Source organism: Arvicanthis niloticus, chromosome 10 (assembly GCF_011762505.2).
Source record: "Arvicanthis niloticus isolate mArvNil1 chromosome 10, mArvNil1.pat.X, whole genome shotgun sequence".
NCBI lineage: Eukaryota > Metazoa > Chordata > Mammalia > Rodentia > Muridae > Arvicanthis > Arvicanthis niloticus.
The window spans coordinates 67,724,800-68,013,157 of NC_047667.1; the positions used below are offsets into that span (position 1 = coordinate 67,724,800).

Consider the following 288,358-nt stretch of genomic DNA (forward strand, 5'->3'; position numbering starts at 1 on the left):
CTGTGACTCGTTTATATATAGTTAACGTGTGTGTGTGTGTGTGTGTGTGTGTGTGTGTGTGTGTGTGTGTGTGTGTGTGTGTCTGCTGGTAGCATTTATCTATAATTTAGGAGTACCTATATGTACACACACACACCCTTCAAGCACAGATATGTGTGTGGCAGCCAGAGGTCAACTTCTCTTTTGTTCCTCAGGAATTAACCATTTAATTTTTTTTGTGACGCAAGGTCAGGCTGTCATTCAGGCAAGCATCAGGGATTTTCTTATCTCTGCCTCCCTAGTGCTGAAATTACAAGTTCAAGCCACTATGCTTATGGGTTCTAGAGATTGAGCGTAAGTCCGAATGCTTGCCCCACAAACACTATCAACTAAGATATCCCCCAGCCCTTACTGAAATTCTTATCAGTTCTCCCAATGTCTTAGTCACTTTTCCCTTCAGCATATTTTCACTATTTCCAAAATAAGCCAAACACCAAAAATCCATGGGAATTTTCCAGTGGGAAAATTTCCAAAATCACCAAAGACTTAAATTACCATCTTATAATTGGAAAAGTCCACCAAATAGCAGAGAAATGATCTCCCATTTTTCGTGGCTTGCCAATCGAAACACCGTCTGCCTCTAATGCAAAACTGTCACAAGGCTATTCCCAGTGAGCTCAACCCCATAATTAGAAGCAGTCCTGCCTTGCCTTTGGTCTTGAGTGTTTTCATCATTGATCTCCTAGAGCCAAGACATTCATTTTGCCAAGGAAAACGTTCCTTTGAAATTTCCATCTTATTCAAACAGAGAATTGGGGTTGATTCTTGGCAGTTCCAAAGATGGTTCTGAGTTATGTTAAAACAATACTTATGTATCAGCCAGCCCTGAGCTTCTCCCAAGTCTGAATAAAGTAGCTATGCACATGAACCCATGTTCTTATGTATAAATGGTTGTGGAGGTTTGAATGGTTTGTGGAAGCCCCCTGCCCAGAGAACTCATATATTTAACGGTATGGTCATTAAGGGGTGGCGTTATACTTGACAGGAATTAGAAGGTGTGGGCTCATTGGACGAGGTATGGCCATGTTGAAGAAAGTGTGTCACTGGAGGTTTTGGGATTCCAAAAACTCAAGCCAGACCAAGTGCAACACTCTTCCTGGTGTCTGGGGAGCCAGATGTGGAACTCCCAGACACTCTCCAGCACGTGTCTGCCTGCATGCCGCCTTGCCCCCAGCCATGATGGTAATGGACTAAGTAAGACTCTGAAACTATAAGTAAGCCCCAACTGAGAGTTTTTATTTCTTTTAAAACCAAAGTTGCTGTGGTCACGGTGTTTCCTCACAGCAATAGAACACCGACTAAGACACTGGTCAAGGCAATGCACCTGCTGTAACTACAAAACCAGCTATGTTGTCCCTGAGAGCCACCTGCCCTGCTCCTTAGAATGTGATCCCAAAGCCTCCTCAGAAATGTGTGGACAACAAAGGGAGATGGTAGAATGAAGGGAAAGGCTGCCAGCAAGAATTTTATTTTCATCCTACAAGGAATTCATGTTACAAAAAAAAATGGTAGAAATTCAGTCTAGAGATGATTTAGTGCATCTTTGAAGGCCTATCATGCTAAATAGGATGGTATCTTTGTATACTCTCTACATCCTGGTGAGCGGGGTGGGTCATCGTGAAGAAAGCTGTAAGAACATTCTTGAACTAATCTGACTAGAAAAACATGGAATGTTTGCTATGTGTGGTCAGGGGAGAAGCTGGTTAAGAGTGAAGAGACCCTCTCCTGAGAGAGTCCAAATGCCAGAGCTCACTCACCTCTACACACCTTAAATATTACTCCTGTGCTGTCCCATCTCTGGTTGCCGATTTCTCTCCTTGATGTGTTAATAGCTCAAGGGAAGCATTGCTACCTAAACCTTTCAGAACATCTGCTTTGTTGGGAAAAACAACTCTGAACCACAGACTTTTTATTAGACACAATCTTAAAGCCTGTCTCATGAATGAAAGCCTGCATAATAGCATAGTGGCCTGCCACCAGTGACAAGGCAGTTGCTACTCACAGCATGGCTCAGGATGTTGGGCTACACAGGGCCAAATGTCCCAAGAGGTAACATCAGGCACAAAAAGCATACAAGCCAGCTTAGCCAGTTTAGAGAAAAGGAGTTAAAGTCAAGATCTTGGGCTCAAACTGCCTAGAGATAAACTTCCTAGGCTCAGGTCCTGGTTCACCAAAGCCTTTAGATGACCTTGGGAAAGTGACTTGGCCCTCTCGTCTGTGCTTTAATTTCTCCTCTGTGAAACAGCAGTAATGAAAATACCTACCTCATTCAGTTCCAGTAAAACTAAAACGAAATGATATGAATAAAACAGTAGTATGTGTTTGAAATTTTTACTTTACCTCAAAACCTCTTCATTAAAAAATTGTTTTCCTATAAATTGTTTTACTTATGCAAAAGCATAGTTAATTAGTATAATAAGGACACATATATCTAAATGGTATTACAAATGTCTTAGCTGCCACAAAGATTACCACATGTTATTCTTTTCTATTTTGTTTAGTTTTCAGTTTCTTTGTTTACTCACTTTTATTCTGAGACAAAGCCTCACTCTGTAGTCCAGGCTGGATTCAAGCTTGCCACACTCTTCCTGACTCCCATACACCAACATGCAGAGCTTGGTCGTCCTTGTTCTATCTATGGACCACCCATTCTACCCACATCTCTGTTTAATTTTTAGTATTTATTTTTTTAAGTGTGTGTATGTGTGTGTGTGTGCATAAGTGCGCGCGCGCGCGTGCGTGCGTGCGAGCGTGTGTGTGTGTGTGTGTGTGTGTATTTGGTATGTGCACATATGAATTCAGAAGAGGTATTAATCCCCTGGAATTGGAGTCACAGGTGGTTGTAAGCTGTCCACATGGGTACTAGAAACTAAGTTCCAACCCTCTGTAAGAGCAGTGAATGCTCCTAACCTTATACCTAATTATTTTAAGAAAATTGTGTTTAAATTTTTTATCATTTCACGATGCTTTAAAAAAAAAATAAGTCTTTAAAATAGCAAGATCATCTGTCTTCTTTACAATATAAAAGTATTAATATTAAATAGCAGTCGTTGTCTGTTCTTTCTCTCTATCCTTCCTCAAAAAAACAAATGAGAATCAAGTCTACAGGTTGTAACTTTCCTTAAGTCTGTTTGAATGTATAGCTATCTTCTTCAGTTATTTTTGTCTACCCTATGCAAATTTTTCATTATAAAACTGAATCATTGTTTCTGATGGTTTGTATTTTCCTTATATAATTTAATGAGTTCTTCGGTGACCCAAGGTTTTTATAGATTAATAGTTAGATATCAAGTTCAGTAATCTGAAGAGACTGCTTCATTGTCATGTCTGTCTGTCTCAGGACTACAGGACTCGTTTGTTATATCAGTTTCTTGTATGCGTGATGGAAACATTCATGACCATTGCCTAAATATTTTGACTCATTGTTGGGTAGCCAAATAAAACACATTATATCCAGTTACATTTGAAATTCAGATCAACAATGATTGAGTGCTTAATACAAAAAGAATATCCCAAATGTTTCATGGGATATACTTATACTACATATTATTTATTGATTATCTGAAATGTATATTTAACTAGGAACCATCGTCTTTATTATTTTTGTTTTTTTCTTTTCTTTTTTATTGGATATTATATTTACATTTCAGATTTTATCCCCTTATCCAATTCTCCCCCCACACCCAGGAACCCCTTATCTCATTCCCCCTCCTCCTGCTTCTATGGGGATGTACACCCACCCAACCAACCCCCACTCCCACCTTCCCACCCTCAAATTTTCTCCCCACTCGGTGTCCAGCCTTCATAGGACCAAGGATCTCCTCTCCCACCCATGCCTGACAAGGCCATCCTCCCCTACATATACAGCTGGAGCCATGGGTCCCTCCCTATGTGCTCCCAGGCTCCCAGTGATTTAGACTCTGAGGAGCTCTGGTTGTTTGGTATGTTGCTCTCCTCATGGGGCCACAAACCCTTTCAGCTCCTTCAGTCTTCTTTCTAACTTCTCCATTGGGAACCCCTTGATCAGATCAATGGTTAGCTGTGAGTATCTGCCTCTGAATATGTCAGGTTCTGGCACACCTCTAAGGAGACAGCTGTATCAGGCTCTTGTCAGCATGCACTTCCTGACATCCACATCAGCGTCTATCTTTGGTGACTGCACATAGGATGGATACCCAGGTGGAAAGGTCTCCAGACAGCCCCTCCTTCAGCTTCTGTCCCACACTTTGTCTCCATATTTGCTCCCTTGAGTATAATGTTACTCCTTCTAAGTAGGACCAAAGCACTCACACTTGGTCTTCCTTCTTCATGAGTTCCATGTGGTCTGTGAGTTGAATCTTGACTATTTCAAGCTTTGGGGCTAATATCCACTTATCAGTGAATAAATACCATGTGTGTTCTTTTGTGATTGGGTTACTTCACTCGGGATGATATTTTCTAGTTCCATCCATTTACCTAAGAATTTCTCAAATTCATTGTTTTTAATAGCTGAGTGATACTCCATTGTGTAAATGTACCTTATTTTTTGTATCCATTCCTCTGTTGAAGGACATCTGGGTTCTTTCCAGCTTCTGGCTATTATAAATAAGGCTGCTATGGACATAGTGGACATATGTCCTTGTTATATGTTGGAGCATCTTCTGGGTATATGCCCAGGAGTGGTATAGCTGGGTCCTCACCTAATGTTATGTCCAATTTTCTGAGGAACCGCCAGACTGATTTCCAGAGTGGTTGTATCAGCTTGCAATCCCACCAACAGTGGAGAAGTGTTCCTCTTTCTACACATCCTCGCCAGCATCTACTATCACCTGAGTTTTTGATCTTAGCCATTCTGACTGGTGTGAGGTGGTATCTCAGGGTTGTTTTGATCTGCATTTCCCTGATGATTAAGGATGTTGAGCATTTTTTTTTTTTGTTATTAGAGGTGAAATTATCCTTTTTTAAAATTTATTAGATCTTTTATTTACACTTCAGATGCCATCCCCTTTCCCCATTCCCCACCCCTTAGAAAATCCCTATCCCATGCCCCCTTTTCCTTTTTGCATTTATACTTTTTTTAAAAAAATGCTAATCATAGGCTTTATAAGTTTGGAATTGTTCAATCAGAGGTGTAACCCACTGACCAACCTAGATATAACAACTATCTTTGACTGGTGGAGATACATGAACATCTGCCTCCCTGTCTCCCCCTTCTTTCTCTCTTTCATCACCTAGCTTCTCCTCTCCTTCTTCTTCTCTTCTTACTCCTTTTCTTCCTCTCAGTACTCCTCCCACCTTAGCTCCTCCTACACATCACCCTTCCTGTTAAAATGAAATTTTTCTCTCAAAGTACAATTAGAGCATAATTATGCCAATTTGTACCAGTGAGGTACAAGATAGTCCTAATATTCAGTCCATCCTTTTGTTACTAACCAGCACCTCTGTCATCTATCCTAACTAAAACATTTAGTTCTGAACCTGGCTTTAGGATGAATGTAAGCTGCCGACCATCCACTCAAATCTTTTTTCTCAAGGTAAATAGCTATAAGTTTTCAACCCCGTCAGAAATCCAGAATGATTGAGTTAACTATAATTGTGGGAAGCACAAAGCATAGCTTTTAAAACTTAGCCAATTTATAGAGACCTCTGAACACCTGGACACTCGCTCTACTTCAAAACGTTGGAGCATCTGTTCTTCTGCCTTCTGGCCCAGGATCATCTGACAGACCTTAGTGCTGCAGAATTATTAAGGGCTGATTACTCTGTCTAGGCAGATATAATCAGTCGACTATTCTGCAAGTGTGTCCTTTTCTGGACAGTAATTTGTTTGTAGAAGGAAAGAGGCAATTCTTGCCTAGTGACTGTCTCACCACAACTGGAGTAACTCCAAGGATGCTCAATTTCTTTGAATTCAATATAGGAAGCTGTCCAGAGCAGACAGGTCTCTAATGAAAATGAAGATTAATACAGAAATGTTTGCGATGTCATTTCTAAGGATTTCTGATGTTTTGAAAACCAACTATCCATGTAAGGTAATCTGGACTGTTGCCTGTTAACTCCACTCAGCTATTTCTATATAAAACATAGAGTACACCCTAATAATAAACTCCAAGCCATGAATTTGCTATAGTCCCTTAACTCACAGGCTGACCTTCTCAAATCAGTTAAAAAAAAGTTAAAGAAGGACTGGGTCTAAGCTTTTGTATTCCTAAATGTGTTATGTGTTACAATGCCTATGAGAGTAACAATATTTATCTCACTCTTATATCACTAAGAAGCTCATGCCAATGAAAACCTTAAAATTTGTAATCAAAGTAAATTGGTGCCATTTAAGAATTTATATCTTCATCTTGATATTAATTATACAGATTTCTACTGATAGGTGTGGCTATGCAATTAACCCCTAGCTAATCCTCTCTATTTCCACAAAACCACTACTTTTCCCTAGAAAGACAGCCCAACATTTACCACCTTAGTCCCCAAGCCCAGGGAATAGGGGCGCTGACTCTTCATTAGCTTCTTCAAGCTGATTATGGGCATTGAGATATTAGAAGAGGAGTGGGGGGAAGAGCAAATTGACAATCCTCTGATGCTGTGTCTTCACTGCCCCCAGATGTAATTCCCGGACCTCAGAGGTTTGAGCAGGTCTGCCCAGCTTGCTTGTTGAGTAGATACACCAAGGCTGATCATTCTGCAATATACAATTCTCAAAACAAATTTTAGTGTCAAGATAGTTTTTTTTTTAAGAGGGCTGACATTTTATTAAGAATGTTGGTTCTAACCGCTTTTCTTTTTTTCCCTCTTTTATTGGATATAATATTTACATTTCAAATGTTATCCCCTTACCACATTTCCCCCACCACCCAGGAACCCCATATCCCATCCCCCCTCCTCCTGCTTCTATGAGGGTGTTTACCTACCTACCCCCAGGCCCCCTCCCCACCCTCAGATTTCCCCCCCACCCTCAGTGCTCAGCCTTCAAGGTACCAATGACCTTGTCTCCCACCTATGCCCAACAAGGCCATCCTCCCCTACATATACAGCTGGAGTCATATGTCTCTCCATATGTGCTCCTAGGCTGGTGGTTTAGACCCTGGGGAGCTCTGGCTGGTTGGTATTGTTGCTCTCCTCATGGGGCCACCAGCCCTTAAGGCTCCTTCAGTTTACTCTCTAACTCCTCCATTGGGAACCTTTGATCAGAATAATAGATAGCTGCGAGTATCTGTCTCTGGGTATGTCAGACTCTGGGGGACCTCTAAGGAGACAGCCTTATCAGGCTGCTGTCAGCTTTCCCATCCTGACATCCATATCATCGTCTATTTTTGGTGACTGCCATGGAATGAATACCCAGGTGGAATGGTCTCCATACAACCCCCCCTTCAGATTCTGTCCCACACTTAGTCTCCATAGTTGCTCCCTTGGGTATTTAGTTACTCCTTCTAAGAAAGACCTAGGCATCCTCACTTGTTCTTTCTTCTTCATGAGCTTCATGTCGTCTGGTAGTTGAATCTTTGTTGTTTCAAATTTTGGGCTAATCTCTGCTTATCAGTGAGTAAATATCATGTGTGTTCTTTTGTAATTGGGTTACCTCACTCAGGATATTTTCTAGTTCCATCCATTTACCTAAGAATTTCTCGAATTCATTATTTTTAATAGCTGAGTAATATTCCATTGTGTAAATGTACCACATTTTTTGTATCCATTTCTCTGTTGAAGGGCATCTGGGTTCTTTCTAGCTTCTGGCTATTATAAATAAGGATGCTATGAACATAGTGGAACATATGTCTTTGTTATTTGTTGGGGCATTTTCTGGGTATATGCCCAGGAGTGGTATAGCTGGTTCCTCAGGTAGTGCTATGTCCAATTTTCTGAGGAAACACCAGACTGACTTCCAGAGTGGTTGTACCAGCTTGCAACCCCACCAACAATGCAGGAGTGTTCCTCTTTCTTCACATCTTCGCCAGCATCTACTATCACCTGAGTTTTTGATCTTAGCCATTCTGACTGGTGTGAGGTGGTATCTCAGTGTTGTTTTGATTTGCATTTCCCTGATGACTAAGGATGTTGAACATTTCTTAAGGTGCTTCTCGGCCATTCGAGTTTCCTCAGTTGAGAATTCTTTGTTTAGCTCTGTACCCCATTTTTAATGGGGTTATTTTGTTGTTTGGCATCTAATTTCTTGAGTTCTTTGTATATATTTGATATTAGCCCTCTATCAGATGTAGGGTTGGTAATGATCTTTTCCCAATCTGTTGGTTGCCATTTTGTCTTGTTGACAGTGTCCTTTGCCTTACAGAAGCTTTGCAATTTGATGAGGTCCCATTTGTCGATTCTTGATCTTAGAGCATAAGCCATTGGTGTTCTATTCAGGAACTTTTCCCCTGTGCCTAGGTATTCGAGGGTCTTCCCCACCCTCTCTTCTATTAGTTTCAGTGTATCTGGTTTTATGTGAAGGTCCTTTATCCACTTGGACTTGAACTTTGTACAAGGGGATGAGAATGGATTGATTTGCATTCTTCTACATGCTGACCTCCAGTTGAACCAGCACCATTTGTTGAAAATGCTGTCCTTTTTCCACTGGATGGTTTTAGCTCCTTTGTCAAAGATCAAGTGACCATAGGTGTGCGGGTTCATTTCTGGGTCTTCAATTTTATTCCACTGATCTACCTTCCTGTCTCTGTACCAATACCATGCAGTTTTTATCACTATTGCTCTGTATTACAGTTTGAGGTCAGGGATGGTGTTCCCCCAGAAGTTCTTTTATTGTTGAGAATGGTTCTCACTATCCTGGGGTTTTTGTTATTCCAAATGAATTTGCAAATTGCTTTTTCTATCTCTATGAAGAATTAATTTGGAATTTTGATGGGGATTGCATTGAATCTGTAGATTGCTTCTGGCAAGATGGCCATTTTTACTAAATTAATCCTGCCAATCCTTGAGCATGGGAGATCTTTCCATCTTCTGAGATCTTCTTCTATTTCTTTCTTCAGAGACTTGAAGTTCTTGTCATACAGATCTTTCACTTGCTTGGTTAGATTCACTCCAAGGTATTTTATATTATTTGTGACTATTGTGAAGGGTGTCATTTCCCTAATTTCTTTCTCAGCCTGTTTGTACTTTGAGTAGATGAAGGTTACTGATTTGTTTGAGTTGATTTTATATCCTGCCACTTTGCTGAAATAGTTTATCAGGTTTAGGAGTTCTCTGGTGGAAGTTTTAGGGTCACTTAAGTATACTATCATATCATCTGCAAATAGTGAAATTTTGACTTCTTCCTTTCCTCTCTATATCCCTTTGACTTCCTTTTGTTGTCTAATTGCTCTGGCTAGGACTTCCAGTATTATATTGAATAGGTAGAGTGAGAGTGGGCAACCTTGTCTAGTCCCTGATCTTAGTGGGATTGATTCAAGTTTCTCTCCATTTAGTTTGATGTTGGCTACTGGCTTACTGTATATTGCTTTTACTATGTTTAGGTATGGGCCTTGAATTCCTGATCTTTCCAAGACTTTTAACATGAAGGGATGTTGAATTTTGTCAAATGCTTTCTCAGCATCTAGTGAGATGATCATGTGGTTTTTTTCTTTGAGTTTATTTATGTAGTGGATTACATTGATGGATTTTTGAATATTGAACCATCCCTGCATTCCTGGAACAAAGCCTACTTGATCATGATGGATGATTGTTTTGATGTGTTCTTGGATTCTGTTCGCAAGAATTTTATTGAGTATTTTTGCATCAATATTCATAAGTGAGATTGGTCTGAAGTTCTCTGTCTTTATTGGGTCTTTGTGAGGTTTAGGTGTAAGCATAATTGTAGCTTCATAGAAGGAATTGGGTATTGTTCCTTCTGTTTCTATTCTGTGGAATAGTTTAAAGAGAATTGGTATTAGGTCTTCCTGGAAGGTCTGATAGAATTCTGCACTAAAACAATATAGCCCTGAACTCTTTTTGGTTCAGAGACTTTTAATGACTGCTTCTATTTCTTTAGGGGTTATGGGACTGTTAAATGGTTTATCTGCTCCTGATTTAATTTTGGTACCTTGTATCTGTCTAGAAAATTGTCCATTTCATCCAGATTTTCCAATTTTGTTGAATATAGGCCTTTGTAGTAGGATCTGGTGATTTTTTTTAATTTCCTAAGTTTCTGTTATTATGTCTCCCTTTTCAGTTCTGATTTTATTAATTTGGATACTGTCTCTGTGCCCTTTGGTTAGTCTGGCTAAGGGTTTATCTATCTTGTTGATTTTCTCAAAGAACCAGCTTCTGGTTTTGCTGATATTTTATATAGTTCTGTTTCTACTTGGTTGATTTCAGCCCTGAGTTTGATTATTTCCTGCTGTCTACTCCTCTTGAGTGTATTTGCTTCTTTTTGTTCTAAAGCTTTCAGGTGTTCTGTCAAGTTGTTAGTATATGCTGTCTCCAGTTTCTTTTTATAGGCACTTAGAGCTATGAGTTTTCCTCTTAGTACTGCTTTCATGGAGTCCCACAAGTTTGGGTATGATGTGTCCTCATTTTCATTAAATTCTAAAAAGTCTTTAATTTCTTTCTTTATTTCTTCCTTAGCAAGTCATCACTGATTAGAGCATTGTTCAGTTTCCACATGTATGTGGGGTTTCCATTGTTTTTGTCATTATTAAAGACCAGCCTTAGTCTACAGTGATCTGATAGGGTGCAGGGATTATTTCAATCTTTTTGTATCTGTTGAGGCCTGTTGGCTTGTTTTGTGACCAATTATATGGTTTAATTTGGAGAACGTACCATGAGGTGCTGAGAAAAATGTATATATTCTTTTGTTTTAGGATGAAATGTTCTATAGATATCAGTTACATCTATTTGGTTCATAACTTCTGTTAGTTTCACTGTATCTCTGTTTAGTTTCTGTTTCCTTGATCTGTCCATTGCTGAGAGTGGGGTGTTGAAATCCCCCACTATTATTGTGTGAGGTGCAATGTATGCTTTGAGCTTTATTAAAGTTTCTTTTATGTATGTGGGTGCCCTTGCATTTGGGGCATGGATGTTCAGAATTAAGAGTTCATCCTGGTAGATTTTTCCTTTGATGAGTATGAAGTGTCCTTCCTTATCTTTTTTGATTACTTTTGGTTGAAAGTCGATTTTATTTGATATTAGAATTGCTACTACAGCTTGTTTCTTGGGACCATTTGCTTGGAAGATTGTTTTCCATCCTTTTACTCTGAGGTAGTGTCTGTCTTTTTAACTGAGGTGTGTTTCCTGTATGCAGCAAAATTCTGGGTCCTGTTTATGTATCCAGTCTGATAGTCTACATCTTTTTATTGGAGAATTGAGTCCCTTGATATTAAGAGATATTAAGGAAAAATGATTGTTGCTTCCTGTTATTTTTGTAATTAGAGGTGGAATTATGTTTATGTAACTATCTTCTTTTCGAATTGTTGGAAGATTACTTCCTTGCTTTTTCTAGGTTGTAATTTCCCTCCTGTGTTGGAGTTTTCCATCAATTATTCTTTGAAGTGATGGATTTGTGAGAAGATATTGTGTAAATTTGGTTTTGTCATGGAATATTTTGGTTTCTCCACCAATATTGATTGAAAGTTTTGCTGGGTATAGAAGCCCAGGCTGGCATTTGTGTTCTCTTAGGGTCTGTATGATATCAGTCTAGGATCTTCTGGCTTTTATAGTCTCTGATGAGAAGTCTGGTGTAATTCTTATAGGTCTGCCTTTATATGTTACTTTACCTTTCTCTCTTATTGCTTTTAGCATTTTTTCTTTGTTTTGTACATTTGATGTTTTGATTATTATGTGATGCGAGGTATTTCTTTTCTGGTCTAGTCTATTTGGAGTTCTGTAGGCTTCTTGTATATTCATGGACATCTCTTTCTTTAGGTTAGGGAAGTTTTCCTCTATAATTTTGTTGAAGATATTTACTGGCCCTTTAAGTTGGGAATCTCCACCCTCATATATACCTATTATCCTTAGGGTTGGGCTTCTCATTGTGTCCTGGATTTCCTAGATGTTTTGAGTTAGGAGTTTTTTACATTTTGCATTTTCTTTGACAGTTGTGTCAATGTTTTCTATGGTATCTTCTGCACATGAGAGTCTCTCTTCTATCTCTTGTATTCTGTTGGTGATGCTTGTGTCTATGACTCCTGATTTCTTTTCTAAGTTTTCTATCTCCAGGGTAGTCTCCCTTTGAGATTCCTTTATTGTTTCTACTTCCATTTTTAGATCCTGGATGGTTTTGTTTAATTCCTTCACCTGTTTGGTTGTGTTTTCTTGCAATTCTTTAAGGGAATTTTGTGTTTCCTCTTTAATGGCTTCTACCTGTTTACCTGTGTTCTCCTCAAATTCTTCGAGAGTGTCATTTATGTCCTTAAAGTCCTCTATCATCATCATGAGAAGTGATTTTAATTCTGAATCCTGGGCTTGCCATGGTGGGAGAACTGGGTTCTGATGATGCCAAGTAACTTTGGTTTCTATTGCTTATGTTCTTACACTTGCCTTTTGCTATCTGGTTAACTCTAATGCTACCTACACTCACTGTCTCTATCTGGAGCCTGTCTTTCCAGTTATCTTGCTTGTGCCAGAACTCCTCAGGGTCCAGATGTCTCTGTGAACCTGTGATCCTGAGTTCCAGCTGCTCTGAGTGCAGTGGCTCCTCTAGGATGTCTCAGGATATGGTGTCTTCATGGGAGCAGACCAGCTAGGTGTCTGCCCCAGCCACAAGGACCAAGCGAGGGGCGGAAGGGGAGTGGTATTCCACAGGGGCAGGGTTTGGGTGCCTGGTGGGTCCTGAGTGCCCCCTGCTCCCAGTTGTATCTCTGGGGTGTAGGGTAGTGGGAGAGTGTTCTTACCCATTGCTCTGAGTGCAGTGGCTCCTCTAGGCTGTCTCAGGATGTGGTGTCTTCACAGGAGCAGACCAGCTAGGTGTCTGCCCCAGCCACAAGGTCGTCAGCTCTTTATTTATTGAACTTCACTCTGGTAAAGACTGAAAAATGACACTTTAATTTGAATATTGTTTCATTCATTGTCTATAGTATGTTAAATAAAGTGTAAAATAAGTGTAAAGATAAATTTCCTGATATAAAGGACACAGAGTTCAAGCTTGATTTTACTTATTAGTTTTTTAAACAGTGGGATAGTTCCTCCAGTAGCTAATAGAAACAACATTATGAACTCATCACATGGATATAGTTGCTATACATGTTCTCCTTCCTCATCTTCCAATTGTCCCATCTCTGATCAGTGGGCATCTAACTCCAGAGTCCTTTCCTTATCACATTGTATCCTGTCTGATCTTTACTTTGTTTCTGGCCTGACAGTCCCCAACTTCACCTTGTATGTTTCCTTCTCTGTGTGACATTAAAAAAAATAAAATCTTCTTCAGGAAATACCATGTTAGGTGCTTCACAACCCTGTGTACCAAAACATCTGGGAGGACAGCATAACAGAGAAATGATTTTCCTAGCTCAGTTTCAAATGGCTCAGTCCTTTGTTACTTGGCCATGTGTACTTTGGAGGAACAAGCTGCCAACAGGACTACATGAAAGGGAAGCTTCATCATAGTGTAATAACAAAGAAAAGTGACATCAGGAATGGTCCAGGATGAGGACTATGCCAGAGGACACATTCCTAGGGACCTACTTTCTCCAAATAGGACCCACCCCCTACTTCTCACTGTCTCCCAATAATGTTACCATGTTGCAAATCCATTTAATCCATTGATTAGGTCAGAGATCTCACACTCTAACTGCCTCAGGCCCATGCTCACTGGCATCCACAGATTTGCGTTTTACTAATGGCCAGTCAAGCCAGTACTCACAACTAGCCATATACCCCAAGTTCCTGCTTTGGGGAGTTAACATGTTATTTGTATGCTTTATAATTCCTTGCTTTATCTTTTTTGTGAAATTACTTAAACAAATACAGATATATTTTAGAGTGATCTGTCCAGGTTCAGAGGACTCCCTAAACTGAATCAGAAATATACCTTGCCTGATAGTACATGTGGCTACACTGATTGATTTCAGTGAGCTTCATTCTGTCTGCTTGCTTCTCCTTTGTAAATGTTAATACCCAAGTATCACATGATTATAAGTCCCTCTGATACCCAGCAAATAATGATAAAACATTCATAAAAGTTTTTTTAAAATCCACAGTACATAACCCACTGAGCTGTTCCCTGCCTTGGGGGCAACCCACTGTAATTTTTCTTTGGAGTGCTTGATTTATTTAGCTTTAGTAAATAAGTTTCTGTTTAAATTGTCCATATATCTTGATCAAATTCTTTCTTTAAGAAGACAAGAACTTGGAGACCCTCAAAATGCTTCAATTTGTGTCTATCTCCCTTATTTACAAGAAATGCTAAGATTTCCTAGAAAAGGAAAATCAGATCAACCCTTATACAATTAAAACATATTCCCCACAGTCACAGGCACAATGAGTTGGATGTACAGGTCTATGTGTGTTAGCCCTGGACAAGAATCACAATTACCTGCATAGTTTTTTCTGCATTTGTAAAGTACAATTTACTGATTCCTACTCAGGTGTCATGGACTTTCCAGGGGTGATCACTAAGACCTAAAGAGTAAAGCATGTTTCTATGATACAGGTGTGAGCCACTGACCAAAAATCACAGCCACCCTGCATAAAAGCACAGCTTCCCTGGAACCTGCATATACTGAGCACATCAGCGCTCTCAGGTTTCCCCTAAGAGTGTCCCCTTATCTGTTTAATTGCTCCTTTAAGGTAACAGTTATTGCCACCTAGGAGAAAGCCAGCTTGGTGATCCTTTAGTCTGTTGATTCTCAAACCCCCTTGGGGGAAGGCATATTAGATGTTCACATTATGATTCATAACATTAGCAAAATTAGAGTTATGAAGTAGCAACAAAAATAATGTTATAGTGGGGAGTCATCACAAGATGAGAAACTGTGTTAAAGGGTCTCAGCCATAGGAAAGTTGAGAACCACTGCTCTACCATTCGCAAAGCAGCTGTTTCAGTTTTCTAATCCTCGAATCGCCCTAGAGTAGATAGCAATGACCTTCCCATCTGTCCAAGTGCTCTTTCTCAGCCTTAGGTAGGATCCTTGTGATCCAAAGACAGTTCACAGTAGTGCTCAACCTGGAATGGACTAGTGCAAAGGTCCACCCTGTGCAAAAGCAAAGCAGCCTTAGCTGCTTTCGAACTCCGGGATAGGTCAATGGACACAGTATAAACAGAGCTAAGCTGGAGTCATTGATATCTAATCTCAAATAAATGGCCTAATACAACCTTTATGAAACTCTGAACTATAAAAACTGATCTCTCTGTACTTGCTGAGTTTACGGACAATGACTATTCCCTTTCTCAGATGAGGGTCTTGGAAGTCACACCCAGCTGAGCAAGGTAGGGGTTAAAAAGGGATTTATCTCCTCTTCCTTAGTAATGTTAAATGAGCACTCTCACTTGATTCTTCTTGTTTATCTAACAGTGAAAAGAGGCAACAGGTGGGTAGAAAGGCAGAGGGTAGGGTTTCCCTGAGGTAGCAGCACAGTTGGCCTCCTCTGAGTCTGCCTTTTCATTCTCCAGAACCAGTAGGCCAGAGATAGGCTACTTGGTGTCCTGGTAAACAGAGATGGTGGTGTGCTCCATAGAAATGGGGATTGGGTTTAGGTAATTGTGCACCTTAGCATTGTCACATTTGGAAAAACATTCCCTGTGCTTTCCAAAAAGAAAAAATGGTAAACATGAAGATTCTTTTAGGGCTAAGATAACTATAAAACTAAAATTGTTTTCATACTTATTAGTAACATATATATAATAGACTCCTTATAGGTGATAAAAGACTGGCACATTGGATGGATCTAAGAATGAAGAACTGAACTCAAAGTGTGGATCATCACAAGGAATGCATAGTTCTGTTGAATTGTTTAAGTAGTCTGGATGTGACCTTATTTGAAAACAGAATCTTTATGAATGTAGTCAGGTTAAGCTGAGGTTCACGTGGATTAGGTACCCTCATATCTGATGACTGGTACCTGAGTAGGAAGGCACATGAACACACCATACAAAGGAAAAACAGCTAGGTGAATGTAAGAGTATGCCTACTGCCAAGAAACACCCACACTGTGGCCACCGCCAGACACTAAGAAAATCAAGCAAGATTCTTCCTCGAGTTTTCTGAGGAACCAAACTTTTGTTTGTGACTTCTAAAGCTACTAGAACAACTTCTGTTGCCATCAAGTGTGTGGTCATCTAGCCCTAGGATGCTAAAACAAAAGAGAAAAGACTTCCTCTTCTGAAGGCACTCATATAACTACAGCCAACTTCAGTTCTATATCAGAGGAGGTCTTTGCTGGGAATTTAGGAATCAACATTTTCTGAGTTTCATTTTTACACAGTGTCATCATGAACAAGAACAAAGAAAGGGAGGGAGAATGACAAACATTCTTGGTAAGTCCCGTTGGGAGATCCTATCCCAGATGTGCTTTCCTGGAGAAAGTTGAAGTTCTGTCACACATAAGTTCTTAGTCATTGTTCTATTCATGTGAAGAGACACCATGACCAAGACAACTCTTTAAAAAACAATATTTAATCTGGGGATTGACTATAGTTTCTGAATCTTAATTCATTATCATCACGGCACTGAACATGACAGTGGGCAGGTGTGGTGCTGGAGATGTAACTAAGAGCCACATCTCAATCTGAAGGGAGAGAAAGAAAGAGGGAGAGAGAAAGAGGAAGATAAAGAGGGATAGAGAGATGGGGAGAGGGCAGAGGGGCAGAGGGCAGAGAGAGAGGCAGAGAGACAGAGATAGAGAGACAGAAAGACAGGGAGGGAGACAATGGACCTGGATTGGGTCTTTGAAACCTCAAAGCTCACCCCCATCAAAGCTACATCTACTCCAACAAGGCCACAGCTCCCAATCTTTCTCAAGTAGTGCCACCCCCTGATGACTAAGTATTCAAATATAATGCCTATGAGGGTCATTCTTATTCAAACCCCTGCATTTCAGTCCCTGGCCTTTATAGGCTTGTACCCATACCTTAATGCAAAAGTACACTCAGTCCAACTTTAGAAGTCCCTCATAGTCCATCACAGTCTCAACACTACTTAAAAATCCAAAGTCTCTTCTGAGAATCAAGGCAACCTCTTATCTGTAACCCCTGTAAAAATCAAACTTTAAAAAGCAGATTATGTACTTCCAACATAGGAAGGAAGGAGAGGAAGTATAGTGAGGAAATACTGATCCAAAAGAAGTCCAAAACAAAGCAGTGACACTCTGAACTCTAAATCACCATATCGAATGTCAAAGTGCTCCTCAGATCTCCAACTCCTTTCCGTTTGATTGACTGTAACACACTCCTCTCTCTGAGCTAGTTTATACTCAGCCCTGCAGATTTCCTTGGCTGGTATCCCATGATGACTCTGTCATCTCCAATGTCTTCTGGTCTCCAACAAAATCCAGGGTTCATCTTCACAGCTTCATAAAATGACCTCTCTGAGTCTCCACACAGGGTCACCCCAGACACACATCTAACCTCAACAGTTTTCTTAAGCCATGGAGGGAGATTCCACAAATGGTTTCTTATATCCTTGACTCTAAAGCCAGAACCACAGGCCTGAAGCTGCCACATTCTGCTGCTTGATGTTCCCTTTGTTTATCCTTTGATAAAGAAAAACTACAAACATGCTTGCTCCTAGGTACCATGGATATGAAGTAGAATTCATGATTTGGGGGCTCAGTTCAATCCAGCATAATTAAATTAGCCAATCTCATCACAGATGGTAGACACTATCACCACAGTCCTCTAGACTGGGATACATGATTCAGCTTTCCTAGGTGTAAATACCCAGTAAGCTCCTCTTAAGAAACAAGTGTCCAAAGCAAAAATGCCTGTGTTCTTATCAGAACAGAAGTGTACGAAGACTTGTAAGAAGGTGGCCATCTCTATACATCACTATGTATGGAAGCATGGAAGCAGCAGACTTTGTCTCCACCTGGCTCCAGTCTCTGTTAAGTATCAATTTTAGTCCAAGTATTCCATCTCTCAGGCCTCAGTTTCCTCATTTGAAGCCAAAGACAATTACACTGTTATTGAAGAGTCTCAGGACCTGTGGGTAGGAAGAATGTGTTATTTTATGCTGGCACTTGGGATTCAGAGTGGTTTTCTAAGAGCCTCTGTATCAGCTAAGAACCAGAACTGGAGCCAGGATTTCATAACCATCAGGAAGAAGAACATGGACATTCTCAGAGTAACTGTGGTGGTGATCAAAACCATGAACTTCTGTTATGAAAACCAAAATATATCTAGTCACATACCTCTTGTGTCTTTGGAAGATAACCAACTTCCCCATGACCACACTTTAGCCTAGAGACAGATATTGCTTTGGCAGTGACAGTGATTACTTTGCAAGTATCAGCGTTTCTTGCAACATACACTATTCACTGCAAGCTTCTCATTTACTCCTTACTTTGTGATGTCTTCTTTCTGGATCTATTTTCTGGTTGAGGACATTGAAGAAGTTAAGAGTTTCAGGAGCTCCAGAGACCACAGTGGAATGAGCCCCAAAGTCAATCCCCAATCATGAGCCCCATAGATCAACCATCTAGGCTGAATAGTTTGATGTCAACTTGACACAGACTAAAATCATTTGAGAGGAGGGGATCTCCACTGAGAAAATGTCTCCATAAATCAGGCTATGTGCAAGCCTGTAGGACATTTTGTTAATGGGTAATTGATGGTGGAGGGCCCAACCCGTTGTGGGTGGTGCCATCTCTGGCTCCTATGGTCTACAAGAAAGAAGGCTGAGCAAGCAAGCCATGAAATTCAAGCAAGTAAGCTGCACCCTTCCATGGCCTCTTCATTAACTCCAGCCTTCAGGTTCCTGCTCTGTTTAAGTTCCTGTCCTGACTTCTTTCAATAACAGTAACGTGAAATTGTAAGTCCAATAAACCCTTTCCTCCCCAGCTTGCTTTTGCAATAATAACCCTAAGACAACATTCTAGGATCCTTGTTCCAGACACCAGTGTGAAGGCAGCAGGCTTCTCAGTACATGATAACCTTGACAATGGCAGCTTACTATACACAGGACTGTGGTAATAGTTAATGTTAGCTGTTAAGCATAGTTTTCACATTAAAAGAAATTAGGGTCTGTTTGATTCGAGAATGCCTCTGAATCACACAGGTGGCTCATGGGCCCTGGGTGAGGTAGACATAAAAAGTGCAAAGCAATGAGTCACACATTTGTATCAGAGTCTTTTAGGAGCTCACCAGTCCAGAGAGAACAGAGGACAGAGCTGTGTTTCAGCAAGGCTGTAGGTAGGAGTACATCCTGAAGGAGATCTAGCAGCAGAGGAGCCTACAGCATCTATGATGTCCCAAAGGAGACATCTTGCCTTAGCCTCTGGTTGAGCAAAAGCTTAGGTTAGCAGATGGAAATGAATGGCTCCAGAACCCACCTTAGGCAAGAACGGAGATCCCAGACCCTCAGCACCAGAATTAAACCTGGGGATGCTGGGCTCCACAGAGAAACCAACTGGGCTGGTAAGTTGTTTCGAGGATTGATTGCCAGCTTCCATTGCAGAAGAGAAGCATGAGGCTTAATCCCTGCCCTTAAGTAACTTGTAGGCTAGTAAAGTGCTGAAAAAAAGGAAGTGTCCATATTTAAGGGCATTGTCGCCTGGAAGGCGAACTCAGGCAAGAGTTAAGCTGGAAGCAGCTAAGTAGAGGGGAATTGTGCTTGAACTTAAAACATCTTGGTCCTATATCCTCAATACTACTTACTGGATGTCATAGGCAAACCATGTAACCTTCCCAAGCAACCCTTCCTCTTCTTGTCTCAGAAATGGCTTTTTAAAAATCGGAGATATTGTATGTCTTAGAGTTTTATCGTTGTGAAGAAACACCATGGCCACAAGAGTTCTTGTAAAGGAAAATATTTTATAGGAGCTGGCTTACAGCTCAGAGGTTTAGTCCACTATTGTCATTGTGGAAACCATGACAGTGCACAGGCAGACACGATGCCAGAAAAGAATTTGAGAGTTCTACATTTTGATCCACTGGCAGTAGACAGAGACCGTGAGCCATACTGGGTGTAACTTGAGCATAGGAGACCTCAAAGCCTGCCCCCACAGTGACACCCTTCCTCTGACAAGGCTACCTCCTAAGAGTACCACTCTCTGTGGGCCAAGCATTCAAACACACAAGTCTCTGAGGGTCATTTCTATTCAAACCACCACATGGTAATTCAAAAACATTATGTAAATTCTCTCTGCACCAGACTTACAATGAAAGAATCCAGGTATGAATTTTTTTTTAATTTATTATCGTTGTTGCTGTTCTGAGACAGGGGTTTCACTATGTAGCCTTATCTGGCCTAAAATTTGCTAGGTAAGGTAGGCTGACCCCAAATTTGTGGTCTTTCTGTCTTTACCTCTTGAGTATTGGGATTATAGTCCTGCACCACCACATTCATTATTATAAATTTGTGAGCATTGGATGAACATAAAGGACTGTTGGCCCAGACTGAAAAGGTAAATCCCCAGAGAGATGGGCTTGAGGAAGTACTAAGGTGCTTCCAGCACTGGACAGCTGTAGGTTGGGGATGACACCTTCCAGACTGCAAGAGTAACCTGAGCAGGAGTTGAGGAGACAGGTGACCTTAGCTTTTTCCAGGGACAGAGGGTTGAAAGAGAAGCTGTGAGAAATGCAACAGGTACTGGGGGTAGACCACAGTTATTAAAAGCATGAAAAGATGGCCTTCGTCCCTCTAATGTTATGGCTATGTGGTGTTATTTTTATTCAAGGGAAGAAAAAAAGAAAAGAATGCATGCTGCTCACCCAAACATCAGGACATTCTGTCCCTCTGTGATTGTGCTTCATGAAAATGCTTTCCAGCAAAAAAAAAAAAAAAAAAAAAAAAAAACGAGAAAGAATGATTAAGGGGAAAAAAAATAACTAGAGCCACATTCATTTCAGCTTCTCTGAAAGCACAGCAGGAGGAAGTGGCTATGTTTGCCAAACTCCAGAAAAAGACACAATTGACAGGAGGCGAGGAGGGGAGGGTGAAGCAGCAGAAGGCATGAGGAGGAGGGGTACCTCTTGTTTTATTCTCCCCCGAAGATGCAGTAAATAATGAAGAGGTGTGGCGCACGGTGGAGAAATTACTCAACAGGGCCCTTTCAGGGAGGAAAATGGAACTAAACCCAGGCTCCATCATTTGTTCTGTCATCCAACTCCCTGTTTACATGGCCGCTCCCTGGAGCTGATGCTCCCCTCCGCTGTCATAAGTAGTCCTTGACTGGAGCCGACCAATTCAAAATTATGCTCTAAAGTTCTTGTGTTGTCGTGATTAATACAATGTAACATTAGCCTCACTGACAACTGCGGGGGAGGAGGGCAGCCAGGCCTCCGTATTTTGGGGAGCCAGAAAAAAATCCCAGTTAGTCCACTAGGTGGCGTGATCACTGCATCTTTTCTGGTCTATGGTGTCTACCAAAGAAGGGATTCAGGAAATGTGGTACATTTACACAATGGAATACTATTCAGCTATTAAAAACAAGGATGTCGTGAATTTCACAGGCAAATGAGTGGAACTAGAAGATATCATTCTGAGTGAGGAAACCCAGACCCAAAAAGGACATGCATGGTATGTACTCACTGAAAGTGGATATTAGCCCAAAAGTTCAGAATACCCATAACACACCCTACAGAAGGAAGGCCCAAGTGAGAATGCTTGACTCCCATACAGAAGGGAGAATGGAATAGCCATGGGAGGCAGAGGAAGGGAGAGACCTGGATGGGAGAGGGGAGAACGAAGGGAACTGGGGGTGGGAGACAGGATCATGTGTGTCTCCACCTGACAGGAGAGAGTCCCAATGGGCCAGGAAGAATGAATAAAAATATGCAGCTTCCAGGGATGGGCGGCGGGGGGGGGGGTGTGATTCTCTAGGAAGTTCCAGAGACCTGGGATGAGGGGAGCTTCCAGGAGTCAATGCAAGTGACCTTAGCTGACATGCCCAACAGTGGGGAGATGGAACCCGAAGAGACCACCTCCAGTAGCCAGACAGGACCCCCAGCAGAGGCATGAAGACACCAACCCACCTACAAAACTTTTGATCCAAAACTGGTCCTGTCTAAAAGAAATGCAGTGACAAAGATGGACCAATGATGGGCCCATCTTGAGACTCATCTTGTGGGCAGGCGTCAATCCTTCACACTATTAATGATGCTATGTTGAATTTGCAGACAGGAGCCTAGCATAGCAGCCTTCTGGGAGGCTCCACCCAGCAGCTGACTGAGAAATGCAGACACCCACAGACAAACATTGGATGGAGGTCAGGGACCCCTATGGAAGAGTTGGGGGAAAGGATTGAAGACCCCGAAGGCAATAGCAACCCCACAGGAAGACTAACAGTGTCAAGTAACCTGGGCGTTCCCAGAGACTTAAACACTCACAAAAGAGTATCTACCAGGTGGTCCGAGCCCCTGCCACATATGTAGCAGAGGACTGCCATGTCTCAGAATATGTCTGATTCTGTAGAGACCTGATAATCCAGAGTAGGGGGATACAGGGGGATGCCCTCTCAGAGGCAAAGAGGAGGGGGCCATGCGGGAGGAACTCTGTGAGGGGGGAAGAGAAGGGGGACAGCATTTGAGATGTAACAAGCAAACAAGAGCCTGGGCTGGGCCTTAGTCACACCAGTACTTTGTGCCACAAGGCTGAAACAGGAATTCCAGAGAGAGGGAGAGGCTGTGCAGAGGGTTGTGGGAAGAGGAGAGAAGGTACATGTTACTGGATGGCTCCATACTCAGGTCCCTTCAAACATGCAGCAGCATTGTCAGCAGAATGGATGGAAGAGGCTACAGCCTCCTATGATTCAGGAAGATTCATAACAGTGGTGCCTGGTGCAGGAGCGTTTATCAAAGGGAAAAAGGGCGAGAGAAATCATGGGACTAAAGAGGATTCCGCTGCAAGACCCTATTTTTCAACTCTGCCTCTTGCTTACCCTGTTCCCCATATCTTAGGCACCAAGCTTTCTTAGACAGCAGAGGAAGACCTTCTGAGTGTTTCCCCCCTCTGCTCCCCATGGGAAGACAGAGGTCACAGTCAAGTAGGGGCATGGAGCTTAGTTCTGCATTTTAGGGACAGAGTCGGGAAAAGAAAGACTTGTGCAAAGTCACCCAGCCAATGGCAGAGTCAAGAATGACCTTCTAGCTTCCCAGTTCCCAGCCTAGAGTCATCAAACCCCTTGGCTTATTTCTTTGGGGTTTTGTTTGTTTGTTTGTTTGTCTGTTTCAGTTCAGTTTTTGCCTTCCAACTTGTTTTGATTTTCGAGTCAATAAACAGAGGAAAACGGGGAAAGCTGGAAGTGAAGGATGGGGATAGAGTTGCCTTTCCTGGTCTTTCTTTCTACCTATCAAGCACTGAGAATATCCTACAAGAGACCATTTCACAGAAGGAAGAGTGCTGAGCTTGACACTTAACTGGTAAAGACTGGGAGGCTTCAGACAGAACTTTCCTAAGTATTCACAAAACTGAAAATGTGACAACAAGCTAACATAGTAATTAACTATTTTATGCTGTCCGTTGATGATGTGACTGATTCTCTCTTGCCAAGAACTTGTGCCACTTCTGGATTTTTTTTTTTTTCCAATCCATAGTAATTCACACCCTGTCCTAAATTTATAGCCTGAAGCCAGACTCTGTGCTTTGCACCTGGGTGTCAGAGTATTGATTTATTTAACCAGGGTATTTATTTATTTTCTCATGGGGTGAGGGACTTTACTCTTTGCCAGCCTCCTCAGGCCAGCTCCCCACCCCACCCGCTTCAGGCCCTGCTCAGCCCCACCTGTCTGGTTTGAGGCCTCCCAGACTCCTCCCCATCTGTAGCTCTGCACTGCCTCACTGCAGACAGGAAACTGGTTCTGTGAGCAGAGTGGAGCCATTCCAACCAGGTCCTGCTGTCACTCAACTCACACTTGGGGGCTTTTGTCCCAGGGAGGACCTAGCACTGGATGAGATACCTCAGATATCAGCCAGGAAGAAGGAGCTGGGGAGCTGAGAGAAGGAGAGTTGAATGGTCTGTCTCAGAAGGCGTGCAGTCAGAGGCAGAGAAAATTCTTCCCATCATTACTGTCTTTCTTTCTCCCCTAATTAGGAGGAGTGAGAGTTCAGTTCTTCTGGGGCTTGTAGGGCAAGGATGTAATCAAGGTGAAGTCAGGCATGGCGTTTTGCTCACTGGGCTCCCTGCGGATTCCCACAAAGACAGGCTAGCACATTCACTCTAAGGGGTGCGGGTGCACACATTGCACCCAATTATCCCATTATTTTGAAAGGCCATGAATGTGGTCTTGTGTGGCACAAAGGTGACATAAGCTACCGGAGAGCTGCATGTGCTTGCAACTTCTCTGCCAGCAACAGAGATTCTCCCTAATAAACACTCACACCTAGTAAGAGATGGGTGAATGGGCCTTATTAGTGTGATTGTTTATAATAATCACGAAAACAATTATAGCATGCTCTCCATTGTGAGAAGATAACATTCTGTACCCTCAGTAGCAAAGCAGTCGGAAGCTTTGTGGGATGAATCTGCGAGAGGCCTCCCTCTGGATCTCTGCTAGCTGAAGGTTAAGAGGGCACGAGGCCCAGGGTCTCCCACTTCCTCAACCTGGAGTAACTCCCTCAACTGCATCACAACTTCTTACCCAACCATGGACAAAGTAGAAAAGATGGAGAAGTCAGACACATGGTTCAACATATAGACGTCCTATGCTACCTATTGATCATAGGACATCACTTAATTTTATTTATTTATTTATTTACTCACTTACTTACTTACTTACTCACTTACTTACTTACTTACTTACTTACTTACTTACTTATTGAGACTAGGTTTCATATAACCTTGTCTGGACAGGCTGTCTTCAATCTTACTATGTAATTGAGGATAACCATGAACTTCTGGTCTTCCTACCTCCACTCCTTAGCACTCTCCTGCTAAGATTATGAGAATATATAACTATGCTGGCTTATGCAGTTCTAGGGATTGGACTTGGGGCTTCATGTGTGCTTGGTAGGCATTCCTAACAATTAAGCTATACCTTTTGGACAGTGACCCCACCATACAAGGGACTCAGTGAAGGAGTTGAAAAGGGAAGAACCCCCAAAGATGCAATTCGCCAAATGTTGGTCTTGGGGGTCAGGCCTCAGACTCCTATGTAATTAAAATGTTTGCCTAGTAGTGGGCAAACATGGTTCTGACTGGCCACAAGGGCTATTCCAACACAGAAAGACTTCTTGATTCCATAAGGAAAGTGACTAAGGGGAATTTCTTTGCTTAGTTACATTTCACCAGGAAGAATAAGAGAGGAGGAAACTCGAGTGCCAGGGATGGAATAAGGAAGCCAGTACAGGCAAGTGTATGCCAAGGGACATTTTGGTGAGCCAAGCTGTTTTCTACAGACAACCAAGGAAAAGACTGAAGTACACTCTAGCAGATGGGAAGCAGACACCACCATGCATTCACGTAACACTTCCCAGTATGAGAAGTCTATTCCCAGACAGCATCTTGGTTGTTTCTTCTGGATCCTTGCAGGACACAAGGAAGAAATATTTCTACTTTATAAATAACAGAATGAAACAGAAGCATCAAGAAAGCTATCCTAGAAATACCTGACTGAATGAATAGAACTTCCTTAGGGAAAATCTTCTCAAAAAGGGAGGGGGAGGAAAAAAAAAAAAAAAAAAAAAAAAGCAAAGCAGAGCACGGAATTCTTCTCAGATGCTGTACCAGGCATAAAGCAGCAGCCTAAGTCTTGGCCAAAGACCACGAGTCAGTCCATCCTCCATTCTGTAACCTCTGAGCTGGCAGGCAGTCCCAGGGGCCTGTTGGGTGCTTCTGAGTGCCACTGCCCAGGTGTACAGAAGATATTCTGCTTTTAGAAGCGCTCTTAGTTGAATGGAGGAATGGGGGAGAAGGGGTAGGTTAGGAAAGAAGATGAAATAGACGAGGACATGAGCCCTGCCTGTGGAAGGTTTAGGGAAAAAAAGAGAGAGAGAAAGTCCACTGTGTTTGATTTGGAGCTTTAACAAGCTTGCTACTGTTTAAAGTGCACAGAAAAGTGAAGTTTGCAAGGGGAAGAGTGGAGGAGGGGACAGGGCGAAGTCTTTATGAATGGTGCTGAGAATCTAGCAGGTGCCCAGCTCCTGTGTGGCTGCTGGCCCTGGGCCCCATAGCCCAGGCAGAGGCCTTCCACTCGAGTGGCCCAGCAGCCTCTCATTTCCATTCATGGGACTTGGCCTCTCAGATGGATGCCTTTGTTGCCAACAGTATGTGTGTGAGGGGGTAGGGCAGAGGCTGCTACGGCTGCCTGGCAATGTCTTCAGGGTGAAAGTGAGGTACAGCTTTGGAACATGAAAGACCTACCTACCGGGGTACCATATTACTGCTGGCTTGGAATCTGAGCAAGAGAAAAAAAAAATGACACTCAGCTCAGGGCAGAGATAGGTCAAGTGAGAAGTGCCATGACAGAGTCAGTTCAGGGAGCCAGAAGCATGCCTGAAGACAACTGGTGTGCTGCCCCTAAGATGGCCATCAACACCAGCAAGCAAAAGCCCACTCTCCTCCTCCAAGGTTCACGCACAGCTCCCAACCCCAGCCCCCATCTCACTCCAGGCCCCTTGATATATGCATACACACACTCCAGGCAGCAATCCCATGCTAAACATTGACACTTGCCACCCCCATCTTGCAGAGGAACAGACTTAATGTAGCAAGCCTGCCAGAGTGTGGCTGGCTTCCAGAACCAAAAATACCTCCTATGATCCAAGGGGCTACCGAACTGGCAGCTATTTGTGGGGTTGAAGCTGCTGCTGTGACAGAGGGGACTCCCATCAGGATGGGCTAGCTGCCCATTTGGGACCATCCTCCCCCAGTATATAGGCTTGTTTGCTGATGCCTTTCATAGGAATGCTGGTCTCTCCCTGAAACACAATCTCCTGTTCTCTCTTACTTTTCTTGTCATCTTATCTATGTCAGTCATGTGGTGACAGGGAAAGAAAAGGACTAGGGACAGAAACAGCACTATAGCTGTCCATGACTGTGCCAGGGTAAGGCTTAGGGATCACCATGTGGAGCAGGGGGGAAGAACCCCTTGGAGCTTCCAACAATCTGCAAAGACTAGAACATTCTTTATTTAATGGGTATTTATTAAATACCTGCCAGTTACCTAAAACTGTGTTGGGCTATACATGTCACTCTTGAGCCCTCCCTCCCTCCCCCACTCCTTAGCAAGGCCCCCAAGGCCTAAGGTTTGACATCAACTGGGCAGGGTGAGAAAGAAACACAGGGGGAAGATAGATAAAGAAAACTTGAATGCCCAGAAAGGCAATAGAGCATGGGGGTGTGGAGTCTGTTTTGGTTATTTATGCGAAAAAAATAGAATGCCACTCAGCCAGTGAAGAAGAATGGAAGCCTCTCATTTGTGGCAGTCCATGTACCCAGACCACTTTATGTCAACTGAGTGAAGCCAGGCACAGGAAGACCCATGCAAAGGCTTCACAGAAGTGGAAAGTCGTAAGGTGGCTGCCAGAAGCTAAAGGGTGATGGAGGAGTTGTAGAGCCAAGTCACAGTTACAGCCAGATAGCAGAGCAGCGCTCCAGAGTCTACGGCTTGGTATGGCTACTACAGTTAACAATAATATATCATATGTTGCAAAATAAGTAATAGCTCTTTGAGGTGACAATATGTTAATTCCTCTAATCTGATCATGACATGTCACATATAGTGAAATGTCACATTACACCCTATAAACATCTACAATTATTATGTATCAACTAAAATTGTAAATGTCCTAAAGAGATAATTATGTACTATATGCAGTTCTACTGAAGGAAGAAATATAATAAATTTGCTCTTAATACTTTGTGGTCAAATGATTGATGGTCAAGATAGGTTAGCTCAGCACCTTTAAAGGCTTGAGACTGTGGACATTACTGTCACCTGTAAAACTCAGGAGCCAAAAGTGATTAGCTTAATTCTTTTTTATTGATTTTTTTTTCATATATTATATTCCAATCACAATTTCCCCTTTTGCAACTCCACCAAATCCTTTGCAACTTACCACCCACCCAGCATCATATCCTTTCTTTCTTTCTCGCTTTAGAAAACGAAAAAGAGCAAAAAGAAAAAAAAAACAAATTAAAACAAAAATTAAGAAACACACACACACAATAAACAAATCCCATTAAAAAAAACCCAGAAGCCATGTTATACAAACAAAAGACCAGTAAGACAAATAAAACAAAACAAAACAAAACAACAACAACAAAACCCAAATCAAAAAAAACCAAACAAAAAACAAAGCAAAATGAGACGTGTCTACAAAAATACCAGAGTTCCCTTTGTGTTGATCATCTGCTGCTGGACATGGGAACTACCCTTGAGTATGGTTAATATACCCAGTGAGACTTCACTGGAGAAAACTAGTTTTTCCTTTGCTGTAATAATAATACTTTTAATAAATCCCAGCGCAAAATTACTACCCACCTCAATGGTTTATGTTCCGGAATGAAAAAATACAAACACAGCCATTATATTTTAATATGCCTTAAGCAGCACAGTAGCTGGCCATCTGCCTAGCATCCATGATGCTAGAATCTACCTCCCACCAATCATTCCGAGCTACTACTTACTAATTTCTATGTTCTATGTTGCCGCTAGACACAAATGAGCAACCCTCTAGGCAGCATAACATTCCCTTGGTCTCTTTACATGGATGCTCTGCTTCTCTCTCCAGTGCACACCTCAGACATGGCATCTCTCTTCCCTCCTTCCTCCTTCTCTTCTTCCTCCTCTTCCTCCTCCCCTCTTCCTCTTCCCCCTCTTCCTCTTCCCCCTCTTCCTCTTCCCCCTCTTCCTCCTCCTCCTCTACCTTCTCCACTTTCTCCTCTTCCTCCAGTTCCCACTCCCAAGAAACCTAAAACCCGCCTCTTTCTGTTCTCTCCAGCTATTGGCTGCTGTCATTTTTATTTACCAATCAGAATTAATTGGAGGTATGCGTCCCAGAAGACACTGCAGACCCTCTCATGCAAACAGTTTTGGGGGATACAATTAGTATTAGAATACAAGCAGCTAGAATTTGCAAGTGAATGTCAATTGGAGATAGCTTCTTAGGTTAGGTGTGGAAGTTCCTGTCTACTTCTCCCTCTTAGCACTGGGACCCCATCTAGATTGAATCTGTGCAGGTCCTGTGCATGCTACCACAGTCTCTGTGAATTAATAATATGTGCTATGGTATAACAAAATGTCATTAGGAATAATTTTATTACTATGTTCCTTGAACAGAACAATAGTGTTTGGTTTTCACCTAGGCCCATGGCCTATCCTGTTCTTGGCCACCAGAGCAGTGTCACACATGGGTTCTATTGATTATCTGAATTCTTAAAGTGTAACTATGTGCTTAACTAAAACTGTATAACAGTCTTCTCCAAGATAAAAACATTCCATCCTGTAGTACCCTCCTTCAGCAGGAAAGTCAACAACTCAAAATAGCTTCAGGAAGTCCCTGAAACTGAGTAGATCCACTAGGTCTTTGCCTGCCAGAGTAAGCAATAAAAACTGAGAGCCTGCCTCAGATGGGAGGAAGATGAGCTGCAAAGACTCAAAAAAAGTTGCCTGAAGAATTTTAGACCAGAGTGGCTCGGAAAGGACACTCCCAAACTGCTTAGCTGCTGAAGGCTCTGCAGTGTGTTCCAGGTTTTCCCAGCTGCTACCAGTGCTGGAGTAGACCTTGGTGATGCAGCTGCTTTGAATAATTTCTGCCTGTAAGTAACCCCTCTCTCATACTCCTGTCAGTAACCCCAGTAAAAATCATTGGTTCACCAAGCTGGACTTTGGTGGTGTCTGTACTTTGGACTGTGAAGAGATCCCTAGCTGGGGTGAGTAGATGTGTGTTGCATCACCCTATGACAAGTTTTGTCACACAACAACTAACAAGATTCATATCAACAACTTTCCATTTTAAGGATAAAATCAATTCTTCAAATACCTCCACATCTAGTTTTAACCTTCCAGCTCCCTGGAGATTTCAAGCTGGAATCTCATTTTAGAGATGGGAAACTGGGGTGGTCTAGGAAAGACAAGGGTGCTGCTTCCAGGCACCTCTTAGATCAGGCTTCTGAGATCACATCCTGTACTGACTCCATTTCAGATGATGCTCAGTGGCAATGTGGGAGTAGGGTGGCATCATGTCACCCGGCCTGCAGTGTGATCTGTCTGTAGGTGTTCTTTCTCCCACACTCTCCCTCTCTCTTCCTTTATTCATGACAGGCAGGGCAAGTGTTGGGAGAAGAGAACAGGATGGGTGTATGTGGAGGAGTCATTTAATGTACCCCCATTCCTCATGTAAGGGTTTATTTCTGGATCACAGGGGGTGGGGATATGTAACTGAAATTATTTAAATCGTATTGTAATCGTCTCAAGATGAGATTAAATTGAGGTGCTGAGAAGAGACAAGAGATAAGACACCCCCAACACATATACAGCACTTGATCTAAAATTAAAGGCCCTAATATTTATCAGTTGCCCCAGCCCTCCTAAGGATGGTCTCAGGTGAAGCTGGCTAGACTGATGCTCTTCTCATTAGAAACATGGCAAAAGTGTTCCAGAATCCAAGAGCACCTTCTTTTTGTCTTCCTTAACAGTTGCGCCTTAAATCCAGTGTACTCAGAAATAAGAGGGTCATGATTATTTGAGTAAGGAGAGAAGACCCACTAGTATGCAGACAGACATAAACAGCAACAGAGGAAGAATAAATGTGAGAATCACCTGGCATTATATCAAAAATAAATGCTATGTAAAGTCAAAGGACCAGATAGGTGTGCATCACGGAATTCAGATTCTTTGTGGCTCCCAAGAACAAAACTGGCAACAGCTAATGAAACGTAACTGGGAACAAAATTTTAGGCAATTGATGAATTGATTAATTGAAGAGCTTTTAAATGAGGTAACCAGGTTTCGTTTTTTAGGAATAGCTAATTGAACCAGGTATCCAGTCTGGTAGCATATATCTTTGATTCTAGCACTTGGGAGGCAGAGGCAAGCAGAATTTTGTGAGGTCGTGGCCACTAGGGTCAATAATAACAAGTTCCAGGACAGCCAGAGATACATAGTGAAGAAAACCAAAAAGAAAGAAAGAAAGAAAGAACAAAAGAAAGAAAGAAAGAACTTACATTCCAAATCTCTCTGTCTCTTTGTCTGTCTCTCTGTCTGTCTCTCTGTCTGTCTCTCTGTCTGTCTCTGTCTCCCTCCCTCCCTCCCTCCTCTCTCTCTCTCTCTCTCTCTCTCTCTCTCTCTCTCTCTCTCTCTCTCTCTCTCTCTCTCTCTCTCTCTCTCTCTTGCTGAGAATTCAGCCAACTGTTTTTATGCTTTCAGAGGCATCCCACATCCTTTTTTTGTTTTGTTTTTAATACCGCTGAAGAGTGTGGCCACGAGAGGGCAGTAGGGGACGTTTGTCAGACACTTTGATGTGTTGAGTAAACTCGGTGTGTTCAATCTCCATCAGAGAATTTGAAGACCCTGAGATCTTGCAGGGTTATATCTTTCAGAGACCCTCACCAGAAAGCCGTGGCCGCGGTGGCTGCAGATACACAGACCACGAGCCAAGGAATCAAGACCCGTGAGAGCTCGGAAGCAACCAGAACCGAAAATCCTCTTTTCTGGGGTTATTAAAGTTGTCTTAACCTTCTAGCTATTACCCTCTGCCTCCAGGACGAGGTGGGAGCGCGGTTCCTGATCCTCTGGTTCCCACAACACCCACCAGTCAGCCCCTGCCTTACGTCCCCAGTGGATCAGGAAACCGCAGATGCAAAGTCAGGCTCCTCTCCAAAATGTAGAAATAATAATTATCAACAACTTCAAACCTCTTTTGACACAGCTCGCTGGCTTTCTAGAATTTGTAGGGTGGAGAAATTCGCTGTTCCGAAATCCGACACCCCATCTCAAGCCCAGCAACAGTACTGGTCCCTCCGCACTCATCCCTAGCTCACAGGTGAAGAGGAAGGAGGGTAGGCTGTGCTTGGTGACAGGTGATGCCACGCGAGGGGATGGGGTGCTCTCGTCACTCTGAGCCCCTCCCGAAGCCAAGCCAGCTGGCTCACCAGGCCCCAAGACATGAGTCCCTAGACCCTGGTACAACCTTTCTGGCCCCTTGAGTACTGACGGTGTCTGGTGGTCCAAGCTGAGCGAGGAGAAGGCTTGCAGAGCGGTAGCTCTGCCGGGTTCTCGGGTGGACAGGCTGGGGTATTGGGTCTGCGCGGGCGGGGCGCGTGGGCGGGGAGGGGGTTAACGCGGCCTCTATGATAATGAGCTGAGCCGTAATATAGGAGGCCGGCTGAGGGCGCCGCCACCGGAGCCGAGCTGAGCCGCGCTGCGCGCAGCACCGTCCGCGCAGAGCCGAGCGGGGGCGGCGGGAGCAGCTGCCGGGATCCTTCAGCTGAAGACGAGCGATCAGATCTGGTGGACCCGCGAGCCGCGGAGCCGCGGGGAGCTTACGGGCCCGGTCGCAGACAGAGCTGGCAGCGGGTTCCTGGAGGAAATAGGGCCGAGCCGGCCAGGAGCAGAAGGGAAGGAAGCGCGGGATCGCTGATGTCAGAGCAGCCCGGAAAGTCGTGCCGGAGAAACCTGAAGACACCCGGCTTTAAGCCGCCCCGGAGGGACCGTGCGGGACCCCACGCCCCTTCGCAACCGGGTCCCTGCGCGCAGACGACCGGGACGAAGACGCGAGGACCCAGTCGGGGGCCACCCCAGGAATACAGGCAAGCGCCCGGCGCGGGCCGAGGATTTTAATGACCCTGGGTTCCATGTGGACCTGGCTGTCCGTGTGACTCCGGTCAGGCAGGACTGGGCACTCGCTGCCCTGGGCAACCGCCAGTCGAGCGGACGAAGCGGGGACGCAGGGACAGACAGACACCGCCGAGCTGGGTAAGCGCCCTCCGCCCTTTCCCCGAGCGCGCTCCCGCGGCGGTTCCTCCGGCGCAGCCTCCCCAGGTCCTCTTGGGGTCCCTGCCCCGGCCCCCGCTTGGTTGTGGTGGCGAGTCTCCGCTCGTGATCCGCCACTTTCGCAGCTGCCGTCTCCTGTCCAGGCTTCCGGGCCATAGACTCCGGCGGCTCCGGTGGTTCCGGCGCTCCGTGGCGCGCTCGTAGCGCGCACCTGCCGGCTAGCTGCAGCTCTGGGGAGCGCCTGAGCGGCGAGGTCGTCCCAGGGTTGGAGCCCAGTGAGGGCCTCGATGGCACTAGCGAGATAGCCTGGGACGACTATGGCCGGAGGCCGGTTGGGGGGCGTTCACCAGGCAGTGTAGTCCCGGGTGGCCGCTGGCCGTTCCAGTGGTTAGGTTAGACTGGGAATTGAATCGGGAAGGAGAAGGCATCCTTTGCGCGCGTTCCGGGAAGCTGTGAGAACGGTTTGGAAGCACTGTGGTTAAGTGTTCCTGTCCCCATCCCCCATGGCATAGTGCCCAGCTGGGGCCGGCCCCCTTGGTTTGAGCAACAGTGGTGTTGGTTGAAGTGGGAGTTTGTCCAGAGTCCAAGAGGCTCGCTCCTTAAAGCTCATTTCCCTCCGTGTACTCTTTTTTTTTTTCCCTACCTCACGAAGTGATAGGATCTTAGAAAATTCCAGTCTCTTTGATTCATAGGTAGTCTTCGTAAATGCTCATCTTGGTCTATACGTCAAAAACTGAAAATGTCATTCCTAGGGCCCTCAAAAATGTCCGTCTGTTTAATATGACCCTTGCCCTAGGAGGAGCCACCTCTTCAAATAGCTCATATAGAGACAAGAGGAAGGAAAAAAGCTAGGAGGAAACTTGGGAGAGCAGGTCAGTCACTACCATCTGGAAAGGAGAGCCAGTAGTTGTCGAGGGCAAGAATGTTCAGTTCTGTGGAGAACCAAGATCGTAGACAGCTTAACCCCCTAGCCACTCACATGCACAACAGACAGAGGTGGATGGCTTTGGGTAGTGAGGCTACCAGATGTCCCTGAAGGTCCATCTGTGGAGAATTAGACATTTTGAGACACAGCCATCCTTGCAGTGGACCAAGGTCTGTACAGTTGAGTATCTGGGCTGGATCTCAGGCAATACTGAGATGGCCGCTTTCAACAGACCTGGAGTCAGGTTCAGCTCTCTGCAATTCCACACAATAGCAGGCCTGTCATACTGAGTCTCTTTCCAGATCTTGAAACTTCATTCTTCCCTCTGGGCCCCGGCTCTGAATGTTGGGGTCTTCCAGTGAGAACCAGTGTTCCCAGAAGAGCTTAGCCCTGGCTGGAGGAATTCAGCTGTTCCTAATTGAAATGCACAACTTTCTGTGCAATCACCCTGGAAAACTCCTAGAGTTGCTAGCAGCCCTCCATCGGCTGACCTCCAGGCTGGAAGATAGAAGAATTCATTAACTTCTCTTCTCCCCACAGAGCACCATTGGAAGTAATTACCTGTGATCTCTGCTGGGTGGCCTAGGGGTGGAAAATTGAGAGAGGGCAGGGAACCAAGGAAACAGAGTGGAATCTGGCCCTGTACCCCAGGAGGTTGCTCTTTTTGTTTGTCTTCTACCTGACATCACCTCCTCTTAGTGCTAAGCCCCCACCCATCCCACAAGTTGCTCTACTGTCACTAGCTAGTATTACCCAAAGAACCTGTCTTCTCTTTTACAGTTAATTCCGGCCAAAAACCTGTTGATAAGGGAGGCTGTGAGGACTGACTGACCTCTCTGTTCCTGTACTGTCCTCAGAGAATTTGCATTGGGATGGGGGTAAATAGTCTTGAAAAACAGTTGAAAGAGCATGGCTTTTGACCCCACGTATAGACGCTCTGCTAAAGAGCGGCAAGCCCTGAAGTGCCAACAACTTAAATAGTCTTCAGGTATAGCCTGGCAAGGGACGCTCAGCTGCACCCTTTTCATTGGCAGGGGATAGGGACAAGGATCCTCACAGATTGGATCTAGGCAGGGGTGAAGAGCAGCTGACCTTTTGGTTTAAGACGAAAAGGAAGAACCGACAATGATACCACATGACTATTGCTTAAGGCCATGCCATCCCAAGGCTGTTGGTCCCTATCAGAGCTGCCCTGAACATCTCTCCTGTGTCTAGACTGTCCATGAAGGATTGCCCTCCAACATGCTTGACCAAGAGAAGTTGTAGATGTGGCAGATGCTAAAGTTCAGCATCTGTTTTGCAGGAGTTAGGTGCTCTAGATAAGGTTGGGAAGCCTCAAAGGACAGCCTCTACTAGCTCCCCTCTCCTGTTTACAAATTCTCCTGGTTATTAAGCTAGTCTTTATTTCATGGGCAAGGAGACACGGGAGCAGGAGGGGAAGCCAGTGACATGCTTAAATACACAGGACAGCAGCTGGCAGGAGCTTTAAGCTTGCCAGCACAAGCAATCTCGAAATATTTCTGGTTCTGGAGTCATCACTGTTTGTGGAACCTTATGGTTTCTATTCCACCTTGCTTTCTGTGATTGCCTCTGGAAGATACAGGATTTGGTGCCGGGGAGGGGATTCCTGTTTCCCACCCCCCACCCCCCCAGCTGTCTTCCTGCATTGTCACACAGCTGTCTCTGCACAGAGAGACTAGGGTACAATATACTTCTGTCCATCATGGCAAATGGAGAGGCAGCGAGAGCCAATCCCCCCTCCCAACTCCATGCAGATCATAAAAGAGGAAGGAGCATTGTGTTACAGTCTGTTAGCTGGAATAGTCCAAGACTGCTTACAGGGAAGCAAGAGAAGCAGGCTTTGAGGTGCTAATATGTATAGCACCCCAACATTACCTTTCTCCCATTGCTACCCCTCACCCCAGGGCTGTCTGTTATCAATTCATTCTATGTGAGCATTCTGTTTCTCCCCATCACATATGCTCAGTTCAAACAATGATGAATGGAACTGATTCCCTTATGGGAAACAGTTTTTTCACTTAGTTACAAAGATTTCATGCCTGATTAGAGCAAATGAGGGGTGGGTGTGCCATCCCCTGCTTTTTTTTTTTTTTTTTTTTTTGTCATTTCTAAAGGTGAACCCCCTGTGGAGACAAAAAGAAAGGCAGTTCCTCTGGGGTCAAACAGCTGGTCCCATCATGCCTGTTGGGAATGGCTGGTCTGAAGGGGCTACCGCCTCTCCTCTGTTCAGCCTCCAGACTTCTGTGGGATCTACTTCCTAGTATATGGGCATATGGAATCTCTATACAACTCACTGCTCAATCTTAAACTGAAGGGCAGGAATAGAAGTGAGAACAGTTATTGTTGGGGATTAGGTCCCTATGGAGATCTAGTATAAGATGAGAGAAGGAAGGGAGGGCGGCAAGAAAGGCTTACAATTGAGCTCTTCCAGAAAGTTCCCTGCTCCAGCAGCTGGTTAATCATTATCCTGACTTGGTCTGGCTTAGTCTCTCATCTGGGTGGCAGGATATCTCTGGGAAACCTGGAGAACCAGCAGGTGTTCTGCAGCAGTCTTCTCTTCTGAGTGGAGTGGTTGGTGTTACCCCTCCCTGCCGTCTTCCTATAGCCGCTGGCATAGTATCTGACCCATTCAGCCTCCCCTCTACTTCTTTAAGTACCTCCTCCTTTACTTGTCCTTTTGCTCAGGCTTTGCCAACTGTTTACTGTCAGGGTGCAGCCAAAGACTAGACTGAGGAGAAGACAAGGGCTGGGAGAATTGAGAGGTCCGGCTTCACATAGGACTTCAAGCAATTTGGGTACAAATAGTGTTGGAAATATACATCGACCCATTAGACCAGAGTTTGCTTGAAAATACAGTAGCAGAGAATGGAGGGGGGAGTTTGAACAAAGCCTCTTGCTCTTCCTACTGACAAGACTGGTTCACTAAAGATTCTGAATGCCTCTAGCCTGTGGTCCTTGTTTTAGATATCTGAGGTTAGACCACTCGATAGGAGGTCCTCCCAAAGCATGTGGCTCATCAGAGCTGCCTTGCTAAAAATCCACAGAACATGTAGAGATGGAGTGTGCAGCTTAGGACACAGGCATGAGGGCACACTTGCAGTGCTGGGAGTCAGTAAGTAGACGAGGTCTCAGATAAACAGACAGACAGGCAGGAGACAGAGGGAAGATAAAGATGGAGACTGACAATGTGCTGAGATTCAAGAGCCAGTGACTGAGCCCCAGGCACAGGCTCCTTCAGTGAGCTTAGAGCCTGAGGCTCTGGGATGCAGGGAGCCAAAGTGGCAGGTTTTCTCCACTAGAGGGGACTCTTTAAAACCACAGGTTCTGAAATACTGGCTTTTGTGATTTTTTTTTATTTATTTATTTTATTTTTTCGGAGGTGGGGGGCTATATTGGAAACTCCCAGCCATTACTACCGGGAGACCACAACTGGAATGGCAGAGGGTAGAGCTGGAACTTTTCACCCCTGTTTGGCACAGAGGGATGGGACCAAGGGAGACAAAGGGCCCAAGGAGTAAGGGTCAGCTTCATTATAAAGTGTTCACCAGGCTTACAGGGGAGGCTAGCATCATAGGATGTGTGTGTGTGTGTGTGTGTGTGTGTGAGCGTGTGCGTGGGGATAGGTATAACCCTGAGAGACCAGCCTCACAGGACTTGTCTGGATGGGGGGGGGGGGGTGGCTGAGAGAAGCTTAACCCACACAGTTCATGTCTGTAGGGGAAGAGATGCTATACTTAAGTCGGCAGGCAGTTCAGTCCTGGATGCCTCATCAAGAGATTCTTGCCTTTTTTTTTTTTTTAACCAGCAAGTAAAATTTTGGCCCATCCCCAAGTCCCTGTCACAGGCCTTCTCTTCTTCGCAGTCCCTAATGTGGATTTCCAGCCAGTCTCAGCAGTAGCAGTGGCAACACTGCTCCGAGGGAGACTTTAAAAAAATAAAAAAAAAAGAGAGAGACCTTTCAGGAACTAAACGCATGTCAACGTTGTATCACTGACTTAATCTTTGTCTTCATATTCTCCCTGGGAGCCTGTCTCTGAATTCTAATTCCCCCTTTCATTTCGACAGAGGACAATATTGAGAGAGAACACGCAGAGAGTGCAGAGGCTTCTCTCATCCACAGAGATAATAACGGTCCAATGGTAGATGGGAAAATATTGAAGTTTGGGGATGGGCAGGGGATCAGAGATCAGTGTCCCTCCAGATCTGATACCATCCCCTGATATTTAATCTCAGCTTCCCTCTGGCTCAGACTTACCTAGGGTCAAGAGTGGAGCGAAGGGAGGACACAGGGAAAGAAAGAAGCAAAACAAGATGAATGTGTCCTGTTATGAAAGTTTAATCCTGCTTTTCCTTGCCTGAAATTACTTTCGGGATGAGAGAAAAGCCAGTAAGTTCAACTTGTCTTTCAGAAGCAGAATGGGGAGGGGCCCTAGGGCACAGACTGAATATGTGGTAAGGTAAATGACTCTCTTTCTTTTATGACCCACAACATGTGCACACACGTGCACACACACACACACACACACACTCACTCACACACCTCAGAGGCTTCCAGAGCCTTCTAGAAGACCCATTTCTGCCCTTCTCCACTCTCTACGAAGACTCAGGCTCACAGGCTTTCTTTTTTATGTTTAGGGAGCCTAGCTTGCAGCTTTGGCGTCTCCTTTGGGTGTTAAGAGAACACTACTTGAGTAGCTGAGTTACTGTTTCTGCCCCTTATGGTAAAGCCACACAGACACTGAAAGCAGGAATCAGAACCCATTCAGGTTGAAATAGATGGAGATCGATCACTTGTGTGCTGCCAAAAATGTGGTAACTCAAAGCCCAAGGATAGAAGAGCAAAAGCTTCTGCCTTCGAGAAACCACAGCCAGAGCTCTGGACCTGTGGGAGAGAACTGCACCAGCCACATACCCCCAGGCACCAGGCAAAGAGGGGAGGGTGGGGCTAGCCTTCTTCCTTTCATGAAGGGAAGGTGTTGCTCAGACCCTGTACTCTGTGTCATTCAGTATGTGGTAGATTTCTGGGAGAAACTGGTTGGTGCCTGAGAAATCCAGGGTCCTGTTCTTAGGAACCATTTAACCCTATCTCCCTACCCTCTGTCCCACCTTTTCCCACAGCCAAGTCTGGAGAGGTTTTCCTGCTGCATTCCTCCCCAATACCAGAACTTGAGGTGTGGACACGAGTGTAATTCAACAGGAAATGTCACTGTTTGTCCCTATTTCAGTCTGAGTGTCTTGAATGAATCCTGTCTGAAATGAAGGCCAAGGAGGGCTGGCTGGCAGAGGGAGGTTAAAAAGAGGCTGATGTCAGTTCTCCTGGGGACTCTGACCCCATCATGGGAAATAGAACTCTCCCTGAACCTTAGGTTGGAGGGCCTTTACTAGGATGTCCCAGACTAGGAATAGGCCTGGGCTTCAAGAGACCTGAGAAGCCCTTACAATTATGCCCTGGAACATCTGTGTGGGTATGTGAATGGGTTTTTCACGAAGAGGGGCCCCGCAAATCTATCCATTATGAAGAACCTCTGGAGTTTAGATCTTGGACTGTAGCTGGCAACTTGGCCTCTCAGTGTCAACCCAGTACAGCTACTCTGCTGTGGACTGAGAACTTGTGTGAGGCTCACTTAGAGTGAGGAAGAGCAGTCCAAGGACAGCTCAGTCTGCCCGGGAAGCCACCATGACAACTTTTCTGTCAACATACCAGGCATATGATCTTTCCAAGCAGGAGACGGGCTAGGAGAGGGGTGAGTTCAGGAAGAGTGAGTAGAGAGCTCTGCCTCCCTGTGGAGACGGAGGACCAGCGAGCTGGCAAAGCAGTAAGGGGATGTTTGAAGCTTTGAAGTTGTTTCCTGCTTCTAAAAGTGAAAGGTCTCTACTGAGCTGAATAAATATTACACCGGCCTCTGACCTCCCACCTTCCCTGCCTGTCCCCCATCCCCACTTCCCCCTTTCTACTTTCTTCCAAAGTAACAAAAATACCTGAAGGAGAAGAACTCTGTTTCTGAACTATCTGGAAAACCAGTTCTCAGTAGAACCCAAACTCCTTCCTCATCCTGAGCCAGCAAAGCCCCACTCTGGGTCCTCATTTCAAGTCTAGGCGCTGGTGTTTCTGGGGGTGTCCACAGACCTAGAGTAGAATGGACATGGACACCCCCCAGCCTCAACTTGCCTGGAGCTTCCTGTCTGTGACAGAAACCTGCAGCACCAGGCTTCTGTAAGGTACCCCTAGGTTCTGTAAACACCCCCACGTTTATGCAGAAGAATGAAGTTCTTATCTGAGTACCCAGGCAGCAATCCCTCCAGGTTTTCAACTCAGGCACTTAGAGAGTAATATGAACCACATGTGTGGCCGAGACCAGGAAGCCTCATGCAGAGGGTGTGAGACCTACTAAGAGCCAGACAGATGGCCAGGAAGAGTGTGGAGTCACACAGGCTCCTGCTACATCAGAACAAAGGCGGAACAAAGGGTTTCCCTTCACACTTTCTGCACCCTTCCTGAGGGCTTCTCACCTGTTGACTGCTCCAGGTCTCCATTTGCTCCCTGGTTGCAGGAGGGAGAGGAGATGCCTGACACTCTGGTGAGCCAATTCCTCCCTCCTACCCAGTACCTCTGTCTCTGTCTGTGCATGTGATAGAGTTTGTTTGTTTGTTTGTGATGGTCAAGAGCTTTCATTTGTCTGTGCTTCTGGAGCTAGGCAGAAGATGTGTTAAGGGAGTTAGGAAAATGATGAGTGCTGCCAACTGGAAAAAATATCCTAAAATCTAGAGCAGAATAAAACCAGAGATGTTCTCAATTTATTCACACACACACACACACACACACACACACACACACACACACACACACCCCATAGTCTCTCTATGTTTATTTAGAATTTTCTAAAAAGGCAAGATCTTACTTAAAGAAAATATGTGTGCTTAGAGCGTAAAGAGCCAGATATTCCCTGGAGTCTGGAAAGAGGGAAAAACCCATGGTAGCCCTCGTGCTGAGGCCACAGGCAATGTTTATGGCTGGCATTTAAATATGAGAGTTGAGATCTGAATCCTGACTTTGTTGTGTTTGGGTTTTTTAATACCCTCTACTCTTAGGACTAGAAAAAGACATGGTCTTAGAGCACGTCAGTTGGAATTGTTCTGAGAATCAACCTCTAGAAAAAGAAGGGCAGTTCCTTGGGCTTACATGCCTGGCCGCAGTTAGGAGGTGCTGTCCCCCCAAGAAACAGGTGTGCGCAGGGCAAACACAATAGGAAGAGTGTTGGCAGGTCCAGGAAGGTCCCAAAGGCTTGGGTCCAATCCTTGGCCTTTGCCCATCATTGGCCATGCCATGCAACACAGCTGGGGTAAGGCATCGGCTATCATCTCTCAGACCCGTATACTGTCCCCTGGACAAGCTGAGAGAAGGCCTCATTCCTTATTGGAGTATTGAGCATGGGAACATGATATGGAAAAGGTATTCCTGCATGCTTGGCAGTACTATCCAAAAGCCTGCTTCAGAAAAAGGAAACCGGCGTGACATGATGCCTCAATTCTCTTTAGTAAACACGAGTTGCAGAATGAACAGATGTGATGTGTAGAACACTTGGGAAGTGTCCCTGAGTATTTGAAAATAGCTTTAACCCAAGCCAAAGTAATAGCTAAGAAGCCCAAGCCCAAGCTGAGTGGTAGAAGATTATCCTACATCACACAGCAAGTCATTATTCACCCTACTCCAGTTGTTCCTGTCCACTAGCCTTGCCTACTTTACCACGGCTCTCCAGCCTCTGGCTGCCACCCTTTACCCAGTTACATCCTCATCTCTCTGTTCCTCGGTTTGGCTAGACACAGAGCTCGTGATGAGGCAGTATCCTCGGGAGAACTCACCACGCCTCTTCTCTGCCCATCTGCTGGCCTTTAGCATACATCCACAGTTCCTACTGGCACTGAGCAGCGTGGGGAGAAAGACTCCCCCTCTTTTCAATAGCTCCAACCAGCTTTCCTCCATCCATCTCCAGTCTTGCTATTTGCACAGTCAATGGCTCTGGCAAGGCCAGGCGGCCTTTCCCTCCTGAGAGGCACTGTGGGCACTGTTTGTGTTTCGGTCTCTATAGACTCAGCATTCACAACTTGAAGAGGCGGAGACAATGACCCCAGCAGCTGCCTGCTGACTGCTGGCTGGAAGGCACAGACCCAGAGCTCTGACTCTCAGGGATCTGCCTGCAGAGGGGCAAGAGGCAGGGAGTGTCAGGCCACCAGGGTTATGCCCTTTGCACCTGTGGGCTTTCCCAGGCAGCTGTGCCTGGCCTTGAAGGATGGGGATGGATGGGGAGGGGGGAATAATCCACAGGACTGGTTCAAATCTCTAACTTCTGCTACACACCCCCAACATTACGATCACAGTACTCCTCTAGCTGTGCTGCAAAGCCTTATGGGTAGGGGCTTTAGGGAATTGAGAGGCATGACTGCTGGATTGCACACTAGAAGGACCAAAAAACGGATCCAGACAGTAATGAAAGCTTAATCAGGGGTCTGTCCAGATAGGAAAAAATGTGCTTTACTTACAAGGAGTTTGAGCATGGTACTGGCTAATTCGGTTTGATTGAACAAATGTTTATAGAATATGTGCCATAGGCTGAACATGATGAAAAGAAGGTAAATCACCTCTCTGGCTCTTGAAGATATATATATATGAAACATGAAGCAGAGATATCCAACTCAGGCAGAGGCCGTCCATGAGGACATGATCTACATCATTTGGAGAAGCAAGCAATAGTTCAAAGATACTAGGTCTCCAGTAATGAGTTGGTTTTTTTTATAGATTAAAAAACTAAACAGGTGTAATATGTAGAATGTTTGGGAAATGTTTCTGAGGATATGAAAGGTGTGTCAGAAAGGCAAACTAGCTGATTGCCGAGTTCTCTACCCACTTCTGGCCCTGCAAGCCGGAGTCCCTTGCTTTCTTTTCAGCAGATTCACTGGAGGAAGGATTGTAGAGGAGAACAGTATAGTTTCAGGTCTAAACAAATGACCCACAGCTACTAATCGGAATTCCCAAGTAGAATTAGTACACAAGTTTGTTACCATAGCTGGCCTTAGAGCAGGGTCCTGGGAAGGCTGGGCTGGGATTAACCCTGGTTTCCCTTGGAGCCAGAGTGCTAATCATGTTAAAATTAGCACCCTCTTTACATGCAGGGGCAGAGCTGCTGAGCTGAGGTTTGGTCAATTCTCTGCTAGCACAGCTCTAACTTCTAATCATTGTCATAAACAGGACTGAAGCAGCTGCTCACTCCAGTCTATTATCAGCTTGGTTGGAGACAGAGAAATTTAAATGACAGTGAGATGCTTAGCAAAGAAACGAAAGTCAGTGTTAAAAATAAAGAAAACAAGACAGCTTGTTTCATTGAAATAGAAGAGTTATTAAACAGCCCTGAATTAATCAGTGATCTGCCATGTCTGGGGATAGGAGAACAGGAGGTGGGGCTGAGAGTTAAGAGACTTGAGTCAGGGAAAGAAGCCCCAGGGCAGTAGGCAGGTGCTGTTGCAGTTGACCCTGGCTGCAGAGACATGGTGGTCTTCAAAAGGGAGCTGGCAGAAGGTTTCCTGCCCATAGGAACGGTCAGGCTGAGGAGGGGAATTTGGCACACTAGTCCCAGAATGCATTCATTAGAGCTTCTGGGCTCTTTCATCTACCAACACCCATGCACTTCCTGCAGTTGTCCAACAGGCCCCAGAGATCTTAGCCCTTGTTTCCATCCGCTAGACCTGGGCAGGAGCCAAGTGGCATTTGATGGCTGGTCAGTAGCTCTCCGAGGTTCCCCAGAATCCAACGCAGTGACAGCTTCTAAACCAAACCCTCATTCCCAAAGGATGGTAGCAAGATACACCCAACTCTAGGCACAGTGTTGCCTATCCAGAACTGTATGGTGACCCCCCCAGAGAAGATAATCTCTTCTTGGAAATGGCAGTTAGTGGCACTCACTTGGAACCCCAGGTATCAGATAAACAAGGTGGTATATGTAACTCTCAAAGCCCAGAGTCCTCCCTTTTTGCACACCTAGAATCTTAACCAAAACAGTTAACCTGGACCATCCTCCAGTCCTAATACTCGTGAAGCAGCAATGCTAAGAACATTGGCCCTCACAAACCTGCATGAGGTACCCCTCATAAGAATGGGGTGATGTGTCTTAAGAAACAAAAATCACTTTACGACCTGGAGTCCCTTGGAGACTTGGAACAATACCTTTCGGGAAGAGTTTGACTATGTCTGGGAGAGGGCTGGCTTGCACACACACACATGGAGGGAGGGAAGCAGCATCCATGCACAAGCAACGCCTGGGAGTAATCCACTGGACCTTGAGGCTGCCGCTGCAGGGGCATTTTCTTCGCTCTTTGACCTTCACATTCTTTTTCCATCACCCCTAGCTCCCCATCACTCCAGCTACCTCCTGGCTGTTTACCCTTTTCCAGACTTCTCTCTCACACCCCATTCATCATCCTGGGCCAGATTTTTCTAGTCCTCACTGGGGAGTTCTTTTCATCTCTCACAACCCCAGGTCCTCCCGTGGCCCTCGACTTTGATGTGTCTGTCTAGGGATGACAATGCCTCTGAGGTCTCCAAAGGATGTTTCTCTGCTCCTGCCACTGCAGGTAGTGAAGGGTCTGGAGACCTGTAGATTTGGGCACAGATGAGGTTCTAAGACAGACAGATTTCTGCCAGGAAATTCCACCCACCCCCTACATTTCCACTGGTTACTTTGACGTCGCTTTGCGATACCTCCTCTGCTGGAAATGTGCATGTGAACTTGTCCGCTACCTAAGATGGGCTGCTTGACAGGATCTGTTCTGCAAGAGTCAGAGTCTTAAAGTAAGAGATAATAAGCACTGCTGGTGGGAAGGAAGGAGCTGCCTAATCAGCTTCCTTGAGAAAAACAGTTGACTCCTATTCTAAGGCTGGCTCTTGGCTCAGGAAAAAAAAAAAAAAAACCCACTGGGGAAGAGAAGCTAGGAAAATAGGATGAAGGAGAAATTTCTTTACTCATGTAACAAGCAAACACTATGTAGAAGAGTTCAGGGAGTGTGAGATTCTGCCTGCCGGGTTGTCATCTCAGCCCCTCCTCTGCCTCTTTCTTGTGATATTGACATCCACTCTTCCTTCTCCTCTTGACTCATTCAGAGCCCATGAGGGTGTGAGAGGGGGACCCAAACAGGGTGCAACCAGAAGACTGCCAGGTGATGTATTAGAAGACCTGAGGTCAATGGGGCGGAGAGGAGAGGACCCGGAGCATTGATTCAGTCCAAGAGGGCTAGGCCTCCAAAGCAAAGTGCTAGGTGGTGAGCTCTCTCACCTGGTCTGGAACACAGCATCTTGATCTTGGAGACGTCACCCACTGGCCTTTGAACAGTCACTAATGCCAATAGGATGGAGAACAGTGTTTCTTATAAAACAGACGCAGTGGTGACTGGTGTTTACTCAGAGCTGTGGAGTTTACAAAACAATTCATAGCCTTGTCTCCTTGATTCTCACCTCAGCAACCCTGTTAGGTGTCTTTTGACAGAGAGGAAAGTGAGGTTCTCTTCTTCCAGAGGATCAATAACACGCACAAGATAACCCAGCTAGAGTGAGGAAGAGTCGAGCACAGTTCTGTCTCCAAACGCCCTGTATTTTCTCTGCAGCGGTTATTCTCAGCAAGTACCACAGGGAGTTGCTTACAGCCATGTTCTGCTCTGACCCTTCCAAGGGCACCTTCACTTGCTTGTTCTGTTCTTGATCACATTGTGTGGCCAAATTGCCATATTTTTATTACTATATGTCTCTTGTATTATTCTGTGGTCTGTGGCTCTGGAATTCTTTGCCAAGACTTTCTACACAGCTGATATGATCCCTTCTTTCTCCTTCTGACCACTTTCTCCACCTACCCAGGGACTCTCCTCCATAAGTTCAAGGTGAACGACAGCTGGAGTCCTTTCAAACTGTTCGCATCCTTCTCCAAGAGCTCCAAATGATCAGTTATGACAAATCTTTGAACCAAGCATGATAGATAGATCAAATCATTCCTCCGTTAAGACTTATCAGGGATAGCGGCAGCTGAGAAAAACTAAACAAGTGCTCATTTCCTTCTCTGTACTGCTCAGGATCAGACCGAGTGCATTTCTGAGTGAAAGGCACTTGCTTGCCCACCTTGCCAGCAGTCTAGTAAGTACCAGATATAAGTCTAGCCTTCAGTGTCTGTCTCAGTGGGGAGACAGGATGTTGTCACACACAAAGGAGTCAGTACTGCACTTTGATGGGAGCAGTAAGTAGGTGCTGGAACCAGGATTTCCCACTGACTCTTCCACTTAGAAAGAAAGTGAAAGGTGGGCTAGGCTTGGAGAGGTGATGCAGAATCTGAAGGTGTTTTTTTTTTGGAAAAGAGCTCAACAGAGGGGAAACTGAGGCAAGGATTGTAGGGATTCTGTTGGAAGTAAAATCACTCTTACGGAGGTAGGCAATAATGACAGGAGTAAAAAAAAAAGCCAGCAGGAGGGACAGGATCTTAGGCAACCAGGGGTTGGAGCCTTTCTGGGTAAAAATAGGGGAGCTGTGCCATGTATTTCCACAGTAAGTCCCTCATTTTGCCCACGTGCCTGGCAGCATGAGCCAAGGGCTCTGAGAGACAGGTCTACTTGAAGCATTTGTGACTCTGGGTCTTAGCTGCAGGTGGCTTTCAATAGAGTCTATCACAAATGAAGGCCTGAGTGGTAATGATATGACTATTATACAAATACTATCCCAGGAAAGGCAGTACTGTGATCCCAGGGTATAAGGTCACCCTCTGGACTTCGGGAGCTGTAGCTTCTGGATATGGACAGACATCCTAAATCAGCAATAATGATAGCCACTGTTCCTAACATAAGGCAGAAGCATTAGGGATGGAACAAGCTCCCTTTTCCTGGAATTCATCAGGCCTGAGGCCACAGAGGGCAGGACGAATGGTCTATAAGAAGAAGCAGGAAGTCTCTTGCCTGGTCTGGGGAGGCCAGGTGGGACAGGGAGCAAGATCACCTTAGAAGAAAAAGCTGTGGCAGACTTTAGGGTCCTATCCATGAGTCGTGTAGTCAGTGGAGAATGGAGTGAAGGGTGAAGCGATAGCCTAGTACTCTGGCTTTCTCTTTCCTGACCTTTTGTTTCTCCTCTCTCCTGCTGGTGTGGACTGAAATTATGTCATTCATTCCCTGAAAACATTATGTTTAGTGGCAGCATAATATAGTATTATGTAGAATAACTGCAATTTGTTTCATCACCAAAGTGGGAGGTTTTTTTTTTTTTTTTTAAACCCTGCTCTCCTGCTCCGTTTCATTTGTGCAAGAGATGCAGGCTTTCCCTATGTGGTAAAGAAGGATGAGAAGAAAATGCTTTCTCTCTCACTCTCCGCTAGATCCAATGGAGTTGTTCTGAAAGGTGACTGCCTGTTCCCAAGGCTTTCAATATGGAACACTCCAGACCCTACCTGAACTGAGGTTAGCCCCAGTCCAATCCTGCTACCTCACTACAATAAATGACCACTTAGGGAAAGTTTAAAGAGGACTGTATAGCCTCCAATAAAATACCTCACCAGGTTTTACTTAATGTTCTGGTGAATTTTACCAGACTTGTAATAAGAGAGTTTGACTGAAAGTAAATTTTAGAAATGTAGTCCACTGGGAATACCGGGGGAAACACATTGGCCATGTAAAGGTCTGTCTCCTATGTGAGGATACCACCCAAGTTTCTCTCTTGGCTTCTCAACTTGGCTTCTTCATCTGCTAATTGTGGGCTACCCATAAACCTCAAGATAGTAAGACTCCCAGTAGTGCAGGAAACATAGCTGGTAACTAATAAGGAATAGCAGCGGTGGGCACTCTTGCTTGGTTTTATTTCTATGGTCATCCTACTCATGGTTCTTAGGTTCTAATGTCTCCTAACATGAATTTGACCTAGCAAAGTATAAGCCCCATGCTTATACTTTATTCCCTTAGGAAAGAGCCTGGGAATTGCTTTTCCTGTGCTTTAACCTAGCAATGCCTACCAGAGCAGCAACTCACTGCTAAGATGATGTCAAGAGAGCCCTACTTAGGATCAAGGGAGCAATAGGCCACCTTTTCGGATCCTCCTTGGTCCAGAGGATGGGTGTACTCCCAGGAGCAGCTTCCATAGCTTTAGAACATGCTAATGTGCCGGGATTCTTTCCAGTTAGACAAGAGATTCCCATAGCAAAGCAGGCTTTTCTCTGTCCTTTCCCCAAAGGGGGTTGAAGAGGACAGAGCCCCATGAAGGGGGGGCAGGTTGGGTGGTAAGAAAGGCAGCTGCTTGAAATTGATTGTTCCTGTAGTTTAGTTAATACCGTGTACCCCTCTCAGCTCTGCCCTGGTGGCGACCTTTAGATAATAAAGGGAATTCTGGGAGATTTCTGACAGGCTCATGACATATGGGGCAGGGCTGCAAGGTCAGGCAGTGTATCTCCCTGCCCCTGGCCCAGGGTAATGAATCTTGTTTTGCCTTTGCAAAGCTATCCCAGCCAGTACCTCAGAAAGAAACAGAAGCCCCACCTCCCAGTCCCATACCAGTCTCTCAAATGAGTGCACATCTTGGGACCCTTCATAAGTCAGAGAGACAACTCCAAACTTTGATAGCCTATGCAAGGAAAAGACAAACAGTGGATATTTTGCTAAGGCCCCAGGGGAGCTAGTGTGGTTTCCAGGGCTCAACCAGAACCCTCAGAGAAAACTGGAGATGAAAGCAACAGAAACCCTTCCCTGGTGTGACGGCCAGTGGTCCTGGGACAGGATCCACAGTGAGAAATAACTGGGATGAGAATGAACAGCAGGCATATCCTGGGAAGCCCTGTTCTGGGGGCTGGCAAGTAACAATAGCACTGTCTAGGTGGTAGTGGAGGGTGGGAGCAGGAGAGGTCCAGGGAGGAAAACCCACTCCACCAAAAGAGCATATATTAGCAAATCCTGGAATTCATCTCAAAGTCTGCTGCAGAGCAGTGGGTCTTTTGTACACTGCTTAAGGCAGGTGGGAGGAAGGACATAGTTTGCTACTCAGAGATCTCCAGAACACCTGTTCAGCACAGTGTGTCACTGCATGTACTGCCCCTAATGGTAAATACGAGTCATTTACACATACATGTACCACAGAGAAAAAGAAAGAGAGAGAGAGAGGGAGACAGAGAGAGAGAGAGAGAGAGAGAGAGAGAGAGAGAGAGAGAGAGAGAGAGAAGGAGAGAGAGAGAGAGAGAGAGAGAGAGAGAGAGAGAGAGAGAGAGAGAGAGAGAGAGAGAGAGAAACACTAAAAAACATTAAAGATTTCCTAGGCCAAGAAGTTCAAATCCTGCTGATGGTTGGCTCTTTCTGCAAAGATTCCCAGGCTGGTGGAATCAGTGTTAGATATGTTTTGGGGTATTCTAAAGGCTGAAGGATCTAGCTTTCAGAGGTGTTGCTCTCAGGGACTGTGAAGGGAGACTGTGTTCCAGGCCTCTGTTGTTAGTGCAGGGACAATATCTTCTCCTTAAATATCTCTGAGTTGTCTTTCCATGTATGCCTAACTCTCCATGTCTACATTCTCCTCCCCCTTTCTATAATATTTTTTTCTTTTATGTGCATTGGTGTTTTACCCGTATGTGTGCCTGCATGAAGGTGCCCGATCCCCTAGAACTGGAGTTGCAGACAGTTGTGAGCTGCCATATGGGTGCTGGGAATGGAAGCCTGGTCCTCTGGAAAAGCAGACAGTGCTCTTAACTGCTGAGCCATCTGTCCAGCCCCCTACACTTCCCCTGTGGTGGGTATACTGGTCATATTGATTGGAGCCTATCTTCATATCCTTACATTGACCTGATTAGTGAAGTAAAGATCCTTTATTCAAATACATTTAGAACACATTCTAAAGTTTTTGAGGTTCGGACCCCAACATGGAAATATTGGCTGAAAAGACACAATTGGACCATAAGCCATTATCCCACCTTTCTGGCTTGAGCTGAGGCCCCATGATAGTGCCTTGCTCAGCCTCACTCCAGTGTCAGAGAAGCACAGCCTGATAGAATTCAGGGGATTTTGAACGACCAAAGCAAGACACCACGCTGGACAGGCAACCCACTGTTGCTCTCTGCCTTGCCTCAAACTTTTTGGCTATGGAGACTAGATTTAACCCACATTCCATCTTTGAAAATAAAATGGAGGTTCCGTCTTCCTATAGAGAAAGAGAAATAAAGGCTGAGTAGTTACTGTTACCCCAAGTTGTCTAGAATTACACAGGAGGGGTTACAATACCACTCAGGCTACCTTCTTAGGATGTATGCAGAAATCAGAGCTCTGATTTCCCCACCCCCTTCTTCTCCTCTCCTCCCTCCTCTGGGCCAGGACTAGCCACTTAGCTTCCAATAACACTGGAGTCTCTGAGGAAAATGACATTCCAGTAACGAAGAACATGCAGCTGGTACAGCAGTGACATCTAAATTGTTCCTTTGGTCCTGTTATTTTCTATAGGAAATTCTCCCTCTTCCCTCCTCCCTCCCCCTCTGCCTTTAAATCTCCTGCATAAAATACGCTAATAACAATCTTGGTGTCTCTGTGTGAGTGACAGCTGAAATAAGAAAAAGACTAATCGTACCTCCTGCAGTCCTGTCACCAGGAGATTCATTGAGCCTTCTCCCCACCCCATCAAATTCCCTCTCCCCTCCCCCATTCTCCCTTTCTCTGTGTTCTCTTCTCAATGAGAATCATGGCCATTTGAATAATAATATTATAGACTCCATGGGGTGACAGTAGGGGAAAAATCAGCTCAAACCCATGATTATTCCTTCAATCTAATAATTATTTAAATACCAGATAACTTCTTTCACTCTAATTGAGGCCTTTCAGCCATCAGTGTCCCCAGGGCCTTTGCAGTCACCCTCTTGCTCACCTTGTGTTACCTACCAACAAGCCTGGACTAGCTCTGAGGTTGGTGCTGGAATGTGAGCTTGGCCCACTAAGAGGGAGGACATCCTTCTATCCTTCCATTGTACTTCAGATGAAAAAAAAAAAAAACCAAATGAAGGAAAGATGGGGTAAGATGTGCACCAAAATCTGTGCTTTAGACATTTCTTCCTCCTGGATTTTAATTCATTGAAACCTGAAGACCAATGAGGCCTTCTGAAATCACAGGTCCAAAACCCTGCCTCTAGCTTTCTCTTTCCAGTCCTCTAAGATACCCTATTTTAAAAACCTCCACGATCTCTTCTGCAGTCTACCCCAACGATGGGTTGTCTCTAGACGAGATCTCCCTTAATATCTTACCTAAACCAAGTGTGGTGGCACACTCCTTTGATCCAGAGGCAGGTGGATCTCTCTGAGTCCAGGCCAGCTTTGTCTAGGTAGTGAGTTCCTGAACACCCAGGGATATGTAGGAAGACCCCATCTGAAACAAAAAACAAAAACATCTTCAGTCTCTTTTACTGCAGTTCTAACACTGTTGGAAGAGGGAGTTTTTTTTTCTGCTGAGCGTAAATATGACCCAGCTGTGAAATTATGTGTAACAAAGAGGTGGGACACTAAGGACATAAGAGCTCCTAAGACAGAAACTAGATGCCATTCCTGGTTATGAGTTTTACCTAGCCATGACTAGACTAGAGCAGGTCAGAGAAAGCCACTGCCCAGGACTAGAAAGGAACCCTTCTGATTATATCTTTTGGACTCCTTTGGATCCCCATGAATCCTAGGCTATTTTGAGGATCTGTCACCAGCACCAGCTCTCAGTCCAAGTCTCCCACCACATTCCCTTCTGCCATCTGCTGAATCCAACAGTGGAAGATATCTTCTGTCTTTAGGACGGCATGGCCTCCAGGCTGAATATAACCAGCTCCCAGGACTTACTTCCTATTTCGAGGGAAGAAACGCTAACTTTGTGTTACAAGGCAACCTGTCCCTGACTAAGTTTTTGCATCACCCTGGATAAGTAAATTTCTTCCTGTAGAGTTTTGCTTTTTCATCCGAAGACAGTTGTAAATGGCAGATTAGAGTAACCTTAAAATGTCCTTTAATATTCATCCCTAAGCAAAGCTCTCAAAGTCCAGCTGACTGAAAAAAGAGACCTGGAAAGGGGACAGACTATCCTCTGTCATAAAAAAGAAGGAGGAGCAGGGAGTCCCTGAGCTACAGATGTGTTCTGCCCTCTCTCCCTTCTGCTCCTCAGGGTCCTGCTGTGTCTGCCATTCATGGTATTCAGTAGATCATTGGCCAACATAGGCATCCCTACTGCTGTGTTGAGAGAGAACACTGCTAGAAAGTGGCAATGAGAAGAGTGATGGAAAGGGTGGGGATAGTGAGGGTGCTGGAGGTGACATTGATGGAGAGAGTGGGAACAGTTAAAGCCTATCGGTACCATGGTAATGCTGGGGGCCACAATGGTAACAAGGACAACAATGATGGAGAGGGTGGGGGTGCTGGCACTACCCATAGATACTGTGGCATGATATCTAGTATGCACTTTGACTCCATTGCAACGTTCTACACAACAATAACTCCTGCTGCGCCCACCTCCTCTGGGGTAAGGGAGGTCAAGGACAACATGGAGGCATATGCACCAAGACCTTCTGGGAAGGCAACAATGGTGGGAGGAGGTAATCCTGCATTGAGCTGAGCTGGAAACACCTCACCTTCTCTTCCTTCCTGGATTGCCCCTGACTTTATGCCAGCTGGTCAGGAAGGTATCAGATGCCTTAGGTGGCTGTCACCAGCACCTGCTGCCTGGATCCTAATCAGGGAGATGGTGTCATCAGACCTGCAAATAAAATATTTAGTGGCACTTGCTTTCCCCAGAAGCAAGTGTGAGCTCTGCTTGGTATCACAGCGTCCATGAGGAAGATGTTGGTGACTCAGAAGTCTAGGACAGTATGTCCCTGCTTGAGAACTAGGGGGGGGGGGGGTCATGGTAGAAGAGAAAGATCCCAGCATATGACAAACTGACTTCATGAACTGAACACACAAAGAAGATTTGATGGAAAAAGGAGAGTTTTATTAAAAGAAAACTCTTGTTTGGCACTAGTGGCAAATCAGGGCTAAGAGGAAGTACTAACTGTACAGTGTCACCGGCCTCAACCAAACTGAGGATAGAGTATTTGTCTGAGATTAGTCTTATGGTAGAGGACAGCCAGGAGCTGGAAATATGAGTTTGTAGTAAAGGCCATGGCCCCCTGAGCACATGACATGGTCAGAGCTGTGCTGAGGACTTCATAACAGTGATGTCAATCTTGCATGGCAGGGTCCAGGACTAAGCCCATTTCAGGTAGGTGGAGAGACCGAATCCCAGACTAACTTTGTGCCCTGACCAGGTGCACACAGTTGAAGGTCTGCTTCAAGCCAAATATGTGAGTTCTTCATCCCAGTGATTAACCATACCACACTGCTGCTTTTCATGGCACAAAGGTAGCTGCCTTCCTTACCCTGAGTTCATCAGGGGGTCTGACTTTGACCACTGGGTCTTGCTTTAGAGCAATGTCATTCATCTTGGCACATAAATCTGTGGCCCTCACTGGATCAAATCTTTCCATCCTTTATTACAGCAGACAGTCTCTCCTCTGAACCCCAGTGTATAGTAGCAGCTGCTGGGGTGGGTAGCCTCGGGGCCTGGGGATGAATTTCCCAACTACTCACCAGGATCATGTAGTTTGAGGGGTAAGAAGAAAACAGGCCTGCTACAGGGGTATTCTGAAAAAAGCCTGCTCTGATCAGCCACACAATAGTACAGAAGGAACTTAGTAACTATTTAACTCAGAGTCCAAGAACTGAAGGACATGGGCCTCAAGACATCATTTCATCTGGAATGAGGACTCTTACAGACTGTCTGGTTATGACAGCTTAGTGAACAGACTCGGGAAAATGCTAGACCAGTCTGTACCTACTATACAATTTGTGCATGACATACAGTGGATCAGGACGCCTGAATGCTCCACACTTCTTCCTATTCTGTGACTGCAGGCCTTCTAATCATCAGCCCTGTTTTTCCAGTCTGAATCCAGCTTTTAGCAGCCTCCCTGTTGTCTTTAGAGAGGCTGTGTTGAGACTTGTACTATAATATGACATAGAAAATCATCCTAGGTCTGTTAGTTTTCTCTGCCACTGACCTTCTAAGTAAGCTTTGCCACAGGGGAATCAAAGCTTCCCACATAATGTCCATCCATGGGAAGGAAAAACATGAGCAAGAAGACGAGTCAGGAATTCCAGTACCATTTCTCATCAGAGGCCTTTATGATAATGTAACAGGTACCAGTGGTGTGGCTTCAGTTCCACACTGACTTTCATGACAGCAAGAGAGATAGATAGATACTATGTTATCTCATTATCTCATTCTAGCAGAAACAGAAATGGGACTTGACCCAATGGCCATGTGCTACTGAACTTTATCATGGAAGAGGGAAGTAAGATGGTTGACTGTGTCTTCAGATGCTGGTCTCTACTCTCAGGACTCCTTGTGTGCATGAGTCAGACATGTATGTGGATGTGTATGATGGGAAGGCAGGAGCATGCAAGGCATAAACTCAGTGCCACTATGCTTCAAAGCACACTTTTGTCCTGCAAGCACCCACACCTGGCGTGGTGACAGGCAGCCTCCTCTTCAAAGCTTGTCTTGGATGGACAATCTGCTCTCATGCTGCATCCTTCGCCTGAAGCCACCTTTGTGGCAGCAAGGGAGCCTACCTGTGGTCCCATCTTCTAGAAGAGAGCATACAGTGTGGCCTCCTGCAATTCCTCATTTAGCTGAAGAGTTTGAGGATTCTGTTATTTCCTTTCTGCAGCTCCTCTTGAGGAATTTACGTCCTGCTACCGGCCTCAGGACATAGCTAAAAATAACCGCTTTTCAGACTGAAAGCTGGGTGAGTTGGGAGCCTTTGCTCCTAGGACCGGAAGGGCTGTGTCAGAGTGGTTAAAGTCAGCCCCAGCCTGCACTGCCTTCCTCTTTCCAAGGAAGCCTGGGGCCACACAAATCAGCTCCAGAACACTGGCAGAATATCCCTGGAGGAAGAGAGTCTGGTGGGACCACCCTGGCACAATGGTGGCTGCAGACCTATGATACAGAGAGGAGGAGTGAGAAGAAGACTCTCTAAATATACAAAGAAAATCCAAGTAAGAGTGATGTCAGACTAGTTATAACCCAGTCCAGCCAGACTGGGGAGTTGAGGGAACAGGCAGGCAGGCCAGCCTCTGCTAAGCTACCCGGGAGCCAATTCTTCCTAGCTGGAGTGTTTCCGTTCCTGGCGTCAGTACACCTAGAGTTCTGTCAGTACTTGTCAGCAAGATTGCCTAGGCACTCCTTTCAGCTTAAGAAAGTCTCTCCTGGCTAGATGGTTGCTGCCTCTTCTGGTGCAGCTTTCAGGCCAGTGCTGGTCATCCTAAAAGTCGGGGAAGCAAGACTGTCCAAGGATGACTGGGCTTCCTGACCTTCATCCCCTTGCCAAGCATCTCCCCTTGCTGGTCTTAGGAGAAGTTCTCAGGGGTCCTTTCTGCTCTCTGGCAACTTCTTAGAATGTAGACAAGATAAAGGCATTTAAGAGTGGAGACAGAGCTTCAAGCACTGTGATACAGGCCCAGGGCTAAATTCACAGATGATGGAACAGCCAGACTTCCTCAGCAGTGACCAGATAAAGCTGACCTTCAGACTTCTTTTCCTCTACGGATGACTTGGTATTTCTCACCAGAATTCCTGCCTCAGGTGGTGCTTCTGGGCTCTACCATCCAACTAGGCTTTTAGCAAGAATGCAGGTTCCTGTTGTCCTACCTGTGGAGAAGAAGCCCAAGGGGTTACAGGAACTCAGCTACTCTTCTCCTCTGAGGCAGACTGCAATGTCTGTCACAGAGGGATAGCATCACCTGCCATTTCAGGCTCTGGGATGGCAGGTTAGGAATCCAGTCTTTTTCAAATATATTTTTCATAAAGCATAACAGCTAAAGACCAGGGCCTTCTCTCAGGAACAATGAAGGACATCAGTAGAGGTGACCAACATAGCTCCCTCTCTGTGTATGTGAGAACATGAGAAAGTATAGAATCCCAGAAGTGTGGGGTGAAGGGAGTCTGAGAGAAGGAGAAATGTTATTGGCGTATCAGACTGGCGTAGAGGGCACCTTAAAGTAAGTCTATGGGGAAGATGTTTCAGTCCTGCACTGACATCGACTGGCTGAGTGATCCCCAGTCTTTTAACCTCTCTGAGAAAAAAACAAAACAAAACAAAATGTCTTAAGAGGCCTAAAATGAAGATGCTTTCTATAGTGTAAATAAAACATACAAACAAAAGTGTATTATGCAGCATAATGGCTAAAGACCAATGATAATGGGATTCCCTTAGAAACCCTCAGGAGGGGGGGGGGAAATGTTAAAAATAGAAAAACTGAAAGGTAGCAAGAAAGTGACTCAGGGCCAGCTGGATTTGAGAGTCCTGGTAAAGCAATACTGTCCATATAGAATTTACTTCTGGTCTTCTGTTTTTCAGAACCATGTGAGAGCTGATCTTGAAAAGTGGAGTGACACACGGAGGACCTGTTCACCAGCCTCACCCCTCTAGGGATGGAGCAGAGGAGGTTCCCTCTGCGGGCCATGCAGGCTGACAACCTGTCTGTGGTACTGCTCTCAGTGGCCTGGCTCCTGCTAGCTCGCGGGACCGCAGGTATGCCTCAGTTCAGCACTTTCCACTCTGAGAATCGTGACTGGACTTTCAACCATTTGACTGTACACCGAAGAACAGGGGCCGTGTATGTAGGGGCCATCAATCGTGTCTATAAGTTGACCGGCAACCTCACCATCCAGGTGGCTCACAAGACAGGGCCAGAAGAGGACAACAAGGCTTGCTACCCACCCCTTATTGTACAGCCCTGCAGTGAAGTGCTCACACTCACCAACAATGTCAACAAACTACTGATCATTGACTACTCTGAGAATCGCCTGCTTGCATGTGGAAGCCTCTACCAGGGTGTTTGCAAGCTCCTGCGGCTTGACGACCTCTTTATCCTGGTGGAGCCATCCCACAAAAAGGAGCACTACCTGTCCAGTGTCAACAAGACAGGCACCATGTATGGTGTTATTGTGCGCTCTGAGGGGGAAGATGGTAAGCTTTTTATCGGCACCGCTGTGGATGGCAAGCAGGATTACTTCCCTACTCTGTCCAGCCGCAAGCTGCCCCGAGACCCTGAGTCTTCGGCAATGCTGGACTATGAGCTCCACAGTGATTTTGTCTCCTCCCTCATCAAGATCCCCTCTGACACCCTAGCCCTGGTCTCCCACTTTGACATCTTCTACATCTATGGCTTTGCCAGTGGGGGGTTTGTCTACTTTCTCACTGTCCAGCCAGAGACCCCTGAGGGCATGGCCATCAATTCAGCTGGGGACCTCTTCTATACCTCAAGGATCGTGCGTCTCTGCAAGGATGACCCCAAGTTCCACTCCTATGTGTCCCTGCCCTTTGGCTGCACCCGCGCTGGGGTGGAATACCGCCTTCTGCAGGCAGCTTACCTCGCAAAGCCAGGGGAAGCTCTAGCTCAGGCCTTCAACATCAGCAGTGACGAAGACGTGCTGTTTGCCATCTTCTCCAAGGGGCAGAAGCAGTACCACCACCCCCCTGATGACTCTGCCCTCTGTGCCTTCCCCATCCGGGCCATCAACTTGCAAATTAAGGAGCGGTTGCAGTCCTGCTACCAAGGAGAGGGCAACTTGGAGCTCAACTGGCTTCTGGGAAAGGATGTGCAGTGCACCAAGGCGGTAAGGAGCCTCTGTGTGCTTTGCTCCCAGTGTCTCTCTTCCTCTGCACCTTCAGCTTCTGGGCCTGTAAGGGCCTGGGATAGATAAGAAAGGGTTTCAGGCAACTAGGTGATAACTCCCATGTACACAGAGTCTTGCTTATATCAGATTCTTGGGATGAGTTTGCTGATTCATTAAATCAATACTAATGTATACCCTGTATGCTTACAGTGTACCAGGCGCCACTTTTGGTGCCTGCTAAGCCACATGAATAAGCTACATGTTCTCAGAGAGCTTACCTATTAGTGAGGCAAGAGAAGTCAACACATAAAACAGCCTAGCTGGATGTGGTGGCCCACACTTGTAATCTCAACACTTAGAAGAAATAGAGGCAGGAGGATTAGGTGTCCAAGGTCATCTCTTTGCTACATTGTGAGCTCAAGGCTATATGATACTCTCTCAGACAAATAAAATGATACTGCCTGCCAAATGGTAAATTTTCTTTAAAGGTAAATAAAACAGAGCAGAGATCAACAATAGAGAATCTCTACTGTTGGGAGAGTAGTATTCGGAGCAATGGCTAAATGAGGGAAAGGCATTTCAGAGAGGTAGCAAGCGCAAAGAACTTTGAGCATGCCTAAGCATCAGATAAACATGAAGGAATTCCCACAGCTTTATTGAAACATATGAGCAAGGGTACCACAGAATACTTGGTAAGAACTTAAGCTTTGACATCTAATCAATCAGATTAAAAATCAGTTCTTCCACCTGTATCCTGTATGCCCTTGGGCAAGCTATATGCTTTTATTTGAGCTTTGAGTTTTTTTGTCATTAAAATAGAAATAACATTATCTTCTTTTTTATTATAAGAATCATGTTATCAATAATTTATTAAAATGAAATGCTTGGCACACATTAATCATTCAATAAAAGAACAGCTATGATTACCACTGCTAATCATAGATAGTAATGAAAGACTAGTTATTAACCTAGTTTAACTTACTTTCATAAAATGGGGGAGTCTAGATTTAGGTATCTCTAGTTTGCTTTATAACACTATAGTTGTATGAACAAGGGCCCTCTTCAAGCAAAAGAAGTGGAGAGGAAATGTAAGGGTTAAGCCCTTGCAGTATCCACTCTGGTTCCCGTGGCCCAGAGCAGGCCTTGTCAGGAGGAAACTGCTGATTCCTGCTTGCCTTTCTGCCAAAGTTTAGAGGAATGAGACACTGTGCTCTGCTCCAGTGGTGGTACAGAGAGACAAGTCCTGGCTAGTGCTCATGGGACGTCAGAAATACTGGGTGATGACTAGAAGGACAAATGCTTTACAGCAGGGGTTCTCATCCTTCCTAATGCTGTAACCCTTTAATACAGCTCCTCATGTTGTAGTGACCACAGCCGTAAAATTATTTTGTTACTACTTCATAACTGTAGTTTTGCTGCTGTTACAAATTAGAATATAAATATCTGACATGCAGGGTATCTGATTTGTGACCCCAAAGGGGTTATGACCCACATGTTGAGAACTACTGGCTTATAGGAAACAATTGTTTTTCATGTCATTCCCTGGGGCAATGCCATCTCAAGCATCAAAACAGTAGGATGTGCAAAATGTTGCTCTCCCTGGATACCTATAGTAACCCAGAGGTCCCTATGGGACCTATAGGGTCCTATAGGACCCCGAGGTAGGAACTAGAGTGGCTTTATTGACCTTTGAGAAATGTAAAACTCAGTGAGAAGCCTTGGCCCCAAACTTCACTTTAACATAGTTTGTTTGACTAACATGTAACATTCAGATCTAAGATTTGAATATTTCTTCCACAAAAAAAAAAAAAAAAAAAAAAAAAAAAAAAAAAAAAAAAACACGAGGAAGGGACCCAACATTCCAAGAGTATCTATCAGTTACAACTGAAGGGCTGCTTAGAGCAGTTGATTACCTCACCAGATCCTCAGAAAGTAAATCACTAGTTATCATGCCTTTTGTAGATAGAAAATCAAAGGCTCAGTGGGTAAATAAATTGCTTAAATTCATATGACTGAACTAGAAATCAGAGAAACCCACAGTTGACAGCAAGAGCTTTTCACTTCTGCCATCGTGTCTCAGAAGCTGGTTTAGGTTACAACTCTGTAGCTCTCCCAGCCTCTGGAAAAGTAGTGGGAAACACTGAAACCATGAAAGCAAACTATAAAGAATTTTGACAAAGACCTGACTCAACTCTTATTTTATAGATGGAAAAAAACTAAGGACCAGTGATGGCATGTAACAATATATAGCGCTAGTATGGTAAGGACAGGGCTAAAATTCAGATTACCTAACTTTTATTGAACAGCCACTGCTTACGAACAAGGATGAGAAAGAGACAGCCAGGGTAGAGAGCAGTGGCTACTAGCTGCCTGCTTGGCACTGCCCAATAGCATGCTGAAAAGTAATAAGCAGCTGACTGCATACAACATAAGAAGAGGGAGAAGCCCTGGTCTACACCATTTGGCAATTCCCGTGATATAAACAGTGCCAGGGAGGATGGCTTCAAACAGGAATGACAACAACGACTGTAGATGCACACATAGACATCTCTCATGAGCTGGCACTAGCCTACCACTGCTTCTTCCCTTCCAAGTTGCAGTGAGGAATCTCTGCCACCAGAGTTCACGGCCATTCTTACTCTAAGTCTTGGTATTTTCTCCTGTGAGTGCACATGCTTGTGTTTAGAACCATCATTCTTACTCGTAGTAGGAATGGCAGCTGTCCACAAGTACCAAGGTCCCAGAGACATGTCCTGGTTTCTCTCAGAACTGAGGCGGGAACACTAGACTGAGAAAAAAAATATATATGCTAACTTATTAACCAATTATTCTGAGGAAATGAAGCATCAGCTTTCTCCTCCCTGAAGAAGGTAAAGTAGCAAGGTTGAGGGAAGCTTCTGTTCTGCTCACAGCTGTATCTTCTTCTGTTTTCTGGGAAGCTTTTTCTAGACCAGGATGCAACAGCTTCCCCAACACTCATGGTCTTTTCTGGTCCAGAATCTGTGGCCTTTACTGTAAGATTTTATGGTGGGCAGTTAGCTGGCATGTCTTGGAGCATCAAGGCACAGTCTCATGCCGGGCTCTATGCAACCCTTATCCTCAAGAGTCATGCAGTTCCCTCCCATCTTTCCTCTCCCTACACAGAGAGAGGGAATGAGGGAATGAGGGAGGGAGAGAGAGGGGAGAGGGGAGAGACTGGCTGGACCTACTATGGTCTTTTTTTATGGAACTTGAAAGCCCATCCCCAGTGACATACCTCCTCCAATGCCACACTTCCTAACCCTTCTTGAACAGCTCACCAACTGGGAGCCAAACATTTGAATATATGAACCTATGGTGTGTGTGTAGTAGGGGTAGGGGGATGGGGGGTAGGGGAGATTTTCATTCAAAGTACAACACTATCCAGCCAATTCTTCCTTGGACGGCTCCAAAAGAGGATGTTGTGACACCCAGTGGACTCAGCCAGGACACAGGGAAGGAATGGGTCTTCTCATTCTCTGTATAGCAAGTTTTCTCACTTATTCAAGACAGCGTTCTTTCAAAGTGACTCAGTTCCTCCTTGCCCACCACTAATCCCTTCAAAAGGCTGATATAAGAGGAAATCTCTTTGAACACCTATAATGTGTAAGAGATAATGACACACATCGATAAAAGTCTTTTACATACACTGTTTCATTTAATCCTCTATAATTCTTTCCAGAGGGGTGGGGCATATATCATTCCTAATGAAAAATCTAATGTAGATTTAATTTTCCATCACAGCTTGGTGGTACAGGCCTGTAATCTCAGCTACTGGGGAGGCTGACTCAGGAGGATTACATGTTCAAGCTCTGCCTGGGTCATTTAGTGAGACCCTGTCTCAAAATAAAAACTTTTTAAAAAGGATTGAGGTAATAGCTTGTTGACAGAGGACTTGCCTAGCATCCAAAGGATCCCAGATTCACCCCCCAGAACTACAAAGATGAGAGAAAAAAAGAAAAGAAAAAAAAGAAAAGAAAAATTCCAAAGCAAAAATGATATCCAATATTATCATGACACTTACCATGTGTCCCCAGGATGGCAATAGTAGTTATAGTTTAGTGTCTTAAAAATCCTCATGCCTCAAGGAAAAAACTTTACAGCCCAAGAAACACTAGCTTGCTCAAAGAACAAACAAGAAACCTCTAGGCCTGTAGAATCTTACAATGTTGCCTCTAGGCTGAATATCCTCTGAGGGAATCCCGTTTAAAACAGACAGATCTTCACAGACTGACATGGTCTGAGGGGACATGAAAAGAACCAGAAGGTGAGCTCAAGCATCCAGCTTTGTGACTTGAGCCTGGTTTGCCTGGCAGAAAGGTAAAAAGTGGACACATGATTCTGGGAGAGTAGAGATGGCTAATCATTCACAATCTGGTCCCACAGAAGCCAAGATGCTATTGTGAGCCAGCTTTGTCTTCTAACATGTTAGATCCTTCATTCCAGACCTGAAGCTCTCTGAGGCCTGGTATCCTCAGGATGACAGCAGTGGGTGGGTAGTCTGAGGCAACCCTGCTACTCTTTCAATATGATTTATTTCAGTTCTCTCCTGTCCTTCCAGCCAGTCCCCATTGATGATAACTTCTGTGGTCTGGACATCAACCAGCCTCTGGGAGGCTCCACGCCTGTGGAGGGACTGACCCTGTACACCACCAGCAGGGACCGCCTGACCTCTGTGGCCTCCTATGTTTACAATGGCTACAGTGTGGTTTTCGTGGGAACTAAGAGTGGCAAGCTAAAGAAGGTAAGAGTTGGGAGCCCGGCGTCTTCAGATAAGGGACTCATCTTGAAGGTAGTGGTCAATGGAGATTTAACTATAAGCAGCTTCTTGGTTTCTTAGGAGAAGGGAATGGAATGGAAACGAGCATAGGGAACCATTCTGTGGTTTAGCTTTTAAGTTATTTCTTCCAGCCACCAGTCAGTGAGTACCTAGGAAATATAAATGTATTTCAGTGTTGCCAGACCTTGAGGTATTAGGAAGGTCCTTCTCCTGAAGAGAAAATCTCTTAATTCCCAAATCAAGTAGAACTTTTGTTGTTTGTTATTGTCGTCAACATTGTAAGTCATATGTACTATAATTCCTACATATGACCCAGATGTTTAAAAAGATGTTGGTTAGAGCAGGTTTTGAGTCCGAAGAGCTATAATGGTGGATGCTAACCTCAGGTACATGATTGGTGCCTAGGGACAAGGCCAGTTACCTATCTTTTCAGTAGTTGTAGAAGGCCCTCCCCACTTTCTTACCCAAATTGCAGCAGTCAGCAGGAAGGCAACATCTTCCAGGTCTCCTTGGGCAACCCTACAAGCTGGAGGGAACAGGCTGTCTGGGACTGGCAACAATGGGGCCCTCTGGTGAGGGAGGCTGAAGCCAGTAGCTTGTACCTGCTTGTTGAGTGCTTAGGGTGGGGAGAGGGAGCACAGTCTGGTTCATTATGTGGGATTATAGCAGCTACATTCTTAGTCCCTACTAATCCCCTTTTCCCAGGCTTACTCTCCTGCAATTCCTCACTAGTCCTAGCACCTGTGTATCAAGGCACAGACAAGATTTTGCTGCATCTCACCCTTTGATGTTGACATTACCAGGCTTCCTTCTCCTAATCCATTTAGAGCCCTGGGAGGTTATTGTTGGGGAGTGTGGAAGAAGACAACTGGGAGTGAATTTGAGGAAGAATTTCCATTTTCTTCTTGTTCAGAGTTGCTGTAGAGAAAGTGGAAAGAACTAGTCCAAATTATGAGAAGATAGAGAACCTTCCAGACTTCTCTGGTCTTTGGAATTCCAAATCCCTTTGACCCTTTCTTTGCTCTTGGGAAATGTTTCTGCTTGTTTCTGTATTGCACCAATACTCTGCCCCACAGCTATGGACCTGACTTGGCTTCAGCATGTGGAAGAAAGGATAAATGAGGTCTTATCATTTGCTTGCCTAATCTGGGGCAGGCAGGAGTCATTCCCTGAGACCTGTTCACTGAGAGAAGAGTTACTTCCTGAGGTTGAGAAGTGGTATATTCTGCTAGTCAAAGGTCTGCTTTGATTGCTGGACGATTTCTACCTCCTTGGTCAGCAAGGCTCACATCATCTAGCTGGGTGCATTTGCCTGACACATGGGACAAAGTAGAACCATCTCTGCAAAATAAAGTTATCATCTGCAAAGCCTTGAGATCATCTAGCCAACTACCCTCATTATCCCACCGATGCTCAGAGAAGTAGAGTAACTGATCCCAGCAAGGAAATAAGGCTAGTTGTTTCTTGCCTTGACCCCCAGACTTGGCATACATTTTTACTTCAAGAAGCAACTGTGAAACTGTGGCATGGGGTCTGAAAGTGACTTTCAGGTCCAGACTTGCTACAGAGTTCAGTCAAGGGCTAGTGTCTCTACACTCTCTGGCCGTGGACCTAAATTAAGAAATCAGTATTATTAGGTAAAAGAAGAATGGCCTAGCCAGACCTCAAGAGAACATGTACTAATCCCCTAGTATTCATGCATCTTGCTCATTGCACATCTGAGATTGTTTGCCTCTCTCTCTCTCTCTCTCTCTCTCTCTCTCTCTCTCTCTCTCTCTGTCACACACACACACACACACACACACACACACACAGAGAGAGACACACACAGTGGTCCAAAAAGTTCTGTCTTGTAGGATCCCTAGCACACTAGTCAATGTGGAGCGAGCAGGTTCAAGGGCAAGGCTGCAGGCATAGCTGCCCACTTCATGTCCCAGCTTGTGACTTGTCTATGACTTTTTACTGTGAGATGGTGTGCCTTTGGCTGCTTCTATGACCTCATGATACTCCTGTGTTTTCCTCTGAGCAGATCACCCTTCCCTCCACCCACACTCCTTTGAGGTACTTGATACCCATACCTGGCTGTCAGCAGCCTCCCACTTATCCAGCCACTCATCCCCACCCTCTCTAGAGAAAAAGCCCATGAAGAATTTATGGAATGTCCCCAGGAAATTCTACCATGGTCCAGGTCCCATAGCTCTTTCAACACAGGAAGGAAAATAAAGAAAAAATAGCCAAGAGTCAGGCAAGGGGAGGGAATCTGGGTGCGTCAGAGCTACTCACTTCTTCCCTGCCTGGCCAGGCGTCTCCCAGACGGTCCAGTCCTCATCTATAGAGGCTGCTAGGAACAGGATGTCCCTGAGTGGGGAAGTGAAGAGGAAGTGAACTCACCAAAAGGGGCATAACCACAATGTGATCTTAGGTGCTCATACACATAGGAAGCCCAAAGACCAGGCCCTCCTCTTCTGGTGCACCAGCAGGTGGAACACAGGAAGAGTAGAACTGAGATCTCAAAGCCAAGATAGTACATGCAGGACTGAGAACTGTTCTTTACAGGATGGGAAAGACAGGCAAAGCTTTACCACAGGGTGCAACAGCTCAAGCAACGGCTGGGGGATTAGTCTTCAAGGTCCCATAAAAGAGGAAGAGTACCAGGTTCTGCTTTAAAAGGGTGAATTAGAACCTAGTATGGCTCTGAGCTCAAAGAAGAACTCAAGAAAAGGATTGAGGATTAGAGCCCAGCCAATTGTGTGTTACAAGCTTCAGCAAAATCAATTAGTCATCACTATAGAAGCAGAAGGACAGCTTCCAGATCATGAGTGGCGTTGACTCCACTTTATGAGGGAGATAATATCATAACAGAGTGTTAAGAAACCAAGTATGAGATAAACAAGGGTAGCAAGGATGTGGGAATCGTGCTGTGTTATTTCTGCAAGGCTGAAAACCTAAGGAAAAAGAGCAAATCAAAAAACAAAGACAGTTCTCCAGGTAATGCAATTTCCTGAGCACCTTTTATGTTCTAGTTAGTTTTAAGAGCTTTGCCTCTACTCACTCACTGAGCTCTGAGGCAGCCAGTCTGAGGTGGGTACCGTGATCAACTCTGCTTTGCAGATGAGACACAGAGGCAAGAAGGGGGAAGAAATTTGCAGAGTTCATGGCTGAGCCCAGACTTGATTCTCACTTGTTGACATGCTTAGCCATCAAGCTATGGAAGATGAATTAGGCTTAGTCAGTGTGGCCCCAAAAGTTGATATGTAGGAGTTGCTGCTACAGAACTAGCTTTTCTCATAACATAGGGAAGGGGTTGTTACAACCAAACCATCTTACTTGAGGGAATGCATATCTGGTCAATAGATAATATCCAGTAAGGAGTACAGTAGAAAGACTAACTTTAACCTAACGCTAACTTTAGCCCTGCATCTAGCTATAGAATCTCTCCCATGGCGCCACTGTTATGGAAGACTTTGACTCCTTCAATGGAACATGTATGTGGTGGTTTGAATGAGAATGGCTCCCATAGACGTACACATTTGAATGATTGGTCCCTAGTTTGTGGACTGATTAGGAAGGATTAGGAGGAGTAGCCTTGTTGGAATAGGTCTGGGGGGGGGGGGGTTGAAGTTTCAAAAGCTATATTAGGCCCAGACAGTCTTTCTTTCTGCCTCCATCTTGAGGATGAGATGTAAGCTCCCAGCCATTGTTCCAGCACCCTGCTTGCCTGTCTGCTGCCATACTTACTGACATGACCATAGACTAATCCGCTGAAACTATAAGCAAGCTGTCAATTAAGTGATTCCTCTGATGAGTTGCCTTGATCATGGTGTCTCCTCACAGCAATAGAACAGTAACTAAGACAGTGTGACAGCGGAAGACAGGCCACAGCAGAGAATGGGAGCAAAGACAGGCAGATGGTCAGCGTGCCCTAGATATGGCCTTTGCAGGTCAAGCTGGGTTGAGCCTGCCTGGAACATGGCTGAAAGTTCTTCACAGTCTGGGAGAGGTATTAAGTGTATGCAGGGCAGGGCCAAGGTAGTGGAGGTGCTGGGGCAAGACACAGGGGATGGGATGTATGGTGTCCTAGAGCCTCAACACTGTACTCTATGGTGATACCCTCCTGGTTAGAGCAGGCTGTGGGAATCCAGAGAAAAGAGACACTGGGAGTTAATGTCCATGCAGGTAGACGAAGAGTTGGGGTAGAAACTGGAAACTCATTTCAGATATCTTTCTGATTCCAGGGAAGAGTGGAGTATATAGTCTAAGGTAATAGGGCACCAAGTCAGGGACTGTGGAGAATTAAAGATGACAGGAGAGTGGCAGGTAGCAGGGAGGGACTAACTCAAGTTTCAGGATGCTGCTGCTCAGGAGCCTTCCCACCGTTCACAGTGCCGGGAACTCTGCCCTCCTGCTCACCCTACCATTTCACAACCTACCATATGTTCTTGCAGAAGCTAAGGTGGCTCTCTGCTTCAGCCTTCTAATCCTTTGGAACTGAGGCTGTAACCAGGAATAAGCCATTGCTGTTTGCCTGTCCCAGCCTGGTAGAAAATATGTCTGTTGCCTAATGACTGTGACACATGCTCTACCCTGCCACTTCAACCATTGCTGCCACATACCTCAAGCATCTGACCCCACTACCAGATAAAATACCTCCCATTAGAGACTTGGTAAGCTCATCTCAAATGTACTGGGTTGTACTCTGGCATATCCTTTTGCAGTGACTGGAATAGAATCAGATGCCAAGAGTGACTCCCTATGGATGGAGCTGTTATAGAGATCAGTTCTCATGATGGGTGGGCAGATCCACTGGCTGGCAGAGGATGAGAAGTCATGGAAACAGAAGAACGCCTACCGGATTACAGGATGAGAATAATGATTTCTGGATAATATTTGGAAGAGGGAGTAGAAGGGCTCTGAGACATGAGCTGATAAGACAGGGGGTGGAGAACATTTCCTGCATTGCCTAGAGACCCTGGAATAGCACACATAAGCATCTGCCTCACCCGGATCAGATGAAAACTTTGCAGTAGGCAGAAGCCCAGATAACCACTGTTCCTCTAGCCCTCTAGGAGCTCCTTCCTTTTTGATTCCTGGGACATTCTTACAAATTCACCGAGACTGTTCAATTTCTAGGGAAGGCTCTGGCCTTTATAATGTGTGTGTGTGTGTGTGTGTGTGTGTGTGTGTGTGTGTGTGTGTGTGTGTGTTTATAGGAGTCACTCTTGGCATGTGATTCTATTCCAATCATTGCAATAGGATATGTGTGTATGTGTGTATGTATGTATGTATGTATACACATATATATATATACATATATACATAGGTGTATATATGCATATATATATGTATATGTATATATATATATATATATATATATATATATATATATATATGTATGTATCTTAAGGGAAATTGTTTCCTATGTTTTCCAAAAAATACACCAAGGTATGGTATCTAATGTCTAGCCTACCAGAAGCCCTAACACCCCTACCCTATCTTCTTGTAATCTCACAATTGATTCCCCAAGCAAAGCCAAACAAAATAAGAACTTCTTGCATTAGCAGTTTAGACCTTGAAGAGTTGATCAGGATTTCTTCCCAGAGTTAGTGCTCAGAGGTTTGATAAAAGTAACATGTTCACATTTCTACACCTTTCGCCTCACATGGCCATACTGACATTCATATAGATTTCCTCCCTAACACCCAAGTTCCTAACCTTCTACTTGGCTCCCTTTGTATTGTGGGGTCACTGGCAGCTGGGAAGGCCTAGTTGCATGAGAATCTGGGAAACATGACTTTATTCCTTGCCAATCCTACTGAACAAGAACAATAGCCACTGGTTCCTCAGGGTGGAAATGATTCACTTCTCTCCCTGCATGAATCCTTGATCCTGTAAACAGCCAGGAATAGGAGCTGGGAGGTAGTTCCAGAGTCCATAGTGGTTATTCTGACACTAGAGACATCTGACTTGGTCCCCTGGCATCCCAGAAATGCTGAGATATGGAGTAGTGGTGGGCCAGCAGATGTTTTCTGACCTCCCCAGAGCCTGTATCACAGAGGTGGGGTACTGACTCCAAAGCTCACTGCCAAATCACTGTAATGAGACTGGCTCCTTGCCCAGACTCCTGCCACCAAACTCACTGTTTGTTTTGTTGTTTTATAGACCCCTTGGGTTTAGAGGACTGGTCTTCCCAAAGCTGGGAAAAGAGGCATTTTCTTGGCACAAGGAGGAAGTCATACTTACAGATGCCCCCCCCATGTGTACGTGCTCCTGTTCAGCCATGACAGATATAGGCAAAGGGTTTAAACTCTATCCAGATCCCCACCATGCCCCAGGGAAAGGGCTTCCACTCTCCCAGAACCCTTCTGAAAAGGGAAGCTAAGCACATATTTATTTTTTGCATCTTTTATGCAGTTTGTGCAGCTCAATCCTAGTGACCCCTGTTTGAGGCACAAAACCTAGTGTTCTGCTGGCTGTTCATAGTCCAAGAGTGAGTCCTTGCAACTCTGGACTTATCATAAGAAGGTGAAAACCAGAGAACTGTGCCTTGAGGCAGGAGTTTGGGGATGATGATTCAAGCTCACAGCATCCAGATGATCTAATAGGTTCTGTAGAATCCACAGCAAACCAAGATACCAATGTGTAGAAGCCCCATCCCCAGGAAAGTGCCCACTATGTGCATACATGGCCTTTAGGCAGTTAGGGCTTGCCTGCCTATGAGACATGGACAAGTGTCTCTGTCAGAAGGAACTTCCAAACACTAGCTGCTCCAGTCCCTTCCCTTTAGAGTGAGACTAATAAACATAAAGGAAAATCTGTGGTTTCATGTGACCTGGCTCTGAATACAACCTAGCAGCAATGTGATCTCTGAACTTCAGTGACCTGACCTGTAAAGCAAAGGTGTTTCTTATGTTTGCTCCATGAAATTATAATTTGTTACTGGAATAGTATTTCTGGAATGTCGTGGTGGTTTGAAGGAGAATACTATCCATAGGCTCATGTAATTGAATGCCTGATTCTTAGTTTTTGAAACCGTTGTGTGGCCTTTTTGGAAGAAGTGTGTCACAGTGAATGGGCTTTAGGTTTCAAAAACTTATGCCAGGTCCTCTCTCTCTGTCTCTGTCTCTGTCTCTGTCTCTGTCTCTGTCTCTGTCTCTGTCTCTGTCTCTGTCTCCCTCACCTTTCCTCTCTGCCTTGTACTTAAGATGTAAGTTCTCAGATATTGCTCCAGCTGCCGGCCTGCTGCCATGTTCCCTGCTATGATCGTCCTGAACTCTAACCCTCGGGAACTGTAAAGCCCAATAAACTCTTTTGATGTTGCCTTGGTCATGGTGCCTCATCATAACAATAGATGTGTCAGGAGCTTGGTAATATAGTAGCGACTAAAACTGTCTAAGTACTCCTCCTAATGGAGAGTCCATTTAGTGTGAGAAGACATAAGACAGACATAAGCCAGAGGTGAACATGATACCCACGTGTAGATGGTAAATGCAAAGGGACAAAACGATCAAGGAAGTGACTCACGTGAAGCATAGAGGGCAGAACTAGGCACAGTCACAAAATGTGGTCTTTTTCTTTAATGGAATAAGGTAGCAACAAACACTTTGGATATTTGTCATAAGGACTGAAAAGATAGTATATGAAAATTATTTAATAGTGATTGTTACAGAAGAGTTTGCTGCGATTGTGAGCATCTCTGAGACTTCCCTCAAATTCTACTTTTCCCTGGTTTCCTGCGGGTAGTGACACTGTCAGATCAGGCTTCCTTTTAGTGACATATTTGCAAGGTCAGATAAAGGAAGACACTCTTGTCCCCTGCCCCCAGTCCTGAGTCATGGGAAACAAAATTTGGAAGACTGGCCCAGCTGAGCCCATTTAATCTAACCCTGATGGACTTTGGCATCCAGTGACATTAGTCACCAGCGAGAGCAAACAAGCTGTGCTGGCCCTCCCTAGGGCGGAACTGCAGGAAATGAGGCTCTGTCGGATGCTTTGCAAAATTAACCAAACCAACACTGTTCTCTCTGGATGTGTGCACCCAAGCCAACCACAATACTGTGGTGCCACACAGCTCTGCCCCACATGAACTATGTGATGTCTGGAGCAGTTTCCTCAGCTGGATCATGATTGCCCATCTCGCCATATTGCTCCGAGCGTTTGCAGTAAAAGACATAGACTATCTGACATAGAGCCTTGTGTGGAGCTTAAAGGAGCTCTGTGAATGGCAGCTGTTGTCATTGGCATCCTCCCTGCTCCTGTTGTTTCAGGCACTCCTATACTGTTATGTCTGAGTTCCTTTTGTTTCTCTCAGCTCATTAATTTTACATTTTTAGATGCTCAAGAACAGTTGGGATTGTTCTGTGTTCTGCTGCATATGAAAATGCTCTATACATTTTTTCTCTGGTCATATGGCAAATCAAGGGAAAATGGGGACATTGGAGACAGAATCACAAACATTTTAGCTGAGATGAGTTACATGTTTATTTAATCCATTTGCATAATCCGAGATAATCAAGTGAAAAGCTCCTGGCTGTTGGAATATCTAGCTTTTTCTTTCTTTCCCGTGTGAGCATACCTTCTCTCCAATGAGATGCAAGGCAGAGAGGTGAACCTAAAATTCTGAGCCCTCCTAGTCTATCCCAATTCTGTCTCAGCTTTCAGAAAGTTCTTTGGACTTCAAGGTGAAGAAGAAGTTGAGGATCTGATGTCAAGGTATCCCAACCATCCACTACATCCTACTCTTCTGTATTCTATGCAAAAACTAGTGCTATTGGCTGAGTAGTGTCCCTTTCCCTGGAGGGAGCCATCGCATCAATGGGCTTTGTTTAATCAGATTGCTCCCTGCTTGAGTGTTCTGGGGTTTGTGAGTAAGCAACAAAGACAAGGGTAAAGACTACGGAGTTGGAACCTATGGGGGAGGGGGAGCAGGACCCTTGAAGAGAAGACTGACACTATCAAGCAACATCAGAAGCCTTCTTATAACTATAAAGGGATTTTACTGTTAGAGGGAACTCTAAACTCAGGTTTAATCAGAGATCCTGGACACTGATACACACACACACACACACACACACACACACACACACACACACACATTGCATTGTTGCTGAAGAAGCTAGCCGGGCCTTAAAAGGTTGGATGATCTACTCAAACTCACATAAGCTTAATAACAAAGAAATTCTGGAATCCAAGTTTGTGCATCTGATCTTTGGGGCTCTTCTCTAAGTGAAAGAATCTATTTCTTTCTTTTAACATTAGACTGTCTTCTGATTCTCCATAGAACACAAATACTTTCTGAGCTGAACCCAACTTTGGTCTGGGTATTACCTTCTCAGAGCAGTATCTATCTAGATTTTGCCAGTTCTGATCATGTAGCTTGACCGAGAATGATCTGCTTTCTTTACCCTTCATTCTATGTGTCTGGAAGTCTCACCAAAGCCTGCCTAGCAGGAAGGCTACTCAGTCACCAAATGTTTGCCCTGAGGCTGAAGGTTCTGACAAGTCACTGCAGTGGGACTCTCCAGTCATCCATTCTGGGGTTCACTCCTGGCAAGCAACTCCCAGTAAACTAGGCAGTTCCTGTGTATTAAGCCCTGAGCTGAGTATCTTTCCAGTTATGTTTCAGCAACTCTTATCAGGTAAGAATTAGTATGTCCATTTTACATATGAATAAACTAAGTGAGGCCCAAGAGAGTGAATGACCAAGTTTCTTTGCTACAATGCAGAGAGCTTGGATTTGTATCCAGATCTCCATAAATCCTGATGTGGTCTTTTAACTACTGGATTTTACCTTCTCATGACCTTCTTTAAGAACCTATTATTCCAGCTGCAGTCTTGTTGTGTGACAAGACTTTTTCTGGAGAGACAGAACATGCACTACTCACCCCACAAAGGGATCCCAATGACAGATCAAAATATGGATATCATAAAGTCTAACTTGGTGAACCAATGAGATTTTCACCAGTTATTTACAAGAGTAAGGGGGAAGGGTTACTAACAAGGACAGAAATGACTCATGGGTGATAGTTCATAAAAGCTTGGAAACACTACACAGCCTGAAGGTGGCATAACAGGTCGGAGAGTGGCATTTCTAAGTAACTCTGCTCTAAACCCATTCCAGACAGTTTTGCTGGTGAATCTGGTCAGTTTCAGATAGTTCTTAAAGTTATTTTGTGTTGTTTACCTTCCTAATTAAGGGGCTTCCCTGCGGAATAGAATGTTTCACACACGTCTCCCATGACTTCTCATGCAATTGCAAGGAGAAGAGAGAAGGAAGGAAGGATAGACAAACATTTTGCATTCTGTAGAGCAGAGGTGCCCAGGAAACCAGGAACATGGCAGCTGTCAGCTTAGCACATGCTGTCTTGTTTCACTCTCTTCAGGCCTCCTCCTTGGACTCACAGTGGGTGGGGTGGCAGCCTTTTGTGCTGCACACAATCCCCGCAGCTTACTCCCTTTTCTCCAGGCATCACTATTTGCTTACAGCTTTCTGAAGGGGATACAAAAGAGAGCTACTGACAAAGCCAAAGGCTTCTGTGTAGAGCAAGGGTCCTGGCCTGAACCCATGCATCTCTCAGAGCCCCCGGGTTCTTCTCTCAAAGACATTGTTTAGGGTCCTTTATGTGCCAGTCATACCCATTCAGAGATGGCTGAGCAAAAGTTTCAGTGTGGGTGAGGAAGACACTGAGAAGTGGAGTCATTTTGATCTAGCAAATTGGAAGGGACATTAATGCAGTAGTTAGCAGCAGACCACTGTGCAGGGGATGGGCACAAAGGTTCAATCTCTGTTTATGGGGCTTACACAATTCTATCAATATTGATGCCTGATGCCTTTGATTCTGACACTAATCATTGCTATGAATTAAATTTCCAGCTCTGTAATTAGGAATACTATTAATAGGGCTCTAAGCTAAGTACTACCATGTCATGTGTCGTTCTCATGGTTGAAAATGGCATCCTTGGAACTCTACTAATAGGGCGCACCTGGGATTTGCCAGGAATGATGTGAAAATTATACATTCTATATTTGTACTGGGCCTTTACTGAAATACCAGTGAGCAACAGTGTACCTGGAGAGGGAGAGATGCCACACAGAGCTTAGGTAGCAGCCAGGTGTCTGCTCTTGGAAGCTTAGGACACCCCAGTGAAAATCAGATTGCTCACGATCAAACTTCAGCTCCCACAGAGGTGTTCATCTCAGTCTGATCTGACATTATCCAGAGACTAGGTACTTCTGTGATAATTTCATTCTTAGACTTGAGAAGAGGAATGTTTCCTCAGAGCCTGAAAGTCATTAGCCATATCTTACTGATAGTCCCATCTGTGATCATGTCCAAATGGATGGCCGGTACAGCCCCCTCCACTCACACCCAATTCCAACAACCCCATTGAGTGAGCTCTGTAGACACAGAGAATTTAGCGATCTCATACATAAAAAAAGCCCATCGTGCATAAGGGTGGGTATTAAGAGGGTGCTTGAGGTCCTCTTCCAGGTAGATTGAAGCATGAATTACTATGGTGGCTGAGCTTTCATTGAGAAACGTACAGTTCCTCCCTAGAGACACTATATGTCTCATCCAACCTCCACCTAAATCATCATGTGGTTGTCATGCACAAGGATTATCTAAGCTCTTTCTGATAGCATCTGCGTGATGACCCAGTATCACTTACAATATTAATGTGCCCCTGCTGACATAAGGGCTTCATTAGCCCTGCTCTTTTGACCTTCAAACTGAAAATATTTTTTTTTCTCCCCAACTGTCAATTATTGATTTTTTTTTTTTTTGCTCTGTATTTTCTGTCGTCTCAAGAAGACCATGATTTGAATTCAGGCTCTCCATTCTATTTGCTGAGAATGTGGCCTTGCCTAAGTTAGTTAACCTCTAAGAGATACAGAGTTTGAGGTTCACCTCTTTAGAGGGAATGTCAGTTCTCCACAGGATGTCTGTGATGTTGAATGAAGATGCTTAGCACAGATCCTGACTCCCCTACTCCCCACTTTCCTTTGCTGTCCATCCCTTCAGGAGTGATGACTGAGGGGGAACTTCCTAGAAGAAAGCCGGCACAGTACAATCCCCAGCTCCTTCCTTCCCCCACACTAAAATGCTTTCTTAGTTTTGCTACTTTTCTTTTCAGTGAGACCAGAATCTTGGGTGATCTAAAGCCTACACCAAGCTCAGAAACATCTTTTTATTGATAAAACCTGGCATCCTTGAAACTTTGCTCATGGAAAGAGATTTCTGTTGGGTCACTGAAATTTCTATTGTCATGTTCCTCACTGAATAGAGACCATTAAGTGGTCCCTTTGCTATCGAAAGTTGGCCTGGTGGTAGACAAATCTTCAAGGACTTAGAAACATGGGTAAAAGTATGTGTACATTAGCGAAAATTGGACACTGCTTCTAGTATCCTCTAGTCTGTAGCATCTTGAACACTTCCATTATCTGTCATTCACACCCCACATGTCTGCCATTCTGTGTAAATACGTACTTAAAACTAGGTGTGTACTAAGACAGCAAAGGGTGAGTAGCCAACATCAGAATAGAACTTGGACATTCTGCAATATAAAATCCCAGAACAGTATACATAGTTGAAACCTTAATGCCTGCATTTTAGTCATTTACTATACAAGTGTTTTCCTATATACCCAATGTTGAACAGAGGTGGGATTTCTGTCAGATAATTGTAAGAGTTGCTGTTGGTTTTAGTCCCTTGGATACTGGAAGTTGTCCTGGTGCAGGGCAAGTCTACAGTTCCTGTTATGTGTTCCATACTGTATCCCACACATACTCACTTTACTCTTCTATCTTCCACTTGCAAAGTCTTGGCTAGTACAGTCTCCAAATCCGACTTATCCTAAAGGGCTGTATTAAGTACCCCGAAATCCTCTCTTACCTCCAATCTTTCCAGTAATCTAACTGCAAAAGCCATAAACTGTGGGCAGCTTCAGTCTCAGGCAGATTGGTGGTATTCCCAGAGGAATGGCTACAGACAGAAATGGAGGAAAAGCTTGCCCAACCTCCCACAACCATCAAATCAAAGAAATAAAAAGGCTGTCTCCTTGGTGCCTCCCTGATATTTATGTCTGAGCTCAGCAGACACCCCTGGGTTGCAGCCAGTCTGTTTCGGCATTAGTCCATTACGCTTTTTATGATGCATGTTACCCACCCCCACCCCCCACCCCTGGAACATTTTATGACTGTCCTTTTCATTTCTAGAAAGAGCTTCATGGAATGGCAGATGCCTACATTTCCCCACTCTTTGGGGAGCTATTTATGGCAGCCTGTCTCAGGCCATAAACAACAGGAGATAAAGCACAGCCACTGGCCGTCAAAGCCAAGTATCAAGGGGTTCAGAATGTGGCGAAGAAGGAGTTTGGTGGTGTAGGGACCAGACAAACCTGGGGACCTGGGGAATCATGCCCTTCACAAGAGAGTCAGGGCCATTATAACAACATCCAATGGCACCACTCTCCAGGTCTCCACAAAGGCTGGAGGGAAGTCCTTTCGTTTTCCCTCACACTAGTGCTCTGAAGCCTCCCATCCTATCATCGTAATCAGAACTGGTACAATCTACAGTCAGGAGAAGAGATTCCTTTGGAATTATCTATTCATTCAAGTAGCTATAGAGGCATGCTGTCTGTGCACGCATGCCTCTCACCTCTTACCCGTGCTTCTACATGCTGAAGCGACTTCTTTAAGGTCTCTCTGCCTCTTCCTTCCCGCTCTCTTTGTGGCATTTACCCAGACTTCTTCCTCCTTTGATAATCTTCTAGAACTCTTCTCTTTCACAGCCAAAACCACATCTCACCAATCCATCCCAGTTCTTTCGGATCATTAAAACTTCAGCCTGGACCCTGGTGTCAAGGCAGTGATACTTCTTTCTCTCAGCTCTTGAGTTGCACACATCAGTAAGTCACTTGTGACACTGTGAGAGATCGCACCCAGGGCCAGCTTTGTTCTGTAAGAGGCAACACTGGAAGAAAACCAACTTCTAAATGAATAATGAGAGATTTTAGATTCTCTCAAAATACACAGAAAGTGAAAAATGACTGGGGAGGAGACAGTGTGGGGTAAGGAAGGCCAGAGCAGAGCCCTGGATAATTAGGATGTAGGATAGGGTTCTTCCCATTGACCAACCTTCATGACAGGGCTTCGGGGGGGGGGGGGGTAGTGTTCTTTCTTTTCTCCGTATTTGGTTTTGGACTTTACATCAAATGGAATATATGGATGAAACTGATGTGCATTTAAAATGTGTGTACACATCAGACTGCTGAAGACAGTAGCTATTATACTTTGTGTATGTTTTGTAGTAAGCTGCTAAATTATTTATTGGGTACTGAGCTTTAATCTCATAAACCTGCCTTCAGGCCCCCAGCATCAACAGCCTGAGCGCTGCATAACCCCCCTCAGCCTGCTGCAGCCTGGGCCACTCCAACTAGCAATTGCTCTCACAAGGCCTTCCCTCAGATAAGCTTATTAGCAGTCTATAGACCCTAGGAAGGCCCTTCTAGTCTGCCATCGCTGCAGCTTGGAAATCGATTTGCATGTTGTAAAAGATTAGGGTCAAAACCTCTACACACAATATCAGACCATGTCAGAAGATCTCAGTTCTTCCAGGTTAAGGGAGAGGAGGTCAAGAAGTCACAGCAAATGACCAAAGCTGTGTTTCCTAAACTTTCCCTTTTTATCTTGAGATTTGCCTCTTTTAAATTAAAACAAAACAAAAACTGCAGCAGCAGCAACAACAACAAAAGACTTTTCTTTCTCTCCCTGGCTTCCAAGCCTGAGTGTACTAAACTGGGTATGAGTCTCCTAGTCATGGTCTAAGGGCTAAGATGGTGACACTGTACTTACCCTTGCTTAGGGGGTTCAAGTTATGCAAAGATATTTCAAATTTTTGTCATCTGCTTTGAACTCATCTTGAAATATTGATTACCCTATGGCCTTGACCATAGGTAGAAGATACTGGTCCAGAGTAGTCCAGTGACATCACCCATATTGGCAGGTACCAGAGCGCTGTACAGGATTCACTGCTCTATGGATACAGCAATATGTCATCAGGAGTTATTTCAGTGCTGTGTCTCTTAGCAGAGTGATCTTAGTAGGTTCTCCCCTAGGGCCTATGACCTACATAGCCACAGGTTCCTGGCCTTATTGGCAATACCAGGTATGAGTTATATTTCACAGAGTGGACCTTAAATCTAACCAGAATGTTGTTGGTCACTCCCATAACATTTATGTCTCTATTGCAATGTCTTTATATGCAATGGGCATATCTCACCAGGCAGGTCTTTGCAGTAGCTTTTAAGGTTCACTGGTGAGATTTTGCTAAGGCTGGGTAAGACTTTTGTTAACTAAAAATAAAAGGTTCAAATGAGGTAAAGAGATGTTGGGCCTGCCTGATCATCACAAAGTGTGTACCCCAAATAAGAGGCACATTTTGCTGTATTTGGTATTGACCATGTACACACACATGTACACGTGGACATGCGTGTACATACACTTGTATGCGCACATTCGTGCTTATGCACATATAAAATACATGCATATGCATTTGCACATACGTCTGTGTACACACACATACTTCTCATCTCCAAACGGCTATCAGTTTCAGGAAAGAAACACACCTACAAGAAGACAGATGCAGAGCCCAAGGCCCAGAGGAGCTGTGGACCAAGTTGGGAGCTGAGGACTATACCTTCCAGAGATAGAAGCTGGGTCATGGTTTTGCTTATAAAGCCAAGTCAGGCAGAGCAAGCAGAAGGAGAGACTAATCATTTGTCCAAGTCTGGATTTATAGAACCAGATCAGGCCTGAAAGTTACTTACGCCAGCTGGCCTGGTCAGCCATGTGACAAGTGGAGGGCACCCTCAAATCTTTGCTGGTTGCAAGGTGTTAAGATATAGACTAAAGTTATGGACCTGAAAAAAGTGGATGGAGTCTCTGAGAAAGCGTGGCTTGTGGCTTTGAGTGCACCCCACATCTTAGAATGTTCTTCGACATGTTCATTTATTCTAGAAAAAAAAAAAAAAAAAAGATCCAACCATGGGTTTTCATGTCACTTGTTCACGTATATAACCCTGTGGTTTGCCAAGGGCTGGTTTTGTAGACATTTGTAAGATCTGTAATGTTGTCTGTTATGTCCTAGACAGAAAATATCACTGACCTACAGTGGATATAGGCAAGGGCACTGCTAATCTTCCTAGAACACACACAATACCTACAGTAAAGTAGGATCTGGTCCACAACATACACAGTACTAAGATTAAGAATCCCTGCTCAAAGGAACAAGAGTCTTCTGTGCGTTAGCCACGTGCCAACCATGATTCCAAGCACTGCTCATAAATCCTCCTACCTGCACTATAGGTACCAAGATGACTTAATTTTTCAGAGAAGAAAGCAAAGACTCTGGATGAAATTGTCTTCCCTTTAATTTGTGTAAGATATGTTTATTGGACAATTGAGTAGGTCTTATGCTTGAAAAGATGCTCGCTCAGGGATCTGCTCTGTTTGCTTATCCAATAAGGGCATCTAGGTCACCACACAATGTCAGAAAAGAATCAGGTAATAAGTGAGAAGGGCATGTGTATCTTAAGAGGTACACATAGTTCTTAAATCCTGCTATTTATGAAGAAGATGCACCTTTCCCACCTTCTTCCCCCCCATTCCCTAGCCATACATGCGCTTCAGTGAACAGCACATGCAGCCTGGGTTTGGCGTTAGTGATGATATTTAGCTGGAGATTTTTACTCTCCTCACAAATGTTTATCACACACACACACACAACACCCCCCCCCCCCCAAGTTTTCATACGAGGCTGGGAAGCAGGTATGTCTTCTGTTACTAGATACTTGATTAGAAATCTGTTCCCTGCCAGCTTCAGGTTTTTCTCTGTGCTGATGCTGATTCTGGGCCTACTGGAGTAGGCATGGGCTCTTTCTAAAACCATTGACGGGAAGGAGGTAGGGCAGAGGCAGAATGTGCTAGGAAAAGAGGCTTGATGTGAGAATCAGACTCTCTTGCTTTAGTTCCCATCCTTATTACCTGCTAAGTAGACAATATTGAACAAATCAGGCGATCTGACTGGGTTTGAGCGTCTTTGGCTGTTGGAATGATTACACCTATCTTGCAGAGTCACTTCACAAAATCTAACAAGGCCAAGTTTATTCTCGTGATACTGGACAGAAAGGGCTCCAGAAATTAGAGCTGTTTACAAGGCTGAGGAAATAGCTTGGTCAGTAAAGTGTTTGCCATGCAAGCTCAAGGATTTTACTTTGATCTCCAAAACCCATGTGAAAACGCCAGATATGGTGGTGTCCAGTAATCCCAGTTGTGGGGAAGCAGAAACCAAAAGCTTCCTGGAGCTCGTTGGCCAGCCTTGCTGAATCAGCAAGTGCCAAACCAATGAAATACCCTGTCACAAAAACCAAGGTGAGCAGCCTCCTAAGGAACAACACTCAATGTTGTCTTCTGGTCTCCACATGTATTCATTCATACATATACATACATACATACATACATACATACATACACACACACACACACACACACACACACACATACAAATGCATACCTGCATACATGTGTGCCTAAACACACAACAATATGCACATGTTGGGGAGTAGAGGGAGACAGACAGACAGACAGACAGACAGCATGCCAGTATGCTCACCATTTTGCCTCAGGTTGGCTCTTTTTCACAGGCTTAGAGGTACGAGCAAGAGCCAGTGCACTTGTCTAGCGGGCCTGGTAAATATAGTCAGTAAATTTCTCTCCTTGCTGTGGGCCTTCTGTAAAGACATTGCATACAGCCCAAACTAGACCCTTTGGTCAACCACAAGGCCACCCAAAACGCCTTATGTTGTGGTAAGTCAGTGACTCAGACCACAGCAACCCTTCCTCCCCAAAGATGACCATGTGCCTGTGAGTCACCACAGCCAGACTCCCCATGGTAACCATATAGAGTTGAGGAGTGACATGGAAGAGCTGAGTTGCTATGCTGGCTGACCTCTTGATAGGCTGCTTTCTCCTGAAATCAGTTGGAATCACAGGACGCTTACAGTCCTGTAGACATCTTCTTCTAATAGCTATCCTCACCACTATCCTTCTGCCATTTTATCCACGATTCCTGGAAGATTTTCTAGAAGGAGAAAGGAGCTCATTATTGAGACCCTGCCTTGCGGGAGACCTTTTGCCATTCAAATATGCCCTTTCCTCCTTCCCAGCACACTTCACTCATCCAGAAGATCAGAAGGGTATGCTGTGCTCTAGCTTCAGAAAGGAATTCTCGCACACCCCACCTCTACTGGCTTCTCTTTGGCAACTTCTCTGCCCTCACTCAGGACCAGGTCCCAACTTTACGTGTAACCGCGAGCACACAACTTGATCTATTTCTTCTACATAGTTACCACATCACGTGCACTGAGCATCTCTCTACCGTGTTGACAGTGAAACAAAGCCCAGTGGGTTACTTGATGAGTTAGCAGTGTAGCCTAGACCAAAACCTCAAAGTTTAGCTGCCTCACAATGCCAGTCAGTACTCTTGATGCCCTTGCCGACATTTCTTTGGTACATTGTTCAACCAGTACCTTTGCAGTACCTCTTGTGTGTAAACTTGAAAATCCTTAACAGTGGGAGAAGAAAGCTTCCAGCAAGCATGTTCTTCCAGCACCCACAATCTACTTGAAGGCATAAGCTCCTCTTGCTTCATTCTCCTTTTCCTAGAGGCAAGGCATGGGTGTATACTTTGAGGGAACATTGTGGTGCTGAGGCAGTGGCACCATGTACAGCAGGAAGAACCCTGGGAATCAGATGCCCAAGACTCCAGCCAGACAGTGGTAGATCTTGGGAAGTCACTCAGTTATCTTATCTCTGAAACGGAGATGTTAATGACTCTTAGTTCTTACTCTGCCTTGTTCCAGGGTGGATTTAATGAGATTATATGTAGGAGGACCTGGCCTATATACCACTGAATTAAAGTAAGGAGTTAATAGTCTTGCCCTGTCCTTCCTTCTCCCTCTGATTAGCAGCCTGGCACAAATGCCATTGAATGGGAGCAAGAGTTCAGTATTCTGGTTCTCTTTCCTCAATGGTTTTTTGAATCCCAGCCTTACATACTCAGTAGACACTTTTGTTGTTAACCACCATTGGATCTTGTCCCTCTGCCCTGTGGTCAAGTGAGCTTCAGTTATGTACTTTGACCTGGTCAACATCCTCTGTCTTTCTCCCCATCGATTAGTTGTGGCTTGTATGTGATAGTGGGAAAGGACACTAACCCTGACTTGAAAGAAGGAAAAAGAAAGATTTGCTGGTCTGAGCCTTAGAGAGAGGATCAGCCATCAAACTATGCCCAAAGAGTGTGTGACCTGATAGTGGTGTAAACTGAGAACATACACAGAACCTCTCCTCGTATCTTGCATTGTCTGAGCAGGACAGAGAGCAGAACATCTTACTGACATTTTTCCATTGCTGTGACTGCTGTGATCTCTCTTGGGAAGACTTGGCTGGGAGCTCTTCAGGCTTGCCTTGATGAGGTCAGTTTTAGAGAGTAGAAGCAGAACAGGACAGATATTCTGATGTCATGTGATTATGGCATTTTCTTTGACAGGCATTCAGGCCCTGTTGCTTTTATCTCTAAAACCAGGAATCTAGTTTCTTACTATCTCTCTCAGACTAAAGAATGGAATTTAACCTCTCTGAGCTAGGTAACAAAAACTATCTTTCTCTTCTTGGTTGGTGGCACACCCCTTCCAGTCTGAAGTCCATTACCATTTCCAGATGTGGAATAACTACAAATGACTCCTGAGTTTTGCTGGGTTCCCTTCCCAGGGTCTCTAGGCCCTTTTATTTAATCATCATGATAGTCAACAGCAATAAAGAAAGCTTGGGAGATGCCAAGCTAAGAAGCACAGGGACTTGCCCAAGAATAGCAAACTTTGTGTAATTCTATTAAAAATTAATTCATCTTTGGTTTTTATTATTTTTCTGGTTGTTTTTCCCTCCTTCTATTATACTTGCTCTCTCTCTCTATTTATCCAACACACACACACACACACACACACACACAGAGAGAGAGAGAGAGAGAGAGACAGAGACAGAGCATTTCCACCTTCTGTTTATGAATTCCCTTCTCTCAACTCCCACTTTGAAAACCAACAAAAGAAAAGTCCAAGAAAAGTCACAGGGGCTGTCTCCACCTGCACAAGGGTTAACAGTGGAGATAAAATGGAAGAGACATCCCAGCCTTTACCCCCTCCCTTCCTGGGCCTCATTCCAACAAATGCTGATGCAGGGCAATATGGAGAGAGAAAATATGCAGGGAAAGAAAACAGATAACTCCTCTGAAAGCCATTCCCAAGGTCTTTCCCATTTCTAGTGCCTCTCCTATTTATTAATGGTGTCTGCATCAGGAGATGTACCAAATCTTTGTGACCCTAATGGCAGTTAAACCTGATACCTGCTTTCTATATGTGCTCTACCATCCATCCACAAGAAAGTCACAAAGGATCCCATCCTTACCTCCACCAGTCCCTCCGAATGAGGCTCCACTGACCGGCTCATTTCCTTTTGGTATCAGCTGAAACTCGGACACAAGACCTTTTATTATTTTAAGGTGATGGGTCAAAAGCAATAGATTTTTCAAAACCTTCAGAAAGAAACCAACAGGGATAAAATAGCAGCTTTAAGAAGCTAAGTCATGTTTGCCAGGGGTTGGGGACTGGAAGAATTGGGTTCTCAATGGCAATTCTGCAAAGGTCTAGTTGTGATTGTGGGACCCGCCAAACCAATGTGTCTGCTGGTCTTTTGTTGTGTCATGAAACAGGTTTCTGGGGAATTCTTGCCAAGTCTTTAGAAGGTATACATGTATGCGCGTGTACATGTGCATGTGTGTGCGCACACATATGTATGTATGTATGTATGTATGTATGTATGTATGTGTGTATGTATGTATGTACATATGAGGAGGAAGAGCCTCTGGAATAGAAACCTGATATGGAAAAATTCTGCAGTATCTCTGACCCCTGAGGAAAAGAAACGGGAGCACCAGGAAAAGTGCCCGTGGCTAAACCCAGGACCCCTGAGCCACAAGTTTCTCTTTAACGCTTCAGTTGGGTTCTTGGAACCTAGAGGATAACCTATGAAGAAATCACCTAAAATTTGGGGTCCTGGGTAACTCTATCTTCAAAGCAGAGTGTAAGAGCAAGCATGCTATTTTTGAAAATGTGGGGGTGCCTGAAAGAAGGAAAGGCATGGCCTCAAATTCATTTTCGTTCCTCCCCCACCCATGGGAAACGGGCTCAGTTGCACTTTTGGCCTTGGTGGAACACAGACCTTGATTTAGAGACTCTGGAGCCTGTTTTGCTGGGACCATCTGTTGGCTCCTTGGAGCCTGTAGGAACAGCTGAGGCTTACAGAGAAATTGGATGAAAGATTCTTTCCAGAAATCTCCCTGGAACAGCATGGTGCATGTGTGTGCACACGTGTGTAAGCACTCTCCTAGCTTTCTCCCACCAAGGGACCTCCTGGGGTAGGTAAGCAGCCTTTGCCTGTAGGCGGCTTGCTGGGTGTGCCCTGTACCTGCCTTTGACATCTCTCATTCCATCTTCATCATGTCAACAATTTTCAAACCAAGTGAAGCATTACTGCCTCATCACAGCCTGGGTCCCCCAGCGTGTTTCTGCCTACACTGCCTTAGTGGAGGCCAGGGGCAAAATGAGTAAGCCAGTTAATGACACCACACCCACCTTATCTGGGGCTGGGCTTGGTATACTTTCTTTGACTTTTTCTAAGCAGGGGTGTGGATTTGAAGCAAAATGTTATTGCAAAACCTGTTTGGCTGTAGCTGCTTGCTGGATTTCTCCTCTGCTATGCATAGCTCAGCTCCTCCCAGGTGGGTTGAAAAGTTTAGTATTGGGAAGCGACTTGTGGGCTAAAGAAAGCTTGCAGGCTGGCAGAAAGAAGGTTCTTATACCGACTCCCCACCTCCTCATCTCAGCCCACTCACACCCATCCTTAGGGGCACTGGTGTCTCATTCCTCAGGAGCGTCCTCTGAATATCTAGGAAGAATAAAAAATAGAAACTAGACTGTAGTAAGAACTTTCTAAATTATTTTTGAAATCTTCCTATGTGTGCTGAGCCTATTTCCCTATCCCTCGAGTCTCACTTTCCTTCCCCTTTCCCTCCATAGTCTCCTTTTGTCCCATAGATAATTTCCATCATATGTACATACATGATTTTATATGACTACATAAAGTCTAGGAACCGCCAAGGAAGAAAACATCTGATGTTTGTCTTTCTGAGACTGGCTTGATTCATTTACTGTGATTATCTTAGTCTTATCCATTTTTTTTCTAGAAATAACATAACTTTGTTGGTTTTTTAATGGCAGAAAATAATTCCATTGTGTATATACCACATTTTTTCTTATGAATTCCTCTGCTGGTTCCATAACTTAGCTGTTGTGCATGGTCAGTAGTCAGTACTGTAGTAAACAACCATGTGCAGGTATCTGTGATGCGCTGGCTTAGGAGCCTTTGAGTGAAGACTCGGGAATGGGATAAGCTGGCTTATATAGAAGACTTATTTTTAGTTTTTGAGAAACCTCCATACTAATTTCCATAGTAGCTGGACTAATTTACTTCCTGACCAGCAGTGCATAAGGGTTTCCTTTGGCCATTCTTGCCAGCAAGTCTTGGTTTTTGTTTTCTTAATGATTGAAATTCTGAATAGGCTGAGATGAGACCTCAGTGGAATCCGATTTGCATTCCTCTGATGTTGAGTGGTCTTGAACATTTTTTCATAGTTCTTTCGCAAACCGTGTGTTCATTTTATTAGTGCATTTACTAATTGTGCTGTTTGGTTTCTTTCCGTTTAGTTTTTTTTTTTAATTCTTTATATATTATAAATATGAGTCCTTTGTCAGGTGTATAGCTGGTAAAGGTGTTCTCCTAGTCTGTAAACTGTCTCTTCTCTTAATTATCCCGTAAGATCTTTTTAGAATGGCACTGTCATAAAGGTAAAGTGCTCTATGCGGTTAGTGGTTAGCGGTACCATGTCAGAGTGTAAGGTAGAAACAACCTAGAAGAGTAGGACCCCACTGTAGCCCTCTACCCCTCAGCAAAAAGAACATTTCTTATTTGCCCCTGAGGAAGCCAGTTTCTCATTCCCAAGCACCACTCGGGCCCTTTCTGTGATCTGTTTACCAGGCAAAGGAATCTAAGGGGCAGAGTGTTCAAGAGTGAGGCCCCTGCTCCCCACAGGATGCCTCACACCTGGCTCCTGCTCCAGGTCCACAACATGGGACCAGGCAGGGGCTTAGTGTAGTGGGGCTACAGCTGCCTGCATCTGCTTGCCCCTCCCCCATCTCTGCTCTTCATTTCTTTTATATAAGCAACGGCTCTTAGCTGCTGAGGGTCAGCAGAGTCTTGCAGGTTTCCAGCTCCCTCTGCTTCCTCTCCCTCCCTCATTCCCTATGGGGGAAGGTCACAGAAGAAAGAAGAAATAAAGAATGGAAGACAGAGTGACAGTGAAATGGGATGTTGGTGGCATTGAAGAAAGTGGCACCATAAAGGCTCTCTGTCCTCTGGCTCAAGTTGAACCTTGTCTGCCTTTTAAGCTGTTGGTGACTTCCCTCTGTCTGACATGCAAGTCACCAGTCTGCCTCCCTCTCATATACGTAAAACCACATGTACCTCCTTCCAAGTTGAGGCAGATCCATCTGTGACCTTTGTCCTTCTGACCTCATCCTTAGCTTGTTGAGGGAGGTACCCTAGCAAGGCTCTCCCCTGCTCTGCTAGGCTAAATGCCATAGGCTTTCCCCTGTGAGTTTAACTCTCCTGGGGCCTGTTGGGCAAATGAGGAAGAAAGAACAACTATTTCAGGCCAGGAGGTTGGCAGCTGACTGGGTTCCACATGAGAAAAATGTCGGGTAGGAAAGAAGCTGTTGTTTATTCTGACTTCACTCCCATGGGCACTATTTGTTCCCCAAGCCAGGGGCACGACCACCCTTTTGAATGGACATTCATTGGCCAGGCCTGCCAATTGGGTCCTTCTCATTGAGCTGCCCACCTTAGGAACAGCCTGGAAGCCAACTAAACGTGTCAGATGCAAAGAACTTCCTGCTCAGCTTCTTTTTGTTAGCAAAGGAGCGCACAGAGCCCCTGTTTAGCAACTAACTGGCCAAACCACAGCTCCTATGCCTCGGTCTTCCTTCATGCACAGCAAGGCCTTTCCAGAGCTGTTTCATTGGTGTCGTTTGCTGGATTCTCTACTGACATGGATGATCTGGAAACCTGCTGTGCAACCTCTTTAAGGTTTTGGTGGTTCTGAGTTCAAGAAGAGATGGGCTAGCTATGTCTCTCCCCGCTGATTTATATTGCTGTTTCCTGGGTTCTAAGCTCAGGGCTTGAGCTGAGCTAAACTAACCTATACAGTTAATGTAGGGAGAAAGGAGAAGCTAGGAATGTAAACAATCTTTATCTCCTATAGCAGCTGTAGCAGAAAGGAAATGAAATAATAGAAGGAACTTCTTAAATTGGAGATCTCCCAGGAACCTAGCATTTCCTTTCATTTTTTTTTTTTAATGTTTTGAGAATTTTATACATGAGTACTATATTTATATCATTTCCACACATTCCTCCCCACTTCAACTTCTAAATCTTCCCTACTTCCTCTCAAATTAGTGACCTCTTATTGTACACACACACACGCACACACAAACACACACACACACACACACACACAAACACACACCACTGAGTCCATTTCGTGTTGCTTGTATGTGTTTGTGTTTAGAGATGGTAACTGAGGATTGGATAAACTATCATGGATCCCCTTAGTTAAAGAACTATAGGCAAACTGTAGGCAGTATTTCCTTTCTATTAATACTCCAAAACAGAACAAACTTAAAATGTTCATTTGTACTCTGAAAGTTACTTTTCAGGATATGCATGGCCTTCTTTCACAGACCATGTTGCTGTCAAAGGTCTTAGGCTCGAGGGAGTCTGATCTGCAGATATGGAAGAGGTGGACTCTAAGAGGAGTGCCTCATGCACACACAGGAGAAAGGTGGAATCCCCCTCCCAGCCCTTTCTGGCTTCTGACCTTTACAACTCTCTTGCTGGTGATCCTTAAATTACTGAGCTGTCCACCCCTCAGGGAGGTGGGAAGTGAACAGGGCTGACAAGAGCTGGGGCAGAGAAAATATGGGATAGAGGTCAAAGGTTATTTCACAGTATGTTTTGGCAGAGGAGCTGGGAGTGGGGGAAGGGTGGCGGGTGTCCTGGCCTGGACTTTCATCCTCCCAAACTCCCTTACAGTCCTAGGAAGGGTTGTCAACTTGAGCTGTGATTGAGAGCATGTGTCCCAGGGAATAGAGACATAGGCCACAAGAATACATACCCAAGGAAGGATGGGTAGACAATGCCACCTTTTCTTATTCGCTTCCTGTCCCTGTCTCCTCAGTCCCAGGAGAAGACCCATGTTTGGCCTGGCTGAATGGAGGAAGCGGGCACATATGGAGTTCAGTGGCAGGTGCTAGTCTGCTGTCTCTGGTGGCCCTCAACACCTCTCTCTTTGTTTCCTGAGAGGAAGAGTTTAAAGATTCAGTTCTAGAAGCTGGTATCTCTGCTCACAAGGCTGAAAGTTTGGAGCTCTGTCACCCTTCATAACACACAGCAGGAGACACCATGACATAAGCTGACCTACACAAAGGCCACTTGCTTTTCTTATCTGTGACTCCCCACTCCCCTCAATACAGTCTTCGTTATACCCACACCTTGGTGCCTGAAATGGCTCCTCACACTTACTATGAAGTGAGGTTTGGCCCCCAACCCATAGCCTGCCTCAACTGTAGCAGAGTCTCCAAAGTCTCAAGTATAGTGACAGGGAGAGCCTATGCCTCCATCCTTACCCTACCGCCCTCAAATTCTGTGTCTTGGGAAGGATATTTAAGCACAGTGATTCAGTTTCCACCTCTGTGAGATAGAGATGATTATCACACCTTCCTGTATATGGGGCTGATTGCAAAAGTGACTACAGAGGCTGTAGGGCCCTGACATTCAGAAGGGCTGTAAAGATTGTCTCTCTGCTGTTCTTGCCCAGCTCTCTTTTCTGTCAGTGGTTTGCTAATATACAAACAGAGACAGTCCATTCACAGTTGGCCATGGCCACTGCTGAGCAGGTTCCAGATAAGCAGAGTGAGGGTCACCACGAGGAGTTCTCTGAGATACCCACACTTCTGCCTCTGCTTGGCCCCTCTCTTGTTGATACAGAGGCGTTTCCTCTGCTGACAGCTTGAAGACAGGTCATTTTTCTTTTCCTCCCATATAATGGCCTTTACTCCCCATTCTGTCCCCTTTCCAACCTTAATGACTTTAACATATACACAGTTCTTTAAAAAAAAAAAAAAGTACAAGCCCCAGTGAGCTGCTTTAAAGGTCTGTTGTCCAGCAGAAACAACCTCAGCACATGTTCACAAGTTACTGCCTGTGTTGACAGGGGGCCTTGTGCTAATTTCCTCCTGTTTGAAGCCCCACAGTGGGGGCTAGGCTGAGGCAGCCAGCGGGAAGAAAGCAGGAGACTGGTTCCCTTTGCACCTTCTGTAAACTTCAGCATTTGGGAAATCGTTTCATGCAGGACAATCTTGAAAGATAAGAGTGATGTCCCTGGGCCAGGTGGACAGCAGGGGACTGTCGTGGAAGGTACAGCCAAGTCTTCTCTGGAAATTTGGGCTCTCTCTTCTGTCCCAAGGTAGAGGACGGAGAGAGCACATCAAGAAAAATTCTAACCCAAGTAATTTAGGGATAGCTGAAGCCTCATACCCTGCTGGTGAAGGCTAATAGGGCTCCAGGGCCTCACTTGCCTGCAGTAAAGATATCCCTCTGCTGCCCCAGGCTGTCTTCTGCTCTCCAGGACAGACTTCCAGTCTGTGACCCTGGAAATAGTCAGGCAGAGGAGAAGCAAGGTGTTGCTACTTCAGCTGCCTCCCCAGTCCTCACCTGGCCCATGAATGACTGCCTACAAAGTGGAGATGTCAGGAGGGGAGAGGACAGAAAACTGGGAGCCCAGCTGCACACCTGGCAGAGGAGTGGGGCTGGCTAGAAGCCAGGACTTCTCTAACTCAGAAAAAAAGCGCCCCAAAGCTAGAACCTTCCTTGCTTGACCCTAGACGGAAAAGTGCCTGTCTGACCCTGCCTGATTGGTGCTATTATCATCATTATTGGTAATATCACAGTCATCAGCCTGTAATTTACCGATTTCAATGGCAGGGAGGCTTAGGGCTCCCCTGGGCCTTCATGTTAAGAGAAAATGAGCTGTGGCAGCCTCCCCAGCCCTCACGCCCCATTACTGCCCTCGGTAGAGTTGCCCCTTCTGCCTTACTAGAGACTCCCTTGCCCAGGCCTGGTCCTCTGTCACCATGGTGGATACTAGATGGCAGGAGACAATGCTAGAGCAAAAGGGAGGACGTTTGTGATAGGAAGCATGTATTCCTCTCTTTGAGGGCAACAAGACTTCAGCCCGTGTCCTAAGCCAGTGGTTTTCTGGTGTAAGCATTTGTCACTCTCCTGAAAGGCTCATGATGGAGATGCTGGGATTTATCCCAGAATTTCTCCTTGGCCAAGTCTGAAATGGGGCCTGAGTATTTTCTCTCCTGATGCTAATCTTACAAGCAGCTGGGCTGGATAATGCTAACAGTGATGCTATTGGCCAGGTCTGAACAATGCTCCCCTGCCCTTCATCATCCTAAAGTGGCTCTATTTAAAGACGTTCACGGGAACTTTTCTAATCCTGCGTCCTCATATGGATACAGGTGTTTACATGCGCCTTGCTGATACACTCAAAACCGAGTTCCCAGCAAGAGGGCCAAGGGCTCAGGTGCCGTGTGAGGTGGCAAGAAGGGTATTTCTAGCTCTATGCATATGGACCCCCATAGAGAAGGTAGTGGCACACACATCACCCTAAATTGGCATTCTAGGCCTTCTCTAGGAGGCTGGGGCCAGCCATCCTGACTCACCATATAAGCCTTTGTGGGAATGCTGGACCCCAGCCAAACTCTCCTCCCACAGTCAGGCCTACTCTCATGCTTCTCCACCTGTTCCTGTCTCTAGCTGAGCATCAAGCCATAGCAGAATGGCACTATCCCCATGCCCACTGTCCCCATACTCCATGGACACTCATATGCACATCGTGTGCACCTTGAAGCCGGGCTTTCCAAGGCTCTTGCAATGACTTTTTTTTCCTCTGCTCTGAGAAAGCTTAGGGATTTCTCCCCCCCCCATCCCCCCATCCCCCCCTCTGGCAAAAAACAGTGCCTAGAGTCTGACTTCTCTCTGCCTTCCCCTTTGCAGAAAGAAAGAACACAGGTACTAGCATGCAAGTCCACACTGTAATGTAGAAGCGGTCATTTGCATTCATATTATATCCCGGAAGAAGGAGCGTAATCCCCTGGGATGTGTTCAAGCCTTGGGAGAAAACCCATGGTTATTTTTAACCAACGGATTAGAAATCTTAAGGCATTCTCTACGTGTGGGCAGCATGGAGCCCAGTAGTCCTCGAACTTGAGAGTTTGTCAGACTCAACTCACAATTCAACTGCCATCACCACAGGGTTTCTAATGTAGTAAACTGAACTGAGGAGGGAACTGAGAGCTGACATCACTAGCAAGTTCCCAGATGAGAACACTGCTGCTGGCTACAGACCCTGCTTTAAGACCCACTGACCCAATTGTCTGGGCCATTGGTTAACTGCCAGCTGGCCCTACATGGGTCATTTGTCAGAACTACATTGCCCATCCCTGGACCAGGTAGTACTTTTTCTGTGTCTGTTTGAGTTCCTTTAGGAGAAGATGTGACTAGCTTGCAACTTCCATGGTACCCGCGTTCAGAAGACTGTGATTACTGTAGTGAACACTCTTGTGAGCCTTACTCATTGCTGCGTTCCTAAAGCTCAGCATATATTCTTTTCTAATCCTCGTAATAACCCTGGGGGTATCATCCCATTATCTAAATGAGACAACAAAAGCAGGGAGATGTTAAGTGGTACAGCTGGCAGGGGGTGGGGCAAGTCTTCACCCGGGCAGTCTTGTTCCAGAATCTGCATTTCCATCTGGTTTTCACCCAGTGAACAGTGAGGCCCTGTGTTAGATTCTACCTACATAAGCTAGCTACGGAAACTGGAAAGGTGACTCACACACACACACACACACAGCACTATTGTGTATTAACGATGGGATAGCAGTAGGATAGCATCGAGACAGACAGTTATCAGTACAAGTGCTGAGGGCCGGAAGTACAAGGAATGAGTAACAGCCTGTAAGAGTCAGACACACATCAAAGAAAATCAGGCATTTCAGCATGACTTGTAAACCCAAGGAACTTAGAGCTGGAGAAGAGCCTGAAGTCTACTCTCTGGCAGCAACCAGTCTGTGCAAAGGCATTCTCTCTCTCTCTCTCTCTCTCTCTCTCTCTCTCTCTCTCTCTCTCTCTCTCTGTGTGTGTGTGTGTGTGTGAGAGAGAGACAGAGAGACAGAGAGACAGAGAGAATTCAAGTCCAGCAGGTCCAGTGATCCAGTGAACCATGAATTGTTTGGAACCAGAACAACTCAGATCTGGGGGACAGAGGAGCTGCTGGCAGAAGAGACTGGTTGAGGGTCTTGCTGCTAGCAATCGTGAAGGGCATGCTAGAAGGTCTGTCTTTTAGTAACCAAGGGGAACCACCAAGGCCTTATCCCCCATTGAGTCTTGAATTGTAGCAGTAGGCAATTAACCTTCTCAGGCTTCCAGCCCATTTGCCAGGAGAATGTGGATTACTGTTGAAGACTTTATTGCTTCAGGCCTCCACCGCAGGCCTTGAGGCCAAGGGCAGAACCAAGGAAACAAGAGACTTCGCCAGTTGTCTTCATTGTTAAGGGGCCTCCTTTGCCCTGATAGGATTTTTTCCGAGGTCACATTATAGAGTCTTCCTTCAAGTCAGTAGGTAGCTTCTGTCCCTTCCTAAGTGGTGTAGACCCATAAGACCATCCAGAGCTGGAATGATGCAGTGTAGAGGAGGGAGGTGACTCCTCAGAAGGGAGTTCCACCTTCTATGCTTGAGACCTTATCACTGCGATGATCAGCTGGGATTAGTGGGCCAGGCTGAACAGTAAGAGCCTAGTTTGTCCTCTCCTTCAGCTCTTCTCTCTCCTCCCCTTAGCCTTCTCCCCAGGCAGTATCACTTTAGAGTCCATATCCTCCTCAGGGAAGACTCTCCAGGTGGAACACCTTCCCTTCCCAGCTTCTGCTCACTCAGCGATCCTTTCTCTGGGGAGAGATGGTGGACAGCCATAGTGATCTGTTTCTGAGGCATTCAGAAACTTCTACAAAGCTGTTAGTGTTCAAAGTACTAACCACAGCTGGCTCCCAGCTGTCCCAGATTTCCCAAAACAGTAACAGGCCAAACCAGGCCAGAGAATTTCCAGCACTGGGCAGGTTTCAGATCAGCAAGGGCCAAATCCAATCTCCCTTACATCTCAAAGACACCGAGGAAGATTATGGGATACCAGCTTGATTGCCTGGAAAAGAGGAAGCTGAAAGGCAGCATCGGCCGGGGAGAGACTCAAAGCAAGTAAAGGAGAAGGGGGATGGCTCAGTTGTCAGTAAAACACCTGCCACGAAAGCATGAGGACCTGCGTTTCATCCCCAACACCCATGGAGAGAAGATCAGGTACAGTGGTTCGTGATAGTAATACCAGCACTAGGAGACTGGCAGAACCCTGGGGCTCATTGTCTACCCAGTCAGCTTAATGCCTATCAACATCTGGAATCTTGGCATCTTCCTAACAAGGACATGGAAATTCCCATCACTTGCTACTGATGACTTAGATATGCAGACTTTGTTGTCACCTGTCTGTTCTACCCTTCCTTCCCAGTTTCCATTCTGTGCTCTGCCTTAGTTCTTCTCGTCTATATGTTCTCCACATCTGGCTGATGTCCATCCAGGGAGTTGGACAGTCAGTCCCTCCCTCCCTCCCTCCCTCCCTCTAATAGCCCTGCCTTCTCCTATCTCCACCAACTGATTATCCTTATGAGTCTTCCTTCTGTGTTTCTCCTCCTCCTCCCCCTGTCATCTCTGCAAGAATAGAACAGTACTCCAGAGAGTTGTTCCCCCACCATCCCCCAAGCAAATAGTTGCCAGGCCTTTCCAAGTCTCCACCTCCTTCTTTCCCACATTTCAAGCTCCTTGCTAAAAGTAGCTGGTGCAAGTTGGTAGGTACAGCCCTTGCAGTACTAGGCAAACCATGGACACATTTGCAAAAAAAACAGTTATATTGTAATTGCAAGACTGGCAATCCAGGACTCTTCCCCAGGAAACATTTGGCCTGACACACGTATTCCACTAATTTCTCTCTCTCTTTTTTTTTTTCAAAGAGCTGAACCTTTGGGTCTTTACTTCTTTCATTGATGTATGTATTTCAGTGTTATGTATGTACATGTATCTATAACTTCTCACAGTACATATAAACATGGTGTCTAAATGTATGCACAAAAATGTCTGCATTCACACACATGACTACAGATGCATGGACAGTAGCTGGGTACATTTGCATATCGTATTTGCACATGGGCACACTGTGTCACCATGTGCACACACAATGTTTTCACATATGCAATGTCTATATGTATGCAGTGTCTACATATATGTGTACAATGTGTACATGCATGGGCACTGTGTTTCCATGTGTGCACACGTCTCTAGTGTTTGCACATGTAAAATAGTGCCTGCAAATGTGCGTGTGTGTGTGTGTGTGTGTGTGTGTATAGTCTGCACACAGCATCTGGATGGATGCACACAGTCTCATAGTCTCCATGCATACTCATATCCTCCACTGTGGAACGCTTGTGCTCAGGCAACATTTTCCAGGAATGAGAGTTGAGCAGGCTGCAGTAACAGATGTTGCCTGAGTTCTAACTGGCTGCCCTCTCGCAGGTCAGGCTGGTAATGAGAGGATTAGCGTTAGTTCCCCTCATCTCAATCCCAATATGGCTGGTTAATACTGGTTCAGCTGCTAACATTTTTATTGGCGAGCCCTCCACTTACCCTTGAGATGGGCTCAGCACACACACTTACCCTAGCCCTTGATCTGCCTGAATAGTGGGAGGCCCTGAGTTGTCCTTACGTCTTCTGCAGATGAGACAGCTCTGCACCAAAGATCAGCCTGTTCCTTTGTCCCATTGCAGAGAGATACCGGGCTGAACCACAGGAGAGTCCCACTGTGACACATGTCTGCTTTTTGATATTAAGAACCTCACTGGGACTCTCTGGGACTTCCATGTATTGGCTCTTGATGAATATAACGTGGGGCTCACAGAGCTTGTTTCAAGATAATTAAGACAATTAAGATAATACATTCACACACAGTAAGCACTCAGCAAATCCCAGATAAGTCTAAAATCTAACCAGGGCTCACAGAACCATGGGATTCTCAAGAGACCTTCAGAAGCTTCACCAATTCCATATCCTTGGTGTCATGGAAAAAATGGCCTCAGTGGTAGAGGACACTTCTAATGCTTCCTGCACCTGCTCGTATCCTGAGTAATTTAGATATATCTGCTTAGAAGTTCTTATATGAGGTAACTGGACTCACAGCGCTAGTAACCTGAACCCATCGTGGAGAAACTGGCTCTGAATTTTGCCCTTAGCCATTTCTAACATGGCTTCTTGTGTGAGCCAGTAAGACAGCTATACCTAGAGAGAGCAAGACTGGCTCAAAGTCCTCTATTGTTACACTCTTCACCAGATGTGGTGGTTTGAATGAAGATGGCCCCCGTAGATTTATAGGAAGTAGCATTATCAGAAGTGTGGCTTTGTTGGAGGTAATATGTCACAGTCCCACATCTGTGAATGAGAATAAACAGCAAGCTTCCTGTTGGTCGAAGGTATGCTGTAATCAGCTCTTCTGACATCTAGGGTTTGTTAGAGAAGGTTGTAGCAAACTGGGAATCGTCAGCAACCAGGGAGCTCGAAGCCAGGCTTCACATGATGAGGTAAGTGTCAGGATGTGCGCTCAGCTCAGCTGCCTTGCACTGAGCTCAGGCCTTTGTAGCCCTAGATGCCAGTCACAGCTGAGCAGTGCTGGGGCCATGTCTGGTAAGCAGTGCAAGGGAAAGAGAAGAGGGGATAACAGCAATGATTGGAAGGGCATTGGAGTTCTTTCTTTGAAGGCAGCGTCAAAACAGAGAGGTAAAAGTAGAGAAAGGAGCAGAATACACCGTTTCACAAAGCCCAACACAGGTAGCCCTGGCTATTCACAATAGGTTCTCACCTACCTTTCTAAGTGCTCATCCCCCAGCCACACACTTTAACTGAGTGAACAAAGACTCAGAGTTCTGATCGCTGTAGGGCTGTGCATGTTCTGTGACTCATTCCCTCGGTCCCAGGTCACAATGCCAATGGCAAGTATTCATGAATCACTTTCTGTATTTTGGGCAACATGCTGCCCACTTCACACACATCTGCTTAACTTAATCCTCACCTATGGGATTCTAAAAGCTGTTATCATTTTAAAGTTAAAGAGAACAGAGTCTAGAATATAATTTAGGAAACTTAGCCAAGTTCCTAACACACACGACTTCTCTATTTTCTCAGCTCTAAAATGAGAAGGTAACTCATATTTTAAAGATGACGTTTATTTTAAGAACATGATGGGACATGCAGAAAACACATAGAGTCATAGCTTTCCAGAGTTTGCATTCAGTGAGAGCTAGGTCTCAGTACAATTGCCTTTACCTCTGATAAAAAGAGCCCTACCAAGCCGGCTTAGATCTCCTTGGTCTTTAAGTTCCAGCAGTGGCAGTGGTATGGGGGCATGTGACAGCTTCTCATCACCATCATCATGGTTCTCTAGTATGGACCAAGTACTAGTTGAACTTTCTTATTTTCATTTAGTCCATGTGTTCTTGGTCCATCTTGCCACCATCTTCAGACGGCAGTCCCGATTACAGTTCATCCTGAGCAGATGGTCCACATTGCCAGACATTCTAAGATGGTCCATATTGCAGCCCATCTTGAGATAACAGATTACACTGCAGCCTGTCTTCATATGGTGTCACCGATGACAGTACACAGGAGCCCTGCTTCCCTAGGCCACTGGTGTCTCAGAGCCCCTAACACCCACACCTCCATCAGGCACCAGCTTACTGGCATTGTGTCTTGTTTGGTGTTTCCCCTGTATCCTCTTGCTAACGATAACCCTAACCCTGGTTAGATTATGGAACACTTTGAGAGCACTAGGATAATTATCATTCAAATAAGGCTTTAGAACCTTACACCAACCACTGGTTGGTGTATCAGCCAATAATGGTTTATTGCTCATTAAAAATAGTGTATTGCAAAGTAAAGGGTGGTTTTGTCAGCACAAAAGAAAATCCTAAAGGCCAAAGGGATCTTATGTCTCTTTTTCTTGTGCCCCTTCCAGCAGCAGCCAGTCCAATCACTAATGCCTGGCTACTGTCTAATCTCACGGGGCCCTTTTCTCCTCCTCTGTGGGTGACTGTGCTTCTCCTCCTGACTGCCTTGCATATCCACACATGCCTGCTTCCCTGTGGCCTGTCAGTCACCAGTTCCAGAATGTAGTCTCCAAGGTCTAGCCCACCCCTACTCCCCAGCCTCCAGTCACAAATGATTGCTTCAAGGCAGGTTGGGCTTTGTTTAATGTTCATTTGACTTTGAGCAAAGGAAGATAAATGACACTCTGTCTCTTTAAGGTAAAAAAGAGGCATTTTTTTTAAAGACTTTTTTTTTTTTGAGAAAAAAAAAAAAAAAACAAAAAACTCCAAGTTATTAGGGGAAAGAAAACCATTTGACTTAAGCAGCCTCTGGCAGTCCGGAGATGCTGGGAACAATATACCTGTCAGCATCTATCAAATTTGGAAAACAAAGCCATCTGCATTTGGGGAAATGAAGGGCTGTGAGTGAGAGGAGTCAGGGAATGGCTAATGGGAAGTTGTACATGCGCCACACAGAGCTGAAAAAGTTTGCACAGGTCCTGATTTCTGATTAGTGGCTAGCACGGTTCAGATACTGGGGAGAGAGCGATCAGCCTAGAATTCAGCATTTTCCTTAAGAGTCATAAAGATTGTTGAATTCATTCAATCTGAACCCTTTGTGCTCTTGCTTGAGTGCTCTTCCCTCCCCCCCCCATCTCCTCTTCCCCCTCACCCGAGGCCATAAGATGAAAGTGACTTGTCAGTGCTGTGCCAGAGAAGCATTACAGTGAGCTCCAGGTTCCTTCTCTGCTCAGCTCAGTCCTCTGCCCTCTTGCTCTCTTGCTGCACCTCGTGTCTCTTTTCTCCACATCCTGAATCCCATCCCAACCTCTCAGTGCTGTGAGTCCCACCCAGCCTGAACACCAGTCCTCTTTGGCCTCCATGTCCTAGTTTATGTTCTAGGACAGTGACCCTGGCCTATTCCCAAGTACAGCCAGGTGCACCAAAAATATATATTTACAGCCAACACCAGTCTACTTTGGGACATATCTTTGCCATATCCAGTCCACTGCGAGGTCCAAGAAATACAGTGTTTAACTTTCTACCAGCAGGCAAGTGGATGGTCCAGACTCCTAACCATATAAAACCCATCTGGAGTCTAAATTCTCCCTGGTCCTGTAGTCACACCATTAATCTACATGTTTATCAGTGTTTGAGTGTATGTCATATGTCTGGGTCTGCCTGTCATTCCAATCTGACACACACCCCCCTCAGTAAGGTCAGAGTGAAAGTTCACATAAAGAGGAGCCATTTATCCCTCAACCCAGCTGTTCTTGATGGAGACCATTGACTTCATCAAGGAACATAACAGGCCCGAGGGAGGACAACCTGACCCTCTCTAAGGGGTTCACTCTGCAGAGTGCAAGCTAGCAAGCTCACCCAGCAAACCAGTGGAGAGAAAGACAGCTTTTAAATGGCCATAAAGTGGAATCTGAAGTCCACAGTCTTGGGGTAGCCTGTCCTACCTTCCAGACAGAGGTCTCTTTTCTTGTGTCTACTGAGAATTCCTGCTTTCATGGCCATTCGATGAAGCTAGATTTACTGGGGTTTCCTGATCTATCCACACAGGGCCAGTTAAGGTCTGTTCAAGACCATTAACGTCTTCTAACAGAGCCTGGCATTCTTTAAAACCACATTGTTTATCTTTTCTATCTTTATTTTCCTTTATCTTTTCATAACTCAAGATTCTCCCAGCTCTTGAACTGCTAAAAGCAACAGAAAAAACAAAACACATTTGCTTCAGATGTCTGAGTTTTATCACAGGATATAGCCTTGTTCCCTGATGTGCTGGTTAGTTTTTGTCAATTTGATACAAACTAGAATCAGCTGGGAAGAAGAAATTTCAATCAAGAAATTGGTTTCTCTCACCTGGCCTGGGAACATTTTCTTATTTACTAATTCAAAGAAGAAGGGATAGCCCACTGTCGGTGGTGCCATCCCTAGACAGGTAGTCCTGGGTTGTATAAGAAAGGTAACTGAGCAAGCCAGGGGGTGCTAGACAAGAAACAGTGATACTCCATGGTCTGTGCTTTAGTTCCTGCCTTGAGTTCCTGCCCTGGCTTCTCCCAATAATGGATTGTAATTTGTAAGCTGAAATAAACCCTTTCCTTACCAAGATTAATTTTGTCAGCATTTTATCACAGCAACAACAACAACAACAAAAACAACAAAAACAAACTAAGATGCTTGGTAAGACATTTACCTCTCTAAGCTGATAGACGCTTCTGCAAAACAGGGCCCATGTAATCAGCACAAGAGCTTATTATAAGATTAAATAAGAGAGACAGGGAATCCAGCCTATTCAGTGTTTGCTGAACATCTATTGTGTGCTGGCCATTCTCCAAAAACTTCAGGATAAATCAAAGAACAAAACAGAACACAGTTTGGTGCCAGGAATAAGGACACATATCCATTCTTTTGGGCAGAGTTCCTGATCCCTCCTGATGTGGCCACATCTGCAGAGGGGAAAGAAGAAGGACAGCTATATAAACACTCACAAGTACTAATTCTCCATAGTTAGTGTGCTGGGTCCTTATGTCTCCTAGGTATTGTTGTCTCTACTTTCCTTAGATGTTATAGTGATTTGAATGAGAATGGCCTCAGTAGGGTTTTATACTTGAATACTTGGTCCCCAGTTGGTAGAACTGCTTGAGAAGGATTAGGAGTGGGGTGGCCTTGTTGGAGAAGATGTGTTACTTGGAGAAGGCTTTGAGGTCTCAAAAACTTGTATCATTTTCAGCATGTTCTCTCTGCCTCCTGCTTGGGGTTTTAAGATGTGGGCTCTCAGACGTTCCTGCCACCATCTTTTTGCTCTACCATAATGGACTTTAACCCTGTGAAACTGTAAGCCCAATTAAGTACTTACTTTTATAAGCTGGTCATGGTATTTTATCACAGCAACAGAAAAGTAACTAAGAGAGGTATCAATGAAAGCTCTGGGTTGAGAAAGCGTAACCAAGCTTTCTCAGCCAGTGTGCAGCAACATTAGGGCTTGCACTGAAGTCTGACCCTGAAGACTTGCCTCTGTGTTCTGCATTGACACAGAGCACCTGCATTGTTAACCTATCCCGGTGGCCATAACCTGGGCTCACAGAAGTCAGAGCAGAATCTTGTGCAGACCCAGGCCAGGCGAGTTAACAGATTCTTACATTTGCATCTGCTGAGTGCAGGGAGAGAGGCTGAACAACAGGAATTTCAGTAGGGAACTGATATTTAGGACTGCTAAATAACCCAAATTTGTGAGGCAACACAGAAATGTAATCATCCCGCTGCACATATGGCCAATACAGCTCCATCCCTAGAAATAAGGGAGACTGATCCATGGTACCCTGGCCTGTACTCCTGTAAGAAACTTCTGCTGGGGGTTGAGGTGCTCTTCTGGGAGCAGCAAGTGGGGAAGGGAGTGTACCACGAGGAAAGGGAAGGCTGGGGTATGGGCCCCTCCCCTTTCGGACATTCATGGCTTGTCCCCTCCTGCCTCCATACCCCTCCTCTCAGCAAGGTCACGCCAGTTCTCAGTATCACAAGTAAACAAACATCCCTGTACTGAGCAGAGGACACATGTGTTGCTATTTAATTATATAGTGTGCACTGAGTCTATATTGCAGCTCCTCTGGGAAAGAATGAGGTGTGACAGAGTCCATTCAAAACTACTTAGGTAGTTGACGTATTAGCGCTTACTTTCCTAGGAGTAGGTGTGGAGAAAGGGTACAGTTCCCTCCCTCGCCTCTCCCTGCTTGCTCTCCTCTTCCTCGGAGCTCTTTTCATTCAGAAACTCTAGCAGCTCTCAACAGTCGGGACAGTCTGCATTAGTAATTCTGGGACAAGATGTAGTGAGAAAAAGAGGTTAAAACCAGCATCAGGAGATGTGAAGCTCAGAAGTTATATGTGGATTTCCTTTGTCTAACTGATGCTCCCCGGTGACCTAGAAACACATGGAGTCAGCACACACATTCCACCATAGCCCCAAGCTCCCTCTCTATTTTGGGAACTCTCTCTCACTCAGTAGCCTGAGGTGCAGACTCTGGTGCTATGCAGAGTTGAAGAAGCACAATAGAGAATCCTATTCTGCTAGGGACTAGGGGTTGTAGGGAGCAGAATGGGTGGGTAGACGATGGAAGGGGAGGAACTGAAGAGGTCACCACCCAGAGTTAGAAGGGGAAAAGATCCTCTCCTAAATCCTTGCCAGCTGCATCCCTCACCTTCCTCCCACTCCATAATCCTGCACCTTTAGTTAATTCTTAATTCTCTGCATAAGCCCTTATCTTGTGTTCTGAGCAAACCTCCCAGTACAACTTTAAACATTGGTTGGTTTTCCTTTCCTTAACTCCAGACTCTTGTACTTCATCTTTCTTTTTTTTTTTCTTTTTATGCATAGAGGCCATCAAAAAGTTTTCCAAAAGGTTTTGTGTGCCTTTTCACTGAGCTTCATGGACATCTCTGTCATGCCCTCTTAAGAGAAAGTGCTGGTGGCATCCTAGTCAACTCCCTGCCTCCACTATACTGTTTACCGGAGGCATTCAGGCACATTTGAAGTGATGAGTGAACTTGGCCTTTCTAGGCCCCCAGGAGTCCCAGCAGGTCCACATCTTTCCATCTTTTGGGGATTTGTTAATATCTGTGAATTCCCCAGTCAATGTTTCTTCTCTACACAGCCACCTGAGTCATAAGGCCTTAGAGAAATGAATGAGACTAGAACTCCAGAGTGTAATTGCTGGCCTCCTACTCTGGGTTGCTTTTCTCTTTCAAAAATCTCACTATTTATGGGTGATTCCTTTCTACACACTATGTTCAACATAGAGAACACAACAAGTCCTTACCATCTTTCTTGTGTTCTGGATATTATGTATGGAGTGAGGAGGGAGGTTCCTTTTCAGAATCGTTTCTTGGACCACTGTAGGAGAGGCTGAGTATGTCAAGAAAGCAGCCCTCAGCTGTGACAGGAAGCCAGTCTGAAGGGACCTTTTTCAGCAATAGTTGGTTCTAGTGAGTTTGTCATTAGGACTTGAGGAGCATTTGCTTATCTCCATTTGACAAATGAGAGCCAGGTAACCTGGCCCACATGTGAGAATATAAAGTCTCATCTCAAAGTATCAGGTTCCTTTGGCCTCAGTCCTGAACCTGACCTAAGGCAAAGATATGAAAGTTATGAACTTTCTCTTATCTCTCTGGCCCTTATCTCTTGGGAATAGAGATAAATGATTCTATAGCCAGCTTAGTGCTGGATGAACCCTAGCCATCCCTAGACAAAAGACTGGCAGCTGGGCCTCTGTGGGATATGAAGCCAAAGAAGTTGAATGAGACCTTATCCTGGTTTAGTAGGGAGAGCCCGGTGTGTTTTCCTTGAAGTAAGGGTTAAGAGAACAAGGTTGAGAGATACAACGAATATATCAGAACAGGAAGTTGCAGGACCTAAGAGGTGCCCACTGCCTCTTCTGTGAGCAGTCACAGTCTCAAAGCCTTGTTTCCCTAAATGCAGACCTGAGTAGTAATTATCACTCCCTGATCATGCTGCAAGACTTCAGTAAGCTCATATCTGGAGGACCCCCAACACGCACACATCAATGCAAATACTGTCTGAAGGGAGTGTATGAATGTTTCTTCCCATTATGGACCCAGTGCCTTTCCTGAGTAAGAGATAGGAGATAGAAAATAAATCAGCTTTTGTATCTTCTCCCTTCCCATAGACGCCTGTGGCATACTACCACACTAATGACCAAACAACAAGCTGTGGATGGGAGGCTGCCCAACCCAATTTATGACTGTCTAGTCAGAATTCATCTCTTGGCCCAGGGTCCTTTGCCAGACACTGGGTAAATTCAAATTGTAAATTGTAGGTGAAAGAATAGGTGAGGGTCAGGTGGCTTTAGTTCCTGTTCCAGAGCTTTCATTCTCTCTCTCTCTCTGTCTCTCTCTGTCTCTCTCTGACAGCCCCATGACATAGCCTCTACCTAAGCCTCTTTGCTAACAGAGTATTTTTAACCTGCTACCTCCTTCCATTTTGCTGATCTGCAGACAAGGGTCCCTATGAGATAACAGAACCCATTAGTGCCGCTAGAGTCAGGTGGTGACTGCTAAGTGCATCCTTAGGAGCTCCCTCCTCCTGGAGTTCATTGCATGTGACACTCAGAGATCAAGGGCCAGACAGGTAGGCTGGACATATGCAGTCGGTCCACTTCACTCTCAAAGGCCTTTTATGTCCCCTCTTGTGGCTAAAAAACCACAATGTTTGCCCTTGTGTTTTAAAGAGCCAAATTGTCCCTTCCTTCCTTCCTTCCTTCCTTCCTTTCTTTCTTTCTTTCTTTCTTTCTTTCTTTCTTTCTTTCTTTCTTTCTTTCATATCACATATTCTTATCTTTTCTTGTCCCACATAATCCCTCAGGGTTTTGGAAGAATGTTCTGTACATGATGTCAGGAACTGGCTGTCAAAAGAGGATCCCCCAAGAGGCCACTGGTGGTGAATTCCCCATTAGGGGAGAAAGCACAGCTGTCTCTCTTCTCTTTTGGTTAGGGTGGGGATAGGGAACACCTTCCAATCCTGAGAGAAGTCTGGGGCAAAGGCAAGACTCTGTTCTTCCTCTTGCTCTTCGAGGGTGGATGCTGTTTGAGGGTGGATATAATGAAACAGAGAAGAGAATGGGAAGCAAGGGAGGAATGTGGTCGATTTGCTGAGAAGGGAAGTCAGAGAGCTCTCTCCCCCCTGGAGCCTTCAGGGCGGATGGTCCATTCCCCAGTACTCTAATACACACATCACCGGTCTCCTCCTTATAAGGCCAATTTCCATTCTAAATTGTTCATTATTGCCACCCAGCAGCAATGTACAGAAAGTGTCAGAACCTATAAGCTTGGGGAGAATGGACAAGTGAACATGTGAATGCCTTTGCCTTCCTGTATTCTTCGGGGACGTGCAATCCTCCTTGGGAGGTGGTGACAAGAAATCAGAACACCAACAGCCAAGGGTGAGAGAAGGACACAGCAGAGGCTGAGTGCAGCATTTATGACACATAGATGTGCTAGACACTATGTGTGACACTGGGGTGAATAGCTCATAGGATGGGAGGGGGGCGGGAAGGCAGTCCCTCTGGCAGAGTGAGAGCTGAAACTAAGGAGGCAGTGCTGTATACGAAGGCTTCCAGGGGAGGTGACAGCTCAGCTAGGGTTGCGCATGATGGTGCAGCTCTCTGTGACTCCAATATGCATGGTTTAAAACCTCCACCTTGGAGGAGCCTCAGAGGTTCTACTAAACTTTTCTCGGTCCAGTTACTTGGAGTATGACTTTGGACGACTAAATTAAACTTCTCTGCGAGTGCCTTTTCCCTCTGTATCACAACAGCGGTAGCTACCTACCTCGTTAAAGCCTGCTAGGGCCTTCAATGTCTTCATGTCAAGAATGTGGGACAGTTCATACTTCCTGCTCACTGTTCCTTGTTACTTTCTGCCTTCACTGCTGGGTCATAGTTTTCTTCAGGCCAGGAAGCCAGAGGAACCCATCGTTGTATCCTCCAGGAGATCTTTCCAGAAAGAAGATAAGATGAGAACATTTCTAAGACCTCATGAGGAGTCAGTGCTTATTTTAATAGAAGATAAACTGGAGGCCAAGAAGAAGCTAAACAATGTGCCCAACTCACAAAGTTTGAAAACAAGCCATCAGGAATATGCTACCATTTCTGCTCACCACAAAGGCTTTATAGAGCGTGTGGTCAGTGTCATGTTTCCCTTAGTGTGTCTCTGGGTCGTTCTTCCAATCAGTCCCACCTTGTACCCTCCGCATTGCCCTTTGGCATTTTCTAAGGAGTCTGGTTTCCCTACCTGCCCATCAGAGTGCCCTGCTTAGCGTGAGGTGCTGTATACTTTAACTGGACTAAGGCAGGATCTGGGCTTGGTCTGAACACAAGAGTTCAGAGCAAGAAGGGGAAAGAGCAGGCCTCTGTACACTCCAATGGACCCACCACCCAGCCTGCCAGGCACCCAGGCTTGCAGTAAGGCGCCTGCTTTCACTGCAGACTTGATGCAATCTGGAAAGCGCATTAAACATTGCACAGAGTAGTTGACGTGTAATTAATAAAGTACAGATTTTGGCTGGAAGCCTCAACTTAAAATAGCACCATGAGTGTAGGAAGAGGAAGGGCAAGGGAGGTAAGTCAGAAGATGGCAAGACCAGTGTCTCTGAGAATATTGGACCCAGTTCTTGCTGAAGCACACCAAAATTAGGGTAGGAGAGAAAAAGAATTGTTTCCCTTTTTAAAATTTATGGGGTGAAACTGAGACCCAGAGAGACCGAATAAATGCATATCCCACCATGCATCACTGGACAGAGCTGAGGACCCAGCCCTAGAGAGTGTTTGACGCTGGCCCACACCTTCCACACCCGTAGGTAGTCAGAGAGCACTTTCATATATCATTGAGATGCTCTCTCATGAAGCTGTACATTCCACGGCTGTTTTTAATTTGAGAGATGTTTTAATGGCATTTTGAGACAGACTGTTCCCTCCCTGATTCTCCAGAGAGGCTGGGGGGAGCTTTGCATCTTCTTTGAAGAAGAAGGAGAAGAAAAAGAGAAAGGGGGAAAAAAAGCCTTTCTTCTACAAGAGTGTTCAGCGAGCCCTTTGCTGCAGCTAGCCAGCCTGCTGGTGAGAAGAGAGGTGAAGAAGGGGAGGAAAAGGAAGAGAGGCCTCTGTGGTTAGTTCAAATGACTGGCCTGGGGGGGCTTTTGCCACTGAAGCAGGAGTCCTGCTGCTCTTTGCCACAGATCCCAGACTGAAGTTCTGAAGTAAAATGCAAATTTGAACCCAGCTAATCAACCCTGGCAGAGTACCTCAAGCCACCATGGCACACCCTGGAGCCTAGGAACACTAGTTCTAGGTAAAGGAAACTCTGATAGAAGAATCTAGAAGCCCCAAATTCAAACAACTGTAGAGCAGGACTTTTACAACATAGGGGAGACTGAAGGATGTTAATACCTGTCATGATATTTTATAGTGACATGCTCATGAACTTGGAATATCAATCCATTTCTCTACGAGGCAAAAATAAATATGATCTTATTTAAACAGTAGTGAGTAAAGAAGGATATGTCAAAACCTATCGCATCTCAAGGCCTACTGGGCCTTCTTTAAGAGTCATCGATGTGAACAGGCCCTCCAGAACCATCTGACGAGGCATGATCCATGTTTCCTTTGCTTCCATCCCTCCAGAGTATACGCTATCCCCAGCAGGCAGCTGTGTCTTCACTGTGTCAGTGTCAAGGTACAACAGACCAATCCTAAGTCTGCCTTAGTCATCCCAAGCCTCGGTGTAGCTGTCCATTTGGTGAACGGAAAGGTCATCATGGGATATTGAGTTGTTGAGTGCTAGCAGACACCTGTCCCTCTTCCCACCACTTTACGTATCTTCCTGTCTTCTGTCCCATGCCTAGCTTACTACCACCTAGCTGGATCAGACAACCAGAGGAACATGAGTTTCTGCCCCTACCCCCAGGTTTTCCAGACAGGCCCCTTATTCTCATGTCCAATACTTGAACCCACAACCTTCTACTGCTATATCTCCCAGAGAGATATAAGTCAGAGCTCCAGAGCAAGAAGCCCAGCCATTAGCCCTTTCTACTTCTGGGAGGTTTGTATTGTTGAAGAAGGGACAGAAGAAATTCATGTGCTGTCCCAGGTAGCAGAAGGGTGGAAAGTAAGAGACTAAGGGGTTTCACTGGCATTCCACTGCAGGCAGCTGAATCAGAGCTGAGAGAGATGCTGAGACCAGAGGAGTCTTAGAGTCGACTGTGGGCAAACTTGATAGCCCATCTAGAATGGATCCATGGCCATGTTCCCTCCCCCATACCCTGATCTCATTGGTGGAATTGCAGTGGAGGAGCAGGGCCAGGAACCTTGGCCATCAGGCTGGATAAATCCCCCAGGTGCCAGCTCCCAGCCCCTGCTCCCACTCCTGCTCTGAGAGCACAGGGTCCTCCATGCATTGCCTCTGCTTCAGTTTCTGCCCCTTCCTTTGTGATCTGATCTGAAGGCTTTGAATAGAGCAGGAGGAAGAGGAATAGTAACAGGGTTCTGGCCATCCTGATTATTTAGGGCCCTTGAAAACCTTCTCCTTGGCAGCAAGAAGTCTGGATAACCAGCCAGTATCTTAGCAGTGGACTTTCAGAGCCCACAGGAGTCCACTAGCCCTTAGCTGTGGTCATTCTTAATGTCCTCCATTGCCTATCACCCTAACACCCAAATGCCCAAACTCTTGAAACAGAGGGAGCTAAGAATTAAGGGACATGATATTGCACAAAGATCAAGGAAGCTCCTATGTTTCCAACCTGGTACTATCTTTGCCACGGCTTGTTTTCTGACCTTCCAGGACTGTTTTCCTTTGTGAGAGGTCACCTTCCTTTCAGGATGAGCATAAGGATCATCTCCATGATGATAAAGGAAAGAAGACTTAGATGACAGAGACAAAGAACCCTGAATGATCAAAGCACACCTCAACAAGGGCAGATAGAATGCAAAGCCTGTTACAGGGGTCCAGAGCAGCTTTGCTTGGGAGAATCATGCTAGCTCCAGGATGTTATTTTTAAAGCATCTAAGACACGGATTTCCCCATCTTCTTTTTCCATGCCTTTGACTGTAAGGAATCATGGCGATTTGTTACCAATAGTCATATTTTGTTAACTTTTGAACCCCCTATCTAGCATGTGGGCATGTCTCGGAGCTACTGGTTCCTCTTCCAGTAAGGAAGAGGAAAGAGTCTCTGTTAGGGAATCCATAGACTGGCTTAGACTACTAGAAACTCAGATCTAGCTCTGTCATTTGGGAAGAATTCTAAAAGCCAAGCCAAGGTACCCTCTTGTTGGGAAGCCCCCATGAATTGAAAGGCACCCCAGACCACCTAGAGGGAACTAGGCCCCTTTGCCCATCCCAAATATCTTCAACAACAAACTCGTTGGGAACAGTGTGTTTTCACAGTACAGCTTCCTGAATAGTGTTTGTCTAATCTGTCTGCCCCAAATCCCTCTCCAAACACTAAGTTTCCTGCCCAGCACAGGCAATCAGAAAGCTAATTATCTGAGATTAGAAATAGGGGGTTATCCCTTTTAATTACAGGGAATAATTAGCCCACCTGATGTAAGTAAAGCCAACGGGATTAGAAGTAAAGTTTAGGTTGGACAGAGGTCAATATGGGTGGTGGGAATACCCTGAGCTCTGAGACTGCTCCTTCCTGGCCATGGTTGATGCTAGGATTCCAGGCAAATGTGGGTAGAGTGCTCAAAAGAGCATCTTTCTAAGTTATCTGGAAGAATGTGTGTATAGGGTTGGGGGGGGGGGATCAGAAGAGGCAGAGAGATAGACAGAGACAGAGGTACACAGAAAGAAAAGCAAAAACAGGTGGGGGAGGGGAAGCAGAACCTGAAGGACTGAGAAGGAAAAGATCAGGAACAGGAGAGATAAAAAAGTAAATAGGAAATGAAGAAGGTGGCTAGTAAAACAAGAGATTGGCTTGTAGACTCTATCACACACACACATATGTTGCAGGCTAACATTCCTGTTAATTTCCTTTCTGGAGGGAAGTCAACAAGGGCAGCAGGAGCTGCAAACTGCTTGCCTCTTCCCTCCATTTTGCCTTCCTCTTTCACTCCCTACATGCACTCCTCTGGTGCCTAGCACACTGACCTAGTTTTGCAACAGAAGGTGCAGGTGCTGAATGTTTTGAGACTTGGCTGTGGCAAAAAACCAAAACCAAAACCAAAACCAAAACAAAAACAAAAACAAAAACAAAAACAAAAACAAAACAGAGTGATAGCCCAGCCCTCAATAATCGAGGTTGAGTGTTTTCTGTGGCCCAATGAAGGCATTTTCTGCCCTGCATCCCTGATCATCTCTCAATAAGAAGACTCTCTTGGCTCAATAATTCATTCATTCAGTAATTCATTCATTCTTTCAATTTACAAATGTATCCAGAACTGTATTATTGTGGAAAAACTTTATTACTCAATAAAGGCTGGACCATGGTCAGCCTTGAGACTTTCGTCAGTGTGTGGAGTCCAGGCCAAGAGGCTCCAGTTTTGAGAATTCTCTCCTACTTCTTGCAACCACCTGCTGATGCTTAAACCATTCCAGGGCCCCATTCAGAACATCTACTGGTGAACATTCCTTCCAAAGGGTGTATGCACACATGCCCAATGCAAAGACCATGCCTGGGCCAAAGCAGTGCTGTAGGCACACGTGAGCACAGAGGAAAGAGGTGAGCATGAATTTTTGTGTATATTTAACATCACTTTTTTCAGAGGAATTCAGGTGACTTAAGAAAAGCCTGGACAATATAACAATATCTAACGCAGAACTAGAGCACCCATGCCTCTTCCTCTGCAAAGGCAAGGAAGGAAATAAACTATGAAGCTTAATGGAGGCTCAGGACTAAGATTAGATTTAATCTGAGGTTCCCAGCAGCCAAAACTCGTCTCTTTGGTGGAAGGACTCACTCACATTGTTTTTAGAAAACACTATTCCCAGACTTTACATTCTCTGTATAATTTATGATCATGTGAGGTCTTGTACAGATTCCAGGACAAGAGTTTAGCAACAAAATCAGAGTCTTCTTTTAAATGTCAATTCTAATATTAACCCCTCATCAAGTGCCAAGGCTGTGAAATCCATGCACTAACCAATATTAAGGGAGACCCTCTCACAGAGTAACAAACAATAAAAGCATATGAGGCCATAAAGGAAAGGGAGCTTGCTGGTTAGGATCTTGTAGTCCAAGTTTGTGGCTTTCCGAGATCTAAGCTGATGAAGGATGGAATGAGATTTTTAAAGTACCCTGTTGAGCATGGCCTGCTGCTAGAAGTTGAATAAAATGAACACTTTAGATCCAGCTTCTGTCTTTGGGAATTTATAATTTATGTTGGCACTTAGATCAAGACAAGATGGCAACAGAAGAGTGTTAAAATGAAGGACAATGAAATGTTAACATCACACAGAAAGCAAAGCTGGGCATCTTTTAGGGAGACTAATAAACTGCTCCAAGTTCAGGTCCTTGCTCGGACTGACCGCTTGTGTGACTTGTGGCTATTTGCCTCTCCCGAGTGACATGGGTTTGATGGTAAAGTAAGAGTTAGTGTAAGGGGCCTAGTGCTCATAGTAGCTTTAGCGTTAACAGGGAAGCCATAAGAAGACCAAAGAGGAACAGAATTCTCTGGGAAACTACAGACCCACTGGGGTTTCTGAGCTATCTCCTTTCTCATGGACTAAACCTTTCTAGGCCATTTCTGGAGGTGCTTTAGCAGAGATGGCTTTTCAGGAGCCAAGATTCACCTCTTCCTTGACATTGAGTCAGGTTAATATTACAACTTGATAGGTATCTGTGACTTCCTTTTGTTCCATCTATTTTCCTTTCTCTTAGAAAACGCCCAGGTCCTGTGTGGTAATGATCAGTCACTGTTTGAGTCTCTCCTGCCTGGACAGCTTCACATACTACCCAGCCCTCAGCCTTCAGCCCTTTCCCTGCTTGTCCCTAGGGAGGTTCTGGGATCAGACAAAATAAGAAATGCTCATTCCCACCTCTCTTGGAGCAGCCTCTATCTGAAGTGGTTGTAGTTCAGTGCCCTAAAGCTTCCAAGAGATAGCCAAAGGGGTTGATATGAAAATCCATGTGGCTCCCACTTTTCCCAGATCCTCTCACCTAGCGTGCCCTGAACCAGAGTAGCCAGGTATAGCAGAGCCGGGAGTCAACACACACAGGCTGATCCATTGAACACACCTCTGCCTCCCTCCCATGCTTCTTTGCAGCTCCTCTAGTACTCCCCAGATCACTGCCAAACTGTCAAAAGCACCAAGAAGCAAAGTGCTGTTCAGTTAATGATCAGAGCCCCAGGAGAGGTACAGAGCTCTTTTAAGAGAAGCAAGTGTAGGGGGAGTGGAGCGTGGGAGGGGCAGAGGGGGATGCTTTAGTGCTTGGCACAAAAGCCTGCTCTTTCTAAGTCACAGATTAGAAGTGGGTAGGTCTGCTCCAGCTGTTTTCCTTGTGGGTTAAGGACTAAAGCCACCCCCTCACTTTACTCCTCTTTAGGAAGTTAGAAAAAAAAAAGGGTCAGAATCAGAATGTTGCTATCCTCTGGTAGATCTAGTGGTCTCAATGTTCTGATCCCCAGCACAGACCCTGTGGAGACCCTAACAGACTATCCCTTCTCCTCCAGAGAGGGGTCATATCCCCAGATAGGCTGGTAGCTCCAACAACAAATGGGCTAGCTGGATGCCCTTCCCCCTCCTTTTTCTCCCCACTCCCATCCTGCTCCTTTGGAAAGGAGAGAGTGGAGTGACCCACTGCCTCCTGAAAATTACTTGGTCTTACTCAGCTTGGTCCCATCCACACCTATCGGTGGAGGGAAGAGCCCTCTACTTCATCCCTTTCCAACTTCTCTGGGTCTTTTACATTCTTCATCTCATCTATTCTGAAGCATTGCCATGCAGGTGGCATGGCACTTGCCAATTTTGTAGCTGGGGAAATTAGGAATTACCACCCCTGAGCTGAGACTGAATTGAGGCTGAATGAATATCCTGGTGTGATCCCTACCTCTGAAGAGTTAGGTCATCATCTATGAAGGGACAATAGCATATATGGAAAGGGATGTTGACATATGGGACTTGGGGTATCTTGAAAGAAACTATAAGCCCTGGGAAGTGACTGCTGGGGGAAGTCTTATGTCCTGGAGCTTCTAGCCTTTGTGAGTTTGACACGGCTTTGAGGAAATCATAGGGTCATTTTGCTCCATGTTGTTCTTGAGTCACTTTCTGTCGAGCTTATACAGCCTCAGCTACAGCCAACTCCTGGGAATGGTGCCATTCTGGCTGTTAAGGTCCAGGAGTTTGCAGCATCTGGGACAATTGAAGCCTTTTCTTTGGCATCAAGAGGATCGGGACAGTCTGAGGGGAAGAGCCTTTCTTTTGCTTTACTAACCAGTATCTCTTGGGACATCTGCTAATGTTCAGGTAAAGGCAGTGTAGAATTTATTCCTCATGAGGCCAAGGGCAACGTCAGTTCTCTCCCATCTATCTCCTGTAAGAACCTGACACCTGCTGTATTACATTCTGCCACCAGCAGAGCCTGCCTTGCTGGCACTGTGCCCAGAAGCTCTGGAGTATCAGTATGAGGAGAGATAGGTGTTGAGAAAAAGAAGGTGTCCAGCAGTGAGGTAACTAGAAGAGATCTCAACAGTGAAGCCAGGGAGCAAGTTAGCATCTGTCCATCACAAAGACAGGTGCAGAGGATGAGACAGTCCTTGCTCACCAACCCTTTTCTCAACCACACCTTGATCAGTGGGAAAAGCCTAGCAATGAATTAATTAGGGGTCTGTTGTCAGAGGTGGCTCTTTATTAAAAGCCATGGGGAGTAGTGTGAAGGCAACAGCTACTCCAACAATCCTTTAACAGAGCTGAACTCTCTGCCTGTTATGCCCTCAGGCTCTACCAGGATATCAGATCGATCAGGGTACATGGGTGTCCCTAAGATGAGGCTGGGGATGTAGGAAGATGAGGGCTTTCGTCTTCCTTCTATCATCCTTGTTCAACACCAGCTCTGACCTGTCTTCCTGACTTCAACACTTGCTTTCTACCAGCCTTAAGGCCCTGCAGGTCTTAGTGATATCTGGATTATAATAATACTTCCTCCTAAGATCTCCCAGTCCACTGGGACCAGTGGTCATCTCTACGAATGTTTCTATTGCCAGGGTCTGTCGATCTATGGCAAGAAGAATGAGGTGAGACAAGAAATCTTATTCCTTCTCTGTTTTGTTTTTAGAGATGGGCAGGGACCTGTGATAATGAAAGCACAACCGTTAAGACCCCAACTTTCTGCCCATGGCTCTGTGACTCTGGGGGATGTCACCTCACCTCTTCATGCCTTCCATTTCTCATTTATATCATGAGGAAATTGGAGACGCCAACCACAGAAAGTTGTAAACACCGAAAAGATGTGTGTAAGACATTTAATGTGATAAAAAAAAATGGGCACTAAATGCAAACTGTACTAACTTGGGTCCACCCTGCTAGTCTCAAAAGATGGACCCAGACTTTGGCTAGCAAGCAGTACAGGAGCTGGTGAGGTATACAGCAGTACCAAGCCTGGAAAAGCATAGAGATGGATACATCCTAGTCTCTTCTCTGGGTCCTTAATCTGAGGAGACAACTACCTGTAGTCACACATGTAACTTTACTAGGAGACACTCCAGCAACTGTGGGGCTGAAAGGTCAGTATAAGAGGTGGTGGCGTTTGGGTTAAATCACCAAGGAGGATTAGGATCCTGAAATTAAAACAAATTGTAAAAATAAAGGTCCAAAGACAGAAAAGCTGGGAATAGAATTGGAAAGGGTTTTGAAGGCCATGTTAGCTAGAGTCAGGTGACAAACTAGGGAGTCATTTCTATCAGTTGGAACAATTAATAATGGGATGTGTAGGGTGTGGGGGGGCGTGTGTGTGGTGTGGGGATGTTGGGTGTATGAGTATGCTGTGTAGGGAGGTAGAGTGGGTGTGAGGGAGATGAGTGTGTGTGGCTGGTGAGTGTGTTGTGTGTGGTATGTGTGTTATGTGTGTGTGGAGGTGTGAGTGTGTAGGGTGTGTGTGTGGTATGTGTGTTGTGTGTGTATATTGTGAGGAGGTATGTGTGTGCATTGCGTGTTGTGTGTATTGTGTGGTAGGGGGATGTGAGTGTGTGTGATGTGTATGTGTGGTGTGAGGGGAGGTGTGAGTGTATGTGGTGTATGTGTATGTGGTGTGTGTGTGTTGTGTGGATGTATGTGTGTACCATTGTGTGTTGTGTGCATTGTGTGGGGGGAGGTGTGAGTGTGTGTGGAGTGTGGGGCTTGTATATAGAGGGGTGTATGTAGTGTTTGCTGTGTGTGTGTGTGTGTGTGTGTGTGTGTGTGTGTGTGTAGGTGTGTGTTTGGGATGTATGTATATGTTTTGTGCATGGGAGCTATGAGTGTGTGTGGTGTGGTGTGTGTGTGTGTGTGTAGGTGTGTGGGGTATGTATGTGTGTGTGTGGTTTCTTTCAATATCCCTGAAGTGATGTACACTCATCATTTTTTTAAAATTATGAGGCTGAGATAAGCAAGAGAAAGAAAATTACAAGCATCTGAAATTTAAGGATTTTTGCATACAGAAAAGGGAGGATCAAATACATGTTTTAAGAAGATTAATCTGGAAGTGTTGGGTAGAATAGATTAGAGTATGAATATGCTGGAGGCAAGGAGACTTCTCAGGTTATTGCAGCTGCAGAGATAAGAGGCAGTAAAAGCCCAGACCTAGTAGTTAGCAAAGAGAAGAGACATACAGCATGTGAATATAGTCTCCATTTCTCTTTGTTACTGCACTTTTCTGTGCCATGGTGTATGCACTCCAGGTATATTGTTTTAAGATTTCTCCTTTTAAATTATCAGGTAGTCATCCTGCGTCCAGACACAGGTGCTTGGTAAGATCATGGTGCCCAGAGCCCCAGACTTCCATACTGAAGCTCAAAGGTCACCCTCAGTAGTAAAGAGAGCATATTACTATTTCAGATTGTCCAAGGCAGGGCAATTACAGACTATTGAAAAGAATGTGTTAATTTGAGAGATTAATAATCCTTTTTAAGTTCCCTATCCTTTGCTCGTTTTTAAAACTACAGATAACCTTCTTGCCACCATAAAGGAGACCGCCATGTGACCCTTCCCTGAGACAGCTCTCCAGAGGTCCTCAGCCATGTAGTTTCTTTCTAGTCCAAGTAAAGGCAGCCCCTTTTGATTGTCTTGAAGGAAACCAAGGCCCCACAGAGAAGCAGAGTGGAGGAGAGTTTCAGTACCAGCCCCAGCTAGCTTCAGGTTCCACGCTGCCACTTTGAAGCTGCCATCAGCTCTACACACTTAACATTTCTTCCTCGTAAAATGAGAGGAGGCTACCTCATGGAGTTTGGGAGATTATTCATGTCCACACCCCAAGTCTTTTATACTTGGGTGAGATAGGATAGATACAAATAAATGGGTTTAAATTAATAAAGAGAGAAAGCTGTTCCAAAGCATGCATGCATATATATATATACACACACACACACACACACACACACACACACACACACACGTGGAAGTTGTCCTATTCCTTTGGGGAGAGGAAGCTAGTCTCTCCCAATATGCCTACTCCTAACCCTGCTACCATGTGAACACCTGCTGAGGAAGTTGCCCTGCCCTCCACATGGCCCCAGAGTCACTCCTTGACCAAACTGCCTAGGCATCTCCAAGAAAAGAATCCGTGTATGTATGGCACTGTAAACAGAGATTATTGCATGAGCTTTGGGTAAACAAAGACTCTTTGGTCTTGGCAGAGTTCCTCATTACTCTTTATTAATTCCTTCTCTCTCCCTCTTTATCCCTCCCAACTCTGTGCACTGTGTGAATTATAACTTTGCCTCTGCATAATGTGATTTCATCTGCGGCTGCTTAATGCTTCGGCTAACTCTTGCTGTGTTTATCTGAATTTTTCCCAGAACACTATAGTGTTTCCCCTGCCTGACAGCTTCTCTTGTTTCTGGATCCTTAGACTGCCCAATCCTAGAGATACAGCTTAAGGTACAGGGCTGGGCCCTTAGAGCCACCCCTTGCTGGACTTTGCCTTGGCCCTTTCTGATCTTTGTAGTTCAAACCCATCCTAACAGGGTAGAGCCGAAGATACAGATTCTTTTTACTTCTAGGTCTCAATGTCACTTTCCCACAAGCAGTCCAGGGGAAGGCCCCAGGATGGAAACCTCAGTGCTTCTAGGAGGTGAGATCTGAGTTTAGCCATCGAATGGTGAGAGGAAAGCCCACATTTTATTCTGGAAGTGAGTGGCATGTATCAGTGACTGCTGGGCTACCCTCCCTTTACCCAAGAGGAAAAAAGAAAACCAAGTTTAGACCAAAATCCTGGCCTCTGGTGCTCTACTCAGCCCCCAGACACTTTATCCAGTCTTGCCTTCACCCCATCCTTACACACTAGAGGGTTCAGTAAATGTTTGTCCTCTACCTTATATGCCAAGCTGTTAATTCTTACATTGTTCCAAGATGCCAGAGTCTAAAGAACTCTTCTCTGCATCCTAGGCCTGTCATAGGCCGATCCCCACTCCCCAAATCCAGATGCTTCTAGTCCTGTGAACCCTTCTGCTATGTCCTCTGTTCTCCATTGAATATCTAGGGAAGTTTATAACATAAACAGAAATAAAAATAATTATGTCAGAAAATGTCAGTCTCTACTGTAAAAGCCTTTCCGATTGACTTACAACTGTAGGGACCAGTGCTGGGAGTATGTGTGTAAGCATCATCTTAGCTCATCACATCTGAGTTTCCTCCTTCTTCATAGACAAGAGGGATCCTTCACCCCATCTCCCCCTTCCTCTTTTTTGTTGGCTCAAGTGTAACCCACAGGTATCCCTTACCAATTATCAAAATATTGGGTGCTAGACTCCCAACTGTCCATCAGAGAGCCTCAGCCCACTGAGCTTTGACTATGCACACTCTGTTACCTTTCCAGAGCTCTGAGGACAGAGCTGAGACCTGCAAGATACCTTGGGAGCTGCTACTATTCCCCCCACCCCCGTGTGTGAGGGTGTGAGTGTGTGTGTGTGTGTGTGTGTGTGTGTGTGTGTGTGTGTGTGTGTGTGTGAGAGAGAGAGAGAGAGAGAAAGAGAGAGAGAGAGAGAGAGAGAGAGAGAGAGAGAGAGATCTGAGAGACAAAATTTACCAAAGATTTCAAGCTATAAATAATTCGGGTCATGAAGTCCTACAAAAATAAACTTCAGCTTGAATTCTCTCTCACAGCAGTAAAGGCACAGCTTCAGAAATGCACTCATTAGCTCACCAGAGTTCAGTGAGAGTAGTGCCAGACACTCCATCTTCCTCTCTAAAGATCAGAATGTGCATATGTGTGCCACATATGCACACAAGCACTACCTGTTAGATACACACAACACACATGATGTACCTAACACATACATATACCACACATTACACACAGACATAACACATGGATACATAACACAGGCACACATAGAGGCATATACATCACATACAAAGCATGCATATAACATATTACACAATACATATACATATCACACTCCAAACACAAATAGATGATATACATACATACATACATACATCACACAGAGATATGTTACACAGAGATAGAAAGATACACACATCAAATACACATATTTTATACCACATCCACACATACAAATATGTGACATATATCACACGGAGCTACATACATACACCATGCTACATATCAAACATCAAACATGCCACTTATGCACATACTCACAGTTACAGATAGCACACATGTACACACATCACCACCACCATACCATATGCATGCAAATCCAGAGTTCTGAGCCAGAGCCATCCAGTAATAACCCTAGGACAGAAGATGCTGGGAGTCTGCTCAAGTTACAGGCCTCAGTCACTTCACATCCCAACTCTCATTCTTTCTTAAGTGCTGGGGTACAAAAAACAGATTTTTAAAAGATCTAGGTCCAACCCCAGTGAGATGCCTTCAGGTTTGTCGCATATTCCATATTTTCCAACAGATGCAATTCCTACCCTAGATCTTTGTTTAGGCCTCATCTCCTCCAGGAAGCCTCTCCTCCGGGCCTCCCTCAAGTCAGATGGCCACCCCCATTCTGAATACTGCTGACTTTGTGGAAATCGCCTCTCTTGAGGCTAACTCTTGAGTTTGTGAAGATGGCTTGTGCTGTTCCTGTTTCCATCCTGAGCTCTCTGAAGCTGTACTGTATCATTTATCAGTGTCCTCCGTTTCCTAGTGCAGCCTGGCTCATGGAAGGCATGTAATAAATAAATAGGGGACAGTACTGAAAATCTTAGCTAATAACTCTTTTCATTTCCACAATATCCTTTTTGTGCTGAGAGAGAAGAATAGCCACCCTCATCTGGCAGCTATAAAAACTATTACATGCACAAATAAAATGACTTGTTGGAAGCCACACTTCAGTTAATGCGAAAGTTGGGATTAGACTCTGTCATCACCAGAATCTCAGACCTCAGTAATGCGTCTAAAACCCAAATTTCTCTATAGATGCCTACAAGATCCCCAATCTTCATTCTGACCAGTAGTTCTTGAAAGTCATAGTGACCATTGTTTCTGCCCCTAACAGATTGCCAAGCCTGTAGACAGACTTTATAGAGAGTTAACTAGAAAAGAAACTGATGCACAGCGTTTACAAGGACCATAGGTAAGCCAGTCAGCTGTGTGTGGTGAGTTGATTGGGACATTCAGAGAAAAGAGTTGTCACTCATTTCTGTCCAGACCCAGATGTGATTTAGAGAAAAAAAAAAAATAATGTTAATAGCTTTCTCTCCCATGCCTCTTGCCCTCCAAGAATGGACACGGAATCTCCTCTGGGCCACCATATCTCACTCCTGTCCTAGAGCCAGCTCTGTTAAACTAAATTTTAGTCCCCAAGTAAATTTTTCCAATTATGCTCTGAGTTATTTTGCCCCTTAAAAAATAGGTAACAGTCTTGCTGTGAGTGGGAGAGGTCTGAAAGGTGAGAAGGCAGGGGACTCTTGGACTCCAGGCCTTCTACCTTCTCTGCTCAGACACAATTCTCTCTTGGACCCTGTCAGGTGAAAAGCACCCCCTGACCTATGATTGGACTCCAGCTCTATGAATCCAATTACCTGTGTGATCATGTGGTCACATAACTCTCCTAGCCTCAGATTTATCATCTATAAAATGGGAATTATACCAGGATTAGCAACAGAGGAACCTGAAAGGATAGATTAGTTCATTTTTGTTATGTTTCGAGCAGTAACCAGCATATTTGAAGAGCTACACATATGATAGCTATTAACAAACTTATCAGATCAACAACACCAATCTGAAATACACCAACCATGTTGTTCCTTCAGGTAGAATTACGTCTAAATGTAAAGCAAACTGGGTATCCTGCATCGAGAATCTGGAAAGGAAACCCTAGTGTCTTGAGGCTGTTAGGTTTCTACAGTTAGGTGTCATTACAGCAAGAGATTTTTTTTACTGATGCTCCCCTCAGTGTCCTTGCATAAATTTAGGCATACTTTGTCTCTACTATAGTAAACTGAGTCTTAAGTTATATGCTTCCTGAGCCTTGAGCAACTAACACAGCCTAGTAATGTCCACATGGCCACTGAGATCATACTCACCCAGAAGAGAAGTTGCATTGCCAGAAAGCCTGCCTGGGAGGCTCAGTGTGCCTTTCCACGTTCATTTCCTCCTCTGCTTCATCTCAGCTTCTTCACTGCTGGGATACCAAGGACTTATGTGGTCTACCCTGGTTGCATTCTATAAGTGATCTATTTCAGCTTATTAGTATTTTTCTGGTCATTCAAACCTGATCCATGGAATACAATACTAAAGAAAGCTGCCACTTTGTGGGACACCACAGAAGAAGGTGAACTTTTTGCTTTCAAATCCCACTTTGGGGACTGGAGAGATGGCTCAGCAGTTAAGAACACTGGATGCTCTTGTAGAGGATGGAGGGTCATTTCCCAGAACCCACTTGACAGATTAGAACCACCTATTACTCTTCTAGCCTTTTGGGGCACTCAAAGAATGGGATTCACAGACATATATGAAGGCCCCAAATCCATGTATCCCAGGAGTTTCCTTCCAGTACCCATCTTGTTCCTGGTAGTCATGGAGGACATCTCTGTAGATCAGAGCTTCCTTGCTTGCTGCTAAGCAGTCTCTGTGTTAAATGTATGCATCCCTCAGCTGACAGGCAGGGCTCAGAGCCTTGAACCAACTGGAGATAGTTAAGAATATGATTCTCTGGGCCAGATACTAACTGGGCAGATTGCTTTTTCGCATTGCTGATAGAACACTGTCACTAAGTCTCAGAGAGACCCACACTCTGTCCACTTAGTGTGCCACCTCCAGGGGAGAGGCCTCTGCTGCTGACTAACCTACTTCAAACAACTCTGCCCTATTTCCCTCCTTCTGGTCTCTGGTCCGCTGGTTTATCTCCAGTTTCTCTGACCTTCTTTGAGTACCTTAAAGGTTCTGAAGCTTGTGGCAGATAACAGAGAGTAGAGGGGTATTTAAGGCTCTTCTGGCTTCTTGGCCAATGCTTTCCTTTCTAGGATTTGGGCAGAATGAAATTTAGCTTAGTTCAGGTGATTGCCCAGAATCTTCTGTTCTAGTTTGGTTTTCACTTTGATATTTGATATACAGACTCAATTCTGTTATTTCTGGTTCACTAAATGCTTGTGGTGGCAGATAGGGAATTAAAGCACTCATTAGGTCTCTGTTACAGTGGAAAAGTAAGGGACTAGTCATCATGGAGCAGAGCATTGTGTCTGATATACCTTGTTCTATGACTGCTCCATCTTTGCATGGTACTACCTGGTCTCCAGAACCACAGTGGGAAGGTCTGACCCATTATACTCATTCTTCCTTCTGACTTTGTATTCAGACATTGCTCTGAGGCCCCTAGCCAATCCCAGATGAGTGGGCCGGGTGGCTTTTCCAGCTGAGAAAAGGCAAATTAGCTTCCAGAGACAGCATATCCCAGGTCTGGCCTGGGGGGTAGGACTGCTTCTGCAGCTCCTGCATGAACCTAGAGCCTTGAGGAGACAGCTCTTTTTAAGAGAAGAATTGGCATGACAGTAGGGAAAATGCCCATTGGATATGGCATTGTGCTGACTGAGACAAGAGCCAAAGTCAGAGTACTCTATGACATGGAGACAAAATTGAGCCAAGTCAACAGGAAGTCATCATCTCTTTCCCCTGCCCCAACAACTTCTGTGACTAAAAGCTGATATATATATATATATATATATATATATATATATATATATATATATATATATATATATATTTTGTCCTTTTGCTTAAATCTCTGGGGTTGAAAGTAGATGTTGCATCCCTGTAATATCATGATTGATTCAGTACTTTCCTCAATCCTATAAAAATAAATGCTCATCCCACCTCTGGGAAGGAAGAGCTTTACTAACAGTTGTCAAAGCAACTGTCTTTAATGCAGATGGTACTAAGGTGATAGAAAAGGGGTAAGGGTAGAGCTTAAGGGAAAGAAGATTAAACCCAAAGGGGAAGGACCATGAATAATAATCACTAAAAGAGTACTCTCAGTTCCACTGAACTAACCCTTGCAGTGTCAAGCTAGAGCCCCCAGTTCACCTGCTAAAGCACTGGGAGCATGGTCTCCCAGGTCAGACCCTAATCCAGTTCTTGTCCTTGAGATCCAGGTATAGAGCCTCAACCATTGGCTGTCTTGCCTCGATGGTCTGTTCCTCCTCACCTCCAGCCCATCTCAACAGCCCACTATAATCAATCTTAGGCCTCTTCATTGTGCCACTCTTAAGAGGTAGAAATGACCCTCCCCACCCAGCTAGACAAAACTGAATTCTCTGCTCACAATCTTCCCATGTTACTGCAATATCAGGCCTCTAAGGTGGGCCTTTGAGATAACTACATCATGCTCTCTTACCCTTAGAAGCTCTCAGAATATCAAAACTGGATGAGCAGAGGGAGGAGACAGTGAAACAAGAGACAGGGATGATGTAGAGGACAAGGCTATGCTACCTTTGCTATAGAGAATAGATCTTTAGATCTTACTAAAGAACCCAGAGTTCTCTGCCAGCTGGTTCATATTCATATTCTTTCAAAGGTGTTCCTCAAACATTCTCCTGTGTCTGTCACAGTCCGTGTCCCAGCCCCAGGCAGGTCCTCAGAGACTTACATGGAAAATAGAAAACACATATTCACCTTCACGGTGCTAATGATTCTACACATTTTGGAAGCAATTAGAGAACAATTCACACAGTAAGTCAATACATGTTAGCTAGTACATATACAATGAGCAGATCAATTGATTATAATTCTAGGATACATGTCTAGTAGAGAAAAAAGGCGCCAGTGTATGCAATTAATTATGAGGAGTTAGGGGCTTCCCAGAGCAGGCAAGACTTGAGTCACAAGGTGTGTGGAAAGAATGTGATAGAGAAGCTGGAGTAGGAGATGTGAGAAAGGGTGAATACTGATCTGGGATAGAACTGTGCATGGAGGCCATTCATACCAAGGACTCCTTGACAACAGCTCCTTTCATGAAATTCTTTCCTTAAGGACACATAGGACTCAAGCATTTTAGTCTTTTTCTCCCCCTGTGCCCACAGCCCCAGCATTCCTGGGAATCTCCCACCCAAACAGGCTGTGGTCAGGCTCAGCCACTCACTTCCCATCCCCTCCAAGTGGTTCTGAGGGTGGCAAGATTACCAGCATTATGTAATCTTGCTGCTTCTCAAATTTGACTGTGCCTTTGGTTAGGGAGATTTTAAAACAGGTGACAATGCCTAGGCCACACCCTTAAAGATTCTGATTCATGGGTCCAGCTCTGACTTTCACATTCCTTTTTTTTTTTTTTAAAAAAAAAAACTCTCAAGATACGTGTAAATATTCATCTTGGGTAGAGAAGCCTTAGGAAGATGACATTCAGGTCCTTTTTGTTTACTGACCTGGGATGGGGCAAAAGAAAAAGGAGCAGACTTCTTCTCCCTAGGTAACTTGAAAATAGAGCCAGCTGGCATCTAGGGACAGAAAGATTTCTGAGACCGGAAATCTTCAGTCTTCCAATGATGACAAGACATTTGATGATCTGCATAATTGTTCACTCATTTCAGCCTTACACAGGGTACTGTATATAGAAAATTGACTCTCCAATCTAGAGTAAGTATACATATATACTCACTTGCATAGATACATCACACATTCTAAAAATGTATGTAAATGCACACAAAAACAACTGCATAGGGACCGTCAGAACCATTCATGTGCATTCAACCACAAATAAAACACTATTAGGAATCCCAGACCAAAGCTGGGCATCATGATGCATGGTGCATGCCTATAATCCCAGGATTCGAAAAGTTGAAGGTAGAGGATCATAGGTTAGAGGACAGACTAACCTCTATATAGTGAACCCCTGGCTCCAAATAAGTGAGAGAAACAAAGAAGAAAAAGGAGATGGAGAAGGGGAAGAGAGAGAAGGAGAGGAAGAAACAGGGTAGAAGGAAAGAGAGAGAACAGATCCCAGACCCTGCGCACTGAGAGTGGATGTGAATTGGATTAGAGAGCTTAATATATGTAGCACTTCTTTTCAGAGCAGTGACCTAAAGGAGTATCAACTGTCTTTTATAAGCCACTCCTCCAAGGAGAAGCAGATAGTCCATGGGAAGGCTGGGTTTCAGTACTAAGGGCAATTTCGTTTCTTTGCAGATAAGAGCTGATGGTCCCCCCCATGGTGGGGTCCAGTATGAGATGGTCTCTGTGTTCAAAGATGGGAGCCCCATCCTCCGGGACATGGCCTTCTCCATCAATCAGCTGTACCTGTATGTCATGTCTGAGAGACAGGTAAGTGCTGGCCCATATCCCTCCTTTCTAAACTCTAGAAACCTCGGATAACCTGTCATCTTTGGTTAGAAGTTGATCTACCCTAAAAGAGAGACGGTTTGCTATGCTGTGGTTCTGAGGAAGGCAGAGCCCTGTGGCATTTGCAGAGGGAAGCTGCAGGGCCAGCCTCTTCCCGGAGACTTCTCTCTAGGCCACAGCCCCTGTCTGGGTGAGTGATGAAAAGCCCTGCAAGAAAGCGCTAGACTGAGCCCCGCAGTATGGTGTGATTAGGAGGTAGATTTACTGCTCCTGGACCCACAGAGTTGGCTGTTCATGAGAGCCAAAGAGGTGTAAATAATCTAGGCTTCCAGGCTGGGCTGGCTCCTGGGAGACAGGACTGAGATGGGGCCCTGGAAGGAGATCAGATCTTGTCCTGACTCTGAGATTACATGCAAGATGGAGCTGGACAGTTCTGGAAAGCGGAAACTATTTGCAAAGGTTGGGAATCTCACAGAAGAAGCCTCAGTCTTCTGCACAAGCAGCAATTGAGCAAGTCCTATCCTCCTAGACCCAGGGAAGAGTTATTCTTCAGCTCCTATTTTATCTACATGTGTGTGAACATAGGGAACTATGGGAAAGTCAGCAGGGACAATGGAGTTTACCAGACCCTCAGAGGAAGGAAGCCAAGCAAAGTTCTTAGCCATGGCTAGCTATTGTATCCTCTTGATCAGGAGGTAACCATGGATCTGCAGGAGCCATGGTATTATCCTTTTTCTGAGGAGGACAAAAAGAAAGTCAAGGATTCTGAGTTTGTCTCAGAGCTGATGATGCTGATACTGGGAAGACAGCTGAGATAGAGGACCTACCTATTCATTAGGTATCTCCCAGTACCTGTGTCTTTCCTCTTTCCATGAAAGTTCCTCAAAGACTCTGTGTCCTTGGTCAGCTTCACCCTTCCTTGAGTTCTGTGAGCTCTCTTTTCAAAGATAAAGAATCTGAATCAATGGATGACAGATAACGGCTGAGCAGGAATGAGGAAAGGGGGATGGGTGCATGGTGGCATTAAAGAAAGCAGTGATGCAGCTCTAACTTGAAAATTACTTCTTGAGAATAGATGACACAAATCATATGCTAATTGCATGCAAATTACATCGAGATCCTCTTGAGCCCACCTGTCTTTTCTGTCTTTATTCATGTGGCCCCTGCAGTTGAGGCATAAACAGATCCAGTGGAGAACTTAGTGGAAGTGAGGGAAGCTTTGCCAACCCAGAGTGGGTAAGGCAATCCTAGAAATAAGAAATAAGCATTGACGTACTAGCCCAATAAGATAGCCAGTAGGTCTTGGAAAAGTATTAGTAGACACATAATTATTGGGAACAAAGTACAGGGAAAATATCAGAACAAATGAGGCTTGGTTGCTACCCTTAAATTGATTACAATCTAATGAGGGAAACATCCCCAGAGATCTGCACCTTTGGATAGATTCTATAGGTACTCTGCATTTTCCTCCTATTCTTTTTTTTTTTTTTATTTTCAAGGTAGAAACTTACTTGTACTTATGGGGGATGCATTTGTATATGAGTGTGTTATGTGTGCGGAGACTAGAGACCAACCTCAGGTGTCACTCCTAAGGAGCCATCCACTTGTTTCTTAAGACAGTGTCTCTTACTAGCCTAGAACTTACCAAATACATCTGGCTGGCCCTAGGGTTTAGCTTGTCTCAGATCCCTACGACTAGGATTGTATATGTGTGTTTATCTTTTGTTCATTTGGGTTCTGGAGATCCAGCTCAGGTCCTCATATTTACACCTCTTTGGCTCCCATGAACAGCCAACTCTGTGGGTCCAGGAGCAATAAATCTACCTCCTAATCACACCATACTGCGGGGCTCCGTCTCATGTTTACATGGCACGTCTTTACTGAGTGAGCCATTCCCCCAGGCCCCAAAGAGTTATTTTTAAGTAAAGAAGGTAGATGCTTACCCTGAAAGTACAAGCACTGCATTTTAAGAACAGTTACAAGTCACCAAATCCTCCTGCGCAAAATATAACACCCCGTTGACATTGGCCAACCCACAGATGCTTCTAGAGAACCACCTACAGGCAAGAAGATGAAAGGGACAGAGAAGTGGCAACCATGGAGCCAGGTGAAAAGGCAGACACAAGGGGTGAACAGTCTATGCTTTGGTCATATTATCAGATATACTGTATGCCAATCAGATCACACCTGGCAGGACTTTCTCTTGGGTTCCCTGAGCCTATTAAAGTATAAAAACCAAGGTACACATAGCAGTGACCAATGAGAGCTAATAGTGACTGGAGAGGTAGCAGGGCAAAACCCATAAATAGTAGCACATCCTTTTCTCAGACGAGATGCCTTTTGAAAATGCATCCGGAATGTGGGCAGAAGAGGATGTAGTTCAGTGGCAGAGGAAGAGCGCTTGCCTGGCACGCTCAAGCCCTAGGACCCATTCCTAGCACTACACGAGTAGCTGAGAGGAGAGGTTGGGTCAGAAATGAGACTGTTGAGTAAGCTTCAGGGTATACAAGGAGCTCTTGGTCCATATCTGAAAGCATCAGCCCTAGCCACGTAAAGTGCCTACGTATCTTGTTTATAAATATCCCTTCCTTCCTCCTGTCTTTTGCGTCAGTTCCCCTGTTCTTGTTATAGTCAGAACCAGACATGTTGAGCAGCAGCCAGCCATGGGGAGCTGAAATGAAAATCCTTTGGGTTTAATGTCCTGGGACCGTCTCTGGTCACGTGAGATTATTAGTAGGAGTTCCCCATACCAAATGGAGTAAGGCAATCAGGAGCTTGAGTCTAAGGGAGATTTGTGGTGGAGCTCTGAAACCTGCCACCTGAGAAGCTGTAAATCATGTAGAAGAGGTAGACAGGTGACTTCAGCTGGGGTACTCCAGGGCTGAGGGCCAAGAGCAGCTTATGAGGCCCATCTGTCTGGGGCCATGGAGCAGTGAATTGACACTTAGCATGGTCTCATAAAGGACACATTTTACTGTGTGCCAGGAGTCCGGTCAGTAAGAACAAAATCAGGCAGCCTGTTTCTCTCCCGGTGTTTGCCAGTGATCTCACAGCCTTAGCTTACTCCTTTATTAATTAAAGGACATGAATCAGGTAATGAGATATTTCTAATAGTCTATGTCCTGAGTTCCATCTCACAAGTTTATAGCTGAGTTGACTTGGACAAGCACTTAATCTCAGTGTATCTCACTCAAGGAGAGTATGAGATCCGTTGAGATAACAAATAAAGCATTTCTTCTTATTCAGCATCAAGGGCCACATACTTGCTATGAGAACTCCATCTGGCCTCTTCCAGCCCTCACTCACTATATTCCCACTACTATGTGTGTAAAGGTGTGTGATTATTAGGATAAAGTTAGTGGTGTGTGACCCAGATAGCTGGCCTGGCCTGATCCAGGAGGCCCAGGTTCTGGAGCCTCTAGTCGTGACTGTAGCAACAGCTTCCTAGAGGCCTGGTTCCTTAACTCCCCCAAGGACTTAGAAAGGCAAGCTTCCAAGACAGAGAGGGTAGTCTAATTCCAGCATCTCCCAGATCTTAGCAAGATTTAGCAAAGTTCTGGGCTGGGACATTTAAAAATAATATTGGCAATAAATGTATTTTTATTATTGCTACATCAATAGTATAAGATTGTCTTTGTTGATACTTTAATCTGCATTTTCCTATGTTTTTCGCATTATTCTTTGCCTATACATCTTGAACATTTTTTTGTACTGTCAAGTCCTTAAGAATAACCTTGGGCTTCTGGTAATTTTTCTTTGGTGTTTTCTATTTGGCTTTTAAAGTGTCTATATCTGGAATGAGAAATGATACCTTTTTGTCAATTATTTGGTGAATTTTGTTTGGTTGTTTCCCTTTTCATTTAACTATCTATGATTTTGGGGGTCATTTATTCTAATACAGTGATTCTCAATTCATGGGTTGTGACTCTTTTGGGTGTAAAACAACCCTTTCACAGGGATCGCCCAAGACCATCGAACACACAGATATTTACGTTATGATTTCTAACAGTAGTAAAATTATAGTTATGAGGTAGCAACAAAAACGATTTTATGGTTGGGGTCACCACAACATGAGGAACTGTATTAACGGGTGGCACTGTTAGGAAGAAGGTTGAGAACCATGTTCTAATAGATGTAATGGCCATAATTAGGTTACTCGCCAAGTGTTTCTTCTACTACTGAAGGAATTTGTTGAAACATACATTAATAATTTTCTAAATTATTTTTCTGCAGAACTTCATTATAATTTGAATTTTACGTTCTCAGTTTTTGGAACATATTTGACACATAAATCAGTTTTCATGTTTTCGTACAAATACTGTGCTCAATAGCAGCCTAGGTAGGCTTGACATTAGACCATAAGATCCTCCTAAAGGAAAAAATAGATGCAGCCAAGTGTTCCTATATCATCTTCCCCGAACCACGATCACTATACAGAGAGATGGAATGTGTCAATCAGTAAGGATGTTCATTGGTCAGGGCAGTTTATCTGTTTTCTGTTACTGTAATAAAAACTATCTGAGATTAGGTAACTTTCAAATTAAAGAGGTTTGTGGGCCAGTGTCAGAACAGTATGGGCCAATCCCTAGTGGGGTTTACTTGTGTCACAACATTATAGGTAACATCAATGACATGAACATGCTTCAGAAAGGGAGATCACATAATACGACCAGAAGCCACAGAGGCATGGGGAGGAGCTAGGCTTGCTCTTTCTTAGTCAGAACTAACCAGTATCCTCCCAGTAACCTACTTATATACCAGTGTCCACCCCCACCCCAAAGGCTCAACCGTACTCTCCGGCTTGTGAGGCTGGTGAGGCACACTCAAGCTATGTCCACACTTCACATGGCATGATGAGAAGGATCCTTTCTGTAATTTCACTGTATAACACACTATGGGCAGAGTTATGTTTTTATCTTCCCTCTATGGTTCTGTTCTCCCACCCTTTTCCAGAGCTGTACTTCTTGTACCTTTGGGACCATGTGAGAGTAGAATCAGGTTTCCATTTCCGCCTAGACAGGTTTCTATCTCTGTACAACGCTAGAACCATCCAATCTAGCACTCACCTCTTCTCTCTCTCTCTCTCTCTCTCTCTCTCTCTCTCTCTCTCTGTCAATTAACTAAATGTAATTAAGAAATAGTATTAGTAAGAGGTGTTGGGTCATTAGTGCCACTGCCTAACAAGTCAATGTTAATGTACTCTTAATGGATCTGTGGCTTGGCCAGTCCCAGGGGGGAGAAAACTGGGAAAGAGAATTCCAGGCCTGCTGTTAATTACACAGGTTCTCTGTCAAGAGAAGCCTGGTTCTTTCCTAGAAAGCTACCCACCTTCAGCAGCAAGTCAGCAGACGTCATGAGCATGAAATGAATACAACTTGCTCCCAGATTTCAGTGTCTAATGGAAATCGGTCAGTGAGGGGCTGGGAAAGTTAGGCTGGGAGCCAAGTAAAACAGCAAGTAAGAAGATGGAAAGAAGAGACATAGCCTTGATTCCAGCCCAGCTTGTCAGGCTGGCCACTCCCAGAAAGGGAATACCACTCTGTCTTCAGGGTAGATGGGAAGAGAGTGTAGGAATGGAAGCAATTATTCTATTTTATACTTTAATTAGATTGAATTAGCAGAGGGAATAGAGGCATAAAATGATCCAGCGAAGGGTGAAATGGAAAAGAGGAGTCACTGTGCAAAGTGGCTCCGTGCAGGCTGGAAAGAGCCTTGGGAGGACACAGGGGCTGGAGATGGCTGACATTTCTGGAGAAGGTGGGGGCCTGGGATTCTACTCTCCATCTGAAGGTCTGGAGAGGATGAATCACGTGGAGTTTAAGATCTGGTGTGCATGATTGATGCCACCATTGCATAGCCACTTATTACATAACTTCAGAAAATTATGTAATTTTCTTCTAAGCCTCAGTCACTTCACCTGTATAATGGGTCTAATAAAGTTGTGGCTCTAAGGATAAGAGAACAGACATAAAGTGCCTTGTGTGGGTCTGGCACACAGTCAGGGCTTCATCATCAATGGCGTTGTTCGTACAACTTACTGGTACATCAGAGAAGACCAAAAGTGTCTCTGACAACCTATGCCCAAGGAATTTCCTGCTCTCAAGAGTGGCTTGCAATCTGTTCTTATTACTGCAACCTGCCATCCCAAAGCACTGGTCAGAAGACTCTGGCCTGGCCAAACTGGGCTGTATGCTCATAATCTGGTATTTATTTTTCAAAAAATAATCCAGCAATGTGTCCAGTAGACTAAACAGTTTCACTCTCTCAGAATACAGAGGGGGAGGCAGCCCCTAGCCCTTATGTGAGGCCAATAGTCCAGAATACAGGCATCTGTGAAGATGAAGGGGGGTATTCTAATTAGGCTATCTCCAGGCCTCAGGCCACATGTATGGACATCTGGTCTGGAAGGAACCCTCTGGGGCCCTCTTCAGGTATGTAACCAGACCACAAGCTCAGTAACAAAAACAGGAAAAACCTCTTCTGCCTGTGAATACTCAGACCTTGTCCAAGTGCCCTTACACGCACCAGTATTCTGTTCTCTATAGTACAAACTGCCTCAAACATTTTGGGCACAGCACAACTATTTTTCACAGCCTCAGGGAAATGACATAAACAGATATGGTTACTAAACGGCAGTAGGAAGTCTGGAGAGATACCTCAGCAAAAAGCAGAGTGCTCTTGCAGAAGATCTGAGTTCCGTTCCCAGCACTCCTGCCAGTCAGCTCATAACCACTTACAACTTCACTTCTTGGGGATCTGACACCATCTCTGGCCTCTGTGGACACTGTACTCACATGCACATACATGTGCCACCACCACATACATACATGAAACTTAAAAATAAACAAGGGGCCAAGACTGTCTGGATTTCTGACCAGACTGATTGACCAGTCATCAATCAATGTGCTTTCAGCAACCTAGCAATCCCAACACATGTCTCTGACATAGTCTCTAACATGTCAAACATGTCAGCTATGGACTCTAAGAATGAGACCCTCCCACACACACACACAAATAAGACAGAAATTAGATTAGGTTTGGAAGTCTCCATCCCTTTTACTTACCCCTTTGCTGTAGTGACCACCATCCCTATGAATTTACATGTGTGTCCATAGACAGAATTTAAGAATTAAGGTGAGAGAGCAATCAACTGCACAGTTCCCTGTCTGCCAGGGCCATACACCACAGAACACCAGATCTGGCCAGAGCTTCAGAGATGGCCCATTGTAACCCCAGATGAAGAGTTCTCAGCAGGCACTTCCAGAATTACAGACATGGAGCACTCAGATCCAGAGTCAACATAGTGCATGAGGACACACGGGTGGGTTTTCATCAGGTTGCTTATTAACTGAAGTTGTTTAAGTCTCCCCCAAAAGGGCCACACCAATGTTGTTAGCGCTGAAAGGAACAGGGGAAATGGACTCTTGTCAGGAGAAGTCACAGTGCAGGGACATTCCCTGACAAAGCATGGGCCTTCCTGTGACAACATTATCCCAACTCTCAGACATAGCTCTCTCTCATGACACAGAGAGATTGATATTCCTCATACTGCAGAGTTGCAGGATTCACCACTTTTGTCTTAAGTGGTAGGACAATATGAACTTCAGCCTGGAGTTATCAGACACATAGATTATGAAGCCCCTCTCCCCTCAATTTTGGGCATAGAACTCCCCCCTCTGCATCTCTGTCTCTCTGTCTGTTTGTCTCTATCTGTCTCTTTATCTGTCTCTCTGTATGTCTCTGTTTCTGTGTCTATCTTTTTCTGTCTCTCTCTCTTCCTTTGTTTGTCTGTCCCCCCCCTTGCACGCGCGCGCGCGCGCACACACACACACACACACACACACACACACACACACTTTTCCCTGTGTGTGTTTGGGAAGAACTTGGAGGTCAGGCCAGTCTCCTGCCTGATGAGATAGCAATACCCAGCCAGCTTCACAAGAGAACAAATTTTGTTTTCACTAGTTTGGAGGAGTCCCTTTGAATAATTACTAAGCAGGATCTAGGACCAAAAATAGAACCATTTTCAAATAGAACTATTTCATGCCTGGGATAATAAGCCTACTATTGTAGATAAAGCCACTGAATTTCCAAGACCCCCCACGTTACCCAAGGACCTTGTAGGGAAAACAAAAGGTGTGAAGAAGGACAACTTCCAGATTCCTTGGCCCTTGCATTCTGACACTTCAGACTGTTAATTTTGATTGTGGGTATTTGTTTAGTCCAGGGGAGAAGACTTCCCCAGTGTGGACAGAACATGCCTAAGTATGTTTTTACAAGGCAAATGGTGTCTGTCATGGGCACCCCCCCCCCTTTTCTGGGCTAGGGGCCTTGGCCCAGGGGAAACATGAAGGTGGGGTTGGGGGTGGGCAGAGAGCTGAGCCTGGGGGACTTGATGAATTATGGAGTTTGGGGATTAGGAAAGTGAGGATAAGAGCGTTGCTGCTGCACCAGGGTTAGAAGGTGTCACTTTCAATCCAAGCCTCTGGTGCACATGTGTTTCTGGTTAAGGACATGGAACCCCATGTGGCCCCCGGGAGCAGAGTCTCACTCAGATCAGTGTCTTTCCCAAAGAAAGGGCAGAATCCTGCCTCCAGGAGCACAGTGCAAGGAGTCAGCCAAGGCCTCGCCCCCCCACTTCCCTCCCCCAATTTTCCCCCCATCCCCCTCCCTCAGGTTTTAGGTTCCCTCATTGCCAGCATCAAGGAGCCCAGAGGCTGACCTAGATCATTGCTGGCCATTAATATTCTCTTGGAGCATTTTTAAAAATAAATGTTTTCACCTGAGGGAAAAGAACTGCTAACCTTCGCTATTAATCAGACACTTGGATTGCTGTGTTTTAGAGAGAATTAGAGAGAATTCCAGCATCTTGTTTTAAAGTCCTTTGGTTTGGAAAGGAGTGATTAACACAATGCTCAGGGTGGATAGACTGGTGCCAACCCCCTCATTGCTCTAAATGGGCAGGGGCCTGGGGAGTCCACGCTGAGCTTTGGCAGGGACTTTGATTTCTCTTTCTAGTAACTGCTGGTGGCCGACACCCTGACTGCTCATAGTGATGTTCCAAGGATAGGATGATGGGAAGTTCCTGGATCTTAATTTCAGATGCCCAAGGAGGGACTCACTTGTCCTGACTATAATCTGTGTCTTCAGGAGAACCAAGGCTAATACTGGTTAACAGAGCTCAGCCCAGCATTCCTTTCCCATCGTGGCTGCGGCTCCGCTCAGCACAACCAAAAGGAAGCGGTGGTTGTGTGTACAAAGTTTGAATTTAAAAAAAAAAAATTTAAAACAACCTAGGCCCCAGAGAGTCACTGAAGATGTTCCCAAGAGTCAAATTAAACTGGAAGAGATTTGCATATCATTTGCATATATAGCCTCTTTCATTCAGCAGACCATTAAGTGTCTACCATGTATAATGCATAGCTTTGTCCACTGGTAAGTCATTTGCATATGCAGATTTGGACAAGGCTGTCTTTCTAAGGAATGGTCCAGCAAATATCTTATAAATAGGTCTGCCCTGGAGATAGTCTCCTTATGATTTCTTCCTGCTCTTTTCACTACAACAGCACGATTAAGTGTGGGGTTTGGGTAGAGATAAAGAAAAAACAGGAGTCCTGCTCTGGGGAGGGCCATCAAATTTTGCCGGTTAGGAGTGGAATTTAGGTTACAGAGAGAATCTGGGCAGAGCGCTGAGGCAACTTGAACCCTCCAGGAAGTGCTCTCACGAACCCTTCAGGTTTAAAGTCTCTAGAAAAGGTCTCTGCTTTGCCTGGATACAGGGATGCAGAGCTAGTCAGCCTTAGAGAGTATCTAGAGAAAGGGAGCCTTTTGTTTCACAGAAAAGGGGGTCTAGATCTCCAAAGTGACTTTGAAAACAAAGAGTAAACCTTTAAAGAGGCTGGCAGTCAGCTACTATGAGCAGTTACCATCAAGTCTACCTCCAGTACTAACTGAAGTGGGGCCTTAGGCAAGGCCCTTCACCTCTCTGCTTCAGTAACCTCATCTGTATAAATGGGCATACTTGTGGTCTCTGTTTCAGCGTTCGGTGAATTCATTCAAAGAGTTAATGCCTTAAAAGCACTCAGAGAAGTATCTGGCGTGGCATGCCTGCTTAATACATGTTAGCATTGTAATTATGGTTTTATGGTTATGTCCCGTGCCTATCACCAGGCCAAGCCTTACAGAGCAAGACTCAGCTTATAACCACACCTATAGTATAAACTCTACTGGTTGCCTGGCCTCTCGGCTTTGCCTTATTTAAGATGTGTTGAAATCTAATATTTAGGCCAATGTTTTTCTTCTTTTAGTTTACAAACATGACCTCAGCTAAGGAGTATTATTTTCCCAGCCATTTCTATAGATAAGAAAACTGAAATTAAGTCTGGCTGGCTAATTTGCCCACAGCAACAAAGGTGGCAAACAGCAGGGTTGGGCCTCTGCACCAGGCACCAGGCCTCCTCAAAGCTCCATTTCTAGCTCTGAAAACAGTGCCCCCTGCTGTGCCTGCTGCCATCCTGCAGTTTCTCTATCAAGGACTCCAGGCTCTAGTAATCTGTTTAAAAACCCAACTAAAGAATGCCAACACTGTTTTAGAACCCAGACTCATTTAATGGACAGTAGAAGAAATGCCCTAGTCAGGGAAAAAAAGAAAAGAAAAGAAAAGAAAGAAAAGAAAGGAAAAGAAAATTCTGCCCAAGGAGGTTGGTACCACTGTCGTATGCATTGTATAGTAGACCAGTGTCCTGCCAAGAATGCTCTATCCTCCTTAGAGCAAACTGAAAGACAATTACCCATGTTAGAACAATAAGGAATGTAAGAAAAGACCCCTCAAGGTTTAATGACCTAAACAAGGTGTTTGTAGGGCTCTTAGGGGTACAGCTATGAGTGAGGTGCAAGTCCGGGCAATGGCAAAATGCCTTCCTGCCCTTCCCACTACTACCAATGCCATTCAGAGACCCCTGGGTGATCTCATGATACCCTGTGCAGACATGGAATGATACTCCAGAACTCAACCGCCTCCCAATTAGCCGTTCCTGACACTGACCTCGTGCTCTCAGTACTCAGTTTTGGTAACTGAATGTATTTGATTTAGACTATAACATTTAGTACCACTTTGGATTTCCAATTAGGCTTCAGTCAGGCAATGACAGTCTGATTTGTTTTGTTTTGATCAACACAAAAGAGAGCAACATCAGAAGAACTGTCGCCAAAAAATAAAATAAAATAAAATAAAACCCACAACCCGTATTTTAATCTATCTGCCAATGACTGAGACAGTGATACAATGATGAAAAGATAACAGTTCAGAGGTGTTGAGAAAAGCACACTCATCATGAGCCTAGGAGAGGGAGAAGAGGAGGAGAACTTTGGGGAAGAGGTAGTGCCTGAAGTCCTGGGCCTCCTCCAGAGTAGGTGTGCAAGCTGTACATAAGGGGATTGTGTAGAGACCACAGATGGGGACACGACAGTCTGTCCTACAAGTTTCTCATTTTAAATGGCATAGGCTTAGGAATACCTGTTAGAACTTTGATCCAAGCTCTATGAATGATGCCCTTCGGAGGTGGGAAGCTGACCTCTTATGAATTCAAGTAATGCCTCACGCTTCACCCAGAAGTGGCCAGCTGTGCAGGTTCACATAAAGATGTAAGCTTATCTTCACTGCCTGTGAGTCTAGCACCGTGCTTTCGCATTCATGCCCGGCAGTAATTCTCTCTAGGGCTGTCTACATGAGAATGTTTAGGGTCAAACTCAGGTCTGTGAAGGAACTCAGGGGAAGGTAGGTAGAGGATGGCAGGAGATATGAATCATCTGGGAGGCTGACTCAAGGCTAATTGCAACCTTAGTTTCCCCTTTGTGAAATGAATTCTCTCAAAGGGCACTGGGCACACTGTGCTTGGAAGCTGACCTGGGCGTGAGTATGTCTGTCCTGGTGGGTACTAGTGTGAGGGCAGTAACTATCCCTACATGACCAAGGAGCAGTGTCAGTCCTGAAGAGGCTTTTTTTTTTTTTTCCTATGCCAGTCAGGGTTGACACTTCTCTTTCAAGGCTTGGCTTTCACTGTTTGAGACTCAAACTTTACTGCATTTTTCTATCAGGCCCTTTGCTCTTTCTCTGGGCCCAGTTTAGGAACCTGGTGTCTCTCCCTGACGTTTCATGGTTCAATTCCCTGAGCATTCTCCACTATGAATGAGGTAGCCTTCTTTTCCCATACCTGTTATTCCCACTCCCCATTCCTCTCTGCAAACAGGTTGGGATTTGAAATTGCCACCAGACTGGAAGAGCACCAGCTGCCATCAGCTGGTGGCAGCTTAGGAAATGGATCCGGTTTCGCTTTCAGCTTCATCCTGCAGGGAACGTTTAAAAATGAGACACCTAGAGTGGATAGACGCAGTAGAAGGAAGACTGGAAAAGAGCCATGGGCAGAGATGAGGTCAGTGTCTCAGCCACTCAGTTACCAAGAGGCTCATCCAGCAGTCACTTAGGGCTCAAATGCTTGCAGCACTAGACTTGTCTTCATACAGTGACATACACACAAGAGGGACACGTGAGCAGAGCGGAGAGTGAAGTGTGTTCAGGGCTGGAAACACAACAGGATGTTCCCGCCTTGAATCAGAGAAGGCTTCCTTGACAGGGGGATACTCCACTTGACCTGGAAAAGGGGAAAGTTTACTCTAGGGAGTTAAGTTTAAAAAAAAAAAAAAAAACTTTTGAAGAATACAAAATCAGAATATTTGAAATATTTGAAAAGTATTTCCACACACTTGAGATTGGTAACACTGAGGAAAGGTTAGGAAGCATCGTCAGCCCCTCAGAAGCACCATGGCACATAAGTGTGCAACCTTCCAATCAGCACCATTCCCAAGAGAAAAGAGACCCAGTCTGGAAAGAAAGGGCTTCAGGCTACCCAGCTGTAGCAATTTAGAATGTGGAAGGAAACACCCATGTACCTAGACCAAAGATTATCACTAGGGTTATCCCCTGGTACAAACCCTCCATTCCCTCCACCTTCAAACTCCTGACAGGTCTTAGGTCTTAGTGACATTATCAAGAGGAAGATACCAGTACTGGTCTACTACCTCCTAAGACAGCCTTGTCCCTTACAGTGTGACAAGGCTGGCATCTAGCCATGCCAGTTAATGGGATGAAGATAAAGATGTCTTCCTCTTACCTTTTAGTCCCTTCTTTCGGTGATGTTAATAGTTAGTGGTACTTTATCTGGCTAGGCTGCTTCTCTTTCCCTAGGAGATGACAATTTTCAATAATTATTAGGTGCTTAATAAATACCTGGTATAGGGTGGGAGCCAAAGAGACAAAGAAAGAAAGCTGTTATGTAAGACGGCTTCCTAGGATGGCTAGAAGGTCTTTGTAGGCAAATCATCCTTTATCCAGATCTGGGCTCTGAAATTCTGCTTTTCCCTAAGGTCTGGCTTAGCCTCTCTAAACATCAGTTTTACCTTCTGTAAAGTGGGGTCAATGACAATAGTCACTATTTTGATTGATAGAGAAATGAAATAAATGGCTTATCCATATAGGATTTTTGAGACAGTAGGAACTCAGCCTATAGAATGTAGGCAGCTTGGCCCTGCCTGTTTCCCTGGTTCACGCCTTAGCTTCCTCTCCTCTGCCACTGAGCTCCCGACAAGTTGTTCAGTTTTTACCCTGAAGTCATCTGCCAGTTGTATCTTTTCCCAGGCTATATCTTAGGAGACACTAAGGAAGGAAAACGGATAACCACAGAAGGTCATTTGCCAGTTGTCAGAGCCTGCCATCGGCAAAGCATTCCTGCTGCATCTCCTGGAGTGCCAAGAAAAATCAGCCTGACCTTTGATTTACTGCTCAATATGGGTTTCTTGCCTCTGGGTTTCTCTACCAGTGCCCAGCCCACCCTCATCTTTCCATCCCTCAGTAGCCTGGTACTCTCTTCCTGAATCCTGCTCCTTACCAGGCTGCAGAGGGAGTGAGGTGTTCTATGTCCTCTGAGCATCATGACCAGACTCCTAACTCCAGTGAGTATAGAACAAGTATAGGGAAGCCAGGGATCCTGTCTAACATCATCCCGTTTCACCCAGCATGCAGAGTGAGGTAAAAGCTAGCAAGACATGCACTCCAGCGTTACTCAAGAACTCAGCAGCCTTGTTCTAGTTCCTCACAACCTGCACCTGAAATTTCTCTATTAGTATTTAGAGAACACCCTCTCCTTTCATTTGTGTTCCTTCTGCATCTATTGTCACATCAGTTCTACACCTAGGTGACCTGCTGTGTCCAGCTATTGTTTCTGCTTTTCTGTCACTTTCCTTCTTGAGCCACCTTTACTTTCTCCAAGCCACTCGGACTTAGGTGTGCCGCCAGGGAGCAGACAACAGAGAATGGCAATGGTCAGTGGTGTCAAGGACATGAAATAACAAATGTGCTGAGAAGAAAACATGACATACAGGTTCTCAAGAAGCCAGGAATAAGCTAATTAGACCTGGCTGCAGGAATTGATAGTGTGTGTGTGTGTGTGTGTGTGTGTGTGTGTGTGTGCACTGTGTATGCATAGATAGATAGATAGATAGATAGATAGATAGATAGATAGATAGATAGATAGATTGTGTGTGTGTGTGTGTACACAGTGTATATGCATATGTGTTTGTTACAGCATTTCCAAAGCAGCTTCAAGAATGTTTTCCTAGAAACTTTATTATTCTTCAGGCCTTGGTCGTCTCTCGGTCTCTATCACCTGTGTTGGCAAGACTTCCATCTTCCCGTCTGGGAACGAGAGTTTAAAACCCTTGGTGCTAGTCAGCTTCAGGATTTTCAAACTTCCTTTTTGGACATAGCTGTCAGCATCGGTTTTCTGCAGGGAGTGATTTAACCTTCATTTATTCATTAATCCCTCTGCAACTTCATTAGGGAAGATTTATAAAGGTGCTGAATTGGAAAGGTCAGCTGTCCCTGGGCCCAGGACATGGTGTGCCTGTAGCTCTTCTCATGAGCTCCATTCTCAGAATTCATTCTTGAGACTGGAAGATAAGGAAGAGAGCAGCAGCCTTGTGTTAGGTCTATGTGATTCCCAACTCTGCTGTCCACAGGTCCAAGGATCTCTCAAGGATATTGCTGATAGAAGCAACTGAGAAATGGACTGAGGACTAACAGGGTGGTATAAAGAGTATCCTGGGCACAGTGCCTAACAGACAGCAAATGGGAGAAAATGTAGCTTTTATGAAATGTGCCCCACTGTCATGGACAAGCCTTGGCAGAGTACTCTAGTCAACAGGTCACTATCTTCAAGTAACTATATGCAGAAGTCTGTCTAACATCAGCAAATGACATAATCCCCACATATTCTATATTTGATGCCACAGGGGACACACACACAACCACACACACACACAACCATACACATACAACCACACACATACAACTACACACACACAACCACACACACACAACCACGGGGGACACCTAAGTTCATGAAGGGCTCAAAAAAAATCGGTCTTCACCTTGGTGAGGTGACATTTGCTTCTGACACCTGGAAGGTTCTGTAGGACATCGGGCTGAAAGACTGTCCTGCTCTTTGCTGTAGCCAGGTCTCCACTCATCTTACCCAGAAGTCACTCATCTTGACATGCCCTACCTCAAGTCTCTATGCCTTTTGCTGTCCCAGTGGCCGACCATCTTAGCTCATGGAGTTCTCTCTACCAGTCTACCCAGAAGAGGAACAATAGAAAATAGACTAAAACCGAGAGGAAGAGAAGGAGTAAGGAGAGGCAGAGAAGAAGGAGAGGAGAAGCTAGGTGATGAGAGACAGAAAGAGAGAGAAAGAGATGGGGGGATATGGAGGCAGATGTTCACGTGTCTCCACCAGTCAAAGATAGTTGATATATCTAGGTTGGGTATTGGGTTACACTTCTGATTGAGCATTACCAAATGTATAAAGCCTTTGATTAACATTTTTAAAAAATAGTATAAAAGCAGAAAGGAAAGGGGGGCATGGGATAGGGGTTTTCTGGGGGGGGGGGATTTACATCTGACATGTAAATAAAATTTCCAATAAAAAAAAGAAAGTAGACTGAAAATTAAACAGAAGCTTTAATCTTGTGGAAAGGCAACATACTTGCTGCCTCTCCCCTGGCTTCTGCCTCCTGGACTTAAGGCAGAACACAAATCCATTCCAGTCTACTCTGTGGGATAACCACAGACTTCTGGCCTTCTCTCTAATATTGATTATACTTTTATTCTTCTCCATTTAAGCTCTAAGTCACTAGGGGACTGGACAGACCAGGGGCCCCAGCCTCTTACATTGCCAACTGTATAGCCAGACTCAAGCAGGGTTTGAGAAAACAATTTCAATAAGAAGGCAGGTGGGCAAACCTATTCCATGTGCCAAGCGGAGAATATTGGGTTTTAATGTGATCACAGAGGATTACAGAAATTAATTTTATTTTATCTAATATTGTACAACTTGAGGCTTCTGGGATTCAGCATGCAAATTTATGCTCCCAGTGCAAATTGGAGCATGTCTAGATTAATGGAGAAACTGTAGGCACCCCCACTTTCTCCAGAATCCTATTTTCTTTATGGGATTACCTACTTGTTTGCCAAAGATGCACCCAGGGCTAAATTTCCAATGAAGAAGGAACTCTGGAACAACAGAAACCTGACTGGTACCTCTTCTAGATAGGGTATGTAACGGGGCCCCTAAGCATTGATGACAGCCTTCTGAGCAGCCTAGAGACTAGACAGGGGCTTTCATTAGTCAGTGGAAGGAGACCTATGGTGCTGCAGCCTAGCAGTGAAGGGGAGGGGGGTTGAGGGTATTTCTCTGAGATGCCAGCATAGTGACACTCTGGATGTAATGAGATGCCTGGGGCATTGTTAATCATGCCTGACCTTTTTAGATCAGTGATATTGTATTGTTTTATTTCATGAAATAAGACCCTACTCCAAAGGGCATTTGATATAGTTAGTTATTTTATGTTTTGAAAGGAATTTGCTTTTAAAAATTAATTTGGTTGTGGGACTCTCCATGGACTCCATTAAGATGACTGAAGGTACTAGCCATTGGACACCCCAGATAAGGTGACTAGCATTCATCAAACTATGTGCTCACAGGCCATACCCTGAGTTCTTCCCAGTTCTCTACTGTCATCCCAACACAGCCTCCAAGCCACTGTGATGAGTGCCACTATCTTGGCCTAGCTACCAGCCACTCCTCTCCCTATAATCCAAGCTAAATCAATATTGAAAGTTAAAGGAGAGAAAAATGGCCTCACATGTACAGGAGGCATATTCTCAGCTCTCTTTAGCTGGGTTTGCCTAAGGCATATATATTAGTCAGTGGAATCTCTGGTTCTATTTTTCATGTTTTTCTGTTTCTTTTTACTTGTGGCCCTAGACTAACATCTAGTGGCCACAGGGAAGTGCTGGTAGACCTCATCATGGAGAAATATTGCACAGTCTGTAAATGCTTCCCATTTTACATCTCTATCAACTGGATAGAATAGATAGCCTATCATTCTTACAATTCTCAGGAGAGCTTCTAAGGGGTGGAAGTTCGTGCCGCCTTTGTTATAGGACAAGTGTGATCCTGGTCCTTTCCAACCAGTTGCTGAGGCCTCCTCCTAACCCTAGTCCAGGGCAGTTGCTTTCGGCCCCTTGCATTCTGAAACTACAGCTTTAGCACATAAAATTACTTTAAACATAAGCAATGACAGATAACCATTAGAGGAGAATCAGCCTTTTTGCTGTAAAAATTGAGCTGGGAATTGTCAGTTTTAAGAGCTGAGCGAGAGACATATGGACAGAATACCAAGAGAACTGTATTTGTCTCTCAACAGTAAACCTAAATCCTAAGCCACGCCAGGCAGTCTCACATTACAGCTTACTGTGTTCTTTCTTTGTGAAAAGTGTGCATAGGCTGTAAACAGCCCACACTCAAAACACAATCATTGCACAGTGGTTTGGTTTCCCCTCTGGTAAAAAATGAAAGTCCCCAGCTCCAGCATCCCTAAGTTGGGTATTTAATGACTAGCCTTGATTCGATGAGGTTTCCAGGGTGAGCAGTCAGGTCTGTTGCATAATAAACCTTACTCATATATGAGTACTGAACTTTTTTCCTATGCTTTCTTGGCTTTGAGGTAAGAAATCACTGATATTTACTAGCATGTGGATGAAATCCTAGTTTCATCCAAAATACTGGCGCTAAGTGAAAGAAGCCAATCATGTTGGATGGTTCAACAAGTAAGAAGTGCATAGAATAAACAGACACAAAATCAACCAGTGGGTTTCCAGGAGTGGAGGAGCTAGAGACATAGGAAATTGAAGTGATTATTCGTGGGCATGAGCTATCCTTTGGGGAAGTATTCTAAAATTAGTTGTGGCATTGTTTATTTTATTCGCAATACCATGAATGTACTCGACACGTTTGGGTCATATTCTCTTAAATGAGTAAATTTGGGGATATGAGAATTTTAGATCAATAAAAAATCTTTATAAGTCTTAAGGAGGCTGTACTGTAACTGTCTGGTTACTCAATAGTCTCTCCTTCTCCTAGTACCTTTTGCCTAGAAGATACATCCACTCTGTGGTTGGGCTACCGTGTGGGGCCTCTGTGGGATCTGCTGTCCTGATTTTCTTTCTCCTTGCTCTCCTATTCCTTTTCTGTCCCATCTCCCTTCTTCTTTGTTTCCTGCCAATCACACCCCCAGTGTATACAAGCCAGGGGCTTCCCATGGCCCCAGAAAGCTGAGGGGGAAAGAGAAGATGATAATACAATGTAGAAGTGCCCATAACAATGTTATTAGCATTGTTAAGCTATTATCATAGCTATCTAGGACTTAATACAATCCTCACCCTCTTAGAGGACTAATCCGCTGAATGAATATTCAGAATTTAGAATATAGAGAGATATAAAAAGCAAACTCACATGACTGGCTTCCTCAGGGCAAGAATAGGTCAAGCTTGCTTGCTGGGCCTCGGTGCACATCCTCTGAAGTTCTGTTGACAAGAAGCATCGGGCTGGATTGCATTATTTATTGAACCACTTTAATCAAGCAATTTGACAGGGTTCAAAACTGCAGCACCTAGGATGTAATCTGTTAGTCTGATATTTGTGACAGTTTACGGAATTATGCATCCTTGTGGTTCTTCTATTCAATGTGGTTTTCATTAAGACTCTAAGCCTCCGTAAATGTCTGTTTATCGTTTTAAACTCTTCTGTTTAATCTTGGTCAGTTCAATCGGTCAGTTCTTCAGGACAAGCCAAGGCAGACAGCTCCTGGTGGCTTCTTGTCATGTATGCCTTCATGACAAGGTGGAACAATTAGTCACCACACCAGTGGGCTCTGAGTGTTTGTGTCATGAATATGGGTGGGGAAAGTCAGTTTAAGAGTATGTGGACGTTTATCATGAGTATGCAGTAGGGATGTGTGTTTGTATATCAGCTTGAATACATAAAGTTCATCTGTGGATATGTCAGCAGCTCTTGCTATGTATTGACACCCCGGTGACTCATGGAGGGTTGCGGGGGTGGGGGGTGGCGGTGGGGGGAATGGGCAGCTCAATGCCAAGGGGTCCACTAGATTTCAGCTCCACTCATAGAGGACTCAGAGCTTCAGGTCCTGAACTTCTGCAGGGTTGAACACTTCCATCCCAGCATGCAGGCTTTCAGAAAACTCCCCTTCTTGACTCCTCGTCTTTGAACAATCCTTGGATTATTCATTTCTTTGATTATTATTAGAACTATCCACTCCTAAGGAACCAACAAGAAGTCTAAATGAGGGCTTCAGTTTTGCATCCTCCTCTCCCTGGAGCATCCGTCATAGCCGATGCTCACTGTGGCCTCTAGTGTTTTCATGCTCAGAACACTCTACATACAACCCTTATTAAGTCCAGCTTATTCCATAGGTATTTCTTGCTCCTAAATCCACAGTTGGCTCCTGACTCTCTGCACGTCCAACTTTCTTCTGGCAATTATAAAAAGGCACCACAGTATTTAGCACTAAAAGTATTCCCTCTGGATCAGTGAGATAGAATCTCTGGTATACCCATCAACTACATTTCTGTCTTCTACTTCTTCAGAGGCTTTAGGATTAGAGTTGCAAGATCGGAAAGTTCAGGTGGTGGACTGCACAAAAGTTGTGGCTAAGTGGGAAATAGTGGGTAAAAGCACCCCCCCCCTATTGTAACACTTACTATTCCTAGAGAGTCACCTTTACCTAACCATGCAAAAGTGTCCTGTTAGGTGCTCAGTAAGCTAAACCACACTGTCTCAGACCTCCAGTAGCAGCCAGGGGAATACTTAATGAAAGATAAAAAGAATACTATCTCTCTACTCCAAGCCTCTACAGACGAAGCCTGAATCCCCTGCCCTGCCTCAGAAAGTGCCATCTTCCTCTCTGATTAATTCTACCCCATGCCACCACCTCTCTGATTAGTACCCCCAACTGATCACTTTCACACCACACTGATCACCACCGCACAGGTCTAGTTACTACCACTCTAATGAGTAAGTACCACCAGCTCTCCCGTTAGCATCACCACCCTCTGACCACTGCCACACCCTCTCTGATCTCCATTCGGTACACTCACCCTTTGTAACTCTGGTTTAGTATTCACCTTGTCGCCTCTGCCTTCTAAGTAGTCCAATCTTCTTACGTCCTTCCAATTAGTTAGCATGCTCCAGAAGAGCGAGCACACTTCTGCTTCCTTTGCTTACAGTCGCCCCTCTCACATCTCCAGAGGACCTGTCCCATGGGGATCCCGTCGGTCCCAGTGATACTCTGAGTGTCAGGTCAGCTGAAAGTGCAGATGGCCAGGCTCTGTGTTCAGAGCCATATAATTAAACTAACCAAACTAACCGCTCTCCCAAAATGCCAACCCCACCAGGTATCTAGCAACACATGGCTACATTCACATAGCTCCCTCCGGCTCTCTACTTCATTGTAGGGGAAATGTCTCTAAAATGTAAGGACATTCTAGAGAAACTGAGCCAAGTGACACAAAGTGTTAGACAATAGAAATAAGAATGGCCAGTCTTCTGACAGATGAACCTCAGTCTAGCATAGTGAACAATAGACTTACTGCAGTCTTCTCTGGAGCTGTGTTGAACTAGGAGAGGTAGTATGTGGGAAGGCAGCACCAGAAATAGAGTCTCTCATTTAGTCTTGATACTAGGCTCTTGCTCCCCTTAGAGAACTGTGTTCAATTTGTCCCAGCAAGGGATGGGGTCTCTCTCTGACATTACAGATGTCAATCATCACCATGACCTTTTAGCCTTCCCAGCTCCTTCTCCTGCTCCAAAATTGAGCACCCAGCAGTCACTACATAGTGGTACTGATGCTCCAGCCTCTCATAATGCATCACCCGTGGTGCGTGGCCAGACCAAACCCGATTACACTCCGGTGGTTAAAAGTCCAGGTCTAATTAGAGTTCCAGGGAATCAAGCCATTGTATTATTAATGATTCTCTGGCAATGTTCTGATTAAAACAGTAATTTTAATAAGCACGGCTCAATGCTAAGTGTTCACTGAGCTCCTAATCACATCAGTTGTGACTCCAAAATTATTTAAAATTCTGATTTTTTTTTTCAACTAGACACGGCACACACCAATAAAGTACTCAGGTGATTTGGTGATTATTTTCTGTAATTAATTTCCTAAGTACTTGGTTCTTTTTTGTTTGTTTGTTTGTTTAACAGTCTCTTTTGTCTTTCTTCCATCTCTCCTATGCTTCCTTTACTCCTTGTCAACCCAAGAGGCTTGAAAACATACATTACAGTTAAGCAGCCATTGACAAAAGTCAGGAAAGCAGTGAGGAATCCAAAGGTTTTTTTAATAGTCCCCACCAAGAGATACTTGAAAAACTCCAACCTGTGATCACACACCTTACCTGGCTAAGTGAACACCAGCAGCATCCAGAAGGCTCCTAACCTCCATGAGCTCACCTCAGCCTTGCTTTCGTTTTGACAAGAACATGTGTCCTATTGAATAGGCCAACACTCACAGTTCCCAGAAGACAGAGGCAGAAGAACCAAAGGACCATTCAGGATTAGTTCTGAAAAATCTCGGGTCACTGTAGTGGATGAAGACTGTAGATCATCAACTCCTCAGAAGACCCTGGGGGCCTGAGAAGGATTGGGGTTTCAAAACCAAATGAGAGTTGACACCTAGAAGTTTCTTCAACATATAATCATCCCATTACGAAGTTCTCAAGCAGCACTCAGAAGTGACAGCTATGTCACCTGACCCATGATGCACCTGACCCATGATGCAAGTCTGGTACTGTGCACTGCTATATGCCCTGCTGCATCTCACTTCCGGCGGCTCTCACGGCCATATGAGTTAGCAGCAGCAGTCATTTAGCATTGTTATCTTGCCACTAAGGATGCTGGGAGATGCATCTGAATGTAGCTGTGTTTTACTCCCACTGTTCCTTCAGAGGGCATATCTTGGAAGAGTCACACAGATCTCCAATAGAGCTAAACAGCCAGAAGCTCACCCTGGGCTAATAAGATACCATTAACCCTAGGTGTGATCTCAGACACAGAGTCTGTTTAGGGTTAAGATGGAAGTTTCTGACCAGGATTAAACTCCATTGATGGCAGCTTAAATTTTCCCCTATTCACAGCACTTTGAGCCTGGGTCTGATGCCTGTTCCCTGCCTTCCTGTCACAGCTCTTTCTCACACCTTACTTCTACATTTGAGTTGCTGGTCCTGACCCTTCCAGTGGAAAGGTCAGTGAGAGATCAGGAAGGTACACAGCTGAGACTGTCACAAATAGCTCCGTGATCTCCAGCTGGCCAGTGTCTGCTTTTCATGGCTGGAAACTTGGTGACCTTGGGAATACCCACGGTATCTATAACTGTGGTTCTCAGCAGGTGGAGATGCTTTTCTTGCTGACACTTCTTTCCCTCTGCCCTGATTTTCTAGAAGTCCCCTTAGTACCCCATTCAGGGACCCTTCTTGGGCAAGTTATAAAATGCCAAATCAGCTTTGCTTCCTGTGGTAGCCTGTGTGGAGCCTTCTGTGTGGGTTAGGAGAATAGTGACTTTACAAACTCCTGTTGTCACTTGGCCCCTTGCCTACCAAACTCCTATCCTCCTCTGTCCTGGCAGCCCAGGACCTGCCACTCAAACCTTCCAAGTAGTCCTACTGAAGTATTCCCAGGCATGGAATCTCAAGGGCTTCCTTCCTCTAAGAGCTCATATAATGTCCTCCTTTCCATTCCTTCTACCCTTCTATGTTACTAGTCCATGCCAGGGGACCCTGGGTAAGGGGTGGAGTCATAAAACTGGATCCTGAGCAACTGCAGATATTCTGCCGCCATTGTTATTTACCATGATGGACATTTATAATTTTAATATCTGATAATATTTATAGATGTGGAGACAGAAACTCAGAAAGGTCCAGTGACTCACTCACCACACTGAGCATGTGATGAGCCCGAGCAAGACGCTTTTGTGACAATTCTGTCCCTTCGTGACAGCAGAGGCTTCAGCTATCGAAACATTGTCACCTCATGGATCCTGGGAAAATTCGAGGAGATTTCAGCCAGACATAGGTGTCTTTAGCAGAGAGAACATACTTGAGGGGCTTAAAATCAAACCTGGATTGTTGTGCACATGTGAAGGTTTCATATACAGAATTCCAGCATGTCAAGAGCTAAAGGGGAATGCCTCAGAGGAAGACAAAGGAAGCAGAGCCCCATGCACACAGATAATCCTGGACTTGTGATGGGTTCATAGATGCATCAAATCAAAACTGCATGCAATCCTGAACATGATGGTTCTACCTGTAGTTCCAGCACTGAGGCAGAAAGATTATTCACAGTTTCAAGACCAGTCTGGCCTATATAGAGAAAACCTGTTTTCTCATCAAAAGTAGAGAAAGAAAGAAAGAAAGAAAGAAGAAAGAAAGAAAGAAAGAAAGAAAGAAAGAAAGAAAGAAAGAAAGGAAGGGAGGGAGGAGGAGAAAGAGAGAGAGAGAGAGAAAAAGAGAGAGAGAGAGAGAATAAAGAGGGACAGGGAAGGAGGGAGGGAAGAAGGGAGGCAGGCAGGCGGGAAGGAAGGAAAAAAGGAAAGAGGGAAGGAAGGAAGGAAGGAAGGAAGGAAGGAAGGAAGGAAGGAAGGAAGGAAGGAAGGAGAGATAGGAGAACAAGCAGAGGAGAAAGAGAAGATCCTAGATAAGCCTACCTTAATTGTGCTTAGGACACCCACTTAATCTTGCACTTGGGCAAAGTGCATCTCAAATAGAGGCATCTTGAAAAGCTCCTGGACACACAGATGGGTGCTTTTGAGCTTGAATGAGATGTTTGGGTTTGAGACAGTTTCTGTGTGCTTCTGACTGTCCTAGAACTTGCTCTGTAGACAAAACTGGCCTTGAACTCAAAATGATCTGCTTTCTCACTACCTCCTGAGTGCTGAGATTAAAAGTGTGTGCCTTTATATTTACATTTAATGTTTATTTATATTAAAAACACTGGTAATATAATCCACTGTGAAATACCAGTTGTTCACTCATTCACTGGGAATTTCGTCTTGCTGCCCTGTCAAACACTATGAGAAGCTTTCTGTACATCACCAGTATAGCTAAGATCAAAATTGGAAAGTTGAGTATGGTGTCCGTTGAAAGTTTCTGCTTCAGTACCATTGTAAAACCAGACCAGGACTTTTGACTTTTGTCAAAAGTAGCTGGTTTCAGGAGCATTGATAAAATTTTCCCCTTTTAAAAACTATTCTCATTTCCAATTTTCATCTTAGACACCAAAGTTCGTCCTTTCGTTAGTCACCTTCAAAGACATTCTTACCCTGGGTCCCTGACTCGCTTGTTCTTGGATTTCTTCCCTGGACATGTCTGACCTCTAACCTCACCTTCATATACCAAAGGCCATGGGCATTTTCTCCTATAAAGGGAATTTGGGGTCAAACTTAGCTTTGTGGCCTACTTTCATAATTTCCCACTAGAAGTCAAGAATCATGATCAGAGGGCAAAGCCAGTGCACAGGGCCTATTATGCAGGAGTGCAACACAGATAAAGCTGAGCTCAATGTGATAAGGCTGGACTTGGACCCTATGGCTGGGAGCCTTACTGGAGCCAGTTTGAGACAAGGACCCAGTATGGACTGCAAGGATGGGAATGGCCAAATAAAGGCATGTCACTTCCTTGTTACTCTGCCCCTCCCAATATACCTTTCTCCTCCTTGGTTATAAGTGGATGCTGGCTCTATAGAGAACTAGGACATTGTTAATCTCCGGGATCCAGATCCAAGATAGGAGATCTGTTTGAATTATTTCTCAGCTCCTTTTTTTCTCAGTTCTTCTCATCTCCTGCTTCCTATCCCACCTGTTTTTCCTAACTGAATAAATCTGCTGTTGTCATGGAGACAACACAGCATCAGCATTACTGATGATTCTCTGTAGATCTCTCCAGAATTATAAACTAGACAGGGCCCCACTTCTTCCTCCCTAGTGTTTCCAGCCCAGGAGTTCTGCTGAAAAATCATTGTGGTATTGACAGATACTGGGGGTGTCTGTTTTGTCCGTTGCCTTTCTACCCAGTTTTACCTTCACCCATAGGAGGCTAAACTCAATTTGGCATTTTCAGCCCAGAATCCTAGATCCTGTTCAATAATGGGATTACTTCAGGAATCAATGGTTAGAGGGGCTGTACTGTTCTCCAGGCATTGTGTTCTTCCCTTAGGGTAGATGAGCAGGCTCAGCTCAGAAAGGCCAGGTGGAATGCTCCAGGACAAAGCTGGGCCCTCCTGACATCTTCCCATGAACTTGCTGCCTCCTCTAAGGGATTGCTGTTGGAGAATGAGTTGAGTGATTGAGCACCAACTATGAGCAAGCCGGTCTGTGAAGAGATGTCACATATGTCTCAAAGTAGAACTATTGTTTCCATCGAGTGGAAGGGAAACAAAGGCTCAAAGGGGTCTAAGCTTAGTGCGCTATAAGTAATGAGAGCAGGACCTGAACTTGAAATGAGGACTGTCTCCTAACCACTTCTTAACCAGCATATACAATGTTTGTTGCTCTAGAGGGAGTTCCTCAAGCATCCAAGGCCTACCTGGCTGTAAAGCCATAAGGCTGAGTAGGGCTCAGGGGGCCTCTGCTCACTAGACAGTTGAATTGCACTGTTTGTGGCCAGAGGCTTTGGACCCTATTTTTTTTAGCTTGACTTCTGTAGGATTGCTTTGGAAATTTATGAAAGAGGGGGAAATGTGTCTGAAAATCTCAACCAACTTTGTAGTTCTCTCAGAGTGATAGATAGCTTTAATTACTCTGAATTACTCAGCCACTACCCTCTCGCCCAAGTCATTAAAAATAGATTTTCTCTTTGAACTCGCTCTACCCTCAGATCTACAGATAGTCAGGAGTCTTAGGACATGACCTCGGGTCAGCTGCGGGTCAGGAAGCCGTGTATTTCTGTAGCTGTGGCCACAGGCTTAAGAACCACTTCTGAGTTGCTGGGTTTGTACCTTTTTTCTTAGTGGCAATGCTCACAGACTTTCATAACTTAGAGGACAGGCAGGTCCATGATGGCATTTGCTTTATGATGCTTTAAGGATCTCTGGATGTGATTACTGATTTGTAAAGATAAAGAGCTAGTCGTGAAGATAAATACTAATGACAACATTACTGGATGTTGATTGGTAGAAAAGATGGCTGCTGGAAGTATGGACTCAGAAGAGCTTTGCCTGCTAGGGAATTCCCAAGATCCTCTGGTCTGATAGTATTACCACACTCTGATATATTCACCACAGAAAGACCTAGAGCCACACTGGAAACCACAGACCAGACAGGAAAAAAACCATTCCTCTTCTTCAGGAGACTCACATGGGTGGGACCTGTTTATGGCTCTTCCATTATGGTTCTGGTTATCGTCAGCTTAGAAAACACCTCAGCAGCCAACTGTCTTCTTCCTTGTCTTTACCTTCTTATCTCATTTTGTGCTCTCTGGCTTCTGATTCACCAACTGAAACACTGTTGAGATGCAGGAAAGTAAAGGAACAGAGAGGCATGCAGGAAGGATGTGCTAGCAATCAGACCTAGAGCAGTCTGGAAGGAGAAGCTTTCCTTTAATTCTTATTCTTGCCCTCTACCTTTATGTGGAAGGCAGACAGACCTAGACTCTGTTTCTTCCATGTGACCCTGACAGGTTACTTAATCTGAGACTCTGCATTCTAATGGGAAAGCAAGACTAAAAGCATGTCTATGTAAGGTAAGCATAGGGGATAAATGAGATTATACAGGTCAAGTGCCTGGTATGTAGGAGCTACTAGGTCAGTGGGACCTATTGGAATATTGTTTTTTGCTGCTTTATTTTATCCCCTAGCCTGTGCTGACTCCTAAGGTCAAAGTGAGGTGATACCAGTACAGCAGTCTGTCAGCCACCTGATCTTACTGGAGCCTCCAGGCCTTTACCCTGCCCCTGGGGGGCTTCGGATATCCATTACTCACTCAGCTTTGTCCCTGTGCAGGAAAGGAGACATGTAGGTAATTTTGGATAGAGATATGACAGGCCAAGGGGGGTGTAGTCCAAGGTAGGTCTAGAGGTGTGACTTCGAGTGGCTATCTCATGCATACCTGAGAGAATCAGATCTGTAGGTGGGCTTTCCTGACTACTAGCAGTCTTTTGCTCTCTGTGAGGACCTTGACCACCATTGGTGTAGAAGCGGGACAGACTCTTAGATGCTATGCAGAGTTCTCACTGGGTTCTCCACAGTATTTGCAAAAAATTGCAACAGTGACAAGACTTGATAGGAGAAGGCATCAACAGACCATCACCCATCCCATCAGCTAGCAGCATTAGGTGCTGCCTGCTGCAGGTGGCTTCCAGCCTCCTGGACCTACTCTGATCCTGCTTCACATCTGGCCCATCATCTCCCTCCTGAAATTGACCTTTCCTAGCCCACAACAGGAGCCTGCGCAGCTTGTCTCAGGGAAGAAGCCACTCAGTGTGACAGTCAGTGGAGACAATTCTTTGGAGCCTTGATTTTCTATTGGATCCAGCGTGGATCATAATATATAACAAAACCCTATGCCTGTTCTCTTGGGAATTGTGCAGATCAAATGAGATCATTCTGTGAATTTAATCCCCTTTGCAGTAGGCCTTTGTCTACACAGCACCCAACCAAAGACTGTCAGAGCATTTCTCAAAATCAGTGTTGGGATGCAGAAGAAGATGGGCTTAGCTGAAAGCCTACAAACTTGGGGCAAAAACCATTTGTAGGGAAGACTGCTACACAAGGCACAAGTTAGAGCAAAGAGGCCAGGGAGTCATTTCCATCAGTTCAGCTGCTGTGTGCTTTGCCCCTGGCCCTGGGGATCAGACTGTTGTTGACTAGGGCAACTGCATGCTCCAGCCAGGCTGTCTATGACACCTCCCACCCTGTCACCTGGCTCTCAGCCACGGAGAAGGCCTGTGTTCCTTTCTTTGTGTCAGGATCAGGGCACACATGTAGGGACAGGTGTCCCATCTGGCAGGGGGCAAGCAAATTCCAGAGAAGCAGAGGATTAAATGCTTGGTGTCTGGGGAACAGCTTTCCCTTATCCTTTCCCTCTTACCCTGCCTCTCATTTACATGGCCCCAAAGGAATCCTGTGAGACTGAATACTGTACTCCAGCTGCTACCCCTGCAGCAAGTGGTCAGCTACTGCTCTGGCCTCTGAGCCACTGCTATACCTTGATTTTACCTCCATTGTAGCTTTTACTCCACAGGAATGAGTCTTGATTCCCCCTGAACTATGGATTCTAACAAAGTAGAGAATGCACCCCTTTGTCTTACAAATTAGTATGACCAAAAGGTTCACTGAACACCTGGGATTGAGGCATGATCTATATCATAGAAGGCTTCTATTTTCAAGTCAGGTGTTTCTCTGGAAGGTCCAGGCATCAAAATCATTTTGCTCCTTCCAGGTTTTCATAGAGGGTAGTGGATAAACACTAGTGTTCTGTCCTCCTGGACAGTCAGCTTTGAGGTCTTGCTTTATTACTGCTGGGAATTCTTGGATCTGGAAATTTATACATCTCTCTGTGGACAGAAACTGTACAAGGCCTCTGCCTAGTGTGAGGATGCCAGTTTTATCCAGGGTCACAGAATCATCCTATATCAGGAATGCTCTTCAAGAACTTCAGGAACAAGAGGCTTGTCCCTACAGCCAATCATAATCTTAGAATATCCCTAATGAGCCCAGCGTACTGAGTGGAGAGAGTTGGGGGAAGAGACCCCACATGTGTACCCCACTGAGCCCTACTAATTAAGGTCCCAGAAGGCACCAAGGATGCAGGGCCTTCTGGGCCACAGGAGCTAAGAACATAACATGAGTCGTCTTTAATTAGGACTATTTCTTAAGTAAATGACTTAATAGGACAGTTATATTCATTAGAAGTGTAATTATAAGACATAAGCTCAAACAGAAAAGAATGTCGAGTGGGAGGGTGGAACTCAGTCAGAGGTAGTAGCTCTTGGGTGCCAGGGAGGCAGCAGGCATGCAGGGGCAGGAGATGATGCCCTTCTGTCCAGAGTCTTCCCGTGCAATTCAATCTCAGAGCTCCTAAGCCGATCCAGGAATCTGAGGTCGCAGTACTGACTGGAGGGACTTTAGCCTGGTTAAGATGAAATAATAAACAAACACTGACTAAAGAATCAAGGAGTGTCCCATCAAACTCTGAATCCATCCTGGAAAAGCCCTGCCCCCAACTTATCATGACTAATTTGGAAAAGAAACAATGCCCATTCTCCTGAGGCCTGAGGCCTGGTTCTATCTGGTCCCAGCAAATGCAAGACTATTGCTCCACACAGGTCCACCCTAAACTTCACTGGTTTGAACTTGGTTATTTGAAGATTCCAGGGACCAGGACTTAAAAGAACCTACTTTCTCAAGCAAGTTATGGGGGTACATAAAGGCAGGAGGAAGGAGATTTCAGAGCCTGCCTAAGCTACCTAGAAAGACTTTGTCTTCAAAAAATAAACTAAAATAAAACTTAAAATCTATTGGAGGAAGCCTCTTTCTCCTTGGGTTTGAAGAAGTCCCCAGAGTTCTTTTGTTTGCATCTGGGCTCTTAAAACATGACTTCTTCCCATAGCCTAAAGGCAGTCTGGTTCAGGTTTTTCCTGACCCCAAGACCTGCCATTTAAAGATGTCCTAAGAAGCTTAAGTCAGCTGTGCCAGAGGCTCCTAAACGTCAGCACACCTACAAAATAACTGAAGAGATGGCAGTCTGGAATGAGCAGACCTGGGCTTTGTTGTCTAACATTATGGTGATAAAGGTGGTTGTAGTTCAAAGACTGTGCACTGAGAGCCACAGCTCCTTGGTAGACCCTATTTATAGAAGATATTCTTTTGACCTGTGAATAACAGGCTAAGGAGTTCAGAGACTTTCTACACTCTAGCTCCTTTGGCCTTCCCTAGCCTTCCCAAGGAAACCCAAGCCCACATTTCTAACTCATACCTTGCCACCTTGTCCTCATACTAGCTCCTAAGAGACTCTGCTTTGCTGGGATGCGGGTCTATCCTCCTGAAATATAGAAAGATATTCATCCTGAAGAGCCCAGGCTATGCAAGACTTACACAAAATCCTCCCGGTTGCACAGGCAGACAAACCAAATGTTGGCCACAGACAGAAGCTGCAGGCTTGGTTGCCACTTTCCTAGAAGCTACATTTCAAACAGTAAAAAAAAAAAAAAAAAATGCATTTAACCTAATATATGCAAAACATTAACTTTGGGAAATGTCAATATCAAATTGATAGTGTGATGTTTGCTTTTTTTTTTTTTTTTTCTTTACCAAATCTTCAGGATCAGTATACGTTGGCTATTTATAGCACACCTCAGTTTGGACTAGCATTCTCAAATATTCAACAGGCACATAGGACTGGTGATGATCATACTGGATAATGAAGACACCAATGTCTTTCCTTTCTCAGAATCCCCTCTGCCTTTTTTTTTACGTTACCACTAGAATACTGCACTTTGGTCTTGTAATAGCTTGTGGACAGCTTGAAGTAATGGCTGTGTTTTAACGCTGGTTGTTTGTTTGTATTCTCCTGAAGTATGTACTAGTAGCCTATATGGACCAGTAGCTAATGGATAAAACTAAAGTTATGTGACAGTATACACAGAGCAGGTCCACAGGAGCTTCCTACTGTAAGGGTCTCCTCCCAGTCTCTGTGGCAGCTGTCGCTCTGATTTGTGCCTAGCTCATAGATCATAAAGAATAATGCAAGTTCTCAATCCCTCCCTCCTTCTAAGTTTCCTGTTTCACTCTACTCTGCCTTTAAAAAAAAAAAAAAAAAAGTCACACCAGGAGGGCCCAGGAAACAGGAAAAATAGTTGTGCTGTTGGTTTCATGTTTGGAGAAGAACAGGGTTTCACTATCTCCATGGCACTTGGCATGAAAGTGGGCTTTGTTGCTGGAGACACTGCTTTCATTCAAGGCCCCCGTTCCCAGCTGCTGAGAGCCGGGCTGTGTTTTGACAGACGGGCCGAATGCAATGCAGACAGTTGTTTTAATTTCCAGCCAGATGCAGACATCACTCACAAGGAGCCCGAAACCCCAGAAAGGGAATGGGCATTGGACTGCGGCTCTTACGCCTTGCAGAGTAGACCGGGGGAGGCCAACAGAAACCTATTGGGCATTGGAGTCCCAGATATCCTGAGAGATTTAGAATCATGAGACCTGGGCTTGGCACCCATTTCTCCAGGAGGCATCTGTCAGAAAGGTGCGTCTTGTAGGTGTTGCCAACTGTGAGATTTCAAGGATTTTTCTTTGGTAGTGATAACTGGATGTTTTCTTTCGTCTGTCAGATGTGCAAGCCTTGAGCTGGAAAGCTCTGTAGGAAGAGCATGAATGAGGATCTGAGATCAGATTCTTAGAATCCACATAAAGCTGGGCTTAGTCACAAGGTTTAGAATCCCAGTGCTACTACAGCAGGATTCTGGGGAAAGGGGGGGAGGGGGGAGTTACAGGAGAATCCCTGGGAACCCACAGGCCAGCCTGATTGCTGTATATCTTAGAGAACTACAAGAGCAGTTGCAATCGGGGTAGGAGGCAAAGACTGACACCCGAAATTGCCTTCCAACCACATGTGCACTATGGCAAATACATGTCTGCATTTACACACACACACCACACATATGGGGTGTGTGTGTGTGTGTGTGTGTATGTGTGTATGTGTGTATGTGTGTATGTGTATATATATATATATATATATATATATATATATATGTGTGTGTGTGTGTGTGTGTGTGTGTGTGTGTGTGTGTGTGTGTCTCATATGCACATATATACCATATACACATATATATGCATACAAATATACAACATATGCACATATATACTATATACACATACACAAACACACAAGGTAAAAATGTAAAGAAATAGTCTCAAGGAAGTATGAGTAAACACAGATAAAATAGATAAAATTTTTGGATAACTGGGTTGTAAAGGGACCACAGTCTCCTTTCAGGTCTAAATTCCCTTTCACAGCTGCCAGAGGAATGGCACCCTGCTTGCCACTCATCCCCATGATGAGTATTTTGAACAAAGTGACTATTGCAGATCACACGGTCCTGAATCTCTTATGTCAAGCTCTCTTGTCTGATCCTGTAAGTCTGTTTTGGTGGTCCATGGTCTCATTAGCCTCTTTCCCTAGTACATCACCCTGATAGGTCATATCAGACTGATCTGCAATCACCTCAAACCCTCAGATACGTTATGCTTGAGGTTTTTAAACCAATGATCCACCAACCTACCCTTGAGGTGTCTACTTTTTAAACCACTTTCCAGATTTTATGCTTACTTTCCCTACATCTTATTTCCTTATCAAGGAGGTTTGACTTTTAAGACCTAGCATGGCTGTCACTCAGTTTTACTAAGTGTTCTGTTGTACTAAGAGTGGGTAGGTCTAGAATGACTTACTGCTTTTCCCAGCCTACAAGTTCAAGTTAGGATGAATTTATCTGTGACTTTTGCCCATGATAATCTCCTTCAGCTTGGAAAGCCTTATGGGACTCTTCATCATCATCTTCATCCTTCTCATCTTCCCCCTCCTTCCCTTTCTCCTCCTTCTATTTCTATTCTTTTTATAAGACTGAGTTTTACTCTGTAGCCCAGACTGGCCTGGAACTCACTATGTAGCACAGGCTAGGTAACTTATGTATAATGATCCTATCTCAGCCCCTATTCCAAACTCAAGTGCTAGAATTCCAGACATGTGCCAGCATGCTCAGCTGAATACATTCTCACCTTTGAAGACTTGCCCTTAATCTCTATCTCCATCTTCTCCTGAATGCCCTTCTCCTGAGGTCCCACATCACCTAGTGCTCACCAATCCTAAGCTCCAATACTGAACAACATATAGAGCAAATCTCAGTTGGGGACTGCTGACTCCTGTGAACGGTTGGACTTTGTGCTGTCTGAGTCGGTGCCATTTGCTGTGGATTCTCTATAGCTGAGCATCAAGGCTGCCACAGAGAAGACATTCAATAAACTTTCCCCCGGTTTACCATGTTAGGATCCATGCTAACCCTCTGGGAAGGATCTTGTGAACATATTCCCCTTGTATCTTTATTCCCCTGCCAGTGGCAGAACGTCGTCACTGGGCCGCAGCTCATGTTGTTTCCTGGGCTCACACTTCTAGTAGGTGACAGTCCTCTATGGCCTAGCAAGTCAGTTTGTATTTCCAACCCAGCATGCATTTTTACAACTCAGAAGCCTCTAACCCAGCCAGCAACAGATACCTAAGATTTGTCAAATGGAAAACTCCAACCCTCTAGCCCTTTTGCCTGGCCTTTGTTGTCACATGTGCTGGACAGGTGCAGGAGACTGGGATCCACACACACCCTACTCAGGCGCTTGCCAGGCTCCTCCAGAAAACCAGGAGGGGTTTCAAAAGCTGGGCTTTTGGGGGTTTGCAGGAGGGGGAGGGCTGATGTGCAAATTCCCACTAACCAGGCAAAGCAGAATCAAACAGGCAGCTCTTCTCTGTGGAGATTCCCATTTTGCCAGACTTTCCAAAGAATGGGAGATTTACTAGAGAAACTGAATGCAGACATCAGAGAATGGGATAATTGGATCCAGGTGGTACACTTGGTTGGCTATGAATATTATTTGATGGGAAAAGTTTCTCCCCCCCCCCAATGTGTGCTGTGCAGGAAGGATGTCTCAGCCCAAGACCAGCTGAAAGCTCTTCAGAGATGAGTTTGTGCCACTCAATAGCCTTTTAGCAGAATTAACCATTTTCAACACTTGCCAGGCTCTCGAAAAGACACTGACAGAAAGAAGCAATAGGCTAGAGGATTCTCTTTCTACCCTTGGTAATATCAAAAGAGTCTGGAGCTTCCATTCAGATAGCTTCTGTTTAGGGTGAGCCTCTTCTGACTTGTCCACAATGAGATGGAAATACCTGAGGGGGAATAAAGGAGAGAATTTTGAAACACCTCTTCAAGTTGTTACAACATGACCTTCCCATGCTCTTTCTCCTCTCTCTGCCAGGTCACCAGGGTCCCTGTTGAATCATGTGAACAGTATACAACTTGTGGAGAGTGTCTAAGCTCAGGGGATCCTCATTGTGGCTGGTGCGCCCTGCACAACATGTAAGTTTGTGGTGTTCAGATTTGGTGCTAGCGTGCAGAAGACTGGGGGTTTCCTGGTGTGGAGGACTGCGCAGTAAAGGAATTTCCCTCTTTTGAACCATAGAGATTATAAATGAGACACAATGGTGGACGACAGGGAGAGGCCACAGGGTTTGCTTCCTGCATGCAGTCCTTTGCTCATCTTCTCAGCCACTTTAAAACCACATGACTATGTACTCATACAATTGTGACAAGTCACAAGGCAGCTGTAGAATCCTAAAATTTCCAAAAGCCTCTTCTTGCATTGTCTATAAAGCTTACAGACCAGATGGTTGGATGCCAGAACTTGGAATTTGCACTCCAGCTTGCTGCTGTGTGACCCTAGGTGGGTCCCCTGACAACTCTGGGTCTCCAGTTCTCATTTGCCTGTTTCACAGGTGAATTGCGAAACCTAAATGAAATAATAAGTGCTTTGGAAATAAAGAAGAGTCAACACAAATCAAAATAATTATTAAGGTCTCTGTACCCTTGGGAGGACCCTTCTGGCCTCATTATTTCATGATTCCAAGAAGTCTGCACTGTGTCCAACTGGCCACATATCCCTATTCAAATACATCCCCACCATTGAACAACAGCTCAATAGAAATGCAAAATCACACTTAAACTTCCTAATTCGAGGAGCCCCAGAGGAAGAGAAAAAGGGTGAAAGCCCTAAAACAGGAGTCTGGCTAGGGATTCTGTTGCCCAATAGTGTTGGAAACTCCATGGCGCCATGCCAGCAAGCAAAGCCTTTCTATGAAATGTGCCGGGTTTGGGGTGGAGGCGGAGGCAGAGGGCCAGAGTTCAGGGTCCTGCACAATAGCTCTTGGCTTTCAGCCTCTGCAGCAGGTGTTGGGAGGGCTCTGGAGGGAGGGAGGGAGGGAGGCTTCACAGATGCAAAATCTGGACTGGATTTAAGCCCACTAACAAAGGATTGAGTCCCTGCTTGGGTGTTGGAGGAAAGAGACTTCTCAAGAAGTTTTACAAAAGTGGTCTCAACACAACCTGGACAAGACGTTTCCACACAAGTCAGTCATGGGGTGAAGATGCTACGTGGGAATGCCCCAGGCTTTAGGTCCTCACACTGCAGTGGTCACTCACCTGTCCCATCTGCATACACCCTGCCCCATCCTCCCTCCCTGCCTTTCTCTCCAGGCTTCAGTGCCTGGTACACTCTGCATATACAGAAAGAACTCAGGAAAATTACAGATTGGAGTTACTGTTTATTTTCTCCAGCTTGTATCAGCACCTATTATTGGATCAGTAATGACCCCATCTCTCAACTACCCTAGAACACCTCATCCTTCTCCTGCTCCAGGTCCGCTGTGTCTTCTAGAAGGATGAAACTCCATCAAGATAGCCCAGATTTCCTCTGCCCACTGAACTCCTTCCTTGGCTTCAGGGAATCTTCCCCACCTCCCTGGGTACACAGCCAACAGCCATTCTACCTAGCAAGCTTGCCTGAGCACAGGTGCTGCACCTTTATATCCATGTTTCTCATTACCTGGCATTCATATCTTCAGCAAACCTGCTTACAATCTTCTCCCACCTACCCCCAAGACTGCCCAGCTATCAGGACAGTGAGGACCCAGCGACTTCAACCTCAGGACGGAAAGCCAGCCTTTTCTAAAGCAGTAGAGAATTGAGGCAGAGGGCTGATAGCAGAACTTCTGGGTCTCGTGGGGTTTGAAACCCTCCCCGTCACTTCTGTACGATTAGCCCCTACAAGTGTGTTATTGTCTCACAGACTATTTATCTCTGTTAGGGTTGTTGCCATAAATAGTATGATTTTTTTTCCAAAAAAAAAAAAAAAAAAAGCCATTTCACTTAGTCAATGAGATAAAGGCTCTAGTCAGGAGCTGACTTTAAAGCCATCGTAAGGATTCACTTAAACCTCCATAATTCTTCCTTTGACAGCACTCATATTTGAATCCATTATGTTCTTGGAAAGGAAGAGAGGAGGAGCTTAGGGAGTCAGAGTAGGAAATACTGCTTGACTGGGGACTACAGTAGTACTGTGCCCTGTGGCTATTTGGTTTAGAGCTCCACAGGCCTGTTGCATAAGACACAGCTTCTGAGTTCAGGTAACACCTCACCTACATGCCACCATGGATTGAAGAGCTTGAGGCCAGAGATGATTTCAGGAGAAATGTGGGCTTTTTGACACAGGCAGCCCTGGACACCTGCTTCGTCTGTCTCTTTGACTTAAGGCATTATTTTATGACACAAACATTTATTTAAAATATAGCTTGTGGCAGGTAGACTATCTCATTGAATAAAACATGGTCTCTTCCTTTACAGAACTATTAATCCAGGCAAAGATCATATGCTTCTTATAACAAAGACCCTTGCTTATTAACACCTTTGGGGGAAAATAATATCATTAATCATTATTATTAATTTCAGTATCACAAGGGCTAGCATGGGGATACATCCACTAAATGCCAGGCTTCATTCTGAGTACTACCACACTTGACGCTGAGTGTAGCCTTACAAGGTAAGGTATTATCATCATCCTTGCTAATTTAAGGATGAGAAAACAGAAAAGAGAAAGATTAAGTAACTTGACCAATGGGACCCAGCTAGCAGGTAAGAGGCCTGGTCTTAGAGACTAACCCTCTAGCTGTAGGGTTCACCTTCATAGCCCTTCTTCTCCACTCCAAATTTCTTTCTTGAGCATTCGACAGTACTCGCATGGTGTTCGTTATACCTAACCAGCATCTTGGTTTGGAATTTATACCCCTGTCTGTGAAATAACTTTAGCTTCATGTGACAGTGGACACCTGAATCCAGTGAAAATCATCGCAAGGCACCACACGCTTACCCAGGGACAGAGAAGCCATGACCTCATGTGAATCTGTGTTCATGTAGGTGCTCCCGGAGGGACAAATGCCAACGGGCGTGGGAAGCAAATCGATTTGCCGCCAGTATCAGCCAGTGCATGAGCCTTGAGGTGCACCCCAACAGTATCTCTGTGTCAGATCACAGCCGGCTGGTGAGTATGCAGCGGACACCACTGGAGCACAGAGCACACTTTAACACTTGCATGTACTGATCAGGATTTCAGTGCTAATATCACACACACACACACACACACACACACACACACACCTTTGGTAACTCCTGTTGTAAAGGGTATAGTCAGTCACCACATTCTGCAAATTTATTATCCACAGATCTGTTTTGTAAATCTGAATTTTGCATTTAGTTACAAAAAAAAAAAAAAAACCTATAATGCCATACAATACTTAACAACACATTCTTAGGACATGGTATGAGTTCAGTCTCCTGTTTGTTAATTATTCAAGAAAGCCTTAGCTTGCCACTGTGCTTGGCAGAGGCAGAAGAGAGATTAAAAGAAGACGGAGACTCATTCAAAGTGGATGCTTAAAAAGGATATTAAACGTAATAAAATAACCACCTGTCAAGGTACAACTCAAAATATTCCATGTCCTTAGGCCATAACTGCATTTTCATTGTGAAGGTTTTATGAGCTTCATGAATGTTAATTAGCTAATGAACCTTCCGGTTCATTCATACCCCCACCAAGAGGTTTTGGCTACAGGGATGCTACTGAAACAATCAGGGATGCTGTGCCTTTTGTGAGAACTGAGGACAAACTAATTGAAAAGGGGCTCGAATTCAAAACAACATTTTTTTTTGAGTTCTGAAAGTCTGCATTTTACCACCACGATTGAAGCTCTGCAGACTTAGAGATGCTGAACACTGCCGTTCTAGACTGGAGTCCTTGGATAAAAGATATTATTTAGCCATCAGTGAACCTTCTCTGATTCCCTGAGCGTCTGGTGAACCTCCTGCCCCACACCAGGGCACTGCTGGAAAGTAGACGGCCCAGAGAGAAGAGAGGAGCAGAAGCTCTGGGGCGCACAGTTTCCAAATAAATAGATAGTAACCAGGGCAAGGACCTACTTTCTTCTACCAGCCTAGCTCCGTACCTGGCCAGCCTCCACCCTGGTGAAGCTTACACAACCAGGAGCTCAAGCTAAGGCCTGTGGTAAAGTCCTAAGCTTATGACTCATTGCAGGTCCATCTGTGCATTGCAACTAATTTCCAAATCACATAGGGCAGGGTCTGAGATGAATGTTGATGCAAATCCCTTAACTTCGTTGAACACCAAGTGCTTTCCGTTGCTAGACGAGAGTGAAGTAGTAACAAGAATAATCTTTATGAAGACTATTGACCCCACACAACACACAACCACTTCTTATTCTAATTGCTTAGTGTCAGAGATGGAAGATCACTAGACCAGAGCCCTTCTTTTATAGATGAGATCAAGGAAGTCCCTGAGCAGTAGGTCCTGACAGGGAACCTTGCCTGGTGCCTGGTTCTCTTGAGCTCTTGCTTCTCCCACAGCTCAGCCTGGTTGTGAATGATGCCCCCAACCTCTCGGAGGGTATCGCCTGTGCCTTTGGGAACCTGACTGAGGTGGAGGGGCAGGTGTCTGGGAGCCAAGTCATCTGCATCTCACCTGGACCCAAGGATGTCCCTGTCATCCCTCTGGATCAAGGTAATGACTGTGTCAAAAGAGCCATGGGTGCCATGGTGAGCTTAGGGGTCACAATATAGGCATGAAGCTACCCGACCAGTATTCATATATCAGATGCTAATATTGGCTTATGCGACTTGTTTGAGTTTGAAAGCACACTGCTATGCCCAAAGTGAGATTAGAGGAAGAATATGTTCATTTCTCCAGGGCTGAGAATGCATAATGTGCATTGTACCCACTTCCTGTCCTTTCTAGAAACAGGAAGGTGGGATTTGGGCAATAGATTGCTTTGAGCTCTCTCCACAGAACTTGCTTTGAACGATTCTTGAGCTAATATTCTGAAATTCCTTCAGTAATTGATCATGCCTAACCAAGTCAAGGGACTCATGGAATCTGTTACTGGGGGACAGACTGAGATTCTCTGGGGGCAAAACAGGTTCAAGCAGGCTTTGTCTGCCATTTGTACTCCTAGGTGGCTCTATGACATGGCCTTCCCCTCAGGATATTCACTGGGCCCCAGAGTGTTCACTCACTCCGTCTTCTCTTGCAGACTGGTTTGGCCTAGAGTTGCAACTGAGATCCAAAGAGACAGGAAAGATCTTTGTCAGCACCGAATTCAAGTTCTATAACTGCAGTGCCCACCAACTGTAAGCATGCCTCACAAGGAGCCTTACCTGGGTCTGGGGCTTCCCTTCTTCCTTTTAGGGCAAGACTTGTGCAGTAGTCACATTGAAGTATCTCAAGCAAAATTGGCACATGTTCATTTGAATGGCAGTCACTGACCACAGCCCATAATTTCATTTCTTTGGCCCCACCCTAGTACACTCTATTCCCAATTCTGAAGCTAGGATGGTAAAAAGAGAGTCCTGACCTAGAAGCTATAAGAAGAGGTCTTCACTTCAGTCAATTGGCAGTGGCTTTGAAGGCAAGGACTAACAGTGGGGTTGTGAAGGAGTCTGCTTTGCACACAAAGGAGGACAGGCATACGAAGCAGCCTTTCTCGGTATCCAATGATAGGGCCTGGGCTGGAAGAGTCAGAGAGGTTTTAACTTCAGTGTGCAACACATGCCTCCTTAATATATGTTATGAGCAGGATGCAAGAGGAACAAGAGGTGGAAAATGGCTAGAGGCAACCAAGGCAGGGCAAGGAGACTGAAACAGAACTAGATAAAAATGACCACTAACCCATTACATTTCAATCCCCAGATAACCCAGCTTGGGAATTGCAGACTTTTTGGAAGGAGAACCTGTCAACCTTTATAATCTAAGACAGTGGTAACAGAATCTATTGTTTGTGAGATAGCAATCCAGTGTGAAGTCACCACATTCAGTGATGCATTTCTGTCAAGGAAGATGCTGTCACAGGCAGCAAGTTTTAGCAGAGAAAAACAAGTCTCCTTGAAAGCCAGGATTTTATTTTATTTCTCAGCATTATCTTACCCTTCTCTACTCCTGGCATTCTATTAAAAGTCACAGTACCAAGTTCAGCTCCCCACTTTTCAATATGATAAGCTGAGACCCTTAGACAGTGAGTGCTCCAAAGACAGTGACAAAATCAGACAGTAGAGGACTCGGGCTAGAATACAGCACATACCATTTCTTTTACCCTAGACTACATTTGTTTTTTACTTGTTGAATCATATATATATATATATATATATATATATATATATATATATATATATTATCAAAAATCTATTAGCGATGGAGTACATGAAATAACATCGACTCAAACTTAGTAACAAAATGATTTTAGATATGACTGACCTCGAGGTGTGCATTGCAAGAAAAAAAAATCCTTTCTAGGGTGTGTAATGACCCAGTCACCTCATACTTGGTCTTACCCTTGAGACCACTGAATGGAAGCCCCTACCACCCAGACTTAATAAGAACCCCACCAGGTGGCGCCAGATTGCAGACTTATTTCTGTTCATAACAGCTCAGTATAGTTCTGAGAGGCTATCATACAGAAACTGAGGAGGAAGACCAGAGCTCTCAGTACATTTCTATCACAGAGATCTAGCACACACAGAGAGCCTCCAGGTGAGCCCAAAAAGAAAGATGTGCTCTCTCTGGAAAGAACATGTATGCCATAGGCATAGGCTATTTCTCCATGCTAGGGCCCCTAGTGATAAGGGGCAAAGTTACCATTCAATAATGTAAGTTTCCCAAGCTCAGAAACACAAACGCTGTAAACCAAATTGCTAATAGTCAAATGTTATTCAAGTTGTTGAAATAATAGGTGATTTAACTTCTTGAAAATAATAATCACATTTAACATTCTTCTTTTGAAATAAAATACATTTCCCATACATTCCCTCACAACGTCAAACAGCCCTGAGAACTACACAGGAACGTTGTAACCGACAGATGAAGAAACATTAATGCACAGAGTGAGTGACTTACTCAAGGCGACATCAGTGCTGGCAGCAGAATCCAGATAGAACCAGATCTGCCTGACCTCTGCCTCTCTGCTCTTTCAGCTAGCTGCTCTGACTGATAACCCATAGTATACTGGCATTAACTATCAGCAATTAGACTTTTAAAAACCTAATTTATAGCATTTACCAATTTTCACGGTTTAAATGCTCCAACCATAGTCAGTTTCAGTCCATTACAGTAAAATCCTAGCTTGCCAAATTTCTGGAAATATAAACTAGCACACCACTGTTTTGTAGGTTAAATTATTCCCACTGCTATCCCAGTTTATTGCTAAGTTTCAGGCCCCAGGAACATCTCAGATGCACAATCCACATTCTCTGTACTAGGTGGCCCACTAGTTTACCTTCCCAAGAGTAGGTGAAAATGTAAGGTTAACATCCTCCCTTGTGACAGGCCTACATGGCTGGACTGCTTGTCTCCTCCTTGCAGGTGCCTGTCCTGTGTTAACAGCGCCTTCCGCTGCCATTGGTGCAAGTACCGTAACCTCTGCACACATGACCCCACCACATGTTCCTTCCAGGAGGGCAGGATCAATGTTTCAGAGGTAAGAATGTTCTCTGTGGCATGACAACATTCCCAAAAAAGCATTCTCTTTGTACCCTAAGTGGTCTGTCCAGTGACTTAACCATCTCTTGCCCTGTCCTATCTTGGTCACCTTATCAGAGATTCTGCATGTTATAAATAAATGATATTATAAAGTTCAATAAAGTAGCAACAGACAGCCCCCAAGAAGAGGCTAAATCTGCTAGACTACTAAGACTGCATTCAAGGTGATTGCTAGTTGAAACTAAAAGCTCAGAGGAAGCAAACCCAACAAACAGACTCCACGCTCCGAGGGACTGTAATGAATACTGCCTATTCTTTGCGCCTAGCTCTTTGCTTGGCTGTAGACTTACTGTGCTTCAATAGAACATTCACTCTCAACCAGTTTTTCATGCCAACTTTTTATCCAACTCTAAAATTCAATGATTCTTTGACTCTGATGTATTACTGGGTGGGTGGCCTTGGAGACAGAAAGAAATCCAGCAAAAAGCACCGAGCAGTGCCAAAAGTCCTATTATATTATCTAGTTGAAGTTCGTTCCCTCAAGTCTGACCTGCCTTTGTCATTGATACAGTGAGATATCATGTCCATCTCTGCTGTGAATATTCTACTTAATACCAATTATTTGCAAAGCTTGGTTCTCTCACATTTCCCCAATATGCCTCAACTCCATGAAGCCAGCTTCTCAATTTCCCTTTCTTTTGTCTATTTTTCATGCCTAGGGGTAGCCAATTAGAACTAGACAATTGGGACCTTGTACAAATACCATACACCACACACAGACACACACACACCTTTTTTTTTAGTATTTTAGAAAAACTTGCAGAAATTAATGAGTGACTATGGGATTTTCATATACTACCGTTGCTTTTCTAGATATATCTCATTCCTGCATTGAACCGGAAGCTGCTTGAAAGAAAAGGCCATATCTTATGTTTAAGTCCTAATTCATTACTATTCAATGTTTGTAGAATGCATACATGGGGGGAAATGATGAACAGTAAGTGACCTCCGGACCTAAATCTAAGTGTTGGCGACCGCTACTTGTCAATGATATTCTAAAATGAATTTCTTGGTTCTCCTAGTCTTCACAGTTGCGCTGGTTACTTCTATGGCTAACCATAAAATAGACTTTGAAATGTTTTGGAAACAGATACACCTGATACTCTACAACTCACCCTTTCTGAAATGATCTGTATTATATGTAGTTTGTAAAAAGTACATGTAATCTGTCTGTATTGAGAGGAACAGATAGATGGCCCCATAACTTGTATTTAAGACAGACCCACCGACAGCTGCCTCAGAATGATAGAGCCAGGTATCCAGTCCCTGGGACAATCTAGAAAAGATTATTTTCTAGTCATTGGGCATGCTAGAATGCTACATTGATCTTAATGGGTACTTGGAATTAGTTCTAGGCCTGGGATTCTGCAGGGGTTTGAGGCCAGCCTTCTTGGGATAGGAGCTTAAGTGCAGAAGGTTTGGAGCAGGAGTTAACATAGCCTAGGAGCCAATGAAAGAATGGCCATGGGGAGCAAGCCACTGCAGAAGAGCTAAGGGCTAGGCAGTAGAAGGTTAATGATCACTGCCTTCAGAAAATGGCCCCTGAAGTCATGAAGTTTCTTCATCAACTGGAAGAAGAAAACTGGAACCCAGGAAGAAGAAGCTGGTGCAGATGAGGACAAAGAGCAACTCTGTGTCTCTGGAGGCTACCCTTTCAGGCAGATAGAAATCCAGAGCCAAGACTGACGGTGACCTGCAGCTGGAGCAAGGGCAAGCAGATTGTCATAGGGAGCAAGACAAATAAACTCTGGTGGGGAGGCCTGAGGGCTGAGCCCCAGAAGAATAATTAGAAGCAGGCCCAGCCCCCTTCACCACAAGGAATCACTGAAGCATAGTTCCTCTGGGGTAGCAAGTGAGAGATTTGAAAGTCCAGAGAACTGCCTCCCTGGTACTCAGGTTGAAATGATCACCAAAAGACCTTGGGGGCAAATGCAGAGTCACAACCCCTGTTCAGTCTAACTTTCACTCTTTAGTGTCTGTGCCTTGGGTGCCTTGCTCTCTTCTCTCCTTCTTCTCCCCATGTCTCCAACAGAGGGAACATGCTCTCTTGCCCTCATGCATGCTGGCCATTGGCACAACACAGGAACTAAATGAAGGCTGTGGGGAAAGCCCAGAATCCATCCATCTGCTGGCTTGACTCAGCAAAGGAAGTAGAGTGCAGTTTCCTAGCACAGTGGCTAGGGCCTCTTTCTAGAAGTCCTAAAATCCAACTGAATCTTTTAGCCACAGCTGACAACACATTTCTTCTTCTTCTTCTTCTTTTTTATTGGATATTTTATTTACATTTCAGATGTTATCCCCTTTCCCATTCCCCAGAAACCTTCTATCCCATCACCTCTCCTCCTGCTTCTATGAGGATGTGCCCCCACCCACCCACCTACTCCCACCTCCCCGCCCTTGAATTCCCCTACACTGGGGCATCTAGCCTTCACTGGACCAAGGACCTCCTCTCCCACCTATGCCGGACGAGGCCATCCTTCCCTACATATACAGCTGGAGTCGTGGGTCCCTCCCTATGTGCTCCCAGGCTGGTGGTTTAGACCCTGGGAGCTCTAGTTGGTTGCTATTGTTGCTCTCCCCATAGAGCCACGAAGATTTCTTTTTAGTCAGTGGCTTACAGGCTCAGCTCTTTTGTGTTCAAAGCTCTGCTTTAAGGGACTTCATTCCCCAAAATTCAAAGAATAATAAAAGTGCATGTGCACAGCTTGGGTAAAGTTGTTTTAGGGACTGTGAATCCCTTGGATATCTTTTTAGGGTTACTAGAATATCTTTTTAGGGTTACTAGAGTATTCCTTCAAGCCCCTCCTCCAACCTTGAATCAAAATTCCATGCCTGTATACTTGGTAGAAGCAATGTATCACTGATTAGCACCGCCAATTAGCAGCGCCGATTAGCAACGCTGCAACAGTCACGCCTCATGTGTTCATAGTTCTGCACCTGTGGCACAGTTCTCAGTGTGCCTTCCCAGGACTGTGCCATCAGCATCACCTGAAAACTTGCTAGAAATTCAGGTTCGTGGGTGCTATCCCAGATGAAGGTAAAGAATGAGAACCACTGACAAATGGCATTTCAGTTGACTCTCGAAGCTGAATGCAGTTTCACTTAACTCTTATTTGACACCTATAGTAACCAGGGGGCCAACAACTTGGAGTTATTTCTCAGGCATGGCTATGGAAAATTCAGCATCTAGAAAAACCTGACTTGTTCGCTCTCTCAAAAAATTGGGACCTGTGAGCATGTTGGTGTCCATGGCCATGGTTATGCTTGTAGGCATGGCTTTAGTCTAACCCCTTGCTGTTGGTCATGAAGGCTCAGTTGTGGCTGGACCACTACAAATCTATCTCCAAAGATGGAAATACTTCCCATGAAAGAGTCAGAAGGACCATATTTTAGAGGTTCATCTACCCACATCCTTCCAGAAGCTGCTGGGCCAAATCTGTGCTTAAGCCTGACAAGAAAGAACTGACACGTTGGACCAAAGCACAGCAGTTCTGCAACAAGAGTATACTAGCTTACATCTATTGCATATTTTCATGTGTGCATCACGTTGTGAATAAATTTTATTTAGACTTCATTATTTATTAAGCTGATTCTGTGACAAAACTGAACCTGAAAGTTCTTCTGATTGTTGGTCAGAGAAATGAGGATGTCAGAAGTCAGCCCAAAGTGGTTTTGAATAAGCTTGAATCTCCTGGCTCTGCCACATTTGTACACACTCAAGAAATACACAGTAATCGTATTAACAGTTGTTAAAAAATAGCCTGTTACCACACAATCACTGCCTATCACTCCTTTGTTAATTTAATTGTCAGGTACTACTAACTCCATTTTGTATATAGAGAAGCAGAACTTCATCCAGACCATCCAGACCATCTCTTAAGCCCTTTGAAGCATCTGAGCTTCATCTTCTCTACGCTGCTCTTCCTCAGTTAGAGCCCCTCGGCTGTCTGACAGGCTAGCTAAACCTCGATTGCCCAGCAACATGGTGTTAGCAGGTAGTGTGTACAGGAATATGTCCAGCCGCCAGCCTTGAAGGCTCATCTCCCCCCACTGCTGAAACAGGCCTAGTGAGATGTAGATACATAAGTATCTTTTTTACACCCACCCCAAGGGGAAGATAGAACCAAATAAATCCGATTAGCTTACCAGGAAGCTAGCTGCTCTCACTCTTTGAAGTCCAGTAGGTGAAGATAATGCCATTTCCACATGGAAGAAGTCCTTTTGAGGACCAACAGGTCCTCAGCACTGAATTAGGGGAATCCCAACCAAAGTGAATGGGCATCAAGGTAGTCTCCCTGCCTCTTACCGGGCCCTGGGGTGTTTTCAGACAGGACATCTGATCACCTTCATTTGAAGTGAAACACCCGCTAAAGAGGCTTGACCGCAATGTGGGGTGTTAAGTAAGAGAAGATAAGATGACCCAAGGTGGTTGTTAGGAAATCTTCAGGGTCATCAGTATTTGATGAGCACTTTACATTCTACAGAAATGTTATTTATGGTTATTGGCCTTCTTGTTCTTAGGACAAAAACCATCTTCTCTCTTTCCCCCTCTCCTCCTCCCTCTCCATTTTCCTCTCCCTTTCTCCCCCCCCCCACTCTCTCACTTCATCCCATGATATGTGTGTGCTTGTGTGTGTGTATGTGTGTGTGTATGCGTGTGTGTATGCGTGTGTGTGTAGATACAAGTGGCATAGGAATGGCTTTCAGTGGGACCTATTACCTTCCCAAGTCCTAGATGTATTGACTTTCGAGCAACCCTAAGACTTTTTGGCTGTTAGTTTTCCTGACTCTGCCCTTGGTCTCACCATTGCCATTTTTACCCCCACTCCCCACCCCCCAACTCCTGCCCTTCACTCATGACCTCATGGATCCATCTCACAGACCAGGTCTACATCTTATTTGCTGCCAAAGATGCAGATTGTGAACTTGGAACACCAACCACTTCTTTCCTTTACACTGGGAATAGGAAAAAAAATGTTCTTTTCTGACCCCAGAGCCACTGCCAAATAACCGATGTCTAACGCATCCTTTTGCTGCTAGGTCAATCGTGAGCATGTTTAGGCCTTAGAGAGGAGCCTATTCATCATCTATAAAACTAGTTCTTAAAAGCCTAAAAGAACACAGAGTTCTCTAAAATTCTAGACTGTTCTTTGGAAATATATGACTCACGAACAACTCCTGCGATGACTCGCCATCCTCTAAGATGGATGCACGTTGGCACATATGAGTATATTCAGTTATCACTCCACAGCCATAGAGGACATGGACTGGTTCCAGAAGTCTTGTAGATCCCAGGTCCCTTCTATTAAGCAGGGTGATATTTTCATAAAACCATACACAGTCTTCTACCTTACTCAGAACCTGTCACTCTGTGTCAGTGCTTTATGAGTAGCTGCTTTCTTTATTTGAGAAAATATCACAGTGGAGACCCTGTATGTATCTACCATATGTATAACTTTTCTCCTCCAAATATCTTTGGCCCTTGGCTGATGGAATTTATGGATACTGAGGGCCAAATATGGAGAATTTTTGGCTTCAAAAGATATAAAGGATGCTACAGTCTTATTTGCTGACTGGAGACATCATACTTCCAGAAGCATATCTTATGATTCTAGGCCTCCTGAAATTTAAATTTGTTCTCTGAACTCATTAGAGAAACAAGAACGTTTTACAGGAATTAATTCAAAATCTAAGTTAATCAATCAATATCCATCTATGTGTCTGTTTTTAAGTTTGTACAAACATGCATTCATACACACATTCACACACACATATACACACATATGCACTATTATATATCAGACTTATTTCTGTCATAAAGTCTAACCTGTTAGATTCTAGCTAGATTTTTAGCTGCTAGCTGGATGTGCTTCTTTTCAGAGGAATACCTGGGTTTCCTGGCTATAAATCTGTAAAAAACTCTGTCAAAAGGGCCTGCAGGGGATGAAATCAAAAGAGCAGTAAAGAGCAGGTTTATGAGTCAGCACCTTGAGCAACTGGTTTCTAAACTGGGACCCATCTGTTCTGGGATTCCTTATGATCCTGCCCTCTCAGGAAACCTGTTTGCTGGAGTCCTCCTATGCAGTGACTGGTAGGCAGGAGTGGCCAGGCTTACCCTGGAAGTCTTCCGAGTTCTTCCAGACAGGTCTCAATAGGAAATTCTGGCTCTAGCTCTGTATAAATGGTCATATTCCTCAATGGATATGTCTGTGCCTGTAGGTAATTATGGAGCTCCAGAAACCATGGCTACAGACTACCAGTTGTAGTCCTAGCTTGAGAATCAAACTGCTTCTCAAGTCTCCCTTATTTCTTACCAACCTCCAAAGTTAGAACTAAAAAGAAACTTCAAAATTCTTTTGTCTATTGCTTTATCTTTTCATTTACAACCAATCACCTTCTTGCAAACAATACCTAAGTATACACTACACATCTGACACAAGATGAAGACTTAGGATGTGGGGTAGAAAGGTTCAGACTCAGTCCTTGAGAAGATCACAGCTCAGAAAAAACAACAACAACAACAACAACAAAAAACCAAAAAACAAAAAACAAATCCACAAGAATTGTGGCTCCACAGATTCAGTGAAAGCATGGGGCAATACCCAGAGTTCTATCTGAAGTCAGTGCAAGAAAGAGTCAGGCCAGCCTTCCAAGTTGGAAGTCTAGGTAACAGATGATAAGATGATTATATTGAGGTAGAGCAGGGGACAGGAAGACAATGGCATTGGTCAAGAAGAGTTAGTCTTTGATAGGGAGAAAAGCATGTGCAAAGGCCTAGATGTGTTATCTATCAGTATGAGAGACGGCATGCTAGAACTATGTGTTCAGTATGTCCAGACCATGATACACAAAAACAAACAGATTTACAGTCAATTAGGGACCAGAATATGGTAGGCCTGCAACTAGGATCTGAAAAATAAAAGAAGGGACTGTATCTGTCCACACAAAGAAGCTGGCTACTTCTGTAGCTCTATAGTACAGATTGTGATTATTCAATGCCCTATGATGGCTTCTGGCATCCAGTTTCTTCTTGGAGTCTGTCCACACCTTGCAGAAAGTCCAGCAGTGTTGGTACTAACGCAGCAAATACCAGCAGTACCTTTTACAGGCCTTGTAGCTACAGGAGCCCCTATACATTCCCCAAATTCTTTCAGAAACTAGTATCCAAAAGACAGGGAATGTGGAGCCCCTGCAAGAACTCCCTGGAGATTAGAAATGTTTCCATGTGAAGAGTTTCCACATCTGTCCTGTAGAGGGCAGGGCAGGCAACAAGACTCAGATCTTTTCTGCAGGAGGACAAAGTTGACATTCAGTGTGGTATTGGACCTCTGCCTCCAGACACAGACTGAGCAAAACTGGCCTCTCTCGCCTCTTTTACATCTTTCTCATGGCCCCACCCTACTACAGTTCCCTATTTGGGTTTTGTTTTCCAAAACAGCATAGCATTCACATGTGGTAGTGAAATGAGATAAAAAACCAGAGCAAGTATTTGGAGACTAGCTGGGGGAGTGGGGAGGCGGGTACTTGATCCCCCTCCTGGAAAGCTGGGAAGCCTGGCTCAGCTGGAACTGAGAAGCTGAAGCTGTAGATAACAGCCGCCTCAGGCACCAGACAATGTAAAAGGCCAAGGGGCTGGGGAACCAGATAAAACCAGAGGTGGGGTGCCTGAGCTGGGGACAGGAGCCCATGGAGGCTCTTTCATTTAGTCTCTGGAGATAAGGCACACAGTTTGCCATACTGGTGTTTGAAAGTTAATTCCTAAATTGTAACACACACCTAAAGATTAGGATGGTTTGTGGGATGATGTTGACAATATCAAAGCCCAGCAGGAGCACAGGATTTCATCCTCCCCACTGACTCAATGTATCTCTTAAATAAGGTGCAACTCTTCTCACCGGCACCTCACCAGGAAACAGGAAGGTCCTGTCCTCCAGGTGAGGAGAGAGCTCTGAGTTGAAGACTAATGAAGCCCTCTGCTTGCTCCATAGGACTGTCCCCAGCTCGTGCCCACGGAGGAGATTCTGATCCCAGTTGGAGAAGTGAAACCAATCACCCTTAAGGCTCGAAACCTGCCCCAACCCCAGTCTGGCCAGCGAGGCTACGAATGTGTCCTGAGCATTCAAGGGGCTGTCCACCGGGTCCCTGCCCTGCGTTTCAACAGTTCCAGCGTGCAGTGCCAAAACAGCTCGGTAAGCAGCTCACACATAGGACCAGGCCTTAGATCATGTGGCATCACCAGCGGCATCCATATTACTGGAGACAGAAAAACCTATGAGCACCCTGAGCCGTGGTCTCAGAGGAGAGAGCCCCCAAGAGAACCTTAATGGGAGAAGCTGAGATTTGGGGGACCCTTCTGAAGTTAAAGAACACAGTTTTGCCATTGGGAAAATCTTCTGCCAAAAAAACCTAGCCCCACCCAGCACCCTATCCGAATTCAATTTGTGAGGATTCTGGAAGGTGTCTCTGAGATGAGGATGGACAGGAAAGGGTGGGAAGAGAGGAAGGAGATACCACATTTTAGGAGCCACAAGGGTTAAGCCTGCCCAGAATGGTGGACAGAAAGCACGAGGTGTTTAATTATAATTTCAGCCCAGAGAAGATCTTTTTATCTGCCAACTTCCTGTCTCTGACTGTGGGGGGTCAGCTCAGAGATGAAGGGCTTGACAAAGGTGTTGAAGAAAGCTAATTCGCCTGGGAGAGATAAAGAGAATCTGGGCCTCTTATCAGGGAGCTGTCAGATTCTGGGGTCACAAGCATTTGATAGAATTTGTAATCGGTGCCAAGTGCACAGGAAGCCAGACTGAGAAAGAGAGCGCAACAAAGGAAGAAGGCAAGGGAAGGCTGGGCAGGAGGGCCATGGTAACATGCTCTCCAGAGCTAAGCCAATGGCTAGAAATGGGCAGACATAAGGAGGGACTGCCCAGGAGACTTAAGTGAGGCACAGTGAGAACTGGGCCACCCGAGAGGTTGGGAAGGGCTTGAAAGTCCTCTGTGAGGTCGGTCAGAACAGGAGACTGGACCCGGATGGGAGCATTCTCTTTCCTGCTGTGCTAGGAGATTCCCAGGAAGACATGAGCCCTTCTTTTGTTAAACACTAATCCAGGTAAAACCTATCTGCAGAAGGAGAGGAGGCTTAGGAGATCACACAGTCTGTGGAGTGCCTGCCACCCAATCATAAGACCATGAATTTGAATCCCCATACCCACATAAAAGTGCTGGTCACAAAGCCTCACAACTGTGAGTCCAGTGCTGGGTGTGGACTGGTGGAGGACCATTGGGTCTCATTAGGCAGTGAATGTAGCAAGATCTATGAACTCCCACCCAATCTCAGAAAATAAAGAGAATGATTAAGGAAGATACCCAACCTCAACCTCTGGCCTCCACATGCATGTGCACACACACATATATGCACATACATATGTATGCACATATGCACAGAAACACATCAAAACCTCATCCCATATACCTAAGAGAGAGAGACCAACCAACCATTCCACAACTGTTGTCATATGCCCTATCATACGTACTAGGTGTGAGAGAACAGTGAGGACGTTGACTTTGTGTTCTCTCACACACACACGGACTCGAGAGAGAATAAATGCACACATAAAAGAATGCATTGTAGTTCCTGGAAAGTGCCATACTAAAGACAGAAAATGTCAATATAAAGAGTACAAGGCTAGGGGGAAGCAGGGCGTATGTGTGTGTGAGGAGGGGCCATGTTACTGGCAGGGATATCAGAAAGGACACGAGAGAGGATGAAAGGGAGCAGAACTAAATGAACAAGGGCAAACTCAAAGGTTGGCCGTTGTAGGGAGAAAGCGGCATCCCTTTTGAGTTACAGGCACAACAGATATACAGAAAGGGGCTTCATCGAGTGGATTTAGCAGGAGAAGGGAATGAAGATCTGAGCCTTTTCAGATTTCAGAAAGAACTGAAGGCTAAGCCAGAGGCTTAGGTTGGCTCCTGGTGGCCTTATTGACTAGAAATCAGGTGTCATAAGGGTCTCCTGAGGCAGCACGAGGAGTTGCTTTGCACTCTGGCTTCCTGTGACAAAAAGCCTTGAGAGATGTGTGTTTGCTCCTCTCCTGTCCCTGCAGTACCAGTATGATGGGACGGACATCAGCAACCTAGCAGTGGACTTTGCTGTCGTATGGAATGGCAACTTCATTATTGACAACCCTCAGGACCTGAAAGGTAAGCAACTGCTTCCAGGTGCAAGTTTGATCTTTTCATGACCTTGGGAAGGGCTGGGGTTGGCGAGATCAGAGCAGGCCGCTGCTGTGTCTTGAATAGCACACTCCCTCTGCCAGCAGAGTTCTTTGGGGACTCCTAAAACAACATTTGAAGCCATCAAAGGGGTCCTGTTGGGAGCCCTGTTTTATTACAGCCAGGGAATCCACAAGGTGGCTGGCCATTCTTGTGTACTGTTGGCTGGTTCCTGGTGACTTTGAAGTATCTATGGAACCTAACCTAGGGGAACAGCAGACAGAGTGTCCTGACAGCTTCCCTAGAAATGGAGATAGTGCTTTCCCTCGGGTTCTCCTTCCCATGGTCTCAGCCCTGGTCACTGTCGCAGCACAAAGAAGACTTGTAAGTCTTAGGCTCTGGTCCTGAGACCAATAGAGGAACAGCATGCTAACTGAGGTTCACATCTGGAGCTGAGAAGCTCAGAAAGTGGGCCTGGGGTAGAGCAAGGAGGAAATTCTGGGGCTCTTACCCTGTACGCTCGCTCACATCGTACTCATTCAGAAAGCAGGTCCCCCCTCAGGGCAGCCATTCAGAAAATGACCCAACTCCTAACACTTGTCATATAAGGCACTCGTTACGCAATCTATTTGAAATTGTTTTTATTGTTTATCTCAGTACTCTAAACGTGTGCTGTTATTATTCCTATCCTATCGATGGTGAAGCTGAGTCATATAGTACGTGCTGAGATAGTCTGACTTCAGAGCTGCCATGCAGACTCGTACACACACACCAGAAGGCAGTTAAGGGGAGAGCAGGTTCTGTAGGTGCTTCAGCATCTATAGAATACAGGTACACCATTAAAGTCAATGTAGCCTCGACTGCAAGAAGGATTTCAGTCCAGGTAGTTTATAATGTTTACTTGTTCTTAGACTAGATTTTTTTTTTTCATTATTTTTCCTTGGCAAGTTAGATCAGTTAAATCCCAGAGGTTGCACCCAGAACCTGGAGGGAAATAGCCATCAGGTGCAGACTGGTACATCAGACTTTTCTGACATGCACAAGGCTCCATCGGTGCACAAGCAGCCTTGGCTTACCTTCCTACTTGTGTCTATGAGATTCTCAGCATCAGAGAAAGCTGCGCATGGGCCACTGAGTTTAAGTACTCAGGCTCTCAAACTCAGCCATCTGAGTTCCATTGCTAGTGCGTCTCCCTGAACCATGAAAGTTCAGACTAACAGTGACACCTCTGTACATCCCGCTGTATCCACAACAGTCTCTAGAAGAAGGGAAGCCCATTGCCCAGGGTCTGACTGAGGATCTGAGGAACTCATGGTTAATACAAGTACTTATTCAATTTCAGATTTCCTTTGCTTACCCTGTGCCTTGGAGACCACAGGTATAAGAGTATTTAGGGCTTTGAGTGGTGAATACTCTGTGTAGCCAGGATTGGGAAAACTAGACAGAACAGAGGTGTCCTGGAATGCTATAGAAAAATGGAAGTGGCTCTCCTCTTGGGCACACACCTGACCTCCAGCAGATGCACACACAGCCAGGTCACAAAAGCTTAGGACAACTTGGCTGGAAAAGGTGAAAAGTGACTTTGTGAGTCTTTGCTCATTAACTGTCATAGGATTATTTCTAGGAACCTCCAGGATGCCCATATCCAATTATGTGGTACTTACACATAACCGCAGATATCTAAATCATCTCTAGATGACTTAGAACATATGGCTGAATGTAAATGTGGAGAAGACAGTTGTTACATGCTAGTTATCAAGTAATAACAACAAAATATCAGTCTATACATAGACAGATGTAACTACCTCTAGAAGCTGAATCCATCAGCTGATTGCATTCATCTGGGGAATCGGATCTCTGAATTCTCAGTACTAACAAGAACAGACTAAACCCCGAGCTCACGACACAACTACACTTTATGGCTCGTTCCTCTAGGGCCTCCAAGGTAGTTAGAGAAAAATCAAAGCAAAATGCTCGCAGAATTATCGCGTAATCTATCAGAAGTGAGTTTGTCCTCTCTGGGAATGCATTCTTCATCTATGCTGGTAGGAATAGGGCAGAATCACTCTTTTTTTGCGACCATGCTTCCTGCTTCAGCCACCTAGACTTTCTTTAAGCACAAGCTGACTCTGTTACCAGACCCACACAATTTCTAGGGTGCTAGTTGAGATTCCTGTCTTCTCTGGACCCAACATGAGCAGCACAGGAAGCTTGAGACCAGTTACCCACAGTAAGGTGAGAAAGCCACTACGTCTTTTTGAGCTTCATTCAGTTTTACCTGCCATGAAGAAATGAACCGATGTCTCTCATTTGGGAAAGACAGCGTGAGAGTACTGTTAGAATTCAAAGAAAAGATAATAGATAATAGCATCCAGTACATCACCGGCACTACTGAGTACTCACTGTACAACATCTCTTTAAACCTCCCTACAACCAACTATTATCTCCATGAGAAACATAGGTAAACAAGATTCAGAGAGGTTAAATACTTTGTTTCACTGCTAGGAAGTAGAGAAGCCGCAATTAAAAACACGGCTCTGATTCAGTCCCGGAGTGGAAACCTTGAACTCATTCATTCTAGATGACTGCCTAGGCACCCTATTCACTCTCCATGCTTTGCTCCTGCAGGGGTGGTGACCCCCGTGTTGTCTGTGGTTGGGGTAGATCTGTTGCACCTACAAACGGAAGGTTTATGTGGTGAGCTTCTGCAGTCCTATCTCTGATGGCCCCCTCTCTTTGCAGTTCATCTCTACAAGTGTGCAGCCCAGCGGGAAAGCTGTGGTCTCTGCCTCAAGGCTGACCACAAGTTCGAGTGTGGCTGGTGCAGTGGTGAGCGCAGATGTACCCTCCACCAACACTGCCCCAGCACTTCTAGCCCCTGGCTTGACTGGTCCAGCCACAATGTCAAGTGCTCCAACCCCCAAATCACAGAGGTAAGTCTCCAGCTTCCAAAACACAAAGGGACAGCCAGGGAGCTAGGAAAGAAATATACTTGTGGATGAATTCCTGGACCGGGAATATTGGATGGAGAGATGGAAGGTCCTATGTGTATGGACTAGGAACAGGCATAGATGCCAGGAGTATGCTCTGTCCCCTGCTGTAGCCCAGCTGCATGGCTAGGCTGTCTGAGCCAGGTAGGAACAGATATTCATGGTGAAGGAACATTTCAGAAAGCAGCTTCAGTTTTTCTCCGCAGAGGTGCTATCTGGAGAACTATAAGTAGTTCAGAAGTGCAAAATTGGAAACTGTAGAAGTAGAGAGACCATATGTTAGCGTCATGCTATTTCTCAGTGTTTTGCCTTGGTCCCAATTTGTTTTTGCGCATTTTCATGGGAATAAATGAAGTAATTAATTATACTAGAAAAAAAGTGATGTTTTCAAACTAGCAGATTGCAAAGGAAGATGGATTGATGATGTGGCGAGAAAGAACAACTACTTGGGTGTGAGTGGTCTGCAGAGGCACAGTTGTGTCTAACTCAGGTTGCTGTCAGCTGCTCCCCAGTCAATAATTCTCAGTTTTCTTTGAATCTAAATTGTGCATTCCCTATTAAGAACAAGGGCCTTGGCAGGTGCCATGGCAGTCTGCAAAACTTATGATTTCAGAGAAAAACTATTTCTGTCTTCATCTTTCCTAAGCTCTTGCCCTGTCCGTCCCTGACTCTGCATCATTTTCCCCAAAGCCATTTCTGTGTCATGAAATATTGGGAAATTTGAATTCCTTTCTGATGAAATTAGAGTCTCAGTTCAGTTTAAGGAAAAACAAAAACCTCAAGACCAAGCAGCAGATGGACTGTTGGAACAGAGCAGATATCTTATTTACATGCTTGGCTTTGATAGATTTAATTCTTAGCAACTGTGACAAGTTAAGTTTTCTCAGATCCATTTCACAGAGGAGGAAAATGAGGCCCAAGTTCACATAGCAGATTAGAGGCTATACTATCATTTAAGCTCACATTTCATTTTAAAGTTACTTAAGAATTTTCCATGATTTTGCATACTGTATATTGCATAGTACAATATATTAATTAAGGTGAAACACCACTTACTGTATTCTACAATATACAATAAGTATATAATATATACAATATGTATATAATATACAGTAAGTATATTTTAGTATACAATAATTAGTGTTTCATTTTAATTAATACCCATTCCATTGCTAATATAGACCAGATACATGTGACCCCTCCATGTGAGGGGGTTCTATATCAAGTGCTCCAACTCCCAAATAACCAAGGTGAGACCCCAAAGTTCCAGAGAAGGAATTGAACACAAGACCATGAGAAGGAAGTACATGTGTGTTTGTGGAGAAGAATGCAACTGATGTGGAGGGGAAGGAGAGGCTGCATCATGTTCTGTAACAGGATAAACTTATACAAACAGGTTAAACTCATACAAACCCCCAAACAGGGAAGGGCTTTAGTACTAGCTTACATGTGGATGTGGCAAGTGACCATGCCTGCTGGCCTTCTCAGTGGAAGAGACTGCTGTAAAGAGTGCTGACATACTGTCAGGCTTCAGCCTTTGACCTCATACAGCTAACATCTTCAAATCTTTGAAGCTCCGAGTCTCAGCTGTTCTAGTGGGTTTTGGCAACTTCTGGCCTGAAAACGTACATTGTTTTTTTTTGTTTCTGCTATGACTGTCAGTCTCTGTGCCTGTCAATGCCCGTGGTGTCTGGAGCTTCCTTAAATCAGGAGAAATTCTGTCATCAGCACTTCCTACCTCTACAGGCTCTGGGACTGCAAAGCCTGGTGTCTGTCTGCTCTCAGCCTGGCTGGAGCTTCTATAAGCCCCAAGGCAAGCTGCTCACAGGGAAGCCTGCCTCCGCCACCCACCCTGTTCACAGACTGAGGACTGACAGGCTGCTGGCTTCACAGAGGACACCCAAATTACAGGAGGCTAATTAACCTCCTGAGGTAATTAGGCTATAATTGATTTTTCCAATGAATGTATCAGCAACAGAAGGTGTTCCGAGGCTCCTGAGGGTAATTTTCATATTGAGGATGCTAAGATATGGAGGACTTCTTGGGAAGAGACACACCTGTACTGTGCTCCAGACCCATTCAGGCATCTCACTCTAGACAGGACATATGGCAGGAAGTACCTACGCCTGGAATGACTAGTCACTATTATCTGTCCTATTTTCTTTGATGTCGTATCTCTTACCTTCAACCAGACCCTCCTTTGTCTGTCTGTTGTTTTCTGTTTCGGTGACTTATGAAATAATTTCAAATTTATAAACAGACACAAAAAGAGTACAAAGAACATTCATATCCTCTTTACCCAGGTTTTCCAAAGTTCCCATCTTAAAGAAACATAATGTAATTATCAGTTAATGTTGATCCAGTGATGTCATCATCCAGCAGGCATACATTATTAGCATTTTCCCAATTGTCACAATTATATCTTCTTCTGATGCAAAATCCAGTGTAAGGTGGAATCTGGGAGCCAGTGTGATATTTCATGATGGCATTGTCTTGTCCCTTTGGTCTTTTAATCCACAGTCCTAATAATGACTTTCATGGTACTAACTAACAGGACTAATAGGAGAGTTATTTTTGTTGTTGTTGTTGTCTGTTGTGTTGTCAGTGTCCCTCAATTTGGGTATACCAGATGATTTCTTGTGGTTTAATTCAGGCTGAATACTCTGGGTAAAAACCTTTAAAAGAAAAAGAGCCTAGAGAAGAGATCTGAAAGGAATAAGAATCCACCAGTTCTTGCTGATATGTGCAGACGAACATTTAATAGGAGAGGAGATGCTTCTTCATACTAGAACCCCAACTAATGAATACAGAAAGGATTATGGGGAAAAAAGTCACAAGTTTAATGTGCTCAGCTGTGTTTCATACAAGGATGTTCTTTAGATACAAAGATGAGGTGAAAGCTGATGAGAAATACAATACTCATACAATCTTGAGCTATCTTCCCGGAAGATCATTAGTTACAATAGGAACAATAGTAGCTTCTTGTTGAAGAAAACCAAGCAATCCTGTCCCCACTTCAACTAAACAGTCTTCCCATCACCAAAACAATCTTGAAGACCTTCTAATACCCCCTGAAAAAGTACAGCCTCTTTTCAGCGGCATTATTTTTCAATAATAATAATGATTTTTTTCAAATTAATCTTTAAGAGGAATCAACTTTTTTTTCCAACTTTCTTAGATAATTCCTTTGTGCTGACATAGCTCTTTTTTGTTGGGGGGGACTCTCATATTATGACCCTTCGTAGCGGATATATTCCCACTATATTTGTATAAAGCTTGGCGATTGGGCTATATGAGAGGTAGGTGGAGTGAGAAGGGGAGGAGACAAAGGAGAGAGAGGAGGAAGAGAGAAGATGGTGGCAGATGTCCGAGGGTCTCTAGCAGAGGTAGTTATTAATATCAAGGTTAGGTAATTGGGTTTACAATTCTAATTGTGTGGGCATCTTGTTAATTGAGCATTTTCAAGTATATAAATATTAGACAATCTTTAAGCATTAAGAGTCTTCATTCTACCAGGTACCGCGGTCATGGCGGGTATTATCTGGGGTTCAGTCGAGCTTTGTGGAGAAACAGTGTGGTGGATTGGCAGAGCCATCCCCTACGCTGGCATCTCGTGGGTGCCAGGGCTGATGTTTCTACACAGCCAGAGCTGGAGTCCAGAGCTGGAGCTGTGGGAAAATGGCGGCTGTCTGGGAACAAGCTGGACCGGGCACTGGTTTTTAAATACTACCCACGACACACTTCTATGTATTCATAATCTTTACATGTACTCTCCCTTATCTTCAGAATATATGTTGTCCTTAGAAGCACTCAGAGCAGCCAACATAAGCCACTAACTATATGATCCTTCTAAATGGTGCTTGGGAAAGTCAATAGTTTGCCCAACATCTGGTTAGCAGTAAAACAGAGGTTGGGCTCTTTGTCACTGGGGCAGAGGGCATCTTGTCCTCATGCACTTCCTCCACTTTACTCCATCCCAAAGTACCTCTGTGTCCAGCATCAGAACCTCTTGGAAGATACCAGTAGGTGTCAGACTTACTGAGTACCCCAGCACTGTTGGAAATAAATCTTAAAGTCACCTGTGCTTAATTGTCCTCCTACACATAATCAGGTTCACCCACATTTCTATGAGTAGAGAAAACAGTTCGAGAATTTGGGGGTACGTGTGAGCTTAAGGCAATCATATTTTTTTCCTTCAGGCATAGTCTTTTATTTAATGCCTACCCCATGTGTTATGTGACATGCCTTTGTCCACCAGAGCAATAGTGGTGGAAGACAATCTTTGGTCCCTTAGGTTGATATCTGACCTCTGAGGCATCTCCATCTGGCAGGAGAACTGAGATGGTGTACATCTGTAGGCTGAGACAGACATCAGGCTAAATGAGGCACAGAAGTTTTGAGAAGCAGAGGAGGAGTCACAGAGGTGGTGCCCCAGGCAGTGACTAGAAACCTATTATACTTGGAATCTGAAAGACCATTCTGTGTGTTCCTAAACCCATATGCTGCATGCTGCATTTCCCACCGAGGCTGTACTGATGCCAGGCAATTTCTCTATTGACCACTATATAAATTCCACTTGTTTTCAACCTCAGTAACTTCTCCAGCCTAGCTAGTCCATGCTTATGGAACACAGATTGTGTTTAACTTAACTTGGGTACATGTAACTGGGATAGAAAAAAACAAGTATAAAATAGTATATGTTTTCTTCCAAAATTAAGGATAAATAATTTTTGATATTGTACTAATTTGAGGATTGATACTGTTCTCCATGTGCCAAATAATTATAAGGAGATTGTTTTGCTCAGACTCTCTCAGAGGCTAATGCATTTACAGAACTGCATGAGAAGCTAAGACAGTTGTAAGTATTTAGCCAAACAGCTGCACCACATATTTTTAAGAAAGACGAAAATCCACCTGCCCAGGGCTGGAGTAACTCACTGGAAAGTTACCAATAAAGAAGTCAGCCAACTTTCCTGAGAAACCAGCCAGCACTCTGATCTCCTGTTCATTTATTTGCAGGCCTCATTAATATAACATCACTGCAACAAACAGCTAACGGGGATGGTGTCAGGATGAATAATGGAGTCACTCTGCTGAGATAACAATTAGGTTTTGAATGTACTATCAGCTAAGACAGCACTAGCAAGGAGTCACCTGAGGCAGAAGAGCTGGCACCATTGAAGCCATAGATTCCTGCAGAGCTCCTCAGTCAGCTCTAGAGCTAATGGAGACCGTGTACCTATAGGCATGCATGTACTATACACACACACATGCATGCATGCATGCGTAAATGCATAAATGCATTCACATACACATGCACACGTGCACACAGACACCAGCAAGTTGGAAAAGCACATGATCATTTGCTGCCAGTGACTCGGGGTCTAGGTGTGTTTGGGAGTCGGTAGAATGGAAACTTGCATGTGTACAGCTGGCATCATCATCAGAGGCATAATCTACTACAGGAAGGGAGCAAGGACTATGAAGACTGAGAGCTGGCTATATACCAATGCATGTCCCTCTGTCTGCTTCTAAAGCACAGTCTTTGATACGGAGCATCCAATACATGGTTGGGAATACTTTTGCCTCCCACATAGAAGTGCTGGTGTCAGTCTCTCCTTTCTCTTGCAACCTCTAAAGTAAATATTTACACCATGGAAACCATAACAATGGCTGCACAGGTCACAGAGAGGCAGCATCCAACACCACAAGGCAAGATGTACACTTAAATCAAGTCCCTGCCAAGAATATTGCCCGTCAGCATTGGAAGCTCATAAAAAGCAAAGCCATTTTTTTTCTTCAGCTCTAAGCTAACCTGGTATCTGTATGAATTTCTTAGTTCCTAGATGGTGAAAGGGGAAAAAAATCAAAAAGCTATATTCACTGAATGCAATACTGATTAATAATAGTTCTTCTTATAAGCCCGTTTCAAAGATGAGGGTTATGAGCAGTGATAACTTTCTTGATGTTACATCAGTATTTTGTTTAACCTTCAGCTGCTTGGCCCTAGAGCACCACATTTGACCTGGGCATCATCCTTACCGTATCTTTTAAGCTCTCTTAGGCAAATATTATTCTCTGTCTGAAACAGAAGAAAAAAAGAGCTGAAACTAAGTTCTTCTAGCCTCTGCTAAGATGGGAAGAAAGCCAGAAGTTCTGCCCTCAGTATCATCTTGGGAGGCCAGGGATATATGGATAGAGAGGATAGGACAAGCCAAATTAAGTCTATGGACAAAGAGAAAGAAGATGGATGGTGGGAAACACAGAAAGGAGGAGAGAGCAGAAGGAAAGACAGTGAACACCAAAGCCAACAATGAGGCTCCCAGTAAGCAGGGAGGCATAGCCTCGGCCAAGAGAAAGAGGCTGCCTGGTGCTGAACAAAGGAACCAGAGGAGAGACTAAGGCAGATACTCCTAGCTGGTGACTTGATCTCTGCAGGGTTGGGGACCCTCAGAGTTAGCTCAGAGTGTGTTGTGTGGAAACTAAATGTGCACATTAGATAGATCCACTGCATCCTGTCATTCTGCCTGCAGCGGAATGCTGTTCCACACCTGTGAAATGGGAATGCTAATACCCTGCTCTAGTAACTTGTTTCGAGCCCCAAATGGGATACAATATATAAAACCCTAGATACAATTTGTCTCATTCTGAACACTTCCTAAGTAAAGAAACAGCAAGCATGATTATCAGGGAAACCTCCCATCCCATGGAGATAAACTCTTTCTTACTTCTCTTTATCCCTCTCAGCCAGGAGACAGTCCTAAAGAGTACAGTGTTTCTAGCTCGCAAAGCCAAGCTTTGGGAATCTCTCATCAAAGTGCTCTGGCTCTTAGGGAGGCCCAAACATTGCCGCTCCAAGGCTCTACCCAGGTCCTGCCTGAGTCTACCATTGCATGAAGCCAGCCTAATCACTTTTCCCCAGGCTGCCTAGCCCCTAGGACCTCCAGCACCTCCCACTCGGCTTCTCCATGCGGCCCTTTAGATCCGCAGCTGTAATTAATCAGCAGCATCTGCTCTTGCCTTGAGCAGCTCTGTGGCACAGTTCCCTCGAAATGTTCAATTAGTGGTTGCAAGAATGAGGGCAGTTGTAGCATCCCTGTGCCACTTTCCGGGTCATGGCACCCACCAAGGAAAACAAACATGACAGAGTTCAAAAAGGATGCAAACTGCACTGAAGTGCCTCTAGGGTGCTCACCAGGGCTCCATTTGACTGACAGCTGTTGAGGTGGGGTCTGAGCAGATACAGAAGTGGATCTCCAAACCGAAGGTTCCGAAAGCTTTGGAGGCTCCAGAAAGAAAAAAAAAAAAAAAGAATTCTCCCATTAGTCATCTACCATCGGCCTATGAGCTGTGCCCCAAACATGCAATGTTCTTTTATACTCTGCTGTCTCCATTATCCTGGCTTAGCATGGGCTAACCAACAGGTGCATGGCAGGGGCTTGGACAAACCACTTTGTGCTTGAGAGTCTGGCTAGCACTTACTGCTATTAGAGTGAGCCCTAAAACGTTTCCCTTAGATCCTGCAAAGCACAGGCTACCTTTCCTCTCCAGAACTAGATACCAATCATCTTAGGACAAGGTAATAGGATAACTTAAAGCTCCGTGTCTTAGTGTTTTACAGCTGTGAACAGACACCAGGACCAAGGCAACTCTTATGAAAGATAACATTTAAGTGGGGCTGGCTTACAGATTCTGAAGTTCAGTCCATCATCATCAAAGCAAGAAGTGTGGCAGCATCCAGGCAGGCATGGCACTGGAAGAGCTGAGAGTTCTATATCTTGTTCAGAAGGCAAACAGGAGAAAACTGGCTTCTAAGCAGCAAGGAGGAAGCTCTCAAAGCCTACCCCCACAGTGATACACTTCTCCAACAGGGTCACACTCCCTGGGCCAAGCATATTCAAACCACCATACCTCATTAAAATGAAAATTTAGAGTAAACACCTGCCTGTAATACTCTGGAGGCTGAGGCAGGAGGATCTCCAACAAATTCAATGCCAGCCTGAGTTACATCATGAGAGCCTGACCAAAAGAAATGCCTGCACACACACACACACACACACACACACACACACCTACCTCAAAACCGTCATACTGTTTATGTGACACTACTGTTAAATGTGACAGTACCTTCCAATTTATTGTCAGTTAAAGGATGATGTCCAGCTCAGAATATGTTCCCATACAAGATTCAGAAGGGCCTGGCCTCAGTACTTCCTTCTTCCTGGCCAAGCTTGATCTGCAGGAAACCTCTCAGGTATTCTCCAGCCAGCAGTTCATGTTCTTTCCACCTGGTTACTTAACATCTGCCGTGGATTCTTGATCTACAAGTTCTCCTTCCAGATCGACAGAACAATTCATATCCTTTTAGTGCACCAACCATCCCTATACACCATGTTTTTCTCATCTGTAAGTCCTGTGTGTAGGGAAGCACAGAGCAGGAAATTAGCAATTGTTATGACCTGCTCTCTGAGCTAACATGCTGAAGTTTTCCAAACATTAGCTAATTTAATCCTGGCACCCTTCCTTTGAGACCAGCATGATTATCAGTTTTCAGATGAGTATGTTCAAGGCCACCACATAGCTTTCCAAAACTGCAGACACTGCCTGGGTACTAAGTTTTACTTCCTTACCCCAGAGCAGTCAGCCACACAGGCCATCTGAAACTGGAAGCCAAGATAGACAAATATGCCCAATATTCTAGACATGTCTGAGTATGTTCTGTGTCACTGGATGCTTCAGTGTTATTCTTATGCCCTCTTAACATCTTCTCACCTTCCTCTGAGACTCCACTGCTCCATTTAGAGCAGGAAGACCTTTCCTGGGCTTTTTCAGGCAATAACTGGACCCTTATAAACTGGCCTCTATAAACTCACACATAAAGGCCAGACATGGCTACTGAAAGCCTTGAGGTTTTAAGAGGTGATGTCATGGGAATCCTGCAATTTCATGCTACTTCTAAGAAAGAAAGACTCTGAGGATGGTCTCACTGGGGAGAAGTCTGGGGACCCACCAGCTGCCTGGTTTGAAATGTTATCCTGGAAGGGTATTATTCTTTCCTTCTCTGAAGACCAAATGTTTCCACTAACCCTCCTTCCTGCAGCCTATGCAGTTGGTGCTGAAGAGGAATGAGAATGTATATGCCAGGTTCTTATGACTCAGGGGCCTTGGGCTCTTCTCAGACCTATGGGAAGATTCTGGCAGACAGGTTTCTATAGGGTGCTTTCCTCAGTTGTTTTGTTCTAAGCACAGACTGCCAACCTGACTCTGACTTTTGAACTTAGGAAAAGCAAATTAGGAAAAAAAAAATCGGGGAGAGAGACAGAGAGAGAGAGAGAGAGAGAGAGAGAGAGAGAGAGAGAGAGAGAGAGAGAGAGAGAGAAGAAGAAGAAGAAGAAGAAGAAGAAGAAGAAGAAGAAGAAGAAGGAGGAGGAGGAGGAGGAGGAGGAGGAGGAGGAAGAGGAGGAGGAGGAGGAGGAGGAGGAGGAGGAGGAGGAGGAGGAGGAGGAGGAGGAGGAGGAGAGGAGAGAAGGAGGAGGAAGGAGGGGAGGAGGAGGAGGGGGGATTCTACAGAGGCTGTAAGAGAATGTCAGGTCCCCTGACCTAGAGTTAAGTACAGGAGGTTGTATACAACCCAGTGTGAGTAATAAGAATCAAACTTCAGGCCTCTGCAAGAGCAATAAATGTTCTGATTAGCTGAGCCATTTCTCCAACCCTGACACAGAAATGTTTAAAGTACATAGTAGTATGGGGACCACTGATCTCTAGTAGGACACAGAAGCCATATCATAGAATAGAAGATATTGCTGAAGAAATGAGGGAGACCAAAGTGTGGGGGACTTTGCCTCAGTAACGCTCACAACCACTGAACCAAGTGACTAGAACCCTTGGCCGCTGTGGGATTTACGTGGAGGAACATGGAGGCAATTGGGTTAGAATGAGTGAGATGGTGAAGTCTGCTTAGCATCTATCCACACATGGGAGTGAGAACCAAAAGGACCTTGACGTTATTAATTATACATGACAGGAGAAGGGAAAGTGACTATTGAAGATGCTTGCAAATTTTCTGGCCAAGAGCATAGTGACCCCATTGACCTTGAAAGAAAATCTGAAAGGATAATTGGGCTTGGGTAGAAGGAAGAAAAATGAAGAGTTTATTTTTAGATATGGTGACACTTAAGGCACCTGGTGGACATGCAGGTGGCAGTGGAGATGACCTGGAGAAATTGGATATATGGCTGTGAAGCTCAGGAGAGAGGTGTGAGCAGATGACAAAGATTTGGAAGTCATCAGTAATGGAGGCCTTGGGAACTCTCCTGCAAACCAGATGACCACCAGCTCATGTATATCTCAGAAATCCATACTTTTATAGATAAGTTTTGTTTTAATCAAAACTGAAAGCTATGCATTTCTGTAAGCCCATGGCTGTGTGCTGCTTAGTTGTTCTCTACTCTGAACTTTTGGGCCACCTATTCCAAGTGATGACCATTATAAGATGTAGCCAGGAAAAACAGGCTCTCTTAAAAACTCAGCTTCCCCAGCACTTTCCAAGACTGGGGGTGTGGTCTGATGTTCTAGGGAGGGTCCAATTGGCACGCCAACTGCTACTGGACCCCCATGTATCCTCGACACACACGTTCATGCCAAGAGTATAACACTTGCTCATAATTTACCCAAGAATCTTCTCTGTACTGACTTACACTTCGGAAAAGCTCTGTGCCAAAAGGCTGGTCCCACAACCCAGCGCCTGTAGCCTGTGTTTAACTAAGCCTCCATGTTAGAAGAAACAGGTGCGATTACTGAACAGCAGGGGAGCTGCACCGTGAAACCTTCCAGGGGCACTGAGCGCTCATGTGCTACCTGCAAGACAAGAATATTTTTAGGCATTCAGAAAGATTTCATTTCACAGTTTTTTTTTTTTTTTTCTGAAAGGTTATAATTAACTGCAGTGAACAAAAGATTTAAAAAAAAAAATAATAATAAAATGTGGGAGGAAAGGAACCAGGGAAAGTAACCAACCAGCACAGCTCTGTCCAACCCATTGAGTAGGTGGATTCCAGGCATGCATGTGCTGGGGTTGGGACGGGGGTGAGTGGAGCACTGGGAACCAAGTCCAAAAGGGTCCAAGTGAACTCAGAGCTAAAAGCGTGTTCTTTCTCATTGGTGCCCCTTCTTCCCTCACCTCTCATGACAAGAGTCCATCATCCAAGGCAGGATCCCTGGTCTCTGAAAAACTCTGCCATGGCCAAGAAGAATGTCCAGAGCAGGAGCCACAGAGGCTTCTTACTCTCGCTAGCTCTTTCTTTTCCTCATAGTCCTTCTGTCTTTCACACCCCTAACCCCACACAGGGGTAAGCCTGTGAGTCTCCTTGGCAATATCTTTCTTGATCTGTTCCATATGTTCAGTTTTATTTATAAGGTGGGGTATTTTATTCCAAGAAAAAGGGAATCAGAGCCACAGACAAGGAGATGTATTTAAAAGGAGTCCTCAGAATAATGTTTTCGGAACCTTTTAGGCAAGAGTTCAGCAGCACCATTGAAGGCTTGCACAAAGGGAAGGGAGGTCAGCAGGCCCAATTAATGCTGGCTTGGCAACTACCACACCCACACCGAGGCACAGTCTGATTAGCATGCCACTAGTACTAAGATCTGTCCCCACCCACACTTTATCTCTTTCTTGCTGGCTAGAACACCGGAGTCTATGTTTGGAAGGGTGGCAGGATTCAGGATCTCCAAGGAGGAATGCCCCCTTTCCACCTGGACTCACCCATATTGACTACTCCATCCCTAACAAGGTTCAACTATGCTGGATGGTCTTATGTGAACTTAATAGAAGCTAAAGTCATCTGAAAAGAGGAAACCTCAACTGAGAAAATACCCACCATAAGATTGGGTTATAGGCAAGCCGGTAGAGCGTTTTCTTAATTGGTGATTAATGATGAAGGGCCCAGTCCACCATATGTGGTGCCACCCCTGGGCAGGTGATCCTGGGTTCTATAAGAAAGCAGGCTAAGCAACCTATGAAGAGAAAACTAGTAAGCAGCACTCTTCCATGTCCTCGGCATCCGTTCCTGCCCTGTCTGAGATTCAACCCTCATTTCTTTAGATAATGAACTGTTTCATGGACCTGTGAGGGGTATAAACCCTTTGCTCCTCAGCTTGATTCTGATCATGGTGTTTCATCACAGCAATAACAGCCCTAACTCAGGCAACTGTCACATAAAGGCTTAAGGGGGAGCTTGTTCAGTGTCCAAGAATACAAAGGCAGTGTCTGATCCAGAGGCATCATCCTGGGATCTTAGCAGACTCTTGGTCTCAATCAAGTCAAGCCTTTCTTAGGATGCAGGGATAAGCTGCCTTTTTCTTGCTGTGCTCAGGTTGCCTAAGGTTTGGGATCCAACCCTAACATCTCTAGCTCCCCTTCTCCCCACTATACAATGAGACTCCTAGAATAAGATGTCCTGACACACTCTCACCTCTACCCCTAAGTTGACATGTACGAATTTCTTTGTTCTCTAGAACTAAGTTCACTCAGGATCATAATTACCGGGTTATTTCCCACTTCAGACAACTCTGCAGACTTCAAAGCACGAATGTATTCATGGGATTTACTGGATTCCTGAGAAGTTTATAGTTTGGCATTCTGATTCCTCCACTCCTTTCCTTTTGGGTTAAAGCAAAATGAGATGATCAGAATTTGGCAACTGAATTAAAGAATGAACAAATAAATAATGATACTTACTAGCAGGAAGCCAGAGAAAGGTTGTAAAATCTAAAGTCATGCTTTGCTGGAACGTATGGCATGAGGTTGTTTTTTTCTTTCAGAACAGTGGTAAGCAGTATGGGTCTGTGATCTTCCCCTTCAGCTAAATCTAATCCCCACCTCTTCCAAGTCCCCACTGTTTTCCCTGTATCTGTCTGATCACTGCAGATATCCCAAACTGGAAACTTCGTTATCACTTCCTTCGTAACTCACAAGTTCCTTGAGGACAAGTCTGTCGAGTATTGTATCCTACAGGGTCGAGCACAGAAATAGCGATAGCACTACTGTCATAGTTTCAAAGTCTTCTTGTGCACACAGAGCTTCAAGAACTGACGTTTGGTGCTTCCATGCTCACTCCAGCTTGGTAGACATGACAATACTCTCTTCACAGAAAAAGAACTGAAGTTCACAGAGATTATGTAACTTGATCACAGTCAGGCCAGTCAGGCAGACAGTGAATTAGAGACGCACATAAACCAGTGATGTTCTTATGAGAGTTCAGAATTTTTTTCTGATAAGTGTTTTTTTTTTTTAATGGATGAGTGAATGGGTGCATGGGTGGGTAGATGGATGGATGGGTGAATGATCTAAGGAAGTAGTGTAAGAAAGAAGATGCTAGCAGTATTCTGTACAAGATGAGAAAAATAGAAGGCACTCACATTCTAGGGGGTCTCACCACAGTTCCTAAGTACTCTGTTCTTGGGGAGGGAAAGGAAACTTCTATTCTTGTGAATAACTCAGCTAGTGGCTAACCCCACCTCCCTCCTACAGATTTTGACAGTATCAGGACCACCTGAAGGGGGGACTCGTGTGACCATCCATGGCGTGAACCTGGGCTTGGACTTCTCCGAGATCGCTCACCATGTCCAGGTGGCTGGAGTGCCCTGCACACCCATCCCAGGGGAATACATCATCGCTGAGCAGTGAGTCCACCCTGCTGGCCTTTGTCTGTATGAGCTTCAGAGGGGAGTGTCTCTGTACTTCCTTCTCTGGGGCTTTCCTAAATATCTTTCACATCATCTCCTCCTGTGGAAAATGTCCCAAGAGGTCTTTTCAGGGTCTTTCTGCCCCTAGGAGGCCTTGTTCCTGTTGCTTCCCTATTCTACTCTCCTCAGGCATCAGGGCTCCAGGTGATCTTACTGCCCCTCATTTAGTCTTTGTCTGCCTGCTGGCATGAATGTTGAAAGCCCCTCTGGGAACTCTTGGCCCCACCTCCCCCCACCCACATTGAAATGCACCCTACCGGGTGGGTAGGCTGTGGACAACAATTTGTTTAGTGCCTGGGGCTCTGACAGTAGCTTAATCTGAACAGGGCCTCCACTGGAGCGGATTCATTTATTTCACTAAGGAAAATGTCAGCTGGAAATTAGAAAATAGGCATGTGGTGGCGGGCAGGCGGGTGAGCTCAGGAGTGACATATGTTCCAATGTGGGGTGTTCCCTTGACAGTGAAAACTACAGTCAGTGAGCAGGAAGTGGTCCAGAAGTGCAGGGGGTGGGGGGGTGAAAGAGAAGGAGGAACAAGGGAAGGGAGCCACCAGAGCATCCTTCATGCTCTGTCATGTGAGATCAGGTCAGGGGCTCCTCCATCTATTGAAGATGCAACTCTGTGTGTGTCAGGAGCCAATAAGATTATGACTTTAACTCAAGGTTTTCTCTCTTACCCTGTTACACCACAGCCTCAGGCTCCTCTGAGAGCCAGTCCTCAATGGCAGTCATAAAAATGACATCATTTTATTTTCCATCAGCAATTTTTAGTGTACAGAACATTTTCCTATCCACTATCTATTTTTTTAATTATTCTGACTCTGGCAAATAAATTATTACAAAAAAAACTGGCAAGAGTAAAAGTTGGGGAGATTATTTTCGCCAGTCACTTGGGAGGTAAACACCAGAGCAGACTCAGAACCAAAATCTCCTAACTTCTTGTCAGGCCTATTTTCCTGATGCAGCAACCACTGGCCACAACTTCTGGGCAAGAAAGACCTGGAATCTCCATGACTCATCCATCACCCATGGCTCTGAACCTCAGAGGCCCTTTATTCTAGCAAAGCTCAGAGAAGGATCAGTGGCAGAAAGAGTAAATTCCCAGACTCTTGGGAAAAGTGTAAGAGCCACTGGTTACAGGCGAGGAGGAGATAAAGCTAGCCTGATCCTCCTGACTCTCCAGGTCCTGTTCTTCATCGACAACCTTATCCCTATAAGGAATATGATTTGAGGGAGTGGTGGCTAGACCTACAGAAGGACAGTCAGGAATGCGTAAGTATTTCTAGGGAACCACATTAGGAAATAAACACGGGGAACCAGGACCATCTGCAAGAAACCTCATGGACACATGGTCTAGAGTCCCATGCCCTGCAAAGCTTCACCAAGCACGTGGACACACAGACCCCAAATCCATCTGGATCTCGAGAACTTCCCATAATCCAGCGGGGGGGGGGGGGGGTGGAGGACTCAGACTTTACAGTGGGGAGTATGAAGTGCCAGGCAGCAGGACTCAAAAGTTGCCCAAGGTTTGGATTAAATGGTTTTGACCCTGGCATCTCTGCTAACCAGCCCTGACACTTTAGCAAGCCATTTAGTCTATGACCTTCACCTAATAGACTGCAAGAAACTTTAGTTCTGTTTACAAAGTCAAGTATAATTCTTTACCCAGGAATATGGGGAAGAAAGTACCCAAATGAACTGGAAGTGTAGTCATGAAAGGACCCTGGGGAGGCAGTCATTTCAGGCCTCTTGAGGTCGATGGTGACCCTTGAAAGCTGCCTCTTTCCTTGCTTCAAGCACAGGACAGGCAGGAAGCAGTGAAGGACACCCTATGCCTCACTGTTGCAACCTGGTTTCCAGCTGTGCCAGGCTCATTACCACTCCTAAGGTTTCAGAGTTTGTTAACATCATTAAGCCTCCATCCTGGGCAGTGAGCAGCAGGTGTAATCATTACAGATGTCTGCAAGAGATGAATTTGGCTAACTGGGCTCAGTACAGAATCCTGGCCACAAGCAGGATTAGCGAATGCAGTAATGATTTACCATATGCTTGTGTCTGCCATCTATCATGCCACAATTAGGTTAATATTGGTTTAAAGGTTCTGATTCGTCCTGAAATCAACACCCCTCATGTCTGTGGAGGGCAAGATGGTTCAGCCATAGGACATTTTCTGGGCAGTGGATTGCAGGTCCAGACTTCAACTCAGCATCTCCAGAGGCAAGGGTGTGATTTCATCTGACCGCCCTCTTGTGTGCCTTATCTGGGAGCACAGCTGGATGGGTGCTGAACCTCTGTACTTCCCGCCCAGGAAGTGAGCCACCACTTATGCGTGTCTGTTGGAGATAGTGTGGTATGCGGATAATGAGAAAACTGAGCTGGTGCTGGGAGCCTGGGGGCAAGTTCAACTACTGATGAACTGAATAGCATTGGGCAAGTCACTTTGCTTCCTGATTCTCAAATGGCCCATCTGTAAATTAGGAACAGCTGATGTGTACAGTCCTCTATGTGGTCCTCAGGAAGCTAGAACAATATGACCCATAGAGTCTGCAAAACACACACACACACACACACACACACACACCCCAACTAGAAAGCTTATTAGTAGCACTGATGTGATTCCAGAACCCCTCTGTCAATGGAGAGTCAAATCATCATACGGAAACTGGACAGTTGTTAGGCTCAACTCATTTTATAAGGGGAAAATTTCACTATCTCTAGTCATTGCCTCTTAGTGATATGCAGGGAGCCTCAGAGAAACCAGGAACCCAGAGGACGTGGAAACTGGGAAGCCTCTGAGAAATTAAACCAGAGAATACAAATGAGACTCAGGGGAGGAAGTGAAATATACTCTTATGCCTGTGGTGGTCCACAACCAAGAGGAGACATCAAGTGCCTAAGTCTCAGAGCCCTAGGAAATGAGTGGGGTTGGTCCCCATATTTGCCAAAAGTCTGTCACTAGCATGATGCCTGTGCTGTTCCTCCCTTAAAGCCTCAGAGCTTTTTATTAAATCCAGCATCTGAGACAAGTGCGATGACACATGCCTATAGATCCACCTACTCGGGAGGCTGAAGCAGGAACGCTGCTTAAACCCAGAGACTGGAGAGCACCCTGGAAAATGTAGTGAGACTTTGACCAAAATACATACACACATACATACGTACATCCATCGATACACACACACACACACACACACACACACACACACACACACACACATATATATACATATATACACACATACATACACACATATATATATACATATATACACACATACATACACACAATACATACATACACACACATATACATACATACATACATAAGATAATGAGCCACTGTCCACAAAATGGAGTGGTGAAAGTCACAAACTTGGAACTGAGGCTCACCTATCTTTCCATCAGGGCTCCTTCACTTGTTGGAATGTGGCCCTACATAAGTCATGTAGCATCCCTGAATCTTGATTGTCTGTAAGTCATAAATAATAAGACCCTTCCTAGAGCAGAGGATTAATGTGACATTGGGTCCCATCTTGGGGACCACCTCTGCCATCAGCAGCTACAGCTCTTGTTATGAAATTACAGTCTCTACTGTGGCACAATCCTTATTTTTCTACACAGCCCTTTTCACTTCTGCAGCATGTTTCTTCTGTAACTCATCTCTCTCAGCAAGGATAGGTGTTCTATGAACATTCGGGTCCTCACCAAACGGCCTTACAGGGCTCATGAGCGAAAGGGGAAGAGAGTGAAACAGTTGCATTTCACCCACAATGCTGTTCGGTTTTCTGAAAACTCTGGTCTACCTTTTTAGACATGCTCAGGCAAACCTTTGTTCACAGCCTACCCCTGACCCCAGCACTTTCCCTACTTACAGCCAGGGGAGACAGAGCTCACCTGCTAAATGAGGACATTATGCCTCAGGCCCATGCAAGCATGGATTTCATTCAGAGCAAGCTACAGGTACTTAGTCCAGATACTTGTATTGGCTCCATCTCCTTCTCTCACTCCTCTTCCAGGGACTCCATACATAACGTTTAGCTTTTGGAACATGAACCCCAAGCAAGAGAATGTTTAGAACCTAGAAAGGCAATATGCCCAGTCAATTCCTAAGCCCTTCATGGATGGCTGAACAGGCCAGACGAGACCTTCTCCTTTCTGAAACAGGCCCAGGCCCAAGACCAAGAGTTCGTTCTTGCTTGTAACCTTTGCATGTCCTCCAATTTCCTTTTTCCACAACTTCATGCCTACAATAATTGCTTCCTCCCTCTCCTGTGGAGGATCTCTCCCACAGAGTATATACTGGCCATGAATGAAGAAAGAGCCAGGCTTGATTAGAAGAAATGGAAAAGCTTATCTGCTTCCCAGTCCCCACTCTCACTGTCACAAGAATTAGCTGACTTTCCAGAGTTCTTTTAGGGTGAGCTAAAAGAGTTCTCCAAAGGGTGAGCTATAGAAAATCAGGCAGGGTCCAGCACCAGAAAACAATATTTGAGTTGTTTCTCCAAGCAAGTGTCAGCATGAAAATAACCCAACACCTTGGATTAAGCTTCTCAGATGCCTCACTAATGAGGTTTAAGGAGAGGACTACATACCAACACTAATTGATTGTTGTTATCATGCTATGTGGGTTCATAGTGAATTTATTTATTCAAAGATAAAGTAAATGGAGAACCTTCTTTCATGAAGTGCTTTCTGTTGCATCTTGTATGCTAAACATAAAAGACAGTTATTGTATGTTAAGTAAATATTTACCAGGAATCAATGTACTTATTTAGGATTAACTGTTATGAAGGAGATGGAAACTAGTGGCGTGTGTGTGTGTGTGTGTGTGTGTGTGTGTGTGTGTGTGTGTGTGAGAGAGAGAGAGAGAGAGAGAGAGAGAGAGAGAGAGAGAGAGAGAGAGGCAAGATTTGTTTAATGCTAGTTTTATTACATTGAAATGAAATATTTGTTTAGTCACCTTCTTCCCTAGAGAAACGATACAGATAAGCATCTATCCGTTAAACACAGGTCTTCACACTGTACCAGGATAATACAGGGGATTAAGTGGGGAGGAGGGTTGCTTTTCTGATCCCCCACTAAGCAAGCCTAGCATGAATGCATGGGCACTGCTCTTACAATCTGAAATAGTGTCAGGAAGCAAGAAGAAGCTTTCCTTCCTCATTTCTTGGCCCCCTATTTACTGAGATTGGTAGAACCCTTTCCTATCCATCCCCTACAGCCTACCCTTTCTGAAAGGCACTGTGACGTAAGGGACTAGTGTTCTGTTGTAACTTATCTCAGGAGCCAGGGAAATCACCAGGGTGTATTGATCTAACCTGCTGAGAAAGTGCAGAGCATCTTCCTCCAGTTTTCCTGACAATGGGAGACGTGACTTCTAACCAAGGCCATGTCACCCACTCAGTATGCTCAGCCTTGATTAAGTGTCACTTGGCACCTAATGAACTCAGTCACCACCCATGTCCATGAACTTCTGCCACTGTGCTGGGAGATGCTGTTTGGATGCTCACATTATCTCACCAGATTATCTACCTGCTTTTGAGAGCTCACTGCAGGAAACACACTACAACTGAATCAGTGTGACAGTCATTCACTTGTGCTCTTAGAGAGAGCTGCTGTGTTGGCTTGCTGCATAGCAGAAAACACCAACTAAGTATTATTCCTCAATCTCTGGTGGACAGTCCACTCATTCCACCAATTCTAGATATGACCCATGGTGAGGCATTGTACTAGATCCTCACAGGGATTGGGATAGAATGATCTATCAGAGGCACCCACAGCTTTTTATATATAATAATATCCAACATCTCACTGTGGAGATAAGACAAAGCCCAGGAGATCAATACTAAACTCATGATCACATTGGTACTAAACTAAGCCATGGCCTAACACTATGGCAAGACAGTGATGGGCCACCCACTGACTGCTGAGCAAATGAGTAGGGACTGCAGCCTTGTCAAGCTTCTCATTGGGAGGTCTGTTGTCTTCTCAGGATCGTCTGTGAGATGGGCCATGCCCTTATAGGTACCACATCTGGGCCTGTGCGTCTGTGCATTGGGGAATGCAAGCCAGAGTTCATGACCAAGTCCCACCAGCAGTATACTTTTGTGGTAAGTACTGGGACCAAGGTTAGCCACAAGGACACACATCTGTTCCAGACTTTTCCTAGGGGATTCTCATCTGGTCCTCCTAGCCAGGCTGACCATGTGACCAATAAAGTGAATTTTTGGCTTCTCTGCGTGGAAGGCTTTCTTTCTGGGGTTGAATAGTCACATGACTTTAAAAAAACAAAACCAAAAAACCAAAAACAAAAAAAACAGAAAACTCATAAATTTTGGAGTGTCAGAGGACCATCGGTCAGAGTTCTAAGTAAGGCAAAATGTAAACCTTTCTTAGAAAACGGATTCTAGATGGAAGAGTAGGCTGCCCTTCATCCCTCCATGTGACATTGTGATCTAATTCTAGCCTAATGAAGACACACTAATTAAGCAGTTTATATTTATTCATATGCTTTGATTTTTGATGAGGATATTTTAAGCTAAGGATTAGAAGAGTCTCTAATCTGGCAGAGATGTACCTCTGTGCATAAGACCAGGAGAGAGAACATATGAGCTGACAGACAGTTCTCATGTCTGTATGTTTACACGTACATGTATGCACACCCCTAAAGACATTTCATCTAGGAGTTTTGGTACCAAAATTCTGGGAGGCTGGCACTAAATTTATGCCGAATCCATAAATTGCTTCTGAGGTCCTGGAGTCTCCCTAGGCTCAATGAATCCTGAATCAATACATTGTATAGAGGGCCCTAAGTTCCTTTTCTAAATCTTACCTACATCTCCACACTGAGTACTTCATTAACAAGTGTTAACAACAGTGGATGGGATCAAACCAGCCTTACTAAGAGGTTTTTTTTTTTTTTTTTTTTAAGTCATCAGGTCACAAAATTCTCTTCTTTCTAAAGCATTTTACTACGTAGTTTACAAAGCTTCCAGGCCTATATTCTCATTTTGGCATTGCTTCCTTTTTTCTTACACTTTTTTTCTCTCAGATTCTCCAGTCTGTCTGCAGCCACTGTACCTCATGTCCTTCCCAGGGGACATGGAAGCAAAAAGAAAAGATAGGGAGAGAGTTGTTAATGTCCAAACTGTGAAGGGTCCTAGCCCACCATACCCTCCTCAATGGACAAAGGAACAAGCTAAAATCCAGCATAATCCTATGACCCACCTCTGGGCCATAGATAGTGAGGGGCTGATACAGACTAGAATCCATTCACATGTGGTGTCACATGCTTTTGATCCCAGCACTCAGGAGATGAAGACAGAAGGCGTCTCCAGTTCAAGACCAGCCTAAGCTATGTAGTGAGACTCTATCTAAAAAGATAACAAAAGTTAAAAAAAAAAAAAAAAAAACCACAAACAAAAACACATACTTTCCTTATCACTGCCCACTAGGCAGAGGCAGTTCTTTCTGATTTAGATCTGCTATCTGCTTGGTTCGTGGTAGGCTAGAGTTTCTTTTAATTAATTTCTTTTACATTAAGCTTAGTGAGCATACTTGCAAGTGCTATTCTCATCCACTAATAAGGATCAGAGAAGCTATGTTTAACATTTACTGATGGCACCAAGAATGAGGTCTCAGTGCTTAGGGCGGGACAAGAGGACATATACGTGGACCATTCATAGAGGTTGCAGTCTATCAGCTGCCCAGCTTAGGCAAGAACATTTCACTCAGCACTATTGATTTTGTGCCAAAAACAAACAAACAAACAACAACAACAAACCTTAGAACAGGCTGTATATAAAGTAGCATTTTCAAGTTGTTCTCAATATGCAAACTACTTTATTGATTAGTCAGTGTTTTATCAGCTTTCTCTTCAGTATTATGAGTATAAGACTCGCCAGAAAGTTAGTTAATTCCAATGTATGGCAGCCCTTCACCTTCCCTAGAGAAAGCAATGACATTTGGAACTATTGAGGGCAGGAAAACTACCTTAGCTCCCAGCATGATTGTTATTCTTCTTACAGTTAGGTCTAGCCTTGGACCTAAGCTAGGAATGTTTCTCTGTTTCTTTTCAAAGAATCCTTCTGTGCTGTCACTCAGCCCGATCCGGGGACCAGAGTCAGGAGGTACCATGGTGACCATCACAGGCCATTACCTTGGTGCTGGGAGCAGCGTGGCAGTGTACCTGGGCAATCAGACCTGCGAATTCTATGGGTAAGGTAAACGTGAAGGATGGTGTGTTGTTGTTGCCTTGGCATCCCCGTTACCTCCTCATCATTGGTCCTCTCCTTGGCCCAGACATGCTAGTCATCATTAGAAATGTATGCCACTTATCAGTTTATGTCCCATAGATTGGAGGGGCTGGTAACATCTAAAGGGAACTAGAGGCAAGGGTTATTAGAACAGATGAGGAGTAATCCCAGGAGCTCCCCAGGCTGTTTCACTGTAGGAACTTGAGACTCATGGAGGTGACATGATCTCAGCAATTTTTGTTTGTACGTTTGTTGTTTTTTGATACAGGGTTTCTCTGTGTAGCCCTGGCTGTCCTGGAACTCACTCTGTAGACTAGGCTAGCCTTGAACTCAGAAATCCGCCTGCCTCTGCCTCCCAAGTGCTGGGACTAAAGGCGTGTGCCACCCCTCCTGGCTTGGTCTCAGCAATTTAAGCACAGATTTGTTCTTGAGATTATCTTCTGTGCATAAAACAAAACAAAACAAACAAACAAACAAAAAGCTAACAACAACAACAAAAACCCTAATATTGTCAGCCACAAGTATGAGCCCTGAGGATTCAGACTTAAGGTGAATTCTGAAGGAATCCATTGATTAGGCCCCAGTCTGCCCAGTGTTACCCACTTGAGCACTTTGCATTCTAAACTCTACCAGAGCAAGCCTTGTATTTTTATCACAACAGAGGACATGGATATGCATTGACAGCCTGCCTGGACCCTAAGGGTCAATTAGTCATATTCTAGAAAAAGGAGTTCTCCAAAATCTCATAGATCCTTGTCTCTACCCATATTCTTTAACCTTTCTACTGTGTTCCCTTCCTCATCCAGCAAAGGGAAAGGGAAGGTGCTGAGGGACACTGGTAGAAGATATTTCTGTAGCACAGAAAATAAGAAAACAACAGAATGTATCATGGGCCACACGTGGGGCAAGGGACATGCCTTTCAAGCTAGTTCATGCTCATTTCTTTTGGCTTAACCCTTCTCTGTTTCTCCATCAGGAGGTCAATGAATGAGATTGTATGTGTTTCACCCCCATCCTCCAATGGACTAGGACCAGTCCCTGTCTCCGTGAGTGTCGACAGAGCCCGGGTAGATAGCAGTCTGCAGTTCGAGTATATAGATGACCCACGAGTCCAACGTATCGAGCCAGAGTGGAGCATCACTAGGTGGGTGAGATTGGTGAGGTACATCTAAAGAGATTTGAGGTTAGCAGGACACGTCATCTGGAAGACGGTGTGATTGGTGGACTGTATCAGGAGAAAGGTGAGGTTAACAGGATTCGTCCAAAGGGAAATGATGTTGCAGAGGCCCTAAAGTCAAAGGGAGGCTCATCTTAGGGACCCTCATGGTTGAATCTCAGTTTACCAAATTTAAAGGGGTTTTACCTAACCTAGCTTCTGCTTGTTTCCAGCGGGCACACACCCCTAACCATCACAGGCTTCAACTTGGATGTCATTCAGGAGCCAAGGGTCCGAGTCAAGTTCAATGGCAAAGAATCTGTCAATGTGAGTAACCTTTGGTCTTCCCCTTCCTTGGCTTCAATAACCATGACTCTCTGGCCACATCTTGCAAGGCCAGGAGCTAGGGGTTAGGTACGTGGATGCCTGATCACTAGACAGGGAAAAATGATTGAGGACTGGACTTTATAGTCATGGTTCCACCCGAACCGTCCAGAAACAAATGTGATGACATTATAATTCCAGGTGATATCGCAAAGGTCTAAAAGTGCTGGCTGCTGTGTTTGATACAGCACAAAAGAGTCATGCTCACGTCAGTGAAAATGTTCCCTTAAAGGATAAATGAGAAACAGTGTGGGAGGTAGAAAGAAGTTCTTCCTCCGCATTTAGAAAGTTCTGTATGGGAAATAAGAATCTGCCGTTTATGGCCTATATGGCTCCAATCAAGTCCTTTAACTTCTGGGATCCTGTGCTCCTTGTAGGTAAATGGCTGAGAGACTTGCTTTGCAGTGTCTGAACAGGCCAGCTATGGAATTCATGTTTATACTTAGTGTCAGCAGACAGAGAATTCTGACCCACTGGCAAGATGACCACAGCTTCTTCAGTCCTTTGCATAGCTCCGTCATGTCATCCCATTTAGCTACGAGTGTTTGTGAATGTCAGTAAGTTCTCTTATTCTGATGAGAACAGAATGTCTCATCAGATTATTGAAAAGTCTCCCGTTTGTTCCTGCAGCACCGTCTCACTCCTTTTAACCGGCAATTCCTGCACATTATTGTATTCATAATTATAATGCAGGAGATGTTGTATGGGCTGTTATTATTACTCCGTGACCTTTGGGATATTGGTAAAGCTGAGATGGACAAACAAAAGGTGGAGCGATATCTCTCCTTCTATCCCTGACACATGTCCAGCAAGCTGAAGCTTCCTTGGAAAACAGAGGCGCACAAAGTAACACAATGCTGGGCAAGGCCAAAAAATAAAAGTGTTAAAGACTATCAGGTCCCACAGCCTCATCGCCTAGAGGAGAAACTAAGGCCAGATGGATAGATAACTTGCCCCCAAGCATAAAATAGTCATGGTTATGACTTCCCATCACACTAGCAGTGCTCAGCACTTTTAGCTTGGCAAACACATTCTCTCTCCATTCATCCAAGTTCAGAACTGGAATCACAGGAAGAGCCTGCACTCTCTGTGCCTCCTGACAGCTGAATCTTCCCTAAGCCCCCAATGACTGTTGGTCTGTTAAATTTCTAGGGCCTGAGTTGTTAAAAATGGGAACCTTGAACTCATACTAAGGGAAGATAAACCATTCCTTCTCCAAAAACTAAGTACAGGTTTTAAGATATAGATTTTATTATCATTCCAAAGTGGCCAACAAGAATACAACTTACAGATAAATTAAGAGAAGGAACCCCCATGCCAAGGCAGCCACCTTTCAGGCAGAAGACAAAGCTGGCTCTAGCTTCTCTTAGTCTTCATAGGAAGGACAGAGCTATAGGGCCGGAGTATTGATTTGTGTATGTCAGTTGACTCTAAGGCATGAGGGTCTCTTCCTGGGTGCTTGGTACAGAGTCACGGGATGGTTAGGGCATGTGAATACTATAACATGAGGTGGTTTGGGCTAGGGATGGCTCTGTCATTGGTTTCTACATGCAAGGAATGCAGCCTAGTTGCAAGGATTTTGCTGTCTCAAGGAATTGACCAAGCTGGGAAGGACTTTTCTCCCCAGTTAACAGGATCAATAATAGAAGGCACCAATACACATAAAATGAGATGTGAATATAGTATAGAGAGAATGCTACAATATTAGCATGAGGGAGACAAGGGTGACTCCCAAAAGCTACAGCTGTTGTCCTCAATGAAAACAACAAAAAAACAGGGCTTGAGCTTTCCTCTTACATGACATCCTGAGGAAGCCGCAGGCCAGGTGAGGTCCCTTCTCTCCTCCAAAGATTCATCTATATCTTGAGGGCTACTCCTTCACTGCCACCATCCCTATACATATGACTACAGTATTTCCAGGGACTAAATACAGTTCCACCTGCTGGGATGAATTGGAGGGCTCTAGGAGTCCATGGTGAGCGGCTTGGAAACAGCCAGGCTCACAGGCCTGGAGTCCTGGAGGAAGTCAGTGTCCCTAGAACAGGGCCTCGAAGTGCTGCCCAGTGCCTCCCTCTGTTTACAGTATGAGGAAAGAAGTATTTTGCCGTTCTGCTCCATTTGGTCCCTGTCTTAGCCTCAGCCTGCCTGGAGCTACCCCATTCTTTGTGTTCAAAGTTCCCAGACAGTGAGGAGGACTGGCACAAAGCCCCCAAAATGCATAGGGATGTTGACAAGCTGCATTCATTTACTTGCACCTGTCACTTCTCCTGTGCCTATCTGTATCCCCAGATGCACCATGACATGGACATTAGGTAGGAAAGGGACAGGATTGGAAACTGGTCCCTAGCACAGCAGAAAAGCCAGGGAAGCCGTTTTGTCCAGAAGGGTTAAGACTTGGACTTGAAGTTCTGACATCACTTCTACATACCAGCACTTCTCTGTGCTGTCAACTGTTTCCCACAGGCACCTGTTTCTGGTTATAAATCCTGAGTGTGTATAGGTTCACATACACCATGCTAGGCAGGATAGACTAGAGTGTTCTAGGCTGTTCCTGTGACAGCCCAGTTCCCAGAGAAAATGAGCTAGCTGTGATGCAGAGTAAAAGTTAGGAGGAGAGCAAGCTGGAATCTGCTTCCCACCCCCACCCCCACCCCCTTATGCCCTGCAATGGGTATGTTAGTAGTTTCTTTCGTTGGGTGTTGTCTTAGCCTCAGAACCAACCACTGCAGGAGAGAAGAGCAGATGGTGCTAACCGGGTACCATCCAGTAGACTTCTGATGGCAGATCAGAGGTATATCAAGAGACAAGGGAGAGCATGAAGTCAGTGTCACTTTTGAGTGCAGATGGAGGAGTATGTAGCCAGAAAAAAGAAAGAAAGGCCCTGAGTGGCAGCATTCTGTTTACTGCCCACTTTGTGCTGAGGCATTAGCTGAATACTTACACAGGGCACAAAAAGCTCGTCTCACCACTTTCAGTTCCACACTGGATACTCCCACCCCTAACCCCCCCACACACACTCCCTCACTGCAACTGTCCTCTTCGTCAGACATTCTGACATCTTCAGTCTTTGCATTTGCTGTCTCCTCCAGCTGAAACTTGTTCCTGCACTATTCTCTGGCCTAGGTAAGCCTCTTGTTCTTCAGATAAAAGCATTCACTGCTTCTGAGGGGAGTCTTTCATGAATCCTGCTTTGGGCCATGCACACTCACAGACTTTCCAGAGCATCTGGTTCCTCCCACCAGAGTGTTTCTCATCCATTCATGCATTTCACAGTATCGTGCCCTGTGCTGCCCCAGGCTCTCTGTGGAGGAGCTTATAAAGCTTGTTTAATTAATCCAGAGCTATCCCTTGAGACTACTTCATTCTGTGCACTAGACTCTCAGCCCAGTGTCTGCCAGAAAACAGGTGCTCAAAACAGTGTTAATAAATAAACGAGTGGGGTTAGATGCATTGTCACCATATTTTTCTTAAGGGCCACCTATGTAGTGAAGGAAGTCAAGCAAACAGAGGGTAAGAGATGACAGACCCACCTTCACCCACCAGGTGGTCAGGTTTGAATGCTGCTCTCTGCTTCCTAGGTATGCACAGTGGTAAACACCACCACCCTCACCTGTCTGGCACCCTCTCTGACCAGTGACTACCGTCCAGGTCTGGACACTGTGGAACGGCCAGATGAGTTTGGATTTCTCTTTAACAATGTCCAATCCTTACTCATCTACAATGACACCAAGTTCATCTACTACCCCAACCCAACGTTTGAACTGCTCAGCCCCACGGGAATCTTGGATCAGAAGCCAGGTTCACCCATCATCCTGAAGGTAGGAAACACAACTGGGGAAGAAAAGCCTGGAGAGTGGTGGGAGAGAATGCCGCAGGCCCTTCCCTCTTGAGAAGACAGGATCTCTAGGTGCTAGCACACAGAAATCTTGTTGCACCCCACCTACCCTTAAATACCATGTCCCCCCATCCATCTGTATCTGTCTGTGTTTTGTGTCTTGTTTTCCATTTCTTTACTCTCTTCCTCTTTCCCAAACACCTCTCTTTTTTTTTTGGGGGGGGGGAGTGAGGGGAGGGTCTTCTTTCATCTGTGACTGGTTCAAGTCTCTTTAAAAACCAGTCATGGGGGTGTACTGTTTTTTACATTGCTGCCTGACCCTGTCTCCATTATCTCTTTTTTAGTAGGTAATTAATTTCTGCTTGCAAATGCCAATTCTCCTCATTAAGACACCTGTTCTTTACAGGGCAAAAATCTCTGTCCTCCTGCCTCTGGAGGGGCCAAACTCAACTACACAGTAATGATTGGAGAGACACCTTGCACAGTCACTGTGTCTGAGACACAGCTGCTCTGTGAACCTCCCAACCTCACAGGGCAGCACAAGGTCATGGTGAGTGAATCTTCTTCTGTCTCTTTCCTCTGCCCAACCTCACCACAAAGAAAGGTTGTATGCACAAAGAAAGGTTCCCTTCCACCTCAGTTCTGACTCATGCCTTCCATATCTCCTCATCTCCATGTCTTATGTCAAAATGGATAGCAGTTGGGAACATACAAGTAGAAAGGCAAACCCCAAGGCAGGAATTGCTTAGTATCCAAATATGCACAGTATTATTGTAGTGTGCCCTGCCATTGCTCACACTGTAATGCTATAGGATGTGATAGCACCCCAGGGCTCTATACCTGTGTGTCTGTGTGAACAATGCACAGGTTCACGTGGGCGGGATGGTGTTCTCGCCTGGCTCCGTGAGCGTCATCTCCGACAGCCTGTTGACCCTGCCAGCCATCATCAGCATCGCAGCTGGTGGAAGCCTCCTTCTTATCATCGTCATCATTGTCCTCATCGCTTACAAACGCAAGTCTCGGGAAAATGACCTCACACTCAAGCGGCTCCAAATGCAGATGGACAACCTGGAGTCCAGGGTGGCGCTGGAGTGCAAGGAAGGTGAGTGCAGGTGCACCCCCACTTCCTGGACTTCTCCTTCTTCACTAATCGCATCACCCTCCTTACATACAAACCCTGTCTTTATCTCTATTCTCTCTCCACAAGCCTTCATATTCTATTCTTTCCCAGGAACGCTCCCTGTACTTGAGGTTGGAGAAGACACAGGGATGCCCGAGTGTGAGGAGGAGATAGGTCCATTTGCAGTGTTCACTGTCTCTGATCTACCCCAATTCAGCCTATTATTTTGGCCAACTGTCCCTTCCTCTCAGGACTAGTTTGTTCTCACAGTAAGAGTCTGCCAGGCCTCACTGTCTCAGACCAGATCCTTTAACTGCCCAAGTTGATTTCTTTCCTAATCCTTACAGGAGTACCTTTGTAGAACATGGAAGCCACAGCCAGGAACGTAGGAGAGCCCTGCCTCCTTCCCAGCCTGTCATTTCCTAGGATTTGTTTTCTGTCTCTACTGTAAACTGAATGTTCCAAAAGCCATACTTGCTGACAGCCTTGGGTGTGAATGTGTGTAGGAGTGGAGATTGTGTTTTCTCTCATCTCCCACACAGACACATCCACAGGGTGACTGACAAGCATACCTGGCATTCTCTCAGGCTGAGGACCTAGCAGGTTCTTTGGGTAAACATCTCAATTAGGAGTCAAAACATTTTTCCTTTTGTGGCAAGTGGCTTTTCACAAGCAAGCAACTAACTGTTGGACAATGAGGAAGAACTGTACTGGGAGAGATGGGTCAAAACCCTCCCATCTCCCTCATACCCCAGCACAAAGCCTGAAGATTTACCTATTGACCTGGGAAGCCAGGGAGACAGTTGTGACCCCTTCACTGCCTGGACTCCCCTGTAGGCTGAGCAGTTGACAGCCAAGGTTTTCACATGCTGGTTCTTCTTCTTCCTAAGGAAAGGTGATCTGTTTGTTTAATCTTACCTTTGTTGAATTCCAGGAGTTTTTCTCTTGCTTCTACAAACATCCTACAAAGGGTCTAAGTCATATCATTCTCTTCTTTATATTTCAGCCACCTTTGCAACTGTAGAAGTTAAAAAAAAAAAAAAAAGGTTGACATAGAAGACATAGAATGTCTCCATCTTCTCATTACAGTATGCTACCCAGATTTCATTCACTATAGTAAGTTCCAGAGGTAGTCACCCAGTACAGAGAGGAGAGGAGCTGGGAGATAGCTCAGTCACACGCCTGAGAGCCTGAGGTTGGTCCCTATAACCACACACAAACAAACAACAAAGCAAAACAAACAAATAAACAACAACAACAACAAAACGGCCAGACATTGTGGCATGAGCTTACAATTCCAGCACAGGGAAAGCAGAGACAGAAGGATCTCAGCTCAGTGGCCAGCCAGTTTAACCTAATTTGTGAACTCCAGGCTAATTAATGAGAGCCTGTCCCTGAGGAGGTGTTTCTGAAGATGTCACCTGATGTTATCCTCTGGCTTCCAAAAGCACACATGTAACAGACACTTTTGCACGTACCTATTCACATGCACACATACGCGCCCCCCCTTTTTTTTTTGAAAAGTTACTTAGGTTGAGTTTGAAAACTTTCTGTCTATGATTAGTTAATCCTGTTGCCGAAAGGCCTGTTGGTGAGGCTGCATACAGTGGCTAAAGTGTGTAGCCAAGCAAAAAGTCAAAGAGGGAAACCCAGGGTCTCAACACCTGCTTAAAGCACATTCCTAAGATCTCCCTCAAGTTCCATGTGTTCAAATTCCCACCACTTCTAATAGCTTCAAGTTGGGGACCATGCCTTAGGAGATCCTTAAAGTCCTATAGTAAACAACGTATAGCAAAAACCTAGGACACCTTCCTCATTACACTCCTCTAACCTAAGGCCTCTGCACCAAAGCCTCCTCCTTCAGACAGGCTTTTCCCTCTCTCCTCTCCCCTGACTTGAGCTCCTCTAAGCCAGTCTGTCTTCACTCACTCTCACAGCTTTTGCGGAGCTTCAGACAGACATCAACGAGCTAACCAGTGACTTGGATCGATCAGGAATCCCTTACCTGGACTACCGTACCTATGCCATGAGAGTCTTGTTCCCAGGCATTGAGGACCACCCTGTTCTGCGGGAGCTGGAGGTACTTACTGCCTGTCTTCTAATGATGCAGGCTAGGGGTTCCCAGGAAACCCAGGGGACAGGAGAGAGTTATGAAGGAAAAGAACCAGTAGTTTCTAACAGCTTTAAGAAATGGGGGGTTGGTGGGGAAGAGTGGGGAGCAGTAGTTTGTGATAGACTTAAAAATAATGACGAGGGGCTTCTTTGTACATGTCTCTTGGTTTGTTTACTCAAGAGAATGAATCCGGGCAGAGGAAGTTAAAGGGAAATTAATAAACCGATGGATCACCTCCTGGTGGATCCTTTGGGAAGTGAGTTATATCTGTTGTCAGTGCTGTTCAGAACCTCACCACCCAGACAAGTAGAGAGGAGCCAGAAGACTGTGTAACCTTCACAGAACAACCGCCAACAGCAGAGTTGGGGATTAAATGGCTGCAGCACTCATGAAGAGGGTCCTAGAGTAGGCATTATCACCAGCATGTCCTAACATCCTGGGGGACATCCAGAGCCTGTCCCCTGAAGGTTATCCTGCCTACTTCAGGTACAGGGAAATGGACAGCAGCACGTGGAGAAAGCCCTGAAGCTCTTCGCCCAGCTTATCAACAACAAGGTGTTCTTGCTGACCTTCATCCGCACCCTGGAGCTACAGCGCAGCTTCTCCATGCGGGACCGTGGGAATGTGGCCTCTCTCATCATGACAGGCCTTCAGGGTCGCCTGGAATATGCCACTGATGTCCTCAAGCAGCTGCTCTCTGACCTCATTGACAAGAACCTGGAAAACAAGAATCACCCCAAGCTTCTTCTCCGAAGGTCTGACCCACAGCGGGGAAAAAAGGCAGTTTTAAGTTATAGACCTTGACAGATAGGCTCCCGATATCCTCAACCCCTGGAAATGGCTTTCATGAAGGGTTGATTGTGTCCTTATACCACCAGCCCAATATGGCGTGTCATCTTTGGCTGGTCCTGGGAAACCAGGTGACTTCCAACCCAACTACATGGCCTGTCTTGGGACTCAATCCCAATCCACTTGTCTCTGTGACCTCACACCACGGGTGCTGCCTTTTTGTCATTTAATTTTCTCATAAACGAGATAAGAGAAATAACTCTCTCTGCTTCCAGACCTGTGTGTCTGAGCATGGTGCCACTGTTGACTAAAATGAATCATACACCTTACTTTCTCCATCTCACTGGTCACAATCCCAGTGTCCAGACACCATGTGTCTGTGGCCACCATATTGGATAGTACAGGCAAACAATTTCCCATGCTCATGTTTAGTTTTGATAGACATGCTGGGGTAGAGATTAGGAGCAGATTTGAGGCCCTAACCTGGAATTGAGACCTAGCCTGGAATTGCTAAGATATACCACCTACCTCAGTTGCCACTTCCCTGGTAGGGCACATATTTTAGAGACTCTCTATCTCTTCCTGCACCAACCCTCAGTTGAGGTCATAATGAGCCCAGCACAAATCTAGGGGTCTGAGCAGCAGGAACTGAGTCTGTCACCTCCACTCAGTCTCTTCCTGTACCTTTGCTCACTGTGCTTGGGCTTTCAGGCTACACATGTGGTGGCTCTGTTTTATAAGCACTGAGGCCCCATCCTGCCAGTCTGAGCACTGGAAGCACTCATTAAGAGCCCTTGTATTTAAATTAGAGCTAATCTCATACACAATGCTGGAAGAGGGTGCTGGGAGGGCCCAGAGAGAAAGCTGCAATCTTTTCTGCCTTTGTCACTCTCTCCCAGCCCTTATTGCTAAACAGCCCTGGCTTTTACATCAGCCTGAGGGTATAATTTGCATCACGTGCAGGGAGTTAAAATACCCCTTCACATTCCCATCAACAAGGTCTGTCACAGTGCTTTGCTTTGTTTCTTCCCAAGTTCCCATAGCTGCAGCCTGGGGTGGGGGAGGGGAAGGAGGTGGTGCTTAGAGGAACAGATCGCCCCTGTGGGCTAAACTCTTAAGCATTGCTTTCCACCTAAAAGCCTAGAGAGCATATGAATCACAGGCCTAATCATTCATATTTACCTAATGTTTTACTAGGCAGAAAGTGTTATCTTTTGCATTTTAAATATATTCACAGATCCACCTCTAATCATTGAAAGTATGAATTAATTATGACTGTGACTTACCCAAAGTTATAGAGTCAGTAAATAATATAGCCTGGATTTGAACTCGTGGCAATCTCTGTTTGGAGAGGCAGGTACCTGGCATGTACTACAGAGTACTTGGGTTGCAGAAACCACAGAGGAGCAGGCAGGCTCTCTTCATCACCAGGAGACCTGAGGGAGTTAAGGAACTAGTCTTTTCCAGCCTGTGGGATAAGCCTTCGTCTGCAACCCACATCAGGTGTCACCAACAGTTTGTGGTACCACAGAGCAGCAAAAATGAAATATCTTGACTTTCTAGAGTCTTGGAAAATTAAATCTGGGGAAACGACCTCCCAGGCAATTTTCCATTAAGTGTAGGGAAGAGCTCATTCCTGGCCAGTCACTTCCAATTATTGCTGGAGTTCGGTTGGGTTGCTAAGGTGCAGTCTTAGCCCTATGGTCTCTCACACACACCTGACAAGCCTAGGTATACCACCAGTCACCTGTGTAACTGCTTCCTCTGCCTTCTCCAGGACTGAGTCTGTGGCGGAGAAGATGCTGACCAATTGGTTTGCTTTCCTTTTACACAAGTTCCTGAAGGTAAGAGGGAATGGGCAGGGCTGGAGCAAACCACACACCCTGGCCTTGGAAACAGCATGGGGACCTGTTCTTCAGAGACAGGGATTCCTTGGCATGACTGTTCCCAAGCAAAGCAGACCTGGGCTCTCTCCCCTGACTTTAGAGGCAGTCAGGAAGAGCCAGGCAAGATCCATATTCTCTGACCTGATATGCCCACAGGAGTGTGCTGGGGAACCACTCTTCATGCTATACTGTGCAATCAAGCAGCAGATGGAGAAAGGCCCCATTGATGCTATCACTGGTGAGGCCCGATACTCCCTGAGTGAAGACAAACTCATCCGGCAGCAGATCGAGTACAAGACTCTGGTGAGGAGTCCAAGAGCCCCAGTACCACCTGTGACTGTCCCTTCTCTACCTTCTAGCCAATGAAGCCATTTATCAAAAAGAGGCTTGGGGAACAATCTGGGCATATCGAGTATATAAAGAGGAAGGCAGATTTGCCCTCATCTGGTGAGCCAAAAGAGCTGCCTGTGCCTCAGTTTACTCGAGATGATATTGAGGGAGAACAAGTTCACTCACCATTAGGGAGTGCAAAAACAGCAAGGAAAGAAAGTGAGTGTGCTGGTCTCTAGTGTAGAAGCTTTGAGGACAAGTGAGGCCAGCACTTGACACCCATGGATCTCTCTTGATTGAGCTTTTCGGGTGCCTCACACTAAGCTTACCCCAGCCCATCTAAGAAGTAGATTGCCTTTTTCCTCAAGAAACAATTAACACCTTGGCTTCCGCTCTTACAGTGGATGGCAGGAAGAAGAGGAAGAAGCCAAGGCTCAGAATAGAGAAGCCATTCTTCTCATTGGGAGAACAAACCTCGGAAAAGGGTTCTGAGGCCTCAGCTTCTTCCCACACTACTTCCCAAGCATGTCCATCTCACCCTTGACCTTCTACTTAACAGATCCTGAACTGCGTCAACCCCGACAATGAGAATAGCCCAGAGATCCCAGTGAAGGTACTAAACTGTGACACCATCACTCAAGTCAAGGAGAAGATCCTGGATGCTGTATATAAGAATGTTCCCTACTCCCAGCGCCCAAGGGCTGTGGACATGGACCTAGGTAGGAAGGCTGGCACTGGACTAGGAGGGCAAGAGGGGAGCATGGCTTCCAAGAGAACTATCAGGCCATGAGATAGCTGGGGAAAAGGGAAAGGATGTGGAGTTCTGCCTGATACACAGCCCCCACAGGAGCATGACTAGATCCTGGCCAGGTGAAGGCAATGAGAAGCACTTCCCCCTCTTCCACATTTGCCTTGCCCCCTCCCCCAACCCCTGCCCTTTAGATGTCTAAAAGCTCTGCCATTGACATCAGTCAATGGAGACAAGGTTTCTAAGTCTCTAGAGGACACACAGACTGGGTGACCCTGTCTGCTCTTACAGCCTCACGGCTACCCATACCATTCTTTCCACCCAGAGTGGCGTCAAGGCCGGATTGCCAGAGTGGTGTTGCAGGATGAAGACATTACCACCAAGATAGAGGGTGACTGGAAGCGGCTGAACACACTGATGCATTACCAGGTAAGGGAAGACCCTCCCTGTGGCCTTCATCCCCAAGAATGTCCTCTTTTCTCTGTTAGAAGGCCTCAAAGGCCAACAACATACTTTCCTGTCTCCACTTTCTTTCCTGGGCCTGGAAGAGTGATGCTTAGCTTTGACTGCCCAATAGATTAATTGGGGGAACTTGCAAAACATTGTCTCTAAGACTGCCATGGTAATCCTCCCATGTGTGTCTCTATAGCTATACAAGGAACAACATATTGCAAAATCCTATGCCTGGACAGCTCCAGAGAGGTGCCTTGTGCTCATTTATCTAGCTTCTTACTAATGCCATTGGCTCTCTGACTTGTAGCAGAATAGGCACAGACTTGTCTTCAGCCCTTAAAATCCACAGGAACTGGAAAAAATTAAGTGCTCTTACTTTTTACCTGCATGGAGTGCCTCAGCAGGTGTGTAGATTAGATTCAGGATAGGAGGTAACAATGAATATGTTTGTAATACTGCCAGACACACAGAATGAACAGTCATAAAAATCTCAGCAGAGGAATATAAGCATCTACCCGACCCTGCTTTCTTCCCATGGTAACCACTCAAGAGCTTAGGTGTCTCTGTAAGATGAAGCACAGGTAGACACATTGGGATTCAGGAGAAGTGTTAAAATAGAAACTGGAAATGAGAGACACTGAGGAAAATTAAGCCAACCAGAGGAAGTGCCTCAGGCTGTAAGACCCGTGGGACTCTGATTAATGATATCCTCCTATGTGTCTGGTTTACAAAGGGAGACATGCAGAGAGGCTGACAGACTAGGCTGAGTTACCAATAACCAGCCACTGGGAGACCCTGAAGCTAGCCAATTGCCTTAAAACACAAAAGAAGCTGGAGGTATTGGGGATACCCCAAAGCACTCCTTTCTGCATCCCCATGCTACACACCTGGATCTCGGTCTCAAGTGAGAGAAGGTGTGTAGACACTTATATTCTATCCCAACACCCACGCCGCTGTTGGGATTCTATAATTCTTCCCAACCTTAAAATATTTATGTGCTGGAGGTAATACCTATAACAGGGAAGGCATAAAAGTAGCCGAAAGATTTAGAAACTAGTGTTACAAACTCAAGATGTGTACTTACTCACAAGCAGAAGTAATCAAATCATTATGTGTTAATCCGGTGTAAGCACACACACAACCACCTTCACATCGTGAGCACATCTAAAACAATGTATGAACCAATTAGAGGTGAATGAGAAAGCCCAAAGGAGACCAAATCTGTGCCACCAAATCTTGTTCCTGAAGGGCAGGAACTTGACTTTTCTCCATCTTTGATACCTTAAGGCTTGTTTCTGTTACCCAACCTGTGTATTCCAATAAGAATAGACTACCCCTTCCTTACTGTGGTCCTCTTACAAAACACTTCCAATTCCCTTGTGTCATTTATCATTTATATATTCATTCATTCATCAAATATTTACTGAGCTTTACTGAGTGCAAGGCACTTCCCACTCCCTAGTTCTGAGTGACAGAAGCAGCAGGGAGTCTTCCTTCCCTTGAAAGATTATTCAAAATGGCGAAGTGAGTACCAACACATGCTGAGTGCTCACAGGGTACTAGGTACTTTACCTGTCTTAATTTCTTTAATAATCATCACAACAATAATTACCAGACATGATTATTATCCCCAGTGACAAATGAGTCAACCAAGGCCCAGAGAGGCTGGTAAGTGGTGATAGAGCTAAGGGCAGATCCAGACAGGTACTTTGAGCATGGGTTTATACCACCTATTGGCTGAAAAAGAGGGGGGGGGGAAAAACCAGGGGTAGAGTGGGGTGGGGGGACAGAGACAAAGAGAAAGATAGACAAACACAAACCAAGAGAAGTAGCTTTATAACTGGACTTGGTATCGGTCACATTAGTTACCTTGTGAATTTCCCTAAAGACGACAACAAACCGTACATAATGTCATTGTTTGCTGGGAAGATAAATGCCCACCTTCACTAGGTTTTCAGAGAAGCATTTCTAGGTTGTGGGTGGCAAGAATTCTTGAGAGACAGGGCTAATGCCCCTCACCCCTCCCCAATCATAGACTAGGGGCTGTTGGGACACACAGCTGGCAAACCCAGAGTTTCTCCACCAGAGCACCGGCACCTCCTTGGAACAGTGATGGCTGCACGGGGCTCAGAACCCAAGGGCTAAAACTCAGTCCTCTTGCTATCTTCCCTGGAGGCAAAGGCTTTCGGAGTCCCTGCAGAAGAAGATCATCTTAATTAACAAAGAGATGGGTAAAAAAATGCCTGGGCTCCTGTAGATTTATGGGGAGGGTAAAATTAAACACCACCACTAAAGCTGGCTATCAGGGAATCTCGTTAGCAGTAATGCTCATTTATAGTTTGACTTCTCAACATTTAATTCTTTTTTGGTGGGAGAGAAGAACTGACAATTTAAGACCCAGAAAGATGGTTTTATGGCTGGTGCAGCTATAAATCAAACTTACAAAGTTCATAAAAATTGTTAAAATAAAAAATGGTTTAATAGGGGATGTTTTATGGCCCATAACATTATTATAGCTGTTTTATTCCCTCTGCGTTAGGGGTTTAATTGGATCACCACAATTCTGGGGATTCTCCGTTTTTATTAGATGGAGGGCAATCTTAAATCAAGATGGCCCCAAATGTCTTCTCTATGGCTCCTTATTCATCGGTCCTCCCCTGTCAGGTGCTAGGCCTGGCATCTTCTCAGAGGACAGGGCACTGTGCCATCTTTCTCCCAACTCCCCAAGGGCAGATACACTTTTGGTGAAACTATTCAAGGTGGCCAGCTCATAATATAACAAAGGCCAGGGGGAAATTGTAGCCAACGGCCAAGGTGGGACTCACACCAATGTGACCTGTAATAATATCCCAAATTAGGAAATAGACTGAGGAGTATGTGTGCTCTGGAGATGACAGGTCTGAAGAAAAATATCAACTCCTTAATACATTAATGAAGAGACCCTGAAGCAGTAACTTAGCCCACCCCTGCTGCTCTTCTTTCATCTGTACAATGGAAATAGTCATCCAGAACACAAGATGGATGGGAGGCTGAGTTTAACCTTTCTGCCCAATAGAAATAAAGTGTGTCATTCTAAATTTTTCACTAGCCCCATTAAAAATACAGAAACAGGCTGTTGAAATAATGTTAGCAATATACTTTATTTAGCTCGTCTTAAAAGAATTAGTTTAAGTGCATAATCAATGTCAGATTTATTAATGACATCATTTGTATGCTTTCATTCATACTAACTTTCTGAAATTCTCTCTCTCTCTCTCTCTCTCTCTCTCTCTCTCTCTCTCTGTGTGTGTGTGTGTGTGTGTGTGTGTGTGTGTGTGTGAACTTGTGTGCTTAGTTAAGACTGGCTACATGTCAGGTGATCCAGAGATATGAAAGGCAATATTGGTTGTCTGTAATATTTCTGAACTTCTATTGACCCCACACTCTCTAGAACTACTTAACTTCTCGAGACACCTCAGTTCTCTCATGTTGTCTTTTTGTGCTCTCCTTAGGTGTCAGACAGATCCGTGGTGGCTTTGGTACCTAAGCAGACCTCCTCCTACAACATCCCTGCCTCTGCCAGCATCTCTCGGACATCCATTAGCCGATACGGTAAGCAGCCAGAATGCAACTAAGAAGCTCAAGGTCTCAGCTTTTGTGATCCTCAGGGACCATCTTCAGGGAAGATCCTGCTGCTGCCATGCCTTTATACAAAGATACTGGCTTATCTGTCCCCTTCCTGAGGAGTCTTAAGGGCCATATGTCTTCTTTGAGAAGAGGCAGCAGGTAAAAGAGTTAGTGTAGCAGGTGTGTACCCGATCAGAAGTTCTCCTATTCTACTTTATAGCTGTGGTTCCAGTTGAATTGGTAATTATAGCCTCTTTTGTCAAAAGTATCTTAGTTTGGGACACAAAATTGATCATTCTTTTATGTCCATTTCCAGCCTCCTCTGAGCAGCAAGCTGCAGTCTCGCTTTGTCTGTTTTGGTTGTGTGTACACTCAAAGGCACTAGACTAGTCACCTGAAAGAAGCTACAGGACGTAAGGCAGTAGTTCCAAAACGGGTTCAGAAAATAAATTCTAGGACCCCAAAAGAAGTACCAGATAACTCCACAGAGGATCATTACAACTTGAACCCTTACTCTTCAGACTTTTTTTCTAAGACATGGGTTCTATGTGTAGCTGTGACTATCCTAGAACTAGCTCTGTAGACCAGAGCTGGCCTCTAACTCACAAAAGTCTGCCTCCTCTGCCTCCTGAGTGCTGGGAGTAAAGGCATGAGCCACCACTGCCCAACACTATCTAGACTTTCTAGAGTCCTTGTGTGTACACATCCAGCTGACATTTTACCTGAGTATTGTCCATTGCTGGAAACATCAAATGAGAGGGGATTCCCAAATTCTCACTAGTATCTGGGCTCTTAAAATTTCTAAATCTTTTTGTCTAGAAATTTTAGACTCTTCTCTCCAACCAAGGATCCATAAAACTATTCACTCAATATGTAGTCCCAAGAGTCCTTTCAAGGTGAAGCAGTTTTATTCTGAATAGATGTAGCAGGCGGGTGGCATTCCTGGAGGATGCTTCGAGCAGGAGGTTGGCCTGCCTCACTCTGGCTTTTCCTACCCTCTTCTAGACTCTTCCTTCAGGTACACAGGCAGCCCAGACAGCCTCCGGTCCCGGGTCCCCATGATCACCCCAGACCTAGAGAGTGGTGTCAAGGTCTGGCATCTGGTGAAGAACCATGACCATGGTGACCAGAAGGAGGGTGACCGGGGCAGCAAAATGGTGTCTGAGATCTACTTGACCCGGCTTCTAGCCACCAAGGTAATTCTTGCACTGCCCAGGCCAAGCTGTTCCCTAAACTTTGGCACAAACACCCATGCTACAGATGCTTCTGATTGCCTCTGCCATCTCTGCCTTGTATACCTGCTTGCTAGTTGAGTGGGAGAAAAAAAAAACACAGAAAGACCCAGCTGTACCCGAAATTTAAGGAAAGACTATCCCTCCCTACCCAAATGTGTCTTAGGCTGAGAGAAGATAAAGGCAGCATCCTTTAACTTTCCCAGGAGAGAACAAACAAAACCTTCAGGGATACTACGCTTTAGAGACCAGGCTGGATTCCAAAGTCTTACCCCACTGATCCCACTACAATACTGCAGGAACTCTGACATAGTGGCTTAAAGCTCTCAGACTTTCTCCCAGAATGGTTTATAACTGTTCTATCAGACTCATGTCTTCATTTTTGCCTTGTTAAATATGCCCAGCATATCAATAAGAGACCACCAAAACACATCTGAGAAAGTCGGGAGTTCTACTAGTCCCCAAAGTCTGTCTTGAACCTCTTAACTGGGACCCAGGTCTAAGCTTGTCACTGTGTCTAGAACCCATGAAGCTGGTGGATCAGGGCTGTGCCTGGGTTCTCCTGAAGCTAAACCTCAAGCCTACGCTGCTCACCTTAACACCAGGAAGCTGTTCTTGCTTCCTGTCAGACCCCACTCTACCCTCCAATCCCCAGCAGGGCTCAGACTCCCTGACCACCCTCTATAGGCTCTGCCACCAGCCTGAGTCCTCACATTTATTCTAGGGCATTCACTTCCTGTCTTCCCATCAAATGCCCTGGGCTTGCACCATCAGGGCACACAGCCACAAATTAGAAGAGAGATTAATTCTGTAGATTCTCAGACTTGTCAATCCCTCCCAACTCCACAACATCCCACCTAGTATTTACCTCACTCCTGCCCCTCTACCTACACACTCTTGCATTTCAGACAAATTTCCAAGGTAAGATGGGTCCAAGGCCCCATCTGGCATGCCTTCTGCTGTCCTCTGGCACCCACCTACCATTTCACCATCCCCCTTCCCACTTTCTCCCACAGGGCACCCTGCAGAAATTTGTGGACGACTTGTTTGAGACCTTGTTCAGCACTGTGCACCGGGGTAGTGCTCTCCCTCTAGCCATCAAGTACATGTTTGATTTTCTGGATGAACAGGCAGACAGACACAGTATCCATGACACAGATGTGCGGCACACCTGGAAAAGCAACTGGTAACCCCAGGGGAGCTCAATGGGAGTGCCACCTGGGGAGGGCCAGCATTTGGGTGGTCAGTTGGGGAGATAGGAGGCAGAGATGGGGGGGGCTGGGTTATCTGGCTCCTGGAACACAGCACAACACACACACACACACACACACTGCAATCAACATCATCTCTAAAGCTGCTTGCTCCAAGTGGGCCTTGCCTGGCCTGAGCTTTGCCACTGTGATCCTTCCCTTGGTAGTACTGCTCCCTTTGATGTAGAACCTTCTAGTTATCAAGAGGAAGAAGCTAGGGAGTTAATATATACAAAGCTGTGTATGAAACCTACACTGGAGCTTTGCAGTCTATCACTATTGAACCTTCTGAGAGATGCACTTCTGAGCTGGGACCCTTGATAAAGATGACCAGCGCTTGGGGATGAGGCCGGTACTTGCTAGACTCGACAGACCCACAAGTATGAGATTGCATTGCAGACTTGATCTCTTAAAGCCATCTTTTAACCCCAGCACCATAGCTTTCAGGAAACAACAGAAAGAATGTCCTGAAGGAGTGATTTTGGTTCAAGTCACTTCCACATCCAGATTAGTGGTGGGAGAAGCAGCTTCAGATAGTGCCTAGCGTGGAACTTTTCACTTCCAGTTTTTAAGCCCCGACTACAGACCACTCTAAGGACTAGCTTATAGACCAGACAAGACTTAGCCAAGAGCCAGAGTCAAAAGGCTTCCTCTAGGACTGAGCACAAAGGAGAGAAACATTTAGATTGGGCAGGAAGCCCACACAGCTGTCCCGAGTCAGCAATCCTCAGAAAACAGAGCTGACACAGATGGGTTCAGCCTGTCATTTGGAAGTCTAAAGTCCTAGCAACCAGCAAAATACTTTGAGAGAGCCAATGGGGCCTTAGAATAGACGTTCATTCTTTTGATGTTGTGGCCCTCCTCATCTGCAGTTTTTGGTAACAGTGGAGCGATATGGTTCACTGGCAGTAGGTGAAGAATATCCAGTAAGCGCTACCAAAGCAGATCTATGGTGTCTCCTCAACTTTGCAGGATAGCGAGCCCAGTACTGGGACTAGCTTTTTGGTTAAAATCAGGAGAAAGTTAAAGGTTAGTCACTTCCCTGTGCCTTCTGGCTAGACTCAAGCAACAGCAGTTGAGTGTGAGTGTGATAAAGCCGAGCCATGTGGCTTACACCTCACATAGCAACGGTCTAAGGAGAAGAGCTTAGACGTGTCCAGTTCTGCCAGAGGAGGACAGGACAGAAGAGCTGTGCCAAAGCTGGCTGAGGCAGCTCCTTCTAGGATTCAAGGAAGGGTTTGCAGGTTGGAGGACAAGCAAAATTTACAACAGGAGGCTTGGGATGGGGGGGGGGGGGTTAAACACAGTTACAATACTTATCATTATAGAGACACTTGGAAAATTTGGAGTTGGTGAAGTCAGCAGAATTCAAAGAAAAGAATAGCAAGAGCTAAGGACACTAGCTTGGGCTAGAAGGGCAAGCCCATGACAGAGTTCATGCCACACAGGCATCAGAAGAGTCAAGGCCGGAGGGCAGCTGGAGAAGACAGACCTCAGAAAGAGGCAAAACACTAGCTATAGAAACTTTTGAAGGCAGGCACTGGGCTTACTGCCTTATGGCTTTGGGAACGTTGAAGGCTATTCCTCTCTGCCTTTAGATTCCAGAGTCTCAAAAGCAGTCTTCTAACTGCCATTGAGTTCTTTCTGGGAAAAACTCAGAGCCACAGTGAGCCATTCTCGCTTGGAATGACAGCAACGGGTCCCTCCGTTCCCTCTGCCATGCTGAGACACAAAAAGCCCTGGAGGTGACCCCTGAAAGAAATTACCCCCTGAGCAACCTGTCCTCTGATCTAGTACTGAGAAGTGGCTCAGTGACAGACTGGCTCCAGAGGGTAGTGTCCCCACTGAGGCAGTACTTAGGACTGCCTGATCATTTCATCATTTTATACAATGGACATGACCACTGTGAGCAACTGTAGGAATTTGACAGGTTTGTCTGAAGCCTTGAGGAAATTGTGTTGTTTTCTGTAGTTGACTTCCCCTGGAGCACTGAGGCCTCTAGAAAAGCCTATCAAGAAGGGACAAATCCCAGACACACTCACCCCTCAGCTGTTAGGGAGCAGAGCAAATGCCTTGGTATGAGAAGACCAGAACCACTCTGCTTTCCCCTACATCTGGGAGCATCATGAGATGAGCAACCAGCTCCTGTTGGACCAGTTTCTGAGTTCATTCCCTTCTCTTTTAGAATGGAAAGTCTGCTCTACCATTCAGCAGTAAGGGAAAAGTATGAGTAAGGGGCAATGTCGAAGTGTGTTTTTCAAGGTCCTCTGCCTTTTCCTACAGCCTTCCACTCCGTTTCTGGGTGAATGTCATCAAGAACCCTCAATTTGTATTTGATATCCACAAAGGCAGCATCACAGATGCGTGCCTCTCTGTGGTAGCCCAGACCTTCATGGACTCCTGCTCCACATCAGAGCATCGACTGGGCAAGGACTCACCTTCCAATAAGTTGCTCTATGCCAAGGATATCCCCAGTTACAAGAACTGGGTAGAAAGGTTAGTAGTTCCCTCAAGACACCCACTGTGGGCATCAGTGACCACTGAAGACCGGGACCTCATACCCCCTATGATGTGGGAAGGAAGGGGGCTTTGTGTCCTGAGAAGTCTGACAGTTATCATCCTAATTAACATTTAATGAGCATGTAAACATCATTGTGATAAGGACTTTGTATGTATTGTTTCACTGAAATGTCCAAATGGATGGTTGTACAATAGCTGCTGTGATTATCCCTGTTTTACTAATGAATGAATGGAGGTATAGAAAAGCTATGTCACTTGTCAGAGCTCAAGAACTATGAGGTAGAAGAGCTGAGATGTGAACACAAGGAGTCTTGCCTGAGTCTGGGCTTTTGACTGCTCAGGACCCAGCAGCTCTTAGCTGACTGGAGCATCCTTCAGAAACTTGGACTGCACCTTAGACTTACACCTCAGCTTAAGGCAAAGGCCATATCAGAGAGATGGAAGGCAGGAGCAGTGTGGACCTCTGGCTCTATTCTCCCAAGGGACCTGGACCAGGGTGGGTACTGGTGGTTGTTTGCTGAACCCCCATCATAGGCCTGTCCTGTCCATGGCAGATACTATGCAGATATTGCAAAGCTTCCAGCCATTAGTGACCAAGATATGAACGCCTACCTCGCGGAGCAGTCTCGTCTGCATGCCACAGAGTTCAATATGCTGAGTGCCCTCAATGAGATCTACTCCTATGTCAGCAAGTACAGTGAGGAGGTAAGACAGGGTCTCAAAGGCAGAGACCAACCTGCTACTTGATCTAGGCCCGGAAACACAGCAGTAGCAGTCACTTTTAAAAAGTCGCTACCTACAGTCAAACTCACTGAACCCCAAACCATCATCTTTTCTTGACAAAACAGCCCAACCTCTCCTGATTCATTCAACACCTCCCTGTGCACTATCTTCTCTCACTCAAGGATTGTCTAATTTTATTCTTTCTTAAGCAATGAATAGAATTATCATTTTACCCTTGGGCAGATCCGGTCAGATTCAGATAGACTGGTGGACTTTGATGTGAACAGAAAGAAGTTAACCAGGAAGGTGACAGGTGACCATGCATTACCACTGGGCTTAAAGAAAGAAGCTGCAAAAATAATAGTAGCCCACTCTTGAGTAACTCTAAGATATGCTTTAAGCATATGAGAGCTGTATGCACGTGAAGATATTCCTGCACGTGTTTGTAGATATGTGCTCTACATCATGATTTTGTGGCATGCCACCCATATGGCAGTGGTCTCACCAGAGTAAATGCAGCTGAAAAATTCATGTGTGGCCCCAGAGTCATCTGTACCTTATAGTATTCATGATTATATGGCTATGCTGTGTAAATGAGTCCACCGAGCCGCTGGTTATGCAGCTTACAAGACTAGGTACAGTCTGTGCTCTTAATAGTAAATAACTGTGTAACTAGTGCATAAAATATGTTTACTATGTTATGCTACACATTGGTTCATGTTTTAGAGCATACTCCCACTTATAAAAACAGAGGCATACATTGCATGTGTGTTCTCTTATACTTGATTCAGTCTCTTGCATGTAAGTACTCTGGGATATTTTTCTGATGACAAAACCATGTTAAGACTCTTCTCTGAAAGCATCCTCACAGTTAAGTGAAGTATGACTACGCGTAGATCTTTTCACTGAATTATGTTGGCTATTTGACATTACACTCCTAAAAGCAGAATGGAAAGGGAGAGGGACAGATGCTGGGTTGATGACACCAGAAAGTTGTGCCTTTGAAACTGAGTCTTGAGTTACCCTGCCTTTGCTTTGCCCCTCAGCTCATCGGGGCACTAGAGCAGGATGAACAGGCCCGACGGCAACGACTAGCCTACAAGGTGGAACATCTCATCAATGCCATGTCCATAGAGAGCTGAGAGGAAGACATCCTGTTCCTGGAAGAGAGACTCATACAAGCTATCACACTGGCATCCCAAAAGGGAAGATGGGATGAGTGAAGGGTATCAGGCCCCAGAGCTGGCTGTCCTCTAAAACCTCAGCGAGGGAAGAAGGAAGGGCTCCTCTGTCAATGGCAGCCATGTTTCATCACAGCCGGTTCCTTCCAGAAGGACAGTGAACACCACCCATCACAGTGTGAGCTCAGGACACTACGGGCAAGGAGAAGGTGGCCCTTTAAGCTGAGAGGCTTGAGACAAATGGTTCTGCCTCTGTGACTGCTGCTTTGCATGAAAACTCATTTGATGTATATTGGGAAATAATGAGAACTTTATTTAATTTTTTAAGAAAAAGGGAAAAAAAACAGAAATAAAACAAAACATAAATCCTCCCTGTCCATCCCGTCCAACTTTTGTTTAATTTGATTTCTGTTTCCCTTCTCAGTAATATTTCTCCCTCCTTCTGTAACATCTTTCTCAATGTCAGAAAAATGCCTGAGAGATGCTGAGTAGAACAGGAATGGAAGAGCTCCCCTCTCCCTTGAACGGAAAGAAGAAGGAGAGGCAGGAAGGAGCAGAAGTTCATACTAAACATTTGGCAAATAAGCCAGGAAGAACTGAATCCCACCATAGCCAGACGCACCTGAGAACGGCAGGCCTTTGTGGGAATTGTGGAAGCTGAGCAGATCCACCTGCTAATAGGAAACTGCCTTCCATGCTGTGGCCCTGTGTATCCTCATCTCCCAAGAGGAGGAAGTACCCAACAAGGACCTGTGGGAACACGTTTTCTGTTTCACTTAATCCCAAGCCTCACCAAATGAGGAGTTGGTCTTTGGTACTTTTCCTTTTGGTTTCCCTAGAATTGATATCAGAAAGGGAAGAGGTGAGGCTTTCACAGAGCAGCCATCTCCTCCCTAAGGACTCTGAACAGAGCCCCACAAGCCAGGCACCTGGGGACTATACAGACCAGGCCTCCTAGGTCTGAGCTGAATGAGGAACATGGGTGTTTGACTTTGGATTCTACTCAACCATCCACTAGTTTACGGCAATTAAAAAGAAAACAATCTCAAACACTGTTTACAGTAAGCAATACTTGAAGAGTATAGGTTTAAAAAGCAGCAGTATTTATTATTCTATTTTCTTTTCTCTTGTGCCTGGAGAGGGGAGGCCAGCCTTCTCTCATATCCAGAAGCCCCTGACCATCTGGGCATAGTGCATTTGCCTCAGTAGAAATGACTGTGGTATCCCATCATCTCTGTCTATCATAGAACTGTGGATGTGAAAGTGTATTACTTCTGAGAAGGCACCTGTCCTTCCCTCTGTCTCCTGATACCTAATGCCATAGATGGCCAGCCTTCCTGAGTATAGCTTCCAAGTAGAGGCCAAGGCTCCATCCTTGGGCCCAGAGGCAAGCTCTGATAGCAGGACAAGAAATTCAACTGGTAAACCCTCAGGGAAGTTGGTCCTTCTGCCTTGGCATGGCGCCTTAGCAGCCAACTCTGAACAGCTTTGCAATTAGCATCTGTCTCAAGATAGGATGACAAGAGGAAGATGAAGGGAGGGCATAAGAGAACAGTAAGCATATGTCCCCTAAGAAGGCATGAGCCTTCTACTTTTTAAGGGGTCAGAAATGCCAGGCTATAGCGCTGGGAAATGGGGCTCACTATCCCAACAGAGACTGGCCCTGGGTGATTTCCTTCACAATTAACTCAGGCCTCAGCTATTTCTCCAGTTAATTCCAGTTTCTGAGACTGCTGACCAGATATGACTGCCTGCACAAGGCAAAGAAGAAAACCAAGAAGGTGGCTTTCATGCAATGTATGTGTCGTCAGATGGCTGTCTCATAACACAGCTGATGCTGTCTGGGTTGTTCAGCTTGTTTCTTGTCTGAATGCAATTGACAAGTGGAGAAAGAAAAGCATTCAGCAAAATACTCAGGAAACTTGCTGATTTTATGATGATTCACAACCAGCCATGCCAAGGCCACTTTTCTTCTGATAATCTACTCATGCTAAAGTTTTTTTGGGGCCATATTAATAGCCTAGAAAAAAAAAAAAAAAAAAAAAAAACCTAATGACTGGCCTTCCACATCAAGCCAAAGTGTTTGCTCCCCATATCATCCAAAGCTTATCATCTTAAGAGCCTGTAATTTATGAAAATGAAAGAAGTGATGTAGTCAAAACAAGAGTAGGAACAGAAGACAGGATAAACTCTGGCCCACCTTTTTTTCCATCACAGCACTGTTAAAGACTTTCTGAGCAGCTGCCACTGCTCAGGCTCATGTCCAGAGTGCCATTCCATCAAGACGTAAAAAAAGATGCTTGACATCTCTTTCAATAGCACCTTACCCACAGCCTTCTCAGTGCGCCTACCTGGTATATCCCAGCAGCCACTAATGGTACCCGCTCACTGCTTCTGGCATGCTTCACTGAAGATGGTTGGAGAGTATGGAGAGAATGATGGGGGGGGGGGGAGAACAAATCAAAGAATGCAGATGAAGGGAGCAGGGCCAACCATGAAAGGTGGTCTAGCCACTTTGCTAAGGATTCCATGAGTTGGACCACTTGGGCTGAAAAAGAAGAGTGGTCAAGGGGCACAGTTAAAGAAGAACTAAGAAGGAAAATTCAGCTAGAGACAGGCCATGCCATGCCAGGAGCGTGAGTTATTGCAGAGTCTTGCTCTCATTTTAGCTTCTACTTTTCATCCCAGCAGCTCTTTGCTTTGGCTTTCTAGTCACTGGTGGTCTACTCCCTAGGGGATGGAGAGGAGAGAAAGTTAATTAGTCACTCTTCTTGCTGCTATCCAACTGAAGGGTATTTTGGCCTTTTGTTTAAAAAAAAAATTGTTAAAGCTACCACCCTTCCCCACAAAAGCCATCTGTCTTTGGGGAGGCCTGAAGTCTCTCTTAAAGCTACCTAGCTTTACTTTATCTCATTGATCTACACAAAAGCCAATTCTCTAGGAAAGGAATAGGACTGCAGAGGGTTTGGCAAGACTGAGTTCTAGAGGACTGTATTAAGACTTGTCTCTCAACTGGATTTGACAACACCTCCTGCCTTCTGTGTGGGTCAGGCACTTACGTGTCTGATGTTCTACCTCTTTCTGTGGTTTGAACCGCAAAACCACTTCTGATCCCTCTTTCTTTATAGAGTGCAGTCATTCAACTTATGGGCACACTGAGATCTTACAGAAGGAGGGAACTGTGTCCTTCATTCATTCATTCATTTGGAGAGCATTCCTAAGTAGTAATTGTTTGCCAAGTTCTTAGAGGTTCTGCAGAGCAGGGTAAATAAGACCACAAAGGACCTTCTTTCAGCAAATGCAGATTCTCCAAGCTGCTAGACCTGCCACCAATACAGCAGGATGGTTCTTCCCACCATCCCCAGCAGAAAGCACTAGGTGCATAAAAAATGGGGTGTCATTAAGGAAGAAGCCCCCTCCCCGTTGCTACTGTCTCTTTAGTCAGCACAACCTTGCTGCTTATGTTCCTGACTTTCCTTCAGTTTCACCAGGATGAAAATAGAAATCAGCAGTTAAGGCCCCTGGACCTGCTGCACATGAGATAAAAGCAGTGTTGTCCGCTAGCCGTGGTCTAATACAACAAGCAGAGACTGCTGGAAGCCTCTAGCTACCCAGTTCGCAGATACTACACAACTGACAAATCTGTAATCTCACCTGCTGCCTGGCAATACTAAGCTGGCAGTTACTCTAAAGGGGCCCTTTCCAACCACTCACAGCTAACAGCCCTGCATCCTTGACACAGACAGTTAGGAATTGAGACACAGGGGACTGGGGGGAAGGGGGAAGGAAATGCAAAGTGGCTTCAGGGACCTAGGGCATGGGGCAGATCTTATGGTGGGAGGGAGGCTGGAAGAAGGTGGTCAGGTCCTCCTGATGCCTTGTCTTAGGAATGTGCTTGGAGAACAGTGGCACCATTTTTCATACTCCACGTCTCTTTTCCTTCTCTCTCTCTTTTCTACTCATTCCCTAGAGTGAAGATTTAGTATCTAAGGCCCAGTGACACTTACAACGAAGAGTAAAGTTTCTCTTGGTACTTTCTAGCTAGTCTAGGGAATGTTCCAAGAGATAATCAAGGCCAGTGCCTGTCAGACAGGCCTCAACACAACAAACAAACAGACCCACAACTCACTCTCCTCTCCCATACCATCTCCCCAGACTGAGATGCCTCCTCCCTCCCTCCGTGCTGTCTATACCCTAGGGACTCAGTGAAGGAAGTAAGAAACTTCTTTGAGACTCAGTTAAGGGCATCATTTTGACACTCTTGATCTCCATTTTGACATCCAAGCATAAGGAAGTGTGGTCCCCAGCAAACAGGACCAAAGTTCCTGAATGTATGGGAGAGAAAGGGACAAGCTCTTTATACAGGCACTTGAAGGCCTTGAGCCAAGCTGCCTCTCCTCATCCTCTCCTATTCAGACCTTTCCCCATGACACACTGGAGTCTGTATTATATCTATTTTTAAGAAAGTACAATGCTGGTTGTCTGGTTTTGTTGTTTTTACAGGTGTTATGAAATAATAAGAAAATGAAGTATTTAAAATGTTCCAATAAAGCGGGGTTTTGTTATCTAATATATTATCATGTACCTATTGTAAATATGAAACTCCTATTTTGCAAGCCAAGGACACAATTTGTACTGTTGTTATATATAAATAAAGATTACTGGATAAAAAAAAAATCTCTTTAAATCTTTAAATAAACATAGTTGTTTGGCCACATAGGTACAGAATAACTTTGGAGTCTATACAAGAAGCAGATACTCAGAAAGAGCAACTGAGTTGTTCTCAATGAATCTGAGAAAACTGTGGAGCCAGACCTTATTAATATCTCGCCGTCTTCACCACACACTTGCACAGTCTGCTCCAGTCATACCAGTGGGTGAACACTGCCCTCTAGCCCCAAGACCTCAGAATACAGCTTGCCTCTGGGGAGGCTGGGCAGGCTCCTTTCCAGAGTGAGTTCTTACACTAGTGCCAGCCCCTCTCCCCAGAACCAGCCCTCCCTAAAACAACACTCAGCCATGGATGAAGGGTGAACTGTGAATGAGAGACTCCTGGCCCTTGCTCCTACTATCTAGGATGATTCTGAAGGAGTCTATCAGCTAGGCACTGAGGTAGGTGGTGGTGTTCATATTTGCTTCAGAAATTAAAAGCGAATGAAGTAGAAGATGCCAGATGGTGAGTACTTTTAGATCCAGCCCAGGGGAGGAATGTGGAGACAGCCCTGATTGGGGAACAGAGAAAACATATCTGAGAAGCAGGAGAACTTCCACTGTTCTGTAATGAGGCTGAAAAGAAGAAATCTTCAAACCCCCTCTAAACTGAGGGTGATATGCCCCTCCCTCTACTCCTATTTTCATGTTTTTATCCTGCAATTCAACAATGTGTGACATTTTCACTCTCTGACTGGTGAGATACATTAGATGAGAATGACTCAAGAACCTGTCCCAGCCAAGTGTGCACAGGAGTTTCTAGTCTTTCTCAATTAGAAGGACCAAGAAGGATTTTCTGGTGAACAGGGTATCCCTGACTTCGAACTTCAGTCTAGAAGGAACAGCCAACACACATACAGAGGAACCTAGTACTCACGAAACAGAATTTTGGAAATGAGAGCATGTTAGTATATAGATATTCATATATATATGTATACATATATATATGTAAGATATACACATATATATGTATATATGTGTGTATCTATATAAAGTATAATATATGTTTATATGTATAAAACACAGTATATGCTAGATTTGTAGAAAAGTTATGCAGTCAAAGAAAGGAAGACAGGAATTTATCATATGGCCCAGTTTGGCCTGGAACACATGATTCTTCTTTCAGGTATTCCTGAGTACTGGGATTTTTGGTATATACCACCTCAATGGGCTCAAAGAAATAATTCTTGAGATTTTCTACCCAGGACTCAGTAACTCCTGGTGCTCTTGTGTATTTGTATTCCCTGTGCATTCACCTCCCACTCCCCTTTTTCTCCTCCCCTGGAATGGAAGGACAGTACAGTGCCAGGACCTGAGTGGAAAGAGTGTGCAGTGTGTTCAATACCATAGCTCGTCTGAGGAGCATTATCCCCATTTTGTTAACATTACATCATCCTCTGCTGCTGTGTGCAATGCAAACCCAGAGCAATGTTGCTCCGCTCCACCATGGCTATGGAGGCGTGACACGCAATAGTGTGGCCCTGGTTAGTTAACACTGAGATAACCCTGGCTTCTGTTATTGCCTGGCCATGGACTGGCCTTGCATCTCAATGGCTGAAAACTCATTGCCAGCTGTGGTTGTAGTGGTTTTTTTTTTTTCCAGAGTGATTTTAATGTGTCCAAAGCTAGTGGACTTCCATGAAGGCAGTTTGTCCAGTTGACCTTAAAAAACCTACTTCAAGACAGTCTCATTCAAGGTTGTCAGGCATAAAATCAGGTCCTGTAAAAAGACTTTGTACTCATAAATTTTAATCATTCATAGTCAGCATTAAAAGGGTGTTTACAATTATGATTATGAAAAGGTCAGCACAGAACTAGCAATCCTAAAGCATTCAATATTACGTAGTATTTAACCACACTTTACAGCTACGAAACTCTAGCCTCAGTACCCCAAGATGACACAGATCTTTCTCACCTGTCTCAAAAGCATCTCAAGAAAAGCAAAGTAAACGAAAACAAAAATTAAGCTCAGGTTAGAGCTGGGGTTCCTCAATCCTTAGCACTGGCTCAGTCTCCTTCAAAGGAAGAGTCTAAGAACAGCCACTTGTATGACTCCATTTTCCATATCACCTGAACCCAAGTCTCCTCTTAGAGCAAATTGTCTTACCTGATATTTACAGCCTTGTGAGTATTGTAGGAGACAGATAAAAACCACAAACAACTGCAAGACCAAAACTCTGTACAGTAAATTCAGAAGAGGGAAGGGCAGTTTCAAGGCTGAATTCTTGTCCTTGGGCGAGTTCCTTCAGTTCCCCAGTTTAGTGACTACATAGGTTAAATCTGCCATGCTCTGAGCACTTCACTTAGTGCAAGTTTGCAAATCTGTGCATCAACAGTTCTACCTCACTAGAAGAACAAAGAGAGAATAGCTATCTCTAAGCTATAAAAAATGTATCTTGGATTTTAGATGTAATGAAAAGCTTGCCTAAAATTGCCTCTGTTCTTTTGATACATTTGGTAATTTAAAAAAAAAAAAAAGTAATATTATTTTTCAAAACACTGAGACCTGTGAGATAACTTGGCAGTTTAAAAAACAAAACAACCAAAAAAAAAAAAAAAAAAAAAAAACCAAGAAAAGAAAACCACACAAGCCTTTGTCTCCTGATCTTTATGTATGACTTGGCACACGTGTGTTTTTACATACACATGTCATATACATACATACCAACAAACAAAAATAAATAATAATAAAATATTTTTAGAGTAAAACATAGTTTTTAATAGGTCTAACCTGGTCTAATCTACATGCCTAGTGACAGCCTTGGCCAGCTTTCTCCATCTGCTTCCAGTCTTCCCTCTGTTGAGAGCTCCAGGCTTGCCCCAGGAAAGAAGATTATCCTTATTCAGTTGGGACCTGAAGGGTCTCAGTGTGATAGAGAGATGAGGCTGCTGGGCACAAGGAGGACAGTGCCCTGCACAGCTCCTGCCATACAGGATGGGAGTGGTCAGAAGGGAAGAACTTTCCCAGAAGCTCCCACTGTGCCCTTCTTGCCATCAGCATATCAGCATCTCTCTCTCTCTCTCTCTCTCTCTCTCTCTCTCTCTCTCTCTCTCTCTCTCTCTCTCTCTCTCTCTCAGATGTCCTCAGCTTCCTCCAGGTAAGCTTTCTTTCTGCTCCAGATCTTTGTTTTTTTCTTCTGCTCATTTCTGTTTTTCTAACAGCTGGTTGTGAATTACTTCCTTGGACTGCAGAATAAACAGTCTTCCTACATCTTCATACATGTCAATCTCATCTGCCAGTGTCATAATCTCCATGTCAATAAGTTGTGCATGTTCTGTCTTTCTGTTTAGCTGTTTAATCTGTGTATCTGCAAGCTTCACCTTCTGTTGAGTACTTCTGCTGTTTCATAAGAGTTGCCTTGGTCATGGCAGAGAGTTTCCACCCCAGCCAGGACTGTTGTTGCCACCTGCCTGAGTATTAAAATAACCTTGGCTATGGTTCAAGTGAGCACCCTCAAACATCTAAACTTGACTTCAACAGATTCTACACCAAGGGGAGCTGGGGTTAGAATCCTTGAAGCTCAAGAAATCCAAGCTTTTACTAAAAGCTATAAACCCACATTCAGATGAATTCTTGGAGGTGGGACATTCCCAGAGCTCTGACTAAATGTGGCAAAGAGGTTTGGAATTCAAATAGTTGGGTTGAGAAACGAACTTGTAGGAGCTAGGTAGTATTTTGTACATTTCTTACTCCCTCTGAGGTGATCTTCTGCTATTAAATACACTCAGTATTAACTGAAATGGCAACAGTGAAAATTAGAGGTAATGTACATAATATCCTTTGGCAGGCCTAGCATCAACAGGCACTTGAGAAAAACAGGTCTTTAGTTTCTAATTATTACCCTACATCACCACTGAAATACTTGGCCTTACATTCTTCCCTGGGAAAAATATGAATCTAGTGTTCTTTCATAGAAGCTTATCTGGCTAAGCAGCGCCTGCCTAAGAATGTTCTAAACACAAATCTAGGAACCTGGCATTAAACTGTTCCTTGGTTCCCCAAGTTACTAAAAACCACCTGACTCTAAATGAGGAGTAATGACATATGATTATAATCCCAGCAGTCTGAAGATGAAGGCAAGAGGATTTCGAGCTAGAAAGCAGCCTGGGCTACATATTTATAGCCTCCCACACAAAGACACACACGCACACACATGAATGTGCACACATATGCACATGTGGACACACATGCACACACACAAACACACACCCACTTGTGCACACACATACATACACCAGCTTCTAGGACCATTTAACAAGATCTGAGTCATAAAAACTTAAACAGGGTCTTGGGGAGAAGAGGCAGTTGAAAAGGGAATCTGCTCTGACTCCCGTGGTATACACTAAAACTTCATTCTAAATCTGTTAACCTATAAAAACAACAGCACCCAAAGAAAACAGCCAAAATGTAATCTGTTATCTCAGAATTGCAAGACCAAATCATATTAAAACACAGCAGCTTCAAGATATAAGACATACACTGAACCCAGTCCTTTGCCAGACCCCAGATTGAAGGCTTTTTTTTCCCACCTGGATCTAGGTAAGATAATTCTAAAATTCATTTGGAAAACATATCATCATGAATAGCCTTTTTCCCCTTAAAAACAAAGTCATTGTAAGAGGTGTTTCCTCTAAGACCTAAAAATGTTTTATTTCATATATAAACGAGTCTATCATATTTTAAAATACACAAAATATAAAAGTACAATAATAAAAATGTTTGTGGCTGAAGAACCAATTGAATGCAATAAAATAGCTCAGAATTGTCTACTTCATGTTTAATAAGTATTATCATGTGGTAAAGGTGGCGTCCAAGACAACACTGTTTAATAAGCAATGACAGGAAGAATGAGTAGCTATTCCAGGGGAAAATCAGATTAAATCCTCAGTTAACAATGTAAAACAAAATAGACTTCAGATGAATTTAAGAAAAAAATAAAAAAGGCACTGTAAAATACAGAGTACAACATAAACTTGCACATTTATCTTATCATAGAGATGGTATTTCTAAGCTGCCAAACAATTGAAGAAATCACAAAGAAAAACTGATATGTTTGGCTGCATAAAAATTGGAACCATCTCTATAAAGGAACATCTTAGAAAGTAAAAAATAAACAGTAAAAATCAACTTGAGAAGATGCCTGTAACAAAAACATCAAATTTTTAATAGTCTTAAAATAAGAAATAGCATTTATAAATAAAATACTAACCCCTTTAAATATGCAAAGAACAAGAATAGGCTATTGGAATGAATACAAGTGATGGTTTATGACAAAGCAATGTGGAAATGTTTTACTGTAATCAATGTATGTGAAAAACCACAATAATGAGTAGTAAAAACATTGGAAATGCCAACACAGAGCAATAATTAGGGAGGTACCTGCCTCCCATGCACCTCTATCTTCATAGTCATTTACACTGAGTTTCTTCAGTGTCATAGGGCAGTAAGTGCCAAAGATCTCTAAAATACTCATTTTCTTTATTACAATCATACTACCTCAGCTCTGAGCAAGTGAAAATAAGGATAAGCAGATATGTCTATCATTTGTTTGTTTGTTTGTTTGTTTATAAATACTAAGCAGAAACAAATTAAATATCTGCCAATAAGGAAATTTAAGTAAATTATAGCATATCCTCAAATGGAATATTATAATCTCTGAAGTGGAAACTTCAGTCTCTTTGGAAGGTCAGTTGTGTTGTATGATGTTTTGCTGCGGCAACCACATGAAGGAGTGTTTTCCTGAAGCAGACACGGGGCATGTATGTTTTGCTAAAGCAGACACGTGAAGAAGCGTTTCACTGTAGCAGGGACAGGTGATGAAGGACTCTTCACCAACAGTAGGCATGTATCAGTTCACCTTACTTTGAGTAGATTAGCTCTATTTGTGATGACTCCCTAGAGAGAAATGCACCCAAACTCTTCTGGTGGGTGTTCTAGTGGCTTCTTGCCACTTCTGAAGATGCCAGCTGATACAGACTCACAGGAAGTTTTGCTAAGACAGACTCACGTGCTGAGGCAAGTCACTGTGGTGAGGCAAGACCCACGGAGGATACGTGATGTTTGGAGGGAGTGTAAATAGGACTCAAGGGACAATGATAGGGTTGGGCTTGCAAAGCTAGCTTTGCATTGCTTCTTGGTCTCCAGTCTTTGCTGATCTTCCCTTCATTGAGAGAGGCACCACAGAGAACTTCTGACATGGTCCTGGTCACTGGTCCTAATCACTCCTGCTGACTTGTGCCAATTCGGCTGAGGCCCGACTCTTTCTACTAGGTCATGTCACCACCGCTGCTTTGTGTTTGATTCTTGTGTGTTATCTGACACTACTGAACTGAACTGCTAGTATATCCATACAGTATTTGTTAGTGGATCGAGCTGCCCCTGCTGACTCCTGTGAACTGAACGGCTGATTTCCTGACAATGCAGATTAGATTTGCTCCAAAGAAATATTTCTATACAGGTCTGCTTCCACCCATATCCTAATAACCTTTCTTTCCACTATCTCTGGTGGATGGTGGGCTAGAAGAGAGGTTAAAACATTTAAGAACCCATATTAAAAGTAGGTTTTGAAAAACAAATCTAGCTTTCAATTTTCTTTTAAAATTATGTCCACAAGGGGTTGATGATCGTTTCTAGAGTTGATTACAGCATATTAATAAAAATATGAATAAGCCAGTTAGGTTGTGGGTACATTTTGCTTCTTATTTTATTTCTAACCCTCAGTTTTACCTTTAATGACCTATGTTTTTTTTCTTTTTTTTCGTGTGTGTGTGTGTGTGTGTGTGTGTGTGTGTGTATGTGATGCAAGGTAGGAAACAAACCCAGGGACTCTTACATGCTAGACTCTCTCTACATCAACATCTCTCTCCAGCATGCCATTTTTTAAAGGCAAACTTGACCCTTGAGCTCTGCTTCTTAGCCCCACTCATCTAAAGCAGCAGAGTATCAGTGCCCACACCCAAATCTCAGCAGACCCTTGACTTCCATGTTGTCAACTCACCCATTTATTTTTGGTAATGTCTCTTCCTCCTCTAACCCTACATAATTGGAAGGGTGTACAAACTCTCATAGCAGGAGCTTTGAAGGAAGCCATAGCCCAAAGCTCTAGTACCCAAAAGAAAACTACCTAAACTTTGGCATGGTCAGAGCTATCATAGTCCAATCTGAGTTCTGTGCAAGCACAAGGGCTGGCTGATGGCTAGGGGCAAGTCTTCCTACTGAGCTGGTAAGTAAGTTCAGGAAAAAATAAGTTCTGTCTGGCTTACTTACCCCTGTGTTTCTAAGGCTGGCATACAGAGAATACAACAAACACTGAACAGTGAACAAATACACAGTCTGGCTGTGAGAGGTGACCATTCTACTGTGGGGTGTGAACTCTGGCCAGCGGTCAACCACAGTATCTTTATTGACGAGAGAATGCCAGATACTGCCACTCCCCACAGGTTGGGTGGCTGTGTTGTAAGCACAAACATTTTAACCTTGATTCCCTGAGTTTTCTCAGGTGGTATGAAACACATACATCTCTTTGTCCCTCTGGCTTCCTCTGTCAATTCTACCACAGGTGAAAGGCAGTTAATTGATAACTAGAGCCCCCACGACAAAAAAAAACAAAACAAAAACAAAAACAAAAACAAAAACAAAAAAAAGCTCAACTACTAATTGCTTCGATATCTCTCTGTTGCTGTATCACTTTGGAATTTTTCTGGGTGAAATATAAATAAGCCAACTCTATTAATAAAGTATTTGGAGAAGGGAAGAACATCTACTTCCCAGATCCCAGAGGGCATGGAAATGGTTTAGTGGCCCATGGAGTAAGAGACTTGATTACAAGAATGAAGTGTCTGCCTCTGTATCTTCCTCCTAGAGAGTCTGCACTCCCAGCGGATTCCTCTTGGGCCCGGGGAAAGAGGGCAGCAAAGCTTTGTTGTTTAAAAATTATAATTTAAAAGAATTTGTGCATTCGTTGGCTCAAGTGTATCTCTGGAAAATAATAGTTAGTGGGGTAGAACCTGCTGTATATCAGGGACTTTACTGTTCCCTTATAATTAAGTCCTGCACAGAAATCCAATTACAAATGTTCTCAATCGCCCTCTAGCTAAGTGCTAAGAGTAGAGGGACGGGCTTCTAGACTTAAATAACTCTGGATAAAAATTAATACTATAGCTGTGTTGGCTAATTAAAAGTGCTGCCTCTATTAGTGGGCTTTTATATTAATAAATGGCATTATTATCATATCCAACAACCAAGGCTGCTATCAAGTCAGCTCTGTCAGCCCCTCTCTTGGAAGTCCAAGTTCATTGGCCCCAGTATAGGCTTTGTGGGAGATGAAGAGACAACAGAGTCCTTGCTCATAGATCACTGAGATAGGCACTTTAACAAGTATCTCCTGGGGACTCCTCACATCGGCTCTACGTGGAATATGTTCCAAACCCTGACGTGCAAAAGGGCAAACTGAGACTTACATAGGCAAGATTCTCTCCTATGAGGAAGCAGAGCTAGGCTTAAACCCAAGTAAGTATTCAGAGCCTCAAATTCAGGCAGGCATTTGCTCCATGGCAGAGTTGATTTTCCTTGATGGATGAGTTAGTCACGTGGGGGTTTTAGTGGGTACAATATACCTAGCAGGTAGAAGGTAGAAGCTTCCTTTGGGCAGACTTTGAGCATTCTGTCCTGGGCCATCACTTCTTTACTAATCTGTCCTGGGGCTTAGATACTTTACTGTTTCAAGGCCAGGAATACTATGGCTGCCCCCGGTTCTCCCGAGGCAAACAAGTGTTTATGATGGTAGAGCAGATACAAGGCTGCAAAAAATGAGAGAAGACCTGGCTAGACCTGGGTGTAGGGAAACTTTTTCAGAGCAGGCGGCATCTATGGTGTTTGGAAGCACAGAGAAATGATCCCAGCCAAGTGGTAAGATGAAGGAAGGATCCCAGGGGAGGAAATTATGTATGAGAGTAGCTGACATACTCTGTAATGTTGGAGAGGGAAGCAGGGCCAGATCAATGCAGACTGAGCCCTGCTGGCCTTGCTCACAGCTTGAGCAGTTCACTGGCAATGAAGGTTTCTGATAGTAACTGCTATGAGCAGGCTTTTCACCATAGTTCCTCTGGCAGGGGTAGGGGACACGCTGGCCAAACACACGTCACCCTGGTAGCCAAGGCCAGCGAGAAGTCATGCTGAAAAGACAAGAGGAGTGACACTGGGGATTACAGGAGAGCCTCTGCCAGAGATGACAAGACAGAACTCAATGGGTGCAGTGACTTCCCACAAGTCTAATGCGGGGAAATGGAGAAGCAGTGTCTGTTCTTGGTATTCTGCTTGAGCCAAGAGAAGAGATTCCAGAAAATGGGAAAGAGAGGATGGGAAATAGTATAGCTCTGGGCAGAAAACATTAAGCTCAGTTTAAAATAAGAAAGCCCTTGGTCCCTAAGGGACATGTTCACTAAACTGCTAGCTGCATGGTCCAGACAACCTATACAGAGAAAAGCATCTGGAGAAATTTTTTGCAAAGTGTCAGGCCATCAGTGATAAATGAAGTATGGGCATACATGAAATTACCCAGATGAGTGAGTGGATAGAATGGCCGCATAGGTCTCTAGTGTGCTTTCACAATCTTAGTTTATCCTTATAGCTCACCTTGATCACACATTTCCTGTATGCAAAGTGTTCATCTCTTGTTACCAGTCATATCATCCATTAGTCCATCATTAGTCTGATATTTTCCCAGTGTCAAAATGTGGAGAATGCCATGCTCAATTTCCTACCTAGATTAGAAAGTCTCCAACTCACACAGAAAAACTAAATTTAATTTGAGTCATAAGTAGTTGATTAATTAAATTCTGGTTCAACTGCCTAACCTTAGGTTGGCCTCTGATTTACTTCCAGGACTGAGATATTATAAGACCAAGATGACAGAGAAAATGAAGCCAAATGTTCTCCCAGTTCCAGAGCTATTTACCCTAAGTCACCATAGCCTAGTAATGGAACTCAGATTCCACAATTAATGATACTAATGAATGACACATTGACTGGACTTTAAAAAATGAAGCCTTTTAAGTGAGGCAGGGGTAGGAAAAAGACAAGGAAAGAAAAATATCTGAAAACAACAGCTTGTTTTCACAAAGTAATGGACCAACTATTTATCATCCATCAGTGAACAAATGCAGGAAAGTCCTGATGGATAGGGCAACTCTGAGAACAGGGGGAAGGCGACTGTGCCGTGCATTTTCTCATGATAAGGTTATTTCAGCCTTCATTGAAAGTCTCGCCAGAGTGTCTGGTTAAGCTTTCCTGTACAAGTAGCTCAGCTCCTTTTCTACTTCGGCTTGTAAGTCAGACAAGGGGTGGGTGAGAAGTGCAGGGTACGGTGCAGGAGATGGTTTCTTACACAGTAGAAAGTTTGAAGCTAAAGGCCACTTCCCCAATAGTGTGCCCGGAGAAATACCAGGGGCAATGCCAGTGATGCAAGTTTAACGGATGCCCCATATGCTAGCTCAGGAATGTGAGGACTGGAACAGCTGCTGCTCCGAACAGCGCTGGCAGCCACACCTACCTCCGATGGGTTCTGAGGCTAAACGCTGTGGGTGGCTTCGTGTATAGGGTTCCTTAGGAGCCACTGGAGAAGCAAACACTGCAAGTGTCATTTTTATTCCTCACCTTAGAGCAGAAGCTCCCACAGGTCCAGGTCGGCTATCCGTAGGCTTTCAAGCTGCCCTGCAGCACGCTACCTGCCCAGAGTTTTTCATGAGGCTGCAGTCAAACTGAAGACCATGCTGGACTCTTTATAGAGAGTAAATGGGGCATGAATGGGAGGAAGGATCTGGTTCTGAACTCTCTCACCAAGTAGCTGAAGTGCAAGTCTTTGACCTCCCTGTGGGCTGTGTAGGGATTCTCAAGAAGAGCTTATGCTGTCGGAAGAAAAAGACACAAAGAACCAAGACATCAAAGATCCAAAGCACACACTCTCCTTTAAACTTAATCTGAGCTGGGTGTGGAGGCTCACACTTTGAATTCCAACATTCAAGATGAAGAGGCAGGAAAATCTTTGACTTCAAGGCCAGCTTAGTCTACAAAGTGAGTTCCCAGATATCCAGAGCTACATAGAGAAACCCTATCTCAAAATGATAATAATCATAATCATAATAATAATTTGGATTATGTGGTAGTTAGAATGTTTGACTTTAAAAGTCATTGAATTTTATTTTAAACAATTAAAAGTTAAATGTGGAGCTGGGGAGATGGCTTAGCATTGAGCAGTGCTTTCTGTTACATGGGACCCAAATTCGGTTCCCACACCTACAGAGTAGCTCACAACCTTTCTGTAACTCAAGTTCTAGGAGATAAGTTGCTTCTTATAGCCTAAGTACACATATGGTGCTCATACATACATGCATACATACATAAATACATGCAGGCAAACACATACATATAAAACAATCTAACAATCTTTTAAAATATTGTAAAATCAAGGCCTAGGAGATGGCTCAGTGGGTCAAAGCACTGACCACCAAGTCTAAAAACCTGAGTTGGATCCCTGGAACACATGTGGCAGAAGGATAGAAGCTACTCTCAGAAGCTGTTCTTTAACCTCCATTGCTGTACTGCAGGAATTATACAGTCACACAAATAAATGTAAAAATCGTAATTAAAATAGTGTGATAGCTGTTCTTATTTGCCAGTGTGACCATATCTGGAATTAACTCAAATCCACAATTGGAAGGCACATTTGTGAGGAATTTTCACTTTATTTGAAGTAGGAAGGTTCACTTCTAGTCCAGAGCCACCTTTAATATGAATCTTGAAGTAGGAAGACATGCCTCTAATCTGGGCCATGCCTTGTCCTGGAAGCCTATATAAGGATATAAAAGAAACTTTTGCTCTTTGTCTGCTTGCCCTTCCCTTGCTAACAAGTCCATTCTTTCAATGGCATCAGAGCTTACGTCTTCAGAATTCTTGCATATACTGAAGTGCAGCTGAGACATCCAACCTTGTAGACTGAGCAACTACTAGATTCTTGGACTTCCTGTTCCTAGCCAGCCATTGTTGAATTAGCTGGAACACAGCCTGTAAATCATTCTAATAAAATCCTCTTTATCTGTTTGTCTAGAATGATCCTAAACTGACTTTTCTAACGCAAGCCAGTTTCAGTTGTTTTTCCTGTCCTCACCTAAATCTTATGTCCACATAGAGCAGCTGGCTTTTGCTTCTCACAGTACTGTAGCAGAGGGTGTTTTTGGTTTTTCTTTTAAAAAATAGGTGTGTGTGTGTGTGTGTGTGTGTGTGTGTGTGTGTGATCACTATGGTCTTGCCCATTACTTTGCTTTTTGGGAAAGTTGTATTCAACGGAGATTTTTATTTGTGTCTGCATTTATGTAGCATTTGTAAGGTTATAAAGACAAAGAGACTGAAGCATTTGGGAGAAGGGAATGATTAAGAATGAGGTGTGCAGCTGGGAATTGGTGGCACACACCTTTATTCCTGCACTTGGGAGGCAGAAACAGGCAAATCTCTGAATTCAAGGCCAGCTTGGTCTACAGAATGAGTTACAGGATAGTCAGGGTTATTCAGAAAAACTCTGTCTCCAAAATAAAGGGGGTTATGAGTGAGCGTGTGTGTGTGTGTGTGTGTGTGTGTGTGTGTGTAACTATAGCCCAATTCTCAGATCGTCTCTAAAAATTGAGTTTCTGATCAAATTACTGATGGATACTAAGTCGTCCCACATCTCACTGTCATTTCATTTCTATTGGGGTCTGGGAATTACATGAAAACCACTCAGACACCAGTCTCAGTCAACTAGGGATGGTGTATTGAAGGCCATACCCAAGCCTGATTGATCAGTAATACAATTCAGGCTCAGGAACTGAACTGTGACCCCCCAAGTTAAGGTCATACACAGCCTTTTAAGTCTGAGATCTGTAAACACCTGTGCCAAACTATTTCACCAATCAGGATTTAGGGATAGTAGATTTTCCTTAGAAACATGTCTTTGCTGTACATTTATCCTGCTCCCATTAGTTGGGGTATTCAACTACATCAGGGGACTTGGTTTGTCTAATATTCACGTCTTAACTTGTCTTCCAGGATTGGACTTGTCTGGTCTAACATTCATGTCTTGACTTGCCAATCTGGATGTCAGTTGCCCACGTAAATGTCTCTTTCTGCCAGGTAGAATATCAGTCCCTAGGGAGGTCTTGAGAACTTAAACTTCACTCAACCACTATTCAAAATGGAAGTCTTATTCCAAATAGTTTCTTACATTGGTGCAGGTGTCTCTCTTATTTTGGGGTCCATCCCAGGGGCAGCTTACAAAAGCAAACGCCATAAAAGTTTATACACAGGTGCAGGAAGTGCTGCTGGTTGGTTGGTTCAGGGCCAAGCTAATTGTGGGTAACTATACAAAGCAGTTCTACTGACTTCTATTGTGGTTGTTTTCCAAGGGCATTGAACATAACAGAATATGTAATTAACTTGGCATTAGAAGGTTTCCTAGTAACAACAGAAACATATGAGAAAGTTTCCTTATAAACAGGCAAACCAGGTAATAGTTGCTGTCATGGTTTGAATATGTTTGGCCCAAGGAGTGGCACTATTTGAAGGTGTGGCCTTGTTGGAGTTGGTGTCTTACTGTGGGTGTGGATTTAAGACCCTTGTCCTAGCTGCCTGGAAGTATCTGCTACCAGCCTTCAGATGAAGATGTAGAACTCTCAGCTCCTCCTGCACCGTGCCTGCCATGTTCCCACCTTGATGATAATGGACTGAACCTCTGAGCCTGTAAGCCAGCCTCAATTAAATGTTCTCCTTATTAGAGTTGCCTTGGTCATGGTGTCTGCTAACAGCAGTAAAACCCTAAGACAGTTACCTGGGCCTTAACATTCCATCTAGGCCTTAATATTTTATCTAAGCCTTAATAATTTACCTAGGCCTTAACATTCCATTTTGGCCTTAATTTTTTTTTTTTTTTTACCTAGGCTTAACAATTTCCCCAGTGATTGGTTTCTATTGGACAAATTAGGTTTCATACATAAGGTTGTAACATTGTTATGTCCACACTTTCTCACAGTATTGTCTTGAATGATATATCACATTAGTAAAATAAAGTTTATCCCTCACGATTCCTTGCAGAAGCTTCGACTTTCATAAAAGAATTCTAAGAATCGGAGAGTCTAGTGAGAACATAGAGTATGCTGTATACTCAGTGGCCCACATCAAGTCAGCGTTTATTCTGAGCTGCTCTTCAAGTCCTATTCAGCCTTCTCAGAATGCACTGGAGATAAGGAGGGGAGAAACCTCCGGGGAAGGTCTGTAGAAGGAATGTACATTGAGCCCTTGATAACATGCTTTTGTTTCTTTGTTTTTTCTCCTGAGAATTATGCCCTGAGAAGATGCCTACTGAGGACACCTTGAGAATTCAGCTGCCTGTATAATTAAGAACAAGGGTCTAGAGCCAGTCTTCAAGGCTTTGGCCTCATTGCTTCGAGCTTGTGGCAAGGCAGCATTTTATGGGGAAAGAAAAATAGCAGAGTAAAACTACTTACTGCACATTCAAGCAAGCAAAAGACATAAAATGCAGAGCTAGGGCCTCACAATATCATCAGAGAACACACCTAAAAAAGTTGTAAAGATCTTCCCCAGGCCTCACAGCTAAAAGGAACTTTGACCTCCCAGTAGTATCTCCTTGGGAGCAAGGCTTTTAACAAATGGTACTTTAAGGGGTATTCATCTAAAGTAGAGCAATATTGTTGCTGTTCTTAAAGCTCATTATAGATGGAAAAACAGAGCTGGGACCAGTGCAGTAAAGATCACAAGATGGCAGGTCATGAGGATGTCATTGAATAGAGAAAAGATATTGAGACCACCTCACTAACATAACAGTCTATGTTCTTTGCCTTGTGGGCCCATCTTCAGGGACTCACTCTAAAGAGGATACCCCTTTAAGCTGTTCTCACACCAAACCTGACCCTGGCTTTGGGCTTCAGCCCAAGAGTCCCAGTGTTTGCCTCTTGTCCTAACTCTCAGCTCTATCTTTCAGGGTCTAGGTTTTCTTTTACTTTTGGGGTTTTTTGTTTGTTTGTTTAGGTTTTTTTTGTTTGGTTTGGGGTTTTTGTTTGTTTAGTTCTTCGTTTTTGGTTTTGTTTTGATAACTCCTTGCTTCTTCCTTTAATCACTCAAATTCTTTGGAAAGATAAAAAAAAAAAATGTGTCATAGGCTTGGAGAAGAGCAGCATCCTCCAGTCTTGCTACCAAGAACAAGAAGGAAGTATGTCCATCAGATCTTTCCCCAAAAGAGCCAGAAGTCAATGTCTTCTCCCATTTTGTTGATCTCAGAATGATGCTATAAACACATACCTGGGAAGACAAATAATATTTACTTAATCTCTAGCTTCAAGGTGGACATTGACCATCTATCTCCTCAAACACCCCGAGGTCTCAAGTTGGTAGCATTTCCCCAACCTTCACAGAAGACCCTTGTGGTAGTTTGAATGAGAGTGTGTGGGTTCACACATTTGAATACTTGTTTTCCTATTGGCCCTACTGCTTGAGAAAGATTAGCGAATGTGGCTTTGTTGGAGGAAGTACATCACTGAGGATTGACTTTGAGATTTCAACATACCCCCTCACACACACACACACACACACACACACACACACACACACACACTCCTCCCAGAGGGCCTTTCTCTTCCTTCCTCTTGATTGTGGATTGAGATGTGCACGCTTAGTTGTTTCTTTGCTCTGACATCATGGATATCATGGATTCATGGATTCTAGCCTTCTAAAACTATAAGCCAAATTAAACATTCTCTTTTATAAGTTGCTTTTCTCATTTTATTACAGCAATAAAACGTAATTAAGAAAAGCTTGTCTAATCCCACCATTGTTACAAGTAACAGTGGCTTGTGATAGCCCATCCCCCTACCATTATTTGCTTCTTTAATGAAAAACACAGAGCTAGAGCCATCAGCAAGGCACAGATTCTGGATATATTGGCAGAAACATTAACTTCTTGAAGGAACTAGTTGCTCCCACTGTTGAATATAGGTGCCCTGAAGGGAGCCCCAAAAGAGGTTCCCCCAGAAACTCAGGACTCCCCAGGTAAAGCTGTGCAATACATCCCAGTGTGTATGCAACTGACTCCAGAGACAAGCCTTAGGCATGCACCTCCAGATGAAAATGATAAGCCTTATTTTGGGAAGAGCACTCCCTCAGCTCCAGCCCTGTCAGTTCTGTGGTTGATACAGAGCCTCTGGACACAGGTCCAGAGCTTTCCCTTTTCAGACATCTGCCAACATGCGCCTACCCAGGGCTTCAGCATGCACGTTGAGCCATATTTTTAATTTTGGGGTTGGTTTGGTAAATTGCAGATGCTCTCTTCCCAGAGCTATGAGACTACACGTAGCCTCTTTTTTGCATGTGGTTGAAATGGCCTCTTTTCCTCCACTTTCCATGTTCAGTGAACACCAAACCCCAGTCCCAATCTCTCCATCAAATGAGCTTCCATACCACAGTGGTCATGCTATCCCGAAATGCTTCCTCTGCCTGCCTAGATCGGAGGATTCCTCCCCAAATTCCCATTCTTAAACTCAGTAACAGCAGTTCCTTGGGTCACAAAGGACACACATAGGGAAGTAGTGGGAACATCTGGTCAAAGCCCGAGGCCTCTTTGCATCTGCTCCCACAAGCAGAGATCTAAACTGACAAAAGCGCTCATCAGAGCCAGTGGCTCTAGTACTAGTCCAACCCCTTGGAGCAGTGTCAGCCATGTGATATGTTTGCCCAATTCTGCAGCTGGGCTAATTACTATGGTTCCCAAGCTTGGGGTCCACCCCCAAATGAAACAAACCAAACAAACCAAACAAAAACCACAGGGTTGTTCATTCTGCTCATCCCAGCCAGCAATTTCTGAAGGATCCCTATAATTGATAACAACATAATAAAAACTCACCACCTGTCCCTTAGCCTAAGGACTTGGAAGCCTGGCCAACAATTCAACCCATCCTTCAATAACAAAATATGGAACATAGTGACTCTGCATAGCTAAAAGTCAGCACCACCCCCCGAAACAACCCAGGCCTGTTACATGGTCCAGCCTGGAAGCAAGACAGTAGCTGGATGGGCAGGCTCAGAGGTGAGATTCTGTAAAGGCAGGAACGCCTATCAGGATGGGTCAGCCAGTGAAAGATGGGCTGACATGGAGGACCGTCCAGCCAGCAGACAAAAGGTAGGTGTGAAGAATGACAGAAGTTGGTGCAATAATAGGAGGGGGGTCCAAATGGACATAAATCAAAGGACTTGCCTCTTAGCTGGTCATATTCAGAAACTGGGGAAGCATGAGGTAGTTATTGGCAAAGCCTGGCACTCACAGGGTGCTACAGCATCCTGCCTATAGCACCTAGGTTCCATAGTGATATTAAAATGAGTATCCAAACTAAACTAATAGATAGATAGATAGATATGTGTATATGAGAATATCATAAAGAAACTTATTAAGTTTTATGTTTATTTAAAAATTAATAAACTAAAAACAAATGTCTAGTATATGTGTGTGTGTGTGTGTAAAGTCAAGTACTGATGAAGACCTAGGAAACACAACGTATAGTTATGACAACATATTACAACCCCAAAGGAGCAGAACTAAACCCTGTGCTGGGCTAGGCTCCAGTGTCCTGTTGAGGGTCAGACTTAGTGCAGAATAGAGATAACAAAGGGAGCCGGGTCAGGGACAAAAAGCATGGGTGATATGGGTGTGGTCCCCCCCTCTAGTGAGCCTGATTAGAGGGACAGCCAGTGACTTAGGAGGCTCTGACCACAGAGCAGCAGAAATCCCTCTGCCAAGGCTATGGTTCGGGCAGAGAAATAGCCCAAGGTAATGAAGCTGGAGGTGAGGCAAGAACAGTCAAGCCCAGTCAAGGAAAAAGTACACATCAGACAGAAGAAGATGGATGATGGCTCCGCATAGCCAGAAAGCAACTTTTCAGGAAAGTAGCAAAAGAGTCCATTTCATCAGTGCTTCCAGACCCAGCCACAGAATCTTCATCACTTAAGGACTCACTAGAAATTCAGATTTTCAGGCTGTGCTTTAGACTTCACATAAAAACCTCTGGGGGTGGCAGCATTTTTTATTAGCCTTCAGGGTGATGCCAGGGCTGAGAAAGAAACAGTTCTCAAGGAGATTGCTTACAACTCAAGACGTTCTCCCAGAACTCTGCTTGCATCAGAATCACTCTAGGGCTTCTTATGCTTCAGAGCAGTGGGACCTAGCTCCAGCATACTGATTCAGGGGACATGAAGCAGGGTGCTGTGTTTATGACTTGTTTCTGAGTAGCACTAATACCATTGGTCTAAGCCCTGAACCTTTAAAACAAGCAAGCAAATAAAGAAACAAACAAACAAAAAAAACTGATTTCAGTTAAAAAATATATACTCAGACTAAAAGGAAGCTAGTTTTAGTGAACTGCTCTGGGCCCAGGGCCATGAAGAACCAACTGTAAGAAGGAACGACTCCAATTAGGCAGATGTCTTAAGGGACTCAGGTTGGTAGAATGATGCCACAGGCTGGGTGGCATCAACAACACACATTTGCTTTTCATGGTTCTGGAGACTGGAAACCTAAAGTCAAGGTGTAACAGCGGACTCAGAGTCTGTGGCTCTTAGCTTCCGGTTCAATGTAATCTCACACAGAGTGTGGGTGGGAAAGCTCTCTCTGCCTTTTTTTAGAAGGACAGAAATAGACTCCATCATGAACACCTAATACCTGTGACAGATCCCCATCCCCCAATTCTACCACATCAAGGTTTAGGATTTAAAAGTTTGAATTTCGATTTATACAGCACGTAGTCTATGGCAATAGACTCTGACTTAAAGGTTTATATTCTTCTAAAATTCATATATCGGGAGTCAGGACCCATGAGAAGATAGTAAAAGCTAAATGCAGTCAGTGCATTTGGTAAGTACAGTGCCTTACCACAACATGGCCAATACCCTTGCAAGAAGAGAAAAGAAGCTGGGCCTGGCCTATAATCCCGGCTTCTCGGAAGCCAGAGGTAGAGGATCAAAATCAACAAAGACCTGCCTGTGTTGAAGATTGAGTTCAAGGCCAACCTTGGAAACTTAATGAGATTCTGTCTCAAGATAAATTAAAAGAGGGCTGGAAAGGCAGCTTAGTGGCAGAGTGTTTGTATGGCATGAGTAAAATTCTGTATTCAGTCTCCAGTACTGAAAAAAAACCCGTACTGCCCAAGGTTTATCAGGAAAGAGACAAAAGCTCACCAGGATACTAACCTTATAGTTTCAGCTTCCAGGACTGAAAGGAATAAATTCCTGTTCAGCCATTCCGTATGTAGGATTTTATTGCAACAGGCCAAGACAATGAGACAGACAGACCAAGGTTCAGACAAACTGACTCCGTAGGAGATGATAACAGTGACAATACTATGTGTATGAGAGGAAGCCTTCTGCATTTTCCCAAGCTGGCAGCTCAGACGAGACTCTTCCTGCTCTGCTCCTCTTCACCCACTTTTACTGGAGCTCATTCTTTGCTCTGCTACCCAGATGGCCTTATAGATGCTATTTTGTGAGCTCCTCTCTCCTTCTCTACTCTTCCTGCCCAGCCACACTGCAGGCCATAAGCTCACTTCAAAAATTCTGTCCCAGCTTTCAGAAGCTCTTGCTTTCTCTGTCTTGGACTCTTTTAATCTCTGCCATCATCTGTCTGGATCTATCATCCCAAGCCACAGTTGGAAGTTGGGCAGGTGAAGACTACTAGTGCAGCTGAGAGTCCCTATGGAGACAGCAGCCGTGGGTCACAGAGACTAGAAGACTTACTGGCCACTAAACTGTGGCACATGGGGTAGGTAAGAAGGCAGAGTGTAAACAGAGTGTGTGCAGAGTAAGTCGTATGCTGCCCCAGCTGAGGGAAATAATTGTTCTGCTAGAATCCATTACCCAATAATTTTTAATGCTGTGCCACTTGTAGTGAAGTAGAACCTCACTTTATTCCTCATAATAAGTTGCAATTTCAAGGAAACAGCCTACCATTTGTGTGTGCCAGGTGCCTTTTACATATCAGCCTAGTGCATTGTCACACCTGTACCCTCAGTTCTTGTTTGTGCTTTTAACACCAAATCCTTTCATAACTACAATGTCTGAGGCATTCTCCCACAGGATACAGACAGTGTGCAAAGCAGACAAAACTATATTGTCCGACACTTCCACTCTAGCGGAAGGAGACAAATGACCAATAACTTTATTGTACAATGTATTAGAAAAAGTACTGTGCATATAATGAGGGGGACTAGAAATGGAAGATAAAGGCTGCAATTCACAGAAAGTGACAAAGTTTGACTCTAACATCTTTTTCTGCCTCTGTCTTAAATTGAGCAATCTGTTCAGCTCATGCCCTTTGAGGGTATATGTGTTTTAGAAATTTATAATATTTAAGCTTCTAGTGTCGGCACATGTAATGGTTAGTCTTCGTTGTTAACTTGATTACATCTTCAATTAATTAAAACTCAAAAATGGAGGGGCATACCTGTGAAGATATTTGTCTAATTTACTTGGGAAGATTCACTTCTAATCTGGATCTTTAAGGTAGGAAGACACACCTTTAATCCAGACCTTTTGTGCTAGGAAAACCCACTTCTAATCTGGGCCACATCTTCTGTTTTAAAATGCCTCAGACTCTTATTATTTTTGTTTTTATTAGGATTAACAAATATCACATTTTTAAAATTTAGCACAGGGTGTAAGTAGCAAACAATGCTTTACTCCTGGTGCTGAGTAACTACGCCCACTGAAGACATCTCAGTGTGTGGTGTTGGCATTACAAGAGTCATCAGCAGAGGGCACCATCCAGAGGACAGTGTCTGCCAACTGGCATTATACAAATAACAGACTGCAATTTCTGTATTTTCTCTCTCATTCTCTCTTTGTCAAATTTGATGTTTTCTTCTTGATTCTCTCTTTTATTTCAGAAACTCTAGGTCTTCTTTGTTGAGGTATTCTTTGCTCAAAGAAGTTCAAACCTTAATATTCAAGGGAAATAATGTGTCTCTTCAGCCCCCGCAGGGATCCCAGAGGATGATGCTGCTATACTGTGGGCATCTGGAGGTTGGGGGTAGGGGAAGAAAAGGGATGTGTGGTGTTAGCTAAGTATAGATAAGGTTTCCCCAGTTTGTTCTGGTCCCAGGAATCCTGCGTCTTATCTTCTCTCCCACTGCTTTATCACATTGCCAAAATTACCTTGATAATATATCTTTTAATTTAAGAATTCATTTTCACTTCAAGAAAGAAGAACAGTGCAGCCAGATAAGAAACTCCATCTGTCTTGAAGAAAAAGAGTTGGGGATTTGGGTGCTATGAATCCTGTAAAGTCTTAAATTAAGGTGCCATTTCTGAATGTTTTCTTCATATTTATGAAATGATTATTCTACAGAGGTGCAGTTCATGTTGTTAAAATAATGATTGTGCATGTTTAATACATCAATTTAAGTTATTATCTCCCATGCTATAAAATCCGAGATAATTTCATAAATAATTATTAGCATTTACAAATGGTGCTGTAATGTGAAGCGTTGCCTTAATCCTTTATCTTTCATAAACACAGAAATAACAATTAGATTTATGGAATGAAATAAGGAGGTTATATTCTAGAATGTCACCTCCTTACAGGATGCAAATAAGGATGAAAGGAATAAAAAGAAAGAAAAGGTCTTGTGTAGAAAACTTTCCTTTATCTTACTCTACTCCGTCATTGACATTCCAGAGATACTAGTCTCTTGAATCATTAGGGCCTTTCTGAACAGAGCTAGGGGTTGGAGAAGGACTATTCTTTTTCCTGATAATTTATGTTGGTAAATGAAGGCCTGGACACATGGTCAGGGGCAGAAGCATAATCTCTCTATGCATCTTTAATCCCAGAACATGTGCTTGGAGGTGGAAAGACAGACAAGAAAATCATAGATTCCTAGAAATTAGACTCAATCTTCAATCTTTCTCATGTCATACAGAGCCACTGGGAATCATGTAACTGGACAAAAAGCTCACCATACATTTCCAGCATCTATCTAGTTTTCCTATCAATAGTACAGACCTTGGAATGAGGGCAGCTCCTCAGCGAACTTATGATCTGGGTGGGGAGACTGAATGCTCCCATTTAAACAACTCAGTCAGTATACAGTGCATCACAGAGCCACAGGTATTTTTCAGCTAAATTCAAATTAGGTTGATATAAAGTTAACCCAGGAAAGCTTTCTGTAAGAGGTAAGCTGAAGTCCTGTCAGATCAATCTTATCCAATAAATCAGAGTTTGAAAATATTGAAGAAGACAATAAATATACAACACACACACACACACACACACACACACACACACACATTTTACCTTTACTTGCCACAGGCCAGCCATGGTACCAGTTCTTTAAGGAAGGGAGTGATGGTGTATGGAGTCAGCAATCATGGCCAAAGCTTTTTTCTCTTTGGCAATACTTCTGTTCATAATTATTTGATAGGCTGAGGCCAAAAGATGTTGGCTTTTGGTAAGTAATTCTTGCTGGCAGCAACAGGGGATTAAAAAGAAAAAAAGGCTTAATTGCTAGAGATCTTTTCTTTCTGGCTCAAGGACCTCTCACTGGCCAGGTGAGAGGCTTTAAACTTGTTAAATTTACATGAACCAGAGAGAAGGGAAAGAAAATCATTTATACAGATAATATGCACAGACATACACATACTCATACACACACATACACTCTCTGGTCATGCCAGACCACCTGTCTTATCAACTACACAAGTGCTCATGCATACTTACATACATACACATATACCTACATATGTATGTGTCCTAACCAGCAGGGCATTAAACAGGGGTCCAGGGAGGTCACCTGAAAGAGAGCACGGGGATGGGAGGGAGGAACAGGCAAAGACGAAAAGAACCATGGTTTGTCTATAGTCTGATCAAATTGTAATTTTTACTTTTTCACACAGGAGTTATATACACAAAAAGGCAGGATGTGGGGAAGGGGATGACACAGGAGTGTAGATGTTCGGGGGGCGTACAGATATCTTCCAGAACAGAGTGTCAGCTGGGTGAAGGTTCAGGGGACAGATCACTATGACTCCACCTATGATCACTTGTCCTTATCTAAGTTGGTACTATCCATCAAGGTTACCTATCTACAAGGTTTATGACTATTCAGCTTGGCAATTTTCCACCAAAGCTGCTTGTTTACAATAGCTTCCAGCCATTTGTTTCAGTGTTTTTCCACAGAGATCCAAGACTTTGTGTTAGCGGGCATGTATGTCAGGCCTATTGCTGTTTTTTAGGCTTATGGCTGATTCCAGGCCTTCAGTGTATAAGCAGGGCTGCCTCTGACATGTATGTATATATATATACATATAAACAAACAGACATACACATATTTTGTGTGTGTGTGTGTGTGTGTGTGTGTGTGTGTATGGATGGGGCATATCCCTCCAAGTCACTCACACAGATTTGGATGGATGGGGCAGAGCCCAAGTCACCACTTTATTTTTTCTCTCTGGCCTTTTTATATCTTCTTAGACAAAGTTCTTTAGACAACTATCATAGATAAAGTATTATACAAAAGAGTTACAGAAGGATGCCAATAGTAAGTTCAAAGCAATGTTTCATTCTATAAGTTCATTATAAGCTCAAAACAATAGTTTAAACTGACCTTGCTTCATTATAGTGCACACCTGTGGCTTCATCTTTGTGCCTGGCATAGAATGAATGTTTTTCCTTGATCACAAATTTGTCCCAAGCCTAATTCTCTTCTTGGTGCAACTTATGAAAACTCATTGTATTTCTTATTATGTGGCCTTTACTTAATCTTCTATGAGGAGAAGACACATTCTATTCTTGATTCTAACTTTAGTACATCTTTCTGGAAAAACAACTAAAGCCATCTCCTAAAACTTTCTTTCTAAAATTATTTGAATCAAATCGGGAATTCTATAAAGTCATTAATTCATCTAAACAGCATTAATTCATGAAAGTTCATCTTCATGTTGACCTGTAGAACATTTGCCCAATAGGCTGGGCTGATGCCCAGGAATCATTAGGCTATGTAATAGTGACAGGAAAGACATATTAGCAGCAAGAAGCAATCCTGGGATGAAGTCTCTAAGGATCCTGGGTTCTTAGAGCTCACCCATTGTAGACCATGTAAAATGGTGGGCCATCTCCAGAAAACTCATTTGCATGCTGTGGTAGTTTGAATATGCTTGGCACAGGAAGTAGCAATATTAGAAGGTGTGGCCTTGTAAGGTTGGAAGAAGCATGTCACTGTGGGAGTGGGCAGTGAGATCCTCCTCCTAGCCACATGGGAGCTAGTGTTCTCCTAGAGGCCTTCAGATGAAGATGGAGAACTCTCAGCATCTCCTGTAACCATGTCTGCCTTGATAGTGCCATGCTCCTGCCTTGATAATAGTGGACTGAACTTCGAAGCCTGTAAGCCAGTCCCAGTTAAATATTGTCCTTATAAGAGTTGCCTTGGTCATGGTGTCTATTTACAGCAGTAAAACACATGCCCTTAGCCTTTCCTAGATGGTTTCTGATAGTTTCTAACCAGCCCAAGTACCACTTGTGTGATCCACGTCTGCCTATACAGAGACAGAGCACTCCTAGTTCAGATAACTATGTTCAAAGTTGGGATGTAAAGAGAGAAAATGGGAGATGCAATCTTCAATGGTACCAAAGCTGAGATGTTAGCTTCCTGTCTCAGTCTGCAGCTGCTACAGACATGCACAGAACTAAAGCAAACCAGCTGATGATGGACTCATGAATCTGGGAAGAAGGTGGGGCAGGACAAGACTAAGAATAAACCACCATCACTGTGCCAGGAAATTGGGCTGTGCTGGTGTGCATCCCTGTAGCCAAAGTTGCAGTAGCCTCTGGGTAGGCTTGGAAATGAACCCCCATTGCAACTCAAAAGAAGAGCTCACTCTGAAGAGAATGACATCTCTATTCTGTCATCCTCCATTGCAGATAGGGTCATGAAACAAAACAAACTGAGTCTCGTAGCTATCTGATTTCCTGATCCTGTCCCTGAAAAAAAAATTCCCAAATTCATCACTAACTGAGCCTTTCTCCTCCTGTACCTATGTTTCACCTCTCCTGCCACCATCATAGCTTTCTCTTCATATGCTTATCAGACTTTCCACAGTCAGTTCCAGACCCACTCTGGCAATAGAAGTGGTGACTCATTGTAGAAAAAGATTAACCTCTCTGGCTGTCACAAGCCTCTCATTCTAGATACCCACAATGCTCTCTGCTTCTCTCTTACATCTTATCTCTGTTGTTACAATGAAATAAAACTACCCAATACCCAAGCCATCAAAATGACATATCAGGATGGCCTCAGTCTTCTTATTGAGAATTATGAATTATGTCAAGGCTCTACCACAGCCTCACAAGTTCTTTACTACTGTTTCTTCTAGAGGAGACATCAGATCTCCATTTACTTGAGTGGGGCCTGGACTTAGTGAATTGCTTCTAACAGCAAAAAATTGAAAAACTTCTGTAAGGCAAAGGGCACTATCAACAGAACAAAACTTTACAGAATGGGAAAAGATATGCACCAACCCTACATCCACCAGACAACTAATATCCAAAATATATTAAGAACTCAAGAAACTAGACATCAACAAACCAAATAATCAAGTTTTAAAAATGGGGTACAGATCTAAGCAAAGAATTCTCAATAGAGGAATTTCTAATGGCTGAGAAACACTTAAAGAAATTTTCAACATCCTTAACTGTCAAGGAAATGCAAATCAAAATGACTCTGAGATTCCATCTTACCCCTGTCAGAATGTCTAAGGTCAAAGACACAAGTGACAGCTCATGTTGGTGGAGCAAGGGGAATAATCCTCCATTGCTGGGAGAAGAGCAAAGTGGTGTGAAGCCACATTGGAAATAAATACGACGATTTCTCAGAAAACTGGGGGTCAATCTACCTCAAGACCCAGCTATATCACTCCATATATGCTCCATCATTCCACAAGGACATTAGCTCAGTTATGTTTATAGCAGCTTTATTTGAAATCGACAGAAACTGGAAATAACCGAGATGCCCCCTCGATGTATATGGAATGGATAAAGAACATGTAGTACATTTACACATGGAGTATTGCTCAGTTATTAAAGACAATGGCGTCATGACATTTGCCAGCAAATGGACGGAACTAGAAAAGATCATCCTGAGTGAGGTAAAGACAAGTATAATCTGTACTCATTTTAAGTGGATATTAGCCACAAAGCAAAGGATAACCATGCTATGGGACATGTGAATCTCACTGAGAAGAGGAAGCAGAATACACATCGAAAGTGAATGGGGAGAGGGGATTGGATTGGGGTAGGGAATGGGGATGGGGATGGGGCTGAAACGAGGAAGATCAGATGTGGGGGGAGGATGGAGGGAGAGGGTACTGGGAGAGACAATTGGAACGGGGAGAGGCATCTCTAGGACAAGCAAGAATCCTAGGACAATGGAAACTACCAGGAATTGATGAGTATGCTAGCAATTGGGGTTATGGAATCTGACTTCCAGCAAAGGACCGGGACACAAACACAGATACAAAACTTTCAGCCTATCATTTGTCTTGCCTACAAGATGTGTTCAGGTAAAGGTGGGACAGAAATTGTGGGATTGGGCAACCAATGACTAGTCCAGGAGTGATACACATACAGAGAGAGAGAGAGAGAGAGAGAGAGAGAGAGAGAGAGAGAGAGAGAGAGAGAGAGAGACCACCCTTGACACTGCCTAGAAGGCCAGGAGCCAGAGGCTAGATAAGCCCAGAGACCCATGGTAGAACCAAACATGAATGGCAAAAAATAAGTCAATGAAATGATTAGTGATATTCTCCTATACTCATAGATTGGCATCTAGCAAAATTGGTAGAAACAGATGCAGAGTTCTATAGCCAAGCGTTAGGCACAACTTGGGGAATCCTGTGAAAGACAGAAGGAAGGGTTGTAGGAGACAAAGGGGTCAAGGACAAGAAAACCCACAGAATCAATCAACCTGAGCCCATAGCAGCTCACAGAAACTGAATTGCCAACCAGAGAGCCTGCATAGGACTGACATAGGCCCTCAGCACGAATGTTACAGTTGTGCAGCTTGATCTTCTTGTGGGACTCCTAACAGTGGGAGTGGGAGCTGTCCCTGACTCTGTTGCCTGCTTTTGGGACCCTTTCCCCCTACTGGGTTGCCCTCATCTAGCCTTAATAGAAGAGGGGGTGCCTAGTATTAGTGTAACTTGATAAGCCATGGCTGGTTGATATCCATCTACACTGGCCCTTTTCTGAAAAGAAAGGGAGGAAAGGATCAGAGGAACTGGGAGGAGAGGAGGAGGGGAAGAGGGGAGGAGGGGAGGAGGGGAGGAGGGGAGGAGGGGAGGAGGGGAGGAGGGGAGGAGGGGAGGAGGAGAGGAGGGGAGGAGGGGAGGAGGGGAGGAGGGGAGGAGGAGAAACTGTAGTCAAGATGTAAAATAGAATAAAAGATGAGGGATGTAAATTATCACTGTGCATGCTGTTCCAATTTCCATTTTACCTCTCTTACATGAGTTAATAAGATATATATTTTTTGCATTTTGGCAAACAATAAAACAAAATAAGAATGTTGAAGAAAACAGTATCTGGTAGTATTTTTCTAGAGAACAAAGTCTTATAGAGCTGTAGAGCTCAGTGGGTAAGATTACTTTCTGTGAAAGAAAGACCAGAGTTAAAATTCTCAGCACCCATGTAAAATCTAGCTATATCTATGCATGCCTGTGTCCTTAGTACTGGGAGATAGAGACGGGTAGATTTTGAGACTGAGAATTCTCTAGCCAGTCAGCCTAGGTTCAGGTTTTGTGAAAGGCTTGTCTTTAAAAATAAGGTAAAGAGTCATAGAGAAAGACACTTGGCATCTTCCTCTGAATGCTACATGTGTGCCCACAGGCCCTTACATGTATATACACCTCATTCACATGCACAGCCTTTTGCAGTGTATCTAGATAAAAGGATATGTGTAGGCAGAGATTCTAGACTCTTCTGGAAATGGGCTGTTCTACCCCCAGGAGCTGGAAGGGCTCACTGCCCCAAGAGTCATATTCACATAGCAGGCTTCCTGCTGTAACAGCGTAGGGATGCCACTTCCTAAAAAGTCTATCACCTCACTCGGGTCATGAAAGGATTTCTGATGAACCTACACTGGGTCATGGAGACCAGGTCTTTAAACACAGGCCTTGGGGAAGCATTTGAGTTCCAAAGTGTGCTATTCTGAAAGGTAAGCTGACATTTTGTTTTCTAAAAAAGCCAAAAATAAAAAGCTCACTCTCCTGTTTTTCCTCATTAAAATCAAACAAACAAAACCCGGAAAACTCAAAATAACAAAACATCCCCATCCTAGCATCTATACCTAAAACACCTCATCTCACCAGTCAATTCCATGGAGTTAATTCTTTTGTCTCAAATAGAACAAACAGTTCTCCTCTCTCTTCATAGACTTGGCTCAGACCTACCTCTTAGTGAGGAGTCACTCTGCCTTCCCAGGACTCAACAAGAAGCCAGGCCCACCTTAAAATTCTCCTGCCGTCCACTCTTCTGTTGCATCATGGCCATGCTGATCACATTACTCCGTTGGATCCTTAGAACTAGAGAAGCCTTCGCAGGATCAGTCTCCAATTGGAAAAGTTCACAGGATGCTCCCTCCTGCAAACGCTGCCCCTCCATTCCTCAGCTATACAGAGCAGCAGCACTCCTAGGTGCTACCCTGAAGAACTGGTGATCCATTATCTTTTCTAGGTCCCTCGTCACCTGTTAGTGTTGACATCCACTGCCATCCTTTGTAGCTCAGTCACGTTCATGCTCAGTTATCCTAAACAGACATGCTGTAAGGTCCTTTCCTTTTCTCTAACTTTTGCCCAAACACCATGACTCCTTTACTTATTTCTATTAAATATTTGAATAAAGCAGTAACCTTCATTGGGATCAGTAAGAATTGGCTTCAAATAGCAGTGTGGGAGGGGAGGCAGAGCCCCGAGCTATGAGAAGAGAGTCCTTGCCACTGACTTCCAGAACCCTTGAAAATGCTTAGGAGGCCAGTGCAGGTTTTCTCCTGGCCTCTTTTGTTCAGCCTTTTCTAACTATTTCTCTCAAACTCTAACACTCAAAATATTTTTTTTACCTATTTTTATCGAATACTATCATATTTCTTACTTAATTACTAGCCTTGCAAGAGTGTTGTTTTCTATTTTTCATGGCAAGTGCATAGTACTTAATCTATACTGTGGTTAAATAGGTTTCTGGCAGCTAGCCCAGGAGCCTTGCCAGCACTGATATCCTTGCTATTATGGGAAAAGGGATTCAGACAACTAACTCAGATGAATTTTTGGAATGCAAGTTCTTTATAAGTCAGGAAGTGTCTGTGTTGATTCAGGGATATAAGTCTTTCTTGCTTCCCAAATGGCTTTGCTCATGTTTAATACCAACATGTATTAAAGACTCAGGGGCCAACCCTCTTAGGGTCCTACAGCATAGGCTGCAGGTCACGGGGCCCAGGTCAGCTTTTATCCTTACTTTCTAATACAGAAAACAGGAAACAAAGAGACAAGATGACACCAGGGACTGAAAGCTATACCAGAGTCAGTGTTAGTCAGAATTCATCAGAGAAACACAACCAATAGGAGACAGATACAGAATGATGACGGCTAGACATTAATATTAAGAAGTTGGTCCATGCATTTGTGTGAAAGAGTGAATTTGTTGGCCAGGCCAGTAGGTAGGATAATGAGGCAGGGTTTCAGTAATTGTAAGTTTTAAAGCAGAATTCCTTCTTCAAGAACCCATGATCTGTGCTCTTAATGCCTTCAACTGATAGGGTTGGACCAACCCATGGGGGACATCTATTTTACTCAAAGTCTACTGGCAATCAAGACTAATCAAATCTGGAAAATATCCTACCAATAACATTTAGACAGGTATTTGACTGAACAGTCATATACCATAAACTGGTCCAACTAACACATAAAATTAATCACATAGATTTCTGAATCTAGTAAAATTCTGAGCCCAAAGACTGGGACTTTTAATCCAATGATAGTGGGGTTTTATATACAATTTTGGATATGAAATAAACCTTAGTGCTCACAGGTAGGGGGAGAATGATCCATCCCATTACATCCCTTGGATAGTGGGGTCAATGCCCCTTGCTAGTCTCAAAGAATACATACTTGTTTCAGTGAACATGACCCTACTTCCTCAGAGCAGTAGGAGGACTCAAGATTCCTGTTTGCTGGACTGCTAATATAAAGATCAATTTCCTTGGCATGAGTGTTGCCTGAAAGCCAGCCCCTACCCTGGACATCAGGGTAGAAAGGGTAGGATACACAACAGGCTGAGAACCATTTATGTTGCTGTTGAGTACCTGGGTTCCTCTTTGGTAACCCTGCCACATACACAGTCAAGAGTAAGAGTTTCCAGTTGACCCCATGAACCTGTCCCAGACAGTCCAGAGCCACCAGTGGGCCTGCGGGCCCTCCCAGCCCTCATCCCCGACCCTCTCGGGTGACAGCATCTGGTGCTTTTGCCTGAGCAGCCCATCAGCTGTCACACCGCTGTCACTGTAAGACTAAAGGAACAAAAACAAAAGAAGTGACAAATTTGTCTTTTTCTCTTTCATAATTAACCAAAATATCACAGCATGTAGCAAAGCACAGTTCCTAATTAACAGACAGGCGAGAGGCGATTAAGGGGAAAAAAAAATGCCACAGCCCCCTCTCAATAGTCCTCTCATGCTTGGCACCCCCTCCCACACAGCAGCACCCCCATGTTCCTCCCATACCAGTAATTATATTTGCAAAAGAGAATGGTATTCTGGTCAGACAAGACAGACAGAAAAAGCCCAGTCCCCAGTGAGGCAATTAATATTTCACACCTGCCAAAGCAAAGTGGCAATAGGGTGGGAGGGGAAATTCTGGAAAGAGGACTACACTGTCACCAGGCCAGGATTTTCTAATGTCAAGCGGGGACATCTTTCTATTGGGCTTCAAGGATGGGGAGGCTAGGATAGCATAGTAAACAGGCTGTCAGGGTGTGTGTGGGATGAGGGTCAGGGGAAGTCATGGGACAGAACACAGAATCCATGTCTTCTTTTATTCTATAGCTCATGATTCATGAGAGGGTGGCACACAGAATCGGCAGAGGTGAAGAAGAATCAAGTGCAGAGTGACCAGACACTACTAGTTCTAGCCCCTACTCCCACAGAGGCATAGGTGCTCCACTGCTCTTGCCTGCCACCCACACGAAGCTCCATGCTTCCTCCTGCTCCTCAGGAGTATAGGAGTGCACGTGGGTGCACACACATGTACACACACACACACACACACACACACGCACGCACGCACGCACGCACACACACACACACACACTCCTTTGTGGACAGACAGACACTCCTGTGCACTAACAGCCATTTTCAAGCCAATCAAGAGTTTCTATCCTATTAATAACTCACAGTGGGGACTGATCTCCAACAAGAGCTGGAGAACAGACAAGCTGTGTTCAAACCAGAGCAAGCAGTGATGACTAGAGGCTGGAGAGGAAGGGGAGAGGAGTGAGGAAGGAGGTGGAATGACAGCACCAAAATAGAAGCTCTAATGCTCTCCAGCACAGTGGGATGACTGTAATTTACAATAATTTATTACATGCTTTATAAAGAACTATAAGAAGAGACTGAAAGCTCTCAACAGTAAAAAAAAAAATGACACATGTTGAAGAAAATGGGAGAGCTAATTATCCTCATTTGATTATAGCATTGTATGCATGTATCAGATTACTACGCTGTACCCGTAAATATAACAATTATTATGTCAATTTAAAAATATAAAAAAATACACTTGGTTAAAAATGGATAATATATATATATATATATATATAAACTCCCGGTGTGAAAGGCAGTTATAGTAGACAGAGCCCAGGCTTCGGTGATCCACATAGGTACAGCTCTGTGTGACCTCTCTCACAGTGATATTCTGAAGTTGTGGACTCATTACTTACTAAACCATAATAACGTCAGCTTCACAACGGTAAATATTTCTTCACTTACTCAATCCAGCCATCCATTGAAAAGTAAGTAGGGAGTAGATATCCTTGCATTGTGCCAGGCCCTGTAGAGAGTGTTGGTCACTCCATGTAAAGTGTGACCATACAACTTCATACAACTTATACACAGGCAGGTGAGTGCCGAAGGGAGCCCAGAAAGAGGGCCTGCTGTAGAATATCAGGAAGCATAGGAGGCTTGGATCAGGGTGGCGGAAGGTGGTGACAGAGGTAGAGAAAGAACAAGTTATGTATTGGTGAGCAATATCAATGGGCAGCCTAAGTCTTAAAGCAGAGAGTAGGGGAAATGGGGACTTCCACTGCAAGATCTAGAAACAGAGCAGGAAAGAGAGGGTCCTCCGTATAATACCCAGCACACTCCGGGGTCCAAATTTGGACCAGTACCAAAAGAATTAGGAGCAAAGTCTCTGGGACTAGGACCAAGACAATAATAATAGCTTTCGGGATGCTCTGAATTAGCCACTTCCAAAGAGGGAAGTAAAGTGACATGGGGGGAGGGGTGGAAGAGGAAGGTGTCAGGAGTTTCTGAATGGGGCAGGAAAAAAGTGGACAAAACAAGTTCGGAGGTGAGAACCCTGTGTCAATAGACTTAAAAATCTGTTCAAGTTGTATGGATGGGGGTCCTGCTTTTTAAAAGAGGTAATGGGTGTAAAAAATTTTAAATTTAAATAGAACCAAACCTAGATTCTCAAAAATCAATACCTACTTCTGCTTCAAGTTTGTGAATTTCCTACCCATTTGACGTCACTCATCAGGAATCAGTTTAAACTTAAGCCCCCTGGGAGACTGCCCTGGAGCATGCAGATGTGCTAGAGCTAGAACTACCTAGCAATGCCTACAGCCAGTCACCTGGGGGGTTTTCAGGGAATGACAGTCCAAAAACCGCCATGGGAATTTGTCTTTTAACACTTCTACACTAAGCAATCTGCTTCATTTTCAGGCCCTACAGTCCATTAGGATTGAGTCCCCAAATTTAAATAAGCTCCAGACAGCAATGGCTCCATCCTGATACTCCCACACCCTCGCCTATGACAATTGAACCCCTAAGGTTTAGAAAAGGCCAGACAGTGGGAAGGGTAAGAGGCTAGAGACAACCCTGAAAGTCCTGCCTCCACAACCCTCTATCTCATCAACTTTTCGATCTCTAACTCAAGGCTTCTCTGTGTGGCTCCTATGCATTTGAGCTTCCCTGGGTCAGTTTTAGAGATCCACAAGGTAAAAGTATTTTAACCATCTTATGTCAATGTTTGTCCATTTTGCTGCATGGCTACAGTTGCTAGCACCCCACAAATTATATATTAAGTCTTCCTCCTCTTCCTTCTCCTCCTCCACCTTCTTTTCATCATCATTATCATCTTCTTCCTCCTCTTCTTTTCCTCCTCTTTCTCCTTCTCCTCCTCCTTCATTTTGCCACACATGCATAGTTTTTAAGGCTATTTTTATTTATGAATGTCTTTTATGCACTGGTGGAAATAATTAATTTTTTTAAATTTCAGCCCTTGAGGATACATCTTTTTTAATATGCTATGTGACTAGCCAGGAAGTGCATGTGACAGTACTACTGCAAAATGGAAAGCCAATCTCATTTCAGGAACCCACCAGCCGTGAACCACAAGAGGCCCTTCTTTGTTGGAGCTTCACTCCTTTCTGATGGTCCAATTGATGAACGTTAGCCCTTTCTTTATATTTTTGGTTTTGGTAGAACTTGTCTCAAAAATAAACAGGTTTATTCTGTCACTTTAGGGAAAACAATAAACAAACTTGTGACCCACGCTACTACTTCTGCTTTTGTATATATAAAAAAAAAAAACCAGATTTTGGAAAATATGTGTTCCCCATCATCAACATAAGAGTTTCTCAATATTGAAATTCTCTTTGATGAGGTCAGTGATGACTGTAACCAATCTGCTCTGTATTTATTTATTTTTTGTTTGTTAGTTGGTTGTTATTTTTTTTAAGCATCTCTTGTAATGAAATAATTCAACATTTGGAAAATAGCTGAGCTGACTCATGCTTTTCAAATATTGATGCACGACCCACAAGATGTGATCAAAAAGCCATGGCAATGGAACAACTATTGGCAGATTTTGTGGAAAACATCAGTGGCATGTAAGGAACCATCAAAAGTGACTTTCATGGAATTGAAATTCACCATCAAAAGTAAACTGCGAGGCCATTCATTGCTGTGATCTCAGTACTTAGGAGGCAGAGGTAGGATTACCAAGAATAGCACGGACAAAATAAACTACTCACTCCAGCTCACCTTTCCCCACCACTGTCTCTTCTTTTGTGCCTGGATCCTAGTGTTTCCTCTGTATCTAAGACCCAGAACCAAGTTTCCACCTCAAAATGCCATCCAGGAACTTCTTGGATCTATTCCAGAGGTTTTTCTCTCATAGTGGCAGAGAAGGCTCTAGCTTGCTTTGTATCCCATTCTCACTAACCCTTGAATTAACACTTTCTCTATCTCTGTCTATTTTTTAATTTGTGTGTGTGTGTGTGTGTGTGTGTGTGTGTGTGTGTGTGTGTGTGTGTGTGTGTAGATGCTTTGCTTGCATATGTGGCTGAGCACTACATGAATGCAATGCTCTCAGAAGCCAGAAGAGGGTTACCCGAGACTGGGATTACAGACAGTTGCTCATTGCATTGTGTGTGCTATGAATTGAACCCTGGTCCTCAGGAAAACACCAGTGAACTGAACCATACACATACAACCACTACCACTACCATCACCATCACTACCACCACCTCCACCACCACCAACAACAATGATGACAACAACAACAACAATTATTTGTATAAAGACTTAAGTCTTACTTTAGAATCATTTGGTCCTTAACAAAGTAGCTTTTTTGGTCTTATTCAGATGTATGAACAGCTCAAATCGTCCTGACTGGACTACTGTGAGATATATATGAGACAATGGTGTGAACCAAATGTTCCACATCTGCAAATCTGCTCTTCACATCTTGTTCTGCACTGTGGAGGCTTCTGGTTGGGTTTAGCTGTTGGCAAGCAGTTGACACAGACCCCAGAGTGTAGGAGAGGACAGAGGCTGGAAGACTTGTCACCCTTCCACATGCATGCACATACCCAGGTGCACACACATGATTTGGTTACATTTCCCAGGGACACAGGGAACTGAGTAAGTTAATTCTTTTCCTTTTGTCACAATAGGCCGAGGGAGAGTACTATACTTATCCAGAGACATCTTACTACTGGTCCTGGTTGCCTTTATTAAGTAGCCACATCTTTCTAAGTTTTTCCTCACTTAAATTCTCCTGGATTATCTTTTCTGAGTATAGTCTATTATTTATTTCCTGACAAGACCTTGACTTAAAAGTTGTAAAGTACTGGATTGTGTATCTTCAAACAAAAAGACCTTTTCTTTATAATGTAGCATCTTCTGTGACTACTGGGCACCATCAGCTCCTGGCCTACCTTGCCAGAGATGTAAAAGAACACAGAGATTTTATTGCACTCAGTACTCATTCTCAATATCACTTAAGTTCCAGATGTTATACCTAGAAAAGTTTGGAAAAAAACCTGAGGAATAATTCCTCTCTGGAAAAGGAAGAGACATTATGGGTTCTTCATCATGACATCACTGGTGCTGCCTCCTTTCTCAAGAGCTATGCTCTTTCTGTGGGCCACAAGTGTAACTGTGTTAAACAATTTTTCCGCACCCATAAATCATTAATAAGGTCTTTTACCCCTACTTTTTTCAAAGCAGTTATCTCTTTTTAATTTGTAATATTCAATGTAATTCAACATATGTATCTGTAGGATTGTTGACCATGCCAGGAAACTTGGTATGGTAGGGTGGGTCTGAGACCCCAGAACCACACACACACACACACACACCTGAGACAGTAGGCACTTCCCTGCTCCCTGTCAGAGTCCTAGCCTGGAACATGTGTATATCATTCTCCCCATATCAGTCATGAATCCCAATACAGAGTTCTCCATGCTAATGAAGTATCCAGAGTCCCTGGGGGTTTAGTTAATAAGCTTCCCTTCCCAGAAATTTCTTTCTACAAAAGGTACTGAATCTCTGGTCCACCCTGAGAAGTGGCTATACATGAATATATATATATATATATATATATATATATATATATATATATATATATATATATATTTCCACAATGAACAACAAATAAGCAGTTTGGAACCAAGGACTGTCTGTTTCATCTACCTCCACCATGGGGAGCATGAAGAAGACCTTCACTTACAGAGCTGTGCCACCTATGTCTCCGATACAAAGCCTCTCTGTACTTTCAGACAACCACTGCTACCTTCACCGATGAGCTAAACCATCACTAGGTGTTCAGGGGTCAGGTTACCACATCTCAGACTGTTTTCCCACCCCCAGAGTGGTGCCTTTGCACTTCCCTCAAACCCAGCACATGCCCAGTGTCAGTGTTGGAATAAGTGCAGTCAAGCTCCCTGTGTTTCGACTCCCTAGTGGCTGTGCTCAGGAGCAGGATGGAATGCAGTCCCACCTTATCTAGTGCTTTTTCTATGCTGAGTCCAAGGCCAGACACCAAGCAGTACAAGGGAAAAATATGATTCAGTTGTCACATAAAGGGAGCTCACACTCTAGCTACATAGAGAGAAATATAAATATATTTCTGACTTAGGAAAATGGTAGCCTCAATGGGAGTCTTAATTCAGAACTCTATAGATTTGGCTAAAAAGAAACACCACAGAAACATCTAGGTAGATATGGGTAAGTAAAAATGTTGGGGACTGGCAAGATGGCTCACTGGGTAAAGGCACACGTCATCAAGTCTGACCAACTTCAGTTTTATCTCTCAGACCCACATTATAGAAGAGGAGCCAATTCCTCCAAGTTGTCCTCCAACTTCTTTTAGCATACTGTGGCACGTACCTCCCCATTCCCCAAATAACTAAACAAATGTAATTTAAAAAGAAGAAAAAAATCTTTTTAATGAAGCCTAATAGAAGAAAAGTGAACGATGTTGGAAATATGGCACTATACTCTAGGGTGTAGGTTGGGGAGAGGTGGTACTCAGTCTAAGAGAAATGTAGTACACAGGCAGACACACTCCATCACATGGCATCCACCACAGAGCAGCCACTGTATCAGCAAGAGCCTGTGTCTTTAATACATGTACCACCTGATGATGACCTGCAGGAATGGCAAAGTCCTTGGACAGACCAAGTCTGGACCTTGGATTCTAATGGTGAGGACCAGTTCAATGTCCCAGACAGCCAGACAGGACCACAGTGAATCACAAGACTGTGAACTAGCCGGGATGTACTTCCATGCGGAAGGGTATGGATCCAAGACATCCTTCTCCTAGTAGCCCCACAAGGTCCTGTACAACTCAGATGACCAGGGACCTGAGGGCTAGGGACAGAGAAAAACATCACAAAGGCTGATCATCTACCCAGAATGAATGAATCACCATTAGCTGGTAAGATAGTAAATGATCACTTCAGTTAGCTATTTTCTTAAAAATGTATCCTGGGAAACAATGGCAAACAAACAAATAGTCAAACATCATGGATCCAAGAATCTAAAGATAAAACAATGAGAGAGGAAATTAAAGCCATCAGAAACACAATGTGCTACATTAGTGAGGGACTCACACAGTGGCCTGGTAACATCTGCTTGTTCTTCTTTCTCTTTTTTTTCCGTTTCTTCTTCTTCTTCTTCTTCTTCTTCTTCTTCTTCTTCTTCTTCTTCTTCTTCTTCTTCTTCTTCTTCTTCTTCTTCTTCTTCTTCCTCCTCCTCCTCCTCCTCCTCCTCCTCCTCCTCCTCCTTCTTCTTCTTTCTCTCTCTCTCTCTCCCCCACCCCCTCTCTCTGTCTGTTTCTGTCTCTCCCCTCTCTCTCAAGGCTCAGTGATATATTCCAGATACTACATAATATGTTTAGACCATGGTCTAGGTCATGGACAATTCCAGAAGTGTCACCAAAATGAATGTAGCTGTTGGGAGCAGAAAGCTAGGAAACCACCAGGTACAAAGTAATTTCAGAACAGAATGTTACCTTAGTCATGCACATACACAAATGCACACATATGCATCCACCAATACACACATACATACAAATACATGTGCATGCAAACACATACATATATACACTGATGCACCAATGCACACATGTACACACAATATATGCACAATTTGAGATGAGCAAGCAGTATCACAGCTCAGACCTACAGAGTTCAAACACTATTAAAAAATTCTGAAAACTTCATTAATATTATAACACTTATTTATTTTTAGTATATTTATTTATGTAGGAGTAAGTGTGTCAGGGTGCTCATATGGAGGGCAGAGAACAACCTTCAGGAGTTGGTTCTCTCCTTCCACTATGTGAGCCCTTGGATCAAATTCAGAGACTCAGACTTGACAGCAAGTGTCTTTACCTGCTGAGCCATCGCACTCATATTCTTACCTTTAATGAGATCAGCTGGAGTCTTCTAGCTCCCCTGTGCACTGACTCAGTCATTCAGTCATTCAGTATTCTTGCTGTCCCCATCAATTCACAAGGCTGTCAGATCTACTATAAAGGTCCACTGACAAATGATGATCTTACAGTAAGGAATTAGCCACTAAAAAAATAATCCTGAGTGGACAGCAGATGCTGGAGAACCTGAGTGAAACCAAGTATCTTTAATATGTTCTGCTTTGGAGCTCACTCTTTCCCCTTGTTTAAACTCACCAGAAAGTGCCCAGCTAGGATTGCAGACCCTACTCATTCCACACAAGATAGCTGATACCATTGAGGGACGTTTGTAGGCCAAGATAATTTGACATGAAAGAATAAAACTACTTTAAAAGAAAGAAGACACATTAAACAGTTGCCTTTCATAAAACAGGATAATTGGAAAAACTGGACCAGTTTTAATAACACTAATAAATATTTTCATCAAAGGGGATTGTATAAAATATGGATAATAAGTAAAACAAACAGGATAAAAAGTCAGACAGATGCAATACTTCTGTTTATAACTTACAAGACCTCACTGAACAACTTTTTTGGAAGGGAGAAAAAATAAAGAGATGAAATATAGAAAGAAAAGATGCCATGTGTTATAAGTAAGAACTACTACTAATTTCCAAAGAATGAGAATCTAATGGGGTAAAGTGAAAAAATGAAAGGCAGGAAGTATTTGGAGAACAAAAGACAAAAGATTTCAGGTTGAAGACCTTAACAAGTGTCAAGAATTTTTTTAAAAAGTAAGACTAAAAAATATGAAAGGTACAGAAAACATTTCTAAAAATTTTCAGAAGGAAAAAAAAAATTGCCCAAAGGGGTAAACTCATAACTTACCAAACTTCTGAAACAGTGTATTAGATATAGGAACGCATGAAAAAATAGCCTCAAAACGCTGAAGAATGTTGAACCCAGAATTTTATATCCAGTCAAAATGCTATTTACAGCCACAAATGTCACGAAGAATTGTTAAATGCCACAAAGATGTTTCGAGGCATGTGAGGTCACAAAATCTCATTCAGCAAATCTTAGAAAACTTGTCATAAAAAGCAATAAATCCAGGAAAGTGCCTCAAGAGAGATTTGATGAAAGATGATTGTATTAGTAAAGATTATTATTGTCTAAAAAAGAAAAGATCAAACAAGTTAAAGCATATTTATAATCCCGAAGTAGAAACTTTAGACATAACCAAGATAAGGAAACCTAAGTGTAGGTCTTACATTAGATATGATAACCCAATAATAAAAACAGAAAATAAAACTTTCAATATAGGAAAATTTAAACTTTCCAATGAAAACCCAAACAGGAAAAAGTAATATAAATTAAACAAAAACATACAGCAATTTAACAGAAATAGTTACTCACTAAATAGAATTCCAATACACATAAAGCAATTTATCTGGAAGTGAGAGGAATCTGGCTGCGATATCTGCCACTCCATTTCCTCTAATGTTGATCTGTCTGATATGAATGGCAAGGTGGGTGTGTCTTCTTCCTCACCATTCCCTATGTGTCCCTCCTAAAGAATGCACTTTGTACAAGAGGACAACCTGACCAAATAAAGTTGAACCTGTCTTCAGTCAAAGGTATAGTAGTAGATGCATTCCCCTGCCAGAACCTCCAAACAAGCTCTCAAAGGATTTATCTGACCAAACATTGACTCTCTCTCTCTCCAAAACTAAGTATTGGAGTGCTGTATTAGTAAACAAATAAATAGAAATAAGAGAAAAGAGAGAGAAATAGACCTGAGCAAATACAAAGTTTATTACATTAAAAAGGTAATCTTTCAAGTCACTGGAGAAAATTTAGATTTTTTTTCAATAAGGATGTGGATAATCTTCAGGAAAAGGGTAAATCTGAAATCACACCTTGCATCCTACAGCTGAGTAAACTGCAAATAGATGAGAGATTTAGACTTCGATACATAAAGGAAATTAGAGCAGTATTAGAGAATTACTTCACATGTGTGACTAGGAAAGTCATCTCATTAGGATTCACAATCTCAAATCAACAATAAATCTTGATATATAACTACATCTAAAATTATTCTGTTCATGGCTAAATTGACCATAACCAAAATAAAATAGACATTATATGCTGGGAAAATATCTGCAATGCACACCATAATATGAATAGCTAATACTCCTACTATGTAAACAATTCATAAAAATCAAGGGACGATAACAACAAAAGGAAAGGAGGCCAAGTAATTGGTGTGTGTGTGTGTGTGTGTGTGTGTGTGTGTGTGTGTGAAAGAGAGAGGGAGAGAGAGAGAGAGAGAGAGAGAGAGAGAGAGAGAGAGAGAGAGAGAGTAAGGGAAATACCAGAAAACCCAGAACAACACATTTTACAAGATTGGCAAACCACCAAAGGCTATGAATCACATTCTATGACAATGAAAAAAGTTATAAAGTTATGTATTATAGTATCACTTATGACAAAATTATGAATTTTTAATTGATCTTCCTTACAATAATGTAACATGTTATGACTTTTACTCAAAAATATATTCTGGAAATCTGTCCATTTTACACGAATATTCTCACCTTTATAAATAAAGAGTAATTTTTTCTGCCAATCTGCTATGGTTACATACATTGCCGATTGATTCTAATATTTTATCACGACTAACACTATAGTAGGTAACTTTTACTAATTTTATTTTATATATGTTGGTGCTGCATATATGTTTTCATGAGGCTGTCAGATCCCTAAAACAGGAGTATAGACAGTTGCTAGCTGCAATGTGGGTGCTGGGAATTGAACCTGGGTCCTCTGGAAAGGTAGCCAATGCTCTTAAGTGCTAAGCTATGTCTCCAGCCCAGTAAAGGTTTCATTCATTCATATATATTCACTTTTAAGACAGGATCTCTGTCCATAGTCTTGGTTGTCCTGGAACTTCTTATGTAAACCAGACTAGCTTTGAAGATCATAGAAATCTGCCTGCCTCTAGTAGGTAACTTGATAAATATTTTGCTTCATGTTTTATACAATGGATTTTCAAAGTATATTAGTTATTGAGTGAAAGGTTAAATAGAGGTGTAATTGTGTTACTTATAGTTCTTACTCTAGTTTCATCTCTGTTGGGTGAGAAAAGTATCTTGACAAGAGCAACTTAGGGAAGGAAAGGTTAATTTTTAGCTAACTGGTTACAGTGCATCATTACGGGAAGTCAGGGCAGGAACTCAAGTCAGAAAACATGGACAAATGCTGCTTGCTGGCTCTTTCACTTTCTCCTGCTTAGCTAGCTTTCTTCTACACCCAAGACTACTAGCTCAGAAATACAACAGCCACAGTGGGCAGGGTATTCCAACATCAAGTAACAATCAATAAATTTCCCATTGCTTACAGTCCACTCTAATCTAGCAGCTCCTCAATCAAAGTCCTCCTTTCAGATGACTCTAGGCTGTGTCAAGTTGGCAACTGAAGCCAACCAGTACTAAACCATGTTTGGTATTTTACTTTTTGTAAAGTATTTATAGGGGGTCAAAAGACAAAACTAAATGAAAACCATACTTAGAGAAGTTTCTTTTCTTTTCATACTATTTCATGCTTATTTTAGCTCATTCCACATAGGCAAACAACTTCACTGTCTTCTGATCTATTATCTTGTTCTCATTTTTTTTTTCAAGGTCTCCTTACCTTGTTCTTGCCTTGTTTTATCTTTTTGAGGCAGAATTTTTTTCATTGGCTTGAGACTTGCCAAGTAGGCTACGTTGACTGGTCAAAAAACCCAAAGGACTGATCTGTCTCTGCCTCTCCATCTCTGGCGTTACAAATATTCATGGCCATGCCTGGATTTCTTATGTAGGTTCTGGCAATTAAAGTCAGGTCCTCACTGTCAAGACAAGCACTTTGATCCACTGAGCTTGAGCCCCAACCTAAGGGCTTCCTTTCCCCACTGTCCCAATCCCTGCATCAATAACAGGTTTAGGTTGACAATGTTTAATGTATAATTCTTGGCTGCTTGTGGCCCTACCTTTTTAACTTTCTGTTTTCCATTTGTCTCCTCCATTTCGGTTCCTCTATGGACCCTTTCCAGCCTTCATTTGGACGATTTAAATACTTTTTGTATTCTGTTTAAATTTATCGCTGGTATTTTAGCCAAATCTCTCTGCATTTTTTTTTTTTTACAGTTTCTCTAGAGATTACAATATGTGTATACTTTAACATTTAACTTAAGCATGGAAGCTTTCTTTATTAGCTGCCTTGACTGACCTGCATGTTATAAGTGCATTTATATTATAACCTCACATACTGCATACTCTGCCAGATAATAGCATCAATTTTCCTTTGAATGATCAATTGTGTCTCAGGTTTTCAAACATGTGAGTCTGCAGAAGACATTTAACAGCTAAACCACAGCAACAGGAATGTAAGGGAAGGAGTATAGAAGTAGTATGGGAACAGGGCTGTATATGGGCTCATGGGGGTAATCCACATACAGTCAGGTTCTTTATTCCCTAGTGTTCTTTCATTTTGTATCACACATTTTTTTCATTAATCAATGTATTCACTTTACATCCTAATTGCAGCCTTCTCCCTCCTCATCTCCTAGTCCTACCCTTACAAATCCCTCCCCTCCATTATTCTATCTCTTTCTCTTCAGAGAAGGGGGAAGCCCTTCTTGGGGACCACCCTGCCCTAGGACATCTAGTACCAGCGGGAATAAGCACAACTAGGCAGTCTAGTTAGGGAAAGGGGATCCAATGGCAGGCAAGAGTCAGAGACAGCCCAGGCCCCAATTGTTAGGGGACCCACATGAAGACCAAACTGCGAATCTGCTACAAATGTGTGTGGGGCCTAGGTCTAGTTCCTGCATGCTCTTTGGTGGGTGGTTCAGTCTCTGTGAGCTCCCATGGGTCCAGGTTAGTTGACTCTGTAGTTCTTCTTGTGGTGTCCTTGACCCATCTGGCTCACTCAATCCTACCCCCTATCCACCCACTCCCCAAACTCTGTCTAATGTTTGGCTGTGGGTCTCTGAATCTATTTCCATCAGCTGCTGGATGCAGCCTCTTAGAGGACAGTTGTGCTAGGCTCCTGTCTGCAAGCATAGCAGAGTATCGTTAATAGAGTCAGGAGTTGGCTCTCTCCCATGACATAGGTCTCAAGTTGGAATAATCATTGGATGGCTGTTCCCTCATTCTCTTCTGTTCCACGTTTATCCCACCTGCACATATTGTAGGCAGGACAAAATGTGAGTTGAAGGTTTGTGAATGAGTTGGTGTCTCCCTCACTCCACTGGATGTCCTGCCTGGCTATAGGAGGTGGCCACTTCAGTTTCCATATCCCCTAGCTGATAGGAAACTCAGTGAGGGTAACCCCCATAGACTCTCAGGAGAACTTCCCTGTCCCAGGTCTCCAGCTAATTCAGAGATGCCCCTCACTAATTTCCATTCTTACTCCCAACCCTCTCCAACCCCCCTCCATACCTGACTGATATCCCCACTCTCCTCTTCACCCCCTCTCCCATCCAGTTCCCTCTCTCCATCCACCTCCAATGACTATTTTGTTTCCCCTTCTGAGTGAGATTCCAATATCTTACTTTGTTTCTCTGGGTCTATAGATTGTAGCACGGTTATCCTGGACTTTACAGCTAATGTCCACTTGTAAGTGAGTACATACCATATGTGTCTTTCTGGGCCTGGGTTACCTCACTCAAGATAATATTTTCTAGTTCAATTCATTTGCTTGCAAATTTCATGATGTCCTTGTTTTTAATAGCTGAGTAGTACGCCATTGTGTTGATGTACCACATTCTCTTTATCCATTCTTCAGTTGAGAAACATGTAGGTTGTTTCCTAGTTTTTGGCTATTATGAATAAAGCTGCTATGAACATAGTTGAGCGAGTGTCTTTGTTGCATAGTGGAACAACTTTTGGGTGTATGCCCAGGAGTCATTGGGTAGAACTATGAACTGGAAACTTAAGGGTTCTTTGGAAAGTCAGTTATGCTGGATGGTGTTTTCCTGGGGCACACATGTGAAGGAACATTTCCCTGAGACAGACACAGGTGAAAACATGTTTTGCTAAAGCAAGCACGGGAAAGGACATGTGATGAAGGATTTTTCAGTGATGACACATACGTATTAGTCCACCTTACATGTGTTGTTGAGCTCTATTTGTCAGGACTCCATAGACACACCAAAAAACTTCTGGTGGTGTGCTGCGGCTTCTTGCCACACCAGCAGACTGGGGCCAATTGTCAGAGTGATGTCAGCTAAGACAAGACGGATTCACTTGCTGAGCCAAGACACATGGGGAGGCAAGACCTGTGGAGGACATGTAATATTTGGAGGGAGTATAAATAGGACTCAGTGGACAGTGAGGGGAGCTTGAGGATTGCGGGTAGAACTACCTGTGCAATACTTGCTGGTCTCATGTCTGCACTGAACTTTGCTTTGCTGAGAGAGGCATAGCCAAGAACTTCTTCTCCTGGCATTTCTGTTAGCCCTGGTCCCTTCTGCTGACTTGTGCTGATTCAGCTGAGGCCTGGTTATTCCTTCTAGGTTGTGCCACCCCTGCTGTTATTCTGACTCTATAGAACTGGACTGCTGGTGTGTATCCATAAAGTGTTTGCCAGTGAATCAAGCTGCTGCTGCTGACCTGTGAACTGAACTGCTGATTTCCTGACAATGAAGATGGGATTTGCTCCAAAGAACCATTTCCAAATAGATTCACTTCCCCCGTGTTCTTTATTTCCTACTACCTCTGGAGGGTGGTAGGCTACAAGGGGGGTAAAGCATTTAAGAACCATCGTTAAAAGTAGACTTTGAAAAAAATTAAAGTTACAGAACTATTCCAAGTTTTCTGAGAAACCACCAAACTGATTTCCAAAGTGGTCATACAAGTTTTCACTCCCACCAGCAATGGAGGAGTGTTTCCCTTGCTCCACATCCTAGCCAGCATGTGCTGTACCTTGAATCTGTAGATTGCTTTTGGTAAGATGGCATTTTTTATTGTTAGTTCTACCGATCTATGAGCATGGGAGATCTTTCCACCTTCTGATTTCTCAATTTCTTTCTTCAGAGACTTGAAGTTCTTGTCATATGGGTCTTTCACTTGCTTGGTTTGAGTTACACCAAGATATTTTATATTATTTGTGGCTATTGTAAAGGGTGTTATTTTCCTAATTTTTTCTCAGCCCATTTATCCTTTGTATGAAGGAGGGCTACTGACTTTTTTAAAAATTTTTTTATTGGATATTTTATTTACATTTCAGATGTCATCCTCTTTCCCCATCCTCTACCCAGGAACCCGGTATCTCATCCCCCTCCTCCTGCTTCTATGAAGATGTGCCTCCACCCACCCACCCACTTCTACCTCCCCACTCTTAAATTCCCCCCCACTGGGGCATCCAGCCTTTTTACGTAAAATTTTTAACCAGTCACCTTGATATAGGTGTTTATCAGCTGTAGGAGTTCTCTGGTAGAATTTTGGAGGTCACTTAATCTGTGAGTAGCGATATTTTGACTTCTTTCTTTCCAATGTGTATCCCCTTGGACTTTGTCAAAGGCTTTTTCAGCATCTAATGAGATGATTATGTGGGTTTTTTTTCTTTCAGTTTGTTTATATGGTGGATTACATTGATGGATTTTCATATATTAAACCATCCCTGAATCCCTGGGATGAAGCCTGCTTGGGCATGGTAGATGGTGTTTTTGATGTGTTCTTGGATTCAGCTTGTGTTGGCCTGCATGTCTGCTTTGCCTCTGGGGTGTTCAAGTGCTGCTGGAAAGTCATCCGGAAAGGCAAAACACAGTCCAAGATAGGGGTTCCAGCTCATGTTTCCCTAGTCAAGAAACAGTGAGGTCTGGAACAGATGCCATGCTTCTCAATCTCCTGTGCACCCAGAAGCTACTGGGGAACAGCTATTGAGAACAGAGGTCTACAAGTCCATGCTTCCCCTACGTGAAGTGGAAACTTAAGGGTTTTTAGAGAGTCAATTGTGTTGGATGATGCTTCTGTTGGGGCAAACACATGAAGGAGTGTTTTCTTGAAGTGGACACAGGTGAGAGACTAAGGCAAACTCATGAAGAAACATTTCACTGAAGCAGACACAGGAGAGAAGATGTTCTGCTAAAGCAAACTTGTGACAGGACACATGATAAAGGATTCCTTGCTAACAACATGCATGCATTGGTCCGCCTTACATTGTATAGTTGAGCACCATTTGTCGGGACTCCACAGACCCAGGCTGATTGGATGCATGTGTTGAGACAAGACCCATGCTGAGGCAAGACATGTGGATGACACATGTTTGGAGGGTATAAATTGACAGAGTGATAGAGACAGAGAGAGCTTGGCTTCTTGGTAAGTTAGCTGTGCAATGCTTGTGGGTCTCCAGTCTTCAATGATCTTTGCTTCCCTGAGAGAGGAACAGCCTAGAACTTCTCCTGGTATTCCTACTGGTTCCTCCTACCGACTCAAACCAAGACGGAGGCCTGGCTGTCTCTGCTAGGTCATGTCACTGCTGTTGCTAACCAGACTCTACTGAACTGGATAGCTCATATATTCATGAAGTGTTTGTGAGTGGATCAAGCTGCCGCTTCCTGCTGACCTGTGAACTGAACTGCTGATTTCCAGACAACACAGATGGGAGTTGCTCTGAAGAACCTTTTCTAAACAGGTCCACTTCCCCTATATCCTTTCTTTTCACTACCTCTGGTGGGTGGTGGGCTATAAGGAAGGTTAAAGAATTTAAGAACCATCATTAAAAATAGGATTTGAAAAAATTAAAGTTACAACGCAAGCCAGGCAGGAAGGGGATGGTTGAGCCCAGGATAAGGCAGAGTGTGGTTTGGAGTGCTGAGAGTACAGAGTGGCTGGAAGAGAGGGGGGTGTTCTCCAAATTTAGGCATGGCTCTTTATGATGAGGGCCTCTCCCCAACCCTCATATATCTTTAATTAAGGTCCTTGTTTGTCCAAACTGCTTATTTTATGGGGGATGTGAATGCATACATTTTACTCAAGGGACTAAATACCTTTCATAGAAAGGGGTGCCCAGGAAGGGAAGCTCATTGGCTAAACACTCAGGCCTATCTAGATTCCTCATTAGCATGGAAAACTCCAGATTTTTATGTTATGTGACCACTTGTCATGGTCATCTCAGTGGGGCATCATGTTCTCATATTCCAGGCCAGGAAGAGCCTTGCTGGGAGCTGGTTCCACACCTGCTGTCCTCAATTATGAGATTTCCTGAAGTTTTTTTGAACCTGCTTCAACCTTACTAGATCTGTCTGATAGCATGGTCCACTTGCCCCATAAGATTGTATTTTATTGAGGATTTTGCATTAATGTTCATATAGAAATTGGTCTGAAACTCTCTTTGTCGATTCTGTGTGGTTTAGGTATCAGGGTGAGGGTGGCCTCATAGAATGAGTTTGGCTATGTTACTTCTGTTTATATTTTGTGGAATAGTTTGAGGAGTATTAATGTTAGTTCTTCTTTGAAAGTCTGGTAGAATACTGCACTAAAACCATCTGGCTCTGGGCTTTTTTGGTTGGGAGACTTTTAATGACTGCTTCTATTTCCTTAGGGGACATAGTTCTATTTAGATAGTTTATATAATCTTGATTTAATTTGTTATCTGTCTAGAAAATCATCCATTTCATTTATATTTTTCAATTTTTTGGAGGATAAGCTTTTGAAGTAAGACCTAATGATTCTTGGAATGTCCTCAATGTCTGTTGTTATGTCTCTTTTTTCATTTCTGATTTTGTTCATTTGGATACTGTCTCTCTGCATTTTAGTTATTTTGGCTAAGGTTTTATCTAAGAATTTGTGAATACATATTGTTTAAATTTGGTTTTGTCTTGGAATATCTTGTTTTCTCCACCTATGGTGATTGAGAGTTTTTCTGGGTATAGTAGTCTAGGTTAGCATCTGTGAGGTTTTTTTGGAGGCTGCAAGATGTCTGTCCAGACCCTTCTAGCTTTTAGAGTCTCTGTTGAGAAGTTGGGTGTAATTCTGAGAGGTCTGCCTTTGGATTTTACTTGGCCTTTTCCCCTTGCAGCTTTTAATATTCCTTCTTTGTTCTGCAGATTTTGCATCTTGATTATTATGTAGCAGGAAGATATCTCCCCCCCTCCCCCCCAGTCCAATCTAATTGATGTTCTGTAAGCTTCCTGTATGTTTATAGGCATCTCTTTCTTTACGTTGCTGAACTTTTCTTCTATGATTTTGTTGAAAATATTCTCTGGTCCTCAGAGCTGAGACTCTTCACCTTCTTCTATTCCTATTATTCTTAGATTAGGCCTTTTCACTGTATCTTAGATTTCCTTGATGTTATATGTCAGATTTTTTTTTAATTTAACATTTTATTTGGCTCATACATCAATTTCTTCTATTGCATCTTCTACACCTGATATTTGTTGGGGTCCACACTAGCCCCATTTTGGGGCGGCCAAAAAATGTCGGGGCCCGAGCAAAATGTTGAGGCCCGGGCCAACCCACGTTTGGGCGGCCACTGTATCCAGGCCCAAGCTGCTGCTCCGGTCCACGGGTCGGGGTTCAGCAAGAGCGAGGACAGACTCGAAGAATGGAGACCAGACAGGGTGTGATTCAATCCCGTTTATTCTTCAGTCTCTCTTCCTCTAAGTGTCTCCTTGTCTGTCTCCTCTGTCTGCTGTGTCTGATTCTGTCTGGAGCCAAGTGTCTTCTACCTAATGTCTGGTGTGTCTGATTCTCTGATCTCAATCTGATTCTGATCTGTTCTGTCTCTGCCTTTTATATGTCTCACTTCTAAGCCATGCCTCTAAGTTACACCTTTAATCATGCCCTTAGGTCTTGTCTCTAACTCTGATCTCTATACTTCTAAGTCATACTCTTAAGTCACACACCTTTAATCTCACGCACCTTTAATCTCAAGGTATCTAAACCAAGATTATCAGAGTGTGCTCAGCTGTTGTAGGCTATTGTAATCCAAGTCTCATGTCAGGGTATATGGCTCAAGATGGCTGCAAAGCTGATAGCCGCTTTCTGCTAAAAGTTGGCCCCCAACAGATATTCTCTCTTCCGTCTCTTGTAGTCTGTTGGTGATACTAGTGTTTGTTGTTCCTGTTCTTTTCCCTAGGTTTTCAATTTCCAGGACTCCTTCAGTTTGTGGGTTTTTAAAAATTGTTTCTATTTCAATTTTCAAGTCTTTAACAGTTTTATTCTTTTCCTTCAACCACTTTATATTTTCCTGTATTTCTTTAAGGTATTTAATCATTTCCTCTTTAAAGGCCCCTATCATTTTTATAAGATTAGATTTGAGGTCATTTTCTTGTGCTTTGATTGTATTAGGATATGCAGGCCTTGCTGTGGTAGGATAACTGTACTCTGAAGGTGCCATATTGTCCTGGATTTTGTTGACTGTGTTCTTACACTGACCTTTAGCCATCTGGTTGTCCCTGGATGTTCCTGGTGCAGACAGTAGCCTTGGGATGGACAATGGAACTCAGGACAGTGCACATCTCAGAGGAGCTGGATATGCCCCAGGGAACATATCAGACAGAGCACTGGGGACAGGTTCTAATCTGGATATTGCTGGTGCTGCAGGCTTGGTGAACCTGGGTAGAGTAATGGCTAGACAATGCAGATGGTAGGCTTGGGGGGGGGGGGGCAGGCAGCATGAATTTCACAGCAGCTGGGCATACCCTGGGGGGACTCCATGAGCAGAGGAATGGGCAGGGAGAAGGGATTTGACCTGCATGTTCCTGGTACTACAGGCTTGGTGAAGGCAGGCAGAGAAGTGGCCAAACAATCCACATTTATTTATTTTTTTAAATGTTTTTTTTTTTTTAATTTTGACTAGTTGGCTTTGTTTTGTCTCAATTTTAATACCATCTTCAGAAGGGGAGTATATTGTCTCACTCTACCTTGTCTGTTTAAATCATAAATTGTACTTCCCACTTCCCCTGTATCTTCAAAGAAAGACAAATAGAACATTGCAAATTAATGCAAAAATAATAGTAAAATAGAGAGGCCTTAAATAGCTCCTGGTCTTTGGACAACATATGGAAAGCTGATCATGTTTTACAGCTTTGAGAAGATGAAGAAACAGGATAAACACTCAGTTTTCTCTATTAAAAGAGTGTAAAATCCTGATTTAGACAGAAACAAGTTAATTGGTTAAAGTAGTTTGAGACTCAGATCAGAATGCATTAAAATTCTCCATTTTAACCCTCAAACGTATACTTATTAAAACTTACCCTCCAAACCATAGATGGACAGCCAGCATTAATTGCCATATTCAAGGGCTGGAATTAAGTGCTTTGTTGGTTTCTCTAGATAATTTACATATCATTACTTTATAATTCATGTTTTAATAATTTTTATTAGAACAAGTCAATGAAATATAATGATATTACATTTAAGCTTGAAGGGCCCTAGGGTCAGAGTAGCTAATTCTTTTCCTCCTTCAAAATTATAATTATCAATTTAAATACATATGTAGAAATTAATCTCTTATTTTACAAAGGAAAGCACAAAACTAAAATGAGCATTTATAGTATCATTGTGATTGTATTAAGCCCACAGTTAACGCTTAGTTTATAATATAGAGGATGATATGAAAAAAAATAAAAAATAAACAAACGAAAAATCCAAAGAAGTGGAGAAAAATCTGCCAGAGAGAAAAGGGGGGTGGGGGAGCAAAATATACCATCAAGACAGGAGAAAGCAGTGGTTAATGTAACTCAGCATCTTCCTCAGTTCTTTAGTGACAGAAGCCAAAGAGCAGCCCAGGTATCTGGGAACTCCTATGGACATGGTGGGGAAGCCCCATTACAACTATGCTCAAACTCCTGGAAGGAACAGCAGTTGTACAAAAACCTAATGCTCAGATACAGACTGGGACTTCCGGGACACATTCAGAGTCCCAGGAGTGAGAAATAGCCTGGAGAGGTCAGTTCAGCCCACAATACCCCATCTTTGGGCATTTCTTGAGATGCCCAGAGAAGCTCCTGAATAGCCCAGGGTGGGCTCGACATTGTAAAGTGTTGTCTACCAGAGAGTACATTCTACTGTTCATTCAGAGCATAAGTACCCTGCTAGATAGTCACTTAAGGAAAGTGCTCTACTTGCCTGGAGGCCAGCACTCTGACTCTGCTCAGGAGGTAACAGGACCACAGATGCCAAAGAGACAGATCCCAAGGCCAGAGGCAGAAATGACAAGCTCTTGCCATAGTTTTTTCCCTTTCTCCTTTGTCCTGTTTCTCATCTCAACCAGGAATGGCATCTGCCGGGACTTGGCCTGAGCCTCTCTTCCAATCCAGGTAGATTTGCCTACCTCCCATATTCCTTCTCTCTCTACCTCAAGTCTTCTCAAGCCTGATGAACAGAGCTTGCCCTCCACTGAAGGGTGTGTGTGTGTGTGTGTGTGTGGCAGTGTTTTTGTCTCCTAATCAGCTTCATCTCTGTTTGTGAGACCCTTAGTTCTGAATTAGAATTTTCTCAGAAACCCCTACTCCAACCCCCATGCCTCTGGGGGGGCGGGGGAGACTTGGCCAGTAAAGCTTCTTGACAGCTCTGACAGGCCTCTGGGAGACATAATACTTCACAGCTGCCTCCAGCATGGAAGGGAGGGGAAGTATGTAAAAATTTTAAATGTTGAAAAGCAATAGCAGAAAGCAGGGAGAGGATTATTAAATCAGAATCTTATTGAGCAAATTCCTTCTGGAGCCCCCTAAAATGTTAGTGAGGAGACAGCAGGGCCAACATACAGAATTACTTTAGAGATGTCTTTACAGACTTCCCAAGTATCAGAGTTACTGAAAAAAAAAAAAAAAGCAGAGAGTAGCATTCTTCCTGTGAGGCCTGTACTGCTGAGCTTGGGGCTTGACCCCCCTCAGCTCATGGACAGAGTGGGCTGCTGTCTGAAGATGCAGGTACCCAGTTTCAGTCACAGGAATGAGATATCTGACCACTGGACTGGCAAACAGACACACAGACAGACAGATGGAAAGCTTCCATTTCCCAGACCCCCAGTGAAGGTCTGGACAAACAGATGGGCCCTTCCTCCAGGCTCTGCAGATTAATATGAAGACAAGGAAATGTAATTTTCTTCCGTGTTTACAGTGTTCAGGATTAATCTGCCTATAAATGGATAATGTGTCAGCTTTCTGAAACACTGAAGTGTTATAGGGTGGGGTAGGAGGTACAGAAGGGTTCTACCAGTGGGTAATGCCATCTGCTTTATTAGGTTGTTTTATAAACCTAACATTCAATTTGTTCTGGAAGACTTGGTGATGGATTATTCTGTAAATTTTCACATAATTACAATAACAAGAGAAAAGAAAAATGAGAAGAGGGAATTGGGTACATTAGTGAGTAGTTACCCCCTAGACGACATAGTCCTCAGCACCTCCCAGTATGTCCAGAAGGCCAGGTTTAGAGGCAGGAGTTGACAGAAAGGCCCAAATGGCCGTTCACTTTTTGAGTCTGCGATTATGTTCCTGATTCTCAGACCTTCAGACTTTCTGTTTTTGCCAGCAAGATGGGAAGTTCAAGAAAACAGAGTAAGCTACGATTTCAGACTTAAAAATGTGTGTATCATATACTTTCTTTGGCACCTGGATCCAAATACCACTGCTATCCTTATTAGTTATATGAGATATAGTAAAGCCCGTTGAACAATGACTGGTACATAGCAAGTGCCCCCTGTATTACTGGTCATTTGTATGACTATATTATAGACCTGAGTCTATATGTACTTGGTAGAGTTCTATGACTGGGTCTGAAACTCGTAGGATGGAATTAGAATCCCAAGCAGCAGGTCCCTAAGCAAAATTATGGGGGAGGCAGTCTTGCCTTTCATCTTAGTGGTGAATACTTATAATTAGGAAGTGCACCCTTCTACACAGGTGCAGACTCCATCATTCTGCCTCCCACTCCTACCACAGACTCCTCAGGTTATGTCACAAAGCCAGTACCTGCACTTCCCTGCAAAGCCCTCAAAGGCTTGGTTTTTAAAACTATTTAGGCATACTTCCAGCATCTACCATCTACCTTTTAATTAATTGATTAATTAAAGTGTGTGTACGAGAGAGAGGGAGAAAGAGAGAGAGAGAAGAGAGAGAGAGGAGAGAGAGAGGAGAGAGAGAGAGAGAGAGAGAGAGAGAGAGAGAGAGAGAGAGAGAGAGAACACAGCCCACGCCAGCCTTGGAACTTCAAGATGAATTTGAGTACGGGTATTACAGGTGTGCACCACTATTCCCAGCATAATGCTAGGATAAAGATCAAACCCAGGGCTTCCTGCTTGCTAGACAAGGGTCCTACTCAAGGACCCTTTCATATTTCCGAATTCTATGTACAAAGTTTCCGTAGTCTTTGCCTGTATCATAAGGTGTTGGGGCCTAACAACTAGTAATGCACGTCCTTTGGCCACCAACTTGACTCCAGTCCTATGTCCTCTGGGACCAGTGCTCAAGGTCCAAGAGAATGGCCCCAGCACCCCAGGAGGGACAACTGTCAGGACTGAGATTCCTCTCTACATGCTCTTTCTGGTGACTTTGGCAACTTGATGTTGACAACCTTTCACCTTCACTGGTTATTAAAATGATAAATGAGGCCCATGGAATACATGGCTACTTCCCACAGACAAGTAGTGCCCAAGTGATTGCTGAAAAGAATACCCTCGTCATCTCTAACTGCACCTCAAGCTATTCCCAAGCTTTCAGTTGTGTAAATGTTACAAAAGCCAAAAATGTCACACAGTCAAAATTGCTTAAGAGTTTATAGCAAGCAGCAGGCGTCTGTACTATGGAGACCCTACTGTCCCTCTTCTTTATGGAAGATCTTTTCCCTGTGGGCTGCTTGAGATAGCCACTACCCTTTCATGGGTGTGTGCAGGACTCTAGTAGGCCAATCAGAGTGTGTCATGCCCTGTGACATGAAATTGGATTAGGAATGGTTTGCATGATGTACCACCCTCAATCAGATTTTTTGTTGTTGTTGCGGATTTTCTGTCAAAGCTAATGGAGAAGCAATGTTATTCTTCCATTGTGGGTAACCTTGTGAGCCAAAAGCCCAAGACAATTGGTGGATCCTATGTTCAGAACACAGAAAGAGAAAGTCCTGAGTTGCGTGGTTGGGGTCCTGAATCCAGCCATGCCTTAAGGTAGACCTACTCTCTAGCCTTTCAGAAAGGTTAAATACTCTCTTTGGGCCTGGTAGCATGAGAAGCATTTTTGTTCTACAAATATTGTTAGTATAAGCTGTGATTGGAATTTCATTCACATCCCCACACTTCATCTCACAAATTCTTGGTGTTCATCAAGGAAGGACGAAGATAGTGGTAGTCTCTCACAGCTCAATACATCCAGGATTATACAGGAACAATCCAGCTTTCAGCTACTCTTCCTTTATTTAAGCCCAATCCTTTCCATTTTCTGTTTTACAGTCTAGGCAAGATATGAATAAAAATGTTGATTTTGGTTCTTGGTCCTAGTTGACATAAAGGACTGTATCTGCTTTCTGGCAACATTCTGGGAAGGTATATGGTATTATAATGTGACGAGACACGGAGAAGGCTCCAGAGACATTGTCAGACTGACTTTCATAGCAAACCTACTTTAACGATACATATTGTCTTAGTTAAGGTGACTATTGCTATGATGAAACACTATGACCAGCAAGTAGGCGGAGGAGGAAAGGGTTGAGCCTGCCCCCATCATCACTAATTAAGAAAATTCCCTACAGGCATTTTCTTAATTGAGGTTCCCTCCTCTCAAATGACTTTAGGTTGTGTCAAGTTGACATAAAACTATCCAGCACACCCATTAACCCACTAATTTATTAGTCAGGTGGATGGGTTAATATAGTCACGAGGGCAGAGTGCTAAGCTTTAATTTCTTAAAGTTCCATCTGGCCCCACCTCTTAACATTTGACAAGAGGATTAAGTTTCAGTACAAGATTCAAAGAGAACAAATCATATTCATACCATATCACCACATGATCTACGATAAGCTTTTGAGTCAGCATCTATGTTGAACAACAGTATCCACCTGTGGGCTTCAAATTAAGCGACGAGCCACTACAGCCTGGGTAAGTTATAAATTATCGAGACTGCAGGTGTGCACCGTCACGTCCGGCCCCCTTCTCTGACATTATCCTCATGTGTGCTGGCATGTGTGTTTATAAAGCTTCTCTAACCTTCTTCATTTTGATTTTTATCTCAACAAATTTTACAACTCACTAAAGACAGAGTGAGCACCCATTTATAGATCTTTTCCCTCCATTAATATTTGCTTCAAGCTTTTCAAGTCTCTGACACTTGAGGGTGTAGGAGTGCTTGTGTCGACATGGGTAAGTACTTGGGAAAAGAAACAAATGAAGAAGGATGACTGCCAAAAGACATAAATACTGTAGGATGGGAAAGTGGTGAACGGCATCCTATTAGGTTCTGTTTAGCCAGCTTCATGTTATCCTGTATTCAGACCCCACGTTTACTAAGAGAAGACTGAAGGACCCCAAAGCTATGGCTTCTGAGATGCAGACTATGAAGAGTTAAGTGTTTTCTTTTCTGTTCTGTCTTCCCCTGAAAAATATGGCCAAGGTGATTGATTGCCTTAGTTACTTTTCTATTGCTTGATGAGACACCATGACCAAGGCAATTTATAAAAGAAAGCTCTTAACTGGGAACTTGCTTACAGTTTCAGAGGGTGAGAGCATGGCCAGGGTGGCGGGGGGGTGGTGGGGGGGAGCATGGCACCAGTAGCAGACGTGGTACTGAAGCAGTATCTGAAAGCTTACATGCTGAGACAACAACCGTGAGATGTAAAGTCAGAAAGTGGAAGAGAGACCTAAATGCTAATAGTGTAGGCTCTTGGAATCTCCAAAACCACTTCCGCTGACACACCTCCCTCAACAAGGCTACATCTACTAATCCTTCCCTGACCGTTCTGCCAACTGCGAACTAAGTATTCAAATATATGAGACAATCTCATTAAAGCTATCACAGTGATGATCATCTGTACCCACATATCATGTCTGGCCTACAGCATTTTCCTACACATTGGCTTAGACAATGAAGAAAGGCAGGGTAGTAGGCTCTCAACATTAGAGACAAGATTGGGATACCTCAACTTTTAACATTTTACTTTGCTCTCTTTGCAGTGTTGACAATGGAACACAGGGTCTTATGCATGCTGGGAAAAGACTCTCACACTAAGCTATATGATAGATTTATTTTAAATCTTATTTAATATACACCTGAGGTTCTAGCTTTTATAGTAAGGCAAGAAAAAGAAATTAAAAGCATATATATTGTAAAAGAAGGATTGCAACAACATCAAAACATGTAAAAATAGGAATAAATTTAACATGAAAGCCTTCAAAATGAACAGTAAAAAATGACACTGAGAAATTTTAAGAATTATATGCATACATTTATATCCAGGCACAAAATACTCAATATAGTTAAGATCTCCAAACTGATCTACAAGTTCAGTATAAGCCTAGTTAAAACCCCAATAAACATTTTTTTAGGTAATTAACAAACTTTTTCTTATGTTTGTATTGAAATGGAAGCAATGCAGAGTAACCTCAATAATGAGAGAAACAAAGTTGGAGGCAGGGCTGTGGTAAGTTCACCTCAGGTACATATTTTCATTCAATAATTTTTAAACAAACCTGAATGTAAATAATTACAGAATAATATCAAATACTAAATAAAATTAGGTCAAGGCTCCAGTGTTCTAAATCTAATATCTAGCAAATGGCTTCTATGATTAAGATAGTATGAAGCCAGCACAAAGCCAGATCTGTGGAACACAGTGGTGATCGAAGGAGCAAAGCTGTAGTGATATGTTATTAATATCTAAAATTGTATTTTTTTTGAGACAGGGTCTGACTATTATGTGGCCTTGGCTGGCCTAGAACTCATCATGAAAATCAAACTGGCCTCAAAGTCCCAGAGATTTGCTTGCCTCTGCTGGAATTAGAAGTGTGTACCATAAAGCCTAGCCCTCAGTTTATGTTTGATAAGGTACATATTCGGGAAATGACTGATTTCCCAGAAGATAAATGATGCAGTTAAATAACCCTACAGAAAAAAAAATGATGAAGCCAACTGAGTTCTTACCTTACACTGTACCAAAGACTGACTCAAAATGGCTCATCCATCTATACTTAAAAGACCTAGGAAACTCTTGGGGTGTCTAAGCTCACAGATCTAAGTCTCCTACCACTTTCAGTATTCTTGTCCCCATCATCTCTGGCTTAGTCTACTCATCTCTCTGGGCTTCGAGATAGATGGCATATAGAGATAGAGGATAGAAGGATGAGTCCCCCACCTCCAGAGAAAGACCACAAGAAAGTGCCACTGTACAGTAGAGTACAGAAATCCTCTCTCTGGCAGGCTTGTTTACTGCCTAGACTTCCTTCCCAGAAAGCTCCATGGTTTCACCGCTCCAGTGCCTCTTCTGGATCTATTTAAGTGAGGGACACAATGTTTGCTCATGAGCTTTGATCCTTCAGGCAGGCGCTGGCAGCTTTTGTTCTATTATTCACTGGAGGATGAACGCTGAGTTGTCTCTCCTTATTATAGGCCGTGGCTTTGCTTGCCCACCACCTCAAGGCCACTGGATAATGTCCATCAATAAGTCAGTAGCCGCAGCTGGATTTGAGATGCCTTTGGGCAAGGGATTTGCATCATTTCAGGTTGTTTTCTTCAGAAGAGCCTGGGAGATAAAAAAAATGAACATAAAAAATGGCCAGAGTGTATGCAAAGATGTTAAGAGGCACGTTTCCTCCGTCCAGCTGAGTGAGAAGCTTCTGGATCTAGATCCTCCCTGTGACCATCATAAATTGCTTCATGGCAGGGACATACCATGTCAGCAAGCGAATATTACAGAATGAACTTTCATAAACATAGATGGTGGAGGTTATCAGTTAGCACCGGCTTTGATAGGAGACCAGTGAACATATGGTATATGATAGTGCATTGGGTAAAACTAGTGCACTTTTTAACTGTAAAAGTAAAAGTAAAAAAAAAATGAGTGCACTCTAAAATCTTAATTACAAATAACATAAATGCATCAATCAGTAACATGGCCATTCATCATCAAGTATTACACACTGAACTTGATCATATGCACTGTACTTTATATAAGGTAGATAGACCTGTTTACTCCATCTTGACAAGTGTGAGTAATAAACTGCACTATGACATCTAAATGGTGATGATATCCTTGAATAATATGAACACTTCAGTTCCATCAAAATCCTCAGGACCACTGCTGTGTGTGAGTTCATCATTGATTGAGGCTTCACTATGAAATATATAACTGCATATGTGTTGCCTTACACCTAGTACATAGTGAGTCAGCTAATGATACCTAAGAAGACATATGCAACAAGGAAACATCTTGCGAGTCTCAAAGTCTCCAAAACTAACTGAAGAAAAAAAAAATGCAGCAGGTATCAGGAAACCTGAGATCTATTTCCAGCCTTATCATAAGCTTGCTGAGTGATCAGGTCAGTTCCTTCTATCTGGATCTCAATGTATCCCTTTGTGCAACAAGGGCACGGTGCCAACTTGCCAATGAGGTCATCTTCTTGGATATTTCCTGAAGATCATGAGACAGTGTGTCATCACACCGAGGGCATGCCATGAGCCTTAGTCAGCCACAGTGCCTGTGATGCAGTTTTGTAGCAAAAACCCAGGCACCTGTGGCCACTGCCAGTATTGGAGAAAATGGGGTAGCCCTGAATACAATGCATGATTTCTGCAAAAGTGATAAAAAACACTTTCAGTATTGTCACTTTTGAAGTTGTTCTTTACTCTTGTCAAATTTACTCAAACAGGTCCTCCTGGAGGACCAGATGATGGCCATCAAAGGGATATAGTCTGGACTGGAGAAAGTATGAAAGGGGGCATGCTTTAGGTCGGCCATTTCTCAACTGATAGCACTCAAACTTTCAGGTGGAAAAAAAAAAAAGTGGAATAATCAACTTGTCCTTGAAAAGGGACAGACGATGAGTGATAATGTTAATGACTAATTT

The 288,358-nt window shown here is 44.2% G+C and overlaps 1 protein-coding gene and 2 long non-coding RNA genes across 3 annotated transcripts in view; 1 reads left to right on the top strand and 2 right to left on the bottom strand.

The window, feature by feature from the left end:
* Positions 1–5,233: 5,233 nt before the first annotated feature.
* LOC143443753 (uncharacterized) lies at positions 5,234–41,969 on the bottom strand. The gene is made up of 3 exons (XR_013113020.1): positions 41,787–41,969; positions 12,846–12,979; positions 5,234–6,724 (listed from the first exon to the last, which is right to left on the bottom strand). It is a non-coding gene; the product is annotated as an uncharacterized LOC143443753 (long non-coding RNA).
* Plxna2 (plexin A2) lies at positions 32,817–224,456 on the top strand. Its single transcript, XM_034512965.2, has 32 exons — positions 32,817–32,962; positions 56,384–57,645; positions 62,225–62,407; positions 123,240–123,374; positions 157,877–157,977; positions 160,867–160,990; positions 162,370–162,523; positions 163,053–163,149; positions 165,374–165,488; positions 173,539–173,739; positions 175,651–175,747; positions 178,502–178,692; positions 192,281–192,432; positions 198,488–198,605; positions 200,576–200,712; positions 201,727–201,894; positions 202,140–202,233; positions 205,869–206,108; positions 206,532–206,675; positions 206,993–207,227; positions 209,183–209,325; positions 209,845–210,113; positions 211,925–211,991; positions 212,190–212,336; positions 212,923–213,082; positions 213,437–213,540; positions 217,056–217,155; positions 218,176–218,366; positions 219,419–219,588; positions 221,936–222,148; positions 222,727–222,877; positions 223,942–224,456. The coding sequence occupies exons 2-32, from the start codon at positions 56,458–56,460 to the stop codon at positions 224,035–224,037; spliced, it is 5,685 nt and encodes a 1,894-aa protein (XP_034368856.1). The 5' UTR covers positions 32,817–32,962; positions 56,384–56,457; the 3' UTR covers positions 224,038–224,456.
* A 61,144-nt stretch (positions 224,457–285,600) lies between these two features.
* Positions 285,601–288,358, bottom strand: part of LOC143443824 (uncharacterized) — a 3,507-nt gene continuing 749 nt past the window's right edge. Inside the window, exon 2 of the long non-coding RNA XR_013113119.1 lies at positions 285,601–287,034. This is a non-coding gene — a long non-coding RNA (uncharacterized LOC143443824). The remainder of the gene's footprint in view (positions 287,035–288,358) is intronic.

Coding starts and splice junctions, on each gene's coding strand:
- Plxna2 (XM_034512965.2), top strand. CDS start 56,458: ATGGAGCAGAGGAGGTTCCCTCTGCGGGCCATGCAGGCTGACAACCTG. Junction 217,156..218,175: donor GACATCCATTAGCCGATACG/GTAAGCAGCCAG, acceptor ACCCTCTTCTAG/ACTCTTCCTTCAGGTACACA. Junction 222,878..223,941: donor TCAGCAAGTACAGTGAGGAG/GTAAGACAGGGT, acceptor TTTGCCCCTCAG/CTCATCGGGGCACTAGAGCA.